At 37.2% G+C, this 288,358-nt stretch overlaps 2 protein-coding genes and 1 long non-coding RNA gene across 5 annotated transcripts; 1 reads left to right on the top strand and 2 right to left on the bottom strand.

Moving 5' to 3' along the window:
- Positions 1 to 11,087: 11,087 nt before the first annotated feature.
- On the bottom strand, positions 11,088 to 36,537 carry FEZ2 (fasciculation and elongation protein zeta 2). Of its 3 annotated transcripts, none has more exons than XM_085219561.1 (9): positions 36,188 to 36,537; positions 34,846 to 34,954; positions 32,176 to 32,292; positions 30,631 to 30,775; positions 27,557 to 27,825; positions 24,463 to 24,543; positions 19,457 to 19,532; positions 16,378 to 16,443; positions 11,088 to 12,120 (listed from the first exon to the last, which is right to left on the bottom strand). In XM_085219561.1, the coding sequence occupies exons 1-9, from the start codon at positions 36,415 to 36,417 to the stop codon at positions 12,104 to 12,106; spliced, it is 1,110 nt and encodes a 369-aa protein (XP_085075687.1). In that variant the 5' UTR covers positions 36,418 to 36,537; the 3' UTR covers positions 11,088 to 12,103. The 3 variants fall into 3 exon arrangements, with proteins under 3 accessions (XP_085075687.1, XP_085075689.1, XP_085075688.1); XM_085219563.1 differs by lacking the exon at positions 36,188 to 36,537 and adding an exon at positions 35,515 to 35,678; XM_085219562.1 differs by lacking the exon at positions 24,463 to 24,543 and having other exon boundaries at positions 36,188 to 36,535.
- A 2,192-nt stretch (positions 36,538 to 38,729) lies between these two features.
- On the bottom strand, positions 38,730 to 203,169 carry CRIM1 (cysteine rich transmembrane BMP regulator 1). The gene is made up of 17 exons (XM_085219560.1): positions 202,545 to 203,169; positions 187,863 to 188,036; positions 123,454 to 123,696; positions 116,715 to 116,835; positions 97,680 to 97,801; positions 86,113 to 86,295; positions 84,668 to 84,865; positions 70,597 to 70,725; positions 60,112 to 60,268; positions 58,339 to 58,460; positions 55,339 to 55,548; positions 50,366 to 50,581; positions 48,877 to 49,098; positions 46,407 to 46,601; positions 45,355 to 45,477; positions 43,510 to 43,694; positions 38,730 to 41,684 (listed from the first exon to the last, which is right to left on the bottom strand). Exons 1-17 carry the CDS (start codon positions 202,909 to 202,911, stop codon positions 41,508 to 41,510), a joined length of 3,144 nt encoding a protein of 1,047 aa, XP_085075686.1. The 5' UTR covers positions 202,912 to 203,169; the 3' UTR covers positions 38,730 to 41,507.
- A 7,127-nt stretch (positions 203,170 to 210,296) lies between these two features.
- On the top strand, positions 210,297 to 212,471 carry LOC146544927 (uncharacterized). The gene is made up of 2 exons (XR_014882098.1): positions 210,297 to 211,397; positions 212,056 to 212,471. It is a non-coding gene; the product is annotated as an uncharacterized LOC146544927 (long non-coding RNA).
- The last annotated feature ends 75,887 nt before the right edge of the window (positions 212,472 to 288,358 follow it).

Below are 288,358 nucleotides of genomic sequence, written 5' to 3' on the forward strand. Positions count from 1 at the left end.
GATGCAGCCTTTCTCATGGTAAGGATTGATGCAAGGCATTTCTAAAGAGAAAAACATTCCTCATTTTTTCTTTTTTTTAAACTTTCAAGCATTTCACATTCCTATGTTGATCTACATAACCAAATGATATTTTGCACAGCAACTTCAGAAGGCTGGCAATGATGCCACCTGAGAATTTCTCATAGCACTTTTGCCAGGGCTTTGTGCATACAAGTAATATATATATAAGTATATAAGTAGTAGGTTTCAATAGCTTCTGCTGAGAAACCATACAATCACTTGAGCTGAAAGAAAACCTAAATGCCATCTGGTCCAACTTCCCTGTGATGAACAGGGACACCTACAGTTCCATCAGTTACCAAGAGCCATGTCCAGCCTGACCTTGTATATCTCCAGGGATGGGGCTTCCTGGGAACCTGTGCCAGTGCCTCACCGCCCTTAAGGTAGAAAACTTCTTCCTTATATCAAACTAAATCTCCCCTCTTTTAGTTTGAAATTATGTCCCCTTGTCTTATTACAGCAGACCCTGCAAAGTGTCTGTCCTTTCCTCCTTGTAGCACACCTTCAGATACTGAAAGGGGCTACAAGCAGTTCTTCCATATGATGTCCTGTCTGAGTGAAGTTAGCATTACTAGAAGGTTAGGAGACAAGCCCTACAGAAAACATTCTCTCATCTTACCCCGGGAAGTTTTAACACAGTTTGCAGTGCTGCTCAGGCACTGAAGGGAAAAAATGGAAGCAACTGGTTTCTCAAAGAAGAAACAGGAGTTAACAGCTCCAACAGGAATTTCAGAGTGGCTTGCCTGAAAAACACAGCCTCTTTGATCTTGCAAATAAACAGAAAAGTACTTCAAAAGAAGCAGTATCGGCTTTTCAGGGCCTTTTGCTTGGCACGTAAGAAAACGAGTTGCTTATTTGGCAAGAGCATGTGCTGCCAAGCGGGGTCAGAGGAGGTGAGGAGTTACTGACATCAGAGCTGCATGGCTGACACACAGCCGAGGAGTCAGGCACTGCACCGCAATGCCGCTCCCATTCATAATCCTGGAGAGGTCAGCTCGGGCTTCGTCTGCCGAGGGGAAAACAGAGACCATCACTGTTCTTAGACACACAGAAATGAGCTTTCAAAATGCTGGCAGCCAGTCCTCGGGTCACTTCGCTGGTGCAAACTGGAAAAATAAAGCCTAAGATTTGAACAGCACTTTTCACCATTAGGGTGCCAAGGTGTTCCACAAAGGGCGTTTTATTTGCCCAGGTAAACCCAACTGATCCTTGCCAAGCTCATGGCCTGGTCACATCTCACTGATGTGATCTGAGCCCCCTCTGCACCTGCAGTGAGCTTGAGAGGTCCTTTCCCATACCAGATATGAGATCAAACACATTTGCTCCACTGTAATGTTTTCAAACATATTCTGTAATTTGAGAAAGAGAACTGTAAGGCTCAGGTTTTCTCTAAAAGCCTACCAAAAAATGAACCTTTTGCAGCCTGGCACAAAAAAGGAACCTATCGTGCTATCCATACCATAGCAGTGCTATTCCTTTTCTTCTCCCGCTCACTAACTAAAAGCTTTCATTCCTCAAATAGAAGACACGCACCTCTCTCCATATTATGTCCTGTCTCTACACCTCCTCAAAGCTCACCTGAATGTGAGGGGCCAAGGTGATACTCAATGCTACAAGAGCTATCTTTTGATGGCAAAATCCTATTTATCTGTAGGATAGGAATCAGAAAGTCATTTCACATTCAAATTTGCCTTCCCTCCCTATAGATACAATATGAAGATTTGCCTTTCATTCTTGCCACCCCACTATGGCTGCACATGAGCATGTCCTGGGTTTTGGCTGGATGAGTTATGAAAACAAAATGCACCAACCCAAGAAATCCTTAGAAGAGTTGGTCAAGTACTTTGCCTCAAAGCAGAATTCTTGATTTGAAAACACTGTTGAGAAACAACATTCATTTTCACTTAAAGACAAAACCACTCTGAAAGATATCAAGGTTATTCCAAATGACAGAGAAAAAAATTAAAAAAAAATAAATGAGCAATTTATCACAGATGGAAGGTTGTTTCTTTTTCTGAGAGTTTCTTTCTATCCCTGCAGCAAAACAGTCATCCACGTCATTCATAACACGGCAGCAGGGATAGCTCTCTGTACAAACACTGTATTTTTTACCCTATTTGGGATTTCTAGGAAGAAAAATCACTTCCAGCAGAAGACTGGGTATGTATGAATGCAAAGACCAAGCCAAGAATGAAAATCTGGTGTTCTGAACAGCAGAGGGGAGGCCTCTTTCAGAGCTTTCATGACCCCACAATACAGCTGGTTGCTCAGAAGTCTGCACGGGCACGGTAGGACTGAGGAGTGGAAAACTATCACCGAACAAGTCTGGTTTAGAATTATTCTTCTCAGTCTATAGATCTGTAGGCATCTGTAGACACCTGAATTTCTGACCCACACAAGATTATACAGACCTTGTCAGTGGCTCAGTTGTTCCCTCTCCTTGCACAGCTCCAGAACAATTAATACATTGTTATATGGGCTGGTGGAGGAAGCCAGCGAAGTCTTCCTGTTGGGAGTGCTGTTAACAGCTTTGAGAGCCTCTTGCTTGCCTGGCTCTGCAATATGCAATACTGAGTGATACTGGCTGATTATATGAGCAAAGTACTTGAAATTTATAACACACTTCTTTGCTCATTGCGATGCTGAGGTTTGAATTCATGTTACTCTCCTAGTGAATAACTGCATTTCAGATTAGCTCCCAGTATCAACATACACTAGTGTTTAGTTTCACAGTTTGAGCTTTCTCAAACTTGCCCTTCTACTTTTTTCTACTTCATTTCCACTTGCTGCCTTAGTGGTGATTTTATATTACTCTTGGCCCAGCTCTGTCCTCACCCTTCATGTTCCAGTCAGAACATCTTCCATGGGCTTGTTCACTGTGCTGTGCTACCAATGCCACTGCAGCTAAGCAGAACACTGGGGAATAGAAATCTATACGCTGTGGTGGACAAGGAACAGAGGTTCACTGGAGTTCGCTAACAGTACTGACACTAAGATGTCAAAGGCAATGCTATGGAAACTATTGCTGCTTAAGGTTCAAGTCAGAAATCCATCTGGTTGCAAACTGCCTCTGACAGAGTTCACAGGCGATGTCCAGGGAACTCTGTAACACCAAATCTCTGAACTTCCCAGTCAAACCTCCATTCCATCCCACCTCAGAAATCCCAGCTGTTTTCCCTGCTTGAGAATGCAAACATGTCTGTATAATCTGTCTTTTGCAAACTGGGTACAGAAAGAGTCTAGGGTGTTGATACTAAGCAATAGAGAAAAAAACAGGCCAAGCCAAATCTGATTACATTCCTGACTATGTTCTTCACTGTGCTGGGTGGAGCTGAGCTTCTTCTAAGGTTGAAAGGGAAGGAAAATACCATCACTGATGTCCTGAAACAAAGGGAAACTAAACGCCTCATCAGTTCTGTACTTGTAAGAACAGAATGAGAAACAGCAGTAGTGCTAAGACATTTAATGTCCTGACTAAGGCATCAGGAAATGGCTGAGGTTTCTAGGATATGAAATGCAGGTCTGTGACCCCACTCTTCAAAACTAAAAACAGAAGAAATACTCAACTTCACAGAAAACCAGTATGTGTTCCTCCACTAGCCCAGTTATGGATGTGGTAAAAAGCCCCATGTGTCAGCTACGTACCCACATTTGACATGTAAGGAAGTGTAAACACCAGTTCACTTTCAACATCAATTCAAAGCTTGTTTCGTTTGCATGCAGGAAATAGCTTTGCAACCCCTCCACAAAGGCGAATGTTTAGACAGAGGATGCTGCTTTTTGTTTGGACGTTTCTGCTCCTTCTTCCTGACACTGCATGGCTATCGTTGGTGCCCCAGCCTGGCACTCCAGCTCCTGCAAGAAGCTCTGCTGCCACCCACCACTGGTCTTACCAGGGCTGAGCAGTCAGGTTCTCCACCAGGAGCTGCCTTTATGTCAGTTTTGTAGATGCCCCAGACAGGTTGCTCCAGTGAGGGACAGAAGATTGAACTTAGCGGTGCATCATCACCATCGTTGTGGGGGAGTTGACCTTCGTATGCACATCTCCCTTTCACACCAGCCACCATGTAAGACTGACTCACCTGTCTTTGTGCTTTGCTGGAAGTTTCTGGTGCTCCCTCTGTGCCTGGTAGTCCTGCCTCGCTTCAGAGGACGCTTTGTGGTTCCAGCTGTGGCTTACTTGTCTCAGCTGTACAGTATGTACTGCTGTGCACTCTGTCCCACCACATGGATTCCTGACTTTCAGACCATTCATGGAGGGATTTAGAGGACACTCCTGCCAATTATTTCAAGCTAAAGAAAAAAACCCAAGAGATTTATGAAGACACACCCACCAAAAGAGGCTGAGAACCTGTGTTTTCCAGTGCAGTTAGCTGGCAGAAGAGGAGAAGAATGAAACTCTGACCCTTTCACCTCTGGCTCTGCAAGCCATCCAAGCAAAGTGCCTGCAGCAAGGTTGTCCTGATGAGAACAGCTTGCACTTGTGAACCTTGCAAGTCCTGGAGAGAGACTACACTGCACAGGTGAGGCACACAGCCAGGGCAGAGAGCTTGTTAATTAGATATCTTGCCACATCTCTGCATTTCAGTTTTTTTTTTTTTTTAATTCATTTTTAAAATTGTTTTCCACCAAAAAAGAAAAAAAAAAAAAAAAAAAAAGGCTATATCTCCACAGAGTAGGACTTCCGTGAAATAATTTCATTTTACTGAAATCTGTAACAAGTGTAAGGCTATAAATCCCCTCAGATTCCACAGTCTTACTGAATGCAGCATGTTTACCACTCAGTGCTGGGGCAGTCACTTTGGTCACAGCTGTTGGTTACATCAATGGCAGAACGAAGGAGGGACCAGCACAAGCAACTTAAAAAAACCCAGCTGTAAAAAAAAAAAATATTTCAAGTACTATTACAGATGAGATAACAGCAATTTAGCTCTAAGCAAATTTACATACATTTTATAATAAGCTAAAAGGACTGGTGGTTATAGGCACTGAATTCCAGGAAAATTGAAAGTGTATCACAGCAGGGCATCACATTGCAGTGATAATTCAGAGACAACCTTATGGCAATGGAAACTCAAATCTAAAGGTAGTAGGAAACAGGTACTCATTAGGAAGAGATAATGCACCTCTCTCTGTGTTTAACCCCTCCCAAAATGAACTCCCATACAGACAACTACATGATACCCAGAACTCATCCCAGGCAAACTCTTGGAGCTAAGCAAATTATTATATTGTGATAAATTTTGTAAAGCATGCCTTTCATTAATAACGGATAAAAATGCACAAAGCTTAGCCTGTATTTTTCATACCATGTGTCAAATGATCTAGCTCGAATACTTGTTTTCTCCCCTTGAAATGCAATCCTGGAACCGTGAGAGGATGCTTCAAACTTGGTCGATTGCTGCCATCCTGTGGCAGGTTTTTGTATTTCAGTTCTGTACCAGAGGAAGAAAACAGCCTTAGAAGTGGCGTTTTATAAAGACCTGCAATCAACTCATGCTTTAAATGCTTCAGAAGGAATGCTAGTTATCCGTTAGCGGTTTTCAAATCTTAGAAAGCCACAAGCCATAACCCATAGGGGTTGTGAAGTCTCTTTCTCCGGAGATATCCAAAACCCATCTGGACACTTTCTTGTGCAACCTGCTATAGGGAACCTGCTTTACCAGGAAACTGGACTCGATGATCTCCAGAGATTCATTCTAACCCCTACAATTCTGTGATTACAGTGATTGATTCTAGCAGAAGTGACCCTCCCATGCAGAAAATGAAGATCAGATTACAGGGAGCTCAAGTCCCTCTTTTGAACAGAGAGACACTGCAGCATTCAGTGGTCTAAATTTCAGAAATGATGTTAGTGCTAACTTATCTCTAACCCTATCCACATCTGACTGCCAATTCCAGAATTAATTGGTGCCCATTTCTGATGGAAAAACTGGTGGTGCCATCAACTTGAAAAGCCAATGGACAACTGAATCAAAACACAATGTGATAGGAAGGGACACCATCCAAAGAGACTTGGACTACCTTGAGAAGTGAGCCCATTTGAAATTAATGAGGTCCAGGTGCTGCACATGGGTTGGCTCAGTCCTAGGTATATGTAGGGACATAGAGAGCTCCTAGAGAGCAGCCCTGGAAAGGACTTGGGAGTCTTGATGGATGAGAAGCTGGACATGAGTCAGCAGTGTGCATGTGAAGCCTAAAATGCCAACAGTGTCCTGGGCTGCATCAAAAGAGCGGTGGCCAGCAGGGAGAGGGAGGTAGTTGTTTCCCTCCACTCTGCCCTCGTGAGGTCCCATCTGGAATGCTGCATCCAAGCCTGGAGCCCCCAGCACAAAAAGGACTTGGAGCTCTTGAAGCAGGTCCAGAGGAGGGACACAAAGACAGTCAGAGGGCTGCAGCACTTCTTCTATGAAAGATAGGCTGAGGGAGCTGCGCTTGTTTTGTCTGGAGAAGAAGAGAAGTCTCCAGGGAGATCTCACTGCAACCTTCTGATACTTTAAAAAAAGCTTATTATCAGGAGGGAAACTGACTTTTTATGTAGTCTGATAACAATAGGACAACGGGGAATGGTCTTAAGCTAAAAGGGGGAAGATTTAGATTAGACATAAGGGGTAAGTTTTTCACTGAGAAGCTGATGAGGTGCTAGACCCTGTCAGTGGGGTTAAAACTAGATGATTTTTGATGTCTCTTCCAACACAAGTAATTCTGCAATTTCAACTCTGGTGTCAAAGGCAGGACTTGTACGAAGTATCTTGAAAATAATAGGCTCTGTGGGAGTCCAAGTGCCAATTCACAGCAGAGTAAATATCACCTGCTGCTAACTTCACCTGTGCTGCCCAAGACCTCAGTAGAGAAGTCATTCAGCCAGATCATTAAACCTATAGAGAGATGAACACTAGGAAGGTCAATACAAACTCCACCATCTCTGAAGTGTGAAGCCTGTACAAAAAAGATCAGAAGCCATTCTGTACACCATGCACAGCAGGACTGTGCCCACAGATATAAGTGCAGCTCAGACTTATTTTTCTTTTAGCACACAATGACAGAGAAGCAGAAAAACACCTGAGACCCTCTATACCCAGCTGAGAACTAGATAACAGCCTCCACAAACAAACGAGCTTGTTCCAACACAGACAAATGGTAATTTATGTCCCCCAGAACCCTCTACTACTCTCTGAATCATGCATAACATCCTCTTTTAAGGCAGATCTCCTACTGTCAGCAGACCTTTCCCTTCTGTGCTTACTACTCGACAGCTTGCAGCAGCCAGGCAGGCTGCACTTCTTCCCATCAGCCTCTCACCCACTGCCTGCAGCTCTGCCAGCGCTTCTCCATGCTAGCAACCCAACCCGGCCTGCTTTGACCTTAGCAGCAGCACCCCCAACACATACTTGCTCAGTCTCTTTGACTCTTCCTGCTTATTCAGACACAATTTGGCCAGCTCCCTCATGCATCTCCCTTTAAAGACGAGTCTTAGCTACTTACATTTTACAGATACTTAAAAGGGAGAAGGGGGTGACAGCTTGAAAAGCCACCCAGGTAGGGAAAGGGGGAAGGAAAAGCCATTGGTCTGGAGTAGCAAGGGAAGATGAGTGGGCCCACCACCCTCCTCTTACTGAGATTCTAAGTAAGCGTTACCATCAAAGTGGTCTAAGGTACCTGGGCATGAGAAGGTGTAAGAAGGAACACAGGCAAGGAAAGAGGCAGCAAGGTCCAACAGGGAAAGAAACAGGGAAAAAAGCACTACTGTGGGGGCTTGGCCTTGCCCAAGAAACACAGGCTGAGAAGAGGTACAAGACCAAAACAAAATAAAAAAAAATATTTTTTCGTTGGTGCTGCTACTTCATCTGCTGAATCAGTAAGTCACTGCTGAGGGTCACACTGAGGATCCAGTCTTACCTTTCTTTAATCCATCCACAGTTGAGCTCCTCGTGGTCCTGACTGAGCACCTTCGTAGCAGCAGAGAACAAAGGTCTTCTGACATGCTGATGCCCAGACCCTCAGCTGTGAGAAGGGGACTGTTTCTCATTTGCGGGAACCCAAGCTTTTACAAGGGAATGAGCGCCCATTCCAGAGTGTTATGTTCTCATCTAATGTTCCTGATACTGATACAGAACTGTCTGTAGGAAGCCAACAGAACTTTTGATCAACACTTCAAAAGAAAATGTCACTATCAAGAACTATTTTTGGTGTCAACGTGTGCATGATGAAGAATGGTCACTAACAGTTCGCTAATCCAGGCATCCAGGTTTAGGTAAAGGTCTTTTACAATTACACTGGACACTATAGGATTTTACTCATTTTTTACCCCAAATTTTGACACTTCCTGTCCTAAGCCAGTAAACTCTTAATTAACTTCAACTTCTTAAGCCAGTTCAGAGCAATGCAAGAACTTATCAGGCATCAGAACAGCAATGACTGCAGAAACAGGAAAGACCCCGTTGGTCCTTCATAGCTGAAATGCCCTATAGAAATCATCGTGGGTATGGGCCGTGTACTACTAAAGCTGTCAGCACTGGGGAGTGCAGTGGTTCTGAAAGACCTTCCTTCAATACCAAGTGCTGGTGAAGCAGAATTCTCAAGCTATTATGTGCAACAGGCAACTGCCTTGTCTCTTTGGGCTTCTACACCCAGAATTTTCACAGGGAAAAAAAAATCACTGCACCACACACAAAGTGAAGCCTTAGTAGTGTAGCATCTTTTACAGTCGCAGATACACAAATTAGAGGAAGCAATTGTGCAGATTTAGGAGTTTCTAGTGACAGTGGGTCTTAAAGCAGTTCACATAACTTCACACATCAGTGACAGCAGCCAGTGCACAGACATCTTAAAAATAAATCATAGAATCATAGTTATGATCACATTATCTTAGTATTGCAACAGGCAGATTTCCTTTATGACGCTTTCACATTTGGCTTAAAATAAACAACACTGTGCCCTCAAGACAGGCAAGAAACAAAATTTACCTGATGTAATTCAAGACCCACGTTTTTCATTTTGCACTGAAATTTCATTTCTACTTGATGAGAGTTTGTACAGTTTCTGTACTGACTTCATATCCAGGGATAATTTAAACATGACATATTAAAAATTAACACTGCTATCAAAATGAGGAAATAATTCCAAACCCACAGGGATTGTTAGTACAATACAGTAATAACCCAATAGGGAACACTTGATAGAATGATGGGACAAGTCAATAAATTAAAGCTTAGATGCATCAGAGCAGATGCTATTTTAAGTGCACCTGCTGATCCCCACTGACCATTAGTGACACAGCTGGAGAAGCAGACTGCACATGGGCTTTGTACCAGCCGGAACTTCAGGAATTAAAGCTTGCATCTTAAATTGTCCTTTTGGAAATGAGGAGGCAGCTGCTGAAAACAATGCTGTGTACAACCAACACTGTTGCTGAGCACACACAGTACCATCTTCTTCTGTGCTAGCTGCAGTTTCCAAGCAACATGCACGCAGAAAGAATAGCCAAGGTAATCTAGACTGGAAGCAATGAAGATGTGAACTACTGCTGTAAAATCACCACACCAAGATGGAGGATACAATTACCTGGCAAGGTCAGCAGCAGATATTCTTTACCACCAGTTATCTATACAGTTATCTGCACCGCTGAGAGTACAACTAGATTATTATTTTTCACTCTAGGGGAATTGACTGCAATATTGTTTTCTTTTTTCCTTAACTGAGACAACATGTTGGTCAAGAATTCTTGAGATCTGGGATACACTACCCAGAGTGCCCATCACTCACCATTTGATTTTAGCAGCAAGCGAATAATCTTATCAAATAAAACAACCGAATCCCATAGAAAAAGTTGGATTTAAAACCAAAGCTTCTGAAGTAAATTATACAAATTCCTACCTTGAAGTAACTTTTAATTCAGTGACTTTAATTCACTGAATTCACAGAGGAGACTTCTAGGCATACTAAAAATTGAGCAGACCTTTGGTAAAAATGCAGGTATTTGCCAGTAATTACACTTGGGTGTCCTTCTTATGGACATCTCGCAGAATAAAAAAAAGCAATAATGAAGCTCAGCTCCCTCAGTGAATGCTAGATTCAATAATGGAACTGGAAAAAGGATGCATAAGAGAATCTGAAGTACATAGAACTCATCAGAAACGCAGAGTTGCATTGTTATTTTTACTCATGTGCTTTGAGATTTATAAAGATTTCTAAGTACATATAATATTTCCTACCTTTGGGAGCTGGTGTTTAATGCCAACATCCTACATACATGATAAATGGGTATTTTTCATAATTTGAATAGGTACTTTTAATAAGTCTAATAAGGACATCATAACCCATGTACATGCTTAGGTCACTAAAGCTGGTTTTGGTTTTTAGGACTTAGTTTGAACAGATCCCATTCTGGAGGCAAAATGAGTTTCACCATTTTAAAAAAGAAATGACAAAATGGGGTCATCTCCCTCCCTTGGTTAATTTCCAGTTGTCAATAACCAAAAGTAAGCATTTTTATAGAAAAACATGCTATAATGACCTTTTAACACATCAGCTAAAGAAATAAATGGTCTCTTGCTTGTTATAGGAACCACTGATCAAGTATAACAACAACAACAAAAAATCCTTCCCCAACTATAACATACTTATGCAGAAAGTCTCTTATTCCTGATGAGTATCTCATGTAAGTATCTGATGGCCGTCAGGTGCAGAGAAAGGAGGAGAGGAGGAATGAAAGATCTTTAAGCTCAGAAAAGTTCAGCAATAAAAAGACATGGAAGAAAATGCTGAGGTATGTAGGAAAAAAGCATTATGAGAACTTTTTTAAAAAAAAAGTTTTCAAACTTTTTTTTCTTTTAGCTGATCAAAATGAATCAACTTAAACAATTTTGAAACAAAAGACATTTCTCTCTTTAGACTCTTATCTGCCAGTTTTCACATATACAGTATTAAAATCCAGTATGGAATTAATAGAAATTCAGCCTAGAAAAAACTCCTATGATTCTACTAGTATTCCTTATTTTCTAATGTAAATTTTAAGACTGGCAAAATGATTTGTGGCAAATATTTAATATGGAGATCACAGGGTATGTTTCTTTTACAGGATTTGCAAAATACATTCTCATCTGTTTGAATGCAGATACATCATCACATAGCATACAAGAAAGATTTGTAGTAAAGTTCAGAGATACACAATGACCGAAGTCTTGATATAATACTAACTTGGAACCCAGGTGCAAGTTTTTTCCAAACTGTACATGTATTTTTAAAAAGATATAGCCTTTCAAAATGTTTATTTACTTAATCATATTCATTAAGATCAAACACGTATTAAAACCAGTAAAATTATAGCAGCAATATGAGAGAATATCTGAGCCACATAAACATTAACAATTAAAATAAAAACAGCAATTAAATATGAAAAATTACATTACTCTGATGTTTATGTTAGATAACAAAGATAAGTAACACACCAATTACTTATGCCAAACCATTAAAGAATAAGGATTTGTTCACTCTGTGAACATTTCTGTTGTATAGCTCAAAGTTAATGTTTAAAAGAACTGTTGAAAGCAAACGTCCACCAGCACTGTCCCAGAGTGCTTCCTGAAGAATTCATCTGAATCGTTTTGTCGGGTCTGTACAATGACAATTCTTTTTACATTTTTGCCATAGGAACTAAGGATGCTTTAAATATGGATTCCTTACAATTAGGCTTATGTTATTTACACTATTCAAAGTTTACTTTTCCTTCCCACAACAAAATGTGCAGGAGGATTTACATGCTATACAGTGTAAAAAGAGACTTTAAAAAGCCAGAACAATGCGAGTAAAACTGTACAGTTTTTGTTCCCTGCTCCAGTTCATTGCACTATTAGGTTAGAATGGATGAGTTGTCATGCTGAGAAGACTTAATGTAGGATCAGAAAATCCACGCACACACAAAGGAGGTAAATGGGTACTGGTTTAGGTATAGTACCAAATGGAAGAAAATACTATGAGTTATTTCCATGGAAAGCTTCTCATCATAGGAAGGAACACAGTTAATTCTGAAAGGCAGCCCTCTTCACGTAGGACACAGAACTGTAAAAGACCACAAAGATACCTGAATAAACATCAGTGAAGTTAGTCTGTATAAAAATGTATTGTTTACACTAGAAATAATTACATCTTGAATTCTACCCTATCAGTAACACAGCAAAATCTAGAAATCATTTGAATCTCGCAATTAAGATACCATCTTCTCCTCAAAAGAAGATTAAATGACACAACCCACTATCTTTAACTAACATTATCCAGAAATGAGTTAACTAAAGGGCATGTCTTAAACAGTGCTTTATGTGATGCTATATTAGAGAACAGAACACTAACTAAAAGGTGACACATGCAATTATGTATTAAAATATGCACTGGAAATTTGCGATTCTAATTCTACTTTCTAAATCTGGTGTGTGTACTTGAATCACAGACAGTGGGAAGACAAGACATGCCCTTCACATGTTTCTCATTCCTGTTTCACATACAAGACAAACCTCGGAGCAATCCAGCTTTCAAACCAATGCTAGCACAACACAAAAGCAAACAGAGAAGTCAGCTGTGACAATCAAACAAAGACTTCAAAGACAAGAAGATGAATATTCTTGTTATGTTAAATGCATATTTTATTAGTAGAATAAGGGTTAAGAACTTGCTTCATTAATGTTGTTGGAAAACAAGCTGCAAGATGAAAATTATTTCTACTTTTGTGACATCTCCATTCAGAAAAAAAGCCCAAGAGAAAATAACACTGTATATATTTCATCTACTTTACTCAGTGATAATACGTAGTAAGTTTTTAGCACTATATTTTTATGTCACAATCACAGTATAAGAACAATTGGACAAGAGCACAGAGCTTAGTAACATGTTTTAAAACAGCTTACTGTCAGGATACATCTGATGTCAAAGACATTTGTTTCATCTAGAAGTACATACATACATACACACATACACAGATCTAGCAATCATGCTTTGAAAATGCCAGAGTTGTTTACGTATCATGCTTATACTGCAATTGAGGAAAAAAACAGTCTTGCAGTGAATGATGTATTCAATTTCTGTACTGTACTACCAGTAATATATTCTATCCAGCAGTTATCCAACTGAAATTAAATCTCCAAATTTTTTAAAAATAAAATAAAATCAATAATCCTGAAATAACATGTCAAACTTGATACCAGACAAACCATTCCTAAAAATTTTGATTCTATGTATACAAAACGTATTGATTTGCTTCTTAAATATCTGAATTAAGAAATGTTAGCCTCCTGCAGACTTCTTTAATTATTTCTTCTCACTTCCATAACTGTAAAACTGGTTAATTCTACTTCCTACCAAGCCTTCCTCAGCTACTACTTTAAATTTGCTGTTTACTCCTTCCTAGCAGGTGACTCCCCATACTGTTTGTTCTTGTCATTATGCATAAGAGGGAATCATGTATGAGGACAAACTAAAATATATATTATTTTTTGAAACATTTTTGAGGTAGCAGAAATTGGAAAATGAGAATTTTTTTTTAAAGTAAAAAAAACAAAACCAAAAAATATATGAAAACTAGTAATCCTGTTCAGAAATACATAAGGAGCTTTCTTTTTTCCTGACATTAAGAGAACAATGTCTGTGCAAACCCCTCTGAGAGCTCTGAGTTGTACTGGCCTTTTTCATTTCTTTATTATACTGCATCTGCAGAGCAATGCTCTGAGATTTCTCCTGACAGCATTTCAGATGTGTTAGTTGACACTTTTACATAAGTTATGAAAAAACATAGGAATGATCCATGGTAACACAGGTCAGTAGGAGATCTAGTCATACAACTCTCCTTCAATTTCTAACCCTATGCTCCAGCTCTTGACTAAACTGCCTTGCCAAAAGAAAGTTACTCAATCATCATTAAATGAATACATCAAGTATTAGATGATACATATGGTGGGGTTGGTGGTGTCTTCCTACATGATCCAAATTTAGTCTTTTCCAAGCTTTACAATTAATTTTGGCACTTAGTTCAAGATATTCAAAATAGTGACATTTCTACCAAACACTACAAAGTTCAGAGAAGACACAAACATATTTCACTTTCTTTTTGTTTCTATCAGAACAGAAGCAGCAGGACTTGCTTTAAAATAAACACTTACTGCTTGGTCTTAGAGTTCTATTAACCTTCCAGGCTCACTTTCTGTTCCATTACAGTATACCAATAATACTATGGAAATCATTAGAATCACTTTTCACTGATACTTTTTCTTCAGTTCGATTCTAAATAATGAAAGCAAATCTTGAGTGGTAGCTGACAATATCTACATTACAGTTTAATGCTGGCTTATGAGCTATAAATATCTAGCACAATCTAAATATAGTAAGGGGAAACTCAGTTAAGGCTACAGTGACAGAGTGAAATTCCACGCTGATTAGCTTGAATATTGTGCAAACAGATCCACAGAAGATAAGAAAGCCTTAGTTCATGATTTCTTAGTTCAGAAACCATGATATCTGAGGGGAAATATCTCTTCCTTTCGGTATGAGAAAGGTGAGAGAGAGATTATCCTTTAAACTCCCATAAGAAGTCTTATACAATAAGAGGCACAATGCTTCCCTGAAAGTTTATGAAGAACTGTTTGATCCAACACATTTAATGCAAACATGATATCTTCGTAATTGTGCAACTAGCTGGTAGAACACTCCTGGTGACTTTGGAGTCACGAGCATGCAGAAAAGAGGTAGGAGGGAACCTCAGAGATTCTTAGATCATCCTGTCATATGTTCAGCTAATCTGTGTATCTTATAAAAAAGTTCTGTGCAGAACATTCCTGTTTCCCTCAGCAGTCAGAATGCTTCTTCTCAGCATCCAAGTAATGTAAAAACTTTTCTCAATAGTTACGTCTTAAAATAAGGGGAGACATTGTAAAGAACAATCCATTCAGCTTCTACCAGACGCACTACGATGAAAAGCAAACAGCTTTAATTACTGACAAATGTTGTCTTGGATTGAAAATTCTGTTTCATAAAACAGAATTTTAGTTTAGTGCCATCATCACCATTAAAAACCCCTTGATCTTAAGCTTAAGTGGCTCTCAGCTCATAAGCAAATATATCTGCCTAACAAAGATTTTCAGAAAGGGTAAGTGAACAGTGGAGCAGTCAAAGGAACCAAATAGAAGAGCTTCGTACTCTTATTGTATGTGGCAGTTCTGCAATGCTACATGAAAATCAGAAATGAGCCTCTTTCAACAGACATCTGTTGAAGCTTCTAGAATGCTATGTGGTTCTCTTATCAGTTTTTCTGAAGCAACAGCATGCTAACTTTCATCTACAACTGTGACTTGGAAGTATTCAGATCTCTATGAGATGAATGGTTAGAATCTGTGTAAGAAATATGAAAATCTTAAAAACAACAACAAAAAAACAAAACCCAAAACCACAGTAGTAGTCAAATGACTATATTTGAAACAAACAAACAAAAAAAAATAAAAAATAGCAAGACTTGGAAAACTTGATACCAAAAGGACAGAAAAAACTGTGAAGCATGAAAACTTAAAGCTGAGCAGCTGAATATAACCTGCATTTGAGTGACAAATAAAACAGCATGCATCATTCCTCTAGTACACCTGCTAGTTCTGATCTTGGGAGTTTGATGAATGTTTAAACACTGAAGAAGTGAGGACGATGTATATGCAAAGACTTAAGCAACAACATAAGTGTTTTTAAGATGTGGGCAAAAACAAAGCCAAAGAAGTGTTTAGAAACAATTTAACAATCTGGAAACTACCTGGAACAAGTCCTTAAAGTTAAAGCTAGCAGTGATTTTCAAAGTCTCCCATTCTGCTAGTAAGACTGGAAAATAAATGATTAGTACACAGACTACACGTAAAAGATGAAGGTACGATAAATAAATGTAAAATAAAGAATACAGATTAGAAAGTAACACATTTTTATACAAAGTTTTAAGCACTTCATTTTGCAAATACTAAGTAGTTTGAGTTCTGATTCTGAAAACCTTGTAACCATGAAAATGAGCTATACCCATTTAACTCTGTAACCCAGGCTGCACTGCTTTCAGTGATGTCATTCAGCTATGTGAATATAAATGCACACTTCACTACACTGTATTATCACTAAAAAAACCAACTGTCTTGTATTATGAACTATACGCTCACAAGCCCCTGAATGAATGAAAGACTTCTGCAATAAAAGTCTAACATAACTCATGAATGCTGCACAACTACTCTTTTCAAATACATCTTTTATATTCAGCATGTTAATATAAAATTTTAAAAAAAAGTTACCTTTCCTAAGAAACATACTCACCCTTTAAAATATAGTCTGTTAACAAACTTGGCACTTTCTCGCTATCCTCTTTCATGGCATGAAGGACTGAAGTGTGGAAACAAAACAAAGAAACAAGCAATTCAGACATCTAGTCATAAAAAAGACAAAACTTATGAAAAAAAAAAAAACAAACAGCAAAGCTATTTCTACTATTCATAAGGATATTACAAATTACTAGCAAGAAAACTCTTAACAGGAGTACAAGAAACACAAGAAGGGATATGTAGTATCTTCACCCTTCACTTGTATGATTTTCATTGTACTCCACAGTAGGCAGATGCAAGAGACCCATTTTATGTGGCTAATCTTTTACAGTAAGATGTCATCAATAATGACAGCAAAAAATAAAAAAATAAAAAAATAAATCACAACATCACTAAGGCAGGAAAAGACTGCTAAGATCATCTTGTCCAACCACCAGTACAATTTCACCATGCTCACAGACCACGTCCCTCAGTGCCACATCCACACGGCTCTTGAACACCTCCAGGGACAGTGCACCACCTCCCTGAGCAGCCTGTGCCACTGCCTCACTGCTCTCCTTGAGAAGAAATTTTTCCTAGCATCCAACCCGAACCTCCCTTGGTGCAAATTTAAGGCCATGGCTTCTCATTGTTACGTGGGAGAAGAGGCCAACCCACACCTCAGCACAACCTCCTTTCAGGAAGTTGTAGGGAATGATAAGGTCTCCCCTGAGCCTCCTCTTCTCCAGACTGAACAATCCCAACTTCCTCAGCTGCTCCTCCTAAGACTTGTGCTCCATCCCCTCACAGCTTTGTTGCCTTTCTCTGGGCATATTTTCACCATCACAAGCCTTGCCAACATAAAGTCACCACATCCAAACGTAAAATATACTGTAAAGTATATTACTTTATATTATATATTATATATATTAGTAAAACTAACAGGTAAGAAAAGCATGCTGCAGTACTTGTCTTTTTTCCATCTTTAACTGAAATCATGTAATAATGCTACTTTTCCAGACATGTGCTGCTGTAAATGATTGGATAAAAATGATCATCTATTCTGGGACTTCTTATAATCAAAGTTTCACATTAATCATTCTAATCAATAGAGAAAAGATTCAAAATTCATGTGCAACATTCTTATGTTTAGAGAGATAAGTACATAAGCCTGTATGCAATGGAATGTCAGGAATTTTTACAGCTTGTTTATGGTACATGATTTTTAAAAATTAAAATGGTACAAAATTAAGCAACCTGGCACGCAGAAGCTTGTCTGTTATTCCATAAACAAAATTAATGACAATTCTTTATGAAGTGCTCTTGGCTCAATTGAAACAATTACACGTACAGAATTAGTACAGAATGGCATTATTTCATAAGCTCCAAATTTCTTGTGTGACAATGAACTTCAAATATAATAAGTGTCTTATTTCAACTTTTATGCTGAAGACAACATGAGTGCTCATAACTATGGAATAGTACAAAGCTTCGGGGGAAAAAGAAACCCCCCTCAAAAAAAAATCCTCCACCTTTCTTTTAGATCTGTGTTAACAACAGCAAAAGAGAGAGTCAGGAATCTGCAACTGAGTCACAAGGTCAAGTTCCAACCAGCCTACAGAAGGCCATACTATTAATACTCTTTAGAATGCTTTTTTCTTTTCTTTTCTTTTTTTTTTTTTTTTAAACAAGGCATTTTGTCAGTAAACAATATAAGCCATTTTCAGGAGGCTTTTATCTCTCTCTTAATATCAAGTTTTTGTTAATATTTTTAAGCAAAATTTAAATACGGCAAGAGGGTAACATTACTCTGATGGGCTGAACATAAAATCTGAAATATAATGCTTACAGCAGAAAGGCATTAGGAATCTAACTTCCATTTAAACATTTCATTACTTCAGGATTTGTCTGATATTTATTTTCTCTTTCCAGGAAAACAACCACCAGCCTGTTAGCCACCTGTGGAATAACAGATGTGCAGCTGGAAAACACCTTACGGCACTGTTAGATTCCAAGCACTGCACTGTAATACAATCAATCTTGGGTCAAACTGATCAACTGGATGAGACTCTGGGCAGTCTGGTCTAGTGGTTGGCAACCTTGCCCAGAGCAGGGGGACTGAACCTAGATGATCCTTAAGGTCCTTTTCAACCCAGGCCATTCTGTGATTCTATCATTCTATTAATTGAAAAATGTCCCAGCCCATGGCAGGGTGATGGGACTTGGACAATCTTTGAAGTCTCTTCCAACCTAAACCATTCCACGATTCTATCAAATGCATCAAGGCATTTTACCATCTATTATCAAACTGTTCCTATAAATCTCAAAAAAAGAAGAAATGCCATTGATTACCTGAGATTTGCTGCTTTATTTTATCACCCTAATAATTAGTATTTTATTTTTTAAGATGCAACCTTAATTGTCATGCAAATTCAAGTATAACATAGAAGACTTTGAACTTAAAAATAATTTTAAAGATCTGGCCTAAGGAAACAAGAAGGAGAATTTAGAACACTGTAAACTAAACCTGAGTTTTGACATGCAATAATTACTAAAATTTATTGACCAAAAAAACCAAAACAACAACAACAACAACAAAAAAAAAAAAAAAAACAAAAAAAAACCAGAATCACCAACAGAAAGAGCAAGGCTATTTTAAAGGCAACCAAGTACAATGAGACAATCTTATTTGCTTCCGCATTCATTTCAATTTCTGTAAGTCATTACAGTAACATCAGTAAGGCACAGCAAATTTGAACAAAGGAGGTATTTCAGGTACTAAATGGTAGCAGAGACAGAGATACATCATTGCCTATTTCGTGACATACAATATTGCTTTAAGTCTCCACTCATGGAAACAGTATGAAAACCTTTGTTTTCTGATGCAAGCTTTTAGACTCCAGAGTTTCAGACAGCAGCTAGAAAATGAATATTCCGCAAGGACTCAAAACCTCAGAAGAGGAGGTCAAAAACACATTACATAAATTATAGAGTGAGACAGAAATAGACAACCACATAAGTATGATTCATTGGTTTGAGCAACCACTTCCATCCACGGAGAACAGGATGAGCTGGGGAAACACCTTTATACTTACTTTTGGTTAATGTTTGAAGATCTTCAACAGATGGAGGTCCATTTTTCTTCTCGTAAGGAATGACGGTTGTTAAATACTGTCAAATAAAAAACAGAGTTATTTTGCAATCTTTTAACACCATGTATGTTACCTGGATTTTTTTGGTGAACACTGTAGCTATTAAACTTGCTAGCCAGAAATAACAGCTTTTCGAAAATCGCATTTTACAAGTGATTAAGATTCTACTTCTCACACCTAAAAGCTATTATTACAGAAACTACTTTTTTTTTTTTCCAAATTATGTAAACATCTCTTTAAAACTCATGCAGCAAAACCCTAACAAAATACAAGACGACAAAAAATGGAAGTCGTAGATAGTCTGGTATTCTTTCTAAGAGCCTAAGCATGACAGTATTAAAATCTAAACTCTCTCCACTTTCCAGATGTCAAGAACAAGTCCTTCATGTATTTTAAGTACTTACAGTGAAGCAAAAGCTAGAACACCCATCTCACTATCTGGTAAATATATTTCCAGATAAACAATTCTTATTTATGTTTCCCTCAAATCATTTATGAAACTGATATTACTCAGCCTTTAAAGGATTGCAGAACACATCTGATGCAGGCTGTGAGAGGCAAGTGAAATAAGATGTTCAAGTTTGTACAAATGTGCTAACAATTATTTAGAAAATGTGGCCATATATTGTGTTAGAAACATTTTAGAACAGCCATGGGATTTTCCCAGTGACTGCTGAACTCCTAAGTGTATGAAACATTCCAAAGATCTTGGTAGATCAAAGGGCGCTGCCCATTCCCATCTCTGACGGTGATGTACAAAGAAAATGAGACTGCCCTACAGTTGGGTGAAAATGAAAACAGACAGCTTTCACCTTCTGACCCTGTAATGCTTCCAACCAAAAGGAACAAAGAAACTTAATCAAACATGAATCCATCATTTGCACTTAAATTTGAACGTTCACTTTTACAAGTCAAGTACGCTGGTAGATCATTTCAAAACAACTCCATATTTGCTTTATTTACTCTTCATTGAAATCTTTCATTCTCATCTGCTTTTCAAAAAAAAAAAAAAAAAAAAGCCAAATCTTTCAGGATTTTACTGCCTAGAGCTTTCAAGCTCTTGAAGCAACCCTGTTGTTCTAAGACTTATTACATAAATTAAAAATCACTGGGATTTTTCCTAATGAGAAAGCTTCCTGAGATCTCCCTGAATTCCATTTTTAAGAATTAACTTGAAATACTTTTTGTGGTAATTATGCATAGGGTATTAGGTGACGCAACATTCCATTTTGCATTCAACTTCAGAGATTGTAGCTCTTCACGCAACAATGACAGAATAGGTCACTTCAAAAATAATTTCATATTTATTTCCATGGAAACTACAACAGAAAAAAAAATGAACACAATAACACTACTTGAGAGCAAATTCTCAGCTACAAAATACTATTTCTCAATAAAGTCACTACAATTACCTATGCATTTTCACCAGCTATGAACAAGAACCTGTATGCCACACTTGTAAATATCTGCATGGTTGCCCAGAACTTGGCTTGCCTTCGCATCACTGTCACCACTAATGAAATGCACCACCAAACCACCTCACTGTGCTCACATCCACTGTTTGGTCTCTATAAATATTCAGCGACCATTGATTAATGTCAATGGGTGCCATTTTTTTCCATATAGAGGAACTCAATTTCACCCCTTTGCTTCATACACACTTCCATATCAGATGCCATCCTGTTAGACTTCCTTCCTGCTGCCATCTGTCACACAGCATGTAACAGAATATAGGTGGGAATGCTCAGCCTCTACTGCCATACCACCAACATCCACCTCTGATGTCACAGGCCAACATAATAAAATAGGAGGCATCAGTTGCAGAGCAGCCATTGTGTCTCCTTCTGTAGTACTGACAACACTTTAGCAAGAGTCAGTTGTAACTCAGACTCTGGTGAAGAAGTTTACTTTGCAGAAGAAGAGCTGGTGTTGCCAAAGCCAGCTATAACCATTGCCATGATTAGAGTGAGATGATGCAACTTATGTCTTTATGCTTAAAAGCCAGACAGACTCACTTCTGTATAATTTAAGAGAATGTTGTGTGGGATGTATTGACACCTCACCAAAACCTTGAGCAAAGATGGGGCACTTTACTCCCTATTATTTCAGCACTTTCCTCACATCCACTTAACACAGAAGAGGAAAGCAGGCAGTGCTTCCAAAGAAGCCATCCATGAGTCAATTTTCAATTTCTTCCCCAGCAGATGTATCACAGAGATTTGCATTATTCCTAAAACCAAGAAAATCAATAGCTAGATACAAGGCTGTTAAATCTACATTTTTCAGAGACAAAAGCAGATCTATTAACTCAGAAATCAGATCTCAGGCTGTTCTTTCCAGCCCTCAGAATATTCAAGTGGCATTCTACCCTTTACCAACCTACACAATAAATTACTGAGATACATTTTAATGACCAAATATATGTTCCCTGTTTTCCTTGCCCCATAACACCTACCTACCAATTTTCCTTTACAACGAAACAGACAAAAAACAATAACCATGTAATTGTTTTCTTACTTTCCAAAAATCACCTTGTTTTTCTCATCACTGCTTTGCTGTTAACAGTGAGTCTCTATAATAGCCCTAATAAAACTCATTCCCTGAATTACTCTGTGAAGAACACATTATGAAAATGATTCGAGTATAGCTTACTGACATGCCCAAGCAATAAATCTACTGTGACCTGTACATTTTTGACATACATTTGACAATATGGTAAGCAGCAATCCCCACCGTAATTTGTAGTCATACAAAGTGTTTGATATGTATAATAAGTGAAATGAAAACATCTTGCAATTCCTTCTGGAGATAAGACTGCAGAAAGAACTGACAGCATTTTGATGCTTCTCATGCTGTTGTTGGCATTGTATTTTCCCAGCTGCATTATCAGATGGGAACTGGTGGTTCCCACTGGAAACTTCACTTTAAATTTTACCATCAGTGAAGACACTGAAAAATTCTAAGTTGTGTTTACTCACGTCTCAAAGACAAAAAAAAAAAGGATTACAGTTTTCAAAAGGAAAGTACCTACCTAGTTTTCAGAGTAGCACTATCCTGAAAATAGTCAAGACAGCAAATACCATGGAAATTAATGACTGACAGGAGTTTAGAAAGAACTGAACAAACACGTCAGAAACTTTATGCTGTGATTGAATGGGTATGAACCTCAACTTGTAAGGCATTCAAAAAATTATCTGCTCCTGCATTTTTTTTTCTTTTTCTCTTTAGTACAGCCCCAGAGAGTTACATAACTCTTCCCAGCAACACAAAAATACCTGAACTTAAGTTTATAAGCACAATTCGCCCTTAAAAAAGACTCAAACAAATGTTCTGAGAGCAGCACTAAGCAAATTAGATTACACTCAACTATCACGGGGTATACGATGGTACTTATTCTGCTTTCTAACTTGCTGCAGTAAGAAAAACAAATCAGTGCCTTAAAAGAACATCCAGAATTTGGTAAAATGACAAAGGAAAAATGAGCAAAGCAAGCAAGTGAAAAACACAATAGGACTGACACGGTAAGAAAAGTTTTATAATGCTACCTAGGAGGCATTTACAGAAAAAAAGTCCTTTCAGTTAACAGATTTTGAACAAATGCCTCAGAAAAATGGTCTTTCGGGACTCCTTTAGAAAGAGGTAGTATCACATCTTCCTTTCTCCCCTCTTTTTCATTTTAAGCTTCTTATTTTCATGATTAACTTTAGGATACAAGAAAGGGAAACAAAATATATCCCAGCTAACAAGAATATAGTATAAGATAAATCAGGGAAAAAGTACAATCATCATAAAGAACAGCATTATTAAATTAACAGGAAAAAAAAAAAATCACTGGAAGTTATCCAGTTAGTAATATTGGAAGCAAATGACTAAGCTACTTACGATTAGAATCAAGAAGAAAAAGTGTGTTTTTATAAACATACACACAGAAAATAAGTCTGAGCTGCCTGTTTGTATATTCGAAACAGCTAAAAGCAGCAGTAGTTAGTATTTTCTGGTAAAGATAGCAACAAAAACAAAAACAGTACAGCTGTAACTGTAACTGAAGAGATTTGAGATAACGTAAGGCAATACTGATTCTATTGGGTTAGACCTAGCCACGTGCTCAAGATCCACAAAGCAAGTGACAAATAGCTGAATCTATGCCTTCATTAACACATAGACACATACCTTGCTTGAGAAAGAGGGTAAACTCATGATATATATAGCCTCATGATAATACTACAGTTCTGAAACAAACAGCAAAGTATTATTTTGGAATAAAAAATAAAGATCTTGTTTCTTAGGTGTATGTAACCTCTCCAGGGATGCCCAATGAAGCTGGGCTGTGTAGAAGTTTCAACAGTTAAACAGTCAATGAAAAGACACAAACCTGTCTTTCCCTTTTGTGTTACCTCAGTAATTTGCATTGTACATATTCCACTGCTTTTAACATCATGCAGTTTTCAATGGCAAAAGGACATACAATAAAGTTCCTGTATTTTGCAGATGCTACTCAGTTTTTAAGATATATCAGTTCTGACCACTGGAAGAAAGGAAAAAAAAATCCATTGTAGACATGCCTCAAGTCCTTTAATGCTGAAAGCTAAAATGGAATGTCAAATCTGGTGTATGTTCTTCTGTTGGACATTTGATTTGCACAGACATGCAACATACCTAAAGCACACATTATGTCAAGTCAGACTTTTAGTCTGGGGAAGAAACAAGAGCTATTATTTCAGTGCATCAGGGTATCGAGCCCTGACTGTCTCATCCCATTGAGGAAAGATGGAGAGACGGTAGGCTGATCGGAGTCCTGAGGCAGAGAAAGACTACAGATGCCAACATTTTTGTCCTATTTTTTTTTTCTGTCTTGGCACATATATTCAACTAATGGTAATTTTCAAGATCTCAGCTCCTATCGAAGGTTCAGACAAAGAACGAGGAAAAGAGAGAGGATAGCCCAGCACCTGTTTCTCTCCACCCGAGTTTCCAAACGTGTGGCGGAAGCCATTCTGTATGACATTTGAGATCCCTTCCATGCTGAAGCGCTAAAGGTAGTGAAAACATGGCAGAGAAAAAAAATGGACAGAGAAAAGTTCAGAAGGCTAGCATTGATCAGCATTTATCACAACGATAAAAGTAAGACAAATGACAAAGACAAGCTCTAAGTATTTCAGCACATTTCTACTTCTTTCATTCATCCACCAAGTTTTCATTAATAAAAAGCAAACCTTACGGTATCAGTTGAGCAGTATATCTACGTAAAATTTAATTGAACAAGATCTTTCACACTTTAGATCCAAAATTTGTACTTTTGAGACTTATACTTTAAGGTTTGCCATTTCATTTCTAAACGTACTAAACACTTAAAGTTTAGTTCACAGTACAAATCTTCTTTAAAGTTTATGTTTGAGCAATACATTTCTGGAGACAATACAGACACTGCTGATATCAGTTTTACAGATTTCAAGCATCTATTAGAAATATTTCTCAGAGGGAGTCATTTTACTTCCAACCTCTTCAAAACATTTTATGCTTCCTTTTCCACTCCTGAAGCAACAATTAGCTATCACCTGTATTACCCCCCTTTTTTTTTGTCAGATAAAATAAGCACAATTGGTTAATAAAGCATTCATATTAATTTCAAGCTCCATTACACAGAACCCAAGTGAGGAAAAATTAATACAAAAACCAACCACAGTTTTCCTTATACATATTATAATCTTTTTTGCTTGCAGGAAAAGATGATTAAAAAACCAACTAGAACAATTTTGACATTTAGGATTAAACATAAAACTCAGCAACTGGCAAGAACATAAAAAGAAGAAACTGCCAAGCTGCTGACAGAGGGCAAGCAGTACGGTGTGCACACCTGAGCACAGTTATCTAAATGTATGTATTTATGGGAAGGAGAAAAATGTGCTGGAATACTGGATTCATTTGCTTTCCAAAGCACAAAAGGGTCAGTAAATAAAGACACAGATGTTACCAAAGCCATTTCGAGTCTTCCAGGATGTTCTGCTTAAAGTAACTGGTATCTTCATGACTTGAGGTATTTTTCATTACTCTCACCATGTGCATGTGAAATAAGTGTTGGAAGTATGCGAAAATGACTTACCCAAAGTCTGTATCAATGGCAAAGAATTACAACTTGTATTCGTTCAAATTCAAATGATGTATCTACGAAGAACTGATTTTCTCAGAATATGAAAATTGAATCCTATTTCCTATTAAATCCTATTAAAGTTTTGTATTTAAATGAGACTTCAGCATAGTTTTAGCTAATAGATAATTGACTTTAATAACAAAAGTTCACTCTTCACAAAGTAATCCAAATATACTACTTATATACACACTCTTTGCACTTCCTTGCAAAAAAAAAAAAAAAAAAAAAAGGAAGGAAGAAACTTGTACCTTTGTTTCTGACTGAATGATCCCAAAACTGTATAGATAGTGGAAGCTGTTTTCAAAGGAATCACACGTACTAAGCCTACAGTGTATGTGGGAGATAATCAGTTCCACTCATCTAAGGAAGTAATCTGCTATGTACATCTTGAAGCAACCAAACCTGAGAACGTTTTATAACAGAACCAAATACTTCGGTTCTTGAAAGCATTATTCAAGCTTCTAAATAATCAGAATAAGTAATGAATCACCTGAGTCAAGTTTCAAAAGCAAGTAATCAGTTTTTTTTTTTTTTTCTAGTTAGAATACCACTTTTTCTTCATCAGTGATTGAGAGCCAAAAAGGAGTACATCTCCACTCTTTGATTTGCTGTTGCAAAGAGACAAAAATTCCATATTGTTTTCCAGACATCCACTTTCTCCGAGTTCCATTAAAACTCAGCTAGACATACAAAGAATGGTTTTTCATCTGGATTAGTAAAGATTTTCAAATTTACATAAAACACTTTTAGTATAAACAGCAAAGATTAGCACAATTCCACGTGAAGATGCAAGTGTATCAGTTAACTACTATAATTTAGTAAACTGTAGATCTTAACACAAGGCTTAGCAAATTTGTCCACAGTTTTTTTTCCACTTGCGGAAAGGGAAAAACAGAGACCAAATTAGATCTACTGGTACAACACCAGCCAGGAAATCAAAACTGCTTTCTGTCAGGACCCACCTTTTGGACAAGATGAACAACTACTATGTTTGGATCGTATCACAATTGTCCCATTTCCATAAGTTTTTAAGATAGATTTCGAAGAATTAATGTTTCATGACAAATGTTTATTCATTTATGTTTGAAAAATAAATTTCTCAAGCAAAACTGAAGCATTCTTTTTGGGGCTTAGCCAGACCCACAATACATCAACATTTTCTGTACTCTGTAAGAGAAGCTTAGGAATTCTAATAGTGTCCCATTTCAAATTACACTGGACAGATAAGACAAAATTACATTGACAAGATAACGACCTAATTTCTCTCATTGCCTACCTCCTATTTTTCAAAGTCGGTTTGAAAGAGATTTTTCCTTAGAAAAAAACAAGTTATTTCCTCCCTATACATCTGCATTAAATATTGGCCTTACCTCAATCTATTATTGGAGGTAACAACTTCGATGCAGTTTTCAGAGACTCAGGGTAAGATTTACTTTTTCTAGCCCCAGGTCAACGTGATTAATAAATATCTGAACAGCTCCATCAATAATACTGGATTTCCTACAGGACTAATTGTGGTAAACATACTGAAATTCACACTGTAAAACCAAATGAAACAGATGGATGAGCTTGCCCAATCTGAGAATAGAACACACAGCACTACATCAAAACACAGCGCTATTGGAAAGAAAGGTATTCTGATTCCAGGCAAACGTGCAAACATCTTATTCTTAATAAGACATGTAGAAGAGCAAAATGTTATATCAAAAGGTTATATCTATGTATGGAAAAGGAGAAAAAAACAAATAAGAGTCTTGTTTGTGAACAACGGCATAAAAGATGTACCAGTTATCTTGGTCTAATCAAGGGCTATTACTTTTCCACAGAGAAGAACGAAAAATATTTTGAATTTAACAACAGTTATAAATATTTTCTTATTATAAATATATTCTTACTGTTCCAGGCATATGACCTCTTTCTTGCTTCCCATTCTGAGGACTGCCATTTTTCAGCTTCTTTTTCTTCTTTGCTGTTTCTTTGTGCTCTCTCTGTTTATTTTGTACCTCGATGAGGACAGAAATGAAGCTGTTTTTCACTTCCTTCTCGAACTCCAACTCATCCCGCAGTGCCAACTGCTGTACCAGCTCCTCAGAATAATCCTTAATAGCAGTTTCAATTTCTTCTAGCAGTTCATTTAACTCAGCAACAGACAATCTTTTTACTCCTGTAAATAGTTAACAGGAAAAGGAATCAGTCAAGATTCTAAGCATGAGAATATGTGAAGAATGACAGGAAAACAATACTCTGACTTTTTTCAAAACAACAAAATACATCCTAAGACTACACAGAACAAATCAATATTCATAAAGAAACAAGTTCATCATAGAGGAAACTAGATTAGTAATAAGTGAATTTCAAACTTTCTGCTTAGTTATGAGAAATCTGATATAATCCACAAATATGAGGGGCACGCTGTAGTTAAGGAAGCTGAAATAACCACTGAAATAAACAACTAAACTTGGGATACTGACACCTTTGTTAACTATTACTTTCCTCCTGCACCCACTCTTCAGAAGAAGACTTCTCCATCTTTTCTTACAAAGCAGTCAACACTTCAGCACTGTTGGAATTCTTGGATTTTTCTCTTACAGTAACACAAAAACTACTGTTTTTGTGCATGCTCTGAGTGAGGGCAACCTCCTAGGGATATTAGCAAGGCATGCACACATCTTAATAAAAACAACAACATGCTTTTATGGTAAGCATTTACTACGGGGAAAAAAAACCTCCAAAAACTTCCAAGGTTCTTTGTCTGGGGATTGTAGTCAAAAGTATTGCCTGAAACAAATGCCTAGAATTAAAACTATCCAACAGGCTCATTTCTAAGCAAAAATCAGTACTGATGGTTTTGAAAAAGCATGAATCTAAATTGGTCAAACCTACACCAGAATCCTTTAAAAATGACAGTTCAGAAGCTAAACCAACCCTTCAGATTTACATTTAAAAGTACTACTGCTAAAGATAGTGAGTTATGACCACAAAGGATCTCCCGAGGCTCACTTCAGCTCAACCTGAGAAAGCTTTCTGAGGACTGTTTTCCATGTCACAACTCAAAATAACGTCTGGCATGCCTAAACTAGTAAGTCCCAGATGCTATGTCAAAGAACATCACTTTCACTGGCATTTGAAAAACAGGCAGTCTTGATTGCAATGAAGAGCACAATTCGTTTAAAGACACTGCGTATGTGTTTGTAATTATTTGATTATGTTCCATTAGTCTAGTAAACTGTTAGACAGGAGAGTACTCATGGGCAAATGCTGAAAAATACATAAATTCACAAACTAATACAGTACAGCTCTCGGAAGCATCAAAAGTTAGTAGGTGAATTTCTCAAATTAGAGCAGGGAAAATTGATTGATTTGGGAAAGCTCCCTCTCATGAAAGAAAATGCAATTAAACCTCGTAGGGCAATGAGCCTTAGATTTTTCAGAGTAGCTTAGGTCTTAAATTCTGCTAGAAGACTAACAGTACAGTAAGAGCACAGTACAGAATGGCACAGGCTCTAAGCTTCAAGTAGTGTTGAATTGTTCAGTTCAATCATTTCCCATTCAAGAAAAGAGCAGACACAAGCTTTGATTTCTTGCTCATAGTCCTAAAGATTAACACCTCTGACTTGTCCTACACAAGACAGACTAAGCTTCCAGGAAAAACCTGCGACCTGCAAAATTCAACAAATTCAGAGAGCTGCTGACAAAACTCGGAAGCAGCCTTGCAAATGAATAAAAGGTAGCAGAAGCTTTCCATAAAATAGTGAAAGGTGTGAAAGCTGATTCTGAGGAACTGGTGAAGCAAAATTAAATTATCTAACGAAAGTAACTCAAGGAATTATTTGGTCAAGGCTGATTTTTAATCCATAAAGATGCAGCAGAGAAGATATTTATTTTCCTTTTCCCGAGGCAAAGCAAAATAAATATGGTATGAAATACAAAGCAAGCTTGATTAGCTCCAAACCTAAGGACATATGGAACTGTCAGAAGAGCAGGAAGCCCTGCTGAGCAGGATATGCTATGCTTTCACATTCCTGAAATTTATGTGTTAAGACAGCTACAAGTCCAACCATGAAAATGGAATCTCCTCCATAAATCTGAAATGTAGCAGAAGCTGTAAGGCATGTCACAAAAGGTCAGCTGGTTTTCTGAATCATCTGTAGAATTTATACTGCTGACCCAGACTATGAGAAAGAAAGCACCAAACTCCTATTACTTTCAAGTACAGATTTGACAAACTAGCAGACTAATCAAATTTCCATCACAAAATTGATTAATTAGATTTATGTTTACAAGCAAACCAATATGTTGCTTAAATTATACACGTAATTTCTCCTTTTATATAGAAAAGCACAAATAATTTCCTTTGAGCAATAGAAGAGGAAGTATTTTTCCTCTTAAGGTTTTTTGAAAGGGAATGGCAAAGGTGGGAAGGGTTGCGGTCCTCAGATAGGAAAAAAGCAATGCTTTCCTTACTTTTGTGTTACTGTGTATCAAGATTAGTTGCAATGACTGAAACAGTACTAAAGAAAACCCCTTTCTTCTTCTACTGTATGGCCTTCAAGGGTTTTAGCTAATCTCCTTAAACAAGAGCAGCATAATGGCCTAAGAAAGCACCTCACTTCAGAATATATAATTTAATAAATAAAAATTATAGGCATCCCATTATCTACAAAAGGATTTTGTTACAGCAAATTGAGCTCCAACACATAAGTTCCATACAGTTCCATTTTCATTCTAAGTTAGGAAAGCTGACAAAGATACGCTTTCTATTTACATTCTAAATCTAATCTCTCCTTCTGGGAGAAATCCAATATTTTCAAAATATTCCTGCATGCAAATATTTCATAAGAGAGTCACTATAAATGAAGTACATGACAAGCTTACCTATTAAACTATTTTCAACAAGTCTATTTCAATAAGACTAAGTCATTTTCAGTCACTATTTTTTAGAACAAAACACTAAATAAACAGCACTCACTCTCCTCGTAGCTGTTGTTTGTACTGGATCTCTTGAGTGTTTGAATTTCCTGGGAAAGCATGGAGAGACGATCGGACTGAGTAGGTGTTTCATCATCTTCGGGATCAGGAGATTCCTGCATCATTTCTTCTATTTCTTCAATCACCTTCAAAAAAAAAAACAATTCTTATGAGAACTCTCACTGCAAGAGACACAGATGCAATCTGAAGCAAATCAATTTAGAAATTATTATTATTATTGTTATGATTTACTTTCAAGTAGTACAGAAGTTGCTAAGTGAAACTCATACTGAGACAGGGTTCAGGAGAATGAATAAAATCACACTGATGTTTCCTACCCATCCTCACTCTTTGGGAATAAGTGCATCTTTTCAGGCTACTCTGGTAGCTGTGTGGTGATCTCAATACAAGCAGTGTGTTGAAACCACACAGCTATTTCCACATGAAGGTACAGAAAGCTCTGCTTAAGGGAAGTGAAGTGTACGCTGGAATATTTTTCTGGAGGGCTCAAGTCAAAGGAAAACGAAACAGCAACAAAGTCAGTGAGGTTTTTTTATACTCTCAAATTTCACTACACTTCTCTAAGTAAAACTCGTGTACTTTTATGGATGCCACTTAGAGAGAAAACTCAGTGCATACGGAACAAAGATGACATTTAAAAACACCACCCAAAATCATCTACTGCGAATGGAATTCCGTGTTCTCAGCTCTTTTAAGTCTGAGTGTTTTTCTCCATATCTCTGCTAACACAGCAAAACCTTCCTGTTAATCCAGCACTTGGATCAGACTGGAAGAACCCCACAACACGATTAGCAGAAAAAAAATAAATAAAAACAGTACTATCATTTCTTCAGAGCCATCTAAATCACAACAACTTTTTTTTTTTGCTATTATACTGTACTGAATATATTATATTGCATTTGCTTACTAAAGTGGGATGGACATTAACTTTACTCAAAACAGTAATTCTGAACAGAGCATAAATCCACGGATCTGGAAAAGCAGCCTTTAGATACCAAGTAATTTAAATGCCTATTAGCAGAACTGTTATTTTGCTCTCATATAGGCAAAAACTTTAGAGAATTCTCACTAGTCACAAAGCCATATGCAGATATGAATGCCCACACTGTCAAGCTGGGAAACTACAAACATTATAGTAATCTTAATATATAGAAAATGTTTTGGCTTCTTAGCCCATGTATTTAATTTAGTAGTTTTTCTGATTTATTCATGACAGGAAGGGTATAAAGATTTCAAAGACCCTGACTATCTTACCGACCTCACCTGAAGCACTGGAGTAACTTTTCAAATCTGAAGGATATGAATATTATCTCACACATTACTATGACTCAAAAAAACAAAAACCAAAATAAAACAAAAAACAAACAAACAAACCCCCCTCTCCCCCCCCCCCAAAAAAAAAAAAAAAAAAACCCAAAACCAAAACCAATCCAGAAAGCTAGCTCCTGTAAACAGCAAGGAAGAAGAATATAATCACAGGTGAAAAGAAAATACTACAATATCACCACTGTGCTGAAAAATGTACCTGTTCTGCTGTGAACAATGGTTCATCATTAATGCAGGAAACAATGATGGAATGCATGTCCAGCTGTTCTCTCAGCTCTTCATCATCTGACAGATCAAGGTTCAAGTTATCATTTACCTAGAAAGCATGAAAATTGAACACACACACACAAATAAAAATACATAGACAGAAATTATAAAGGAAACAAAAGGGGAACTAATGTAGAGTTTCACAAACAAAACATTTTCCTTGCCCATAATACTGGTATCAATGCTTTTCGCTGTCAAGCACCCAGAAACTGAAGCATCTTTACCACTGAAATAGTAAGAGAGGCGTCTCTCTTGAAAGATGAAGAACTCAGCATTTAAAGACCACATATACAACGTCACGTAGATATCTGTAGGGAAAGCTGCCGCCCAACGGAGATATTTAAAGCAGGCAGTTGCCTTAAAAGAAGACTGACGTTATTCAGCGTGGAGTGGAAACCTACGTAGAATAAATATTAATCTGTGATTTTATGTGCTTTTAGAGTTTCATTTTTTTCACACAATGAAAGCAATTAAAAATTGTTCTAAAAATAGAATGTTTCCTTAAGTCTCCTTCTTCATTCGTCACATATATTTCACTTTCATACTCTGACATATTATAGCTTATTTACAAATATTTTAATATGTATAAATAACATTCTTTTTCTGCATTTTGTCTGTTATCACATTCCAGCCAAAACAACCTAGAAAAGCTAAAATCATTTGAAAACACACAATTTGTATTTCTTCATGCATCAGAAAGAAGGCGGGTGTCCTCTTTTTTCCAGAATCTGGACTAACCACGCAGTCACAGGCCTCCACTTGGAACATCTGCTCACCCACCACACAGACACATCTCAGTTACGACATTCGTTCACGTCTGCAGTCCTGAAACGGTCAACATCTATGAGATGGTAAGCAAGGGTAACAGCACATCCAGAAGGAGGTCAGCTCCTCTTTCCTCACATCCCCAGAAACAACATTTTAAGAGACTCACAGAATATATTCTGATGGTTAAGCTAAAAAACCAATTAAAACAGCCCAAAGCACAGCTGACACCAACAGGCCCACCTGGCAGTGCACCCAGCCACACTGCGTGCCCATTTCAGGCCCCACACTCCCACTCCTTGCACTGGCAGCTTCAGCTTTTGTACCTGCCGAACAGATCAATTCTGGCAGCGACACGTCTGGAAGAAATCTAACAATAATATAATAAAAGCAGTTACGCAACTCTGTTCCTTGCACCACTGCACAACACTTCCTCCCAGCTTCCCCTTTTGCTGCCAGAGCTGTGTAAAAGTATTCAGAGATCTGTGATGTCGAAGCAACAAAGATTTGATGAACCAACCTCATTTACCTTACGTTTTCACCTCCTAGAAGAGGAAGAGAAATACCTTAAGCTCAAATCCAATGGCATATTACTAGCTTCAAACACATCAAGGAAGCATTGCTTAGCTGTTAGCATTATTGTAAGAAAGTTAAAACAAGCTATTAGCTGGTCCATATGTGCTGTCACATATCCAGAGAAGTAGGAAAAGAAATGGTGCTGAATGCCTCCAAACAGATGGGCTTCAGACATCCAAAGGCATGCCAGGTGGAGTGGAAGCTGAAAAAACTTGAGATATGTCTATTTCATAAACTAATTTCTTTTCTACTTCCAGCATACCTAAGATTCTTTATAATCCAGCAACACAGCTTCATATTTATGTAGTTCCTTCATAATTTCCTTACAAAAATTCCATTAAATATTTGTATATGGTAACTGGTTACTTATTACAAAATCAACCTTCCAGTCCACTGTTTCAGTCACATAAACACGAACACAGCACAGGGGGCTGCAACTGTTTTTAACTTTAAATGTATGGATTTAATTACTTTAAAATCGCTTAGAAAGTCTGAGCATGCTATAAATAAAAATTAGAATACATGTAAGTCAAAAATCAAGAGATAATCATCAGACTCCAACAGAGAATGACAGAGACTCTGCGGGGGAAGATGGTCATTTTTTTTTTTCTGCTATCCTTTTCACTAGAACAATCACTGCTCTTGTCAGCATAAAAAGTAGCTATGGATTCCTTAATGGATGGCAAAAATCAAAGCATTAACCTATTCTCAGGTTACACACTGAGATATTTTTACAACATAATCCAACTTCACCATGCTTAAACAACTTGTTCCCTCAGAAGACCTGAGAGATGAGAATTCTTCCTAGCTTTCTTCCTCAAGTGTTTTAATCCACGTGTAAGAAGCTCAGAGGACAACCTCTTTCATAAACCTCACTGAAGCTCTTCCTTCTCTAGGAAACTATTCATTTGTTAAATAAGAAAACAAAAACAGAACTAAGTTTTCCTCCCTTACCCAGAACATTCTTCAAAATGAAATGAAAAGGAGAAAGTGCTTCAGATAAAAACTTTTTCATTGTACAACTGTCTACCATGCTGTGGTCTAAGTAGCACTGGCCTCCAAAGGCCTCCATTTAACCCCATGTCACTCCAATCCAAGAAGAAGCAAACATACATCAACAATTGTTTTTCTCATGTCTAATATCAAGCAAAATATTTTAATCTATTTAGTAGCAACAGTCCTTTATACAAATGCAAATTGCTTTATTTCCCTGCTGAGTGTAAGAGATTCAAAAAGGGTATTTCTGCAGATTAGAACTTACCCCTTTTTCTGAAAGGTTCAGAGTTGGCAAGTGCAAAGCTCTGGTGTGGGAAGATTTCCAGTCAACTGGCATTACGTTACCATAATTATCGGTCAAAGCATTCCAAATCCTGGAGAAAGGAAAAGAGGAATTAAAACGTACAGCATAACAGAGTAAGCATACCTGTAATAGAAATATCTTTCTGCCTATGAGTATCAATTTTCCTCCCTAAATATTCACCTGCAATTTACTGACAATATTTTTATTATGCTCCAGATTCAAGAAGCCAAGTTTTTTTTTAATAAACATCAATTATTTCTCAGTTTAAATCCAAAATTTAGGCAGAACATTAAAGTAAAGCAAGGTAAAAAAAAAAAAAAAAAAAAAAAGTGACAGCCTTATTTCTAATAATATAACTCCACTCAAAATCTTCCTGGGGAGTGGGCAAGGCTTTCCCTATTGAAACTTGAGATCAGCTAGAAATTCTTTTCCCACAGTTGTTCCTGTCTTCCTTGCCTCCTGCAGATTAAAGTCAAGAAGTAGCGGAGGCTGACAGCAACATCTAAGCCAAACCTCTATTTTTACAGCTTGCGTTACCTTTCATAACGCTTTTTTCCCATTTATCACAGAAAAACAAAGTTACAAAGAATTTTGCTTTATCCAACAGTACTCTTGCTGACCGCAGCTCACCATTCTTCTTTACAGCTCATCTTAATCATTTCTACATACAAGCAGCTCGCACACGCAGTCCTACTCTGGTACAGCAGTTCAGATCTTGGACTGCCTGGAAGCACTGCAATGTGGGTGCGTGTCTGGAGCGGTTGCATAGCCAGGCTCATAGGGCTCAGCACTGAGCAATGCCTCTGACTCACAGCTCAGTGATGACCTCCCTGATGGTACCAGATAGCCAGGCATCTGCTGAGGGGCTTTTTTTGGCCCTTCTCTTGGGATAGGGCATTCCAACCGACTAACCTCAAAGTAAAAGAAATACCGCAGTGTTCCTCATGAAGTAATCTGAGAGTGAAATTTACCATAAGGTGTAGTAATTTTTAAAAATGAAGTTAAAAACAGGAAGGCAGCACAGGCCTGAAGCGCTCCGTTGCCGACGGGAGAAAGCAACGACCACGGCTGCAAAACTCGGAGATGCCGTTCCCATACTTTCCACGCGTCATTCCAAACGTACGTTCGGCCAGAAGCCAGATCAACCGGGGACCCGGCGAAAGCGGGGTGCAGCGTTAGGCCCGTGCCCGGAGGCCCAGCGGTGCAGCACAGACGGGCATCGTTCCCCCTCGGCCGGACCGGGCCTCCCCATCCGGCCGGAACGCCGCCGCCCCGCTCCCCCTTTCCCCGGGCCTGCACTCACTCGTCGTCCTGCAGCGCGCTCTGCTCCGTGAGGGGCCGCAGCGGAACGCGGCTCTCGCCGCAACCGGCAGCGCGGGCAGGGGGGGGCTCGAAGCAGAGGGACAACTTCGCTCCCAGATCCCAACCGCATTTGTCGCCTCGGGCGGTTTCGGGAGCGCTCCCCGCCGAGGGCTGGAAGCCCGAAAAGTCCTGCCAGTCCCCCGGGTCTCGCTGCGAAGCCGCCGCCGCCATCGCCGCAGCTGGAGACGCCGGGCTGCGCGCCCCCGGTCACGGCTCCGGGCGCTGCGCGCTCCCGGCGGCTCCGCGGGGTTCGGGAAGGAGGCGGGGCGCGTGACGGGCGGGCGGAGCTCGGGGGCGTCGGCCGCGGTGGGCGGTGCCTTCGTGCCTTCGTTCCGGCACGGCCGAGACGGAAACTGCGGGCGGCAGAGCTACGGGGCGCTGCTGGGACAGCCAGAGCCGCCCGCGGCCGCCCGGTGGGATTCCCGGCTGCTCTGGGCGGGGACTGTTCAGCCCTGCTCGGTTCGAGGCGCGCACGGCACCTCGCCGCCTGTCCTGGAGTGGCGGCTCTCTGAGGTGCCCGCGTCGTCGCTTAGATGCGGTGGAAGCAGAGGCGCTTTAAAGGAGTTCTGTCAGCGCCGTTGAATCGAAGTGACAGCCGCAGGCCTGAGGCTGCAGTAGTCGCAGATAACCCGAGCAAGAAGGATCATCGAGTCCAACCGAGGATCATCCGACCCCCGGCTCCACTCAGCACCACCCAAAGTTCAAACCCGATGTCTGAGCTGTCCAAGTGATATTCCAGAGTGTGCCACGTTCAGTTTTGAGCCCCTCAGTATGGGATATCTAGTGGGTGGAATGTGTCCAGAGAAGAGCAGTGAAGCTGGTGAAGGAACTGGAAAACAGCACTTAGGAGCAGCTGGGGAAACTGCGGCTGTTCAGAGAAAGAAGGCTGAGGGGAGACCTGGATCCCTCCAGCTGCCTAAAAGGAGCTTGCAGTGAGGAGGGTGTTGGCCTCTTCTCACCTAGCAAATGATGGGACACGAGGCAACGGCCTCAAGTTGCGCCAGAGGAGGGTTATGTTGAATATCAGGAAGAATTTATTCATGGTGAGGGTGGTCAAGTGTATCAAGCATAGGAATGGGCAGTATTTAAGGAGATGTGTGGATATAGCACTAAGGTTTAGTGTTGGGGCTCAGTAGGTTTGGTGGATAGTTGGACTTGATATTCTTTCCAATCTCAATCACTCTGTGTTTCTAGGTTTCTCTGCTTAGCTTCTCTCATTTGTTTTCAGCCTTGTTTAAGTTTCTTTTAATTTTTCCCAGTTGGTGTTTAGAAAGGAACAAAGCATCTCTGTCCTACATAGGCATTCCAAATGTAATCTTTTCTGATACTGATAGTACTGCAGCGGAGGCCAGGACTGCTTCAAGTGTTCAAACGTGGATGCACCATCACTTTTTACATTAGCGTAGTGTTATTTCCTCTTCTATGTAGATGAAAAAACAAGTTCTTCACAGGCAGCATTTGAAGATACTGCTTGAGAAAACAGCCTTCCATAGACACAGGAAGGAGCAAAAATGCTAGGTCAGGCAAATATGTAAATGAATGATGCAAGGGATGGAACACCTCCCCTTATAAGGACAGATTGAGAGAGCTGGAGCTATTCGGCCTGGAGAAGAGAATGCTCTGGGGAGACCTGAGAGTGGCCTTTCAGTATTTGAAGGGGAATTATAAGAAGTAAGGGGACAGCCTCTTTGTTAGTCTTTTGTGACAGGACAAGGAGAAGTGGTTTCAAACTGAAAGAGGGCAGTGTTAGGCTGAACATAAGTAATAAGTTTTTTTACAGTAAGGGTAAAGACCAGGTTGGATGGGGCCCTGGGCAGCCCGATCTCATATTAGATATTGAGGTTGGCAGCCCTGCCTGTGGCAGGTGGTTGGAGTTTGATGATCCTTGTGGTTCCTTCCAACCCAAGCCATTCTATGATTCTGTAATTCTGTGATTTTTAGGGTGGTGAGGCACTGGCACAGAGAGGTGAATGCCACGTCCCTGGAGACATTCAAGGTCAGGCTGGATGGGGCTCTGAGCACCCTGATGTAGTTCTATGTGTCCTTGTTCACTGCAGGGGAGCTGGACCAGATGGCCTTTAAGGGTCCCTTCCAACTCAAACAATTCTATGATTCTATGAAGCCCTTAAAGCTGTGATCCCACAGCCCTTCTACGGGACCTTGTGTCACAGTCCTGTGTGATTGACTGTGGGAGGTATGGCTGGACTAGATGGAGTCAAAATCAGACAGAACTTTATTTCTGATTGCACTTCAGTGAATGCTGAAACTGTTTGGAATGGCACAAGTCCCTTCAGTGTGAAAATTCTTTAGTGTAGAACCCAGAGCTTTCTGTAACTGCAAACAGTTCTTCACCCGCAGTGCTTTCTGAACTGTTCTGATTGAAGACAACAAATGACTCACCATAACATAAAGATATAAATGAATGTCTCAAGGACTAGCATGAGGAAGTAGTAAATATGAGGATTTAAGAACACAGACATCAGTAGGTTTAAAATTTTTTTTTTTTATTGTGCTGCCAAGAGCCAAATTACAAGAAACCGCCTTACAGTTAAAAAAGTAAACAAGCAATCTGCTGAACCGCAGTGCACTCCGAGTGCCACATATGCATCTATTTTTCAGAAAATTATATCTGCATTTCTCTTACAAGAGCACAACAGGAACCAAAGTAAAAGAGTGTAATGGATACAGCACATAGGATAAATCATATCTTTAAAATAATAATAATAAAATAATAATAATAAAAAACATTTTACACCATGTCCTATATCCTGCTAATATTTTCAGAATATGGCCTTGATTGTAAAACAAAAGCAAGCATTTACAATTTCTGGATAAAGACTGCTTACTCTTATGCAAGGAATGGATGTCTTGTCTTGACAAAATCTTTGTAGTAAGTGGACAGAAACGTCTCTGTTTCAATATCAGATTGAGTACAAAACACTGGGGAGACCACATTTTTTCTTATTGGTGGTTGGAAATGGAAGTTACATAAGCAGAAAAAATGTTGACCCTTGATGATACACCTATTTTTTGCTTTGATGCAAACAGCTAGAACACCTTTTTGATATTCTAAAACAAACAAAAAAATTGTTAATCTTCAGATTAATAAATTAGGTCATTATAATAATAAATTAGGTTTTTTTTTTCTTTTCAGTTTTTAAAGTTCAGCAACCTCTGACCAAGTATTTACAACAATACTTGAGAGTTCCTTTACAAAAAATACATTTTCTTTTCACATTAAGCATACTGGGTATCTGTGTCTCTTATGACAAGCATTTGTAAAAGAAAAAAGGCAATGCACAAATGGGTAATTAGTATAAAAGTGCCAAGACCTGTTTGGAAAGTTAACATTGTATTATACAGCCAGAGTTATAAATGAGGCAAGCTACAACAAACTTCCAGCTTAATGTGGACAATATTCCAGTAGTTGTTTCAAACAATTGTTTGAAAAAAAAAAAAAAAAAGAAATAAAAGAAAGAAAAAAAAACAATAGAAAATCCAGGAGCTGATGGTGTTATTCTATGGAGCTGATTAGTGCTGCATGTATATTGTCATCAGTGTCTCTAGCCAATGCATTCATTAAAAAGCCTTTTTAAGGCTAAGCAGGAAAAGAAAAATAAGAAACACCCTGAAATGTAGCAAGTAGCAAGAGCAACGCTTACTGCTATAATCGTGCACGTACTGTACACACGCAAACACAAGAGTGCACACACACACACACGCACACAAACACTTTCAAATCAAATCAAACTGTAGGTAGAATGAGATGCTCTTTTTCTTGTCTTTTCTAAACTCACAAGTGATTAAGCACTGATATGGAATGCCTGTTTATCTGTTTTTGCTCTGGGTAAAATCTCTCTCAGATAAAAATACATTCAACAAGAAAAAAAAATAGAAAAAATATATACTGTATACATAGTGTTTTATATATACAGTATATATACGTATAGTGTACATACACATGCATGTATACATACATACGTATACCTACATGCATTTGTATATACATATATATACACAAACATACAAATACTTTTTGTTGTTTTTAGCATAATTATATTTACATAAATATTCCTATAATGCTAAAGTTTAAAGAAGCATGATCTCCTTTTTTTCTGAGCTTCAAAAAAGGTGCTTGAGTAATATACAATTAAAATTAAGCAGCTTCCTAGCATGGAAGTAGTTTCTAAATCTGCATACCAGTAAATAAGAACATCAACAGGAAAAAACAAAACAAAACAAAAACAACAACCTTAAAACAGTCTCTTTTTTTACTCTCTTTTAAGCAAGAGCTTTGTCCAACAAAAAAATATTTTTCCTTCTCCTGTATGAACAACCAGAGATTGATATCAAATAACAAAATGAAACCACAACAGACAAACAAACAAACAAAAGCCCCTGGAACTGCATGGTGTTCTTGACTTTTCCTTCCTTCCTTCAATACTGCTGTCAAAAGATCCAGTGCTCATTTCAGGAATTACTTAGGCCTCAGTCATTTGCGAACTCTGCCAAAGTCTGGCTAATCTAGCCAATCAGCTTTGAAGAAAACAAAAATAAAACAAAAAACAAAAAGCAGCACAAGGTGTAATTTTGTACATCCTTAATAAACCCACCCTTTATTTTCTGCTATAACCTTTTCCTTGCTATTTCATTAACTACTGCAGCTTCTCAACATATAGAAAAATATTTGCAGCTACACCACACCTGTGATGTGACAAATTCTGTTCTATGAGTATATTATTGTAGCAACAGCTGGAAAGAAAACATCAGACCTTTTTATTTTTTATTTTTTTTCACTTGGGGTTAGGATTTGCTGCAACAGATGCAATTTCAGAACAACAAAAAAAGCCGCTGTCCTGCTGCTTGGTGGTATTTATTCATTTTCTTCTCCAGCCAAGCATGATCAGCTTTTCTTCTCTGAAACTTCCTTTTACCTCATTGCCTACCCCTAGCCCCTGATTCCCCCTCCCGAAAAAACCTCTACAGCTATGTTACAAGCAAATACACCTTAACAAGTTTTAAAACTTTGGTTCTAAGAAAACACTTGGTCAGTTATCTCAAGGAAAAGTGGGAATGCTTTTTCTGGCACATTGCAGGAGTCAGAGCTCATCCCAGTAAGGTCTTAGAGCTGTACATGTAGTCACAAATCCAATACAATCCACTAAGCAAGTGCACGATTCTAGCTTTATTTTAATAGCAGACTTAGTCTCTTTCTCTCTCTCTCTCTCTCGTTCTTAAATCCTTGGTAAGGGTGCAATTCTTCAAACTGTTTGATAGAAATTATCTGCCTGTAGGTTGTTCTGTTTCTGCATGCTGTAAAATCCGCTGTATCTTGAATCCGGGTCTGCAATTCTTAACATCCTCTGAGAACTGTCCACCTGGACCATGGTACCTTTCTTGCAGTCCACATATACCAGCTGATTGTTTAGGCAAGATGGCTGTTAAGATAGAAAGAGAACACCGAATCAGTTATTTTTTTTCTGTATTCGACCCACTGTTAGCAGGTGTTTGTGGTACAAACCCATAAACACAAAGGGAAATCAAACTGGCACTGAAACAGTTTAGACTCTTGCTAAGCTTGGTAAAGGTTTAAGCCAAGCACAATGACAAACAACAGCCTCTTACAAATCACTATTTTCATCTTCTCAGTAAAGTTCTGGTATTCTATTTTCCCAGTTAAACTGTTACCTATTAGTCTTCCACTACACAAGGGCTTAAACTTGTTGCCTCAGAGGTGCAGGAGGTTGTTTCCAAGGCTTTAATAGCCTCTTTACAGCTGAGCATTTTTGAGAACATTTTGTTCTTGGTGACAATACCACTAGGATAACGGGAGAGATTTATTTTATTTTTATTCAAGCAATTGAAGTTGATTGTCTCCTCCGCTAAACGTGAGATTCTGTTACCATAAGGAGCAATTCTATGGAAACCACTTGACTCACAGGTAAGAAGAGTTTACAACAAAACAAGGAATAAAAACACAAAAATAAGGCCACATTTTACAATATTAAAGTGTTATTTTATGTGACAAGAAGAAGCGGGAACAGCAGTAGACAAGATCTCCCATTTATTTCCTAGACTAAATTTGAGAATGTATAGCAGAAGTGCAAAATCTCCTAGAGAATTGTGGGAAAACCTGTCATTCCTGACAGAGAAACAAGCAGTATATGTTTTCTTCAACAATGTACTCATCTTCTACTGGATCTGATGTATCATTGTCCTTTAAGTACCCCTTCTTCTAAAGCTCTTCAATACAATTATCTCATCCTGTATACTATTATATAGCTTAGTACCGATCTGTCGATTTTTAGATTAACATCAGATGTATACATTTTTTTCTGTTTTCTCAGCATATTTAAATAACTACAAGCTGCAAAACCTTTCTCCTGCAGCCATCATAGAGAAAGCAGAAAGAAAATCTGATGACATGCAGCTTAAAGGGTATAATGGAGCATTTACTCCTCGGAAAAGTAGTTCCAATCCCAACACTCCTAAGAACAACTAGGATTGTGGGAATATTTTTGCTCAAAACACTACATTATTTTATTCATTAGCATCAGGAAAACAAAAGAGATGAAAAGATATATAGTAATGGTTTATAATATCAGTAACAACTCTGGAAAAAATGAAAAATATCCTCTGAAATAGTACACTCGACTATTAAAAGTGAATTTCTTGCAAGTGTGTTATCACTGGATAGGCTGAACTACAGTGTTTAGTCTATGATATTTCTAGTATAAATAAAACCTGTAATAAAAATTTTTATTGGTTTCAAATTCATTAAACTTTTTGCAACCCATCAGTGATTTTATGTTAAAACTGTCCAATATAATGCAGTTATTAGAAAGTGTGATGAACATTACTGGTACTCACAGAATCTGATGTTGGACAATACTTTGAAAGTGGATGGAAATTTAGAAAGCGAAAGCTTTCTCCCAAGTGATGACTGCAGATGAGAACTGCATACAATTATGTACACACACATAAAGTTGGGAACTTTTTTGGATTTTTTTTGCTGAACTTGATTTCTATCCAGTCTCCACTCATCACTGCATCAAGCAAGACATTACTGGCATTCATTCAATAATGAAAATAATTATTCAGGAGATTAAATAAACACCACCAGCTTCAAAGGTATAAAAAGGATTCAAGCTTAAATGAAAAATAACTGAGTTCATATGATGTGAATTCAATTGCATCTCACAGAATATTCTAGTCAATTTCATTTTTCAGAAAGGTGAGAAGCTGGAAACACGAATATGGCACCTTTGTTGGAGCTTTGTAGCAGGACACTGGAATCCACTGCTTTTTCTGATTGATGAGCAGAAAGACGATTACTAACAGCGCTATCGTGATTGGAATTGTCACCAAGGCAACAGAGCTAACTGATGCATCTTCACTGGGATGTGGTCCACTTCCACTTCTGTACTCTCCCTGGAGATGATTCATGTCTGCAAGACAAATGTGGGCATTTGACATCAGTAATGATAAATGGGCCCTTATCCATAAATAATATAAAAGCCTCAGTCACAAACCTTGTCATTTTCATGAATTTGGACTTTTTCTCCTGAAATGTCCCTTTTTTTATATAAATTAGAATAACTGAAAGCTAGTAGTTTGTATAGTGACTATATAAGCCAGGAAAAGGCCATCAAAAAGAGGAAATTGGATAGAATATAAAGGAGCAATAATAAGCAACTGTGACAGCTCAGTTGTATTCACTTCATCTTATCTGATCACAACCAAATTCCCACTCATGGAAAAATTATGCTGTATTTCTGTGCAGCAGAAAACCTGGTAGTCTTACAATGAAAAGTTTTTTTTTTTTTTTTTAATAATTTTTAATTTTTTTAAGCTGATAGAGCTGTTCAGTCCTGTCCTTGCCTGTTGAGAAATTATTACAATACTTGCACCACTCAGCCTCTGAAAACAGCTCACTGGCAGTCTAACAGACTCAGTTTTTCATGTAATTTCAAAGCACAGTCATTTTCAGTGACAGTATTCCCACACAGTTTTCAGTGCACATTTACAGTTTCTCAGCCAGGATAGACACAAGTCAACTACCAACCCCTCTGAAACGTGAAAATGTTGAAATTATAAACAGTGTAACTCTATTGTTCTGTAAAGTAGTTATATTTCAGATATACTTTCTCCTAGCCACCACGTACTAGCACACGATACGATACTTGGATACAGAAAAACAATATATACAAATTTTAATAGTCCTTCAATTAGAAAAAGTTAGCAAAGAGAGTGACATACAGTGTTTTCCCCTACCCTGCTGGGTAGTGTAGTTTTACAACCAAAGATGGATTTACAACATTAGACTATTTTAACAGTCTTGTGTCATTACACCTGAAGTGTTCTGTTCCACAGCCATTTTTCTATGATATATTCAGTGTGGGACTCAAGAATATGGGGTGAGATTCTTTTAAGTGGTTTGTAGAATAGAATAAGGGGCAATAGACAAAGATTGTAACACAGGAAGTTCCATTCAAACATGAAGAAGAACTTCACTGTTAGGGTGACGGTGCGCTGGAACAGGTTGCCCAGAGAGGTTGTGGTGTCTCCTTTTCTGGAGATAGTTAAGACTCATCTGGATACTTTCCTGTGCAACCTACTGTAGGGGACCTGCTTTAGTAGGGGGTTGGACCTGATAATCTCCCTTCCAACCCTTGCAATTCTATGAAGATATTGTACGTTCTTCTGTTTGTATCTTTCAGTACAAGAATGTCAAATGGACCAAATCAAAGTTCATTGATGCCTATGGCATAATAGCATCCTGCTTTCTAGCTCATGTATGAAAAAGACACTGCAGAAGCATTCCTCATTCAGCAGTTCATCATATTTATAACTGTACAGAACTGTCATACCAACAAAGATGCGTCTTCCAAGCTGAAGATGTAATGATAATGAGATCAAATTGCTTAAGTATACTTTAACAGACTGAATCCTCTTTGCTCAATACAGTATAATAACAGAATAATATTCTCAGATAACCATCTTTTTCAAAGCATTACTCAGATGCTACCAGAACTGAAAAAAATAAGCACATTAAAACACGGGGAATAGTCACAGATCTAAGTTAGCCCCGTTTATATCAGATCTTACCTCTGTGAATGTGGATGATGTCATTTTCACTTGGTGTTGACCAGTTTGGCACTTCTAGTTCAACATCTCCTCGATGATTTGTCTTCTCAATAGGGATGTTAGTAGGTTCAGGTACATACATCTCTGCAAAATGAGATGAATGTCTTTCACAAATTACAAGCTTCTTGATTTTCTGGTGCTGCTCTTAATTCAGTAGATACGTCTGACTATCTGCGGTGCTTTCTACTACAAATCTTTTCATTTGTTTTAGAATTTTCTCCATTGCAACTATGGGATATGGTTTTAATTTGACATAATATCTTTAATTTGTGTTAAAAAAAATTTCACTGTATACAAGATTCATGCATGTTGTCATAATCATTATACTAATGAAAAAAGAATGATCTAGTCCTGTAAATAACTTTTTGCTTTTTAAAAAACCATTTCAGAATAGATGGCTAAGGCTTGGTTTGTGATATTAAATATAAAAAATGCCAAGACAGGGCTACATCCTCTCAGCTAGTACATAACTGACAATTTTTTTTTTCCTCTCCTGTAGTTCCCAAAGTAAGAGAATTGAAAGAGATACTACTGCTGAATTGTCCTGTCAGAAGTAGTTATTAGCTGACTCATTAAGAAGGAAAACACCTGCAAAAATATGTCAGGAGTAGCATTAAAAAGCAGTTGCAGTTCTTATGTCCCTTGTGTCCACAGCTAAGACAATTTCATATTACATACGTATCAAATTAAAATACGCTAGTAATGAAGTATTTGAAAAGTAGTGACCTAGAAGGGACAGAAATATTAATTACTGGGCAAATACGCAGAAGTGCAGAACTATTCATTTTCCTAATTCATTAGTTTATTTTCATAACTTTGTATACCAACAGACAGCAGAAGCAAAAAAAACCTATATGTTTGCACAATGTGCCTATCTGTTATTCATTTTCCTGAAGCCTTAATGTCTCCATGACATCATTCAGTATGGACTAACGTTCAAAAAACAATAAAAAACCTGACTGTCAGTCCTGAAAAAGAGCACTGCAATAACCTAAGTTGTTACATTACATTACCTGGGCACATGGGACAGCAGCTTCCCTCCACATTGATGGGTTCAGCACAGGGCAGGGGAGGGCAGCTAACAGTGGAGCAGAGAGTCTGGCCCTGCAGGCAGTAACAGTGCGTGCAGCTGTCGATGTCCCAGCGCTCCTCATCTGCATATGTTTTTCCACTGAAGTGGCAGACCACTTTCTTTGGTACTGTATCTTCTGTTGAAAATAAACAGAGCAGTGTTGGGATGGCCAATTGCATGCAGATCTGATCTTTTCCCAAAATATAACAGTGAAAAAATAACTAAGAAGAAATCCCAGCTATAATTAAAAGACCCTCTCCACATCTTTTATAGATGTTTCAGAAATACAATTTCTGCTTCTTTATGAAGTACATCACCAGCCCAAACTAATGCTTCTCATTTTCCTCGTGCAAGAGGCTAGAAGATGGATGATTGGGACATGAAGCAGTGATATCAAAAGTACTGTGAAAACTAAGATAAAACAAGAGAAACTTTTTTTTTTTTTTGGTGTTTGAGACTCCTAACTCTGACTCATCCTTCTCCTCTTTTCCTAGTAAATCCTATTTAAATCCTATTTAAGAAGAAAGCCAACCTATAGTTCTAATTACCAAGATTCAAGACAGACAAACTCAGTCTGGAATACTTCAACACAAGACTAGGAAGGATGCCAAGAAGAAGGTAGCAACTCTTGAGTGATGTAACTAGAAGAGTTTCGACTATTTATTATGACAAAACAGATAATAAGGGGATATGTTTATTCTTTGTAACCACATCAGTGGGAACTCCCACGAAAAAGTAGCAAGTATGTTTTTTTTCATGGTCAGTATTATAGAAGTTGGAAATTGGCATGATGGTAACTCTCAAAAAAGTGAGGTTAGGTTCCAGAACACTTTTTCCAAATATTGAGAGTTTCAAAACCAACATTTTTTTCAAACAGATTTTGACACATTATGTAATAGAGACCTAGATGTGATAAATAAAGTAGGTCTTGGGAAAACACTGAAAACCAGCATTCGTTTTCTTTTTAAGCATCCAATACATCTTTATTTTAATGCTGATACCTACGCAAGTCTTTCAGATTGCCTGTATTATACTTTCGATTTCACTGAGAAGATGATCATGAATTGCTTAACTAGAGATGTTTATTTGCTGCTATAGCATTTTACAGATTATCAAACAAACAAAAAACTACACAGCAGAACCTCCAAAAAACCAGACAGAACCTCATTTTCCTCATAGCTTCTCAGTACCTTTTTCTGCTAGAGGCAGAAGTTATTATGAAGAAACGTAGTGATGATGCTGGATTTGCAGATTAAGCAGATACATGAGACAGCAGAACCAAATTGCAAAGAAAGCCACTAAAGCCTCTTTTTCTAGAGAAATAGTGGTTTAATATCCATACAGCTTACATATATAAATATGTCAGCTAGAATTACCTCCCAAATATAAATACAAATCCTTATTAAATATTTTGGCCATCATTATAGATTTTATTTAGAGACAACATAAATAGATCAATATTATCTACAATAAAAAGGTTTGCAGTCAGCAGACTAGTGTCATATCTGGACACTAAATTCAAATGCAAAAGTAGACTACCGAGTACTACTGAGAAAATACGAATGAAAGCATATGAAAAGCTTAAAAGTTCCTGAGGTCCTTGGATTGGGCATCCATGTGTCCATGGATGTAACTTCAAGTAGAAGATTTCTATATCAATATAGAATACAGGATATAGGAAAGTAAGAGTGGGAGGAAAAAGTGCTCAAAGGTGCAAAAAACACATACAATTTCCATGCACAAGAAAGAAAAATGTTGAACACAGGATGAATTTGAGAATTCAGAAAACAAAAAAGCATCCAAGGCCTGCAAGATTTTGAATTTAAATCTGTGCTGACTTGTTAGACATGAACAAGATCTGGATCCAGAAAGAAGTAGAATAAAAGACGGTGCTAAAATCCAGCATCATTTTTGAAATTTCAAAAAATGAAGAAGTCTTGTTACAACTACTTATTGCCTACTAAACACTTCATCAACTATTACATGAAAATAGGAAGGAAGAATCTCTACCAAGATGTTCTTCACAGCTCTCAAGAAATAAGCAAAAAAGTGAGAAACACGAAGGTTTTTTTCTCCGTTTTGTGAAATTTCACATGGTTCTGTTTATCATCTTCAGTTGTAATCTTTTATCTGCAGTACTGCATATCTTGAAATAACATATACATTATCAGTCAGATCTTCCTCTAAATCCTCAAGTCTTTATGAAAATTACATCCTTATATTCCTGCACTTGTACCTTGAAACTACAAATAATGATCCTCAAAGCTCCCTATGCAGATTTTAATCTTCAGTTCAACAGAAGGCACAAATGGCTTTTCCCCAAAACAGGAAAACATATTTCAATTTGGAAATAAAACTTTCTCATTCCCAAAGAAGGGGTATCAAGTTATGGACTGTTTTTATTTGCTCACCAATACAGTAAGGACAACACTGTCCCTTTCTCAAAACAGGTCTCTCACAGGATACTGGTGGGCAAGACTCAGAATAGCATCTAATTACACCATCCATGCAGATACAGCTGGTGCAGACATTGGGCTTCCAGGACTCAGCTGTCAGAAAAATATCTCCTTCATCATTTTTGCAGTAACTGGGCATGCTCACATTGCTTGACAAAGAAGGCTGAAGAGGCTCGTCTGTAAATATAAAAAATTAAGGTAGTTAACTTACAGTAGCTAGCTTCTTTAATATTTCTTCTACATAGGGCTCATCCTTGTCATGCTTGCCAGTTCAGTACCTGCAGTTCATAAGGATCTCATTATATGCTCTAGAATAAAGGTGATGTAAACCTTTACCGAGTTTACTCAAGAAAAACCAACCAACCAACAAAAAGATAGTGAAATCATGAAATGATCATTGTCAGAAGCAGCCTCTCAGAAAGGGACTCTGAATGTTCTAAATGGAGTGGCATATAGGAATTCATCTTAAATCAGAGATATTGAATTTTAAGCCTAAAAGCTGAATCCTAGATTCAGTTCCAGGCTTTCTGTGATGAAAAGTCAAAAGCTATTATGCTGCGATCATCTTCTCCAGTCTTATAGGAGGTAATTATAAAACTGCGGAGAAGCAGATGGAGCTTGATCAGACTTCATCTTGATGCTGATGTGTTGGCTTTGATTCTCAGGCACTCACACAGGGGAGATATTTCTGCAGTGAAGCTGTATCTTAACAGACATTATAGATCCAGAAATATGAGTGCAGGTACAGAGAACACATGAAAAAGAAGATAAAAAGATTCATAAGGAGACTCAGATCAGGCTCTCAATCTAACTATGCAAAATAGGAGACTAAGCTTCTCACATAGCCAGTGAAGAAGGATGAACTTCTCCAAACATTTATTTATGTTTATTTTGAAGATAAACAAAAAAAAATGTTCATGGTTAATAATTAGAAAAATGGCTGTTGGGAGAACAGGCTAACATTTTCGCTGAAAAAAGCCTTGCCAGGAAAAATAACTCCCAAACCAACAAACATCCTGTGTAAGAAATGGCAAAACCTAGTTTGTTTAAGTAAAGCAAATCCTGTTACCTTCTTGACACTCTGAGGCAGTCTACTGCTGGGCTGGAACGGTCAGATATTAGTCAGCTGCCTTCAAGTCACTCTCAAATCATATCAAGTGAGGATAAAAACAGCAAATTTTCTTTTCTGTACAAATCCCAAATATCCAACCCTTACATTATTAGATTTCCCTCAGAGAAGGTATCCAAACTTCCACCAGCAGATAACTGTTGCACACAGTCAAATTTTGCAATTGAAATTGGAGGACTGCAGGCTTAAACTCTAAAATGCTAAAGGAAAAAGGCAAAGCAACAAACAACTGTGCACACACTGAAACAACTAGTATTCATAACATAAATTCTAAAATCAAGAAAAGACTGATGAAAACTAGCTGTCAATATATACCTGGGCACTGAGGACAGCAGGAGTCCTGTGTGCGAGTGGGGTTTTGGCAAAGAAGAGGAGGACAGACTTCTGTCTCACACAGGACTCGTCCACTGTGGCATGTACACTGTGTGCAAGAATCAATGTTCCATGTTTCTCCTTCTACAAAGTATTCCCCACCAGGAGCATGACAGATTGATGGACTAGTGAGCTCTGGCTTCTGCACAATTATTTCATCTGGAAAAAACAGAATTAGAAGATAAGAAAAATCAACTGTGAGTCCAATGATTAAAACATATACTCAACCTTTTATTTCTTGCTGTTATTATAGAAAATATTAGGATTAACAAAACCAGCTATAAAAAGAATTTCTTTAGGAGTGGATTTAACTCTGTGTCACTCACCCGTATCTCACAGAAAACGTAAAAAAGGTGGAAATGGAACACTTTGGGAACTAACTTGAATAAATGCTAGTTAATATACATCAGAGATAACCCAGTATTCTTGGAATTTTGGAAAGAAAGCAAACCAATCTACAACATAGACATTCCAAGAGACAACTGTCATTTTCTTCTGAAAATGTATTTGAAGTGCACAATTTCTTAATTGCTAAATATTAACATAAATGTAATTCCTGAAAGGATGGATAAGTATGTACACAGTCTGGGATTTGAGAAGATTCAACTGCCTATGATAAAATTCTGATGTGATTTGTGCCCATAACATTCAATGCCAGACTAAAACCAAAACCAGATAATCTCCACCCATAGCTCCTAAAAACTTAAAAGCACTTAACAGCGAAAATATGTCACTGAGAGATTGTTTCATAAAGAAAAAATAAAAATTAAAACAATAATCAGCAGTAATGACTGAAGTAAAAACAGTATCCAAGATGAACCCAGTGAGTAGACTTTAATTTTCAGTGATTATCTCACCAAATTAATCTTAGCTCCTTTTCACGCAATTAATTACATTAAGTCTACATCCCTAGCCAAAGACTCATCCAGCCCGGATTAGAAATCCAGGCAGTTAGAGAAAGGATCTGACCTTCTTCAAGTCTTCCAACCATGAGGGCATTCAAATAATGGGGGACCACTCTTCACAAATGGGTGTTTTAAAAATAAAAAATAGACCTGCCTTGGATTTAGACAGTGTTTAAGCAATTGCTATCAGTGAAATTCTGCCGTGGACTACGCTTGCACAGCCTGATTAAAAAAGTTCCCACTGCACATAATGGATGTATTTCAAAACGACGGCTATATGACGTTTTCTAATAAATTTACATAGATGACAGGTAGGCATGCTGGTTGCTGTGGACCTGGCATGAGCCAACAAGCTTTCTCCACGCACTGCATATAGGAATCAAGCTGCCCCACGTAGCATGCTTTATTCAGCTCCATGAGCCATGAGTTTAACCTGTTGCAATGTGAAGCTGCAGGCTTGTGAGTGCATATTGCTCTTTGGCCTCAATTCAACCCAAGTGATGTTGGACATTAAGAACCGAGCTCCCTCAGAATTTCTGTGCTGTGAAGAGAATAGATTAGAAAGTGACCCAAGTAATGATTCAGTATCCCTAAACCATTTTCTGTAGGTCCCCCTCTCCTACTTTTGTCATTTGGATAGCCCAAGGCTAACACAGTGCATGTGCTTCTCACCACATTCTTAATAACTTTTGTTATTATGTTATAAACATAATTTGTCTGATGAATTAAGTTTGTGCCCTTTGCTCTGCGGTGTTGCTTCATAGAAGATGCCCAGTTCCATGTCTTACTTTCTCTTCTGGAGAATGACAGATAGAACTCAAGAAAATAGACTCAGGCTCATCTTTCCTTGTTCAGAAAGTACTTCAATATTTTTTCCTTAAGGGAATTAACTCATCTATCAGTGATTAGCTTATGTTACCTTTTTCCCATTGTATACATTTCTGAACAGCAAATAGGATTCAGTAGCATTTACCACACTTGAAGTGACAGCTAGTCTGCTGCCCTGTCACTGTCTGACTTATTTCAGCTGGAACAATCTATTACATTTTATGCAAAAAACATTCAGAGTCAGGCAAGCTTTGCATTAAGTTTTTTGCAAAGTCACAGCTTATATACTGCTCATAATCATAAATGCCTAACCAGAGAGTACTGCTGTATGTACGGCACTGCTTACAGCTCCCTAACCAGTATTGGTATTGATATATTATTGCAATTGAGTTGCTGCAAATGTGCAATTACTATATTCCTGATGGAGTAACTAGCAAGACAAGCACGTAGTCTTTCTGAGAAGCATGGTTCTGCAAAACACTAGAAGTTAATGGCTTTCTAAATCTTGCAGGAAACCTGGAGCTTTCCATAAGAACTGGTACAATCCACTTGAATCTCATAATATATAAAACATGGTTTTAATGAGTGTTTTAGCAAAGTATTTCTTGTTCTGTTGAAAACCAAATGTGAAATTGAGCATAAGCAACTTTTTCAGTTTGAAAAGAGATTCCTGAGAGCTGCCACTTCCCTCTCAGTAGGCTAAAAGTGTGATTTAAAACTCACTACATCAGGACTGCTAATTATTTATGTTAGATACATTTGACTGTCATGCTCACAACCTCACAAACGCAACTACATTCCTATCTGTAGAAAGCCATGATATTCATTTAATAGCATCAGTGTGGAATCAATACACTGCAAACTAAAATCAGAAGTGCATAGCAAACAAACAGAAAACCTTGGAGAAAGAGAACCCCTCAGAAACAAATTTGGCCATATTAATTAATACTCACAAGTAAAAAACTGAAAGAAACTAATCTCTGATTGCCCTAGCACTGTATGCATTTGCACCAAATATGGCTTTGCTAGCACAGAAGCTAGATGACAAATACCCTGTAAAGACCAAAGAATGTTAGGCAGAGAAATCTAGGTAGATACCATATCTCTATGCCCATATCTGGACTCTACTGGCATAACACTGCAATCTGGTGTGGCAAAAATCTTACATACAAACTGATAAAACCAGCCAGATGCTTAATAATGGGAGAGAAGGAAGCAAGTAAAGGATGGATCCTCAAGTGTGCATAAATAGTGGGAGTAACTTTCTTCATATTTCCAAGTCAGCTAACAATGTTATTAATGTTTATCATTAATAAGACGCTAAGGGGAAATTGTTCAGCCTCAGTAAGCACTGCTAAATTACTTAGTATTAGAAATAGTTCTGGTTCTGTAAAAAAACTGTGCCAAAAGCAACACCATGACTGGCACCGGAGTCACAGACACTGTGTTCAGTCTCAATACTGGGAGCAAGTGGTACATGCTGAGAGAGGCTGAAAGGCAGATCAACCTTTTGCAGTCTCATATTCTTTTGAGGACTATGTTTTTCTATTTACAAGTGGGTGCAAAATGGATTGGAGATATTTGCTGAAGCAATCTGAAGAGATCTACTGTCTAGGGCTGCTCAGCCTGGAGGAGAAGGCTCCAGGGGAGACCTGAGAGATGCCTTTCAGTATCTGAAGGGGGTATAAGAGAGAAAGAGACAGACTCTTTATAGCAGGACAAGGGGAAATGGTTTCAAACTTAAAAAGGGATGATTTAGATTGCATATGAGGAAGAAGTTTTTTACAGTAGGGGTGGTGAGGTTGCCCAGAGAGGTGATGGATGCCCCACACGTGAAGACATTCAAGGTCAGGTCAGACAGGGCTCTGAACACCTGATCTAGCTGTAGGTGTCCCTGTTCACTGCAGGGGAGTTGGATTAGATGGCCTTTAAGGGTCCCTTCCAACTCAAAAGATACTATGATTCTTGATCTTATGATGTCCTAGAAAGGATACGCTCTTTTCTGTCGCTTTCAGAAAGAGGATTTAGCTATATATTTTGTTCCTAAGATTTTCTGTTCTTTTCAAGGAATTTGAAACCATCCATAATTGCTTAAATCATGCAAGTGCTTTCTTACTATTTCATTATTCCTATTAGCACCATGAGCCTTGTTCCTACTTGTAACATGACTTATGATCAAGTCATAGACAATATAACGCTATTACAAATTAATCTATTCAGCATATAAAATACTGCAGGAATCAATCTGAAGATGAATGGAATTACTCATTGTTTAATCAGTGGATATACAGATGGTATAGATATATATATATATATATATATCCAGGAGCTTGGCTAATAGAATCTATATTGGAGAAATAGGAGAAAATCACTCACCCTGTCCTGGGCTCGCGAGGTAAACTCCTGATGGAGCGGATCTCCAGAGAGAGATCCTTCCCCACTGGCAGTCGGCTCTTAAATGGGTCTAGGAGAGGTGGAGCCAGGCTCCACCCCTTCCTGCAGCACAGGTGAATTGCCTTCACCTGTGCTCCCATGGCTGACTCATTGCTCGCCTCAGGTGATCAAAGGTTCAGGCCGTGATTCAGCAGCCTCATACACTCATCATCTGTCCACATTCTAATATTGTAAAGTTCTTTCATAAATGTTTTCCATTTTATCACTTCTTATTACAATTATACTGGAATGCAGCATTTATTGTACTGGCCTTCTCCATGAGAGAATTAAAACAATTTTCTACCACTGGTGATAGTGGAACATTCCCTCAGAACACAGAATCATGATGTTCAATTACTAAAGACATCTCTTTAAAAGCCTACTCCTCCGAGGAGCTGACAGAGAGGTGAATTTTAATAAAATTACACTTTAAAATAAAAAAGATAATGCTTATAACAGCTTATTCTATTTGCTATTATTGCTAATATAAACTGGAAACTATTTCTTGTTTAAGGATTTCAGTGTATCAAAAATTAACATATCAGGACCTACAACATGCGCATGTTTCATATATTTAAGTAACCACTTTTCAGATGTGAGATCTCAATGAAAGCCACTCTCATGATGTTATATTTGGACATAGAAATCTTCATTTATACTTATTACAGAATGAGTTTTCATGTATTAGGAAAGACCACACATATGTGAAAAGAAGCCCAACTACAAAGAACACACAAGACAGCATGTTACCTGGACATGATGGGCAACACTGCCCTGGATGTATGGTGGGGTTGCCACAATTAGGAACAGGACAGGTGATCAAGGCGCACATTTCCCGTCCATTGTGACAGTAACATTCCCTGCATCCATCGTGCCAACTCTCCTCATTTTCATGTCGGCGCCCATCCACTGACAGGCAAGAGCCTGTTTTAACTGGAGGCATAAGAGAAGCAGTTGCCTCTGCAAGAAGTCAAAAGAAAATGAAATTTTCTAATAAGCATGTGTTGCTTAGAAAAACATAAATACTGTATGCTTGGCTTGCATTTATTTTTAAAGTACATATGAGATCAAGTTATCAATAAATGTATCATTTATATTTAGAAATAAAGTAAGCTTGAGACACATGAAGTAATTCAAAGCTATACTGAAGGCTGTAGTAAGACATAGCAGAATTTATTTCCTTGAAAAATACAATCAATTATTTCTGTTGTGCTTACACTGTCTTTAATCATGCAGTAATGCAGTGGTGGCTAAATAATGTAAGGAAATGGTAGAAAACATGAGGCATATTTGGAATTAAGCAGAATAGTTTTAGATATTATCTGTAACATGAGTACCAAATAGCTAGTAGAATATAAAGGTATTTACAAGAGCTAAGGATGGCTCCATATGTACCATGAATTAAAAAAATTACAAGCATGTTCTAATAGGGTCATACCAGATTCTAGAAATATTTCAAAACCACTACCTACAAGAAATTACTTGTGTTAGTTATTATCAATGATGTTTGGAAGATAGCTGCTCTGACATTTTTCTCTCATTCCTGGGTTTTATTGAGATGAAAATACAATTGTTTGGACTGCTGTGTTACTTGCTCTCAGACAGAACAGGGAGGCTTTTGGCCTAGGGAGGATAAAGTCTCATTTGGATCTTAAGGGGTATTTAAGCGCAGAAAGACTCAGCCTCAATAAATTCTCTGTTAATCAGTAGTGAATTTAGATCCTAACAATCCCTCACCAACATCATCATGATGGAGGATTTTGGGTCAGTTTGTCAGTGAACTGACTTGCTTTCAGTGATACATCAACACTTACATATGTAAAGCTGTTTGTATTAATATGCTTGTCAATTATTCATTTAAAAAAATGGTGCAGAATGAGAAGAATTGTTAAAACGTGTTTCTAGTTAATTAAAAAAAATATCACAAACCCATCACAAAACTAACAGCACTCCAGCTGTGGTGGATCTGCCAGTGATGGCCTAGGAATGACAAGTAGATGCTATGAAGTGGGTTTGCTGCACATCATTTGAGTAAGAGCTCAGTACACAGATATTGCACTAACATGCTGTTTTGTGAAAGGTAGAAAAAAAGGGCAAATGGGTACAATACTTCTAAAAGCAATGCATTGAACAGAAACAATATGAAATGGTTGCACACAGTTACTACACATTCAAATCGTAATGCCACATGATATATAGATTCCTTTTTAAATTCTGTCCTACATTAAAATCATTACTGATAAATCATTATTGACAAATGTTTTAAAATATCAGAGGTATTCAGGTTTTTTTTTAAACTAAGATATTCTTATGTCTATTCCTAAATTTGGAAAAGCAAAGCAAGTACATAAGCAGATATTCAAGATTAACACAAGAGTTTGAGATTGTTTTCATTTTTCAGTTTTTAGTTAAATGTTGCATAAAAGGAAATACTTAGAGAAGAAATCAGGTTCCCAAATACAAAATGAGAATAACTCAATATCCAGAGGTATGGCTGAAAATAACTGAGAATTATAGTAGCTTACAAGGAAAATATAAGTCAGTAATGTTACACCACTGCAGAAAAGGCAAGTTCAGCCTAAGGTACTGTATGGGAGCATCAGACATTCAAATGCAGCTCTACAATCTGTACCAGTGGGCATTTTTTTTGCTGCTGCGAAAGTGCAGTATCCAGTTTCAGAACTGTGAATAGGGATCACAAGATCTGGGTTTTTGTTGACTTTGAAAATAATACATTTAGGAGTTTGTAATTGCAAACCCTTAAATATTGCCAGAGTTCTAAAGGGAACGGTGAGAAATTGTTCCCTGAGTCTGCTGAGCTTAAGAAAATAAGTAGATGGTTAAATTCCTAGAAAGGATGATAAAAATACAAAAAACCTCATTTTAAAGTGTCTCATGTTGGTAACCACATGAAAATATAAGTTAGAGAGTTTGGAGTAGAATTTTTTTTTTCTTTTTTTTTTCTATTTTTTTTTTTGATTGGAGGTTCTTAAGAAGTGAAATCATGGACAAACATCTGTTGAGGATTATCCAGATACACTTGGCATTATGTGAGAGCAAAGAAATGGACTCATCTTTTTTTTGGAGGACTGTCTGATCTCTGTATTTCTATGGTTCTAACTTCTATTTACTCCAGCCTAAGTTAATTCCAGAAGAGGCAGATTAGGAAGTGGAGCTAATCCACAGGCAAGTTACTTACCAACTCACTCATCCTACTTAGGAATTTTGAATCAAAGTTTTAACGACTCCTGGCGTTCTCCCTAGAACATACTGATGGTTGCCCTAACTATTCTTGAATGAGTTGCTAATGATCACATAATTTAAGGGATAGTTCATGATGATCCAGTGTTTAATCTCACGATATTTTGTTTTTACTGATAAAACAGAATACATTCTAGGGGGCAGTGTGAGAAATCTTTTTTTTTTTTTTTTTTTTTTTTGTTAGAACACAGGAGTGTGAGATCAATATTTGATAACTCCAGCAGTGAAAAACATCCGAGGTAATAATGAATCTGAAGTATAGACAAGTCCGTGAAGTATCTCAGTAAATACCTACAGGCTCTGAAATCTCATGGAAGTATGTATTATTGTGAAAATTTTATATTTAAAAATTTCTTACATTAGCCTATTAGAATTTTACATAGATTTATGGTACGGCATTTCAATTCTTACAGGTTCTGTGTAACATTCTTTTGATCTGGCTTTCAAATGCTTTGAAAACATGTCGCAGTGATAAATGGCAACACCTACCTCTGCATTTGCAGATAACACAACCGTGGCTGTTCTGTTGGAAGCCCATTGGGCAGATTTTACCACAAGGCATTTCCGGGCATTTCTTACATCGACAGATTTCACAGCCATGCTTGTTCTTCCTAGATTACCAAAATAATTTTTTAAAGGTCAGCAGGATACCTCAAATGTCTATATGCTATGGTTGAAGCAAAAGCAACCTCTAAAGTGACTGATCAAGTAAATTGTCCTTAACATTCAGTTATTTTCAATATGCACGTCGATGTTGATGGGATGTCCTCTTCTAATGTGAATGGCAACAGGCATTTGGAAATTTCAAGCCATAGCAGATAATACAGATCTAAATGCTTTTGACTCACAAATGCACTATATTACTAAAAGACTAAATATAGTGCTGAAGTGAGATTTGCAATAAAATGATCTTAAAATATTTCTTAGTACAATTTTAGCCCTTCATTCTACGAATTGTTATATTTATGTTTGTCATTAACATTATCCAATTCATTAACATCAGTGCCATTATTAATATTTTGTAGACAATGACAAAATCAGGGTGCTTATTTCCTTTTTTTTAAAATTAAAAAACATACAATAGTATTATTAAACATCAAACGTTTAAAAAAAACAACCAAACCTTTTATATAATTGAACTAAATCCCTTCATCTAAAGGTAGAATTTAAATTGCTGATTTTCAAATTAGCTTTAGAATGTTTCAAGTTCAGTTTATGTGTACAAAAATGCAACTGAAAGACCAACCCAAAGATAGGGCTCCTAACGTGTTAGCATGAGCTTCACATCAGTTCACTTTTAAGGCACCTTTATCTTACTCCATGCTACTATACCATGCTTATTGTTATTTGCTATAATTTCTAAGAGCCTTTTGTTTGATAATTCACACAGATTTACTAATATAAATGTTTTATGCATACATTAGTTAGAAAAAAGAGAAAAAGTGTGTCTTTCAGCTTACTGAAGTACAGAAAGAACACTGAAATGTTTAATTTCCTTCTGTAGGTCAATATTCTAAGTCAGTCACACATAGAGGGTAAAAATGACTACTCTTAACTACAAAAAATCTAATACTGTGAGAGATTAAATATTATCATTTTTTAAGACCTTCTATTTGAAGATGAACCAGGTAGTTTGGTGCCAACCCGCAGAGCAGTCCTGAAGGGAATAATGCTTGTTCATGATCTCAAAAGAAGCCTGCAGTTGCAAATGTCTTCTCACTAGGCAAATGATCACCTAACATCCATAGCAACTACACTAACATCAGTATCTGCCTCCTTTCGACATCTTATTTTATTTATTGTATTTTTTAGTCATCCCACTAAAACAGTGGTTTGTGATTTGAGCGTTTTTTTCTGGATTCATGCCAATGACCACTGCAGTTCACCAGTTATAATATGTTCAGTCAAAGGAATTGGAGGAGCCAGTCGTTATTAGCCCCACCACTCTTATGACCACTGTTTCCTGTAATAAGCTTCTATTACTTACAAATGTGTAAGCTTGGTTCTGTATCTCAAATAACAAAGGATATAAGAACATACACATATCCATTTACACAAGTTCAGTGCTAACATCCAAATAGATCTGAAGAATACTTTAATCTTACATTAAGTAATGTCATTTCTTCTTTCTCATATTTTCCCCAATTTTCTCAAAGTGAACACAAGTATATATTCCCAGATGTTTATTATTATACATATTTTCAATATGCATGTGCATATCAAAGAGGCATAAATATATAAGTACAGAATAAGAATACTTACAAGTATCCAAAGGGACAGTACTTGTCACATACAATAGGTTTGCATTTCTTGGGCCGTGGACGGCACTGACAGATCTCACAGTTGTGGGCATCAGTCTGGAACCCAAAGGAACAGTCCAGGGAGCAGCCTGATATGAGGCCCGTACACAGCTCTTCTCCTGTGAAGAAAATACGTAGGTGATTGCAAAGCAAAAATAGTTTACATTAGACAAATGGATCCAATCGGATATCTTCAGTTCCAGTTAAGAATTTGAGGAGTAGATATAATACCCTATACTAACTTGATTTTGTGAAGTTATGCACATCCAACCAACATCCATGATTGTCAGCTTTAATAAAGCCTTTAAAATAACATAAAGTTGTGACACACCATATTCATTTAATAGGTTTCTCTTCAATATAGAGCAACTTTTATTTCTAGTCTACATATTTCAAACAGAATTGAAAGGCTGGAATGTAAAAGACTTTATTCCTTACTTAGAGTGCTTGCCGTCACCTGTTTGCTGATTAAAACTTGCTTCTCAAAAATATAATCTGTAATACTGGAAGAGGTGATTAAAACTTTGAGATGTTAGACTAAAAGACCTTCCTTCTGAAGTCTATTATTATGTTTTATTAACCTTTTGTGGCAAGGAACGATGATGTTGGATTGGCGGTATATAAGAAATTAATTAGAATTAAATTAATTAAAAGAAATTGGTGGCATTATAGAAGAAATTAAACTCTGAAATTGACCTCTGATGTGGTGTAAATTATAACATTTCCTGCTGATACTCTGAACTGACTCGAGAATAATCCTGGAAATACACATGGATTGATGAGTACCATTCACTTTCTGAAGTGTACTTTGTCACAGAGATGAAGTGTTTGGGTGACTGTGTGTAATAAGCAGGCTCACAGAACATAGGTCAAGGAACAGTAAGGTACAAATGCAAAGGTGAGGGAGAAATAGAAAAAAAAAATAATCTAAAGGCATAGAAACAACAGGAATATTTTTTAGTTGGCATGTTTCTTTAAGTCATTTGTGTCCAGATTTGTGTTTAGGACAGCTTTCAAAGTGTGGCTTCCTGATTTAAATATGAAGTAAAATATAGTGCAATAGTGACTTCTTCAGGATCTCACGGATAAATACGTTTTCGCTTTCAATCTTCTGTTCTGCTTTGATTGTTACGATTTGTTTAGTGACATTGAAGTGCAAAACACATTCTTATATGCAAAATTAATATACTTTATTTAAAGGGTCAAAGTGTCGAGGACAGTGGTATGCAAACAGGATGACAGTGTCTTATCCTAAGTAGTTCATGCCATTAAATTACTTAAAATTCAATCAGTTGGCATACTAACTAGACATTCTAGTCTGAAGACAATCTTGTCCTTGCTTATTCATTTATGTATTGAGTTATCCTCAAAAGAATTTTGAATTTTGACTTCTTAAAGTCAAGAATGGCTGACTGACAAACATTGCCTCTCAAGAACAGATGCTGAAGAGTATCCTCATCTTCATCATGCTATATGTAAAATAAAATCAAAATTCTGTCTGTTTCAACACACAGGTAAAGTTTGCTGAATTCAATAGATACTACTGCTCACACCTGAACTTACTAATGTAATGTCAGTGCTAGATGAGGACATCAGAATACTCTTTATAGAACTCTACAGGCAATCCTTCTAATAACATGCTAAAAATGATGCCTTCTGAGAAGCTGGTTGTTACTAAAATTAATGTGCTCTCATATCTAAATTTCTGGCAATACAATATTACAAACTGTAGACTTAGATTCTCAATAGGTTTTGAGAAATATTCTCTATAAAGAAATTCAGTGTTGTGGAAATCGTTGATTCTGGCCTGCTTTCTAACTTCACAACTAGCTATGCACATTTCTTTCTACTGAAACATTTTAAAAGACATGGAAAATTACAGGCAGCCGCAAACTGAAGTACCATCTGGTACACATGCACAGGCCTGCTGAAAACCCTATTTCACAGTTTTAAACAGGGCATTTTTTCAGAAAACTGAGAGTGAACTTGCCAATTTTACAGGAACAGAGTTTAGCTCTAGGAGAAAAAAAGGGAAAAAAAAAGAGAAAAAAATGCCAGGGTTAGAGATTCACATGAAAATAAAATTTAATGAATGCAATTTTCACCCTGACACATACCCATAACTATAACTTTAAATTCATTGTTAATAAAATTATCACAAGTTCAATATGAAAGACAAGTAAAACCAGATTTCCTCCTAAGGCTCTGCAATATGAGTAAAAAGTACTAAAGAATAAAGACAATTGCAATCTCATGAAAGTCAGCTGCTATTATCTGAGATTTATTACTGAAAATATCAGGAGATAATTTGTTTTGGGGGGCTTTATCCACTTTTGCTTAAATAAACTTCATTTAGAACCTGAATCCCAAATCATGCAACATATTCACAGGGAAGAGATTCAGCCCTCAGTGAAGCTAACAGCTTCAAGGGTGTATTCCAAAGAAGCAGTTTGAGGATAGGAAACACTTTAAAAAGCTAACACTGAAGGAAAACTACCTTTCAGTGGTCTGGAAATCTGCATTACGTGCTTACATGTCACTGCAAATCTAACAGAATAGGCAAGCTTCATGATTACAGAATACTTGTTTTTCCTTGATAATGTTATAACTAATCGTTCAGAAACTTGATTAAAGATTCAACAGGGGGTACAAAACTAAACAGAAATGATACAACGAGTAGGAAACCAATAAAAGAGAAGGCATCTTTCACTATGCTGCTTGAGAAATATGTGGTTGGAGAGCAGAGTTCTACGTGAGAAGTAGAAACACATTCAGTGATTTTTCTTATTAACTGTGAAATGCCAATGAAGTAATGTCAATACAGAGAACAATCCTTTTACATAAGGTAGTAGGAGGGCTTAGGGTGATAAAGTAATGATAGTAGAATGAAATGTAATACTGAAAATGTATAAAATGCACAGAGTTCACACACATGAAATTAGTTGATTTCAGAAGGATAATAAAGTGATGTGACTTTAGAAAGAGACAGATATGCTCCTGAATGTCTCAGGCTAATATAACTGTACTTTTAACACAAACATTTTAATGTGAACATAGGCTTTAGATGAAATATAAAACAAAATATGAAACTAAATTCTAGAAAAATTTCAATTGAATAAAGCACAGAAAAGCTAGCACAATAATCAAAGAAAGACTGCCCTCCACCAAAGACTTTATCAAAATAGCTTCCTACAAGGAATAAACACTCCCTTGAGAACAAACATGCCCTGAATTCTTATAGCAGTAATCCATCCCACACTACAGGACCACACTTTTTTATTCTCTGTGCACAATGATTGTAAAGGTAGCAGCAAAGTCAGTTACCAACGATTCCATGTTTCTAGCCAGTCTTCACTAGGTCTCACTATATTGGCAAAAGCTATTGCTTAGTGACTTTGACTCTATTCTAAACACAGCATTTCTAACAACAACTGGTTTGTAGCTGCAATAATTCATCACATTATGCATATAGGAATTCCACATTACTAGATTCATTTGGATCAATTTAATAAGATACCACTAGAAAAAAATAGGAAAGAATAGTTGAAGGTGAATCAGTCTTCCAAAGACATCAGTGAATTATTAAGATACAAATAGCAGGATCAGAGTTTCTAAGTCTGGTCACTGTTGCCAAAAAACTCCTCTTAATAGAACAGTTTCTTTCTCCCCACTTCCTTCACCCACTCCCAAACACATGGGAGTTTTACACACATGGACTAATAAAATAAGTATTAGAGTTTCCGAAGGGTGTGATGCTGCTTAAGCAGAATCTGATTGCGATATGTGGGATGGGACATGACTGTCAGAAGAAGAAAATCTTGTCTTAAAGACAAGGGATTACTACTAAGATATGATGAGACTGCACAGTGCTCTGCATGCAAAAGATTTGCTCTCAGTAATTCTTTTCCTCTACATACCTCATTCTCAGTACTAAAAGAAATTCATTTTAAAGGGTTGCCTAAGCACTGCAAGACCTAATCACTCGCTGCTGAAGGAAAGAAAAATATGCACAAAAATCAGAGTGTAAGAGAGGTTGATATGCTGATGTGACATATAGATACCACTCTGCAAAGAAGATGACAACATCATGCTCCAGAATATGTAATGTTATCAATGTTTGTAAGGGTTCACTCAAAACCCAGATATTTCAGATACAATGTAATCTCTCTTTCTTAGGTATGTGACCTTTGAGGCAGTATATCTTAAAATGAATCACAGGTTTTAGGCCTAAGATCCAACCATCAGATGTACAATTTATTCCTGATTTTGGAGTATTCACATCCCCAGTCTGCATGAGTAAGAGAAAATTTAGAATGTAGTGAGATACTTCTCAAAAATCTAACTGCGAAGGGGACAAACGTCAGTTCTGTAAATTGTACGTTTGGGTCTAAAACTGTTCTCCCATTCGAAATTCAACAGTTTGACTGCAATTCTAGATAGCTCTTACATAAAAATAGACCTCCATTTTTTTCTTCTATCATATATATAAATATAAAAAAAGATCTAAGCTGTAAGATATGTTTTTCCCTGATCTATTATTTTATGTATGGACACTGGTAATTTTATTCTGAAGACTGAAAGCCTTTTTAGGCTAAAATTTTTGAAAAGGCATTCCAAAGATGCATAACCTGTTGAAATACTTTTAGTTTTTAATCCTGTAGTTCATAGTGAAAAAAAAAAACCAAAAACTTTTGGACAATATTAGTAGCTATTTGAGAAGAATTATGTCAGTATTTCAACTTTGCTTAAGCCAGTGTCCACTTGAAAAAAATATAGATTTGTAGCACTGCTAGACAAAGCTAGCTACATACCTTCACCATCATTATTTTCTTGACGCTGAGGCTAGATCATACCAGGAGAACTGTTTCACAGTACCTTTATAATTAAGCACTCCTCAGCCGTCCTCTCGGTGTGGATTGCTACTGCTGGGTAATCTTCAGGGGTGGGGATCTGGGGAGGCAAATTTATGAAGGAGAAAACTAGGTTACTTATCAGTAACTGGAATTCTCTGAATATATTGCCTCCACAGATCCACACTAACCCTCCCTCCTTTCTTTAGAATTAACTCATGATTCATAATAGCTGGATAAAAATGAAGGGACTGGGCACTGTGATGCTAGAAAAAATAATCCCACGAGTCCATTGAGGCAAATTACCCACATGGATACCTGCTCTAAACAACTCTAGGATTCACATACAACATATGACTTCATGAAAGTGATATCTCTCAAAGGTGGAGTCACTGGAAAATGATTGAGATTCCAAAACCCCTCAATAAGCATTTTTTTTTTTTTTTAAATGGGTCAAGCAAATTTCCTAGCTGCTTTTATTGAATTAGATTTATTGTAAGCAATACTAAAACTAATACACTGTATTCCTCAGAGATCCCCACTTTTGTTCTAGTAAGAAGACATAATATTTATTTAGCATGAGTTGTTCATCATAATTGTGTCCTCTTCAGGGAGTACTTCCTCTGTATTCCACATGTGCAATTACAGTTAATATTTCAATTTTACATGGTGTATTTTTTAAAAAAAAGAAATATGCTTCATCTCCAGTTTCTCACGGCTATATTTCACTAACAGAATTCTAATAGATACTAGGCATTTCTTTTCATACCACCACAGGAAGATAATCAAACATACATTATCTGCCAGATGTACCTTATTATTCAAAAATTCAAGATACTCTCTCCTTGCACTAAAAAAAAGCTAATAGACTGTTTTCATCTTTTCCTTTTTGTTCCATGGAACTTACTGTTAAATCATGCTAACAATAGTAGAATAGAAAAATGTTACATCATTCATATTTTATCTTTCTGTTTCCAAGAATTATAAATTGTTTAAAATGTGAATACTGTGACTACATTTCCCATCTCATGTTCAATACACATAAAATATGTTTACTTAAATGGATCACATTAACACTGATAGAGCTTAAAAGTGCTTAGAATGCATAGCTAAAAAAAGTTTATTATTATTATTATTATTATTATTTTACACAAATAGATTAAAGGGATCAAATGTTCAAATTTTCACTACGAAGACTAGAAGATTAGGAAAACTCATCCAAAATTGTAACAACTGAACGATGAACACAGAAGAGATTATTTGAGATATATTCTCTCATTTTTTTTCCTCATCATTAGGCCATATTTTTTTTTCAGAGCTTAAACACTGCTGCTCATAGATGAAAATAGATAAACCTACATGACTTTTCTCAGACCTTCCAATCCTGTGCTTTCAGTCTTCCACAGCTGCCTTAGAGTACCCCATAGCTAATCCAACTCTCACACTGCTAAATCCAAACTTCACACTGGAGTTCCACTCGTCTTCATCAGCTATGAAGGGAGATGGTGTGACTCACCACAATACTGAAATCCATGCTGCAGATATATATATATATCTGATAGTACCAAACTTTTAAACTCCATTATAGGGATATGTTCTACTCATTTAAGGAAAAGGTATAGAAAAAATAAAAAATATTTCTGTATTTGTATAGAATGTATTTGGAAGAGAGGGGGTGTTTTATGTCTATAGAACTATTCAAACATGCAACATACACAGAATTCTACTCTTTGAATCCTGATTTCATGATTTGCTTTGACAAACAAAACAGACCACAACAGGATGAAGATGACAACACGCTACAATGTGCAAGAAAAACACCTTTTCTCAATAGCCTCCTACAACTGCATCTCTCCAAGAGCACTTTTGGAATTAAGGAAATTGTTTGACAATGGCCTTCTGTAACTGCAAAGCTAAGCCTTCTGCACGAAGCAAGCAGGTTTTAAGTTTACAGAAATGTTCTAATTTTAATAAGATCTGAAATGTTTAGCCAAAATGTTCTCAGTTATACCCTGAATAGTACTTCACATTCAACTCATTTAGGATAAAAGATTGCAGTCTATCACAGAAGTTACAGGAAAGATTTTAATGGCTTTTTTCCTTTTCATGAATTTAATACAGGGAACAGATAAGACCAGATAAGCTACTGGCTCTCACTGCAGGCTCTCAGTAAAAAAATGATTTACTGTTCAGCAGCAACTTTCAGACTTTAAATCTTAATTTACTGCAATCAGCAGGCATTATTCAATGTGATGGTTAGTCCTCTTTGGAGCACCAGGAGTCCTGCCTCATAAATATCTAATCACTGGTTTTATTTCATTCATCTTGTGTACTCTTCCTTCCAAAGACTTTAATCCACTTCACTTCTCCCTATGAAAGCACAACCCTAGACACTCCAAACACAACTGCAACTGCTGCACTCTACAAGTAACAAGTTTTTGCTTGCTCACTTTTTTTTTTTCCTAGTTGTTTCTTGTTCTTATATATTTCATTTTTTTTCCTATTGTAGTAATACTGTCTCAGTTTAACTGATGGAGTTCTGCAGCAGTTCTTCTTATAAACTGGGCTAGACTTTTTTCTTCTTCTCATCTTCATGTAGTGCTTTGGCTTCTGTACATTCCTGCTCAGTGTTATTATTCCTTTTCCCTGATTATTTGTGGCTCCATTGCTACTCACCAGAACTTTTCTTTTTATTAATCTGTGCACACTCACAGAATCATAGAATGGCTTGCATTGGAAGGGACTTAAAGATCAACTAGTTCCAGCCCCTCTGCCACGGGCAGGGTAACCAACCACTAGGATAATTCTATGTTCAGTGCTAGTTTTTTCTTAAAACTATCGTCTGCCCCTGCTTTTTTTAATTTTACTTTACACCTAGTATGTTTTCACTACATGTTTCCGAAGCATGTTTTTGCATTCACTGTGAAAACAAGGAAGAAGAATAAAGTATACTTCTACTAAACCCACTGCGTTCGAGAAACATTACCATTTGCTTTCTTCCTTTCTTCTTTCATTCTGCAGTCGATTCGAAATGAGCTGGATAAACTTGAATCCAAATTACAATAAAGCACCACACAAGCTTCATGATACCATACGTACATTATCATGTCAAATAAACCCGTTGTATAGCTTTTTTAGCTACAGAAATATAAATAAAGATAACAGTGAGGAACCATTTATAGATTTGCTGCACTTTCTTCCTTTTCTTTGTAATTTCACTTTTATTCTGACTGAAATGAATAGCAGTATATACGTCTCAGTGAAGGTAGCTAAAGAGAAGTTAGCAAAAATGGAAATGCCACTGGAAGAACATTAGTAGAACTTGGATAAGATGACTTCAAACAGTAATAAGAGATACATGTACCTTCTGTGCTCAGGTACTAAATGTGACAGCTGAGCAGCTCAGATCAGCAAAAAAGAAGTGAGTAGAGTGTAAAAATACTGATACTTTCTAATTAATTTAAATGTAAATCCACATGTGTCTGTGTGAACCCAAGATAATACACATTCTTACATTTTTAGAGAGTCAAGATGCAACTGAATTAGTTTAGACTTGAAAGTACAGAGAACAGTATGTTTTCATCATATGTGACCTCAAATTGTTTTCTTCTTGGTCCTCACGCAGTCATTTGTCCAGAGTCTGGCAAGCGAGAAACATTACTTGACAGAAAAATTCTATCCCTGTCATTTTGACTGATATCCCACCATTGATGAAGACAACCAAGCTGTAATTTTTCTTCCCTTCTTTAGTAAATAAAGGTTTCTCCTCTCTGAATGACTTGGGAGATTTTTAAGCAGTCTACAATTCAAGTTATTTAACTGAGAAAAAGGATGACAGACAAATGATACTATTAAGTTTGCTTCTGACAGTTTGCTACTGCAAAATGAAAATAATTGCAAGCAAATCTGAGAGAAAGAGAAAAATCTCCTTGAATAGGTTCTTAAACAGTATTTAATCAGAAACACTCCAAGAAAGAACAGAGATGTCCTGGGATGCAGTAAGCATACATGTATGATCTGATAGTCTAACAAAAGACATAATACTGTGGAGTGATGGGCCTCCTGCGCAACAAACTGGAGGGCAGGACTGCACACACAGGCATACATGTGGAAACTTGATGAGTATGTCCATCTTCTTTGTCAAACTCATTACAGAAACTGCTCCTCCTCATGCCAGTTAATAATTCACCAATAAAAAAGAAAAAAAATCAAACAACAATGGTAAAAGCAGAACTTTCTAATTTTGTAGGCAAGGCATGGATGTGATGGCAATAAAGCATGTGCCTTATCTACCCTTGCAGAGGGTGCTTTTTCTTTTATCCACTGATACTTCTGACATATAAGCTTATGACTTCATTTCAAGGCACCATTTCTCTGTTGTATAAACTCTTTTAGTTGCTTTGTCTCAAACTGATCATTGAGTCATATGATCCTAGGATGAAATTCTTTACTCTTCCCTAGAGGATGCAGGTTGTGCAGCATATCTGCTGTTGTGCATAGTTGAAACAACATGAGCTAGTAGGTAACACACTTAATCAACTAAGACACATCTTATACAAATCTGAAACAAATGATATAAACAGCTCTGCATGTTTCATAAATAGGGGAAACTCCTATCCGAATTTTAAAAAGTAGGAAATAGATGTGGACCTCTGTCAAGTTCCTGTGGAAACCTATGAAGGTCACCCCTGCCAGGAACACAACCTGTACTTGAAAATATTACTTCTGTATTATGATAATGACAAATTTATTTGAGGTCTCCTGTCCTATATCAACACAGAAACAAAAAATGCACATTTTCCAAGAAAAAAAGATAAAGGCACCAGAAATAAACTTTTTTTTTTTTCTCTCCTTAAGCAAAACATCAAGCCAATCCCTAAACAAGAAAGATGCAGAGCTACAATAAAAATAATAAAGTACTTTAAACCACTCCTAGTTGAGCTGGCAGGTGCAAGAAATATGTCCTCCATCTGTGTTACCCTCCAGGTCCTTGTTTGATAATTCCAGGAACAAACATGACCTTGCTTTATAATTCATGCATAAAGCTTGAATTCTTAAGGAAATACATAGAGAAAGCACACTTCTGCAGCTATTCTTTGAAGATACTATTGTCACTGATAAATGCAAAGTTCTCACAAAGTTCAATGCTTTTTTTCGGGGTAGAATACATCACAAATAAAAGCCTGTATAAATCTTACATAAAATGTATTCATATACATTACATAAATAAAATTACATGGGCTATGTTCATATATAAATATATATTCCCTGGAAGTATCATTTTCAAAAATTTTTCATCCTCAAAAGCAATAAACTATGCTAAAAATAGAATGTTAAGCAAACAGGAGTTTTTGAAGTGCACAAACCTGATAAAAAGGTACACTGACATTAATGTTATATGCCAAATCGTAACTTTTTTTTCTCTTTTTTACCTAGCTGTTAATTGGCAACCTGTCCTTTAAAGATGAACAAATATAAAGTACATGTACAGTAACACAGCAGCCAATTAACATTACAAATAGAAAAAACAGCATACTAACATCTTCACCAACAGCAGGATATAAGAGGTATATGGCACTGTATTTTTGCATACTCACTGGTTTTGCACTGACAAATGCGGCAACCATTTTGATCCAGTTTGAAACTATAGATACAGTCTTTCTCAGTCAAAGTGCAGTTCACCAAAAGCTCACAGGTGGGTGGACCTATTGTTATGTAAGTTGGTTCTAAATGCAAGAAAAATAAAACAAACACATTTGAGATCAATTTGATATTTTAAACAGTTCACAACAGGCAGACAATGCAACAGCAAAGAAAATCATTTTTAATAAATTTTGTTTCTGATTCATGAACATTCATGGTACTTAATTCAAGAAACAGACTTTGTTTTGAAGAGATATATACTTATTACACACGGTGAAGCTACATAAAAATCTGGAAATAGTAAAACAGGAAAAAAATGATACATTTTTGTTCACTGAGAAATCAGCATTCCTGCATTAAGTTTAACATTGAATTCAAAAAACTTATTCTACTCATTCTTTTACCAAAAGTGTTTTATCAAAAATGTGCAGATTCTTAGGAATTAAAAGGACAAAAGTTTCTCCAGTGCTTAGTTGATTGATAGTACCAAGCTGCAAATCAAAGCATGCAGCTCAATAGATCAAATCTTTCTTTGCGTGAATAAGATCACTTCTACACAAATTTAAATCAGAAGAGACTTTGAATGCCAAATGGGAATGAAAGGTACAATGTATGTGAAAGATCTCTTGAAGCCACGTAACAGGACTATTCATTGAAAAAATCACTTCTTACAGCATAATTTGCAGTATGAAGTTGTGCTTTTTGAATTCGAAGATATTATTGTCAGTCATTAGACAATTATTTACAATGTAATACTTGCTTTTGGACACTGTTTAAGTATGTTAGATTAAGAATTTCTTTTAGTATATGCAGTAGCAAGACATATTCATGCACTGCAGTACACGAAGTTACTAGAATAAAATAAACCCCCAAGACCTAAGAAAATGGCAAGCAACCTCAGCACTCCCATAAAAAAAATAGGATAAAGAAGGAATGAAAAATCTTATTTTCAAAATTACTTTTTGTTATATGATAATAATTTTTTCTACCTTATGATTTTTTTTTTTAATGGAACTCAGCACTTAAGTAGCAAGGAATTTACTTATGAATATTATTAACACAATACTAAGCATCATGAAACACAAATGACATGATTTTTAAGTAAACAACAGTGAGCTTTCATTTCAGTGTTTGACTGAGTTCCAATTTCTCCAAATCTCAAGAAACAAAAATTTTAAAGAATTTAAATTTTAAATAAATTCAAATGGATGAATTGGTCAATTGTGAAAATATGGAGAAATGGTATACACACCATCATTGCAAGAAAACAGTGTTTTATGTAGCATGAATGTTTTCACAGACTGAAGATGGCCATATCTTATCATACCTCCCCTCCAAACCAAATCCTTTGAATGGATTTGAATGAATGAATGAATTTTGTCATCCATACTTGGAAGCAAATTGACCTTACTCTTAGACTGAGAGTAGAAAACTACTCAACATTTATTAAGATATTAGAAGTGTATACTGTCAAACAAAATAGCTGCCTATTTCTCTGCCTATTGGTTCTGCACCCAACAGGCAGCTATAGCACCCATGCCTTCCAGTCAAGTGAAAATTATCCCATTATAAGAATGTGCCTTTCTGCTTTCATTGTCTTGTACAATTTTCTGCTTTCACAGCTTCCCTCCAGCCCTACTCTTCCCTTCACAACAGTTTATGCAGTGGTTGAACATTTTTAATCCTTTTTAAATTAGGTCAGTGAAGTACAGAGTTAGGAGCAAAAAGAATGCATGACAGGCACAGAAGATTTCAGTCTTCTCTCTCAGAGATCATGGTTCAGATTCCTCACTTTTCCGTGAGTTCTAAAACACTATTCAAGTTCTGTTCTGTGCAATTTTTGTAGAAAAAATGTCTCTCTATATATTATACATACATAAAACACCAGCTTTGTTTAAATGAAAGTTGGAAATTTGGATAATGGTATATCTGTGCCTGTAGAATCTTCAAATCTCTTATAGCTGAATTACTTTTTTTCCTCCAGATTTTTTCCAGGAGTTCAACAGATTATTAGTTTGCAGGTCAAATGAGAGATTCTATAAATTTCTGTGAAGTACTCATTTCATGGCTCAGAGTTTGCAACCACAGTATGGAAAAGTAATCTTAATGAGCAATTTATTTTAGAACAAATGAATTCCCAAACTAGACCATTTTTAATTGCAATTAACTCCTTGTATTTTTTTCATATTCATTCAATAAACTGACTAAGTTACATTCATATCTAATATGTAATGTTTGCAACTTCAACAGATCATTAGTTAAGGGATGAAGACCATACCAATATAGACCACTAACATGATGTACTCCAGAAACTTCATTAATTCATCCCATTTGTTTAGGACAGATCATTATAAACTATCTTTGCAACTGAACTGATTTTTAGCATCTGGTGCCTATCCTGAAAACCTCCATTCCCACCTTACTGTATTCTTTAAGTAAAATAGCCTCAACAAGCAGGAGACCACAACACAGCAGTTACCTTGAAGCTACATGCAGGTTACTAGCTAGATAGTAACTTCGAATGACAAAAAAGCCACATTAATACTTACAATCAGAGGTAGTTAAAAACATCACCAATCATATGAATCACTCATGCTCTCCAAAGCATGTGGTAGCTTTTCAAAGCTCTCTTTCGTGTTTTGATGCTCTTTTGTCTTGGAAGCTGACATATCAGTTTTGAAATGTTGCTACCTTGATACACTGAGTAATATAGTATTTCTTAGTAGGGACAAAGTTAAAGGGTTACTATTTTAATTTAAAAGATTTTTGTGAATCCTTTATTTGTTGTGGTTTGTTATGTTACCTCTAACTTTCTGCACTCAGCATCCTGAGAGTTTCCAAGCAAGCTCACAAATCTATTTTTCCTCCCTTCCGTCCCTAAAGGTAAGTCCTGAGAGATACAGTAATTTTATATGCATGCCTGCTTCTCAATGAGCTACAAGTGAAGGACAAAAGAAATAATTTCATTCCCTACCCCCACATGTGCAAAAATGCAGCCAGAAAAAAAATATCAGCCCTTTTCACTTCGCTAGACAAGACTCAACAAATAATGCTAGCTTTGCTGCTGCCAGGCTGCTGGCTATTTGAATAGGAAAGCAGTAGTTAGGCTTGAAAAAGCATGTACAGCCACATGATCCCAGTTAGGCTTTCACTGCTGCTCTTGGTAGAAACTGCAGAAGAAAGATCCAGTGTATAAATGAACAGACAATTGGTGGGAAAAACATACGCTATTTCTGTCCATGTATTTTACAGCAGTAAAACTACAATGAAGAAAGAGGGAAGGCAAAAATAAAGAGAAAAGGATTGATAAGAGTCCACTTGAAAACAATGCTTTTTTTTTTTTTAACAGAACACAGATTTTGCTGATGTAAAATGTTTATGAGTAAGGTTAAATGCAGCTTGCTTTTAGCATATCTTCTTTCCATATACTCTCTCAGAGCATAAAATTTTCTATGCTGAATTTCAGTGCACAGGATTACTAATTTGCTTGCTACAAGGTTGATCAAAATGTTGAATTCGTTTTTTATGTTTTTTCACTTTGCTATAAATATTCTTCAGCTAACAACAGGAATTCTACAGCACTAAATCAAGCAGGGTACATTGGTATATGCATGTCACATCACAAAGAAAATGTTCTTGACTTTATGTTTTATAGTAGTAAAGAAACAAGGCAATAGGAATGTATTGTTCTTCAAACTGCTAACATTTAATCACGGCCTAGTTAAGTGTGCTATACAATACCACTGCCCACTCTTCCCCTCCATCTCAGGATGAGACAGAAGTGATGCTGCTCTCAGCTGGAGGCAGATTTAAATCATTTTTTGAGATTCAGACCTATCTGAGGCATCAAACAAAACATAAACACAGATACAACACAGTTCTGTGTCTGACATTTTACTTAAAAGTCACTTCAGAAGTTATAAAATCCACAGTGGATACTCCAGCTGCTGGTGGACTGTCAGTCTGATCCACTGAAAAAACTCTACAGTGCATGATCAAATCCCGGAATCTCAATCATCCTAGTTTGAAGTCAAAGTGCTTTGCAGGAAGACAGTGATATCCCACCAATACCAGAACTGGCTTTGTCATTCTGGACCTACCTTAGCAATAATGCCACAAAACTCAAGGTCACAAACAAGGAAATTTGTCAAGGTGGAACAAGACCGTATTGCCACGGTCAGTTTTCATACCAATCCTCAAAGCACTCCTTTCTGCTATTTTCTGATTTCTGAGACCTTCCACTTCTACTCTGAGTGATGTGATACAGCTGTTGTCAGAAAAACCATTTTCTTCTGTTAAAAATGTGAAATACATAGAAGAGGACAGGATGGTCTAAGTTTTGTACTGTGCCTCTGACAGAAGCAACAGCCACTGTCATACACAGATCTTGTTACACATGGATGTGCACTAGGATAATGCCTGGCTGAAGTATTCAGAAATTGACAGAAACTGATTTACCCATGCTTCAGTGACAGCAAGGGAAAAAGGTTCTAAGGATTATTATTTTATTATACACACAGCTTGAACATTTAAAATTAATGAAAAAAGAAAGAAAACTAATTCATTGACGATTGCGGAAGCCCTGGAAAATAAAAGCAAAAACAAATCTGAGACCATTTGCAGCAGCCTTCTTGACTTTAGTTTTTCATATGAATGTCAAAAATGAACAATTCATTGAAGATGTCATTTTTTCTTCCAACTTTGGAGATTGCATTTACAATCTTTAGTTAGTTATAAAGTGAGATGAAAAAAAAAGATAGAAGTACCCCCAAAGGCTGATATCAGTTATACACTTTTGCCTATCACACCTTTAAATTGTTTAAAATTTGAAATTTGGGTGTTGAGTTCATATCAGCCAAAGAAGTGGGATTCCACTAAACTGTATCACAGCAAAGCCACATGAATTATAAGAGAGCAGTAAGTGTTCGGTTTTGGTCTTTGTGAAGGACAAGAGGACTTATATCAGTGAGAGCAAAGCAAGCAATTCCAGGGAAGCAATGCTTCTCCTCTGTTTAGCACTTGTGAGACCAGACCTGGTGTAATGTCCAGCTTTGGCCTCCTTAGTAAGAGAAAGGCTGATGTTCCAGAGGAAGTCCAGCATGGGGTCACCACACTGGTCAGGGGCTGGGGTAGGTGGTGTAAGAGGAGAAGACGAGAGACTGAGGCTTGAGGGCAAGGGGGTGATTCTTCTGCTGTCTGAAACTTTGTAATAGGAGAATAGAGAGCCCAGTTAATCTCGGGGGTGGCCAAGGGGACGATGAGAAGCAAGGAACACAAATGTAAACAAGAGAAATTACAATCTGATACAAGTTGTTTTGTTCTATTTAAACGGAGTGGTCAAACTCTGTGATGGAGTGCTAAAGAAATTGTGAGATCTTCATCCTTGAAAATACTCCAAACTTCATTAGAACAAGTCCCGAATAACCTGCTGTAACTGGACCTTCTTTGAGAAAGAGGGAGAGTTGGATTTCTAGAGATTTCTAATGTTCCTTCCAACTTGCATGATTATAAGAATTTCAATCCAGGACATCTCTAGTGAAAGCAGTAATATCCTTGGTGGATCAAGAAAGTGAAATCCACAAATAAATATTTTAATTTCTAATTGTTTCTATATTCCAAGTACAGATTGTCTTCCTTATTCAGTAAAGAAATCTATGCAATGACTTAAGAAGTAGCTTTCTATTTAAGAAGCAAAACTTCTTCCAGGCAGTTAAAACACAGAAATTCTCTACACAATGTTATTTGCTGACAGCCACAACCACCTTTAAATAGTGCCATCTTATTGTTCATCTTTATGCTAATACCTTAAGAAGAGTTTATTCAGCCCATTATTGTTATTATGACATGAAAGTACTTAAAACAAGCTCTTTGCTTTGTTTAATCTGGAACGCAGTATTTAAACTCAAAACAGGCTTTGTTTCACACTTTCAGTAAAACCATATCAGGGAAATTCCTACTCCAGGCTTTAATAAAATTGGCTTTAATTAAGGAAGTAATCATATTTAATTTTTTTTTCTTCTGCATATCATTTAATGTTCAAATTGCTATATTTGACGTTGTTAGATATGAATGAATTTAATAGCAAACAAAACTCTGGCTTCTAACTGACCATTAGAAATCTGGATTGCTGTATACCTTAACACAAAATAATTAGAAATGTAAGAGGATGGATATTTGACACTACTGAATCAGTTCAGATTTTAATTCCACTTGCAAATGTTGTTCTTTCAAAATAGAAAAAACACACCTATTATTACAATAAAAATATTATTTCTTGAGATAGAAATGTAGAAGACATTAGCATAAATCAAACACCTACATTAAATTACTTTGCTTGATTCAAGCACAGTGATTATTCCAACTTAACAGACACAGTGATCTGATTTCCCCTCTTAATCACTTCATCTGCGCTCCCCATGCAGTCTGACTCGATATTACTCTAAGCATATATGCTTGAAAGCTAACAAATCTTACCAACATTGGGTGGACTTTCCCAAACATGCTAGAAACTTATTTGCACATGCCATAATAATAATAAACTAGAACAACCGACTACAGGTTGACTACAAGAACATACATATCAAAAAAATCAGACAAACAGAAGATGTTTTAAGACCGTGAAGCTGCAAATAATTTATGTATCTGTGTTATTATTATTTTTTTTGCCCAGTTACCTTTTTATATACACTTTTATCTATATAAAACTAGTATTGGTGAAAATCGGCGGAAACAAACTTCACATTAACAAAAACATTTCAGTCTGCCTGACAGAAACACACTTAATCAAAACTATGAAACTGTAAACTATACAAATACATTATTATAGAGGTTAAAAATTACCTTTCAAAAAGGTCTCCTCTGGATATTAAAAAAAATGGATTTAGTCAATTTCATTGAAAGATTGCAAACTACTACACAAGAACCTAGCTTACATTAGGAATTAAAGAGAAAAAAACCTAAAAAAATATTTACCGAACAGACAATTTTTACATTAATAGACAATATAAAAATTATGTCCCTGGAGCCTCCCAAAATACTGTTTTGTATCCTATTTGTATTTATTCAATGCTTGTATGCTGACTATTACTATCATGTATAAAACCAAATTTTCAGATGTTAGCGTTGACAGTTACTATATAGTACAAATGTATTATACTATAAAACAAGTAATTTGAGGAATTATTTGGAGATTATTGCTCATGCAATTGGAAGACAAAGCTGCTAGTGATTTTCAAAAAGAAAACATTTGTACTTTCAAAAAGCTTAATTATAATCAAAATAATTTCAACATACAAGCTCATATCAATAGTAATTTAAATTTCCCAAATATATCTAATGGTCACACAGTACAAAAAGCCAAAGGCCTGAAAATAATACTAAATTTAAATGCCATAACTGTAGCATAAGTGAGATTGTATACATCAACATTCAGTGCTAGAACTGCTCAGCATCATCTTTCATATTCCCATTTTGCTAATGTGAATCAGTTAATGCCTTTATCTAGATGCCTCTAGCAAAATTGATTAATTTCTTGTGTGTATTATTAAAAAAGTTGGAACATGGAAACAGATTTTCAGAGAATAGCACAAAAGCTTTATGTCTAGTTGTGAGCACTACAGTGGATGTAGGTTGCCCTGAAGTAATGCCTCCTATTTATTTCCATGAAAATTACAACAGATACAAAGAACACAATAGAAGTAGTGGATAGAGCAAATTCTCAGCTACAAAACACTGCTTTTCAACACAGTCGCCACCATTAACTATGCGTTTTTTGCCAATGATTAACAAGAGCTTGCATGCTGCTCTTATAAAAGTGCACCAGCAGAGGCAACACACTGTCACCATCACTCCTGCTGAAATGCATCACCCACAGCCTCACTGTGCTCACATCCACTGTTTGGTCTCCGGAAATGTCGATGAATGTCAACGGGTGCCATTTTTTCCACATGGAGGAATTCAGTGACACCCCTTTGCTACATACCCACTTACACATCAGACACCATTTTGTCAGTCTGCCCCTCTACTGCCGTCTGTCACACGGCAACAACAGTAACAGAATATTGGTGGGAAGGTTCAATCCACCAACATCCATTTTTTGATGTAATAAGCCAACAAAGTAACACAGGAGGCATTACTTTCAAAGTAGCCCTCATACTTTTCTTTTTTTCCTCCCCACTGGATCAAAAGTATTGACCACAAGGAGTTCTTTTTAGTATAAATGGAAAAAAAAATAATTCCCCCCAAATTCAACATGTAAATTCCAAGCACTGATATTAATAGTACTTTTAACAATAATTAACTCATAATTAATCATTATTTTTATTTAAATATTCATAATAATTATGAAAATTATTATTTTTTTTAATTAGGAGGGACAATAGTAAGAAATTTTATATAGAAGTCTCACTGTACACAGCCACAAATTCAAAATACAATTCTCTGAGGTGCATGCATTTAACTCAATATGATTTTATCTCCAGAGAAGCAACTCACATAAAATAGCTGTGCTTTTAGATTCAGCAGTGATGGGTCCTGAAACTCTGGGAGAAAGTTAGCCAATGTAGTGTACCAGAACAGAATTCTAGAAATCTTAGCATCTCATAGAGTGTGTAAAATTGAAATGTGTTCTAGGGGAGGGAGGGAGGAAAAATGAGTCAAAATCACGTTCTACACATGAACAAATACCTCCAATAGCAGCAATAAAAAGCCTGCCTGTGTTTGGGGAAACAGCTCCCTCTTCTGCAGCATTTTATACTGCAAGCTGTTTATTAGGATTAAGATGCTCCGATTCTACCACGCCAACGCCAACAGACTTACAGAAATATAGACTCAATGCATTCAAGTGTTTACTATAAAAGTTAAGAAGAAGTGTGAGTGAGCAGCAGTCTAGCTGTGTACCAAACGTTTTACTAGATAACTGCCTGTAAACTGGTCCTGCAGGGTGTGCTGCTCAACAGCCTTTCGTTAGAGTCTATATACTTGTTTGAATTCTGTCTGCAGTCCAAAAAAGTTAACTGCAGCCTACTAAGCAGCAGCATGTGTGTTTACTTAAGCTTCCTGTAAAAACATTCATATCATTCCAAGAGTGACTAAATGTTTTCCATTCTCATAGTTAGCATTCCAGGCTTCCCCGCCCCTCCAGTCCATTACATGAAAAATATCAGTCCCAAGTCCTGAGCAAGAGAATTTCCTTCCTGGGCTTGAAATCCCTAATGACTCGCAGGATTCTTCCCCCCCCAGAGTTTAGGTGTCTGTGTTAACTATCAGTGTTCAACTATTACATAATGTAAAACGTATGCAAAGATTTACGATGCAAATCTATTTTAGTATCACAAAGAAGTAATGGAAAATATATTAATTAATATATTCATGAATACTTCCAAACACATGGCTCACTGTGGCAAAAAGACTGTTAATTTCAAATATTATTTTTAACCTGAAAGTACTTAGATACAATTTGTGTTTTTCAAAAGCAACTATTATAATCCAAGACATTTTATTGTTTCTTTGAAGAAGCCTCCTGTGAAGCAATGCTGCATGTGTGTGAGGGGGTCTTTTTTGCAGTGATGCAACGAAAATACTCACAAACTTTCTATTCCCAAGATGCTAACTTCTAAGCTTTTATCTGGTGCAATCAATCTTTCCAGTTTTTAGGTACAGACTCCCTGATGTTAATACTCATGAGGTTTGTTTTTTTGACAACCCAATGTTAAATGACACTGAGAAATAACCACATCTATTAAAGCAGAATCAATTAAACTTATTTATAAAGAAATGTCCAACTAGATAAGGCCACTCAGTTATCATTATGAGGTGGTGTTACCAACACACTAATTTAGTGTGTATCTGGGCCAAATGAAAGCTGTAGGCACTGAAAAGAATTAATTAGATGATCCATATGGTTCTTTAAACACAAGAAATCCTTAGCTGCATTGAGAGATATATACTTATTCAGTAGGATCCCCAGATTATTTACCCTTTCAATAGCCATCTTCTAATGAACTTTATCACTGAAAACAAGGAAAAGATTATTTTATATCCGTCTAGCATTCCTGACTTTCTTAAATGCAAAGACTTTTATTGGCAGAATGTCTCAGAGCACCCTGGGCTGCATGGTTAAACAATCACTACTGTCTTGTCTTGCCTAAAAAAGCTGAACTAAATCATGATCTGGCAAAAGTAAGCTCAATTCTCTACAGCACTTGAATCTCTTAATTGACTTTGATGAAAAGAGCCATCCAGACCTACAGTGCTGACACTGAACAATAACTTGCACTTCGTGCTCTAAGTAGATGTCTGGGTCCAAATCCTATGCCAGTGAACACTGTTCTCTACTACTGACTTCATCGTGAATGAATCAAATTTCTTTTCATGGGACTATGGTGCCTTTTTTTACTTAATGATGTGTTGGACACACTAAAGGAACTGAACTGAATTACTTCTCAGCTACAGTTTGGAGCTCTTTATTGATGAAAATGTTAATTTCTCTTTGCAAAGATAAAGTGTCAGCCATTATGACAGTGAAGTAATGCAGTCCTTATTCATGAAAGTCCTCTGAGGGGACTTTGTCTAACACTTAATTTCTTATTCATAGCTTATGCTGGAACCCTTCCACCTGTACCTGAGAGCTCTCATGCAGAACGACTCACTGGGTAACAGCCAACTACTGTACATCAACTGACTTGGCTGCAAGTTTTCCCTGTCTGTAGCCTGAGCCTGTGGGAGAAACAAGGAATGTAGGAAGCCTTCAACGTGCTTAGGAGACATTTTTGGTATCGATGCCAAATTCTCAGCACTCGTGTTTATTATCTTCTTTTTAAAGAACCAAGCATTTTCCTAATACTCCACTCAATATTTACTTCCTGTGAACACGACTATTACCCCTATTTGCAGATGGCTGTCTGCAGATGGCCTGAGGAAGGCATGGTTATTTATGTCAGTGTAGCTTGTCTGGTGTTACTCACATGCTATTACATATTGACATTAATAGCTATTTGAAGCTCCAGTAGTATCCAATTTTTTAAAAACTTCATTAAAAATGGAATTGCTGCTTAAACATTTTGGAACTAAAACAAATGTTAATCCAAAAGAGAAGCAAACAGCTCTAGGAAAAGCAGAACTAACAAAAGCCTGATTCCCTATGGATCCATTTCCTACAATAGGATAGACACCCAAACCAGCTTCCATGAAGAACCTTGGGAGTAACAAAGAATGAGTTCATCCCAAAACGTTGCACTCTGTCCCTTCTCACTACCTGTCTGCTTTCATTAAATATGTAGGAATGTGTTATCTTTGAGATTTCTGTGCATTGTAAGTGACCATTGGCTCTAAAACTGCGAGGAAAGCACAGAGGGCTAGTGTGATTACCTAAACCTTGAAGTTTATGAACACAGTCTAGAAAACAAAGAAAGAAAAAACAGACTAAGTAGATAATAGATTAAACAAACAAAAGCAAATCCCTAAGCACCAATATCATTACAGCAGCTACAGAAGTTCTATAGGAGCATCCATCAGAAGCTTAAAACTGATTCTTTGTGTTCGATCCACAGAACTTGCTTTTCCCAGCTCTGACTGGTGAAAGGAGTGGCTGCCTTGAAAACCAATGTAGACTGAAGAGCTCAAGGATAGGGGCTTGCTGATGAAGGAAGAAACGAAACAGAAAACATCTGGGCTTTGTCTGGAACCATCTCTTTTCTGCAAGGGGAGAAAGCAACCTTTTCCAGAGGGAGAACTGAAAGCTGTTCAAAGTATTTTAGCAAGGCATTGGGCTTCATCTTTAAAAGCAATCTTACACCAGCTTTGCAGCTTCTTATCATCTGGTATGAGTGTTTGATATTGCCCTGTCTTCTTCCCCACGCTGCACTGTCTCTCTATCTTCATGCCATATCAGCGGCCGCCCTTGCTTTTTCTCTCACTCCTGCTCAGACACTCTTACCTCTAAGTAGCCACCCTCTGCTCCCATTCCAGGCTTTTATCTATGCACATCTTGCACAAGTGCACAATCCACATGCACTGCTATACTGGAAAACTGGCAAGAAGTGATGGGTGGGCATAGTGTAACCAGAGTCTTTCCAAATGCCTTTGATCACTTCTATGCTTACTTTAAGAAGAAAACAACTGTATACTATTAAGTAACTGTTATCACCTGCATAAACACTGAAAACTGCATATCAGCTATTATAACTCTTTCAGTTATGTATGCAATTTCCTGAGAGCATCTCCTCTCACTGAGGCTGAAAATACAATGTTCCCTAAATGAAGCAAAATGACAATCTCAGTCAAAACATTCCACAGGAGGAATTTTGTTTTCCTCAACAACTATCTACCTTTCTCTAATATGCATCTTTCCTTTTGCAACTCAAATTAATTATTTTCAGAAGATATTGCAGAATATGTTGCTTGCCTTTACTTTGCACCAACCTTTCAGGCACTTGAAGGCTGCTATCTTCTCATTCCAGTCATAATTTCCTTTAAAGTAAGCCAACCCAATTTATTCAATCTGTCCTCCTATGATGTGCTTTTCAGAATGCAAACTATGCTCAGAACTCCTGTTTAGACTCTTGTCAGTTTGTCCACACGGTTTTTGGAGGAATGTACAGGAAAGAACTGAGGACTTAGTATGTCAGCTAGGGACTTACCCATAGCAAAGAGATTAAGACTTGGCATCTTGCAAACTGTACTTGTAACCTTAATTTCAGTATGGCACTTGCCTTCTCAAGGCTCTGCTAATCTATCTTGAATTTCTGTTCATTCATCACCAGACTTCTCCTGGAAAATGACTATGTAACAATTACCCCGAGTCAGGATTTTTGAAGAATTTCCTCCAAACATAGTCCAGTAGATTTTCTCTTGTTGAATTCAGTCAACATTTTTCCAGTTTCTGCTTTAAAGCAAACAAATTCATGCTCTGCTCTCCAAGATACTGGTGGCCCTTTCCAGTTGTGTTGTCTGGAAATTAAATTAATTCAGTTTCCACTGAGTTTGCAGGTATGCTAGTGAAAACATCAAACAGAACTGAACATGGATGCTAGGAGATGCTAACTACAGTGCAACTCAAGGAAGGTTGTCCATGGATTTGAAGATTAAAGTAGAGCCTGCGGTATTGCAGTGTTACACCTTTCCCCTCCATATGCCTATCCCATACTTCTGCTCTCCCTCTTGTCAGCTCCAGTGAAAACGATTTGGATCCCTTTACCTGACCACTCCTTCTGCACCCATAGGACAATGAGAATTTGGGAGGGCCTGGGGACAGCTGAATTATTACCCTCTCTGCAAGTCCAGTAACAATTCCTCACATGCATTCAGAAAGTTACACATTTCAAGCTGTTTGGAATTCCACGTCCAAACGACATTCAAATTCCCAGGTCAGTTCCTTAGGAATGCCTCCTGAGAGGGGTCATCCACAATCTCACAAGGCAATCTGTTCCATGTAGCTAAGGTAAAATCTTAGTGTGTTTTTCAAACTGTGTACATTTCCACAAAACGTGGAATTACATTTTAAACTCTAAAAATCAAGTTGCATCTCCTACCTAATAATCATCCCATATAAGTTTTACTGAAAAAATGACTTTCTTTCATACTATAATTATGTCCATTCTCAAGTTATATTGTGCAAAGATTTTGATTTGTAACTAAATGATAGCAATGAATCAGAAATTAGGAATATTTCAATTATCACTAATAGCTGTAGACGAACATTTTGAGCCTCTAATTCCTCCTATATTTATTAATAAGCTTTAATAAATGCAAGGAATCAAATTAGTTAATAACGCTAACCTTAAATGATTACTATATTAGACCAAAAGAGTATTGAATATGGCCACATACATTTGTGGTTAAACCATGCTGTAATTTAGAATTTAAAATTTATCTATTTTTATTCTCAACTAATTAATTCCCCAACTAATTTGTTAAATGCTCTGACAGCTACTTAAATCCTCCAAAATTATAAAGTAAATTAGGAATTACCATATCAGAAGTAGCCACGACAGTATGAAGTATAACAAAAGAAAGGTGTGATCTCACCTTCACATACTGGGCAGCACTCTCCTGGTACTTTGACAGGATTCAAACAGCTCTGCCCACAGGCTGTAGCAACACAGTGAGGATCTCCATTGATACACTGGCAGAAAGTACAGTCATCCTCTCTCCAGCGGTCTCCATGAGCTTGGATCTGACCATTGGCGTAACAGCCAGCAGGATTATTTACAGGGTAAACTGGGTCTGTAATAAGAGAAATTGCAACACAACAAGAAATATTGCATTTCCTTTTATGCCTAAATGTAATGTATGAATAGCTTCAATGTCATGAGTCTGTATTATTTAAAAAGAGTTACGTGAAGACACTATCAAACAGAAAGAATCGTGCTGTGGCATACAGAGATACAATAATATGCAACAACGTAAGATATTTCAATATTGAAGTTTACTGTTGAAAACGTTAAGTCAGCTTATACTAAACATTCATAAACTTAGTGCCCTATTTTAAAAGATTTCCACTAAAATTTTATATTTAACAAGCAGATTTAGAAAAGGAAAATGTATTGGCTGAATTATATTATTTACGATGTTTAGTTTTTGGATTTTCTGATTTCTTTTCCAAAACAAAATGTATCATAGATCTACTGATCTTTTTTTTTTTTTTTTTTTTTTGTACCAACTTCACAGATTCTATAGGAAAACTGGAAACATTTCAACAAAACTAATCATATATAAGTGAGAAATTTGACCTGGGAGACTTGAGATTTCTAATGTATTTCGCTAATTGAGATATCATTGCTAAGTTTACTTTTAACCACACAGACCAGGAGTGCATCACAGGCCTTGTTCTATGCTGTGGCCATACCCTGACCCGCAGTAGGGCAAGATCCAAGTGTATATGGCACCAGCCCCTCTTCCTCCCCCAGAATCCTGTTTGTATTCTGGCAGACGATGTGTCAAATATTTTACAGTATAAGCAAGAGGGTCAATGTGAAATTTCCCACAGGATTTTTTTTAGGAGCACTGCAGGCCTAACAAGCAGATGAGCAGGCTGTCAACAGGGTAAGGGAGGAACAGAAAAACACTGAGGCCAGATTACTGCCCAGGTTCTTTGCTATAATTGTAAACACTGCTCAGCTGAACAGAAGAGCAACAAGTGGAAAAAGTAGGCTGCAAAGCCATAGATACAGTCAGAGACACACTGCTGCTGTTTTGGAACATAGTGATGGCTAAATTGTTAGCTAAATGAGTAATTTCTGCTGCAGAAATTAGGAACGGCTTTTATATGATATTTGGGAAGAAGGCACCCAAAAGGTACAGCACACATGACCATGTCTAAAATCATATCAAGAAACGTAAAAGAAAAACCAAATTAAGAAGGAGTTGACAAACTTCAGAACAACAACATGGAACACTTCTTCACTCATTTTCAATGAAAGGACAAAATAAAAAAAGCAGGAGACAAAAAAAGGATTTAGAAGGTACTGTACCTTCACATACTGGGCAGCACTCTCCCTCCGGCACATAATACCTATCACAGTGTAGCTCACCACACTGGGCAGAGAAGCAAATAGAGACACCACCTTGACACCGACAGAAGCGACAAGCATCCATTCGAAACATGTCTCCATCATAGTATTCCATGCTGTTAAATATGCAAGTTGGCTTCACTTCTGAAAAAAGAAAAAAAAAATGAGTCAGGATTTTTACAGATGTTATTAAATGGTAAAGAGTTAAACTCATTTTTCTACTGACAAAATCAGATAGAAGGAAATCACTAACTTTTCCTTCATTAAAAAAAAAAAACAACTATGTTTTCTTTTAACTACACAGTATATGTTATTGTCCGTTTAAGCAATGGAAGAAATGCTATCCAGATTTATTTTTAGAGCAGCTATTATCAACATTTAGAATTCTAATTTATTAAAAATTAAAATACTGAAGGAAAGTCATTTTTCTTTATTGGTGCTAAATCTTTTTCATTCTGGATGAGCTAGAAGCTATTTTGAATTTCAGCAAATGAAGCAATACCTTTTCTTTTATATTGCGTTTCTGATGTTTTTTAAGAGCAATCTCTTTCTACAGGATTCAGATACACGGGTGGATAAATTGCCTTAGAGCTGTCCAGTACATGATGGGCTTTCTGTTGTTGTTTTCTTCTTATTTTTGTTAGTTCATAAGAAAAAGACATGTATTCCAGGACTGCATGATATGAATTCCAAACACTTCCTAGTTCAATCAAACTGGAGCCCTGCTAGTCACCTCACTGCTGTACTCCCCATATAAAATAATCACCATTGTAACGACCATTACCTAGTCACTTCAGTGTTTCTAAAAAACAGCAAGTCTGTTTTGACTATTTCTTGTACAGCAGAGCCCTAACTTATGATTCAATCCAAACTGATGGGGAAACTAAAAGCCTCTAAAAATTCCTAAATATTTGGGATATGACTTGAAGAACATGTTCAGTTCAGCCAGCTATGGATGCTCACACTGTGTCGTACAGCTGAACCACAGAAGTGTTTTGACTCTGTAGAACAAATACAATTATAACATACCACATTCTATACCACATTAGTCATTAGGAAGTTGTGACTTCACAGTTTTATCATTATATTACTCACGGAAGCCTCCTTTCTCTTTTCCATTATAGAATAACTTCAGATTCCAGATCTTTTCTGAAACTAGCCCAAGACACTTGAGAACAGATACATGAAGTAAAATAGTGTCTACTAAGCAGATGTATTTGTCAGTAGCTATGAATCTATCATTTTCAAAATCAAAACATCTGAGTTAAAGGAAGCAATTTGTTTCAGACACAAAGTCAAAATTATAAAGCAGGCAATTGCATATGTTGTTGAATTCCACAGACTACATGGAAGACCGTTCACTTACTCACGTGTATAAAACAGACACATGAAGGTGGTAATTATACCTGCTCTGAGGTCAGGTTTTCTATTGCTGTTCTTAGTACTCAATCTCACATGGGAGATGAAAATATTTAAATGAAAATCCAGGATTTGCTGAATCCTCCTGAATCTTCTTAATTTTGGAGTCTGAAGACTTTCATATTGGTTATTCTTTACATTAATGTAGGTTTTCTTCAAAATTCTAAAGTATCTCAGTGACCTTAGTAGTTCCTTGCACTCACACTTACGCTGAGCTCCAGTCTCAAGTCATTTAATATGACTGAAATATTAGAGTTGAAACTTAGAATTATCCTGAGCGATGTTTGATTTTTACATGCCTCTTCAGTCTTCAAGGCATAATGTAGAAAGCAGTGTTAAAAAAAAAAAAAAAAAAAAAAAAAGAGTAAAAAGAGGAAATACCACTGTGTCCGGGAAAACAGCTATGACCTCATTAGAAAGCTATTCACATAAACAAACACTTGAAAAATATTTCAAGTTTGTGTAGCTCAAGCTGTTAGTCTAAAAACCTTCTTAAAAAGGAAAAAGTGCCAAGAACTTAAAAGGCATTTAAATCCATTTGTTCCTGACTTTACTATTTTGATTGCAGCTTTCTAGATTTTTTTTTTCTCCTTTTTTTTTTTTTTTTTTTTTTTTTTAAAAACTTTTCTCCTCCCCTCCTTCCACCCCAAAAGTACATCTCAATTTCTGCCTAGTTTGGAAAGTAGAAACATCTTCCATGAATTATCATTCATTTTTAAAATGTCCAAACAACAGTAAGCAAGAAACTGTAACTCCTGAGAGGAAACAATCTATTTTATTCCTACAATAAAAAATGCTATAAAATGTCACTCTGTGTGTATTTTTACAAACCAGATTTATGGTAGTGTATATGTATTCATATGAACTACTGAGCTACCCATATGCATTCAGCTATAAGACAAGGATTACGGTTGTTAGACCTGCGTACTCTTATGACTCAGTCAAGCCAGAACAAACCTAATAAGGACTCTAGGTTTAGATATAAAAGTGAAAGTCTAATAAACGATCCAACATCTCGCTGCGGAATTTGAACCAACACATTTCTTTTAGTGGGATATGCTGGAAGATACTCAGAGTTCTCTCACTTGTTTTTCTTTTAAATAGTGCTAATTTTATTGCTTTACTGACCAACATATAATAGCCATGACGGAACGAACGAGTATAAAGCTCATTAAATAAACACAACTTTTTCTGAAAGGCTGGCAACCATGAGCTTATTATTCGACCAACAGAGAAAATGCTGCATATAAAATTCTTCAAGTACCAAACTTCCCCATGTGACAAATCAGTTACAACAGACTGAAGTGCACAGCATCAAGTAGTCAAGTGTATCTGCAAACTGAAATCCCTTTTCTGATGCTAACTACCAAATGACACAGGAGGCATGAGACAGCTACCCACGCCATGGATTCGTGAAACTGATTTCAGCATCTGCCAGCTATCAGTTAGCCTATGACAGAAGATCCAGTCTGGACTCAGACATTTAGCCACAAACCTGTGGAAGGAGCCAGAGCAGAGCAGACATGACCCAGCACAATGAAGTGTTCCCGCTGGCTTTACACTGACTGTGATGGGATAGATATCAGGTCTCTGCTACAATATCAAGTTACGCATGACTAAGAGGCTCGATATTGAAGTTCCTGCTCCACAGTTAAATCAAGGAGAATGCTGGCATAAATTCTGCTCTAGAGATTGTTTCAGTGGGCACCATCCTTTTTATTCTGAGTCCTGCAAGAGTCCTATAGCCAAAGTTGCACTGAGACATGCAGACTTGTGCTATGTGGACACAGAAAGTGCTCATTTCTGAAAACCTTTATCTCCAAACTGCAGACACACAATTTTTTTTTTTTTTTGCCAAATCAGTTTTCTATGGTGTTTTACTTTGTACCTTTAAATCTAATAAAGATCTAAAGGCTGGACTACTCCAAAATAAATTTGCTGTTACAGAGACCTTTGTAGATTCTCTGTATTTTTGGTTATCTGTGTTTAAAGTTACAGAACAGCTCAGAAAGATGCATGAGTTTTGCAATCCAGTTTTTGCTAGGCATTATTCTGTGCATGGTTATTTCAAGCACACAAGATGCTCAGGCATCAGCTGTCTGTAGGCAAGTTTGGGCATTTTCTTCTAGCCCATCTGAAGCATAAGAGAGATTCAAAACAATTTTCTGTTGTTTAAAGGATGAAAAGGTTTGTAGTTGCAGCACTTTGGACATTCTTTCAGTCTACAGAAGAATTTGTACCAGACTCCTGGAAGGAATTGGTGCAAGTGCTGTGAACTTTCCATTAAATGAAAGGGAAGGAAGCTGACAAACTTCAGCCCTGTGTCAATACAAACACAATACAGAAAAACGTTCTGTTTTTCAAAAGCTCAGCTGATAAGGAGTTTAGAAAATAAAAAGAGAAACTTCAGTTGAATTAGTTCATAGAATGTAAAAAGGCAACACATTGTATGCTTTTGTTTACCTGCAAGCATAACAAAGCAAGCCAGGTGGAAGAAAATATTTGGCTTCTTACTGTTCAAACTTTAGTACTTTGTACAACGTATTCCCTGTTAACACATCTATAGGACCATTCTGCAAAGTGCTTTAGTCTTGCATCTAAGAATATCAATCAGGACTAAGACAAACCTATTAACTACTATTTATGAGTCAGTGTAATTATTTATACATGCTTTTACTTAATTATTTGAAGGAAAGAAACATTATTTTGTTTCTTGTTATTTTGTTGCATCTGCAGACTGTGAAAGAAATTAAAAACCACAGGACACTGAGGCATAATAACCATAGGAAACTGCAACATTGAAAAATTCACATTTAAAACCAAATTGAAAAATTTAGATTTACATAGTGAGGTTTCTAGTAGAGGAAGTCTGTATCATCCCACTAGAAACCACTTATGTATCCAGATGCCTTAAGCTATACACAGTGCCTATCTCCATCAACTGTTTTCTTGGTCTACCTCACCAGCAGATTCCACTCCAGTAACCCAGCAACCTCAGTGGAAAGACACTTGCAAGGTTGATACTGATGTCTTTTTTTTTTTTTTTTTTTTTTTTCCTTTTCACAGTAGACTAGACCTTATGGCACTGCCTTCAAAGAGGGAAGACTTATTTTCAAGTCACCATGCAGGGAGGAGAAAAGAGCACAGAAAGATACTACAGCAGAAACAACTACAACAGAAGCAGCTCCACCTAACACCTTCCCAGTCTTGGTTTTTCTTTAAGCCCATCAGTAACTAAGAAACTGCAAATTACCAAAGAATTCCACAGTTCAGCTACAACTACAAAGTTCAAATTGCAGCAAGAGTAATTCAGGTTAGACAGAACACACACAAAAATGTAAATTATCCAAGTTTGATTACTTTTCCCATCTTCAGAGTAGCTGGGTATATATAATGCTTTCTATTACTTTCTCCCAAACTGCAAATTTGCTTCTAAGTGGACTGATCCTGGGTGTCTCCATCTCCACCTTCTCTTGAGGCTTAAATACATACATTCCTTTCAGTTTTTATTTTTTTTGTATGACTTTATGCTTATAAATGTCTGATTGTTGGCTTTCCTTCTAGGCTGTCTTCCTTTTATCTTTATATCCTTCTACAAAATATCTTTTTAGCATCATGCAGTAAGCTAAAGATGTAGCACAGAAATCCACCTGGACAGCCAAAGGAGGACCTGGGGCCACCAAGCGCTGTGGCAGTACTCTAAAATCCCCTTGTTGTGCCAAATTTTGTACATAAAATTGCCAAGCAACTCCTGGAAACAAACCATGTCTTATGTAAAAGAGGAATACAATTAAATATCAGTGCTCTCTGTCAATCTACCAAACTAGAAAATACATGCTGTGATCTGTTTAGCTCTAGGCATGTCAGTAGGACACAAGCACCTGCAAAAATCTCAGCACCATTGAAAGCACTGCCATAGCTCATCATTCATCACAAGCCCATCTGTGATCTGCCTCCAATGCATGAGAGATGTTTAAAATTGCAAGGAAAAGACCCAAATCAGTTAACACAAGGTTGTGGTTTGGCATTATAGCTAAATAATAATGTTTAGCAGTAGAACTTCTGCCTAACTCTCATCATCTATTCCTCTCTTTAATAAAAATATTTAGTGCTAACCTTTTCTTCCAAAGTGTTGGTTTAAGCATCTGCAAATATCTGAGAGTCAGAAGACATTATCTTAACAAGAAGATTTGCTTTGGTAAAAACCATCACTGCTTCAGAAAGTAGATACTAAAAATTACTTTATTTTTAAAACCACATAGAACTGCACCATCTAGCACCTAATATACTTTGTAGATGGCATAAAATCAGTTCCAAAAAATATATCAAATATCTTGGTTTTATTAACAGACACAAATAAATGAAGTAAGTTAGATTTAGACTCGGACTGGCCTTCAGTTTTTCACAGCTCTTCTTTACTTCTGTTTTAAATGTAAGTGTCAATGCCATACCTTGCTTCAGATGTTTTCCCCAATTGACTGTGTGAATATAATCCAAGCCCAGAGGATCTAAAGTATTTGGTATGTCTTGGCAGTCTAACCTGCCATTTCAATTCACTAGACCAAATTCTCACATTGCTGTGGCTGATGATTAACCTTGATTTTCAAATACTATTAAAATACTCTGAATTTAGACAAGTAAATCTGAAAAAAACAAAATGCACCCTACAACTACTGAGCCTATTTTCAAACATATGAAGATTACCTTCCTTTAGTATTAATGTTCCATTTATTACTTACTTAAGTTTGTTGTCTTTTGTTCCTCACAAGCCACATTTTGCATCTTGCCCTTTCTTACTGATCATGCATATTTTCAAAATAATAATCCTTTTGACTCCAATCCTATTTTTTGTACCATTTCTTCTTAAATTCCAATAATGCCTTATCCAAATTAATCCATTCTGTGCTACCCATACAATCACTTCAGCAATGTAAATTTTCTACTCACTTTTTTAAGAACAGTATTAATTTTCATTAATAACTTTTCTTTTTTTTTTTTTTTTTTTTTCATTTTTCATTTTCCATAGGGTCCTTCCTGCTCTTTGACAACTTACTGAAGTTGCTTTCTTGGAGTTCAAGTATTATTTGTCTTCTCACTCCTGTTCTAGGAACATCAAAACCTACCGTTTCGTAGTTAACTTCCATCGTTGCAATCTCATATAATCCTCACTACTTGTTAAGATCATCTAGAACATGTCCCTGTTGGTTCCAAAAATATCCTCAACAAACTGCAGTAATTGGTTGGACAATCTCTGCAGTTTTTATTTTAAAGTAGGTGGCAATTTACAGTACAAAAAGCCCCTTTGTTTTTAGATGCCTGGAGAGTAACATGCAGTTATATTTAATTAGGATCAGGATTAATCTCAGTTCTCTGCTCTAGGACAGACTCTACTGTCTTAGTCAAATCTTTATTTCTTTGTGTATATGGAAAATAATATTTTCCTCTGTCGCATACATTTTGTGAGGCTTAGTATAGTGAATAATGGGATCCTACAACAAACTGACACCTGTGGGGTGTTCCACTTGGATTCATCTATTTGTCTTAGTGAAAATGTTTCTGGCTGGCACCATATTCTCCCTGTCAAATATTTTTATCAGTCATTGATGCATTCTTTAGAAAGAGATGATTCATATTTCCTCTTCCACACTGGGAGCTTAATAACTGAATAATAAAGCCTGTGAGGAGTAATTGCATCAACAGCTGACGAGAAGTGTGATTAGTTAAGCTCTCCTCCAATGCAGTACCTCCTTTATAGAGCCACAAGTGTGAAGGAAGTCAGGAGGCACAGAATAAAAGAGAAACGGCTTGAATACATCAGTGATATCTTCTCAAATCTGGAAAAAATTTACAGATGCCATCATAAAGCGTAGGTTATACGTCACATCGAGTGAATGAGCTTGATGATTTAGGAGCTCAGTTTCATATTACGAGTAAAGCCTGAAAAAGCAATATAGAAGGGGTCACAGTTTCCCTGTGGCAGTTGTCATCACTGTCAGCTTGTTATTTTGGGTCATGCAGTGGTACTCCCATTCTCAAGGGGAAGGGCAACAGAAGACTGGCCTTCAACTCTGGGGGCAATGGAAGAGCTGCAGGGCTTCAAAGCCATTCCTGGCAAGGCTGGGGCAGAAAGCAGCTTGCTCCCATCCACCTTGGAGCTCTTGGACACTGTAACTAGGCCCACTCTCACATAGGCAAGTGAGTTTTTTTCATAAAGCCATCAGAGACCCTTTTAAAGTAGCTGCTGCATTCAAGGAAGCTTATTCAAAAGTGGAAGCCCTGTCTGACAGAAGAAAGCAGCTGCAGGATGCTTAGCAATTTGCTCTCTCAAATTTCTAAAGGCATTGCTCCCAGTCAGTATGTGCTACAGCACAACCTACATTCAAGAGGGCCATGTGTCAATACCTAATTAGAGAACAGGCATTTTGGATGCTCTCTTGTTTCCAAACACTTCCACTCTTGCTGCACATGTAGCCTTCAATCTATTTAGATTCATTTGTTGATGCTTGTAATTGAATGCTGAATCATTTTTTTCCTTACAGCCTCTCCCGTGAGAGAAGGCAGTGCACCACTGTTAGCAGACAAAAATAAATGAGTAATAAATGTTGAGTGAATCTGGAGAAACCTCAAAAGCACTTCAGTAAAATGCGGGGTGAAGGAATCTCTTGCTCAATTTTCTTCCCAAATTATAACATGCTATCTGATACCATCTAGAAGGAAAGATTTGAATACCTGTTCATTAACTGTAATGGTAAATTATTTTAACCACAGCAGTGTTTTAAAAAGTAGAAAAGATGTGTCCAGTCAAATCTTTATGTAAAATCTTCTGTTCTCTGCTTGTATTGATGTCAATTAAAATCTCAGAAAGAAATATATGGAGCATCTCTCTGAAGCATATTTTGTGCACATCATCAACAAGAAAATTGTTCAAAACACTTTCTAAATGCCGAACAGCCGAAGACTGTAGATACAATGTAACTTAATAAAATCTAGTTTCATTAAATTGAAACATTAGAACTGTTTCCGAGCAGGAATAATATTGTTTTGGTTAGAAATAATATTTACACAATTATGTGTCAGACTATAAGAAACAGGAGATTACATAGGATGAGGAACATGAAGGCACACCAATATGCCAGGGCTACTCTGAAAGCAATGCCTCCTATGTTATGATGTTGGCCCACAGTGTCAGAAGCAGATGTTGGTGGGATGGCAGTAGAGGTTGAACAATATTCTCAACAATATTCCATTACAGGTTGTTGCTGTGTGACAGATGACAGCAGAAGGGCAGTCTGACAGAATGCTGTCTGACATGGAAGTGCATATGAAGTAAAAGGGTGTTCATTGAGTTCCTCCATGTAGAAAAAATTCCACCCATTGACACACTTTGACATTTGCTGAACATTTATGGAGACCAAATTGCGGATGCGAACACAGTGAGGTGGTGGTGGTGTGCTTCAGTGGTGACAGTGGGTCACCTCCGCTGGTGCAAATTTTTATAAGCACAGCATGCAAGCTCTTGTTCATTGCTGGTGAAAATGCTTAGCTAATGGTGGTGACTTTATTGAAAAACAGTATTTCGTAGCTAAGAATTTGCTCTATCAACTAGTATTATGGTGCTCTTTGTATCTGTTGCAGTTTCCTTAGAAATAAATAGGAGGCATTACTTTTGGAGAAACCTAAGTAAATCGGAAGCATAAAAGCAACAGTGAATGTAATGACTTACTGCTGTACTTATAGTGTGACAGGAATAAGTGCAACAGCTACATAACATGCAAGAATAACTGCTACTGAGGTGTCTCACAGTGCAGATAAGCATGTTTTTCTGATGGATCGACCTACTGCTAGTTTGATATAGCATGCACTCATTACAAAGAGAACCACACAAGACCTACAGATCTGATATAGAATTTCTAAAACTGCTCAATATTAAATATAGGAAAAGCTTTTGTCAAAAAAGACTGACCTGACCGACCCCTAACGCTGACAAACAGCAAAGACAATATGATGCTAACAGAGTCTCTATGTTATTTTTTTTAAGGGCAGTATTTTGCTGCCCTTATACCACCCCTCAACACCAGTCAGTTCTGCGTGGGGACAACCAACTCTTCCCTACCCTTTCCAGACAGCCTCCCCTCTCTCCACCACCCTATTCCATCCACACATACAAAGTACAGAAGGCTGGTGTGCTTTAACGCTGTACATCACTAGGGTCACCTAATAACACGATGTAGTTACTCCACAGTACATACACTAATTAGTTTGTTTTTTTTTTTTTAATTTGCAGACTATGTTATTGAAGTTATGAATATGAAGTTATTGCTGCATGTGAAGGTAATTCAGAAGATCAGTACTGATGATCCTGACAGCTTTCTATTCTCCTAATTATATCATTAAATAGATATTATAACAACAGGAAAACTGTATGAATGTCACTGTGTGCATGTCCTTGTTACTACACCCTCTTGCTTGATTTCAGAGGTTTTCAAACCCAAGAATTAACTGAACTAGTTCATAATTAGTCCATTTACAATCTATAATTCTATTAACTTTCATTTGAAAAGAACATGCCCTTCAAAATGACAATTAATCATAGTTGGGAAGCAAGAAAATAAGGAATTCAGCATCTTTCTAACAGTTTGTGCCGACAGTCAGCCACCCTCACCACAGAGTACAGCGTGTGCTAGCACTCACTGATTTGGCTCTCGTTATGCCCATGGCATTTTTTTTTTTTTAAATGAAGAAATTGATCTAAGCCTATCATTGTAATATATTCTCTCCATCTGTCCCTGATATCTAAGGCATCTATTCTGTACTTACTGCTATTTCAAGATCCTTCTGAAAGTCAGAACCATATATTAGTGTTCAACTTTCAGACTCTTAAGCAACATTCCACTTCCTTTTCCTTTCAAATTAACAAAAGGGTAGAGATTTTATTTGACACATATATACTAAGTTTATGCTTTCATAAATTATATATATAAAAACAATCTTTTTTTTTTTTGCAGTACTAGACATTTATCCAGTAAGTTATTGTCAGTGTCCATCTTTCAGGACATCACTGTCTGAGAGGTGTGTCTTGCATTATTTCTCCCTGATACATGATGAACTTGACCATTCTAAAATGCCCTTACAAAATCCCAAACTATAAAGTAGTGCAGGTTATTTTCAAACCATCATGTGAGTATTTAGAATATTCTTATGTGTAAACATCACAAACATTCTCCTAGAGAAGAATCTATATTAGATACGTACATATTTATGTGCATATGCAGTAAAGAATGCAAAAATAGTTTTAAGAACGTCATAAATACACAATGGTACAATGTTAAATAATGCTTAATAAATATTTAAGAACATAGAATAAGTAAGTAAATATTTAACCAACATGTAATTTTTTCATGCTCAGAAATTATCTGAGCATGCAGCCTTTCGAGAATCTTTTTCTCCAACAGCTGAATATCTGTCTCTTCCAACTCACTTGGAAGACTTGCAAATCCTGAGATTTGCATAACAAATCAAAAATAATAAATGTGCTTAACAAATTTAAGTTTTTTAAATAATTTTTTTCTAAATATTTCCATCTGGAAGGTAAAAAAAAGAAAAATAAAAAATCAGACTACTCCTATATTGAATTGCAATTTCCAAGTGTTTTACACTTGGAAGTGCTAAAACTCATTGTGTTTATTTAAAGTGTTTTTTTAGAGGGAACCCAACAGTCTAAACAGCTCTTCCTTACAACACTGCTAGAAGGTGATTCAATTCTTAGCAAATAAAAAACCAAACCAACGCTTTTAAAAGGACTGTAGTGCTTGTAACTGACAAAAGAGCACCTGGAAAACACACAGTGATGGAGCTTTTCACTAAAATTCGAACTCCTTGGGTTTACACAGAAAAAAATGCTCTAGGAATTACAGAAACATGACACAACTTACAAATGACATTTTCCCACCATATACCTTCAATTAAACTTCCAGTTACTTCCTCCTGAATGAAGTCAAAGAAAGTAATGTCTCTCAAATCTTGACAATATAGTATGAATACCCATATACCCAGATTCTCCCACAGACACAAAATCCTCCTCTCCAGGTACAAGAGAAAACTTCACGTACCATTGACACACTCAAAGACATCACAGCACTTGCCAGGTGTTCCATCTCCACGCGAGACTATTTGAGGAACGGAGCCTGCCTCGCACATGGGGAAACCACATAAACCAGAGAGACACTCGCATCTGAAACCAAAGAAAAGTAAGAAAACCCTGTCAATGAATAAATTCACACATAAGTGGGAAGAATAAGGAAAGGGAAAATGAAAAGATGTAGAATAAGCTTCAGTCTCAGTATATTCATATTTTAGAATCATCTTTTATTAGTACAGTGACCAAGATCATTTATCAACACAAAGTGCATTTGGTGAGAGGGAGAGAAGGGAGGGTGGCTTTTTGTTGTTGTTGTGTTTTGGGTTTGGTTTTTTTTGATGTTATAACTATCTGAACTTTGCTTGTCCAGCAAAGAAACAAAAAAGGTCGTATAGTACAACATCAAAACTTTAGTTGAATATTTTTCCAGATTGTTTAAAAATTGCTAAATTCTTTAATTTGAAAACATGTGCTTCTCCTTTTATTCTGTGAAAAACTGAAATTGATGAAATGCTAATAAGCAGTAACTGTACCTCATCAGAAGAAACTGTCCTCTCATTAGGAAACTGCATTACAGCTGTATTACAGTATTATTGTATTCTATATAATGAATAATTAAGGAGAGGAAGATATCATGGAGAATCATTACATCTAAGCCAAATGAAAATAATTGCAGGGTTTTTTTTTTTTTTCATGGTGCTTCCTTTATCTGCAGAAGAGTAAATATTTAAATATTGTTGTTAGTTGATTGGATCATTTAAAAAACATTTTCTACTTGAAAATAATATTTCCTGAATTAAGAAAATATCTTAAAGAACTGGAGGACATAAAATGTGTTAACAGTTGTCTCATTTGTTTGACTCTCTATTTTATGTTTACCGTAAATGTTTAAAAGTCAGTGACTTAAGATGTGCACTGAGTTTACATTTAACAGAGTCCTTGCCCCAAACACTGGGCATACTACTGACAATGAGTCAATAAAAGTAGGAGACACAACAAACAAAGAGAAATATGCAAATATCATAGCCAAGCAACGTCACAGTATAGAACTTAAATTTTTTAATTGCAGATGACAAAATTTGTAATTAAAAAGTGTAGATTAATTTAGCATTCTACAAATACATGAGCTTCAAAAGGAAAAAAGAATTCAGCAGAAAATCCTTTAATTGTAAGTTAAAGAAATGAAAATAAGAACTCTATGTATTACTACTTCAAATACATCAAGTATTCCAAGACAATTCTGAATTTAAAACACTTTTTAGTAAGAAACATTATTGGTTTTTTTACCAAAAAAAAACAACCTTGCTCGATTTTAATCTTAAAAAAGAAGAAATTTGGTTCTCCTCTTTCAAGCAGGGTTCAATGAAAGAGGAAAAGACACCTCCCAATAGAGAAAGTTTTAACAGTTCTTCCTTTAACTTCACTGGCATTAGAAAAATATATTACTCTTCATTCTAAGGTATCAATGAAAGGAAATTTCCAAGTAGAAATAAAAGCTAGGTCAAGTAATCTCTCAGGACTTTTATTGTAATACCTGAAATGAGTTTTAAAATATTCTACTATAACAATGTGTTAGTGTAAGGGGATAAAAGACTCCTTGAAAAAATAGTATTATTACACCATATTTCACAATTCATTTCACAAATTCATCACATAAATAATTATCCAGTCATTAAATATGTCCAAATAAAGAGAAGTAGAATCACAGAATCATAGAATCACAAGGGCTGGAAAAGACTTCCAAGATCATCCAATCCAGCCACCCACCTACCACTACTATTTCCCCATTAAACCATTTCCCTTAGTACATCTAAATGTTTCTTGAACACCTCCAGGGATGGTGACTCAACCACCTCATTGGGCAGCCCATTCAAGCACATGATCACTCTTTTGGAGAAGAAATTTTCCCTAATGTTCAATCTGAATCACCCTGGCACAACTTGAGGCCATTCCCTCCAGTCCTTTTGTTTATGTGCAATATAATACTCCATGCACGTACTTCCTAAGGTATACTGACAGCTTTAAGATGTTTTTCAGAAATTTTGATAGCGCTACACTTGTCTTAACAGCAAAGGACAATGAACTAGAACAAAAAAAGTCAGGCTACAGAAATTTAAGTTTTATTTATCATATCTTTGATTTGAACAATTATTTTTTTCCTTACCTTACTTGCAAATACAAAAGAAAAAGGGAGAGATGGAAAGGAAATTAACTTTTTTCTTTACTATATGCCGTTTGCCTTCAGGGATGAGAGGGAAAAAAAAAGCAATACCATTTGTACTGCATGGAATTAAAAAAACCTGAAGGATTTGTGACAGCAGTTTACATTTAAGATTAGTCAGCCCCTTTCTTCTTCAGCTTGACAATGAGGGGATAAAGTTGGGATGGTAAAAAGCAGAAATGAAGGAAAAGATGTGGGATGTACAAAAGGCAGAGAGGTCCCTTCAAAGAAAATAAACCAACATTTATCCCTCGTTTTTGCCATTCTACAAATAAAAGCAGATCTTCTACCCAAGAGTACTAATATAAGGCCATGTATAATACCCTTTGGCCAAAACAAAGGAAAAAACTAACAGCACACAAAGATATATAAGTAATCTTACAGAAATCTGTACTAATATCTCACTTTTCCCCACCTCAATAAAGAGAATATACTAATTGAGACAGAAAAAACAATCAACAGCAAACGAAAAAGCTCTGAAATAAGTGCCTACATTTTCCTGAAGAAGAAAAAAAATCTTTAAAAATAAAGAAGTACAGACAAAATCAAAGCGATTTTAAAGGCTTAAATAAAAATACTGCATTTCACTTCAACCATCCTATATTAAACATACAAACAACCTCTCGGAAAATATGCAAATCAAAATAATTAAAATTCACATCAGCAGAGAAAATGGCAGACATAATGGAAATACAGCTGTGGATCTTGACTTTTCAAGTCCTGTGACTTGGGCTCCTGTCCTTTCTCTCACATGTTATCATGAATGACATGATTTCTGGGAGAATATGAAGTGGTTAGGTTAATAGCTCATAGCTTCTTTTGTTCTCCCACCTTCTCAGTCAACTACTTTTAACGATAAACAGTCTAAAAACACACACAAACAAAAACAAAACCAACAAATAGCTTACAGTAGACAATCTTCTAAAACATGAGCCAAAAAGATGTTTAGAAGATTGTTGGGAGTCAATGTTCCTTTCTGCAGAAATGAATCCCTCCCACTGAGAATAATGAAAGCTTAGCATATTCATTCAAAAACAGCAAAAAAGGTCGCAATAGTCTAATCAAAGAAGACACTACCCTCCAAAGTTTTGTAAGTTGACTTCCCATTTGGATAAAGAAAATCCATTCATGGGAGAATGTCAAAGCAGCAAATAGTCTCAGATAGATTTTTAAATACTCTGCATTCTTTTACTAGCACTGCTAGGAAAATCTTTGACCATCTTCCAGGCTATTAGCATAGAAAACATTGTTTTGGAGACAGAAGTCTTTCAAGAAGAAACCCAAGGAATTCTGGTAGCTGAGCACAGTTGAAGCACTGCCAGAACAATAACATCTGGAAATTTTGAATAAGTGATACAGTTCTTAATAAGAGAGCAAAATCAGCTTTATACCACTAGATTTTTATTTTTCTTTTCTGAAGTCTTTTAGAGAAGACAGATGGAAGTTTTATTCCAGTTTTGGCTTCATCACATGCAGCTATCCATGTGCAGAGTTGTATCTTAGCCTAGTTATTGAGCATTAGGTTTGGAGGAAATTTAGTAGGCCAGACTGTGAAAAGTCTGTTGACAGTGGCTGCGATCCCTCACGAAGTAATTTCTATGAAATTCAGAAGTTCAGGCTGCTGATTTGTAAGGCACAATGTTGCCTCTGAGCTCCTCTTTCTATAGTCATAAATTGTCTAAGGAATACACACACAGCATAAGTTTCTTTAAGGACAGCTTCCAAAAGAGATGATAACTTTACATGTTGTTTTGTCTCTCAGCACAGAATAGAATAATAGAATCACAGAATGGCTTGAGTTGGTAGGGACATCAAAGATCATTAAGCTCCAACCTCCCTGCAACAAGCAGGTTGCCAATTCTAGATCAAGTACAAGATCAGACTGCCCAGGCCCCACCCAACCTGGCTTTGAATACCTCCAGGGATGGAGCATCCACAGTCTCTCTGGGCAGCCTGTTCCAGCACTTTGTCACTCTCTCACCACTCCACCCTGACATCTAATCCAAATCTTCTCTAGTTTAAATCATCCCCCCTCATCCATACCATCCAAGAAGATGACATTTAGTATCTCACTGTCAAATACCTTATTAAAGCAAAGGCTCTAAGCAAACACACTCCTCAATACAGCAGCACATACCCTAACAGGAGATGTCAACAAGGAGGAATATGTCCTTTTAGTAAGTAAGAACAGTCCTACAAGAGAATACAGTCTACTAATAAGAGCCCAGAAAGAGAAAAAAAGTGAGTCAAACAATCATCCAAGAGAGATCACAGAGCACAACCTGAAAAGGTGGCAGAATATCCAGGAAGGAACCAGAGCGTAGCTCAGAAGTCAAAGGTACTGAATTTTGATGGGAAAACTGAAAAAATAGAATCAATTCAACTGGTACAAAGGAAATTTCTCCAGTCCTTCAAGTTAAAAAAGAAAAAAAAAAAAACCACCCTAGAAATTTCAAAAGCTGAGCAAAAGTAATTTCAGCAAATGAAGAGCATATAAAGGACTAATTTCAGTAAATAAAGACTACTCTCAAAATCCAACTGTGTTCATTAATGTTTTGCAGATAGAAAAAGACCAGCTTCAGTAATACAAATAATCAATTTTTTTTCATTTGAATTTCCTTCAGTTTTTGAAGTTCTTTCAGCAGAAATAATTTTGTCACTTGTTATTTTGTTTGGTTATTTGCTTTTTTTTTTTTCTTTTTTTCTTCATTTCTAACATTATTTTTCTTTTTTTTTTGTCACCAGAATTTTAAAAATGAAAAAGAAAAATGAGGTATTTGTAAATGACAATTTTTATTTGAAACCTAATTATCTCGGTTCATTTACTTCTGTTACTAAACAGAAAAGAGAGAAGGGCTTACTAGCCTCAAAAAGCTGTTTTGATGGTAGGATCAAAGAGATCCTACCAAGCATAAGGCATAATGGCTATGAAAATAAGAACAGGCACTTGAAAAAAAAAAAAAAAAAAAAAGACATAATACCAGTGAATGGGGAGGTTGGAATGGGAGTAAAGGTTGGGAGTGGGATATTTATTTTAAGGATCAAAACAAAATTAAGTCTGATACTGGAGAAAATCAAGTGGTACTTGAGAAAAGCATTCCTGAAGCATACATCACATTCCTGTGCAGATCTTATCACAAAAGCCTCTTCTTTTTTCTTCCCTGCAGGACTCTAGTACAATTTATGTTACCATAATTAGCACTTACGTTAGCTAAAGGTACTGGAGAAAATTACCACAGATCTGTCAATAATACAAACAACTGAAAGATACTGTAAAGGAGGCAAGATTCAAAGAGAACTCTCAGCATTATCAAAGCACGATTAATTGGTGGCAGGAGAAAGAGATTAAACACAACACCCTCCCTAATGTTAAGTATAGGGCATAAGAGATGATGTGCAGCAAAAGGAAATATTAACATGGCCATCTCATGAAATCAGCAAAGGATTTTATCCGTATTATTACACTTGGAGTCATGACATGAGTCAAGGAGGAAAGACATGAAGTTACAGCTTAACAAATCAACCAAATGCTAGCTTTAGAAAAGTTTAACTCCACAAAAGAAGTGATACTACAGGCAAAAATACCGACATTTGGCCACCTCCATCCAGTGGCTTCAGCTAGAATTTTTTTAATCTTCAGACACGCAATGGAGAATTTTAGCCAACAAGTTCAGTCATTGCTTTATACAGTTTGCATTTCAGTTTTAAAGACAAGACTAAACACATCAGTAACGAAAATAGTCCCTTTTTCTAGATAGCTTTTAATTTTAATATTTATTTATATTTTTTATTTCTAGATAGTATTTTATTTGGAGATCTCTAATAAACCTGCGGATGAACTGTAGAAGGAGCATATGACACTTATTATTGGACTATTCCCAAATGCTCAAAAATTTTCTATCATTTAGATATGAACTAAATGTCTGATATGGAAGTTCTTCCTATTCTAAGTTTTCAAGGGATTTACTTATCTAAAAAACAAAACTAGCATGCTCCCAAGTAGGAATTCCTTTCTAGAATTCTGGATATACACATAGATTCAACTGTATTATAGATATCCAATATAATAGTGAATTTTTCCATGAGTCTAATTGTCTTCGTAGACACGAAATATTTGAATATTACAAAAGCTGATTACATAGCTTTAAATTAAAGTTGCAAAAAGGATCTGCTTTCATGCATCTTCTCTATATGATTACTGCTAGGAAGTGAACAGATGCTAGGGAGAGGAAAGCTGTAAAATCATCATTCACATCAAAGAGACTACCATCTTTCCAAGCTTTGCTCAAACCCAAAGATGATGACTCAGTTTCATCCTTTGGTTAATATTAACTGGTCTGTTTTCCAGACAGATGAGAAGGAAAAAGAGAACGGTCAAATGAAACCATTAGACATATAGCTACTGGCTACTGTACACTGATATAAGTACAGATTCTTCAGAACTCATCTGAACATTAATAAAACACAACATAAATCAGTCTAATCCTGCATTCGCCTTAGCAGATGACATTTTTCTCTCTTGCAAATGTCTTTTTTTTTTTTTTTTGTTTTGTTTTTTACCACTAGGTACATCAGCTACTCTTTCCTTAGGTTTATCAGCCTTAACTTTCATAATATTATGAAAATAACTATTAAAAACCAAAGATAATGAGTTAAAGTGTTATACAAATGACAATTAAATGTATTACAAGTATTACTTTATCTTCTTCTTGCACTACTTTTGATGAGGAATTATAGTATGCAATGCACATACAGATGGAGCACGGTCCCTAATGACTGCAAGTCAGAAATTAATATTACAAATCATAGTTTTGTAACTAATTCACTGTGCTACCTTCAGTATTCCTATAACTCCCAACTTTCATGTTAACAAAAAAAAAAAAAAAAGACATGCAGAACCCCTTTTTCTTTATGCAAGCATTCCAGTGGACAAACAATTTTACGTAATTACTGTAAAAGTAAACATCGAATGTGAAGAAAAAAATAAGACTGGTAAAGAGTGCTTTCTCATTGCTAGAAATGAATTATGGCCCAATTCCAAACTGCTCATGAAATTTTAATAGCAGGTAAGTTTATTCTTCTGTATAATAGATTTCCCTGGAACTAAGCTACCAGGATCTTAAAATGAACAACCCAGAACAATGACACAAAAGATTGTTAATTTTTAAGAGAACTAGAGGGCTATTTTTAAACTCACCTTGGGCTTGTCTTTCCCAAAATTTTATTATTTATTTACTTCTAAGTTACGGGTCAAGATTTAAAAAGATTTGTTCATTTTCCATTTAATAATGGTATAAATTACCAGAATCTGGAACTAGATCAATTGAGGAAAAACATTCTTATTAATTCCAAGCATGCACTGCTTTACCAAAATAGAAGTGCTTCTTTAAGGTACAATTGCACTTTATAGAACATATTAGGAAACATAACTCCAAACTCTCCTAGTCATATATTTTTTTTCCTCATTTAAGAGAATAAAAACCCAAAAACTCAATGTTACCCATTCCTAAGCACACTGTTGTCCTGAGATGATTTCTCCTCTTTGCTCTATGGGGTTTAGCAGAATAACAGTGAAAAATCATTCCACTATTTAAGTCATAAAAGAATAAATATCACTTAAAAGGCTCTCAATTCTTTCTCAAACCAACGTACAACTGAACACCTGTAACAGGTCAGACCAAAGAATCATCTAGCAAAAAAATTCTGTCTCAAACTATTTGAGCTCACTGGTTTGTTGTATGAAGTTAAGATGAAAAGCTCAGAAAAAGGAGTGGCAGGAGTCACTACAACATTTTTTCCAGGGCATCATTAAGCAATTCTTCATCAACGTAGCATGAAATCCACATCTGGGTACATTCTGAAAACACCCAGGAGGAGCTGGAACTGTGCCTGCAGAGCTCATCCCAAAGTACGCTGAGATGCCAGCTACAATGTCTACAGAGACAGTCTATACTCTCAAACATCAGGACTTTGACATTTAAGTTTATTATTTAATATTCCTTTCCCATGTTCAAGCAGATAGTGGTTTATGGATGCCCTGTCCCTGGAGACGCTCAAGGTCAGGCTGGCCAGGGCTCTGAGCACCCTGATGTGGCTGTAGGTGTCCCTGTTCATTACACAGGAGTTGGACTAGATAACCTTTAAAGATCCTTTTGAAATCAAATGATCCTATGATTCTATTCAATATATCTGGGAAAGAACAGGCATCCCTAAAACAAAGCCATCAGAGACTACAGATAAGCAGACAAAACAAAACAGACACTTTTTTTTTTTTTAAGCTTTTGAGATCCCCTATTTTTTCTTTGAGAGAAAAAGTAATAATTACATATTTAGCTTCTCCATGCCCTTCTCAGTATTAAATACTTTTTGCATATCCCAGAACATAATTCTCTACAAGTTTAAGTATACATTGAGTAAGAAACTGTTTTGGAAGCTGTTCCATACTGTGATCATGCCTGCTGCCATTCTCTCTAGTAAATTCACTTCCATCCAAAAGGAGCAAATATGACTTCCCAAATATATGGATGATCATTAAGCTTCTGAATTTATTCCATTATGAACTAAATTTAAAATGAAGCCAGAAGATTACTCCAGGACCACATCATATCTTTTCCATGCAGTGGGAATAATGTATTTAACAAAAGAAAAAAATTTTTTTTTTTAGAAACCTTTTTTTAGAAATAAGTTTCTTGAAAATCCACCACTGAAATTTCAGAGTAGTAGACAAATCATTTTAAAAGCATTCACAACTTTTTTACAATTTTACTCAGTTTACCTCCTTAGAAAATTAATGTTTACAACAGTAATTTGTGTCTTTTGAAGTCTAACACAACATTCCCTGTTATTTACCAGAGAAAACAGATTTTCAAATTCTTTTGATATAACCTAAGTAACGGTGATGTAATATGCTCTGACGATTGTTGGCAAACTGCTGGGGAGTTCTCCTACATACCTTCTGAACAACAAACATCCAACTGATATTTCTATTACTTTATTATGAATATGGATCTCCCTGGGCATACAAGTTGTGAATTTGAGGACAATTGTCAAAGCCATTCATCCTTGTGTTATAAATACAAATTTGCCTGTTCATGTCAGTAACTTTTCTGAATTAGATCACATAGTCAACTACCAGATAAATTAATTAGCTGAGTAAGTAGAAGCAATGGTGAGAATGGAAAGTGGTTAGGATGAGGAGCAGTAGTCAGTGTGATTAAGGTGTATGCTAATCCTTAGACTGACCATTTAAAAGTAATATTTGTAACAGAAAAAGACTGCCTGCCAGCTTGTTTACTGGAAGTTGACAGAGATGAAAGACTACTGCTTTGTCAAGAATACAAAACAAAACTCAATTCTATAGATATCATAATCTCATTCTGCTTCCAGGCACTAAACAACAGTGTAGCATCTGAAAGCAAATTAAAGCAACTCTTAGTTTTATCTATCTGGGCTAAAATTTCTTCTCAAATTTAACAATGAAGATGAAAATATACTACTAGCAGAGCAAATGGTCAGATGAAATAGTTGATATACTTTTCTGTAGAAAAAAAAAAAAGATGCTTGTATAACTATCATCAGCACTTCTTTCTCCTGTGAAAATGCTGTGGTTTTTTTATTAGCTCTTCCCTTAAGACAAATATGCACTTCCCTTTAGGTATTTTATTCTTGAAAAGTTTTGCATTTCAGTGCTTCCTTGGAGTTGATTGAAAGGAGTGTGGAATGTGCATTTATAATGCGTCCAAGACAGGTGCAAAATGCTGATTTTCTAAGAGGCAGGCAATGAACACTATATTTACAGTGTCTTACAGCTTCCTCTGCAGAAGACTCATCCTATAATTCTTATGAAAACGTTTGGAAATTTTTGACTTAGAAGCTAGCCATTATGATCCCTGAACATTTTTTCCCCCGTTGTCTCAAGAGCTTCTGTTTAAGTTTTATTGATAAGTCTTTAAAAAAAAAGTATTTATCATCTTTTTCTCATTTACAGACTTCAGGAAAATATGGCTACTTTCCAAAACAACCCACACCGTGAGGCTGGATGCCAGGGCTACAATAACCATCACACTGAGAACATCTAGGAATTGCTGAGGCAGCTATAGTAAGGAAAGGAGGAGTTTGCTCCGTCTTTGGAATAGCAATTCACTACATCTCCTGAGAGACCAAAATGAACATGAAAGATTGGTCATCTATAAAGATCACATGTCCTACTTTAATTCTTGTTCTTTGTGGATTTTCAGTACAGCGCAGTCAGCATTCTGAACTGAGTAACACCTCATTTAACAGGCCTGAATGAGAAAAAATGGTTTTCCTAGGAAAGATATTTGCCATTGAAAGACTAAATCACATAAAAATGCCTAAACATCTATTTGCACACATTATGAAAATCATGGTGTTCCGTTTAGGCATGGCAAAGGTTCTGCAGCTCCTTAACATGGATTTTTGAGACCTCAAATCCAGATACAAAGGTTTCTCAGAAGTCAATTCCTGAATAGAAATCTCAAGAAAATATAGATACTTGGATTTCTTTTTTGCCTTACCAGTTCCAGCTGAACTTTCCTTTACAAAAACTGGAAACCATAACCATTTTCTTTTGGACAATATTTCTTGAAGGGTGGGGGAGAAGGATCTAAAAATTCCAAAACAAATACAAGAGAAAACTCTGTACCAACAAAAATTGCTAAGAGATGACTGGTTCTGGGGGAAGAGTGAGATAAAATGTTACATCTCTTGAGAACTCTTCAATGTTCTCTAAAAAGGCTTTGAATCCTGTACTGAATATATATATATATATTTGGGTATATATATATTTGGGTATATATATAAAATAAAATTAAGATCTTCCAAAGGTAGGAAGACCTAAGAAAAGAATATATACAAACATGAAAGAATCATGTTATGATCAAGAGCAAGACTGAAAAGATCTGTCTGAACTAACGCCTCATGCTGAATGAGATAGATGCACAGATGACTGGGGACTCTTCAGTTGCTATCAAAAGAAAAACACTGTTGAACCAACCATATCTGGTACCCTAAAATATAAACTAAATGCAAGTAATAGCTCAAAAGAAAACTTACAACTACATAATTCCTACTTAGACTCGTATGCTACCATAAAATAAGAAAAAGACTGTGCTGCCTTATTTCTAGCTGCCTCTAAGATTCCTGAGACATCAGTGTAACAAGAAACAGAATAAATACCATCAGCTGGTAGGTCTAATGCAGGGACCATTGCAGACGCCATAGCTGACACTATGACAGCAGGGCTCGGTGTCATAAAAGGGGATAAAGTAACTTAAAAGCAACTGCTTATTGGGCAAAGTAATCTAGAAAGGTAACAAATTCATAGATTTAAATCTAAATGACAAGCTTTTTGTAGAAACAGCTGCCACAAATCCCATCTGATTTCACTAAAAAGAAAGAACAGCATAGTTGACTTGACTGATATCTACAAGCTTTCTAAAAAAGAACAACAGAAGTGCTAATGACAAATTTCTCCAGTGGTACGTATGTTCTGCCAAAGATAGTCAAGTTCTATTAGAAATGAAAGGCTACAAATAATAAATTTGTTAATTTCTTCCTTGAGAATCAAAGGCAAATAGTCCTGTGATGGCATACAAAACTCAGAAACTGTGATATAAATTGCTACTATTCCTTAATGTTGTCATCAGAATTGCTGTAAGTATGGCATATTATTATTTTTTTTAAATATATTAATATAAGACAGATACAAATGACTGTTTCCTTACTTTAATAAATCAAAGTTGAATGTGACTTTGTAATTTTATGCTCTTTGCTACTCTGTATGCCTTTAAAAGCAATTTTACTTCAGATATGATAATCTGGTTATGTACCCCGTTCTCAAGGTCTGGTGTGCCGGGGGCTAGAGATCTCCCCTCGCTAGGACCATAACAGCACTGACACCAATATGAGGATGCTGCAAATGGCGTTTATTGTGACTAAGCAGTGATTTATATATCCTACGTGCTTCGTCTACGCCCCTTAAGCACGCGTGATGACCCACACAGCAGAGCAGGGGAGGTCCTATCCCGTCACATCCCAACTCCTCGTTAACGCCTACTACAACATCTCCCCCTCCCCATGCTCAGTAAAGCCTTGCCCCGTTACAGCACGTTATTCGCTTACCACCTAATCGCTCTAACGTAGATCATACAGAGGGTGATACACTACATTCTTAGGTAATTCAAATTGGGCTAATTAAAGTCACATCCTACAATACTAGTAAAGTTACAGACACAGAGATTTGAGTGATTACTGGTACCTACAGCAATATTATCTATGAGTATGGAATTATAAGAGGTCCTCATACAAACACACCCTTTCCCAGTGTATATAAGCACTGTTTCAAGTGTCCCATTGGGATGAATTTCGAAGATGACAAATGTTCTATTCAGTATTAAGACAAATGTTTCAAGCCTTAAGAGTACTAAGAGCAAAAAGCAAAAGAGAAAGCATTACATTCTTAACCGGCGCTATTAAGGACACTTTTCCTCAACGAGTGAGGTCTTCAGAAGTGACTCCTTCTCTTGTTCTTTCCTCGATCCTGTCTGTATTCTGGGCCTCCTGAGGAGCCAAACCTGCAAATGGGAGGGCTCATGATCCAATCAGTTTATGCTAGTATCTGGCTGCATCTTTCTTGATGGAACCCAAACAACCTTCCCTGTTTCCTGATGCCTAACGGCAACGAAATCCCTGCCCCAAACCAATATTGACCATCCCCTTTCCCATTGTCCACTTTCTATTCTTATCTTTATCGGAGGTCCTTCCGTCAGGATTTTGGGTTGCCAGTATTTCTGTACTGGAGTCCAATTTCTTTCTCCCCGTTTGAAGTGACTCAACTTGTAAATAATCTTAGCTAGGATTTCTGCTTGTCTCTTGATCAGAATTCTCTCCCGGTACCCCTCCGACTCCCCAGGGACGCATATCTTTTCCTTGAGGAGGCGATTGGCACGTTCCACAATTGCCTGCCCCTGGGAGTTACTGGGAATCCCTGTGGAGTGGGATATTCCCCAAGCTGTCAACCACTCCTGGGTCGATTTTGAAGTGAAGCAAGACCCATTGTCTGTCTTTATCTGGCTGGGTAACCCAATAGCAGCTATCAAAGCAGTCCAATGGCTCTGTGCCACGGACGAATTGGCCTTTGCATGCTGGGTAGCCGCAATCATGGTGGAAGCTGAGTCCACAGGCAGCCGAGAGCCACAAGCGAGGGGCCATATGAGGTTCCCATGTGAAGTCTGTCTGCCAGATCTGCAATGGCCCTAGACTGCGTGGGTTGACTCCTACACCAATAGTTGGAGCAGAATTGCAGTGCGGGCATGTCTGGACTACATCACGAGCTGCTGACAAGGGAATAGAACAGGTTCGTGCCAAAGCCCGCGCGCCTATGTGAAAGGTAGCATGAAGATCATGCGCAGCTCTGACCTTACGTAAAGACTGCTGTACCCGCAGCCTTATCAGCTACTGCATTGCCCATCGTAAAAAACCCCGGAACCTCTGAGTGATTGCGGACATGCAAAACTGCAACTGGGGCTGAACGGGTGGCCAATGCGTCTTCTAAGATACTGGCAGCCTCTGAACGGGTAAACCTTCTTGACTCATTGGAGCCAGCAGCTTAGCTGCGAAAGCAGAATCCGTCACTATGTTGCAAGGAATTTCTCACCACATCTCTACCGCGATCGCAAATAAATGGTTAGCTGCTACATGAAAGTATCATTCTTCTTCCTAAACTTCAGGTACTCAAGAATCTGACTAAACTGTAGTTTCCATCTCTTTATCAAGATAAGTTCGAAATATGTCATCTGATATCTGCAGTAAAAATTGCATTCTGTTTTAAATCAACATGTTTTAATATCTAAACTTATGAGATCAAAATACTTCAGAAAAAGATTTCAAGTGTGATCCAAATAATACAACAAAGAATACAGAAAATTTGCTTTGAGATGCATCATTTATCAAGTATTTAATGTTCAGACATTAATGTTCAACATAAAATGCAGATATTCCTTCTATGATTTTTAGTCTAATTTAGTCTAATTACAGTGTCTAATGCTTTTTATCAATATGTAGTTTGAGTATTAACTCATTAACACATTTTATTGCTACTTCTTACTATGTAAAAAAAAAGCATATAGTTAAATGCTTGAAAACTTAAATGGAAAGTTTGAATTGGCTCTTCATGGCAATAATTTAGAAATTCCACACTAGTGTATATATAATAAAATTGAATTTTTTTTTTTTTTTTTTTTTTTGCACATAAATATAATTGACGGGTACTGTGTAAGAAAAATGCGATTTGTTAAATTACAGTGGCAGGGATCAATTTCATTGATCTCTTTCAAACAATTTCATTATCTGTTGACAAATACTGTAGGATATCACCCTAAATTGTATTAAATAGAGAATATTCTTGTTTTCAAAGCATACATTTCAGAATCATTTTAAGAAATATTTCAGGTTGCATACTCTTGTAAGGTATAGTGCTGATGGATTTTTTTTGTTTGTTTCTTTTCTAATTATAGCTTAATGCAGAAGAAAAACAAAACACACATGTAAACTGTCCCCTAAAAGAGCTTAGTAGGTCACTACAATGTAAAAATCAACATTTTAGCATATTACCCAGAGAACTAACACTTTTGCTTTTCAAATAAACTTCATCATTTTTCATGATACTGCAGAACAATCTCTGGAATTGCCATTCAAAGCAGCCACAGATTGAGACATTGCAACTGCATATAAAGTAAAACCAACAGGGCAAAGGCTATTCAAACAGGAAAAAAAAAATCTATGACTAATTCATTGAAGAAACTCTTTCAGAGGTTTACTTCTAAACAATAAGCCCATAGTGCTACTCCTCCACACCACTCTATCCAATTGAAAGTTTTGCATTTGCAACGCCATGCAACCATCTGTAACTAAGTGATGGTGAATTGATCTGAATAAAAAAAATCTTGATTCACCCATCCCTCAAGCTGAAGCCTTTCAGACTCCAATTTTGCAAGAAAGTAATGGTAACTGTCAAAAGCCATTCTTCACTTCTATCTGAAATACGAACTAATTAATCTTTATGTCTTGTATTCCTGTTTCATTAATTTAATAGCTCACTCTTTTAACGTTTGTCTGTAATTTGCTCCTCTTGTGTTTCATTTACATTTGTTCTTTCTTTTGTTCTCCTACCAAAATCTTGAAACAGCATTTTAAAGCTAAAACTCAGACACAAGGCACACTACTTGAGATTTTGTTGGACAAACATACCAATTATTACTGAAGTCTTTTCTAATCTAGAAAATATTTGGGTTTCTGGTGTGAACTTTTAAAATAAGTAGGTCAAGCAATCTTCTTACTGGGATTTAGCGAACATCCTATTGGATGGCTTCTCTCTTCTCAAAGAGAAGTAAAGTAAGCCATGCAATCAGCAAGATATTCAAGCCATGCATGTTTTAAGAGTTCATCTAAGGAGATAAAGGACTGTGACACTGACTCATTGTGACTAATTCATGCCCAAAATCTGAGAAAGGAACAGGAAATATTTATCTTCAAGTTGTTTGGGAAAGGGGATACAACAATACTGCATATTAAAAATGAGTCAAGGACAAGCATACATCTATCTGCTCCTGCTGTATGTGAAATTGTCAGCTGTTAACCAAGTAAATGGCATGCAGCCATTTGCTCCTTACCATGATACTCACTGCTTTTCACTTCTGCTGTTAAGCCAGTATTTTAGTAGCAGAAAATGAGAATTTTCATTTCTTGAAATAGTCAATAATTGTAATAAAAATAGTTTAATGACAGAAAAGCATATAGTTCTAATTCTGAGTTTAATGATGACAAAGTGACATAGATTTAGGCAGTTCTAAACTTAATCACAGTCAATGTGTTGTTAATATTTCAATGTGTTTATTAAGGAATTCTTAAATTAAAGAAAACTTCTCCTTTCCAAGTATAGAGTCACTCATCCATAGACCTCAACTCTGGTTGACTTCTAAGTTTTGATATGAAAGCCTCATGGGACATTAAGATCTGAACTTCAAACATAAAGTTCCAATGTTTCCTCACATCCTACCAGTTTCCAGTCTAACTTCATATAGTTTGATTTTCGTGCTCAAAGTAGCTGACCATAGTTTTCCTTTCTGCCCTTTCATTTTTCATACCCATGCATCTCTTCTAGCCTTTATCTAATATCTCTTTTTGGGTTATTCCCATGTCCCCCATGTTCCTTTATTCCCCCCACTTTAAGTAATTCCCTTATATCCAATACATGTATGACCACTGCTGCGCTTTTTAAGGAAGATGGTGCCATAGTGATTCTAAATAATTAATTACCATCAGGCACGCAATAACTAATGCATCTGAGATGGTCTTAGCACTGTCAGATTTGGCTGACCTTCCCTTCCCACTTCCTCTGCTAAAAAGTGAGCCATTGCTTTGGTTTAATTAATTAAACAAATTTGTCATTAGCACAATCCAAAAATATATTAAGCTGTGTTACAACTGTATAAAGGAACATAGTCTGAGCCACAAAATTAAAATTAATGGAAAAGTACAAGACTCTTGCAAATGTTTCAACTTGCCTGAAGATCCAGACAAGTTATTCCAACTATGTTTTTCTGCAGCTTTATACAAATATTAACACAAAAACATGCTTAGAAATTCTGATCCGATCATAAGACTCCAGGAGCTCAGTACACATCTATCACAGCCCTGATCCTGTTAAACTCCGATCCCCAAAATGCATAGCAATCCGATTTTCAAGTGGTTTCAGTGTGATTCAGAATTATCTAAGAATTCACACAATCTGAGCCTGCTTGGGGTCTTTGTATGCAGGAGATGGAAACACTCTTTTCATCACTTTGTTACTATGCACACATGCAAGTACATTTCAGACGTTAGTTACATTTTACACATAACAAAACAACTGGCTATATTTTTAAATATTATCAAAGAAAGAAAAAAAAGATTATTTCAAAGAAAGAATTGTTTGCTTAAGATGTTTTATATAAGATCGGTTCTCATATGTGAGAATAGAAAATATTTTTAAATGATCATTTTTCTGAAGCAAATGAAGTTTGACTTTTTCAGTATTCTGCGTTCGCTAACAGAAGGAATGCTTAAACTATTATATAAAAAGATGAAAGTGGATTATTTTTCATTTCCCACACACAAAAAAAGAACAACAAAAAAACCCATCAACAATAAAACTCAACAATAAAAAACCCACAACTTTTACCAGTACAGCACATTGCAGAAATATAAAACTCAATTCCTTTTTTTTTTTTAAATGAAACCTAATTGGCCTATCTAGAGTTTTTAGTCAAGGAAGTTGAAACAAATTTGAAAGTAAAAATTTATCACTGTCCTCATATTTCATGTAAACAACAGTTTCCAATTATTCCAATTCCTATATTAAACATGTACACAAAGGGTACCCAGTGGTAAAGATCTCTCTTGTGAGGCCCCATCTGCAGTACTGCATCCAGACCTGGGACCCCCAGCACAAGAAAGGTGTGGAACTCTTGGAGCGGGTCAAGAGGAGGGCCACTAAGATGATCAGAGGGCTGGAGCACCTCTCCTGTGAGGAAAGGTTTGGGAACTGGGATTGTTTAGCTTGGAGAAGAAAAGGCTCCAAGGAGACCCCGTTGTGGCCTTCCAGTACTTGAAGGGAGCATATAAACAGGAGGGGGAATGGCTGTTTACATGAGTGGATAGTGATAGGACAAGGGGGTAATGGTTTCAAACTAAGACAGGGACGTTTAGGTTAGATATTAGGAGGAAGTTTTTCACTCAGAAGGCAATGAAGCACCGGAACAGGTTTTCCAAGGAGGTTGTGGATGCCCCATCCCTGGAGGCAATCAAGGCCAGGCTGGATGTGGCTCTGGGCAGCCTGGTCTGGTGGCTGGTGACCCTGCAAATGGCAGGGGGGAGTGAAACTAGATGATCATTGTGGTCCTTTTCAACCCAGGCCATTCTGTGATTCTATGATTACACAGCCTTTGCTATTTGCTTCTTTTTGAACTCACAAGTTTATCACTACTTCAGTTTCACAAGTGGCTGGATGTGTGGCAGATCACTACAGTGTGAAAGACCTTCATACAAAAAAATCCTGCTAGTCTCATATCTAAAAGAAATAATTTCTGTATCGTGTAAAATATTTTCAGTAAAGGTACTTTTTTGCTTGAATAGATACTTATTGGGCATAATACTCGATCAGGTTTGAGGAAGCCTCTTGCAAAAAGAGAAGTTGAAACAGTGGTGCAGAACTTTGAAAAAAAGAATGTAACTCAAAATTGTCTTATTTTCCTGAAATGTAGTAAATTACACTTACTTAATAGACTGAAATAAGATGAAATGAGTATCTGAAATTTCTTTTTCCCTATGGTTCCAGACAGTCATCATCTTTCAGCATATTACAGTGAAAAAATACCTTATTTTCTTTAACTAGGTAAGATTTTCTCTGTCAGATTTGCCATAACTTCAAAGACATTTCTCAAAATGATTTATTTTGTAAAACAAATTGAATACACTGGAAACTCACTTAATCAAAGAAATTTAGTAAACTTTGATGCATTTGCACTGAAGAATCTTCTGCTTGAGAAAGATGGATTTAATATTTCTATCAGCCTGACATTCTTTTAACCTACTGCATATATATTCTGTCCTGTATTACCTTCTATTGCCTTTGAGATATGCATTGTTATCTTGCATCTATATTACTTGAATTGGAAAATTAAAAAATAAATGAAAAAAAGAATACTCAACCATCCAGACACAAACCTTGTAGGCAGAGTACAGCAGCCATCAGCCGTCAGCCTGACTTGGGTTTCATAGCTATCCAGTGGGCAAACCACTTGCTGAACAGGAGGGCATTCCACTGTGCTGCAGTCCACACTGAACACTAAGGAAGAAGGGGAGAAGAAATTTCTTTTACTCATGCTTTAAAATTTTTGGTAAATTAATTCACCTTAAGCAATCAGTTATGCATCAGCCTTCAAATTTAAATCAGAAGATGAATCTATTGACTGCATGCTTGATGGTAACACTGGAAAAAAGGTTTTCATCCTCTTCAATATTTGCTTTAAAATTATGGACTCAGTTATCAACTAGTATCACTTACTAAGAAAATTATAAAAGTTGTACAGGCAACCTCAAGTAATCATTAAATTAGTGAATAATGTTCATTACAAAAAATATACTTGATTTTTAAGAATGTATTTTTTCCCACAGTTTTAGAAACAATTAAAAATAATATTGTTTCATTTCTTTCCTTGTTAAAATCTTTTTAAAGAGTAAAATTCCTTTATTATAGGAAATAGATAAATAAAAAAGATTCACTGGATTTGTGTCTGCACATGCACACTTCATTTTTAAGGCTTATTCTTGTGTTGTTTAGTTATTTATATATAGTGAAACAGAAATGCAGATTATTAGATTTATCTACATTGACAAGATGAAGAATTCCTCAGAATAAAGAAAAATACCATGCTATGTCAAAGTACTGGTCTGTCTAACCAATTATCTCCAGTGGTGGCAAAGAGAGATGTTAGTTAGGGACATCACTTATGGCAGTCCTTCCTCTTCCACGAGCCTCCAAAATCGTTCGGATATTCTCCTCAAACTCTCATACACAACTATGTACCTGTTGTGCATCAACTTGTCTAATTCTTTTTTTCTGGAAATAGTTGCTCCGTAATCTCCTGTGGTAGCAAGATCCCACCATTCACTATTATTTTACATAGACCTTGCTAGTACCAGAATTCTCTCTAATTCCTGTTAGGATTAGTAGGATTTGGTGAACAACGGATTTATAGTGAACTTATCCATCACTCTTGGAATTTTACAATCCACACTCATATGTCATCTCAACATTCTCTCCAGGCTAGGAAATATCTCTTATTACATTATTAAGCTAATCATGGAGCGGTTGAGGATGGAAAGAACCTCTGAAGTTCAGCTGGTTTAACTACCCTGCTCTAACATGGTCACCTAGACCAGGCTGCTCAGGACCATTGCTTGCATCAGTGAGACTTCCACTGAGTTCTCTCCTTTGCAGGCTAAGCATTTCCAGTTCTGTCAGTCTTTCCTCACATGACAGAGGACAAGAGAGGTAAGAGATTAGAAGCAGGGGAAAAAAAAAAAAAAAAAAAAGTACCTGCTAATCTCAGATTTAGATTGGTTTCTCAAAATTCAAAAAGTATTTAGCTTAACTTTCCAGCATGCTGAAAATAATGTAAGGTAACAGAACAATCTATAATCTTTATATACTTCTACATATCTTTATATTTTTTTATTACTTAAAAAGTTTTCCCCAGATTAGCTGCATTATCATTCTAAAAAATGAGACAGTAACCATTTACCACTGAAATACTAGTTTTGTTTTCAGGTCTTACATTGGCTCCAGCAACTATCTAAAGTGTACATTTCATGAACAAGTTTCGGGTTAGAATGCTAATAGAATTATAAATCCTGTTTAAATAAAATTGTCTTTACTAGAAACATTAAGCTTTAGACATCTAGTTTGATTAATACATCACTGTAAGAACTCATACATGTTGAAATTTCCTATTACTGAAGTTGCACTCAATGTTTATGAATCTTCAATTTGTGCATTGAATTTGTAACTCTTATTAGTTACTTTTATTTTTTTCATATAAGAATGTAGCAGAAACCCTATCATGACTGCAAACCATGCCTCTCCTCTAGCACTGTGCAACCACCTCTGTAAATTACAAACCCTGGGTTCTCCAACCATAAAACTATAAATACTAGGAGAAAATAACTTTCTAGTAAAATATATTAACACAATTACATAAAGTTTCACCTTTACATACTGTACTAGCTTCTCTAAGAATAACATACATAGTACAGAGATGAGATCCAAATAACTACCTGCACGTCTAAAGGCCGAAAAACAAGGTAGTATTTGCACCTGCGGTGCAACACTAGTTCAGCACAGGGAAGGCTTTGTGCTTTTTGATAGTTTTTTGGTTTGGTTTTCCCAGAAGTGAAAGTCTCCTGAAGTTCTTTTCCAAGAGTACTAAGTCAACTTCTACAACAGTCAAGAATCATCACACAACACCCTATGCTTTCAGATCAGGATGCACTTAAACTCCTCCCTCATTAATAACATAATACAGACTAACTACATTTGGTAATGTTAATTACATTACATTTTCTCTTTCAAAAGGAGGAGGAAAAACAAAAACCACAAAAGCCCTTCACACCTCCTTCATCCCCTACACTCTTCCTGAAAAAAAAAAATCAGGATCCTGAAATATGCTCATACATTATTGTTTATAATTTAATTTGTTCTCATCTCTCTTCTACAATCCATCATCCTTTTTACACTTCTTCACACCTTAGAACATGCTAAACACAACTGAAAAGATAATATTCCCAGACTTCTAGACCAGTTGTCTCACTGACTCAATGACTTCATTAACTTTACTGTCACATATACTTCCCAATACAAGCCTGCTGCTTTTACTTATTTTTACTGAGTAGTTCTAATTGCTTTCTTTCTTACCATCACTGCCAACTTATTAGCCATTTCTCCAGCTCTGTTAGAAAAGTATCTGAGACTTTTCCAATTGATTTTCATAAGTCTTTTTCCAAACTCATCTTCTAAGTCCTTTCAAAATCACCTTCTAAGAAAGCATCTAAAAAAACCCAATTGAGCAACAACCGTGTACTATTTCTGAAAGCAATAAAGAATGACATTATATAACTATACTTTCTACTATCTATAAAACTTGATTTTTCTGACTCTTCTCCTTCATGCAAGCCTGTAAAAATTCCAGACACAATTTTCAATGCTGAAGCTGTATCAAGGTGGAGCACAACTTAGATCCCTATGCATCATCTAACACTACTTATTAAAATTTATTGCTGACTTTCCATCAAGCCTTGACTACTCAGAATGTTAAATTCTCTGAAGAAAGATGCAAAATGGTAACATCTGATTCACAATTGCAAGTGTTTAAATGAAGATTAGGTACCAGGAAAAAAAAGGTCATTTCAGTTGGAGTAATTCCCATGCCATGAATTGATGCTAGAGATGATAAGTAATCATTGGTTTCTTCAAAACCTTGATTTGTTCAGCCCAGATCAGAGGAGCTGAGGGGAGGCCTGATGGCGGCTGCAGCTCCTCACAGGGAGCGGAGGGGCAGCGCTGAGCTCTGCTCTGTGTGACAGCGACAGGGCCCGAGGGAACGGCATGGAGCTGTGTCAGGGGAGGGGCAGCTGGGGGTTAGGGAAAGTAGGTTGCTTATGACACCAGATCAGTGTCATCTCAGAAATGAGCACTGGAGGAACATCAAAACAAAAAAGATTGCAGGCAGCAGATAACATAACTGTTATGAAATGCTCGGTGCAACACTTGGTAAGAATATCTATGTCAAGTTAATCTGGAGGTTATAGACAGGTATTACTAATATACTACTTCATTTTAATTATATACTAATGCCTCTGATCACTGTGATTATTGTATTGCAGAAAAATTGGCACATTTTGAAACAAAAATTTTCATTTTTATACAAGCATTTAATGTTAAGGCAGCCACTTCCTATCTTCCTTTCAGTAACACAATTACCATACTATATTTACAAGTGTAATTCTCAGTAGAAGACTCCAAATTCAAATGTCACTGTAAACTGAAAAGCAGTGTCATATTATTTAAGGAATAGAAGCAAACACAGTTCCTGCTTTAATTCCATGAACCCTTTAGACTGACATAAAACAGCACTGTTACCATTGGAAGCACACCTTCTAGCTTCTGGCAGGCTCTTTCCACCAGATCCTCCTCACTGGTTGAGAACCTCTAAGGAGGCTGGTTACTGAGACACAAAAGTGAAGGAAGAGCAAGCACCCTGATAGCAGAAGTTATGGAACTTCAATTTTAAGTCCGTAGTAAAATATGCAGAAATTTTCTCCTCCCCACATGTAAACTTCATAGACATGCTAACACTATTCAACAGAATGGATAATATCAGTTCTGTAAGAAACTCTGCATGAACAGTTAACCACATGTGTTACTACACATTTGGTAGTACATATATATATATACACAGAGAATAAATGGTATAAAACAGTATAGGAAAAGATGGAACAGACAAGATGACCTCTAGTAGTCTCCTCCAACCTAAATTATTCTAGTATTCTATGACTGTGAATACAAAACTTTAATAAACAAGATATTCCAATGCTTATTCTCACATATAAAAAAGAAAAAAAATGAAAACTTACTTGAAACCATAGTAATTAACATGACACAAAAATTTAGATAACATAAACCATGTCATTTTGTTCCGACTTGCAAATTTGAAAAAAAAAAGAGGAAATATTAAAAAAGGATTTCAGTATTCAGATTTTCTTCACATACTAAGAACAAATTACGTTGTCTGTGAAAGGGCAGTTTACAGTTCTTGAAAACAAGGCTCCTCTGAAAACTGAGCAATAGTTTAGATTTGCAAAGATTTGCCACTAAAAAAAAAACCTCAAAAAGTCTTCTGTGGAAAGGAATTTGTAGTCTACTAACACTTGCCAACATTAACCTACTCCTTCCTTTGTTTTTTGGTCTTGTGTTGACTTGCTTTTTTTCCCCCACAGTCTTCCCACTACTCCAAACAGCCAACAGAATAAACACCTACATAAAGGTTTTAAAAAAATAAAAGAGAAGAAAAGGCAAAATGAAAACACACACACACAAAGAAAAATGCAACTAGTACAGCTGCTGAAGTCTAACTTGACAAAAATTGGGCTATGTAGTGACTAAGAAACCCACCTGTAATAGTACTCCTTTTTTTCCTAAAACCAAGGCACTGCGAGCAAATTGTCAGTAGCTTAATCATTTTACCTTTCATTAACCATTTTTGCCTGGACACAAAAGAGTGCTCACTTCACCGAGCCTCTCACCAACACTTCAGTTCCTGTTGTCTGCAAACCTGCTGGCCTTCCTCCCTATCCCCCCAGATCCCCCACTTTTCCATATATCCAAGCCGATGCAGACTTTTACTACCATTCTCTTTCACTTCTCCTTGATCCTTCAAGGATTGTTGCCTTTCCTAGGCTCTTACCATACGCCTTATAAATTACTCAACTCTGGGAGATAATGAAAATATTTTCTTTGATAACTAAGGTCTCAGACTCTGCTCTCTGTTAGCCCCTCAATTCCTAACCACCACTGCAAAGCTCTATTCTTCCCTTAAATTCTCTTAGTCTCCTTCTGGAGTCTCTTCAAAGCCTCTGCTCCTTTACCCTCCTAAATGCATCTTCCTCCAATAAGAAACACAAAGCACTTCAAAGAAACAATATATAGCCATATAAACCCATAACATAAATGAATGACCACATAATCCAACAATTGTAGTTTCTGTAGTCATACTACAGAAAGATCTTGGGTTCACAGCATCTCACAAACTAAATAAATCTCAAGAGTTCACTCTCAATCTGCATTTTGCATGAAATGCCAGAAGTAGTTATTTCACAATCGTACACTAAATACTATTGTATTTAGTGCTGACAAAGACTCATCCAAAATAGTGCTCTGCCTTTGAACATCACATTTTAAGGAAATGTGGATAAACTCAGGAAAACTTAGAGAGAAACAACATAGCACTAAGTACAACGAAACTATACCTTAATAAATGTCTACTTGCTAATCCTAGATGAAAGACAGTTGAGGTTAACAAAATGTTCTAGAGCATGTATGATTATAAGCTTTGTTTTCTACCTGTTCAAGACAGAGAATTTACTTAAATTTTTACATAGGAAGATTTCCATTGGACATTAGGAAAAACACAAGCAGAGGCACGGGAGACAAAGGCTGCACAACATTTTGTGGAGTATTTGAGAAAATGCATAACTTAGCATACTCAAACATCTTTACATATGAAATTTTGGATTTTACTATTTTATATGCCTGCTTTCATTCCTTTTTTTATTTTTATTACTCATCTTTACCAAAGTCTGGATCAAAAAAGTGAATCTTCCACTTCACCAAGAATAATAAATCACAAGAAAGGGTTGTTTGTGCTCCCATGCAATGGAAAATGGGTAGACACCGCAAATGCTACAAAGCCTTTGATTATGCACTTGTGCAGACCTCTTGCTCTATATTTTTAAGGGTCATCAACTTGTAACCTAGATAAATTTTAAGCACTGAATTAAGATTTCTGTTTTATGCACAAAATATTCCCATGGTGAAAAAATAGCTTTGTAGAATAAAATTGTAACAAAATATGTCATTCTCACTTGTATTATGTGTTAAAATACAGTGTTATCACTAAAGATTGCTTTTCCCTGGTTGCTCAGTTTAAATAAAATGTTTCAAGAAAAAGATAAAGAAAATGTTATTATTATTATTATTTTTTTTAAGACGACTTTGGCCACAAATATCATCTAAATTTTGAAGATCATTCAGATACTACATAGGTTTTATCAGATTCAATTATATAAGTAGTATTTGTTAGATAGATTAAACTGAAAATTAAAAAAAAAAAAAGGTGTCAATTTTTACCTGGTTTACATTCATAGAGATCACAGCATTCCCCCGGCTTTCCTGATGCCTTAGAAACCAATATATTCAAATAGCCAGGCTGGCAAACCTTCCTCAAGCAGCCTGCAGGATTACACACACAGCGGCTTGGGAGAGGACAGCATTCCCCGGGAGGAGCATAACCTTCAATCAAGATGGAATCTTCTGGACAGCGAGGAGAAAACTGGACCTCACAGCGGGCCTTGGAGCAATCAGGTTTCTCTTCTGAAAAGGAGAGAAAAAAATCAGCATGCCACATATGTCAGTAAACACTACTCTGAAGCTCAGATAAAGCTCCCTTTATTCTTACTCCCCAAAACAGTAGAAAGAAAGAAAATTGCTGCTTCTAAATTGATGAGCAAAAATTATGGAATATGCTTAAGAATATCTTGGTATTTGCAAGATGGCAAGTATGTTAGAAAATATCATTCTAATACATATATAATTCACGCTATCTGTGTGATTGCTGAACTCATTCCTCAGAAACAACAATGAAACTACATATTTGACCATGACATTAGGAACCAACTTGTCAAACAGTGCACAGCCCCAGTGCTCATACCTACACCTTTAGTACTCATAAGACAGTGCATTATGAGTAATTGGTGTTAGCTGATCTAAAGTGAGATTCTACACACTCAAAAAGCTATCTCAAGAAGTAGATTTTCCCTGTATATGTTCTCAGTGCTTATATTAAAAGTGTTATTCCTATGACTTCAGTGGCTTGAAAATCAGAAGAGAAAAAGTTTGACTACCAAGAAAAAATGAGGCACTGGCTACTGACACACAACAATAAAAGAAGGGATATTGAAGAACAAGTTCAACACATTGGTTGTAAATAGTGACAAACTGGACAACAACACCACAGACAAAGCAACAATGAAGACAGAAGGTTCTTGGAAAACTAGGTAACAGTCTTCCAAAACTTGAAGTCAAGATTCTTCATAATCAAAACCAAAATCTCAGATCCAACAGAAAAGTTGTGTCGTGCCCTCCAATTTCCTGAGCTACACTAGGAAAAAAAAAATCACTCCTGTGACTGATTTACTCCATAATTCACAGTAAAAAACTTTCTCATACCCAAGAGGATCCCACTTTGCTTAACACACCTGAGTACTGTTAGATAATAAATGAATACCAGGCACTCAAAAACAACATTTTTAGGTTGAGATAGTGACAATCAATACAAAATAATAAGTTAAATGTGACACTAGATAGTGCCACAATTCTTTTCTTAAAAAAAAAAAAAAAAAAAAAAAGTCCACACTATTTCTATCTTAGCAAGTAGCCTCCTCTAGGTTCAACTTTTAGTTAACTGCATATACATAAATTTGCATAGGTATATATTATACTTCTAATCATAGAATCACAGAACGGTTTGGGTTGGAAGGGACCTTAAAGCCCACCCAGTCCCTACCTCCTGCCTTGGGGGAAACCAACTCGGGCTGCCCAGGGCCCCATCCAACCCAGCCTTGAGGGATTGGGCACCCTCAGCTTCTCTGAGCAGCCTGTGACTGTGTCTCACTACCTTATGAGTAAAGAATTTCTTCCTAACATCTAACCTAAATCTCCCCTCTTTTAGTTTAAAACCATTCCTCAATATAGTATGTATATACATGATTCATATACATAAACATAATTTATGTACATATAATTTATATTAAATTTGTATATATGTATGGAAAATGTTATCACACACACGTATATATATATATATTAAGAGTTTGGATGAAAAACATATATGTATTGATATGTATTTATATATCTCCAGACTCTTTGTATTTGACCAACTTAAGACAGTATTGAAAAATGCAAGTTTTGTCAAACGATTGGGAATTAGAACTCAAGATGCATTTATTCTGTGCACCAATGCAAAGCCTACTGTTGGAGTTGCTAAGATAATTCAGGAAAAATGTGAAAAAAAAAAAAGGATATTTCAATACTAGGTATGTGAAAAGTACTGTTGGCAGTGGAAAGAAGACAAAAATGTAAAAAAAAAAATTAGTAAGTATATATGAAACGCTTACTGCTTCACAGTAATTATTAAGTTTAGAAGTATTTTTCCTGTTATTGTTCTTAATGTAGATAACTATAACAGAATACGATGGGACTCTTCAAACTGTTCAGTATGACTTGCACCATTTTAAGAGAAAATGGATTAAAAGCAACCAACCATCTTTCAAATACCTGTTTGTGTTTTAATACCACGTAACTTAGAAATCAACTTAAGATTCCGTTTTTAATCTAGTGTCACTATTACTTTTGTTCATCATTCTCCCCCACCCCCCAAAAAAACAACCCCAAATCCCTTCCTACTGCTACTCATAAATATCCTGCTTCCAAATCATATTCTCAACTTATGCACATGGTAAAAGATTGCCATTCCAGTATACAAATGAAACTGAGTAAAAGGAATATCAAGTAGAATCACCCATACCGTATCAGCCAACAGACAACTTTCACTGAGGTTCTTTAACTCCATGCACATTTAAGTCTAGAGTTACAAGAGCCCCTTTTTGCAGACCAGGGCGTGATTCAGTCATTCATTTGAATGTGTTTTCTGTTTCTGGGAAGGAGCAAGCAACCAAAACAATATGCAGTTGGCAATACTTAAATTATTCTCTTGTAGAATCTCTACTTCACACTTCTGGAAAGAATCTTACCTAAAACATGAAACCACACAGTTCACACATTAGCATTTCTATATTTTAGTCAAAACTTTGTAATGAATTACACCTCACTTGTGTTGCGTTGTCTGAGCCTGGCACTCGTGGCATTGTTAAAAGGTCAGAGCTCTGTTTTTTACTGCATTTCAGAAAAAGCTTTTGAGGGATCCTCATTTTGATATTAAGCTTTAATAGAAGGCATCATCACTGTCAAGAAATCATTGAAAAAAGGTTCAAGTTTTTCTTTTTGTTATCTCAGAAATTCACAAACTTGCAAATATATACATCTTTATTTACTGGGATCAAGTTTTCTATATGATACATATTTCTAAAACTAATTGTCCTTAATTAACTTACTAGCTTAACTTTTCATTGATTGATCTAAGGAGGTGTCAAAATAATATTTGTCATCTACTTCGTGAACAAATTAAAATACAGCCACAAATGTCACTGTTTTAACAGTATTCCTAATTTAATCCCATTACATACGGATGCTTAAGATTTCATCAAACAAGAGGAATTGCTTGTTTAAAAATTGTTCTCCTTTACTAACAAACGCTTCCAGCTCTTACAAAGGAAATATACAAGAAACTGTTTGTCGGAGCAGAAAAAAAAAAAAAAAGAAAATATAACAAATTACCTCAAAAAGTTGAAAATGTCATTTCACAGAAAACAAATGCGAAGTACTTCACCAGAAATATTTTTTGAGACATTATCCCTTTTCTACACAATAGGGACTACTGAAAAGTGGATTCTTATCAGACCACAACAGAAACCTTCTCTGTGAAATACTGCAAAGCACTGGTCTATCTCTAAGAAGTTGTCCATTACACAAGTGAGGATCTTCCTGATCGACATCTTCAAAGTCAAACAAGATATCAGTTTTAAGGCTCTGTTTTCTTACTCATCTGATTTAACTTATTTTTGTAATAAATAGAACATACATAATTGTTACAAATTTTCCCATCCCTTTCTGTGCTCAGGCACAGGAGAATTTCATTTTTCAAAGTAGTCAACTGAACCTAAAAAGTTCTAATTTTCAATAAAACGGGTGGCAATTTACATATATGACTATGAAAAAAATCAGCATAGACATGCATCACATTCTTCTAATTGATAATGTAGACTCTCTCACAAGATCTAATTCATATAACCATAATTATATTTAGGAAGAAAACTTAATGCAGATGTCTCATTTATAATTTAGAGTTTATACTTGAGACACTTTAACACTAATTAAAATAAATTCTTATAAAACATTGTTCAACCTCCACCCCTGAAGCAACTGATAGGTCTCCTTTAATAAGATGACTGCTTTAGTAAGAGCTCATAGAACTCACAAATTGATTTAATGAAATGAAGTTCTATACATTGTTTGCTTTTCACAGAATTGAACAGTTAATGGAAAAAGCACACACAGCTTAATCACATTTCAGTCTCTCCTTTAAAAAAAAAAAAAAGGAAAGCATTAAAAAGGAGAGCAATTAGTTACTTAGTTACTTGTCAAGGATGCATCCATCAAACTTCTCATAAATTATATCAGAACAGATAACCTACAACCCAATTAAAAAAAAAGAAAATCTGTTCTGTGAGAGCGTTGCTTTTACATTCAAGAAAATAGCATTTCTACACAAAGAAAAGACACTATCAGCTTGCTGATGAGCCCTCTCTGTGGGATACGTTCTCTTTATAGTCTTTCATCAAACACCACTGGAGCTAGAAGCATTCTGTAACACAGCAATCTCACCAGTCTGAGCCAACAAAGAATCTCTACAGAGATAAAGGAAGAGTCTGGATCGATCAAGCTCAAAGTTACACGAACTATCTATTCAGAGGCAGCCAATCTGCTCAAGAAATTTGGAAATATATCTGAAAAGATAACATTTTTAAGAAAATGAACACAATCAGAAGAGCCAACATTTCAATGAATTCAAAGTAAAAATTCTATCCTTGGAAACAAACAAACAAACAAACAAACAAACATCTACTTACATATTTTTAATGTCGTTTCCCATGACCATTAAGTTATCATGGGGAAGTGCAAATATAATGGCAAGTTACTCAAGCTTTTATTTTAAATCAGCGCTTTCTAAGGCAGTTCTTTACCTTTCTGAAAGAGATATATACAACACGGGGCATTTAGACTGGCCACTAGTTAGCAGTTTTATTAATACCGCCACTCAATATAGAAAGCCTAGATCTCAGGAATTTTGTTTGTTTGTTTTTTTTACGTACAGCAGTTGAAACAACTCCCACCGAACAATTACATATTACATACACGAGCCCCCAGACAACTCATCTTGGCCAGCACCAAAGTGTGAAAATCAAAATGGTTCCTGAAGAATTAAAAACATAGCTTTCGGAGGTTTCACCTCTGTATCAAATTCTTTTCCTTCATTACATTTGCATGCTCTACTTTGACACGCAGAGAAAGTATATGCCAAGTTTAGTTAATGAGAAAAGCAGAGCAGTGAAAGCATTGGTTAGCACAGTGAAAGGTACAGTGCAGTGTGGGAGAAAGAGAGAAGAAAAGCCACTGCCAGGGCAGAAGGCTATTCTCTTCATTCTTCAGGTGAAGTGAAACAGATCTGTGCTTTTCTGGAAACCTTTTGAGGGAGTGATTTTTATCATATTGTCAAAAATTCATGTGACCACAGATGCCTACCCTCAGTCACCATAGAAACAAGGACAGAGTTTTTTAATAGGAGTAGAAGGTTAAAGAAAGCGGTAGGAGATTCAGGTCCTAATGCTTCTGTGGAGACACTTAAACTATAATACAGCTGCCCTTTTAAAAACTGGTATTTCATACATACACATCTCCGTATATATAGATGCACTTAGATATAGAGAGAATAAAGCTTATTTTTTTCTGTTCATCCCAAAGATACATAAACAATAAGACCAGTTTTGAAATAGCAAGCTTCATATCTGAGATTTTCATTTTTTAAACAAGTTCAAGCCAGATTGTGGCTCATTATGATGAACGCTGTATGACTAAGCAAAGTGATCAAATTGTGTCAGTGTACATGATTTGATGACACATGCTGTCCAGTTTTGTCTCTTTATCTGTAAATTGATTTTGTGAAATCTAGGCTAAAATACAGCCACTTTTACTGTACATTCTTACAGCTTGCACTGAAATACACTGCAAACAATAGGCACACTGTACAGCTATATAGTGGCAGGAAGGAAATATTAAAAGGATTAGAGATAAACAAGAAAAATGATTACCCAGCTGAAGCAGTCAGACAGACAGGGATCGATATCGGAATGCAAAATACCCAAAAGGATTTTCAAGAATCAAAAGGACAGTTATAGTAGATTAAAAAATGAGATTACCTTACACACACAATATGCACAGTCCTGTATACGGTTGAACTGCTACAAATAAAAAAAAGCAGCTAGAGTCTGAACTTTTACCTAAAACTGAACTTTATTTGAAATCCATTCTGTTTTGTAAACGAGTTTTATTCGCTTTCTAGCATTCTGAGACTCTGGATTTCACATACCACATGATGGAACAATCTGTCTGACCCATATTATACACTAATCTTCTTGTGATTTAACAGCAACAATCTGCATTTAACATGGGTTTGAAAACTCAGAATGAAAAATACAATCATAGACAATTTTAAGGAAATATGCACATCTCAACATACATATTTGCAACTTGCTATTTTCTATGGATTTACCAAAGATATTTCATTTCAAGGACCAAATAACCACAAAGATGAGTTATGCCACTCAAGTAAGATAATAACCCCATCTGAACAGCAAAGCTATTAAGGATGCTATATTCAACTTCTTCATTTTTTCTATTCCAATACTGAAAAAAAAAAAAATAAATTGATAACTAACAAACCAGAATGGCAGTCATGCCTTAAACTAAGATGCTGTCTGCCAAGGAAAGGGTTTTAGCAGAATCAATGAAGCCTTATCAGATGTTCCTGCATCTGAATGCAATTGCAGGTTCAGTGAAAACAATCTAGTTTAAGGCAGAAATTGTACTTGGGTTCAAACTTCCCAGCTCCAAGTATTTCTCTGTTAGGCTTAGAAACTGTCTTGCTTGGTCCTCCAAGTTAGTTCTCCTGTTACTCCATTTCATTTAAAATGTCTTCTCAATGCATATAAATATTTTTAAATATAAATTAACTTAGTTTGACACCAACAAGGATCAATACAGATCTATTGTGAGTAATACTAGCTGTTTAACAAAACTGTACAAACAATACTTAAAGATAAGGAAATGAGCCCAGCGGGCTGCACACCAGGAGGGGAAGTATGCAACTCCAGGAAAATGATCCATGCTACCAGCAACCATGTTACTTTTAATGAAGTCAAAGCGTTTTTGAGTTTCAATATTTAAAATACTTTAGGAGGCAGATGGAGAAATGAGTAGATTGATACCGGGAGTCAGATTTACAGCAACGAAGAGCTTGTACAACGATGTGGTTATGTGCCTATGATTGATAGATACATCAAGGCACTCAGCATATGCTGAGTGGCTGAATCACCATTGTTTAAAAAATAATTAAAAGGGAAAGGAAAAGGGAAAGGAAAAGGAAAGGGGAAAAAAGAATATTCAGTATCATCTTGATTGGAATAACAATTTCTTCATAAAAGAGAGCCTATTATTCTGGATGAATGACATCAGTATAGTCAAGCTATTTAGCTATGAATCAACTGTAATTTCAAAATGAAGAAAATATGTAAACAGCAATGAGGTGGTCTCAACTACAGAGCCAATACTTTAAAGAATGCCAAAACATTTTGGAAGTAAATAAAAAATGAAGACACTTAATTTGCTTGCAATCAGTATAAAGTGCATATGCTTCAATAACTTGCAAAAGTGTACAGTAGGAGTAAGAAGGTCACTGTATTCCTTACTGCAAAGAGTAGTAAACCATACGTAGTTCTGAATGGGTACCAAACTGATGACAAAGCAGAAATATTCAGAACAGTTCTATTTAGTACAGCTTAAGAAAAATACAAACAAGTTGACATCTGGAGAAATAATCACAAGAAATGACACTCAATAAAACTCTAGATCATTTCAATGAATAAGGAGATGGTGGGTATTCCACACCAAAAATTTTTCTCCCAAGATGAAGTCTTCTAAGAAACTAGTACATATGACACTTAAGATGTAGGAAGCACAAATAAGCAGAGTAGCAGAAGATTCAATTGTAATAGAAGTTAAAGCACTCTGATTCTTATTCCAGAGGCAATTTTTCACATTTAATCCAAAAACATGGAATATTTGAAATATTACAGTCTATGGATGTAGGCTTTCTTGAACACAAAGAATACGTGCACAGGAAAAATAATGTTAAGCACTTAAATGTCACAAAATTGACTTTGCTACATTCCAAGTTTCACTTGCAATATCTGTTTTAAGCACTAATTTCTATTATTTGATTTTTTCATACCTATCAATCACATGCATAGAAAAAGAAAAAACAATATATTGGAAAAATATTTGGAAAAACAAACAAACAAAAAAAAACAGCATCAAAAGAGAAAAAGAAACGTACATAATTTTATTTATATTCTAGAATATATACAGTTTAAGTTGAGGAGACAGCTGTCTAACTGTTTGCACGAAAGTTTCTGAGAATTGATAAGAAAAATAAACAGGCTACTGAAAATTTGAGAATCATCTTGCTCTTTCTGCTTCCAAAGTACAACAGCATCCAAATCAGAAATATTTACATATCTAGGTTTTTTAAAAAATAAAAACAAAAAAGTCAACTGCACATATATAGATATATTCATAACCAGCCCTCAAACAGAATAAATACCGCAAGAAATCAGAGTGTGAAAAGGCCAAATAAGTTGCTCTATTCCATTCCATTTTGTTGCCATCTGACAGATGGCAGCAGAGGAGCAGTCTGAGAAAATGGTGTCTTATATGGAAGTTGTATGAAGCAAGGGGGGGGTCACTGAATTTCTCCTTGCAGACAAACAAAACAAAAAAACTGTACCCACTGACATTCATTGATGTTTGCTGAACATTCATGAGATGTGGATGTGAACACAGTGAAGTGGTGGATAGTGCGTTTCAATGGTTGTGACAGCAATATGAAAGACAAGCCGTGTTCTATGATCATGCACAGCTGTCACACCACCAAAATGAAGAGTCTCCATCAGCTCATTCACGTGAATCAATGGATTACAAACAGAGAACTGTGTACAGAGATTAATGTTGGCTTCAGTGTGTTAGAAACAATGGCAGCAACACTGGAATACTGCAAAGTTTGCACGAGGTGGATCCCACAAATGCTCACGTATGAACAGAAATAACTTTGTATGCAAGTTTGTCAAGACTTATTGCACCAATACAATGCTGAATTTGACTGTTTTCTGGATCACATCATAACTGGAGATGAAATCTGGTGTCACCACTACAAACCAGAATCAAAACAGCATTTCATGGAGTGGCTGGCCACGTGTGAATTCCCCATCAAAGAAGCAGCCCTCAGATGGTAAAGCAATGTGCACTGCCTTGTGAGATAGGGAAGGGTTGATCTCTCTGGATTTCCTTGATGCTGAACAAACCACCAACTCTGACCACTACATCGCAATACTGAGTAAGCTGAAGGTTTGAACTTCCAGTCAGGTCAGAGAAAAATACCACCTTTCTCTTGCAACACAAAAACACCACGCTCCATGCCAGTTTGAAGATCGTGGAGAACACCGTCAATCTTGGCTGGAATATCCTACCACACTCACTTTATAGTTCAGTTTTGGGACCTCCTGTCTTCCATCTGTTTGAGCTGATAAAGATGGACTGCATGGGCAACATTTTCCTAGCAATGATGCCGTCATGGCAGCTGTGAAACAGTAGGTCACATCCACTGATGCAGATTTTTATGAACACAGAATGCAGTCTCTTGTTCATTGCACAGCATCATGGTGGTGGTTATGGTGATGGTCATGGTGGTAGCTATATTTTACAGCTAAGAATCTGATCTATCAAATAATGTTATCGTGTTCTAAAAAAATCAGTTGTAATTTCCATGGAAATGAATAGGGGGCATTACTTTCAGAATGACCCACTTAACATCCATGATCTTTATTCCTCACATAGTCAATAAAGAGATGCCCACAAAGGGCTGCTCAGGTACCTACTTCAAGTGCTCATAATAGACAGTACAATTGGAACACAACTTTGCGTCCACCATATGTTAAATACTACCAGATATCCCCATCCTGTTGCAGCATCTCCTGTTTTGCTTCAAAGCAGCAACATCATGCAGGGAGAATGAAACTTCAAAACTACAGAAAAGCACAAAGTTTGAGCTTACACAGCACTGAGCTTCTGTTAGCACTAGCACAAGAATTTTGCTGACTGCAGTAGTCATTAAACTTGGACCCCTCTATTTAAAGCTGGATGAATGCCACCCTCTTTTATTACAAACAAAAGACAGCAAGTCTGGAAAAAAAACAATCCTACACCCAAAACTTAAATAATCTCTCATCTTTAGCATATTGTTGACATAACGAAGAAGCAATGTTCTTTCATTAGAATCAATTTCTGATCTCAAATTTAACTATACAGTTGAGTATAAACTAGATAGAAAGCTCTCTTCCAAGAGTAGCCTAAAGGGAAATCATTTAGAAGACTGCAAGTATGAAAACAGTTTTTCCCATATGTACCTTTTTATTTATCAGGACCACAAAACTAGGAGAGTTTCACAAATAACCTTGCTCAGAGATTTGTTTTGCTTCTTCAACCCTGTGTTTACCTCATTCTATCCTCTTCATTGTCCTTTCCTCCTGGGTTATCCATTTATTGTTTACGTCCTCTTGAAAGCAAACCCCAAAACTAATTACATCAAATCTTTTCTAACCTGTTGCCTTACTTACTATATATCTTCCAGACTTGGTTTCTGTAACAATCCACCTTAATACAAAATAGTATTTTCTTTCAAACACGAAAGATAAGAGTATCTGTGGCATTTTGCATAAGAACTTCTGTGATGCAACTAGAAAAATTGAGAAATTTAGCTGCATAAGTGTTCAATTAACACATTTTCTTTGGGCAGTTTGAGCTCTGAATGTATTATTTGCATAACTCTAAAAAGCACATTACACATCTTTATGAAACAAGGTGCATAGTGAGGATGGTTATTGCCAGGAAACTGTAGATATGGTTGCACTTCACAAGTGAAGTGAAATGAGTTAGTATGATTTCTAGAAAGACTCTTGTGACTGTATTCCTTGCATAGGTTTGAGATTCGGTCATGTCTAAAGCCATTCTTAGACCCAATTCTATGTGATGCATGGCTCAAGAGCTGTACACAATCCACGTACATTACTTCTAAACATAAATTTGCAGTGATAATAGCCAAGTCATATCCGAAAGTACTTTGTAATATACTAAGTTGGGAAAGTAGGATTCTCTGTTGAATTAAAGAATTACTAGCAAATCAGTTAAGTATATGGTATAGTCACAATATGCGATGCTAGTATCTCCAAAACAGGAGAGAGAAACTAATTATGTATTTGCAGAGGCTCCTTGCAGAACCTAAAAACCTCCACAAGAAGTAAGATGGCACATACAGTTTTGAATGGTATCCAGTGAGAGCCTTGAGGAATGATAGGGATTCTATTTGATAATCACGCTCAGGGAGGGAACACAAGCAGGAAGGCCAGAATGTTAGTTGATAGTTGTTGTGAACAAAATCCTTTTATCACCCAAGCAGAGACTAATGGGAAATGGAGGAAAAATATATTAGGTTACTAGCAAACGCTAAGAAATTATAACACAAATTATAATTTATTCCACCTAGACATTGAGTTTATCACACAACCTGACACAATGTATTTCTTTAAGAAATCCAAAGGGTTAAGAAAATATTCCTTCCTACAGCCCAAGCTGACAAGTGGTATTGCAGAAGTCAGCAAAGTCTGAGCAGTACTAACCAGGAAAGACTGCTGACATCCAACAAGGCGAGACCAACCAAACTTTTCTTTCCTGAATACCATAGACTCTGATGCAAGTGTTTCAAAGCAGTGACACTCCTTCAATTAAGAATATTTGTACTGCTTTTCCCTGCTTGTCTAGAAAGAAACATTAAAGAGAATAAAATCTTGTACTGTTCCATGATGAGCTATCTTGCATGTTAAAGATTCCTCCTCCACCATACACTTCATTTAACAGCAGTCCTCACTAGTTTACAATAAACTAACAGCCACTTAAGTAAAGCAGGAAGAATGAAAAATATTTATGTGTGCAATTGTTGCTAACAGGCGATACAGATTTAATCATTCCTATGTAAATTTGATTTCTGCAAAGGAAAACCTAAATGAGCAAATAAAGTAATTCAAAGTGCTATAAGACACAAAAAATAATTAAGAAAGCCAGCAAAATTTCAACCCTAACATGTAATTGAAGAGATGGCAGAAAAGCAATTGAGAAGTTTTGGATTAGTGCTCTAATTCCCATTTGAACATCTCTTTTCTTTTAAAGAACTTTTCTTGAACTATGGAAGCATCAGTTTAACTCCTACTGAAACACTTTTACCAATGTGTATTTTTCCTTACTCATCTGACAACTATACATCAAGCCTTTTAAAGCCCTGAAGAAATAGAATGAGTGCACAGAATCTAAGACATTTCGTAAAAGTGGTGGCAAACAAACAAACAAAATAAATCCAACAATTTCTTCCCTCTCCCCTCCCCCCAAAAAAACACACTTCCTAAAATAATGTTTTGTACTTATCATTAAAAATCCTTAGGTTTCAAGAGGCTTATCCATTTCATTTCCTTCTAGCCAATCATAACTAAACAATCTTATTATTCAGAAACAGATCTTTATTTAAGGAAATACTAAGTGTTAATTGTTAATGAAGTATGCTTGAAACAAGACTTTTTGTTAGCTTAACTTGAAACACACCCTTTTTTTCCAAGCAAATGAAAAAGTTACATAACATACCATCTAGGTATTACTGCTGACAATCAAACAATTCTTCTCTAATCTTTCAAATCTATGCAGTGAATGCATTTTCTCAACAAAGAATAAATACTTGCTTTCATGGAATTCTGGATCAAGACTTATAAGGTTTATCTGAGAACTCTGCAGTATAAGTATGCAGGAAAGAGATGATTAAGTAATGCTGACATTTCAGAAATGCTAAGATAGGATACAAATATTTCAACTTGCATCTGTAAAGTATGCCTCCAGAATCTCACCAATATAAAGAGAAAGAATAATTGAAGTCTATCAGGAAAGAACTGGTTATTACAGTACATTTCTTATACATGCATAACCCGCTCTCTTTAATGCCTTACATGAACACTTTAAAGGAAGCAAAGGGAAGGAAGCAGCTAGTAAGTTTAATGTATGAGAGCTGCTCCAGAAGTAATGTCTCCTATTTGCTCTATAAAATAATGTTGTTGTGGTCTTTATTTCAGTTGTAATTTCCTCAGAAATAAACAGAAGGCATTCCTTTCAGAGTGACTTATGTATTGTTCTCATACTTAAAATACAGCTCAGATCCTAACTATGTTATGCTTATCCCACCTAGTGTCCCATGAAATACATTTTTAAATATCAGAATATGCTGCTATTCCCTTATCACACTGTAGATCTCAATATATTATCCTAAAATTCCATTTAAGCACCAACCATTCCAAAAAAAAAAAAAAAAAAGGTAAGCAAAAGCTGAGATGAAATTGAGAACAAAAAGCTGAAAAAAAACTAAAATCCACATTATTTTAGTCAATCTCATATTCTAGCCACAAGTTTTATCACACTAAAAAACAAGCAAAACTTACACTGCATAGCAAAATGGGGAGTAGGACAAGCTTAAGTGATGTGAAAATGTGTGATTTATGAAATACAGGAAGATTCTCTTGGGAAATACATAATTTATCTAGCAAGATTTAAGATCAGATCTTCAGTTAGCATAAATTGTCTTAAATGTCTGACATAATAATCAAGGACTTCAAGTTACTTAGATGAATTTACATCATTTCATGTCTCAAACATTACAATGTGGCAAATAAGAGTATAGGCCGCAAAAAATTTGGATCATAAAAATAAGAAAAATAAATAAATCTCTATGGATGCTCTAACTGATGGAAAGTTCATGAGATCTGAGACAAAATTTTAGCACTACATTCAACTGGACTGAATTTTTATTCCTAGTTTTGGGAACTCAGACAAGCTCTTTTGCTCCTGTTTCACTTCCCAATCTACCATGCCTTATATACATACATTGCTTCACAAAGGCCTAAGTAGCACTGGTTCTACATGTGATGCCATGCTTTGCACACTATGATTGGTTTTTTCAGTCAAAATCCCTAGATGCTGCCAAAAAACAAATTTGTCAGGTATGTATCTGAATATACTAAGTATATGCCAGAAAATCTGAAAAAGACAGCATATTCAGGACAAAGAAGTACAAACTACATTTTTCATTTGAAGACTTGAACCTGAGTATAATTCCTTGACTAGAACCAACAGAACAGAATGCAACATGAAGCACCATCGAATGAGTTTTTACTAATCAGTCACTGGCAAGTAGCTACAGTGGATGTTTTCCTGTTGATACCAACGAAAGAAACTTCAATTTGCCAAGTTTTAGGTAGTCAAAATTGAGATTAAATCCAAGTATGATAAATTCATTTTTTTTCCTGATATTCTAGTGTCCATGCTCAGGGCAGTCAGATAGCTTTCTAGAAGCATATTATACAGATTGGAATAAAGCAAGAACGAAAGAAAAGACATTTTGGTTAATCTTCTTCAAACAAATTTTCAGAAGAAAGATGTTGTATGTGGGAATGTGTAACAATCAAACCACGTATTTGGGCTCCAGTGCACTGATGTGAAGTCTATACTCTTCTGTGTATTCTCCTGAGATCTTAAATCGTCATTATAAGCTTTCCAATCCATAAATAGGACATTTATATCAAAGTAGCTGGACAGCTGAAAGAAATATCAAGGCCTTCCATTCCAAGCATTTCTACATCTGACATTAAGAGAGAAAATAACAGGCTTCTCTTGAAACAGATACGCAGGAATGTGTAACAATGACAGAGTGATCAAGGGTATGACATGCATCATGTATACTGTCTTGCATATGTGGTGTCAAGTAAATACAGAACTGAAATGTTTCCCTGCTCTCTGGTGAAATAAGCAGATTCTTGCCCTTTACAGTGATTGCCCGGCTATTTTGTGGGAACTCATTAATACTGAGAACATGTTCTGCAGAAGGCAAATCCTAGCTGATAATGAGCAGTCTACAACCACTCAAGAACTGTAAATGTTGTAAGGTAAGTTTGACTCCCTCTGCCATTTTTGGTGAGGCTCTCTCTTCATTTCCCAATTGCAGGATAATTCTAGTCCAAAGGGACCTCTGTAGGTCACCTGATCCCATCTGCTATTCAGAACAGAACTGCCTTTGGATCAGACTCAGATCCAAGCAATCTGGACAGCTGTCAGAATGGCAACTCCACCTCTCACTAGGAAGCCTTGTCCTATGGTCTAACCACCTTCACAAAGAAGATCCTTCCATGAAATCTAAATGAAACTTTCTTTGTTATGTCTGATTACCTTAACCCTATTGTCCCCATATGACACATGCCCCAGCCTCCTACTCAACCATTCTTGTATTTTGGAATTCAAGACAGGGCAGTATGCCACAGATGAAGTTACACAATATCTCCTTCCTGTCACCGCTGGCTGACTCCTACTGGTACAGCACACAGGGGCCTACAGCTGACTCATGTCAACCTGCTGTACTATCAGCAATATGTAGGATAAGCTGCTACACTGTTAAAGATATCAAAAGAGTAGAAATTTCTACAGTCAGGAATATCTTGCTCCCACTGTGGCTATTCCATTATTAAGAAAAAAAGCCTAAATTAGGTATTTCACCATTGACTTCTGCAATCCAGCAAGCCAAGCAGAAACTTTAAAAACATGAATTACTTCCTTTTTGATCTTGATGTTTAAAACTGACAACTATAAGAAGGGAAATTCAAAAATGTATTTTTTAATCCCAAATTCAGTTCTCAGCCTCTCTCCCTCCATCTCAGTTACATCTCCCACAGCTGTTCAGGTGTTTATCAGCAGTACAGGCCTATAAATTGCACTGTACTGCATAAAATACAGAAGTTTGTTTTTTCTTTTGCCTTGTGGGATGCAGAAGTGCTGGAGAGAGCATCTGCATTGAATGACAACTCAAGAGAAGCACTAGTACCCCCAACTTCAAGACAAATCCGTCCCAAAATACAGCCTTAAGTAATCCTAGAACCATACTGGCAAGAAAACTAGACCTAAGAAGTTGATAAATTCTCAGAGTTCTTATCTCCTCCATCTCCAGGCAACTGGTGCAGTTCCTCTTCAAATGCATGTTCTTGTCCAGACACGTCTGCAAAGACGAAAGCCTTGTTTATACAGGTCAAGAGTGAGGCACATCCTAACATACCAAGCATTGAAACAGCAGGTTACATTCCCTCATGCAAACACCCCACCTTTCCGAACAACTCTGGTTAAATGATCAGAAACTTTTGCTTACACTGAGTAACAAGTTGACCACACATGTTGCGTTGATATATCAAATCAAACTGACCTCCCACAATAAATAAACGTATATATATTATACCCATATTATGCTTAACCATGTACATGGCTAGCCTTGCCAGCAACTCAGTGTAAGATTTCCAATAAGAAATCATTTTTACTTCTGCTATAAAGCAATTCCTTTAAGACTTAGTTGCAATGAACACTGAAATACAACAAATACACTTGCATTCATGCCGACTGACAAAGCTTTTTGTTTGTCCTGTAATACCAGCCCTATTTATGACAGCATATTGATTTTTCAATAGTGACTATAGTTTGTTGCTACATCATGCAGCAATGTGGTAATGATCTGAAAAAAAGAAAAAAAAAAAGACAGTGTTGTACAGTGGCCAACAAGCCAACAGCAAGCGGGCAAGAGATGTTACCCTCAGGTGGCTCAAATGCTATAGTGATATCACTTCACAGCTTCAGGAACTGAATTACAATTAAATAAAACAAGTGACATGTCCTATTACTGGTAACTTTATAATGCTTGAAAACTGTTTCATTTAAAGATTTCAAGTATTGTCTCTCACTCTCAGTATATGTATGTATGTACACAGATATAAATAGAATTTAGATTTGCATACTGAACAAGACTAAATATGTAATGCACCTCTCTTTTTCTTCCCCTGAAGAATGCTTGAACCTTTCTCCCTATACTTTTCAAATTAGAATTTCTTTACAAGAAATTTTACAAAGGAGATATTGACAGGACAGTAGAATCCTGTATATTAGAAATAAATACTCTGCATATTAAGCAATACTTAAACAGCACTTTCTAAACACAAATGTATGTGGAGTGGAGATAGTGCAAATATAGAGGGTTCTCTGCATTCTCATATTTGCTAGAGTGATTCAACTTCATAAGCAGTAATACCAAACAAAAGGATTTCTGAAGTGTTTTAAATTACAGGGTAAGTCATCAAAATGAAGCAAAGAAGCAAAATGTCAAATCTAGCAGGAATATGGTCAAGTCTTGAACTAACCATGCCAACTCAAAGCACGTGTGGAAGAAATGAAAAAGCCACTGGCAGAAGCTGAAAGCATAGAAGAGTATAGATCACCACTTCATTTTAACTTAAAACATTCAGCACATAATCAGCCAAACTTTTCAAGGTTTCATTTTGATGAACCTTTGTAAATGGACTGAGTTAATATCAGAAATCATTTTGTAAGGTAGCATCATTCTGCTGAATGTATATGTGGAGTACAGCTTTACCCATCCAAAAAACTACGTATTTTTAAAATATTATCCTTCCCTGATAATTCTGAGATATTCAAATAGGATCAGAATTTAGTTAATTATCATGTTTTTCCTATTAGAAGAAAGCTACCCCTAATATTATCAGACCAGCTCTATCCACCTCGCATTTTGAACATCAGCTTATACATTTCTAAGCCTCACTACAGCTGCCTACTAAATGATTAAATACATATGGAGTAAAATGTTTCTGCAAGCGGGAAGATCTTTTAAAATATTTACTTACTTATGTGTCTCTCTTTAAAGTAACATTTTCTTGTAAGCTACATAATTCAAAGATTATTGAGCTGATGGTCCTTTGAAAAATCTGCATTTATTTTGAGAATAGAATACAACTTGAACCACTTGAAATTGTAACATTTCTGTAATAGGAAGGATATTCATTAGATTTACATGTTGTAAATGATTTCTAACAGTAATATCTAACAAGCTAAAGCAACTTACAGATCTCTATCTGAATAGATAGAGAGCCAAAACCAAGTTTTCCTGAATGTTTGTTAACAAATATATGAAATGTGTCAATTATTTCAAGCTTGGATTCCAGAGAGGGAAGATGTAAAGACCCAGACCTTCCAGAATCTTCCTCTCCTCACCTCCCCTTCAGGTGCCAGTCTCTTATCATCTACTTACTCCACCTGCTTCCATTCTTCCTTTTTTAATTCTTGATGCTGTTTCCCACTTCTTCAATCATCTCACATTTATGTTCCTCATCCTCTCCCTCTTCCATACCTTTTCCCCCCTTCTACAGATTCCATCCCTGTTCTACTCCTTATTCTATTCTAAGCTCTGTTTTACACCATTCAAAAGAGCTCCTTCTGAACACTGTCCAAGCATGAGTGGAACAATAAGAGCACAGAATTCTGCCCTTGCTTTCAATCATTATACCTGACAGCAACGCGGAGTTATGACACTGCACTAAATCATCCTTATCTTTACATGTCCAAAACACACTGAATCCACTCATAACTAAAAAAGGGAACCTTTTTTCTTAAAACTGTAAATGGTAAACTTGTTCCGTTAATCTCTGCTGAACCTTTGTAAATATTTTTTCTCAAGATTTTATAGCCTTGCAAACTATGAGCGGTATCTCCTCTAACAGTCAGTGTCATAGCAAAACCAAAAGAGATAGCTGATGAAGAAAAGAATTTGAGTATAATGAATAGCGATTCCTTGTCAATTATCTCAAAGTAAAACAATCATCAACAGCAAACTTAAATCTGATCCACAGCATGTTGTTGGCAGAGCTTTTCTATGATAATACTGCAAGAAGCTTTGAACATGAGCATCACTATTAATAAAATGAAAAACCACGCCAAACAAAAACAACAAAAACAAACCCTAAGTCCCATACCAATTACAGTTAGAATTCATATCCTGCCCACCCAGCCAAACGTGGTACAATACTAAGTGCACAAAAGAGAAGCACAACAGCAACATTCTACCAGCAGTGTTTCTAACAGCCTTCATACCTTGTATGCTACAGGACAAATAGTAACAAAAAATAGGAAGAAACACACGAAGTTGAACCTCTTAAAATGATTTTTAAGTGACAAATTTGTCAATATTTAAAGGCACAAGATCAGAATTCATCATTAGCTGAAAGCATAATTGTAATGTAAAAGCAGAAACCGAAGAGACAGCCTGCGATAATTAGTAATTTTCACCACCATAACAGAGTTGGCAATAACAAATTTGCACCTGAAAAAATGATATAAAACAAGAACCTAGCCTAGGTACTGAACATAAGGGAATGATATACCAAATGTATACGCGTTTTTGTTCCACTCAATATGGCTGTACTATAGAGTGATCGCAGGAGTGCTTTAGTGGCCTAATCCATCCAATTGAGGCAGCTTTAGTTGCCACTGTTACTCTCCTGATTTTATCAATATCACATTATTAAAACACAGTGCTTACACAACTGGATCACTCTTTTTGGAGACGTTTCATATATACATATATATTTTTATATATATTTATACACACATATATATATATATTCTAAGACAAGATACATTATGCTTTTAGAAAGTACTTCATAATTGACATACTGCTTCAGCAATAAGTTTTAACAGAAACAAGGCGGGACTGCACTGTACACCTATATTCCTCAAAGAGTAGCATAATTAAGAAAAACTTATATTGAATTATATGTTGAAAGACAATATATATGACAGACCACAGGGCAACGCGCTGAGACAGCCTGACACCTAGCATAAGCCAAAACCTTTCCTCTAGGTTTTGCATATGCCCCAGAAGGAATTCGGAAAAATCTGGATGAGGAAAGAAGAAAGATGTGGTGATTCTCACCACTGAGAAAGATCTTCCCGAAGGACTTTGCCTCCAAACACTACCCTGGAGATCAGTGTGAAGACTCGTCACGGAATTTCACAGGAATATATATTTTTTTTCCAAGGAAATGAAAACATTTCAAATTTTCATAAGGCATTAAAAATTAAATGCTTTCTCCATATTATGCTGCTCAGAGATTGGAGGCTTCAATTCACTGTTAAACCAAGTTACCACCCTTCACCAATTAATATTTATGCAATTTTAAACATAGTAATAAAGCTTCAGTCACGACAACAGCACCACCTTCTACATATGAAATGTAGTTCAACATAACAATCTGGAAAGAAACAAAAACTTAACAATTCAAGTTCCTATAAGTACTCCTTTGAAGCCAAACATAAGAGCTTTAGAAACTGAGAAACAGATACAGTCAACAGCTGAAAACAAAACAGTGAACTTATATAACAAAATGAAAAAAGGTACTGTTTTAGCTGTGCCAAAGTATTAAAAAGAATAACTTGATATAGCTGAAATGCTGGAAGAGTACGGCTGGAACGGTAAAACACATAGATCTATATTTAGTGAAAACATTAAGTAAAGCACTTTTGTATCTATTACTTAGTAAATCAAATAAATTGTGATTATGAATATAAAGAGCAGAAGGAGGAGACAACTGGGAGAGTTTGATACAAGAAGAAATTGAATGAAATCACATTCCATGTAACTTCAGTGGCAAGGGCAAGGGTTGGGGTATGTTTTTTTTGTTTCTAAGATTCACATTCAGCTTTAAAAAAACACAATAAAAGACAAAAACAACACACTTGTAGTCACCCAACTTTAAACATATATAATATTCACAGGTACGGCCGAAAGCACCAGTTCCCAACTTAAGAGCTAATGGAAAACTAAGTAGAAATATACATGCTCAAAGACAATCACTTGGAAAAATATTTACTATTTTCAAGCTGTAAACAAATATTAGAGACATTCAAACAATTGTTAATACTCTACAATTGAAAATGGGAGAAAGTAAGGAAATAGTTAAATCTTGTTTCGGGACAAGTGTTGATGAGTAAAACTGTCAAGCTGTTTATACAAACATGAAGTTGAGACATTTGGAAAACGTCAATAGTTTCTAAAAAGTTTGTTTAGTCCTGATTTATGATTTCTTCAGTCACTCTATAGCAGCTTCACTTCACATAAAGCAGTCTTCCTTAACTCCACAATAAAGTTAAATTTTCACAGATTAATGTAAAACAAAACAAAAGTAATCATTATATTACTACTTTGAATTGCTTTATGAACCAGTGCTACATCAAATGGCAAAATTTTAGTCAGACAGGTGTATTTGTATAGTTTGTTCACTAAAATGACTGTTCAATTTGCTGCTATATTTGTACATGTGCAAATACTGAAATTATTTATAATACAAATTAGTGGATTTCTGTCCTGTTTACTATTGTAAACATTAGGTCACAAGTATAAACCATCACTGGAAACAAACACTGGAAAAGAAAGTGCTATCAGACCTTAAACTTCAGAAGAAAACAACCAGTGTTCCTTCCAAATATATATAGCTAAAGGAACCAAAGTTGTCCAGCCCTTCAGTCACATTCTAACAATCTGCATCATCAGAAACGTGAACAAGAAAGAGACATATATTCAGACCAATTAGGAAAGCATTATTACACTCAGAAGAAAAGGTGCTCATTACAGCATTGTGTCCAAAAACGTAGACAAGAACATATCTGTCAAGGGAGAGCTTTCCCATGGTATCACTGAAGCAAACTCCAAGTAAATGAACAAGGACAGGCAGAAGTTCTCTTTTTGTCTTGAGACAGATAGTTACTCAGACACACAGCAAATTTGTAGAGTTAGGTTTGAATCACGACGAGGAATGGCATGACTGGAAAATATGGCAAATACTAAGGACAACCCAGATCTTCAAATTGGAAATACCATGGAGTGTGTGTAATTTGCAGTCATCGTACACACTTGCTAACAGCAAGTCCTTGCTAACAGTGCTTGACCTTGTAACACAACCAGCAGCATCACAAGTTGCATGAAATTAAGAAATAAAAGATGTGGTTACATCTTTTATATATACAAGCATTTTCATTTTAAGGAGGCTAAATATGCCAAAGCACCAGATATTGTCCGTGATGACAAAAAACAGTCAATGTTTTCATGGAGCCACCACAGCATCCAGTGTTGAGAAGCAGGTTGGCAGCAGCTGACCTCAAACACATCAAAATAAAATGGCAAAGGGAAAGAGGCAAGCCCCACTCCCAGACCCATTTCCAGACCCTTTGGGGACTCCTGCTTCAGGCACATGCTGTCTTTGTTAAGTGTTACCCATCAGGACAAAGCTTGCCCTATACTATTCCACTCTGTTCATAAAAGCACGTACAGGAGAGAAACCACCTAAATCAAGTTTTGCTGCTATTCTGCAGGTTGCTACTACAAAATAGGCAGAGGTTCCTGGAATGTTAAACAGCCTATAGCACTATTTTACTGAGCAACTGAAGAGCCAGTACAACTCAGCTCACAATTAGAACTGACCACAAAGCTAGAACTTGAGCTACCAACAGAATTTATCATCAGGTGTGTAACAGCCTAGCTTGGGGAGAAGTCTTGGTGTCTCAGCAAGCCCAAAGGGTTTTGGCTACCCAGCCATAAACCATTTCCCTGCAAAAAGTGTCTGCTGTCATAGCAAGGGAATCATGCAAATTCACACATCTCTTCTCACATGTTACACAAAGACCGCAAGTACTCCACTGCACCAAAAACTTCTGCATTCAAGGTGACTCACAGCACGTTCAGTCTCCAGTCCAACAGTGAAAAACATTTTCAATATATATTTATGAGAAATGTAATATTTAACTTCATTTTTATATACTAATTGATGTAATACAATATAGATAATATACATAATGTATAATGTATATATAATGTATACATGATGTATTATATATAACTTTACCACAGAGTAAAAGTGACGTTCCACATCAGACCCTTAACATGGAGAGGGTTTCTTTCATCAGTGTGAAATAGCTAAGTTACGTGGATGTGGGCTGTATGCATTGACTATGTCAGTTACAAGAATCATGGGCATTTTTCCTCTCAGATCTTGTATCTATCTAAAATATAATTCAGCTCCCCAGAATCAATAACAATGAACATTGCTTACATGAGTACCAGGGCTTAATAAGATCCACAAAACAGACTAAGATATTACATTTAATTGCCACCTATTTCAAGCTGGTATGTAATGGAGGTCTCTGCCTTAATGACAGATCAAGTATACAGAAAGGAACAAGTTGTAACACATATCAACCAAACAACAAATGAAAAGGATGGGAAGATATCATCTGAATGCAGATAATTTTCAGTTTCTCCTGCGTATCAAGAGACTGCTTTGATGAAAAGACACATAAAACAAGAAATAAAACGTACAAATGTTAATCAGAGGGGAGCATCACCACTTACAATATAATGAACAACACCACTGGTTGCTGTTTAACTAAAACAACAGTTACTGTTTTGTGCAGAAAATATTAACAACGAAAAAAGACAAGCGTCCCCAAATATATCTGTTATGATTTGCAACCCTTGATGGTATCAGTAATTGACTTTTTCTTAAGCTATCATATCTTCTAAATTATAATCACAACAGCAGTACGTGTATCTGACACTGGATGATACAGCAGTCTAAACAGCACATTAAATGTTCTTCTTGAAGGATTTTCATGTCAAAATAAGGTATAAAGTTAAATAACTGATAACAAGAAGTAATGTAAAGTGACAGTAAGAACATATACGGAGATGAAGTTATATGAGGTCTAAGATGCATCAAGAAATTCAAGAAGAATTTTCAAAGTTTTGAAAACAGTCGAAATGAAAAAGCTCCAAGTTTGCATGAATAAGGCTAATATCTTTTCATAAGCACTGCATTTGTTTTTAATCTGAATTTAACCAAACTTTACTTACATTGCTCTGAGAAAGGATTCACTGAGTCTAGTTAAACTGACTACAGCCTCATCAGTAGCACCTGTACCATCTGGTTTCCAAACAACTGATTACCATTCAATTACATAAAAGAACAGGAGAGTTTAATAAACTACTCACGAATACTAGAAGACTAAATCTTAGTATAAAATAAAAAAGAAATAACACACAGAAACCCTGAAAGCATCTTCTGTTACATAGCATGTTTACTTCAGAAGCCTTCCCTTGTTCTGTGTTGCTTGCACACACTTATTTGTGGACACGAGGTGTGATATTTTAAATAATGGTGAAAGACACTAAGGAACAGCAATGGTCCACAAACTCAAGGATCCACTTACCAATCATTTTAACATTAACAGATTATTATTGCAAAACCATAGTATGTGAACATCTCAGGAACTCAGTACTAGCTGCTGCTATACTTTTAACTGAAGTGATTTATTTCGAAGACAGTATTATGCAAATCCTAAGTGGATCTTCTCGTAAAACAAATAACACTTGTTGTGATAGTGACTTTCAATTCCACCATTTTTAGAAAGAGAAAACCTGTTTACTTGAAAAAGTTTTTCTAACTTGTTGAATTCAAGTACTGCTTTCAAAAAGAGAACCTTCTTGACCAATGATTAAGTACAACATCAAACTCCTTCAAACTGGGCTTCAAAAGGTAAACTAAATTGATTGTTTTCAACCTGTGATTTTTTTTTTAGCTAACTTCACTTCCAAAAATGTACAAGAGGAGCCTTACAGACCACAAGAGATCTTGGTTTTTTAAAAAAGAAAAAAGCTGTAAGGCTTTATTTGTTCTTCCCTCTCCCACTCTTATGTAGCAGTCCTACACCAATTTCTACTAACAAAGCAGGACTTCATCTGAGCCAGATTCAACAAGAGGACAAAACAAAGCAAGCACAAGAATATATTCAAGCTACAGTCTAGAACACTTGGTGGTCTTTTAGGCTCGTGACCAAGACTGCTGAAAGAAGAAAGGAACTAGAAACTGAGAAGTACTTGAGAATGGTTGCTTCTTTCTCAGTGCAAGGATAAGGAAGCAGTTAATTGTTTAATGAGGAGATGCAGAAAGGTCTGATAAACCTGTAGCTGGGAGGTTAATACAGTTTTTTCTCCAGATGAAAACGTGTCAAAAGACCACTATCACACCTGTAACCTGGAAGGAAATACAAGTGCTGATGCATGCCAAACTCAAGGAAAATTCACATGCTTCCTGGGAAGAAGAGAAGAGTAGTAGGTAGGAGAAGAGGCACTGCTGTCCCAGCCTCTGTCCCAATGCCCTCTACTCACCCTCAAAACTGCTGAGGCTGCTCCTCCCCTGAGAAGTTCATCTGGGGCATCAGCAGCAGAGTGGGAGAAGTCCCACTGTGCAGTCAGGAAAGTAGAAAGGGGAGAACACCTACAAAAAAAAACAATACAAAACAAGAAGCAAAATTAAACTTAAGGAAGCTGAGACAGAATTTAGAATTCACTGAATTTGAGCTAAGAAATCATTTGAAACTTTAAATTTCACAAGCTTGGAAACTGTCATTCTACATTCTACATTCATTTCTACATTCATGTCACCCTACAAAAACAATGATATCTATGTAATTACTCATGCGTTCTGGGACAAAGCCGAAATAAAAGCACAGATGTGATGTCTGAAAAGAGACAAGACTTGGGAGGGAAAAGGCAAGTGACATTTGTCTACATCAAGACTTTCCCCCATTTTCTAAGCTTCAGTTATGTCAGAAAAAAATTAAAGGCTTATACTGCAAAACAAAGTGGCATTATGTCATACTATCACAGTCTGGGCCTTGAGAACTATTAACGTGACAAAGATACATGAAATTAGCAATCTAAATTTATTACAAGGAACATAAAAGTTTGCATGTATCGTTTGGTTTAAACACAAAAAATTACAAACTCAACTATTAATCTATTTTTGATATGTAATAGTATAAACCTTCAATAGATCAACTGCCAATGACTATTAAACGTGTACAGAGTGAGTATATTTTTCTCCATGAAAAAAATGGATAACATCTTAATTAAATTCTATATTCTATATCGTGAATTACTAGATTAAAAAAATTCCAAACACACTTGACAATCAGTACCATCATAGATTTTTGAAATAATTAATGATATTGAAAACAGATGAGTTCTTTATTTAAAGACTACAGTTACAAAATAAATGAGGTGTCATTTTTATATAGCTATTTAGAATTAACACAAAGGCGTTTCTGCATGAATGGTTTTTGCAATTACAGAATCCTTGGAATGCAGTTTCAGTTATGAAACCAATTAATCCAAAATTACTTAATTATCTCTCTGATCCAATACATAGGAAGTTGTAAAATACAAATGAAATGGGAGACAAAATAAAGGGATTTACAACTATAGAACCTCTAATCTATTTCAGAAAAACAACTACCCATGTAAAGTGACAGTTACAACTATAAGGCAGGAACCCAAGCATATAGCACAGGTTACTCTGGATGGAGACTTTCTGAAGTGCCAGGATATAGTCTATATAACGTAACATATTTTCATCATAAAAGGTGAACATGAAATACTGTGAATAGCAAGAAGCAATTCAGATTCAGAGTTTATTTCAATAGGCTCATTTCAACTTTCCTAAAGTTTCATCTGTTTCTTTTGTTTTGAGGCAGATTGATTAATTTTTCTATATGTGCAAAAATATACATATTCTTTAGGAACAAAGCTTTTTTTCTTCACTGTAATTTTCAGATTTTTTTTAAATTTAGCGCTGAGCACTGCTGAGATAGATTTTTCCCCATTTATTTGATTACCTTCATTTCATCATTATTTTGTCTTCTCGGTGTATTAAGTCTCCAAATGAAAAGAGATTATATTCATTATTTCCCTTTTCACCTTTAGTTCTTCATTTTTCCCCCTACCCATCACTGTTCTATGCATCTGCTGCATATTCTTAAAGACCAATGTAGTACTCTACACATTCACCTTTTACAGAATCCCTATTCTTTTTCCAGGCCTGTACAGTTCCCTTAAGTTGCTTTATTTTGGGAGCAGAACATTATTCACTAGTTGGCAACAATCCATGTCAAGATAATTGCAACCAAGGGATTTTATTTTATGTTTTTTAAAGAAGCCTATTTCATTCAAAAGAAAGCCTGTTTTCCACTGCATCCCTCAGTCAGTAGTTCTGCAACCCCATTCAGCAGATCATTCTTCATCTCACGATTCTAAGCACATCTCACATACGTCTGTCTGCGGTTTTCTTTGAAAACCAACCACAAGCATCATGGAGATTTCCCAGAGTTTTCAAACAATAAGCACATTGTGTTGAGAGACTATATAGAAAAAACAACAAAAACACGATAGCATCAAGGCTCTGATTTGGTTATGGTTTCTAATGCAGAAATGTAATTAATGCTATTTACTATTTCCCTTTGAAATCATACCTTGGTTGCTTATAACTGAACAACCAAGCCCTCTGGAATTCTCGGCATTTCATCCCTAGTTTTACTATTAAGGGGAAAAACCACCACATCTCAACAACATCAACTTGTATTTCTTCAAGAGAAGAAAAGATGAAATTTCTTACTGAGATGGAAAGCAAGCTGACAATTTAATAAATTTTAGTTTTTTAAGTTTAAATAATCTCATGTAAATTTGTTGCCAACTTCAGTGAAATTACAGCAGTTGGAAATACAGAAAAAAAGCTCAAATAAAGACAGTACATGATTACTGTCATTAACTGGTGGCCTGATAAGACAGAAAAGCAGAGCTTTTTTTTTTTTTTATTCAATACTGTTTTGCTCTTTTAAAGTAGTAAGCAGACAATCATCACATGTGTAGCTGTTGATTATATATATATATCTAGGCATCTTTCTTTGACAAGTGCAGATACTACTAAAAAGTTAAAAAGAGAAAATAGAACACAAAGCCGTATAACAATGGAGATCAGTCTAAAAAGCCCTACGGTATCTTTCATCTTTATACATTTAAAGCTTCTGCCATGATATAAGGAGAAAATTAAGTCTTAATCTATTGTGCAAGTTGGAATTTTCACACTGTCAAAATGATAAATTCTATATACTTTCAGTGAAGCAGAAAAACACTAAAAGATTTCTAAGGCAAAGTAGGGTATTCGTGGAAAGCAGTGAGGAAAGAGGTACAAAACCCCCAAAGTGGAATTTATATAAATAAATAATACCTCTTGCCTCAATTTCATATTTGTCTGCCAAATAATAAAATGGGAAAAATAATTTTGGACGCCAAAATTCACTCAACTTTTTTCCTCCCTAAGTCATAAATAGATGTAGAGATTAATATCAAAAGCTTTAATCTGCATTTTCAAGTATTTTGTTTTAATAATAAAATGTTAACTGCTGTGTTTCTTCAAACAGCACTTCATGATTATTTATTCGGTGGTTTTGAAACAAGGCAATGATGGTTCACAATCAGACTTTGAAATGAAAAGTGTACAAATATGAACAGGGAGCATATGCTAGTGAATGCGATATGTGAGCCGAGAGACATCACAAAGAAAAATTTTCTTCCAAATTAAAATATGAGAAGATAAAGCCATACTGTAACAATTAATAATAATTTGTTTATTTATTCTTTCTTACTAGTGGAGGGTAGTGGGTAGAAGACTGTAATAACTACTCAAAAATATCATTAAACTGTTTCAGAAAATAGTAATTTCACTCCAATCATGTGAGATCATAACTTCATTATTCTAACTATCGTTTTGTGCAAAATGCATACTGCATGACTTTATCTAACAGAGCACTTCCAGTTTATGACAATAACACAGAAACATAAGAAAAAAAGAAGAAATTTAAATATTAGATTCATAATTGTCACAATTGGATAGTATTTCTGTTTGTCCAAATTTCTCTAAAGAAGCAAAATGCTTGAGACTTTATTTTAAAAGGAGGACTGACAGCAATGATTAGACTATGTTCAAAGGAGAGAATGGCACAATCCAGGCAGAGCCTTCCTTTCTTACATGCCATTATAACCACACCCTGGAAAATTTCTCCTATAGTAAACAATGCATCTATTTCAGTCAAGCAACAGATACCGCACATCATACTCATCACAGACCTATATGGAAGTTCAGTATTGTAGAAAAAGGCATAAAATCTTGTATCTTTATTTCAAGCAGGCTATCAGGAAGACAGAAATTAATAAGTTTCAATTTCAAGCCTTAAGAACTGAAGTCCCGGAGTTTAAGTTTTACATACGTACAGTAACATATATATTGGTAAGTTTCCTCCTGTGTCTTCTCCAAGCTGCAAAGTCTCAGCACTATCCGTCTTTCCTCACTGGAATTACCAGCCCACTAGGCACTGTCTCACTGATCTCCATTCTCTGGGCTCAGCCATTCAGTTTTCAATTCACCTAACTGCTCATCTAGCGCATCATCAGCTTCGCCACAAGGATCTTATTGCAGATAGCGTCAAAAGTATCAATGAAGTCAAGGGAGATGATATCCAATGCTCTATTTATCTTCCAACCCAATCATTTCATCATAGAAGGTTATCTATCTGGCCAAGCATGATTTCCCCTACTGGTAAGTCCATGCGGCCCCTGATGATTTGACTGCAATATAGTTCATGTACATACTACCGAATCATAGAATGACTTGGGTTAGAAGAGATCTTAAAGATCATTTAGTTCCAACCACGTCAAGCTTTTCACCGACCAGAATTCACAAGTCCTTCTCTGCAGGACTGTTCTCAAAGACTTCTTCCAGTCTTTATGCATATCTGAGACTGACCAAACCCAAGTGAAACACCTTGCACTTGGCCTTATTGAACCTCATTATGTTCTCCCATGCCCATTTTTCAAGTCTGTCCACATCCCTCCCTGCCTTCTATATTATCAACTATATTATCAACTACACCCCTCAGTTTGGTGTCATCTGCAATCTTGCTGAGTGTACACTTGATCTCACTTTCTATATCATTGAAAAAGATGTTAAAAAGCACCAGACCCAAGATGGACCCCTGGGAGACACCACTATCTGGACATAAAGCCACTGACCACAATCCTCTGGCTGCAACCATCCAACCAATTATCTATCCACCAAACAGTCCATTCTTCAAGTCCGTATCTCTTCATCTTAAGAGGTAAGGATGCGATGCAGGAGCCTGCCAAAGGCATACATTATTACATCCTTTTAAACTCCATTCAAATAAACTTCCAAGTTTCTCAGACATGTCTTGTTGAACGATCTTAATACCAAGAAGAAAAATCAGTATTATACAATCTGATACACAAAAATTTCACAACTTTTTCCAATTAAGCTCAAGAATCTTTCTAGAAATACACTCACATCTTGATTTTGAAATTGTAAGTGGCAGAAAAATCTACAGCTTAAGCGAACTTAAAATTAATGGGGTTTTTGTTCTAAACTTTATCTTTCAAGTTCTACATCTGTTATATCTCAATCTTACAAACCCACATGTCAATCTTATTTACAGAAATCTTTTCTCCTCTTACAGAATTGTATAAAAAATAATCCCTAAGACATCTCTTTATATACTAAACATAAGTGGTTGCCTTACAAGGTGAAATGTTCCTTTCTAGATCTGCTAAAAATAAAAATTCTAGCACACCTAGAAAATATTTTTTCCTAAGAGCACAAGCAAGCCATGATTAGTAAGGTTTTTGAACTGATACACAAAAAAAAAGTGTAATAGCAACATTTGATCTTAATTTCCCTGAAATATATTCATATTACTAAAGAGCTATGGATATAGAGAAAGTAAAAAAGAAAAAGTTAAACAAATAGAATGTGCATTAAACAGAAACACTTGATAGATATGGAGCTTATATATGTGTTCTGGAAAAGCAACCTATGCCTCAAACTGATATGGCCACTAGTTAATAAATAATAAGTAAATATTCAAAAAGCATAACAATCATCCAGATTTATTAATTCTGTCCTACCGTAATTATAATCTAAAGAAAAGAAAGTGAAAAAGAACAGCGAGGCTGAAGACAAATGGAGTTTTAAATCTCTCTCCAAATTGAAATGCAGCTGCTATCCTCATAGACTGTCCTATGCTGTCACTGCCTAAACCCTTCCTAAGTTCCTTATAAAACACCAAAGATACTTTCAATACTACATTTCCAATGCTAATCTCCGTGACAGCCAACTATTCAGTGATTCTTTGTGCTTACATATTCGTTGGTGTTCATCATTCACTTTCTGTATAAGTTAGACAGAAACATATTTTTGTTCTATAATAGTATAAACGCTAGCACAATTGAAAACAATCAGCCAGGCACAGGTTATAATGTCCCTCCTCAAAAAAAAAACAAAAACAAAAAAAAACAAAACAACCAAACGAAACCAGACTATCTAAATCCACTGATGAATCTATTTCACCACTATTTTTGATTACTGCATCTCACAGGAAAGAATAAATATCAATTTTGTAGTACATAGTGCAGATGAAACAAAGTGGAAAAGCTATTCACGAGCATATGATTGCAAGATATGATTATGTTGATGATATATTGAAATTGTTACTTTCCAAAATTCATTATTCTTGTCTAGCTAAGTTTCAACAAAAATTGAGATGTCAGCTAAAGCAACTGTAAGTAATGCATCTTGACAGCCTGATTGATAACAGAGAGGGAAACCAGAATATGGCTGGCTGTGAAAGGAAAACCTCAGCATAGAAGGCACTGGCAGGTGGTGGTGTGTCTTGTGTTTAACTGCCAGAAGGAACATTCAAGCTTTGGCTGAAGAAGATTTCTTTTGAAGGAAAAATTTCCTCCACAAATTATAGCAAATACAATATTTAGAATGAGTAGCTATTACTAAGCTTTACAGAAAAATTACAATGCAAGAAGCTGTCTTTCCATTTAAATACCCAATTTTTACATTTAATTTTGTTTCACCTTTTTGCATTGGCTTTACCAGATCTGCCCCCTCGCAATGTTGGAACTCTACCAGCACTGAGAACAGGAGCTGGTGACAGTCTCGAGCAGACTTCCTATGGTTCACCACAAAGTAACAACCCTGTGGTGAAGCGTAAGAGAAAGTGCTGTGGGGCTACCACAGTAATGAAAGGCACTGGTTGCTGGGGAGTTTTCCTGCCAATTCCCCAAATATTTACATCATAGAGAAAGCAGAGACGATACACCACAGATTAACCTGTCATGTGCTTGCTAAGCCAGCTACACTCATATTAGGTATTTCAATGCATGTGCAGGCGATTCCCATAGACATGCCATATACTCATGGCCATAATTTTAGCACCTGTGGTTCAGTATGCTATTCTTTGGATAGGTACACACTGGTGTGGATGAGTAGTCATGAGGAAGATTGCCCATTTACTTCATCCGTAGCTTTTTGAATTCTTTCAGGTGAGGTTTTATCAAAAAAGGGAGCAGCATTCCTTTCTCTGGAAGGAGCTAACCATACCAAGCCAGAGGAGGCTGCTGTGATGCAAAAAAAAAAAAAAAAACAACAAAAAACAACCATGAAATGGAGGTAGAGACACAGCAAGCCAGGATCCTATTGCACTGGAGACACCTGAGAAAGCAGAGAATGGGTCAACAGACAAGTCACAGATGCGAGAAAAATTAAAAGATTTTCCCAGGATCTAAGTGGGGATTTGGTAATGTTTGTTCTGACTCTGAAAATGTGAAAAATATCTAGCTGGAAAGCAAAATGTAGAAGGACTATTCTACAAAAATGGAATAGATACTTATAATTTTAAACCAAGAATGTTAACAATTCATCAAGCAGATGTGAGTTTCAATGGAACACACCTTGACTGACTTAGGTTAGTATTTTTATTCTTACATAGCCTACTGTTAAAGAGAAAAGTTAGGGATTTTGGGACACTTACTGTAAGCATGTCTACGGGACATTTCTAACTCAGGGGGTCTGAATCAGCAAAGCCATTACAGTAAGCACAAAAAGTATCCTTGCTTTTCTTTCCATAATGGTGAAATTTTCCTGAAGACAAATTTTGGCGTTATATGCAAGCAATTCTTTACTCAATGGGCTAACTTCATTTATATATTCAGAAAATCACATGCTTGAATGCTTATTTTAGTATTAGAGAAAGGTCCAAAATTTAATTTAAAGTTTCTCTTGGAATGAAAAAGTGCTATGGTTTATGGTGTGTACTGCATTTAAGTATTTTTGCTTGTTGTATATTAAATTATCTTGCTATTAAACTTTTAAATGATGTTTCAATAGCTAAAATTACAGGTCATTTTAAACTGGAGATCAGATTAGATGGTATCTTCTGACTAACTACATTAATTTTGTGTTTGGAAATACTAGCCCAAAAGCACCCTGAATTCTACGTAGTAAAATTACTTGTCAGATGAGGAGTAATTAATAAGCCTAGTGGAACTACTACTGCAAATTTAAGAGATTTTGGTATTTCCTCAAACACTTCAAGACCTCTTATTCTAGAAAAATATCAAGGAAAGAGATGCTTCTATTCCATTAGTTACTATTTCAGAGTCAAACCTCTATACTTCCTTCACATTTGAACTGTAGCTCATGTTGAAATCTGACAGGATTAGCAATCTAGTGGAAAGAATCCTTCAAAATAATCATAAGCATTTTTTCCACTTCTTCTTGGCTCATCTCCTGAAAACCATTCCACTTAACTACAAATATTTCTTCTTTAATTCCTGAATATTCTTCTAAAAAATTCAGAAACTAAAAATTGGACTCTGAAGAATTCCTATTAATGAAATTTTAAGACGACAGTGAAAATAAAGTGCCAAATTTCCCTGAATGATGTATCTCCCAGGATGTTCTTTCACTCTAAGTTAATACTGGATCAGACTATGTTATAGCCTGAGTAAGACAATTTAAAGAGATATAAACTGTTCCTTTTTATCCCCAAAATATGATAATTAAATTTAAAATGTCCTGTTTTAAAAACACAAAGAAAATACACAGAGTTACAAATTACAGAAATCTGCATATACTTATATGTGCACAGAAATCATCAAGAAAGACTGATTACAAAAAAGAGTAAGATGAAGTTTCAACAATTATATTATGACACCAAACCTAAAATTTCCATTTGTAAAATATCAGTTTGAATAGATACAAGTGACATACATTTGAATTGAGAAGAACTGGTAAAGAAAGGAGGGTGAAAAAGATGATGATTCTTCAGGAAATATTCCTTATTTCTCCTCCAATATGCAATGGCTATTTAAACAGCTCATCAATACAGTATGTCCTTGCATATTGGTCCGAACAGACTTTATTCACTATGTTGTTCATTAGATAATCATGGTTATTTTTTCTCCCTAATAATTATTTCAATTTTCTCATTTGCCCCCACCTAAAGTGTATGGACAAAAAAATTCAGAGAAGAACTTGTTACATATTTCTAGTTTCTCTGGATGCATATAAAGTACTTCTTGTATAGTTATTCAGTTCATAATCATGGGGAAGCTTTAATAAACATGCTGCTCATTGCCACTTCCAGAATACTGAAATACAAAAACCTATTCTATCGACACAATGCAATAGCCTAATCAACTCTTACATTCAATATTATAGCATTTTATATTACTCTTCATTATAATCACGCTGCTCTCCAAAACGTGTATTTCAGCTTCTAGTGCATCTAAAATGCTACTTTACTACAATTAACGCTTGCTTAAAGAACACTTATAAATTCTTGAAGTATTTCTCAAGTACAGGGTGAACATTTGATAACATGAAAACACCAAGGCTAGGAAATAGAAACTGAACATTCTTGACACTCATTCCTTCCTATATCGTTTTATATTACATAATGCATGAACTACCTATACAGCTCCCATTGCCTACGTATGTATGAAAGTATGTGATATTGCAGTAAATTACACTCAACAAAACCAATAAGGTGTCTATTGATGCACCATTGAGTCAATGCAGAATCAAAGGGCAGAGTGACTACAAATAACCAAAATCCTTTCTTCAAGAGTACAAGCAAGGTGGAAAATCTCCACAGGAGAAGGTTCACAGAGATGCTTCTGATCATAACCTTCTGCTCAGGAACTGAATGTGGGAAAGGCTCCTGGGTCCAGCAGTGATTATCAGCCACATATCCAGGCACGGATTCACAACATAATTTTTTGCTTGCCTTTGTCATGTACAGCACATGTTCTACACAAAATATTTTCTATTAAAATTTTGTGAAGGTTTAAATTTACTACGAAAGCATATAGACTTAGTTATAAACCATTATCATCATTTTCCTTATGTAGATTTTTTCATAGTTGTATTGAAACAAAACTGATTTTTCCTTATCAGAAACAAGTAACCCAAAATAGCAGTGTTACTAGTGAGTAACACTCAAATTCTCATCATCTGTATCTTAGGTTTTACAAATATTCTTCACCAAATACTAGTTTTATAAAGCTTTTATCTGTATTTCAACTTTTTATTCCCCAAATATCTTAATCAAGGAAAGAACAAATCACTTAATCTTGGAAACCAGGACAGAAAACAATGATGCTTTTCATTGAGTTTGTAATGCTGTCTTTTTGGAAAAGCACTCTACTGCTTCAGGTGTACCCAAAAAATAATAAACCCCATTGCTGAGAAGCTATTTCTTAAAATATGTTGTCCCTCTGAAAAGTGTCAAGATTTTTCTTAGTCTACTGAATATAAAGTATATAATACAGAACATTCAGTATACAATAGTCCAAATCTCTGAACAGCTGAAACCCAGCCTTTCCCTCATCTGTTGTGAATGAGAAATTCCTGACTTCAGATTCAAAATACTGTGTATACAAGTGGAATTCAGCCACTCCAGAGAAATAGGAAGACATTGCCTAGGTACACAGATATGTAAGTTAGGAAAGCAAAGTTTGGCTGGATTTGAAACTGATGATGAAGTTGAAAACAACTAGGATTTCTGTAGGCTTTGTTGGCAGCAAAAAGAAGATTAAGGAAAGTGAGGGCAGGATACCTAGAGAATGGGGGACCTAGATACAAATACTCATGGGGAAGGTTGATATACTGTCTTCTTTGCCTCAGCACTCCTGGTAAGGTCTACTGTCAACTTGGTCCCTGCCACCATGCATTCAGGCAGAAGGAATAATTCAGGGAAGAGAAAGACAGAGGTGGTGACAGATGAGAGCAAACTGCATAGAGGATACATCTGAGAATGCTGAGAGAGCTGGTCAGTATCACTGGGAGGTTCCTTCCCATCATTTCTGAAACTTCATGATAATTTGTGAAGATTCTTACAATGACTAGAAAAAAGGCAAATGGCATACCTATCTTCAAGAAAGCCAAGGACTAGGAGAACACAAGAAAAAATATGGAGCAGGAACTTGTAGAAGGTATATACAGAAAGTGACCAGAAACCACCACTGATGATCAAATTATGCCTAACTACTTCTACAGTGAAATGACTGGTTTTGTATATGGAGAGCAGTGGGTATGGTTTACCTTTACTTTAACGAGGCTTTTGACATAGAAATCCCATAACATCTTAGTAGCCAAATGTGAGAAATGAACTGGAAGGTGACTGAATTACTATCTACTAGGTCTCAAAGCACAGAGGTCACCGATTCGATGTCCAGAGAATGATCATGACTGGATGTGCCACTCATGCACATACATAGGAACTTATATATTTAGCATTCTCCTGAAGCAGGATGATGGATATAGGGGAACTGTTAGGTCATAGCTTGAATTGGTGATTGAGCACCTGGTGAAGGGATGTGGTTGGCCTAGGGAGCACAGGCATATTGTCTGCACCTGTGCTCACCATGTGATGAGAACAGGTGGATCCAGGGTGGAGACACTCTGGGCTAATATATGGGCCAGGCACTGAAGAGAGAGCATCTCTTGGATCTATGCTGCCTCTTAAGAAGGAGTGCTACATACCTAGAGAACTCCTTTGCCTGTGGGGGTGAGTTCAACTCTGCTTTCTGTATACGGCTATTAGCATACACGTGAATACTTTGCCTGGTATTGCTAAGAGCCTGTCAGGAGTAATTTTGCTTCTGTATGTACAGAACAATAGACAGAACATACTTTCAGCAAGTCTGCAGTTGACATCGATTTGGGAGGAGTAACTGATAAACTGGAGGGAAGGGCTATCTTTCAGAAGAGTCCTTATAGGCTGGAAAAATGGGCTAAGCTGTTCAACGAATACAACAATGCTGCTGTAGGAATGAAGTAATCCCAAGCAATAGGCTGGGGCCAGCTGCTTACAAAAAGTGGCTTTCCACAAAATAACTTGATGAGCCTTGTTTGACAATGGCTTGCATACGAGTCAGCAGGGTAGCCTTGTGGCAACACGGTATCACATAGGAAGCTAAAGAAAATTATTATTCCTCTCCCCCTGTAATTTGCATAGTACACTTGAAACACAATTTGGGGATCCTCAGGTGCAAGGTAGAGAGGCTTTAGAGTCTCACTCACTTCCCTGAATAGGAACCAAGGTGAACTGGATCTGAGGCATACAGTGAGAAGCCAACTGAAATTGGGTCATTCTTTCGCCAGAAGGAAGCCAAAGTGGATCTCACTTCTGACTTCAACTGCAAGATGGGTAGCACCAGGCTCTACTAAGAGGAGCCCATAAGAGTGAAAGCAGCAGCATGAGACATCCCACTTAGATCTAAGGAAAATGTTCTTCATTGACAGGGTGGTCAAATATTGGATCTGACTGTCTGGAAAGATGCCCAGAACTATTACATTTTAAATTCTGTTACTTCATTTACTTCTTAACTATAAACAATCCTTTTGGTTAGGTGCCATATTTCTCTTGAACAAAATGTTCTTTAAGCTCAACATACAAGTCACAGTAAGCATTTGTTTTCTTATGAAGTTGGCCACACAGTTAATCATTTTATTTTTTTTTAAATTCAAATTGCATTACTACTTTTCATTGTGTATTACTCACCGTTCAATAGTGTATTTTCCAAAAATCTGTTCATGCTTGATCCTGGAAGTATTTAGCTAATGACCAGTTATCTTTATTTCCTCTTACTCTCAGCATAATACGGACCTAAAACAATTTCTGGCCTTTGAAGAATTTTGTTCTCTTTAAGGCCTATTTGTAACAACTATCATGAGCTGTAGCCACCTAAAAGTTACAAATTAATTATTAGTCTGGTGGCTATACTTTTCCCTGTGCATATAAATGGAGTATCAGTAACTACGGTGCTCCATATTATATCATAATCATATACTATTTCATATTTAAAGACTTTTGATCATCCCCATAGGGGGCATTCCATATGCAAGTTATTCATCAACTCCATATAGTTAATTGAGAAGGAAAATCCCCTGTTGCCAAAGCGAGGCAATAGTTCCATTCATAGAGATACTATGAGCACCCTCTAAACTTTATCTAACTGCAGATTAAAAAAAAAAAGAAAGAAATACTTGTTTTTCAAAAGGTCGTTGTCACACTTGTGGTGAATTTGATGTTCTGACTTTCTATGACTTCAGTAGCTGATCTACCAAACTATTTACTACAAATCTGGATAGTCGTAGCATAAAGTCTGATCAATCATTAAGGTGGTATAAAAACAAGGGAAGTTTTAAATTCTGAATTCATCAATTTAATTTCTTTTTTACATGGAAGTCATTATGAAGGCAATGCTTCCATTTAACCAAGGGTCAAGGAAAAGTTTGGCTTGTGCAAAGACTACAAGATTAATTTCTATTCATGCATACAAAGCATCTCTCATCCCTCAGTGTTTATGATACTGGATCAAGTACTCTTGAAAAACAAGGGATAGTGGTTTATTTTCATAAAAAAAAACTTTCTTATTCTTTAACTTGTAAAAAAGAACTATTTATCCTTCATAGTCAGGGCTCTAAAATACCTTCAGAAAGTCTTTGATTATCATGCAAATTTTCAGCAAATAACGTAAAAAAAATTGCCTAAGTAAACTTCCTTGTCAACATGGAGTGTCTTGCCAACTATTCATGACCTTTTGGAGACTTCCATATGATTATGCAAATTTACCTCAATTTATTGTTAGATGAACAGCAACAATTAGATGAATGAACGTTCTGCAACCTGTTTTTGTGATTACCCTTGCAAAACATTTTTTATAGGTTCACACAGGTAACTATGAACAATATTTTTTTCTATTAAAAGAATAAAATATTCTAACTTTTAGTACCTTATGAAAGGTATAAAGGAGCTGAGGGAACCTTAACATAGAAAGCCATGATCAGAATGGCTTCTGAAGCCTTTTGAGTGATTTTTTCTGTGTGCATCTGTCTGTGTGCATTGGCTTTTGCACAGTAACAACAGTCATACACATTCCACTGAAAATAAAAATTGAAAAGGATCCTTACTGCTGATGCTGTACATAAACCTAATAGTATTTGTTACACAGCACCAACATTTTATTCTGTGGTCTCCCATGCCGTACAAAAGTTTATGGAAAATGAATTAAAGTATCACTACTCATTTTTCTTATGTACAGATGAACAAGATAAGTATCTGTTATGGTTTTCTCTTTCACTGGTTGCCAATGAATGAGCTATGGACTTCACTAATACCAGCATGTGTACACCAGTATCTTCTCAATTTCTTCTTCGAGCTTACCAGATCACCATACAGAAATCTTTAAGATTTTAAAAAATATTGGAATGAAACATGTCATCCCAAATGCATATCAGAAACAAGTCAAATAGTAAACAGAAGTTTGGCTGCAACATCAAAATGTAATATAGCCAAAGAGCAGATAACTTTCAACTGCTTTTATGTCTTTTTAAAGAGAAACCATGTTCTTTCATCTGATTTTGGCAATTTTTACTGAGAAGTTTCTGTTCTTACTACACTTCCTAAAACCATATTTGATTTCTCCTAATCAGAAGACAAGATGCAGATGAAAATCATGGTATTCTGAAGACTCTCAGATTCAAATTTCCCTTCAAACTACTGTTACTTGGAACTACTCTTCACTACTCTTGACACCTTGAGAGTTTATGACTCTCTAAACAACATTGGAAGCTTCCTAGGACAGCTCAGAAGCGGGCGCTTTCATCTAGAATCAATCATTTCTCCGGAACATCCATCATATCTCCCTGAAGGCTTTTATGAGATGGCAGGAAGTTATTACTTACCACTAGTTCTGTTTATTGCAGTCTTCCTCTTCCTCCAGCCTACAACAGAGTCCTTACACTAAGCGTTATGGCTCCCACCTACCAGGAAGCAAAAGAATTGTCAATCAAGGTCATTATGGAAGTACCAGCCTGTCCACTTCCATCCCAGTTGCATTTCCATAGCATGGAAACCTAAAGTGCATGTAAGAATGTAGAAAAACTTCATCACCAGTCTGTAATGAGGAAAAAATAAAAAGTGAAATAGTCGTTTGAGGTATTAGAATGCTGGGGAGAAATTATGGCTTGACGATTTTTCTCCCTGCCACACATTTCTTAAGTAGGAGCCTCTGCTAAAGAAATCAGAAAGAAAAGAAACACTGCCATAAACAGTTACTTGAGGTGAAACGCATGCTTAAGGCATGCATCCAAATCTGTACAGTCTAAATGCTAGAACGCTTGAAACTTAATGGGGCATAGCAAGTTACACAAGAATAAGACTTTGTTGCTATGATGGACACTTATCAGTGTAGCATAAAAGATATGATACTGGGCCAAAATATGGCAGATACTTGAAATTTTAGATACCTTAGCTACTGTACTCTAAACACAAGAGATATGAAAGGATGTTTCACTATTAATTCAATTTTCAGACAAAAGACTGTTCTAAGGATTGATGCACATACTCTTCCATTTTAAAAGGACTCTACCTGTATCTCTATATAATTAAATTCTTTAGTTGCATTACATGCACATAACTTTTAAATATGTTGTGCTCAAACATGTTATACTTACCTATTCCTTTTCTTGGAATTTAAGAAAATATCCATTAAATTAATATAATTTTTATACAGAGGAGAAAAATTATCTATTCTCAAACTCTAAAGAGAGGGAATGTAGAATATATTGACTAGCGTTACATAGTGTTGTTAGGAACTGTGTGAGCTGATGTAAGACAATTTACCTGTCTAAAATGAGGACATATGACAAAGATGTCATAAGACTTCATGCCTTTGACATGCTTCAAACTACTCCCCCCCCCTCAAGTACTAAAACTGCTTTTTTCAATTTAGATGTAAAAGAGACAGGCATCTCAGCTGCCAATCTTACTGGCATAATCACATTTTAAACTCAGTCTCTGTGGAGATCAAAGTTTTAAGGAACTTAGCTACAGACAAATAGTTGATGTGATGATATATAAGGTAATGAAAGAAAACAAGAACAAGACCATGTTTCTACATGAGCTTCACTCTTCACTAGTACAAACATGTAATTATTATTTACATGGAAGTTTCTCTACATGAATTCATGAACTTTTTTCTTTTGGGAGCTGAGAATCAAAAATAACCCACTGATCTCATAAATGACATAATGTCTTAAAGGATAGGCATATATAGCTTTCATTTACAGAAACTATTATATACAGCTAGAAATCTCAAAAAGATGTGTTGTTTCTATTTTTGCTCTGTATAGTATGTTACATGTAATTGTAAGCAGCCAACAAATACAGCTACTTAAGAAAGAGAAGTAACATGAGAAATATTAGTAAATGAGGAAAACTGTCATTGTAGATAAACCAAACCACAGAAAGTGATCTGTGTACCAAATAAATAAACCAGAGACAAAAAGCAGGACATCAATGAGGCAGTATCTGTATGAATTATTTATTGACAAAACACCCAGCAAGCTCGCTACACTTAGGGTGAGCTTGGCCTAGGCAACAACTCTCTAGGGTGTGAAATTTGAAGGAAAGAAGTCTCTTCATTATTGACTGCTAAGGAAAGTATTCTCAAAGAGGTAATTCAAAATGATACAACCTAACTTCTCTACAAAAAAAATGCACTAAGATGTGATCTGGGCTATTTGTTTTAAAAAAAAAAAAACAACACAAAAAAGAAAACTTAATGGGGGAAACATTGAGTGGTATATTAAATGGGAAAGAAAGAAATAAGTATTAAGCTTGTTTAACAACAAAATAACAGAAGCAGTATCCATTCTTCCTATCATTCAAAAAGACTCAATAACAACAAAAAAGTGGAGAACCCTTGTAAGTGGAATGCAGAAGGATGACTGAACTGGATTTGAAGGTTCCCAATCTGAAGCTACACGTAGAACACCCCTCAAACTTCAGAACTGACTTTTCATTAAGCACTAAGCCCACAGCTTTAGAAGAAGTCCCCAGGGCATTGAAAAATTAAATTCCACAACAGCAGACTTTGTGTGACAAACATTGAGAAGGAGCAAAAAAGCCCTCATGTGAGTACCTAGCCAGAGCAGTTGCTTCAAATGCTGCTTCATTAACTTTCATCCCATGCTATATAAATTATTTACAACAACTGAGTATGTGTTCACACAGATGTTTTAACCCAGGAAGACAAGGTAGTTATTGAGAAATACTATGGTTCTTCATGCTGACAAGTGGCACCTTGCCATTTTTTAGTATCTGTCTTATCAAATACTTTCTGAACACATCTGTAAACCATCAGGCCGTCAAAAGCCCTTCAACAGGTATTTAACACTACAACAACTTTTCCAGGAGGGTGATATCACTTGCTTCTATTAGATGTCATGTCTCTGTCACAATCAAACTTAAAAAGAGCCCTTAAATTCCCAATTCACACCTGACCTTTCTGCCTCAGAGAACTGAGGCTCTTCACATCATCTCAATCATATCTTCTGTACTTTCTCTGTCACTCACCATTCAGGAAGATAATTTTCCACAAGAAAAGAGCAGTGCTTTGTGGTTTTTTTTTTTTTCCCTTTCCACTCCCCCCTTATGGATCAGACACTCCTTAACTGCTTCTGAGCGGCACACAGCCTGCTCCCAGTTGCTGGTGTCCACCCAGTACCACAGACAGCTATGCTGCCAGGGCTCTCAGCCACCACCTCCTCCTCTCCAGCCTCACATGACTCAAGCGTCTATTCCCAACCATCATCTTCAGTCATGTTATTTGCTCCTATGCTTTTCTATGTGCCACACCAACCTCATCTTACAATTCAACCTTCTTTCATTCCTGCTTAGGCCACAACCCTTCAGTTTGGTATTCTACTTAGTTTCTCTCTTCTATTTCCAAATCTAAAAAACCCAGTCCCTGGCCATGAAAGTGACTTTTCCTTTCTTTAGCTGGCCCTACCACATTTCTAATTTGTCCACTACAGTTTTCAGCCCTTTTAGAGAGTGTTAACAAGAAGAAGCATATCTATACATTGACACTTTTTCTGTAATATTGCTCCACATTTTGAAGGAAAGCTTTTCTGTATGGAATGTTATCTATATGGAATGTTATCAGACAGAATCAACAAATAAATGAACTGTGAAGCAGCTCTTGCCTCTCTACATTCAAACAGCAGCTCTTATTTTTTGCTCTTTGAATTTTGCCTTCTTGTAACTAAATTCTAGTTTAAAACCAAGTTAGAGTGAAGGAATCCCTTTAAAGCTCCAAAATACTACCATCTCATTCATTTCAGTCCTTACTGGAATCAACACATCTGCTTTTTTAATAAAACGTGGTCCAAGAAAGATTGCTTGCTTCTCAAGGTTCACTATAACTACATTAGTAACTATAACATGGAGGAATTTTACAAAGAATGACATCACCAGAAAAAGATTAAACTGAGTAAAATAATATTTAGAATACTCAATACTTTTGAAGCAGTAGAGACAACTAGCATTTAGAAAGCACCTTTTGCTTTTCTTAATGTAAGCAAAATCTATAACAAAGTTAGCAGTGATTTGCTTAAAATACAGACACTCAGTTCATCAGTATTAGCATTTGAAACTGCTGAAAGGAAATGAAGATTCCAGCTCTACTCACAGTAAGTCCATTACATGCAGATCTCAAGAAAAAGAAAAAAGAAAAAAAATGATGTGAACTAAGTGTCCATGCTTTACTGGAATAGATTCATTATGGGACTAAGGAAAACTTCCACAAAACTTTTCAGTCAATGAAAATGAACATATAAACCAGAAGGCATTCAGACTTAAGCATCTGAAGATATATGAAGTCAGTAAAATTAAGGAAAATGTATGTAGGATCTTTAAGAAAAAAAAAAAAGATAGGCGTGAACTCAGACTCCAATTAAACTGGAAATAAAAAACAAAGCATTTGAAAGTGTCTGTAAAATTTATTATAGGATGATTTCTCTAAAAGTTACAAAAAATTGTTTGATTATTGAAAGAACTCTCCTGAGCTTTTTTTTTCTTTTCTTTTTTTTTTTTTTTTTTTGGAATATTGCATAAATCAAAGATGGATATCTGTAGTCAAATTTAAAGCTAGAATACTTCCAGTGGTGTTAAACTGTGAATATGCTGTCTTCACTGTAGTAACATTTTCTTGTCTTAAGAAGCTAGTGCTCATCTGCTAAGCAGTGAAAAGAAATGAAAGGGTGATTATTCTGTCCCAAATGTGAATTGCAACTAGATTAAACTATTGAATTTTAATATGTATTTGCAGCAAACTAAGCATATGGACAAGAGCAGTTACTACAGCTTATTCAGCTAACATTCACAGCTACCATTACATACATTCTAACATCCTCAACAAAATAAATATGATTACAGAAGAATTCAAAGGGGTTTGAATGTAACAATCAGTTTTGTTAACAAATAATCAGCAAGATTTAAGTGTGGATCTAAGACTCTTTCAGACACATTTCCGTGAATGCTTCATGAACCAACTCCCTCCCATGCTCGAAAAGCTGTGCTTTAAGGTAATATGTGGGTAAGCAGAGCTAATGAGAAATATTCTTACTGTGAAAGAAACAGGAGAATATGCTGCAAGGAAGAAAGCCAGACAAGAAAGGGAGCAGCCTACAGAAAGTAATTTATCAGATTATTTGAAAGAAATTTGCAACTGTAGATCCAAGATGAGAGAAGGGAAGAATTAGAGACAGGATGATTTACTCAACACTATTCAACTTGAAAACCAAACACACATTTTCATCTAAACAATTTAGTCCTATCACAGGTCTGCTAATATTGCAAGATTACAGACTTTTTTTTTTTTTTTTTTAGTTAATTTAGTACACTTACCAGCACTTGCTGTATAGAGAATTTCATTGATGGGTCAGTTGTACTTCCTCTCTAAAGTGCTTTGAGGGGAGCTCAAGTGCATCCTCTTCCTCAATCTTTGAAGTGTTTACCTGTACCACCAGCTTTAAAAGTAAAAGGCAACAGGCAGGCAATGCAGAGACAGGAATGAGGCTGAGTACAATATTATATAAAATGTTTAGCGTTGCTCTTAAAAATCTTACAGGGACACAAAGTCCACGTACATTTACTTATTTTTTTAGTCAAGATTCTAGCCACTATTTAAAAGAGAATTGACATTTTGGAATTAAATCAACAATATATTAGTTGACAAGAATATATGAATAGATAACCTGAAATCATGTACATCATATACACACATACATAAAACAAAGAGGAGTCTTAATGAATAAAATTATTGGTGTGCTATAATACAATTTGAAAAACCCCAATATTAAGTAAAACAGAATCACAACTGGAATCTAAAAACACATTGTATTAAGAATGTTGATAACTGTGGAATTATCAAACAATTAATTATGTTTGTACAAATACAATGGAAAAGAATTCAAATAGTGGTGGAAATACTAGAAATGAAGACTAGAGCTGTCAAAGATTCCCCCTCAAAGCAAGAAAAAAAGTATTTAAAGGATGAAAAATGAGTTTTATTCAAAATTCACATCAGATATTATCTATTCCATAAGTGACTAGAAAAAGTATCTCTACTCTGTACTGTCACAATTATTAAATTTTAATTTATTTCAAAAAACCCCCAAATACAGTTACAGGATTAAATGTTTAATGCAGGAATTTAAAAGAACTGGCAAGAAGCCAATTTAAGCTACTTTTGCCTATGATATTCATCTTTATATAAAAGAACAAGTGTGACACAAAAGAATTTGAAAGGCTTTGCTTTTGAGCAACTAAGGAAATTTCCACCATCTTTTCTGAAAAGTTAGGAAGCTCTCTAAGCGCTTGATTTTCAAAGTCTACATTATAATTCTGCTAATATAGCAAGATTAACCTGCTTTTATACAACCTGGAATTTAGGGGGAAAAAAAAAAAAAGGACAACTGTCTTTTAGTTCTCAAAGAAGAAGGACTTGGGAATCATACAGAAAAAAGGCAGTGGTTGTTGCTTCTCCTACCTTCTTCAACCAACTATTATCGTTGGGTTTGTTGTTTTTTGTTTTGTTTTGTATTAAATGGCTTAAGATTTTTTTGTTTATTTTGCTTGATGACATAAGCAGAGAAACAAAAGTATTACAAACATTGGTAGGCTTTTTCATGTTACTTCCACATTCAATTAGCAAGAAGTAGTTCTGGAATGATAATAAAATGGGAAAAGCACATGGCTGTCTGGGGAAACACAGCACAGGGTAAAGACGTCTTGATTGTACAGAGGGAAGAATTCTATTATGAAGAACAGTAAAAATGTTAACCCTAGGAATGAATTAAGTGAAAGGTAAGAAAATAAAGGTCCCTCAACTACTGAGAATAAGTCAACGCAAATGTTAGTCCATAAAAGAAAGAGACTACAGGAGAAAAAAAAAAAAAAAGCAACAAAATGAACGGGAAACAAAAAGAGATTCATAGCTTTCCATCAGGTTTGTTGACTAGTAAAGAGGAATTTTCCAAGTCAAAATACCATCGATAAAACAAGAATTATAATAATCCCACATTTACAAGAACAGAAATGTCAGAAATGAAAACTACAGTGCATCAGTACCACGATTTCCACTGAATGTCTACCCTAGGATTCAACACTTATTTTCCAGGCAAAAAGGCCAGAAATGTGAAAAGACAAATTCAGTATCCTCTGCAAAGAAGCTTCAACATTGTGCACATCAGAAACATGAATGCCTAAAAAGCAAGCTAATGATAGGCTGTAACAATTATTCATCTTCTCTGATTCTTAAATTCATCATTCATCACTATTTTCTTAATATTTTTCCTGATTTTTAGCAGTTATTTCCCATTTATATATTAAGAATTGAAAAATGATAACTCAAGGTGAGAGTAGGTGAGCGAGCTCATTTAGACATTGGTGTCTTTGCCTGCACTTTTCCACAGCTTTCACTGCAGAATAAAGACTGAAGATCTGCAAATACCTAGATAACTTCTCATGCCATGGAAAGAAGAAATCTCCATCAGTGTGTTTCTAAACTTCTAAACATGTAGTGAGGAAAATGTATGACAAGACTTTAAAGGAGACACTTCAAGTTTTCACAGATAAAACATCTGCACATTTAGCATTCCTCTCACCAAGTCTTAATGGGGCAGGGAAGGCAACAACCACTTATTACGCTTGAATGAAAAGAATTCCACCACCACCCTCAGGGAATGAGGTCAACGGCTTCGTACGCACCAGCACCATTTCTGAAAACTTTCTGTAAGTATGGTTCATGATTGGCTCATTTATTCAAGCACAATTCTTTGTATGAGCTGCAGCTCTATTCCCAATGCTCTAGAGGAGTGAAGAGCAGCTGTAAGCCCACTTTCCTCCAAGGTGGGGACCAGCTGCTGGCAGTTACCGCAAATGCTTGCGGTTACTGAGGCCTGTTCTTCGTCTACCACCCTGGCTGGACCCAGCAAAGCTGGGTCTGCAGAGGGACCAGCCACTGCGCTTCGGTATTTTGCAATCACCTTGGAATCTAGCCAAAACATTGTGGGTCTCAGAAAGCCACATTCTCTGCAAAAGTTATGATCACAGCATGATCACTTAGCACGTGCAGCACTAGTGACGGACCTTTAATAGAAAGTAGATTTCAGACAGTTTTCTCAGGAAGGAAGCTTGTTTTTAGGGGGCTGAGTACACAGTACAAGCTCTCATTGTTACTGATGAAAGTGATGCTGGGTTTCAACTATTTTTTTTATTCCAAAGAAAATTCCCTTTTAAGGGACTTACCTTCTCCCGTGCCAGCGAATCCACAGGCTCAAGACTGATGGAAGCGAGGAACTGCAGAGCTGATAGACATAATCCACCTGCTAAAAAGGATCATGCTGGAGCAGGTAAGAACCACTGGCTGTACAATCCAAATCTAATTCACTTAACCAAGTATGAAGTCCCTACAAAAATTTATTCTCTTGACCACCCAAGGTCACAGAAGGGATCTGAAACCAACAGCCCAAGGTGACACCAATCCCTAAGCAGGCAAAGGACTCAAAAAACCTAAGTATTGCTTCCAAAAGGTACTCTCATAAACAAGCAGAAAAAAGAACATCCCATGACATCAAGCTATACTGCAGTATTAAAACAAGTACAGTCAAGTCAGCACTTACATACGTTGTGAACTGGAAAAAGAACTTCAATGCTGAAATTAAACTACTTCATACAGGAGTTGGTATGAAATTCATTTGAACACCTTTCTCTGAAAGTATCTTAGACTACAGCCACAATCAGGACATAAGACAACACTATCGGTCTTCTCTATTTCTAGTTTCAGAATGACTGACAGATCAATATAATCAATTCAGGAATTTAAAAACACCCTTTCTAAATAAAGCTTCCTGAACTAATAGTCTCAGTTAATACAATCCTGTATATTACGATAAAACACTGTTTTAAAGTAAGCGTGTATCAGTACAGGCAGATACTATATAACATTGCACTATCTGAAACAAGGAGATAGAACTGGGTACGATTCAAGGATAACAGAATGTACTTCTCATTGGGTTCCCAACTCCCCACTCTATACAGACAAAAGCCCCATGTATGGTGTCCATTACAAAAGAGAACTCTTTAGCATTAGCCAATCTCACATCACTAGGGCAAAAAATATCCCAACAACTAAACAACAAACCCACACCTTTACTCTAATGCTGCTTCTCTGAATGCATACTCCACAGCAATCTTTGTTACTGGGATATTATCAGTAAAATACTACTTTCAGTGCTCCTACATTCCCACAACATTTTTTTTTTTTTTTTTGTAATCCTCCTTGCCAACATTTTACATCTTGAGACTCTGACCTCTTCAGCATCTGAGGCCGAGCAAGGCTTGCTCAACCAGCTTCAGAAGTTGTTTTCTCTCTACATCTTTGCTACAGTTTCATCAGAACTCATTACAAAACAGTCAACAAAGTTGGAATTTTATACCCAGGCATTGCTCTTGGACAAAGTTCAACAAGTTAGTATGAATTTGCTTCTATTATCAGTTCAGTATGCCAGGCTGTGTACTGCCTAAAATGATTGTATGAAGATTCATCAGGCACTACACACATCTTTAATGCCAGAGCACTCAAGTTGCACAAGTCCAACCACCAGCTATTCTCAACAACAGCTCAGGAAGTCAACATCTAAAAACACATTTCCTTCTGAAACTAAGAATTCTTCATAGAAAGCAAGTCTTCAAGAAGCATCAAGTTCTAAATAAAAAATGGCTGTCATCATAACAACCTCCTCACAAACCTTTAAGAAACATAAACTTAAAAATGCTGTGCGAAGTAGGGAAGTAAATCTTCAGAAAAAGCATATATTATGCACATATACCCTAAGTTCTTGAATGACAAATACAACCTACTGAAGATTTGTGTTATTGGTTTGTAGGTAGCCATTATATGGAGAGGATGACATCAACAGGATAGAAGGGAGAAACCATATGCACAATCCTAAACACCAAGAAACTTCAGGCACTTCTGACAACTTAGCATATATTAAATAATATAAATATATTAGAAACAGCTGAGTTTTAAAATAAAACCCCCCAAATATCACTTATCTTCCTTGACACTTCAATTTTACTCAATACTCCAAATTGAAATAACTAGATGTTTCTAAAATAAATGAAACTCATATTGTTTCTTTTTGGATTTATTATTCAGTATTTATCCAATTCATTACCTGCATTCAACCACCAAGGTCCATATTAAAAGAGATAGTAAACTTATGAGGTAGATCAGAATGACGTGAATGCCTTCTGGTCCTTGTATTGGTCCCCTGTAACCCAAAATGCATGATGAGCACTATGCCTATATGTAGACATACAAAAATAGTTGTGGAAAATACTGTGTACCTACAAACAAGGCATAGACAAATCTCTACCAGTACATGCAGGCAAGCAATGGCCCTATTCTCATCTCCCTTCCCAGCTGCTCAATGAGTCAAAAGAACAATAAAATGAAGTTAAAATAATCTCTGACACTGAGTGGAGGACAAATACATTGACTAGCGCTAAGAGATGAACCACCACTTTAAAGACCATCACTAACGGGTACGAAAACTATTGCTTTGAGACTCATTAGTTTCCAAGAGGTAACTCCATTCAGCTATGGACACATCACCAACAGAAGTGAGCCACTTCACAATACTTTAAGTTTCCAGCACTCAAAACTCATGTTTTCTGCTACAAGTTAAATCCAGGTTCACTATCTCCATGCCACATCTATTAGTCTTTAAAACTCAGTTATTTTAAATATCACTTTGTCATTTCTTAATTTCTGATCTATTAACCAGAGGAACTCCATAAGAAATAGAGTAGGAAGAAAAAAAAAAAAAAAAGTCATGTGTGAACAACTAAATGCAACTAAATGCAAGCTACTGCCTTAGCATGCTTTTCAGAAGGGATAGAAGTCTTAACAAGGGACAGAGCATTGAAAGTGTGTTTCCTGTAAAAAAACAACTGATGTGAGCTCTACTAGGATAGAATCTCATCACACCATTGTTTATTCTCATTGTACACTGCAGATGAATAGCATTCGACAACCTCACAGATGGAGAACCAAGACATAGAAAAAGACATCCATAGAATAGATGCAGGGGTTCTGCCACCTAGTGGCATTTAGAGCCTTAAATTATTGTTTCAATTGTCTTTATTATTTATAAGTTTATTTTAATCTGGAAGCATTTGACAGGAAAGAACAAAATACAGAACGAGGAGTTTTACTTACATTGAAAATACTAGCCATGAGGAATGAGAACAGCACCAAAGGTGAAGAGAGTTTCAGCTGAATCTTTTCTAGCTGTCTGGATATTCACAATGTCTCTTCATCCCACCTCCAGCTCACATAGATTCTCTTTGGCTACTACTGAAGTTTATTTTACCTTGTATAGTCCCTCTCACAGTCAGCTGCCCAGTTTCAGAGCTTCCAGCATTATAACACCTTCAAAATCTCTATCCATTTAATGTAACCAAAGGATTCTGATAAATCTCAAAAGTTACCATGGCCAGGAAATGGAGAAAGGCAGATGCCGAGAGACAAAATCAGCAGAATCATAAAACCTTCATTTCCTCATGATATGTCTAAATTACAGTTTAGCAATGTAGAGCTCTTGTCAGCTCTACCAGGATAAAGGGTTTCCCTGACCAGTTCACAGTCTGGAAAGTTATACGAAGGCAGTAGAGACAGGGCCACTGGAGCACTGGGGCAACAACGCTGGAAGGCAACGTGTTAGCAGGAATCCCCCTTTTTATCAAGCCATAATCTCAAAAGCCCCCTTTCCCCCTTGAGATTCAAAGCCAGAAGCATTTTAATGCCTAAACTAGGTCAGTCTTTGTTTACACAAAACACAAATGAGAAAGGAAGGATCACTCATTCAACTTATTTAGGATCAATCCAAACCAACAGACTACAAAGCCCAGAGCAGTGTATCACATCTTTCCCTTTTTGGGTTTGTTTGTTTTGAAGAAGAAAAATCTTATCAAAGACATTCAGAGAACACACCTCACACAGACAAAACCAAGTAGCTAATAACTTGATTTTGTATCTAACAGATATGCTGCTCCAGCAGGAGTTTTGAGACTGTACTTTGAATTGTCTCATAATCTTACTAGGCTATAAACTCACAGATGTTTCAGGTTCCAGCCTCTCTTTTGTGATTCTGGTAAACTTTTAGCATCTCTGGGCTACATCTACTACAGCTGCCTTAACACAGAAGTTGGAGCATTTTAGTTTTAGCCCAGGAAAGAGGAGAAAAAAAAAAGAAAAAAAAAGGAAAGATCACCAAATCATCAATACTATACAAGTATAGGACATACTATGCTGTTTTCCACTTACTTTCTCAAGTTTTTTCCCTGAAAGTCCATTGCAATCCCTCCTAGTTTCTTAGCAGTAAACTCTTTGGCAAGTATCACACTCAACAGGGGAGGAAAAGAGGAAGATCTGCCACATGAGACCACAAGTAAGCCACACTGCTGCAAAGTTAACAGTGATTTACAAATTTGTGTTGGATTTAATCTGAAAATGAAAGGGAGAACTCTAGGTAAGTTACACTTTTTGCTCTGTATTCCACAGGTTTGAATCTCAGCTGTGTAACATCTCACTGTAAAACAAGCATGTAAAAACTACCATACTGACGAAAAGCAGTGCATGCATACCTTGATGTGAAACCATGTTTGATCACTCAGTGATGAATTTTTACAGCTGCAGTGCACTAGATTTCTGCTAAAAAGCAAAGTTCTCTTCCCCTTGTCAACAAGCTAGCAGCCTTCACAGCAATACTCCATAGGATTGAGAAGGAAAAACAGAGATCGTTGGAATAAATGTGCTGGTGAGGCATAACTTTGCAACTGGAGGACTATGAGTAAAAGCCAAACTAAGATTCTTCTGTCTGCAGCTGCCTGAATCAAACCAATTACAACCCAGAACAGACAGTTCGACTTTCTTACTGTGAGCATTTGTAATGTAGTCTACATGCAGAAAGCTAATTACATTATTGAAACATCCACCTATCATTTAAAAGAAGCTGAGGATGAAGTCTAGTGAAGGCGCATCTTTAAATGAAAACCGTGGTAATCTTATGTTCATGCCAGTGCCGAGCAGTTCTGACAAAGTTCACCTGCAGCCTAAGGAGCTTCCAGAGCACAGCAATAAGGTATAGTCCCTTAAGCAGGGACAGTTCTCATAGAACTGTTAAACAGAATGTGTGTTTCTTCTCATTTCACATCCTGCCCCTCTCATTTTAAAACTGCTTGGCTCACTTGGTGCTTTCAGCTTCTTGGAAAGATGAGATGAAGACTATTGCCTTACTAATACTTCTTATTTCAGAACATCTGGAGGCTGCAAGAATCTTGTTGACTGGTGACGACCAGTTCAAAGGAGTGGCATTTAGCTCCCAGCACCTCTAGAGCTCTGGCATGTGAGTTCCAAGCTCAAGACCTTCTACCTAGTATGTCTGCTTCTCAGTATGATAAAACCCAAGCAGAAAGCAGTCAGTTATGCTATCTGGAAGCTGAAGGCAATAGCTTACATAGAGGGCAGGTAAGGACAAGATAAGCACCAGAACTGCATGCCTGAATGCTAGAGTATATAGATTAGCACAGATTACAAAAATTTGAGGAAAAAAGAAACAGCATTCAGATCATAATTTTATGTCAGATGTGCTCTATCCAAGTAAGGAATAGCCTCAGTGCCCACATGCTTTAATATAATAATAATTATAAAATTGTGTTTAATGAGTTATTTTATTCTATACTTAGTTTCTTATCAAGTATTCTAGTACAATAGGCCATGACAGTTTACTGGAAATTTTTTTTTAAATTGATGTTTAAAATAGTTTTCTTCAGAAGTATCCAGATTCGCATTTTTATTTAAGTTGTAGAATCTTCATTCTCACTTTCCAGACTTTTAAAAATGTACAGAAGAATAGTTACTCATATTCCAAACCCTCATAAAACAATCAATACAAATAACAGAAAAACTAAAAACAAAAAGAAGAAACAGGATGCTTTTGGCATTACTTTGTCACCTACTCACTTTTGCAATGACAACTGAAGAGAAAAAAGATCAGGCCTACACACAGAAGTGTGCCAAAGAGCTGGAAGCCATAGCTCAGATGGCTAGAATGTGAGGCATTTCCTCTACTACAGAGTATGTGACTGTATCTGGTAGCCAAAGGTCAAAAGCAGATTTAAGTTTCCAGGTTTATTTTTTTTATTTTTTTTAATCAATAAAATGTTTTCTTTGCCTGCTACATGCCAACGCCAAACATGTTTAACATTTAACATATTAATTCATTCCTTTACACAAGCTGAAAGTCTAGCATATGTATCTGACAAGTCATTTAAATTCCAGCACCTTAAATTATGTAGATTGGTTTGTCACTATGACAACAACTTTTACGTGTCTGTAGAAAGTTGATCATACAAAAGTACTGGATGTTCTCCTTCTAGCAGGAGTTAAGAGTTAATGAAAGCTTTGCTTCTTCTGGACAGAAGGGTGGAATTTACATCCCTTAACATAAGATGATGTAACATATGATTCCAGATGAGCTCTTTAATGCACATATATTTATTTCATGAATGAAGAAGGAAGTTTTCTTGGATTTAAGCAAGGTTGCATGGTTGTGGTTTTTTGTTTTTTTTTTTAAACTTACACAAAACACTTGAGGGAATCTAGAACAAAAGGCGGCGATGCACTGGGAAGGAGGGAGCAGAGCTACTACTCTTCTATGCTGAGGCTAAGAATGTCTTTTTTTTTTTTTGAGACATTCACTCAATCTCGTGGTCAGTGCTTCACTCATAAATCTACACAAATAGTCAGAGAAAAAGTGCATAAGACACCTTCAGCAGAAACCAAGAACACAGACGTCCCCAAGATATAGCCACAGTGAGTAGATAGATACCCTAGAATTTGGAGTGCAGATATTTTATTTTTCAATATCCATAGAGGGCACACATGTGCCATCTACACTCAGGTTCAACCTGTAAAGATACCAGCCCGATTACCATTTCACTGCAATGTCACAAGGGAAAGGTACAACTGAATCCTAACAGGCCCATTACAATTAAGTAATTTCCATACACCGAATTGCACATTTGGATTTAGTTAATACTGTGAAATAAACCTGTTAATACTCCTATCTAAGACAAAAAAAAAAAAGTCTTACAAGAAATTTCTAAGAGGATCTTATAAAAATTTTGCATTTTTTTTTTCTCTCCAGGTTAAGGGGAAAGGTATGTGCAATCAAGCAACACTTGCTCACGCTGACCCTTGAAGTGAACAATAACAAGCAAACATGAGTGGTAAGCTCAGAACAAAACTTAATGCCTACATCATCAGATCAGTCTGTCAGTATCAGTTTACAGCTCATTAGATTGAAGTAGTCATGCCTACAGGGAAGCAAGAAGTTGGTTTGCACCCCTCCTCCCCTCATCCCTTTCTAAAAGGAGAGCACAGATTACAGATTTGTCACATAGCATCAACTAATAACCCAGAGAAGAAAGGTTAGCAATGAAGAAAAAAATTCAAATTATTCTGTCCATCCCCACGGGCAGATGAGAAAAGTAGCAAGCCATAGATCAATAGGGATTCTAATAAGAGTTTTAACTGTTACAGTAGAAGAGCTGTTATCTGAAGGTGTACCTCTATCAGAAAAACAATCATACCCAGAAATACAATGGCAGATATTTAAAGTGAGTCGCATTGTACACCCAAAAAAGGCTAGCCAACCAAGCAGATACAAGTACTCTAAAGCACAACCTCAAGATAAATCCACAACAGTATTCAACTTGAGAATTGCTTTTGAGTGTTCATTACACCGAAGTCTTTTACACACTTCCTCTGTGTCCGGAAACAAGCTAAAGCTTCTTTTCCTTCAGATTAGCACTCTGATGATGGTGGAGCTGAGAGGAACCCTAGCTTGATGATTGCAAAAGAAGAGGTCAGCTAGAACCCAGAAATGTGATCAGCAATAGATAAATCTCCCCTGCATTTACCCACACAGAAAAGCAACACTGAGAAGGCAAGTCTTGTCCCACATCAAATAAAGTAACACAAAGAATACCTTAAATATTATTAATGTTAAAAAAAAAACAACAAAAAACCCACCATTTTTGGTAGGGGAATCATTTTACTTTTCTTATTCTATTAGTATCACAATCACAAATATTAATCCTTTTGTTTTCTTAATGAGCAAGATGTTGACTTTTACATAACATTTGGTAAAGACATCTATTACTGCATTAATTAGCAAGTGCTTTTATATATGGGGGAAGAAGTGTTTCATCTTTTAGCAATAAACAGAGATAAAGACAGACTCACATTTTTGAAATGTTTAAGTTGAAAAGCATTCACTGAGTTAAGTTCTCAAGCATCTTGAAAATGGTGCAGCTGGAACAGCTACAAGAATATCCTTACTTTGCTTAGCTGCCGGGGAAAACCAAGTTTATTAACCATCCTCTATCTGTGGGATGTTCTGACATAGAGCAAAAGGAAGTTTTCCAGAAACACTGCCTTTTCTTTTCTCCTTTCCCTTTCTACCTTCATCCCTCTGCAAGGGGTTATTTAACTTTGCTGAAATATCTCCAGAAATGAACTAGTTCTCAGTATCTTGCTTAGACTCTACTCTCCATTCATAAATTCTATAAAAGAGAGTTTTACTGGTATATTTTAATTCATTGCATATCGAAGTCTGTTTCATGCTGTGGAAGCTGCAAAATATTGATAGTTTTTTTTTTAATTATTATTATTTCTTCTTTCATTAGAATAGTCTTCGTGAAATAATGAAAGGTTTAAATTTAGAGATGGAATTGAAATAGTTTGTCACCATGCTAACACAACTGTTCAGAAGTTACAAATGTTCATATAAAGTACTTTAAAAAGAAAAAAGGGACAACTATGAAGTCTACCAGATGTGATCAAACAAAAGAGCCATTACTATTTAACCAAAAATCGTTTATTATTTACAGTGACATAATCATTGTCATATTGTCCAGTCACTGATACATACTACAAGTACTGGATATGCTCATCCAACACTTGCTTACCTCAACTGGTATCCACATATCCAAACAAGACTTGCCCTATCACAGAACAAGACCTATGACCCAGCATACCAAGTGCCACGGGAATACAGCTTTCTACTAGCATCAATAGTAGGATAATGTTTACAGACCATTTAATTCCAGACCTTTTCTCAGGTCTCTTCTGTCACACTGAGAATTTTTGATCCTTAAAATCAATGCTGCATCTGGAAGTGCTCTGCTAATGGTCACCTGCTGCATTTTCACTGTATTCCCCAACTTTAACAGAAATTAAGGTCAAGCATTCATTAAAACCTGTAGCTTGCCACTACAGTTAAGATGGATGTCCTTCAGCACAGCCTACTAACCAACAAGGGAAGGAACACTTAAGAAGGCACTGAAAGCAAGATCCTATCTGCTGTAAGATCTGTCCTGTTCTTTTTCTCCCCTTATAGAGGATGCATATTCAATGTATTACATTGTATTCGGCTTCAGATGAAAGCAGGTAAGCATCTGAAACAGAAGAGGGCAAGACAGGTATACTGCTTTGTCTCTAGGAACAGTGCTTTGACCATAAACATCTGATAGCCAGCTTTTTTTTTTTTTGACAGCACTACTGTCACACAGTCCAAGGCTATAGCCTACAATTAATGTTATCCTTCTGTTCACAATAATCATGTAAGCTGCAAGTTTGGAGAAAACTAAAGTGTACCATATAAATGATCGGCTATCTTTTCAATGAATTTTACATACTCAAGGGATTTGGATGTAGAAAAAGAAAAGGCAAGAGTAGCATCATATGAGCAGGTCTAGCACAGAAGGAAAATAAGCTCAGTTCCTAGAAACAACATATATTTACATTACAATTTACATTTACAATGAGCCACTTCCACAATTCTAACACCACTATGCTTTTGTTCTTGTTTTTAAATAAGCTGCCCAGGACATTGTTTCTTCAGTCTCCTTTACTAAGAGTTTCTGCAATACCACTTTTCCTCACTACTAAGCACAGCATTATCCAAAATTGGGCTTAATTAAGTTATAAGAATCCAGACAAATACAGAAATATGAAAGTCAGTTTCTGCTTTTGATATGTCTGTGAATCTTCCAGAAGGGATTCTTAATGTTAATTTGAAATTTCACAGAACAGATATTCACTATGTGACAAATTGTTAGAAATAGGACAAGCAAATAAATTAGAAAAAGATCATGCTTCATCTGGGAGCAGTTCTCTGAGGAGTCAGAATCAAGAATGGTGAAGTCCTGCAAATTTAACACTCTTCAGTTATGCTGTTAAGTCAACTCACTGCCAGATGTCTCACTTTCATAAGATCCTTCATGAGTTAGTTTTCACTTCTATCCCCCATCCAGTTTCAATCCCCTCCAGGGGAAAGGAGGAAATTTATGTCAGTATTCTTAATTTGCATTATTTCCATATCAAACATTTGTTCCTTCTATATCCATGTATTCAGGGGAGGAAAAATAAAAGCTATGCTGCAATTTTCCTTTACTTTTTACATGAAATTTTGCCTTTGGATGCGTTTACTTGGCTCTCGTAAGCACATTCAAAGGTAAAATTTGGACCTTTGCCGCAATCACATTCCTTATTGCAAATACATGCCAACCTTCAAAGTTCAGTTATTTGAGTAAAAACATACATTAATTGTTATGCGAGAGGAGTGGAAAGTGTATCAGATTAAACACATCTGAAAGTATTTCACTCCCCTCCGTGCCTAGTAGTTCAGCAAAAAAGCTGGATTTACTCTATTCTGTTTTTTAAAGGTAACCACCAGCTATGAAGACCACAAAAGCGAAGTTTAACACAAAATCACACTTAAGAACCAAACAAGCATTTAGGATAAAATTACCTTCTCATATTTGTTATTTCAAGACTGGTCTGACAGGTATTGCAACATTTGCCGGTATAAAGTTATTCAGTTACATGCAAAAAATAATGAAATGCAAGGAGTATGTTGCTTAAAAAAAAGATACCAGCAACTTAAAAGCTTTCTCCTTTCACCTACGAAGGACAGCAGAGAATGCCTTGGGAAGGCACTGAGCCAAGTAACTGAGAAGAAACTTTTAAAATAAGAGTTTCAGTAATAACAGAAGATTTTACATGCAGAGATGCAAGAGAAGGTATTCTTTTACTGAAAATATTAATCACATTTTCCTTCAGAAGACCACACAAGTTTTATCCGCCATATAGTTTGTAAAAAGATTGGGTTTAACTTTTTCACGTAAAAATTTCTCACTTCATACTCTACCAATAGTGCAAAAACATATGATTTTTTTCTGCTCTCAAAGTTCAAGTTAACACTGACATAACTGAAAAAAAAAATAATAAAAAAAAAATCACTACCTTTGCTAACACAAATGGCATTTATGCTCTCTAGAACTCAAGAGTACCTCTGTCTTTGGATAAATCTAGGTACTACCATGACACAATCACTGCTGCCAAACAATTTTGAATAAGCAGGCTAGCATCAGGAAGTTTCTCATCTTTGAGGTAATGGGCAGACTGACATCTTCAGTAAACCCAGGTGAAAGATCTGAGTCTAGAGCATCATTGCAAGACTACATGACTTTGATCCATGACTTTTGGCCCCCTACACTTCCTAGAGGAGGGGGAAATAACTACTTCAGAAGCAAACATTTTTTAGAGAGCAAGAATTGCCACCATCTCCCTTGATGAGGGAAAGCAGCAAGGCATGCTCCCTTTCCATGGCTAGCTCACAAGAATGCAGATCCTGAACTGCTTGTGGGAGAACAGGAACAGACTCAAGAATATCCTCAGGTTTCTGTTCTTTATAGCTTTCCTAGACTATTTAAATTCCTGCCAGAGCCTGGCATAGAGAAAGAAAAACAAGTCTCAGAACTGAGACAGTCTTAGAAATTACTGAGACCAGATCACTCCAGGTAATGACTTTCCAGTGGCTCTTCAAGGTTTAAGAAAAAGTTTCAAGATTATTTCACTGGCGCTAAACAGCAAGCTTTCAATGCTGCAACACATACAGATACCCTGCAATCCTGAAGAATAAAATTACCTCCTCTTTCACTCTTCACCCACAATCTCCAGTCTCTCACATAAAATCTAAAGATCTGATTCTTCTGCACTACTGCCTACATTTAAATTTTAGCAGATTGCGGCTGCAAGTACATGTACATGCAATTTATTAGACTTCTGCCTGTGACTCAGCAGACAGATGGCATCTCAGTACTTTCCATTCTCAAGCCATATTATCCACAGTCCACCTCAGTGGTCCTAGTTCAATTGAACTGCCATCATTAGCAATCTCTTGAATAGAAACAAGCCTTGTACACCCAAGAACACAGGATTTCCTGAACCACATCAGAACAGGCACTAGTCAAGAAAATAACCATCAGGAAAAAAAGCCCTAAAAATAATAAAGCAAGGAAAAACACGATGCAACGTGGATCTACTATTATTTAGTTATGTGATAGCTTTCCCAGACAGTTCCTTTCTAGCTCAAAATATGTCGACCTCCTCACAATAGAATGGTTCATGACTTCTATCAAGCCTTTCATATGGAAGGTCGCTGGCTGTCCATACAGAAAAGGAGGCACTTTAAGCCTGAAACAAGGTTGGGAGACCTCTGTGGCACAAATGCACTTTCTGTTACATGTTACTTGAAGAGAAAGTATCAAATCTTTGAACAGTTGCAGTATGCCTACACTAAGATCAGCTAGAAATTATCTACCAAGTTCAACTACAAAACCAGTTCTTTCAGATATATTCAATGCTACTGTTTTTCAGAAAAACAAAGGCACAGAGCGGGGACACCTTTCTTCAGTACCTGTATTATTGAGAACCTAGAGTATCCTCTCAGGATGTTCTTGCATCTGAACATCATCGCCCCTACTAAAGTTACATACATATACTTGGGAAATGCTCCTTCAGTGCAGGACAGAGCAAGTCCTAGGGACGCAGAATAAAGAACATCACTTTCTGACCCTGTCATTAACGTTAAGCAACATGAGGTTGAAGCCCATGCAGCCTGACTTAGGGAAGGAAGGACAGATGCATAAATCACATCAGTCAAGCACGACAACCTTGAGTGAACTGGGGAGTAAGCCAGATGAAGTAGGTAGGCAAGGAAAAAGAAAAGAGAAGGCATGGCAAGGTGAAGGCAGAAGAAAAAACGAGGAAGGCAGACAAAGACAAACTGGAAGGAGAAAAAAGATCTTACGTGAAGCAAGTGAAAAAACTTTGAGTTAGTTGAATATTCAAGATACAACTGACAGTAAGCCCAGAAGGGAAGACCATACTAGCTAAAAAGCTTAAGACAAACTAGCTTAAAAATAATAATAAAATAAAATGACAAGAGGAACACTTGAATGGAAGAATGCAAATACAAAAGACAGGAAATCAAAGTACTTGGCAAAGTCCTGACCTCTAGCACATGACTTTTCATATCTGGAAATGGGACTCCTGATTTTGGCTCATTGTTTGTTAGTTGACTGACAATATTTATGAAATAGATTCAATATATACAGGCAATGTTGCCTTTTGATTAACTGTACAGGTTGACAGAACTGGCAACTACAACTAATGGTGCATTGGCCTCAGTATCTCCTGTGCATGGATCCATGTACATGTAGTGCCATTGGAACAGCCTAACTTCACCCTCCATTTTTTCTTCCAAAAAATAACATATTAATGCAAAAATAAAAATAAAGGAAAAAAAAAAAAGGAAAAAAGTCATACAACTAATTTCAGTAAGAACATGCAAATCACACTGCACACCACTGGCCTCTGTGATGCCCTTACATCAGCTGTTCAGGAAGTTGAAAGAAAGGACCTCTATTAAACAAGTTAATACAGTCCAAGATTTAAATTGCACAGTTAAGACTAAATTAATGCAGTTACTTGAACCAGAGTTTGTCTAGATGGGATGTGCAACACAAACCATTCTTAATTGCCAAGTAACTATCCTCAACAGAGCAGAAAGAAAATGGAAGCAGCTAGTTTCTACTTTTAGCACTTTTCTTCCGTGAGCTTTCTTCAGGAACTGTGATTATGGTATATCCATCATTCAAGTACTTGACTTGTGAGTTTTTAAATCACACTATCTTTAATGGTCTGTAGGAGGTATGGTGAAGAGAAGAAAGTTAGACTTCAAATACTTAGTCCCATTTTTTTTGTGGCAGATTGTTAATCACGGTATTTCAACACCTGAATGACCAGTTTCATTTCTTCCTGTTATTATCTTCAGCAGACAAGCCAAAATACAGAAGTATACATTAGTGCTTTAAACTTCAAGAAAATCTTAGTTGGACATACATAACAGATCTTATGAACCATTCATTTTTACATTATCCTACAGTTTAAGGCTCAGCTTGCCTTGAAGGAACTGAGGTTTCTCAATTTTAACATGCTCAGAGCTCTCAGGTTTGCACACAACCTAAACCATGCTTCAGGTTGACTTTCCAAATGGCTGAATTCAACTATTAGACCATGAACTTTGAAAGCTTGGAATACGCAGACAGCAAACACTCTGACACATCAAGATGTCTACCCCATTTCATTCAATAGACTTGCCTTGCTTACCAAAAATGCATGTGGTAAGTACAAGCGAGTTAAAAGAGTTATTCTTCCTTTCCATTAGCTTACAAACAAGACAAAGCATTCATTTAATCACCGAAATAAGAAATAAGTAACGCATTTAAAGAAAAAACATCCATAAGCAGTAAGCATTCAATCTTTAATTGTAGCTTAAGAACTCTACTCCCATGAACACTACGTAGTATCTCCTTGTTGCACATATTTAGGGAAAAAGGATAACACATTAACAGCGCGGAGCACAGTAGGCAGATTTGACTGATTATGACTATCGTATGCAGACAAATTAATGCTATACTTTGAAGGAAAAAAACCACAAAGTATATAAGTTAGTGTCAATGCGTAGGAAAAGATCTTCTTCCTGTCCAAATTATGTTAAGTTTGAGTGAAAATATTATTTAAAATGGTAGTTAAAAAAAGCAAGCTTCCATGCTTGGAGCAGTACGTTTTGACATTATAGGAATTAACTTAATTGAAATCCACTGGAAATTTATCAAAGAAAATGAAAAGAATCTGAACTGTGAAAAGCAAGTTAAAATCAGTAGTCTGCCTTTTTATTTTAGCCACTTCTGAGACAGCTTGCTGTAGCACTAACATTTGTATCTGCCAAATGTATTTTTGTGAGAAGCGAAGTATTATTTCAACACAAATATATTCATTGGAATTGCCTTTATTTTACTGTCCTATTACTAATACTTGCTGAATGATGATTTCTTCCCATCTACGGGGGAATACAGATGGCTTTAACTTCAAGCAATTCCCAATGATAGGGGTTTGACAGTGAGGAAGTAAATGCAAATTCACCTTCTTATGCAAAAGCTGAACCATTACAACACTCAAGTTATATCTGCAAAATTTTTGGTGTTTTGGTGGTACTGCAGCACACTTGCCAAGTCCAGCATTCTTTTTAGAAATGGGAAATTGGCTAAAACAAGAGGTTTCTGAGAGCAAGCTACTCAAAGAATCAACCTGCTTTTTCTATGCCAATTTACAAAATAAATCAATTTCTTCACACTCTGCAAAAAGACATCTCCAACAGATTCTCTTAGCCAGTTAAACGCACAATGAGTTATGCTAGAAGAGGTTCTGATGAACTACTACAAAATTAATCACACATTGACAAGTAAAAAAGAAACCAGCCAGTAAGATTACTTAGGAACACATATGCTACTGCCCACTACTTCAGCAAGGATAGAAGGCCTACACTACTTGTGCTTCTCCTATTTCTCTACAAAAACAAACAAAAAGCCACTAACCAAACAAACAAAAGCATTTGTACCCCTTCAGGGATCAACAGCACAAATGATGATAATGAATATGTTTCTGCCTGCTATGTTTTTGTTACAAGATCATCTTGTCACATAAGGAAAGCAATGACATCAGATCACATTGCCTTAACTCAAAAGATAGCATCTTTAAATATGACTATTATCCTTATAAATACACTTTTGCATGTGATGTTAAGCTTCACTTTAAAACAGACTCACTAAGCAGGTTCATACCACCAATCAGCTTTTGCATGTTCCCAGACACACTGGGAAATAGATAATAATTACAGCATTACAGAAAGGACCTGAGATCAAGCCTTGGATAAAACAGTCCTAAAAATACATCACGTGAACTGTATTACAACTGGACATGTCTGAACCATCTCGCTTTCAGTTCAACAACAATCACACATCATGTACGTGTACAGCAGCATTAACACGCGCAACCTAATACAACTTGAAAGGAACACAAAACAGAGGAGTACTAGCAATAAAGTAATGCTACATTACGTAATTCTAAAGAAAATAGCAATTAATGCATACACAAAAATGCAACTGTAATCAACAACTTCTACTTCTTGTTTTACACCTTTGCTATTAAGATCTCCAGCACTCATCAATTCTTCTAAAAAGTTTTTGCACACTGCCTAACAGCCAAAAATCCAGAAAGGTAGCTACCACAAACCATACACTCATGTACAGAATGTTCACAGGTTTTAAGATTGAAACCGTCATGACACACAAAGCACAAATCATTAGTTTCTTCATTCTTAAATTTAAGCATTTGGAAGGCCAAGATTACTAAGTTGTCTCCTTCTGAAAAGCAAATAATTGCCTTCTGAAAAATAGAAGGCCACAGCTATCTGAAACTACCAAAGTCATCCTAAAAAAAGAATATTAACCTGATTCCAGCTTTCAATCAAACACGTGAAACGATTAACTCAGAATTACTGATGATGACTCCTTACCTTCAATCCTTTTCAAGGCTGACAGGCAAGTATCCCGACTTGGAAATTCAAATGGATTATTACAGGTCCGAATAGTGTCACATTCGCATTTCCCGTTGATTATGTTACAACCTGTTATAAGGTTTTCATTGCATGGCTCAAATCCAAGGAGCTGGTCATCATCCCAGTTCTCATCTAAAATAAACAAGCAGAGAAACTTACTATTGATTTCAGTTACAGTATATAAATTCAGTTGCTTTGGAGTCAGGTGCAATTTATTTCAAATTTAATATTGAGCTAAACAAGATAAGACTCCAAAAGAATGGATTAATCTAAACGATAAGATTTGCCAAATATTGTGCTTCACAGCTGTTCTACTGCCTATTTTGCCCCAGTTACTGGCATTGTTTACTTCAATCTGCATGAAAAACTGTCACATCTCGGGGAAAAGCATAGCTGTAGTACAAATGAGTGCTATTGTAAATAAAATAACTTCTACAGATACTTGAAGTTATATTTATCATGGAAGTGAGAATGTTGGAGAGAACCTTCAGCTGTTAGAAAAGGCAATACTAAGTTAGAAAGAGAGCATAATTAAACACGTTTTAAAAATACATCATACAGAATTCACTCCATAGAGATGACTTCTTATTTCAAAAATATTACAAGATGTCAGGCCTTTGATTTTGTAATATGACCAAAAGCGAGTTTCCCAGGACCCCTGAACAACCATTATCATTCCAGGAGAATGTTCAAGCACATTCTGCTCCTTGCTGTCAAGTGAAAGGGGAGTGCATCTCTTTGCTCTTTCTAATGAGTCCGATGTATCTGTTAATTCTCATGCTTCTACTGTACAATTGTTCATTACTTCCCTGGTTACATGCAGTGAGACTATTTTCCCTTCTCCAAAATGGAGTTCAGTCTATCCACAATTCTGCTGTGACTGCAGGTTCCACAAAATCTCAGCTCCTTGGATCAACGGTAAATACAGCAACATCCAACAGACTAAAAAACTTAAGCAAGACATATACTTCCAGGCATGAAATATTTTTAGCTGTTGCATGCTAGATCATTTTCCGACCTGTCCAGTCTACCAAATCAAGTACTATAAAATAGTTATAAAAATTCTCTGCTGACTTCTAGATGCATCCCACAGTCCTGAGGGGATTAGCTAATGTAGTTGCCAAGACACTCTCAATGATATTTGAAAAGTCATGGCAATCAGATGAAGTCCCTGGTAACTGGAAAAAAGGTAACATCACACCCATTTTTAAAAAGGACGATCTCAGGAAATACTAGCCTATCAGTCTCACCTCTGTGTTAGGGAAGATCAAGGAGCAAGTCCTCCTAAAAGCTACATTAAGGCATATGGAAGGCAGGGAGCTGATATAGGAGAACCAGCATGGCTTCACCAAAGACAAATCCTGCTTGATCAACCATGTGGCCTTCTATGATGGTGTCACTGCAACAATGGAAAAGGAAAGATCCACTAATGCCATTTATCTCAACTTCAGTAAGGCCTTTGACACAGTATCCCACAACATCCTTCTCTCCAAATTGGAAAGACATGGATTTGATGGAAAGACTGTTCAATGGACAAAGAACTGGCTCCAGGACAAAGTCCAGAGAGTGGTAGTTAATGACTCACCAATCTCCATCCAGACATTGAATGGTGACCCCCAGGTGTCAATGGTGGGACTGATACTGCTTCATATCTTCATCAACGACACACTCAGCAGGCTTGCTAATGACACCAAACTGTGGAGCGCAGTCAACATACAAGACAGGATGCCATCCAGAGGGAGCTAGGCAGGCTTGAGCAGTGGACCCAGGTGAACCTCATGGGATTCAACAAGTCCAAATGCAAGGTCTTGCATGTGGGTGGATGCAACCCTCACTACCAATAGAAGCTGGGGGATGAGAGGATTGAGCACAGCCCTACCAAAAAAGACCTGGGAGTACTGGTGGATGGGAAGCTGGACATGAGCCAGCAACATGCCCTCACAGCCCAGAAAATCAACTGTATCCTGGGCTGCATCAAAAGAAGTTTGTCCAGCAGATTCCAAGAGGGGTTCCTCCCACTCTACTATGCACCGGTGAGGGCTCACCTGGATTACCGCATCCAGATACGGAGTCCTCAGTAAAGGAGAGACATAGAGCTGTTCGAGCATGTCCAGAGAAGGGCCACAAAAATGATCCATGGGATGGAACAACTTCTCCTACAAGGACAGGCTGAGAGAGCTGGTGCTGTTCAGCCTAAGAGAAGAGAAGGCCCCAGTGTGACCTGAGAGCAGCCTTTCAATATCTAAAGGGAAACTACAGAAAAGAAGGGGACACTCGGTAGCAGGATCTGTGGTGACAGAAAAAGGGGAAATGGTTTCAAGCTCAAAGAGGGTAGATTTAGGTTAGATATATGGGAGAAAAAAAAACAAAAACAAAAACTCTTTTACAGTGAGGATGGTAAGGCGCTGGAAGAGGCTGACCAGAGACATGGTTGATGCCCCATCCCTGAAGACTTTCAAAGCAAGGCTGGATCAGGCCCTGGGCAGTCTGTGGTGCCTTGTTCATTGCATGGGAGTTGGACTAAATGACCTTCAGAGGTCTCTTCCAACTCTAAAGATTCAATGATTCTAAAACTATTTTCAAACTCTACATCAATCTACATTTAACAGCAGCTTTCACCTTGCAGTTTCTAGTAGTTCACCCCAGATTTATATACTATCAACAAACAAGTTTTCAACAGAGATCCTGCTAAGAAACACTTTAAAAAAGCCGAAACATCTTCCAGCTACAAAGCATTGCTGTTGCTCAGGTTTGTTTAAAAATAAGACAGGGATTGAAGTATACAGTTTACAAACATCCCCTGCTTGCAAGATTTAGAACTTTTCATGCTGAAACAGAGTTATTTTGGAGAAGTAAATGACAAAATAACCTACCCATACTGACAAGAGAATCCCTGCAGACACTCCTCTATTTTAATGAGAGAAGGGGCAAACATGGCATTGTCTAAGTGAACAACCTGCATGGCAACACGTGCAGTGACACACATGGTTTTGCTGCCATGTTTCTGTTCAGAACACATCACTCCAGATCCGACCCTGGGAGCATGTGGAAAGCAGAGATCCAGACATGTTTGGGTACCACAGTCAAACAAGTAGGTGTGCTGAACAGGCTGGGCACTCAGCTGACTCCAGAGTGCAGCAGCTGCTTTTGGACCAGGCACTGAGCAGTAGCCATGCCATCAGCCAAACCTGCTGACCCAGGCACTGTTGACAGCGAGGGAAGCATTAGTTCTTATCTACACTTATGCATTGTTCAGAAGGAACATATGTCCTCAGCTGACTCGTGTCCCCTCCCTACACAGTTCCACTGACAAGAAGAAATGAAGACTTGCAGGGTTAATAGATTCCTGTTAAGCAATTCTTAGTCCCAGATACTTTGTAAGCTACACCTTAGAGTGAGCATCAGAAGCTGCCCTTCAGCACAGCAGACTGCAGCCAAACATGAACTGTTTTGTCATTCAGCAGTCTGACACTGAACAAAGCCTAAAAATTGATAGCAAATACACACGCTGAAGCTGATGTGTAAATACTTTCTGCTCAGAGAGATGTGCAGAATATCAGTTAACTGTCTGTTTGGGGAAAAACAAATAAACAAAAAACAACAACAACAAAAAAATCCCACACCTCCACACAACCAATACCTGGAAACTGCGAAGAGGTTTAAAGCTAAGCTAAACAATTAAAGCTAAGTACTGCAGATGATCTAGAGAGAGCATCACAGCAGATTCTCACCAGCATGTTTCTCCCTCTATATCCAGCTACTTATTATTTGTTAAAAGTCAGCAGAATACCTTTCTGACAGAGAACACCGAATAAACAACCAAGTCAATTTTAGACATGAAGGAGAGAGCATCCATGGGAATCTCATGGCTGTTTTACTCCATAAAAATAGCCACGGAAGAATAGTTGTTAACTCCAGGAAGTAATTTATTAAGTTGACCAATCATCCCACAGAGCAAGCGTATCAATAAAAGTCAAAAGAAGCACAGAAGTTCACAAAGAGAAACTACTGAAATTCTTTCAAAGGAAGGTGCAGATGCAGTAGTTCTTGGGATGCTTGCATGATTATGAAGCCAGGCATGCACAGAGAAAAAAAAAAAACACTGGGAATTTTGAGAACAATAATATATCCTGTTTTTGAGAAGCCGGAATACAGCTTGGACAATTTGTATGTTACAAATCACAGCAGTAATCCACGTAACAAGAACAAAAGAGGCAGTAGCTGTGCTTTAAAATTCAGCATGCCAAATTCTGTACCACAGCTTCATCCAAATCAGACTGTTTAATGGTCTTAAGAAAAAGAATTGCTCTAATTGTTTGGTGAATCATTCCCTGTTTCTGAAACACAGGATCTCATCGTCTGCCCATTTGTAGATCAGGAGCCCAGACCCCCACAAGGGCACAGCCACCTGTACTGATGTCTGCTGGGCCTCTAATGCTCAGCTCCCTGAGCTGCTCTCTCCCACCAGACTCTGGAAATCAGGTCAGTGCAAATAGATGGGGCATAGAGATTACAGTAACAGTACACTTTTTGCTTTTCAAACAATCCTGTTCATGGTATTTGTGATTTTTTGCCCTATAGCATTTCAGCAATTTTTCAGAGAACAGAAGCTGCAAGCAGCAGAGACCCTGTTATGCAACAGCTGCTTGCCCCAGGTGAGAAGAGACTCACCTATGAGTGAAGTGGAAAGCAGAACAGTTCCCTACTCACAAATGACCATTTTGATGCAGATGCATCAGAAGTCCTGGAACTATCCACAGTATTATCTGATTTCCATTACAGATGTTTGATATCTGCCAACTCTCACGGATTTTCAGGAGGAAGCAGAAAAGCATACACACAAAGTGCCTGGCCCAGTCCTAGGTGTACTTAAGTCATCAATACCACACCCCTCAAAAATGAGCTCAATAGTCTTTAAAAGGATAGAAGAGAAGAGAAATCCCCAAGAAATACTTGCAGGCAACATCTAACGTAATTACTCACGAACCAAGGTATTTTTCATTACTGCAAGCGAATACTAAAAAGTCACATCCATACAGGAATAACATAAACCCAGTGTTAGCTTAAGCATCTCTTAGCAGACTGCTTTTCACACATTTCAGTTTAGAAAACAGTTTCCATCAATGCAGTAGCAAATGTGTAAAAAAAAAAAAAAAAAGCTTACTGTAATTTAGTAAATCTATGCAAGCATAAGACTCCTTTCCCTAGTTGATTTTGTACTTCCAAGAACAGAAGCAGAAGTTAAAGGTTCTGTTAAGCGATTCCCTACTTATCAGTTAGAATAAATCCTCATAAGTCACACCAGTGTAGGCAGAACAAAATTCCTTGGAATAAATCATATCATCACATGAAAGCACTTGCATGAACTAGAAGGCCCAAATCCAGTGTCTTATTTTGATTTGAAACATAAGTTACTTGAGGTAAAAGCATTTAATGCTCTGTTTGATGCACATACATGGCAGTCCATCACAGCATGCTCACTCCTTTACAGGTCAGATACAAAACCACATCTTGAACAAAGTCTAGTATCTGTGAACCATGAATCCTCACTCCTACAAAGTCCTGTGGACTACTCCAAAAAAATAAGTTTGTACACGCTAATGATTCTGAAACCTGGGACGACTCACAAGCAGTGTGCAGCACGCATTTTCCTGTGTGCTCTCTTTAACTGCCTCTGTGGTTTTCTTTTCATGCAAAAGCTCTTTCATGCATACTTCTAAGAAACATGGATAATATGAGGAAAAAAAAAGTGAACTGATCTATAACCATTTCTGTATACATCTCCATTTGGCTTAAGTCACAAGTAAAATTGACAAAATCCAAATAAAACAATTAGAGCCTCTCAAACCCCAGTATGTATTATCTACTATTTCACTTCTGGGACACACACACAAACAAATTTATTTAGGTTTTACATTCTTGAGCTTTTAGAAACGGTCCAGCTGAAAAGCAGCCCAAAATTAAATGGTTGTTTTTCATCCCGACTGATCTGAGTTTAGCTGCAATTTCCACCACCTCATTGTGCTGGCATGGTCAGGTAGGAGCAAGAAAAGGAAAAGACCACTCTTTTTAGCAGTCCTGAGTTTATACTGGACTGCTGTTGTACAGCCAATTCAACTGTCTTTCACACTCATGCCTAGAAGCAGTTCAAAGGCTCAAAGCAGTCTGCTAACAATAGCTTAAAAGTCACTCTTTCAGATCATTTATATCTACATACAGTTCTTCATTCTTTCCAACTCATTTGGGCAAGCTCTGTTTTCAGACATTAAAATAGTTCTGCATTTACTCAGACCAGAGTAAACCTTGGACATAATGCTTTCTAAATTCTTCCAAGTGTGCACTCATAACATAAGGAAGACATGGGAGGGGAAGGATCATATTCATTCCAAACCTTTTTTCATTTTCTTCCATCATTCACATAATGATTTGCTTTCTGCAAAGCAAATATTTTCAGCCTCCGAACAATCCAAGTACAGCTCTATGTTTCTGAACTACCAAGTCCTGTCTTAGCATGCTTATAAAGTCGGGAAAAGGATTAAAGCATTAACAACTTGAGTAACAAGTTGAGTAAGAGGTCCTTAAACAACAGGTCCAGTCTGGGAAACAACCCAAGAAATATGCCTCAAGTAAGCAGCATTCCATGACTTCTTCCATGCCAAATCCTAGCAGTTTGCAGAATACAGATTTACTCACAAATAAGTGTGCACAAATACAGAGTGACTTTTTTTTTTTTTAATAACTGGAAGCTGTAATCAGACAAATCTGATGAGTAATAAGGGAGTGTGATAGAGATACAGGGCTTACAATTAGAATACACTGCTCAGATTAACACATTTGTTTCCAGAAGCATGTAATCACTAAAAACCAACTTGGAGCCTTATTTCTGAATTACACAGTACCTCAATATAGCAGCACTGATTACCCCCACATGCGAAAGATCTCAAAACTGCTACAATTAGAAATATCAGGAAAAACCCTTTAAAAGACTCCTTCTCCCATGTTCGCTCATGCTGGCTCTCCATCTTTCAAGGTTCAATTACTTTTGCCTGCCATAAATCTTCTCTTTCATTTTCTTTGCTTTCTCTTCTTGTCTGGGCATCTACTGAATGTCAGATTTAAAATAAATAAATAAATAATAAAAAACAGAACTATATACTATTCTCCTTTATGCTTTACAGAGGTACTGCATCATCTCAAAAGTGCAAGGCACACACTGGAATAGTCACTAATGTAGCACTATTGAAGACGAATACATTAGCATTGTATCTACTATAATCCTTAAGTACACGAGATTTACTGAATCAACTCCCATCATTTACATTTAACTGTAGCATGTTACTCAACTATTTCAGGCTTTCTAAAGCATGACAGTTATGTTCTTAAGATATATAAAGAAAGATCAAAGAGACCATCAATTACCAGTCTGAAAATGGAAGTCTAAAATCAGATCTAATAGAGTCTTTTCAAATCCTGCATTTGAAAGAGGAGAGAATGGATTTCAAGTGACAGAGAAGTAACTTGAAGTTGTTTCCTGAGGCTCTGTCCCCTGGGAAGGAAGAACTTGCCAAAAGCTTCTCTATCAAACCAGACCCAAGCTCTGATTCTCCATCACTCCGCTGCACTATTACACACAGAAGTATTTACAATAAGTGGTATTCATTAAGATGGTATGAGACTCTGAAAACATTCTACAGATTTTCTAAAATTAAAAAAAGAAAAAAAGAAAAAAAGAAAAAGGAAATAATTCTTGCCAGTAGGCTTTGGCTTCACTTTGAACAGGAAAAGAGAATGATGGAAAGGAAATTCATGTTTTGGAGGAGCTGAACAATAGAAATGACTAATCACCACTAAAGAATGCTTGAAACCCAGCCCCAGACCTTGAAAAGCAGCAGAGGGAAAGGCTAGCCTTGAAGTGAATTTGTGCTTATGTACTGGCGGCAGTCCTCTCCCACCTCACAACTTATTCCTTCAATGAAATCATGAGTCAGGGACCAGAGCCGGCAGAACGTTTTGTGGTAAGGCACACTAACAGTTTTATGATAAGGCAGTTTTTCCACCTTTTAGAAGGGTCTGCTCTTCAAGATCAAATCTTCCTGCGGAATGTGTGTTAGCACAAAAGGGCTTTATAAGGTTCCTAATAAAACTAGCTAAAGCTAGAGAAACTATGCCATAACACTTAGATAGTTAGAAAAACCATACTTATAAGGCTTGTCTTAAATCTGAGCTCCTGCTTCATCCTGTTCAAACTAGAACTTGTATCTCAAGCGATTACATTGCCAATAAAGTAAAAGATTTTCACCACAACAGCTCTCCACGTGTCTCAAGGCAGTTATTTCACACTAAAGATTACAGAAAGTATTTACTCAAGCCAGCTTTCCACTCCATTATCAGAAGCCCCACGAGAAGCCACGAGGAAAGTAAAGAAACAAATGGAAGTGCAAAGTGAAGCACATGACTTGTCCTGCCATTTTAATAGTCAAAGCTTTCTCTTGCCTACTATATTTCAGTCCTCCAGGTTCCCTTTACTCTAGAATAAACAAACAAACAAAAAAAAAAAAAATCACACAAACAAAATAAAGCCAGTAAAGTTTCACTATTTGGGTTCTTCCAACAAGACTTAGGTATATTTCCAATAGTTTCTGCCCAAAAGATGGCTTAAAACAATAGAATTCAAGATGCAAGATCCTACCCCTAGACATTTAAGAACCTGGAATAGAGACTTGCAAATAAGTTGTTTTAATCTTGTGACCAGCACCACATCTTGTTTGTAAATAGTTGACTGAAAACATTATGCAGTGTACCAGGACTTAATCTGTCAGACAGAGCCTCTGCCAGTACTCTGCTGATTAGAATGAGCATGGACAGCAACGTTTCAGCTGTCCTAGCAGATTTTTCCTTCAGCTCTAGAAAACTAAAAACAAAACAACAGAAAAAAAAATAAAAACCAACACTAAAATCTGGAAGAAGCCAGAGGAAAGGGCCAAGCCTTTGTTTCTGTTTTCCAAAGGAGGTTGAATTTCCAATGTATTTCCAAGTTGCACTCTGTGCCCACATAATTCAGAAGCCAGCATGTACAGCCATATGTTGCAACTCCATCACAAACAAGCAGCTGACGGGCAGTTTGCTGACACTGCTCATCAGAAGCAGAGTGGACAACAGTAGAAAACGTTTTCTCTAAGATAAATACTGGAACAGCGCCACTGAATAAAGCTGTCTGTATTCAGAAGAACCTGCACTATTAGAAGAAAGCTGATATTCCAGAACTTTTGTCACTTTTGCCCTTAGATATTAACACAGAATCATCAGAATTACAGAACATTTTGCTAAAGTTACAAAAATTCCCTGGATTTTGAGTTAGCACCAAAAAGGTTTTTCTGAATACCAACTTAGAGATAGATATAAGATTGGCTCTTTCCACCATCAAAGCAGCACATTCTGTGCTAGCACATGTAATACCATCAGGGCAATTATCCAGACACCAAGCTGACCAGCAGCCTCTCTCTGCTGCTAAGGGTGATGGTGCCCTGGGCTTCACTGGAGAAGAGTTGTCAGCAGTCAAGGAAGGTGAACCTTCTCTGCCCAGCACTGGTGAGACCACACCTGATGTGCTGTGACCAGGTCTGGGCTGACCACTGCAAGAGAGACATGGACACGTGAGAGAGAGCCCAGTGAATGGCCACCTAGATAACAAAAAGACTGGAGTATCTTCCTCTGAAGGAGGTTGGAGGGGATCTCATCAATATACAGAAATCCCTGAAGAGAGGGTGCAAAGAGGTCAAAGCCAGGGTCTTTTCAGTGGTGCTCAGTGACAGGATATGAAGCAATAGACACCAACTGGAACACAGCAGGAGCCCTTATCCACAGAGATCTTCAGAAGCTTCTTGGACAAGGTCCTAGACAGGCTGCCCTGAGTGGCCCTACTCGGGCTGGGTGGGGAGGGAGGTCCAGAGGTCCCCTCCAACCTCAGCCACTCTGAGGAACAGCCTTTCTGGAAGGAGAAACAAACACACTAAACAAAAACAAAAGCCTGAAGAGAAGAGATAGCATATGCTGTAGTACAACCTCTACGTTCACTTTGTTGCAAGGAAAGTATCAGTACCAATGCAGGCTAGACAAAGAATACAGTTTCAGAAGTTCGCCACTATGTGGGAATCCCAGCATGCCTGTGAGCCTGTGCCCTTCTTCCTCCCCAGCTATATCCAATTCTGCTTGTTTTCTGGCTGTAAGATCTACACTCTCATTACCTATGTGGCATCAACACGATTTGCAGACTCAGAAGTTCCTAGCACAACTAGTGAAAGCTGCTGGAGAATGAATATTGCCTCTGGCAAAGGTGTGAACTGCTTCTTCCATTCATCTTCATACATGAAGGCTTGCATCCTGCAAACATGGCAAAACTAGTCTGCTTAGATAATTCCCTCAGGGACCACCTTTTAATCATCTGTATGCTTATGTGGAATTTAATCTAGATAGCCTTTATACAAAGTTATCTTCACATCTTAGTTTATATTGGTTTCTCCGTACACACAAGCTTTCTATGTCAGCATTAGTCATTTTCCAAATTATATTCATATACACTGAAGAGCCAAAATGTAATTCTGCAAGGCTGTATAGAACATCTGTCACATAACATCTTGGGCAAAACTCTGAATTCACCATTTCCATGTTTATGTTCCCTGTAGATTAAATGAATTCTCAAATGAAAGCAGTTTTGCAAGTCATGAGACGTTTAATAGGTCACCTCCGCAAAGTGTTTAGTTTATTAAAACAGAAACACGTGGTCCTTTCTGCATGCTGCCCTAAATTTTATTCACTGAGATTAAGGATTCTTGTGGGGGCAGTACGAAGAAAGGATGGGAAGAGGCAGGCATTTTTTGAAACATACCGATGGAGTAATTATTGTAAAATATACTTGTCAGTCAAATGACATTCAGGTTGACTAAATACTATGCAAGAAGTTAAATTAAGCAAGTGCTCTTGAATCAGCTAGAGGGCACTTAGAACAGCAAACATGCCTAGGGGTACAGAAATTACAAGCAATCATTTCAGTAGTTCCGGCCAACCTATCTAGCAAGTTTGAAGATTCTTTAATAAAAAAACAAACCTGTATAAGGATGTCTAATATGGAAGTATATTCTTAAAGGAACTTAAGTGTACAGTAAAACTAGCAGTTTTGCTAACTCTTCATTTCAAATGTATCATTAAAACTAGTCATGCTTTTATTACACAGTTATTCCACACTAATTCCAGCTCATTTTCAGTGTTATTTCATATGCTTCTGTCATGCTATAGAATAGCTTAGCAGAGCAACCAAGGCCTCTTCATCCAAGAGCACCAGAAATTGAGGAAGTGTAAAAAGAGACAAGAAAAGTCATCACAAGAAATGCTTTCAGACTAACTGAACCCCTACACCAGAGCTTTTCTCAAGGCTTTCCCATAGTCCAGAAAGACAGAGCTCTGCAAAGCCTGGCTAATGCAGAAGCCAAGGCCAATGTGTTTCTGGAGAGCTCTTGTCTAATTTAGAGGTGGCTCCGGGTCTTCACTCAAACACAGAGAACAAGAGCAGCCCCTGCACAGAGCTCACAGTTTTTTGATGCTGAGAGGTTTGGCTTTCAGCCAGCTCTGTGCTCCTGACACCTCAACAAACCAACCCAACAGCTCTCCTGGAAAGTCAACAGAGTCTGGAGGTGTTCGAAGCCTCTCAAGGTCACCCTTCAGAAGTACTCAGCCATGTCTGGAGAAGCTGTCCTAAGAATTATTCTTTACCAAGAACACAACTACAGGAATGTATAATAAATGCAGGAAAGGCATTTACAGTCACCACAATAATGCCACAGAGCCTTAGAACTGCACAAAGACCTGCACAGTTAATACGGTGAGAAGACTGAGTGCTTTCCTCAGCACTTAGAAGGGTGAAGAAAAGAACTTAAGAATTAATAAGATTTCATTAGTAAGTGCTGACTTAACAAAAACAACGGCCATTAGTGACAGATTCCATGGAAACTTCTCCATCAGGTGTCACAGAGCTCACTTATGCCGTGTTCTTACAATGTTTTTATGTAATACTAATATCAAATTTATAGACAAGTATTTTTACCTTGTGTAATTACAGCTTCGAGTTTTTCAATCCATTTTGTATTGGTACCCTGAACTAAGCCAAAGCATCCCATTCAAGACTCAAAATAATAATAAAAAAAGCTTATAACTGTAACCAGTAGGGGTCATTTCAGTGTAAAAAATTGCAGTGAAAGAGAAAGCTAGAGACAGGAAGGAGAGTAAATACATCAGTTTCTAGTCACACGGTTCTGTAAGTCACCTCCATTTCCCCCTCCCTGAACTAGAGTAGGTAGCATAGGGCTTTCACCCCCAATACATAGTATTAAAAGGAGCAGCCTTTATTCTGTTAGCAGATAAATGAAAACCATCACTCAGTGATATTGATTCATCAGGTATACAAGCCCAGCCCATTTCATGAGTGTTGGTAAACTGCCCAACAGTTTCAGTCACACCAATTAAAAACACAGAGCTAATCAACTTTATTTCAGAGCACAGAGGCAGCACATTAAGTCCTGTTTTTTTTTTTGTTTTTTTTTTTTTTTTTTTTCCCCTCTTCCCCTTGCTGCTACCACTTATATACAATACATGCTGTAAGAAACAATGAATTTGCTTCTGTTGCTTAGAATGAGGCAGTTTCCTGACAATTCCCTAATAGGTATTCCAGTACTATTTATTAGGCTGACAGTTCAGCTCAGTTACTTTTCATTTACGAGAATGAAAATTAAATAGATAGCTTATCTCCCCAACTATTCCTATAGGGACAGCTGGAACTAGTTTCTAACCACAACACTAATTGAAATGCAATCTTGCCAACAAATGCTTCATACTATTTTCAACAGTAGATGGGACGTGTTACGAGTTGAACTACAGCAATGTACAGATTGCATCACTTCAGAGGAATGAAATACTCCTAAACTGCCAGAGACATCCATACTCCAATACAGTAAGGGAGCTAGAACATTGAGACATTTAAAGACTGGAGGCTTTCAGATTTTTTAACCAAAAGGACAGCAGTTCAAGCCAAGCATTTACTTAAAAACATGTAAAACCAAAAATCCTTTCAAAACTAGGTAGGTCTTTTGAAGTACTTTCCTATTTGAAAACAACTTTTCCAATACACGCTAAAAAAAAAAAAAAAAAAAAAAAGGAGAGACTACAGCAACATACATATTTAACCTCATGGGCTCAACAAAGGTCTTCAAAGCAGTTTAGAAACGTTTTTAATTCTTTAACAGGGCTTTTAACCCTGCAGCTGCTCCTGTGCAAGTAACAACAGAAAGGAGACCCTGGCTTGCTGTGGTCCGCATTTTACCCCTAAGCGAAATGAATGGAGCAGCAAGTAAAAACCTGTGCCAGAAGCAAGGTCAGCTGCTCACTAAGAAAGATCGGCTCTAGTTCTCTCAAAACAGTGTATCATTTTAAAGGCCAGGTTTTGGACACAGTCTGCAATAGCTTTTTGGACTTTCTACTGCCCTCTACCCGTCGAGAGCAGCAAGCCCCGCTCTTCTTTTCCAGAATTGTCGAAGCTCACACTCAAAGTCTCACATACATTTCTACATATTCCAAACTACTGCTTATTTGTAAGCTCTATACAGCGCCATGTTTTCCCTCAGCCTGGGGGAAAAGCAAGCTGGAGGGACAAAGCAAGATAAGAGAGACTGAAAAGCTTTTCTTTAGCCTTGTAGGAAATAATATATGAAAGAACTCTTAAGAGACCCTGATAGATTCAACATTTGAAGAGGAGCTGTGAGCAGATCGCTTGCGCTTCACACTAGTTCATCACTTCATAAGCAGCAGGCATACAGCTGGAGCAGCTGCGAGTTGTCCTGCCACGGGGCTCGCTCCTGATGTGCAAAACACAGATATGCCTTATCGTACAGTGAGCGTGTGTGGGCAGACAGGCAGGCAGATATTAAGTGACAGGAACAGGAAGGAAAAACTTTACAACAGATGATCAGCCTTTGTGTTTCCTTCAGAAGGAGGAATCCAGAACAGACATCATGTGTGCAGTGCTGACCTCCCCTGATCTCAGGCTGGCAAGCTGTCCCCAGGTCTTCTCTTATCAAGGAATTCTAGCGGGGTACTACTAACAGCTGGCTGACTTGACATAAACTATTAACAAGCCAGCGAGCTACTAAACAGAGAACGAAATTGGAAGAGCCTGACGTTACTGCAAGCTACCAAAACTAAGGGTGAAACTTTCAAATACTCTCCTCCTAAGCGGAACGGCTCGGAAGACGCCCTCGCAGTAGACCGGGGCGGGTAGAACACGGCAAAACACAATAGCACGCGAAGCGACGCGGGCAGCTCCGCACACAGCGCTCCGATCCCGCTGCGTTGCCACGCCGGGGAAACGCGCTGGGGGCACCGGCAGAAGAGGCAGGGAGCGGCCGAGGCATCCCCTCGCCGCGGGGCTGGGGTGCTCGTCCCGTCCCGAGCCGGCGGCACGACTACGCACTGCCGCACGGCGGGGCGGCGCGGGGCTCCGCGCTTGGGACGGGGACTGGAGGGAAAGAAGGAAGAAAGGAAGGAAGGGAAGGAGAGAACGCGGCGCTCGGAGGGCAGGGTCCGGCCGCCTCTCACCTTCACAGACGCCCACTTCGTACTCGGTGATGGAATCGCCGTTGAGCGGCGGGCGGATGACACAGCGCAGCCCCCGGTCGCAGGCGCCGTGCAGCCCGTAGACGCCCCCGCAGCTCTCGTTGCGCTGCCGGGCGCACATGAAGCAGCAGCCGCAGATACCCAGCACGATGCTGCCGGGGCAGCTCTTGGGCTCCTCGCACTTGGACTCGTCGCAGGGCAGGCAGACGAGCGCCCGCGTCCCCGGCTGGCCCAGCAGCAGCGCCAGCAGCAGCAGCCACCCCGCCGCCGCCAGGTGCCAGCCGCCGCCACCTCCGCCGCCGTCTCCGCCCGGCCGCCTCCTCCCCGCCGAGACCGCTGCCAGGTACATCCCGGCCGCCGCCGCCCGGCCCGCGCCGGGGGGAGCCGCGCCGGAGCCCCCGAGCGCGCCGCGAAAAGCCGCCGAGCGGCGGCTCCTTCCCGCCGCCCCCGCCTCCGGCCCCCCGAGGAAAGTTTCCTCTCTCGGCGGCGGCCGCTCCAGCCAAACTTCTGCTCCCGGCGGCAGCGGCGGCGGCTCCGCCCGCTGTACCCCGCGGGAAGCGGCGTCCGTCGATCTGTGCGTTCTTCGCCTGCCGGCTGCCGGTTCCGTCTACGCCGGAGGAGAGGCGATCGCGCGCAAGCAGCTGCGAGCCCCTGGGTGCGGCGGCGCCTGTGCCCCGCTCGCAGCCCGAGTCCCGACTCGCCTCCTGCCTGCGGCTCGCCCCGCTCCGAGTGCGTCCTCCGCCCTTCCCCCATTGGGCGGCGATCGCCCTCGCCCCGCCCCGCCTGCCGGCTCGCGCCTCCTCATTGGCTGCCGCCTCGGCCGGCTCCGCCCGCTCCTCCCGCCGCCCCAGATGCCGGGGCCGGGGAGAGACGCAGCGGAGGCGAGGAGCGGCCTGGGCCCCACGGCGGCGGCGGCCGCCCCCTCCCTTTCGCCCCTCCCCTCCCCCGCCTGGAGCTCCGGGTTCGGAGCGGCTCGAGGCGGGTGCGCCAGAATAGAGGCGCGGGCCGGCGGCGGCCGGAGGGGAGTGCGTGCTTCCGAGGGACACCGGGGCATAGTGGGCGCGAACCCCGCGGTGGACGCAGCCACGGTGGGGGAGCCGCGAAGGGGACTTGGGGCGAGAGCCACCTCCTCTTCCTCCGCCTGTCCCCCGAGGGAACGGGGCGCCGGGACGGGGAACGCCTCCTCTCCCGCTCGGCCCCTGCGCGGCGGAGGGCGAGCGCCTCCCGCCCCGTCCCGTCCCCGCAGCCCGGCCCGCTCCTCTAACTGCCCTAACGGCCGATCCTCGAGGCTCGGGCCGCGCCCCGGTAAACAAGCCGGCTCAGTCCGCTCGCGGCTCGGGCCCTGAGACTCGCTCGCGGGGAAGGAAGGCGGCGGCCGCTGCGAGAGCTGCGTTTGCGGCGGCGCTGCCGCCTTGGGCCCGGCGGAGAGTCCGGGGCCCGGCGCTGCCCGCTCGCGATGAGGCGGTTCGGCTCCGAAGGGCCGGCAGGAGGCAGCGCGCCCAGCGCTCTGCTTCGCTGCGGGCCGGGCCGGGGGAACGTCCCGAGGGGCTGCAGAACGAGCGGTGGTGCCTACGGGCGAACAGCCCGCTTTCAGAGCCTCTGGAGCTGCCTTCCCCCAAACCGGGCTGTCAGCAGCGCCTGAGGAGAAAGGTCATCTGCTCTGCTTTAGTTTTGTTCGCAGGGGTACCGAGAAGGCTGTGGGAATTAACTTATTCCACTATCAGAATCTGTGTATGATGTTGTGGAGATTTAGAGAATGAAGTAATTTACTCAGCAGGTGGGATTATGTCAGCTGCACAATGCTGAGCCTGGAAAGTCTTCAGTTGTGCACTCTGGTGCCAATGATGTGGAGAATTTAAGGAGACAGGTTCTGGAAACTTAATATAGGTTATTAAGAAGGGTGCCAAGGTATGGATGGTTTCTCTAGTTCCAAACAGTCATCCACTTTCTCAGAAGAGCCAGTTCTGATGTCAACTGGAGACCTTCTCTGGGAGGGCAATGTAACAGACAGGCTACCGGTAACAGAAGAAGCACTAACGTGAAGCTCTGTCAGCAATGATGCCTCTTTTTGCTGTGTAAAAAGCACTGTGATTGACTGATGTATATTCTAGTCCTCTTGTATCAAGGTTCCCTGCTACCAGCATAGGCCCATTACTGATGGAAACAGTAGTGCAATGTGATGCTGGAAAATAAAGCATTTCCTATGTTTGCCTTCTATATTAAAAATAATGATGTTTTCTTTGTGTCAGAGTAGCTGTCTGTACCCTGATCAATTCTGAATTTAAACTAAGTTGTAAAAGTTTATTTTTCCAGAGCTACAAATGTTTTAATTAGCCCCAATAGTTTGCAAGGCACTTGTCTTGGTCTGTGCTTTTTAGTACATCATTACTGTGATGAAACACTATCGATACAGCATACATTACATGGATTAGGGCTATTTAGCTGACATACCTCAAAAAGTAATGGACAACGAGAAGCAGCCATCTACTGAGGAGCAGTATTTGAACTGTGTTATTTTTTTGAACAGATTTGGGAAGTCAATGATAAGCTGATCTTATAAAAGTACTACGTTTTGGTATAAACAACACATGCATTTGACAACAAACAAAGCGTGGTACATCATTGTGTTCTGGAAAGTATTTAGTCAGGAGAGCTCTGAAGGTCATATTACACTCAGACTGAATGTTATGGCAGAGTGGTGGTGTTGTATCAATGTCTGTATCAGTGCACTGAACAAGAACTTTTGTAAAATGCTGAAAAATTTTCACTGTTTCCTCAAAAATCCTTTCCTCGGCCTCAGCCCACTAGCGTCAGTCTCCCAAAGCACCTGCAGGGGTCAGAATACTTTTAATTCACCAGAAGTTTCCACTAAAAAAAACCCAAACAACACTGCGATTTGGATGAGAACAGTTTGTAAAAACATAGTGTTTCCTATGATCTGGAAACACTGCCTTTTGGTCATGTCTCTTACCGATGAGGCGTATGATGGGGTGTTACCTCCTGTCTGTAGCTTTGCCAAGATGGATTTTAGAATGAGGCATGCAGTTCTTGTGGATGTATTTTTAAAACGCTATTCACAAATCTGAGATCGTGCAGACGGCAATTTTAAAAGCGATTTCAGTGCTAGAAATGATGCTGCACAATATAATATGTGATGAAAGACTAAAATTCAACTTGCTTAGCTTATCAAAAGATGCAAAGTGATCTAATTACAGTGTATTACAAACTTCAAGTTGAAAAAGGAACTGGTCTGTGCAAAATATGTAGGTATTTTTCCAGGACTGGTGAACACAGCCAGCATGGAAATCCCAGACATTGGATTGCATGCACAGGAGGCTCAGTATTTCCCAGACATGCCAGCCTTACGAGTCTTGTGCTGCACTGATGTGCGGTGTACTCAAGGCACAAAGAACTCATTGGACCTAATGTGTCTTTGCATGTGTGGGAACAAAGAAGCATTAGAAGCAGTACAAAAACAGATGAAGAAGAAAGCTAGAGACAGCCTAGATAAGAATGTTGTAGGGCCGGAGAAAAAGAGAACAAATTTTTGAGACGAGTGCCAACAGAGAGAGGCTTCAGCTGTGAGCAGGATTAGCACCCTGCGTCACAGGCTGCTTACCCAATAATAGCTTCATGGGAGGGAGCAAAACACAGAAATATTTATGCAACAAGAACCAGAATTTAGGGTTCCCATACCCTCACGCCTTGTCCTTTACGTGTGAGTCACAAACGACTCCTACTTATGCTTGTATTTCCCTTTTCTGGCCCCACTAAATACTTCATTGCACAATGGCACAGGTTCAACAGGAAAGGTAGAGAAGTCTTGCCCCAAATGTGAGGACAGTCCATAGGGGCAATGGAAATCCTTGGAAAACAGCAAATCCAGTATTTGATGACTTTGCAGGGCAAGTGAATTTTCCTGCTTTCTCCAGCAAGAAGCAGTGATGGACCCTTACAAGAAAATTCACTTGACTTACTGCCTCTTGATTTACTAAGGAGTCTACTGATCCAAGTTGCTTTGCAGCAAGTTGATTGAGGTACTGAAGTGAAATCCAGCTCTTAATTTTGCCTAGAAACAATTTAATAAATGCCACAAAATACAGCTGTGAGAGGAAGAGAAACATTCTGATAAACAGGCTGTAGCAGCTGAAACTTCCTGGGCTTATTTTTCTGTAGTGCTAGCATTACAACCGCTTCTAGGCTGGATGAAGTTGAAGAACTAATAGGAGTGGAGTTATAGCTTAGTCAGTGTAGAACTTTTGCAAAACTGGCAGTGCTAATGAGAAACAGTTACCCCATCCATTAAATCCTCAGCTCTGTACCATTCACTCCTCTAGGGCTGAATATCTGTGTGAAAAATAGGTGCTCAACATAAATGTCCGGATAAGTATGATACAATAGTGACAACTGAAATACAGAGTTTGTTTTATGACACAGGTAGAGATAATATCTATAGTATGAAAAATGATTTTTTTTCTAATCAAAAAGCGGAACAGCAAGTTGTCTTCATTTTCACAATTTCACATTTTCACAATTCCAACATTTGCTTTTACAGAGTTGATATATATTGATAACTTCTTGTGAATCTCTTCTGAGTTCTGGAACAATGGTGATTTTAATATTCACGTTATACTTTTTTTCTATGCAAACGTTTCTTTTCTGTACTTCTTTGTAACTTTGTTGCACATTAAATTCCTTCTCTATTCTTTAGTGGGCTAAGATCACTCTTGTCTCCTTTGTAGCAGTCTCTAGACATAAACTTTTCCATAAATAGGTTGTACACATGAGCAATCTCTGCTCCCAGAGACAATGATCAAGACGAAACCTGCCCCTATTACAAGCAGTGCTGAATCAGTCTAAAACACACGAGAATAATTTCTCTCTTTTTCACAGAAGTATACAGTTATTGCAGTAGTAGCTGGAAGGTGTTTCAAAATCCTTAAATGGAAAATTGTGTGAAACTGCAAAACTGAATATGAGAATTCAATTTAATGAAAACAATCTTTTTGCAAAAAGAATTGTTTAGAACCAGTTCCTAATACATACATACATACATATACATACATACATACATATCTATATATGTCCTATCAAGGTAGTCTCTGTTTTCTTCAATCCTATAAGCCTTTCCTCTCTGTTGAATTCTTAGCTTGGAATAACACAGTAGTTTAACATTTAAGTCCGGAATAACTGACAGACAGAAGTGTTTGCAGCTTTCTCCTAATGCACCTTGGGCTGCTCATATGGAACATACAAGTGAAAGGACCTGCTTTTTCAATAGAGTCAGAGCAACTGCACAAGCAATCTTCAGATAAAATTGCATTACTAATTTACTTCTGCATGCTTTTAAACAGATAGAAGCTATAAATTAATAAAATTGATTAATAAATAACCAATAAATTCATACGACCAGCCATTTACATATGCAGCTCTTCACATTTCACTTGGATTACTGAAAGCGTTGCACATTCAAGCTAAGGTTTTGGGTTTTTTTTATATAGGCACTTCAAGATATTTATCTTAGAAATTACAAGATTAAACAACTGGGGAGTCAATATCTGTTTAAGGCTATCTACCACAAGGCTATCAGGAGAAAAAAACTGCTGTGTATAGAAATCCAATTTTGTATTTAAATTGATCATCCTCAAGGTCATGTAGGTTTTAGCTTCTTTAGCATGAAGAAAATCTTTATAACAAGAAAATACTGTTAGTAAAGGTGGAAAATTTGCTGTCAGTTTACAAAAGAAAAGTAGAAGTATTTAAAATGAATATGTCAATCTAGCAAATATATGCATTTTTATTACAGAAAATCTGGCCAGCAGAAAAGTAGGTGGATTAGATCAGCATCTACATTCATTTTCATAGTGCTGCACACTGACAAGATTTTAAATGTTAAAATATAAAACTGAAAATATTGTTTATTTCACTGCAATCTTCTGTGTATCAATAACTACAGTACTAAATAGATAAAATCAAGTAGGATGAGGGACATAGTAGATGTGATCTAAAAGCACTGTAACTAATTTCCCAGCTCAGTAAGTCCAAAGGAAGTTATCTTCACAGTGTGCAAAGCAAGGAACTAATTTTTCTCAAACATGGTTTTGAACTCTTGAAGGAAAAGCATGAGAAGGTAAAGTTAGCAGGACTAAGCTGCTGGGTAGCTTCTTATCAAGTCAAGTCAGGCCTCAGTTGCAATACTCTTTATTTCTGCTTAAATTCATCATAACTTGACTGAGCTTCAAACTCTTAAAAATTTGACTGAGCCTCAGTAACCAATTCTTACAAGGACAAAAGGGCTTATCTTTTGTTTTGCATGAATCAAATACTGAAAGGAAGAATGTCTAATTATGAGTGAAGAGCAGGCTTAAGCAGAGGCTACATAAATTGATTTTTAAAGGGATAATTTTAAAATGATATTTAATAACAAAATTAATGGAAGTCTCACTTTTCTTTTTCTAAGAGAATTATAGTACTCTTAGAAAATGTCTTAAAATATCTATAAAATGTCTAAAAATATATGCTTTTTGTGCTAGAGAAATTTTACTTCATCAGTACATTCATATGTGTGAGCCTATTTGGCTGTTGCTTATCAAGAGTAACACGAAAAATGGAAACAAAAAACACAAAAACCACCAACAACACAACCCCCAAACCCACAGGCAGTTTTTAAGTGAGAACGCACAACAAGAACATACAGAAAAGAGAGGAGGTTGTCAATACTGTTGGCTGTAGAGGTGGGGATGCCTGAGCTGGCCTGACCCGGTGGGTGTGCCCCTTGCAGATGTCTCTGCTCTTGCAGTATAGTTAATCCATAACCCAGACAAGGTATCAGCTGTTAATTGGGAGGCACTGCATGGCAAGGGGGCTATATAAAGCTCTGCAAGTTTCCTGACAGTATTTGCTATAAATTTCTGGGCAGTGTTTCATATTCTGGCTGTGTTCTGACTGTCTGAACTCATGGAAGCCAGGGTAAGACGATCTCAACCTGATCCTTTAGTATTTAGCAGATCATGACTATTTTTGATGTCTTTAATTAAAGCTGGATAGACCTTTCATTCCGAGAAATCATAGCACATTTCCAGTGTTTTTTCTAACACTTTCTAGATTTTAATGCTGATAAATGTAACTGGCCATAAAACAACCAATCTCTACTGATTTGCTTCCATTCGTGTCTCTGATCACCTTCTCGGTTTCTTCTGATGATGTGGCTTAGCAAAAATGTTTAGGACAAAGTCAAATGCTCTTCTGGATATTACAACTTCATGTATATCAAATTAAGAAATTTGGTTTCTGATATATACCAAGTATGTAGGGGAAATCAGATTTTGATGGTTTGTCCATCCTTGTAAATTAACGTTGCTTATGAAAATAAAGCAGAGAGTTTTTCCCAATGTGAAACACTATTTTTGTAAATTGTACGAGCTTCTTAGTTTCTCTTCATGGATAGAAAATAATGAGTCTAAATGTTCAGCTTCTTTTGGTTAGAACTACACACAGCTTGAATACCATTTGCAAAGCCCATATGTCTAAAGCTACTGCAGTATGTTTACAGAAAAAGATTAGTACAAATCAGCATTTATACTTGTTTCAACGTGTTCATTTTTAAAACTTCTTTGAGCAAAAATAGATTACAGATATTTTTTTCAGGACTAACTAAGCCTTATTCCTTCCTTGTTTTCTGTCCTGACTTCCCTGTTTGTGCTGTGATAATAGTTGGCCTTCCAGAGCTGATTTCAGTATATTAAAAGAACTATTCAGTAACATCTGTCATTTTTCTTCAAATTATTAGAAATATGGTGGTTTGTCTTCTAAACTGCTAACTAGACAGAGAGACTTTGCCAGTTTGGAGTTCATGTAGGCTTCAACAAATGTTAATGCGCTCAGCCTACACCAGAAGATGTTCAACATCATGCAAGATCATGTACCTTTTCTTTCAGGATGCAAGAAAACCCATTCAGTAGATTTCCTGTTCTGGCTTGGCTAAAATAAGCAAATGGATGTTGTTTTAAGAACAGTGTTTTGAGCAGCATTTATCTTTTAAAGTATGAATTTGGAATCGTGATCTTAGGGAGCAAGTGGGTTTACATAAATATGCAGAAAGGTGAGATGACTTGTGCATGAAAAAGGTAGCTATAGACTTAGGAAGAGAACACAGAATCTCCTGCCTCTTAATACATTTCTGCTTAACAAACTTAGTATTTCATACAGTGAGGGGAAAACAGTGGTACACGGAAGCAAGGCCTGAACAGCAGAGAAGCCTCAGCAGAAAGAAAGGTGGGAAGGAAGCTGGTTTGATTAGTATGGATCAAATAGAGAGGAATTGGGCAGGAAGATGTAGGTATATGTGGAATAGTCTCCTACTGTTGGTAGGAACTTTCAAGATATTAGCAGTTTGCTAGACGTTTTAAGCTTTCTCACTCCCTAGCAATAAAATACATGACTTTATCAGTATTGTGCTCCTAGTCCTTCACTTCTACTATAAAAGTGCTAATCAACTCTCACAAGCCAATCTTTGATTATTACCAAAAACACTGCTGTTGGCTCCTTGTTATTTTCTGGCAGTAAATCTTTTTGAGTTTTCTTACTTATTAAGGAGAAAATCTTTCTTATTGTCATGGTTTTATATTTTTTTTTTTGTTTTGGTTTGGTTCTCAGTATTCCGCATCAATACATCATGTAGTATACTGGGAGTTAAAGTGTTAATGCTCCAATTCCAGGCACCTATCCCTATACGTTACAGAAGTCATGGGATCTGACCCTTCCGGGTGGGGCGGTCTCTTACTGCCTGGCAGTGGGTGCTGGAGGGTGCTTTCCTGGCCGTTCCAAGCTTTTCAGGTTTGAATCGGTATCGGGAACTCTCTCTCTCTCCTGTTTTATTTGATTTATTAGTCTCAATTTCAATCAGATTGTATTATATTGTGTTATCTTGCATTCCGATATCATAATTAGTAAAATAAGTTTTCCTCCATAGATTGTTGCCGCTGTTTTTTTTTGTTTTCCTCCCTTCCTTCCCATTTTGTGGGCTGGGAAGGGGAGGGCAGGGGTCTACCGCCCCCCTGTCACGGGTGTAGATTGATCTCGTTAACTCCGTGACACTTATAAGGAGAAAGACTTGCTGCTGTACTTTGTCTGCTTACTACTTTGCAGCAATGCAGACTAGCAATAAAATACTATTTTTTCACTAGCCAGTTAATCTGGCTTTAGAGGTGATTTTTTATTGCTAGATTTGCAAATAGCAAGCAGATAACTCCTGAGAATATGATACAGACTATGTACAGCCTTTTCACAATCTATCTCGCTTAGAACCTATCATGGGAAAGCGTAGCACTGTCATCATCCTGACTTCAGTCTTATAAATGCTTTTCATGCATTCAGCTAGATCTCTTGATGAGATCAAGAATAGACTGCTGCTCCAGTCATGCTGTTCTCCTACTCCATGAAGTACATTTTAGAAGAATAAAAAACTACTGTTGTCATTAATATTTCCTCACAGGTGTTGTCTGAAGAAAATGAACAGGTGAGCAGGAAGAGGACAATAGTTCACAGTCCCTCTGACAGATTTAAAAGAGACTGAAAACAACTGAGGGCAAGATGTAACCAAAGTCAAGTCCTTCCTACACCTTCTGAATTAGTTTTTATATCCAGCAGCAAGAGCAAAAGCACCTTAAGCCACTTTCCTTTCTCTGGTCATCCAGTATAGGCTTCAGTAGATCAAGCTGCCAGTGAACTACATTATTAATATTTTCCTCTCTGTTAATTTAGAACATTTTCTTTTTCTTCCGTACAATAAAGCATATTTTTTGATTTAAGCTGAAATCATAAAATTGTAATCATATCAGTTTTTAAATTAATATGGTGTTTTGTAGAAAAACAATCAGAATAAATAATAAAATTAATTAATTTCTTGAATTTCTTTGTCTTCATTGTCAGTACAGTGATTCTGAGGAAATTAACAGTTTGTGTTGTTTTTATTTAAAAAAACAACAACAGACCGTATGTTCAGTTCTGTAACTGAAGCTAAAAACAAGACAGTTACACAGTATTTCAAGTCCAGTTATTTATTAAAATTTTTAAATAATACTTATGATAATTTCAATTTGTTGTATGAAAAGAAGGCCTCCATAGTCAAAGCCATGTTTACTCAGTTGTTTTTGAATCAGGAAAAACCTCATCTGGAAAATCTAAAGAGATAGAAATAAGAACTTAAGAGAAATAAAGGTGTGTTAATTCCCTTTACCTTCATCCTACCTACAGTGCTATTACTATGAACCTATGTTTCTATGATTCTATAATAAAGAACTGTTGTACTTCATAACATTTATACTTCTGTTGACCACAGAAATGGAAAAGAAATAGAAACTCCACCTTTAAGCTTCCACTTATTTAACTTCCATTTATGTAACTTTGATAGTGGTCAGGCACGCTTCTAATGTGCAGTGTCAACTGACCAATACGTCTGCCTGCCATATATTGGCAAAGGCATTTTTCCCTTAGTTCCACAGAAATTTTCTGTTTTAGCTGAAATTGTTGCAACTGTCATTATGGCCAGTGACCGACAGAGCTGGCAGCCTGAATCATTATAGCTTCCACTGAAAAGCCAGCACCTCTGGGCAAGAACTACCACAAACTGGAATTTCTATGAGATGAAGGCAGTGGTCGATGCATAGACGTAGAGCTCAGTGGGAAGGAAAATGACTGATGTCTAACTGAAAAGTTTATCTGGTGGCTCTGACTATGCTTTGACAGTGATGGGTGATCAGCTTTAATGTATATTCTTAGCGTTTGGACTGAGCAATCATTTCAAGATGTGCAGCGGTGTTTAATCACTTGCCTTTCGGATATTAACTTTAAATCCCCACTACACACACAGCCATGTGACAGAAATGGTTGCTGTAATGTTTTGCTCTTTGCAGAAGAGTTATGAAACTCTTTGATTTGATAGAAAATTATCTAGTGAGTTGTTAATAGTTATCGTTAGCAAATACATCATTAGTCCTTTCCTAATTCTACCTAATCAGCAAGAGAGGGTTTTAGCAGCTCTTCTGTATTGGAGGTTTTGGTTTTGTCATAAAAGGAAATGAGGTACTTGGGAATTTTAGATAGCAGCTAGAAGTAGTGAAAGCTGGTATTTTTCCTCTTACTGTAGGAAATAATGTTTCCAAGTTTCTAGGGTATTAGGAAAGTCTTCTTGTTTTGTTTTGCTTTTCTTTGTATTAATGGATAAGCCAGGGCAGATTTGTCACTGATATCTCTGGGTTCAGTAGAGATCTCTGGCTGAGTAGAGAAATATATGACAAAGAGAAAATGTGTTATTGCAGGAGAGAACTCAAAGTAATTTATTTTTTTCCACTTTTTACAAAATAGGTCAAAAAAAAGTGAAAATTATCAAAAGGAATACTCCTTGGACATTTAGTGTTCTTTCTGTATCAATTAATTTTTCCACATTGCCATGAATAATTCATGTAGACATCTTAGTTTATATTCCACACTTTGTCTTTTTGCTACTTCAATGCAATTTCTAATAAGTGAGATTTAAAGCTTAAGTGTGACAAAAAGGGTCTTGGTTTAACTATGCATTTACAATGAACATATATTTAACAGAAAAATCCACATTTGTCTTGCTTACAGCATTACCTTTTTCTAGTCACAGAAGCAGTGTAAGAGACTGTATTGCTTACCTTCATTATACATCTAATTGATCTCAATTTTTATACATATTATTAACTTAGCCAGACCGTAGCCATGACAATATTGATAACATTTGTAGAATGAACAGGACACTACACTGTTTACCTAAGAAGAGACATCATTTAGAATACTACCAGGATATTTGCAATTCTTAGATGCAGATTAAGCTTTAGATACTAACATCATTTTCTGTACTAAAAGCAATTCATTCTGAAATTGTTGTTACTAAGAAATACTTGCTGCTCAGAATTCTTTTTGACTTTGTATAGGGCTGAAGAGGCCCTACAGGATGCTTCTTTCCCTTGCTACGCCACAGATGTGGCTGGCTGGCTGTCCACCTGATCTACTGGGTGTCATGGGTGGAAAGAGCAGAGCTGTGGTTAGAGCAGCTACTTTACTGCATGACCATGGGCCTATTATTTCATTTTTGTTTCCATTTATCTATTTATTGTCTGACTTGATTAGCTAGCTGGATCATCCTCTGTTACACGTATATGCAGCGTATGGCAAGTTGGTCCTAAATAAATACATAATAAGAATAATTCAATGACTTTTCTTGCCACGTATTAAGAAACTTTAGGTAGGGTGGATTACAGAAGGGGAAACAAAAAGTTCTTTTGTCTCACATGTGTATCTAAGTTTATGGTAATTTGAATGAGGTGAAAAGTAATTTTTGGTTGTTTTTTTTTTTTTTTGTAATACATTAATCCAATCTATCAATTCTATCCTTATAGCTATCATTAAATGTATAGAAAGCTAAACCTGACAGTTATCCTTTAAATTATATTCATTTAAATGTTAAAAATTTGTCTTTATTTAATCCTTCTGCTGGAGAAATATCCTTGATTTGATTTCTGATTCTTTGGCTTTGTATTTAAGCTCACAGAGAAATTTTACCATTCACAAAACCTGGGATCTTGATGAAAACACTTCATTTCTGCTATAGAAATATTTATTATATTGCTATCATACAGTCTGAAATTATTGTTTGGAGTTTACATCAGAGCAATCAGGTGCCCTGTTTTTTGCAAAACTTCCCATTCATTTCAAAATACTATTTTATTTGTGCCTGTTTTCTGAAACATTTTCCTCATCTATGTTTTATGGTTCAGAGCTTTGTCTCATTTCAGTCAATACAAAGGTGCAACAGGGCCATAAAATGAGCTTTGTTGACAATCTGGGGACAGTGCAGATGACTGCCATCGCTTGTTGTGTCATGTATTTCAGATGACTCAGATCAGAACTCAGGTTTGACAGTACAGTGGCAATTTCTGTCAGTTGAAATAGGTTATTGATGACCTTTACTACTGGATGAAACCTAAAGGAAACCTGAAACTCAATATAATGCTGGGTGGAGGAGGGAGCAAGAGTCTCTGGTAGTCCTAGGACTCCATTTAGGTATGTTTTCCCACTTCTTCCACAGCTATACTGTGCATAAAAGTCTTCCTTTCTCTTTGTTAATTTTGTTAGAACAACAGCAACAAATGAAGTGGCCAGTGTTAGTGTTAGTCGAACCACCATTTCTAAATTTACATCTGTAATCACCACGATACTGTTAAATTATCACACATATCAAAGGCTGATATCAAGTATCAAATTCACCAAATAAAAGTAAAAATAATAATGAGCTAAAATAAAAAAAGGGAGACAATTTCTATGGGCAACTAACAAACGCTAAATTTCAGGAAATTGATAGCTATTTTCTGTCACAACCACACATTAGGTTTTACACTGCCTTAAATAGATATAGCATTGGCACTAATTGTAAGTGAATATGAAGGAGAGTGGCAGCAAGAGGCAAGTGGAGGGCTGTTCATCATTACATCACATAAGCAAGATAAAATAGGGAAGTTAGGCCCTGCTGATTTTGTATCTTTTGGGCAGTACCTTCATACCTCAAGGTACCATTTGTTCCTGGTCTCAACTGTCTATCTCAATGGCTATCTTCCAGGGAAACGTTTACAAATAGTTTTTTAATTAGCTGGAACTCACCTGTGGTCTAGAGAAAACTCTACTAAATACGGACAAAATATCTCTAAGACTTGGGGAAGTGCGCTGTTTAAAGCTGTGGAAACTTGGACATTTAGGATAACTATCTGTAAACTGCCTTTGCAGCCTGAAGACACTTCTCACCCGCATCAATATTCTCCATGCAGCCTCCTCAACCTTCTTCAATCTTGGCTAGAATTGTACTCTCTACTTTTTTTCCCTCACTCTTTTTTAAGGTGGACAGTGATGAAGGGGTTTGTGAATAAGCAAGTTTAAAAGCACAATTTCTACAGGTTTTGCAGATTTTTAGCTATCTCTGCTCACATAGTCATATGAAATTGAATTTATATTGAACCTGAGGAGAAAAAAAAAAACAATTCTGCAAGATATTTCTGTAGTTTGGATATTTAAGAGAGCTCACTTCTTGCTTGAGTTAACTCTGCCATTAAATGTAAGTTCCCCCAAAGATTTGGAGAATTATTTGAAGCACTGTCTTTGTGCATTACCACACCAGATATGACTGTCCCAGGAGCTTTAACTAACAGCCACAGGATAAATTCTCTAGGGCAACAGAGTTTATTCCACACCTTCATATCTTTGAAATTAATTTCCTTTACCAGTTTTGACAGAACACAAGTTTTGTTAGTTTCAGAATGCAAAGAAAAAGTACTTATTTAAGTGAACTTCTTTGATTCTCTACTTTCCATTCAGAAATGGAAACAGTCTGGACTCTAAATGCAATCTTTGCAAACTATAAGGATCTGACTCTGCTTTCATAAAATAAGTGTATCTTCAGTAGAGAAATTGAGGTAATATTCAAAAGACATGCATAGCAGCAAAGGAAGAAAGCACTCTAGCTCAGAACGTAGGCTGAAAATGCTGGCATACAGCATTCTCTGACATCAAATACATAGCACACAAAAAAGAGAATTAATGTTGCCTGTTGATGAACGTGGTTGCTGAATAGACCAAATCCTCCTTTAACATGAATAGCCATGGAACATCAGTGACAGATAGCATATTCTATCCGGGAAAAATAGGCATTTGATGACATTTTTAAAAGTTTAGTATTAATTAAAATAATTTGTTTGAATGTTGTTTATAGTACGAAGCACATTTTGTAATAGATTAAATAATTAAATCACTCAGATTCTTGGAAATGAAAACATTTGTGCTCAACAAATGCCATTTTTAGGTTAAGTCTCTTCCTTGTATACAATAGCAATCAGCAGCAAACACAACAATAACATTCTTCTAAGATAGGGGAGGTATGGTAGCAATGATAATATTGTGCCTCAGTGACCATTAACCTACATCAGCAAATGCCAACTGGAAATCTAAAGGGTACTGAGACAATTTTCACTGCCCCAGATATGCAGATGAGAAAGCTGAACATTTCTACATGTATCCAAATGTGCATTAAATGATCACATGAATTCCTAACAGTCAGAAAAGTTACATTCCACTAACTGCTATGAAATTCAGTCAGAAAACAGACCATGAATTATTCAGCAACATCTGAATGAGATTTTCTTTGAATGGTGACAATTATTTCTGTTACACAATACAAGGAACCTTGGTTTGAGACAAAGATTTTTATTTTCACTTTTGTTGTTGTTACTCTGTTGCAAAACAGTAATAACAGGCAATAAAACTATTAGGATATTTTTATCATCAAGATTAAAACCTAGAAAATTAAATGGAACACACTTCTTCCAGAATAGTAAAATCTTATTTTTGACCCCCAAAGCTGGATTTTCTTGGAAGTATTGACTTAAGTTTGCTATTTCCTTTCAGTTTTCACGTGCACACTGATAAACGTCAGGGAAATGGAAGTTTAGAATTATAACAACATAGAATATCTTGAGTGAAAGGGACCCATGAGGTTCCTGAACACTGGCAGCTGGGGCCATGCCCACTGCCTTGGCAGCCCATTCCGTGCCCACCGCCCTCTGGTGCAGACCCTGTCCCTAACCCCTCAGCTGCCCCCCCCTCTCCCCCCGACACAGCTCTATGCCGTTCCCTCGGGCCCTGTCGCTGTCACACAGAGCAGAGCTCAGCGCTGCCCCTCCGCTCCCCGTGAGGAGCTGCCATCAGGCCTCCCCTCAGCTCCTCTGCTCAAGGCTGAACAAACCCAGGACCCTCAGCTGCTCCTCGCACACCTTGCCCTACAGACCTTTCACCATTTTGTAGCTCTTTGGATGCTCTCTAATAGTTTTAGATCCATATACTGTGGCACCTAAAACTGCACACTGTTCTTGATGTGAGGCTGCACAGTGCAGAGCAGAGTAAGACAATTGCTTTCCTCGCCCAGTGGCAATGCCAGGTCTGGTGCACTCCAGGGTGCAGTTGGCCTTTGGGCTGCCCGGGCACACTGCTGGCTCATGTTCAACTTGTTGACATTCTATTTTATATTACATCATGGAGTTTGAGTCCAGATGTTCCATACCTTTGCTACCTATCAATTGCTGCATTCTCTCCCTACCTCTCTTTGTCTAAATGAGTCACTCTCAGTGAAATATATTGAGAAACCCTACCTGTACTACATTAAGGATTAGCAAGGGGCTAGTGCAACTCTTCAGTAACACCGGTTCAAAACTTCTCAAGATGGAGTGCAACGTGAGTCTCCAATTCCTAATCTAAATGGCCTAATTACAGAGCATTTTGACTTTTATGTCACTGTTACAATCAGAAAGGTCAACGCGGTCAAAGGACAATATAGAGGTGTAGTAGCAAAGGGACTAGCACAAATGGAGTAGTGTTACAAAAGAAAACGTACTCATCCACCTCTGAAGATCCAGGCTCACATAGAAAACTCCACAAAAGAGAGATCTCCAACCAGAGATCCTTCCCTAGTGCAGCCAGGCTCCACTCCTTTCAGTCACAACTGAATTACCTTCACCTGTGCTCCCAGGGCTGACAGGGTCCTTTCCCCAGGTGATCAATCAGTGGTTCAGGCCGTGACTCAACAGTTACCATACAGTCACATACACAAATATTGATATGTTGAAACAATTCATTTTATATATATATATATATACGTATATATATATATATATATATGAGTACTTTTTTTTTATATTTTAAGAGCATTTCTGCTAAAGTTACTTGGCAGATTCAAACCAAATTGCTATCTTTGTTTTTCTCAAGCTATATGCTTTCCTCCCAAAATGCTATTGATATCTTTGGTTTTTTTTCCTCCTTCACAGGGAGAGAAGGAAACAATTTCAAATTTCTTTACAATAAAACTGTTACAGGATGTCTAAATAAATTCTGAATGATATATAGCAAACAAAACTTTTTAACAAAATTTAAGAGTAATAAGGGAATATCTACAAGCAGTAAGGTCCAGTAATCCAAGCAAAGTCTCTTTCATAAAAGTACTTTCAGGTATTTCTGAGAGCCAGCAGAAATTGGGAATTTTTAATGCTCCAAAGCTGCCTTCCTCAGAAAATTAGCATTCTGATAATCATTCAGATATGTAGCCTGTAGATATATCTGTTACTGGTTACTCACAGGTGTGGTTAGCAAATAGCAGACCAATTTCTTACTATTTTATTGTTAAATACAATCCAGCTTCTCTATTTTCTTCTCTTGCAGCAGGCCAGGTTTCCTCTGCAGAAAACTTCTCTTTTTCTGACACATTTTGGATAATTGTATCTGTAATGCAAATTTCTGTTTCCCAAGCACTCAGTGGCATGCTGTTCTTTTTAGTGTTTTGTAGTACATAGTGATCCTCTAACAAAAATATTTTTTGGTCAAAATTAACAGCAGATCAGATAATTAAAATTGAATTTTCTTATAAATATTTTAAATACTACTTCCATAACTCTTTAAGCTTCTCCACTCTGAATTCTTTTTCTCCCAACTAAATGATTCTCAAGCAATACTGGCAATCAGTTGATATCAATCTCTCAGAATAGACACCTCAAATACAGAATTTTAAGTAAAATCTCTTTTTCATCCCACTGTTAAATGTCATTTAACATTTGTCATTGTAAACTGATATTGTCTCAATAATAATATTTTTAAAAGTAAGATTTCATTTTATTTTAAGAAATAAAAGCTCAAAGATGAATATATTTTCAGTCCCTCTTCCAAATATGATTACTACCATAACCTAGAGCAGTGTATGGAAAATATTTTAATGTTTAATTTTAAGGATAATGAAGTTACATGTTATATGTCTATATATGTTATATATGTGAATCTGGAATGATTTCAAAGACATACCTTTCTGGAGAAATCATCATCTAAAAATACTTCATGCAACTAGTTGCCCTTTATAAGAGAAAAAACAGGTAGGAGCCAGAGAGGTAATTTACTAGTTTCAGTGTAATGTGTGTCAAAAATTAATATATTACCTGGATTGGAGACAGTATCAGTTCATACCTGAAAGTTTACAGAATTTTAGTTTTTAGTTTAAACTTACAAAGAAAAAAATCTTTTAGGAAACATAAGTACTAATACGTAATTAACTAGACTAAACAGACTACATGTTCTGTTAAAATTGGCAGTAGCATCTCTAGCTTTGAGAAACAATGGATCAAATATCAGGGATCCATCTTCACAGAAGAAATGGAATTGCAAATGTCCCTTGTGGTCTGCTTTTTGGTCTGCTTTTTTACTGGGGTGTCACCATTTTACTAACAGTGTATGTTGCCCATTCTCCCATTTATGTTAACGCAAAAATTCATAGTCATTAATGGAAACCAATTTGGATCTTAAAACTTCGGTCTTCCCTGACAATTCATAGACTGTGGTTCTATCAGGAGCAATTGAATCATAAATTCACTCCATAAGGGCCTGAAAAAAAGTATTCCAGCAATGAAATGTTATATAACAATTTCCAGTGTGCCCTGGTTAATGAAGGTGTTTATGTTCTGTGTCAAAAGCCATAATCCTGTTGAAGAACCTACTTACTGTGTGACTTGAACAAGGCACAGTTTATACTTCTGCATGCATATGTGTGCTTAAGGTATTTTCAGAAAACTCCTAAAAGCTTTTGTTGAATTGAAAGATCTAGTCTTCTCAGTCACTTATGCACCATCTGCTACCAGTGCCCACAGTCATCCAGTTCATGGGACGTGATGGAGCATGCTACTGTCTGGCCCATGCAAGTGCTTTCTTTGCTTGCTTTTTGTGAAGGCAAGAGCAGGAATATGAGAGAGAAAGACTAATTTATACACTTGGCCTGCTATTCATTTAGGATCCAGTCTGGGCACATTCCTGGACTGGAAACTGTTCCTATATGTGCAGCTTATTTTTAAGCCTCTTTTCTTTTTTCCTTTCAAAAAGTATTTGGTCAGCACACATACATATTGATACAATGATCAGCAGCTTAATGTAGGCTTAAGCAGGCCAAACAGTTTCCAGTAGCAAAAAAACATAACCCCAAGATGAATTCTATAGATGGAAACAGTGTTTCCTTTTCAGGAATGTTCCTCCTATTTTTGGACATTGAGGATTTGCCATAAAGAGAAGTAAAACCAGGCACTCAGGTCTACAAGTAGTAAGTCTTAACTGACATTAACTTTGCCTGGTCACATTTAACCTTTTTTTCTTCTGTTATAGTGGCTATTAGTGAGGCAGTTCTTGACAGTGCAGTTCTTTGGGAGATGAGGACCCAAACTGCAATCTGAAGATGCTGATATTGAGTGCGCTTGCTTGTAGATCCTAATTAAACTTACGAGAGCCACTTGGGCTGTAACCACTGCTTATTCTGCTGGAATACAGACTTTCTTTTCTCACTGAAAGAACAATACGGTGGAAACTCTTTTAGGAGCGTATCACGGAATTTCCATTTCCTCGTGCAGGATTTTCCTGTAGAAGCCTAATCTGGACAGTTAATGGTTTCTTAGCTGAGCTGTAACATAGGTTTCAAAAGCGTATGAATGCTCTCATGGGTGAAATAGCAGGCTACTGGAGGATATGAAATATTTCCTCTATGGAGACATTTACCAAAGCCACTGCAGGACTTCCATGATTCTATGAAAGCCAAGTCTTCTGAAAATTTTCATGCTAATTTATATAGATGTTTTAAAAAAGGAGTCATGGAATTCCATACCTCATATACATTAATTTTCCATCCAACAGAATAACTTTGGCTATCTTGTACGTCAGTGAAAACCACCTCTGTAAGCAGAGTGTGACTGAAAACGAACTAGCATAATGGAAAGTTTCATTTCCAAAATATAATAAAGTTGCAGGAGCAGCGAAGGAAGTGAACATTACTTGCACTTATGGTACACTCATTTATGCTTTTATGAATATGAATTTATGTTTTTGTTCTATGCTGCTGTTTACATAACTGAAATCTACCATGGCATTTAAAACTGGATTCAAATGTTTCTTTTGTTTCTTTTTTTTTTTTTTGTCTTTTTTTTAGAGTAGATTATATTTTAATATTGCTATTATAAAAGTTTATGATGGGTAAAACTATTCAAGGATATAGTCTAACTCCCACATATGTAAGTGGAATGATTCCTTTGATGTTCATGATGGCTGAATCAGGCAATTGATATGTCTTGCTGTTTACATATAGTAGTGTACAGAAGTGTTAATGGTCGATGAATTAGTGAAGACACTATTATCATCTGAACTTCCAGTGCAGATATATTACCTAAAACAAGTAGTTCCATGAGCAGTGGAATTAATGAGGCCTAGTTTTCTATAATTTATATCTGAGGGTGAATTTCCATGTGGTTTCTCTGAAAGCCTTTCCTGTCATGGGAGCAATGAGTGTGTCTCTTTCCTTTCCCTGATTACTTATGTTCACAAAATTTTTAGAAACAGCCAACAGATTTACTAGGGACTGGCAAATAGGTGACAAAAAAGCTTACAAATGTTATACTTACAAGACACATTCCTGAGCAAACTGGACTACAAGTAAACGAATGCACACACTGGACTTTGTATTATCAGACTTTGATATTATGCTAAGGGAGCAGTTAATAAGAAACCACAAATGTAGATTTAAAAGGAGCCAGAAGTAATCTGAGTTTTAATAAGCAACAGAGAAATCTTGGTTATCCCCTTAAACATAGCTATGCATTACATGACCTCTTGACTTCCCAGGGGATGATAGAGGCATCTCATTCCAATGAGACCCAATGCCTCCTTGAGCTTCCCAGCGTAGAGGAAGTATTTAAAATATTTATGGTACTGCTAAATGCCTTTGGGAGTATGTGACTTGCAAGAATTAAGATTTGCTTTGTAAGCCAAAGCAGGAGGAGAACATATTCTGACTTGGTTCTTCCCTCTGTCCTTAGGTAAATGAAATAGGGAAAGATCTTATTTCATTCCTGGGGAATGCGCTCCAAATAACAAGGGAAAAGTCCTTACATGAGTCAGAGGATGGAAAAGAAGAATTCACAGCATCAGACTTTGTGTTCTTTTTTTTTTTTCCCTTTTTTTTTTTTTTTTTTTTTTAATTCCTTCCATCCTCTGAATTTGCATTCTTGAAAAGGTTGTTGCAGAAGTAAGAGTATTGGGCCAAAGTCAAACTGATCATTAGAATTGACTTTCCTTAAGTTATTCTGGGAGGAATCTGATCCTAACAGTTGGCTTATGTTGTTGTTGTTTCTTTGCTTGTTTTTAAATTAACTGCATTAATATTTTATAACTTAGAAGAGATTATAATGTACTTCATAGATGTAACAATCTTATATGCTTATTTATAATTCTATATATACATTTATATACTTACATATTTACCCACAGTGGAACATGGTAAATAATATAGAAATTAATGCATTTTAGAAGTTCCTAGTAGTATTAAAAGTAAATATTTTCTATTTCTCTTTATTACAATTGCCTATAGCTTTGCCATGAAATGAAACTAATTTATCCTCTATTCTGAGAAGATTTTATATCTTAACTTAAATTAAATAGAAATGAAAAAAATAACATATCCGTGAGGAAGAAAGATCAGTGCAAATATTGTTCATCTTTACTTTTCAAGAATCAATATTTTTTTGTAGAGCTCTGTCATCCAGATCAAGAATATTCAAAAAGACTGGAAGAGCAGTCCTGAAATAAGACAAGTGGACGCACTGATCTCAGGAACATCTAGAAAGAACTGGCCAAATGGTTCATATTTATGATTATCATTTGTTCATTGTCAATAGAGTTTTTTGAAGGCTTGCTGATAAAAGTCTCAAAACTTCCCATTTGTACTTTATGACTAAGATTTTCAAGTGACTGGCATTAATTTTGTGAGTGCAACAATTTGCATAATCTTTGTTAGGCCAATTTGTGTGCCTAATTCATGGCATATTCCTTTCTCTGCCTTTTAGGATGTGAGATGGGTGATGCAGTCCATCTTTCTGGCACAAGAGCCAGAAAGAAATGTTCTCTTTTACTTCTCTGTACCAAAGCAGGATCTGCAAAATCTTTGCCAGGAATTGTTGTGTACTGTTGAACAAAACTGTTGTAGTGCATATAGTGCATAGTTTGAGCAGGTCAAATCAAATATATTTTTATTGTGCCATTTTATCATTTCACTATCACATGATTCTTCTAAGACCATATTGATTTGAAATCAAACATATCTGGTTTATGATTTAATAAAATATAGTTTATCTGTGACTGTTTGATACGTTAATTTCTGTTCAGTAAACCATGTTAGAACTTATGATGCTATTAGGAAGAACTTTTCCTTATCCTGCTGGCTGCCAAGGAGAGAGTTTTTCAAAAACTCAATGTTAGCATTTTTGTTGCAAACATTTTGCTGGATATAAAACGTCACATGTGCAGTGCTATACATTGAATATGGCTGTTTGTTGTTCATCTTGTAGTGTATCATCTTATGAAATTACTCCCACATTTTTGAGACCGTGTATCCATCCTGCTATGGACTATCCTCTCAAATCTATTTGTTGTATGTTGTTTCCACAACATGAATGTGCAAACACTTTGAAATCAATACAGCATGCTCTGTCATGTAGGTGGTAACCAAAAGTCTCTTCAGATTTGGCTGCATATTTTATAGCACCTGTTTCACTAGCTCTTAGCACCTGCTCTTCTCATGGGAGTACTAATACTTTCTTCAGTAGGAATAACATCCGATCACTTGTTTGTTGATATTCTCATAGGGTATCATCAGTTATAATACTAGAAGAAACAAACAACATATACTTCCTTCCTCAGAGTACATGAGCAGGATAGACAAACCCACAGATCTTTCTTTTCTTAATGATGTGTCTAATTCTGTTACAATTAAGTGTTGTCTACTACAGATTAAGTAAGCAGAATGCCAAACTTGTACCTCCCTGTGTGAAGTCTTCCTGGTGAAGACAACATGAAATAAGGGGTTTGCAGAATATGGGTTTATGCTTTATACAACCCAGTGCATTCCTTTTTGTACCATAACATGATGATGATTTAAGAGAGGAAAGAGAATGGACAGCAAATTTGCACACAGTCTGTCTACTTCTGACACTCCATTTCAGAGTGCTTCATTAGATACTACTTGGTCAGGCTGCGAGAGGTTAGGAATTAACTGTACTAATGGAGAATTTCAACACTTATTAGGGCATAGGCCTCCACATATGGATGTTTGTGCTTGACTATTGTGATCATTTATGTGATCAGAACAGTTTTAAGTGCAAATTATCAGTTATCTCTCCCTCAACCGCATATGAAACAATTACATTGTGATGAGGACTACAAATGCAATATTTTGCAATACATGTACATAATTTCCCCAGCCAGACTCTGATTTAAGAGGCCACTGAACTTTGAGATTTTTCTAGTTTATCAATGTGGGATATGGATTTTTAGCATAAATGAGAAACAGGGACTGAAAGTTTCAAATTTGCTGCTAAATACTGGATAATCACTGAACAGAATGCCAGGCACTGCTATTTAAAAGCAAATCTGCTGTAACAATTGCCAGTGATCCTGATCACTTTCTGTCATTTCACTTGAAAATGAAGATAAACAGTGTAGCATTTTTATCAATTATTTCAAAGCAATTTACAAAAAAAAAAAGTCAGGATGAAAATCTTTTTTAATCCATGAAGAAACTGAGGAAGAGCAAAAAAATGTGGAAAAGAAAGGAAAACATTATTTTCTCAGTATTATGAGGCAGGTAACCCAGGCACTATGTGCTGCTGCTGTGGGACAAGAAGGGACAAAGCAGAATCAGGTACCTTTGGAACTCTTACTTTACAGCCCCACACAATCATCCTTAGCCTGTGGAGGAGGATAGCGGTGTGTGCAGTATCTCTTCCTCCTCCTCCCATCTCAGGATGAAAACTAGAAAAAAATGCTCTGTACTTGCATACCAAAGCATAGTCTAGTCCTTAGCATATGGTCTGAATTGGAAAGGTACTGCTGAAGTTAGTATTGGATTTTCAAGAAAAGTTCTTTTTTATTTACTCACGTCTTTTAAAAAATCCAAATTCATAATGTTGAATGCACAAATTTTATTTTCTATTAACATACTGTAAGTTTCTTGAATTGGTAGTAAGCAGAATTTTAAACAACAGTGGCAGATGACTGAAATACCTTTTCAGGGTGATTGGAAGGGATGGTCACTGTTTTACTCAATAGAGTATGCTGAAGTGTATTGAGATAATATGGACTGGGTGTGTATTGTTGCATTAGAAATAAAACATGATTTTTGGCTAGAGTTTTTGTCTGCCCTCCCATCTGATTCAGAGAGCCACTAATTTAGTACAAGTATTCAATATGAAAAATGTAATAGACCTGAAGCTGCTCGACTGGGTCCTGGGAGCTATTCAGCTATTCCATTATTTTATTTTATTTTATTTTAAAGACACTGAGGATTGTACCATATGTTTCTTTAACTGTATTCCTGGTAAAAATCTGATTTTGATTGGTACAGATTGAATGTATTCCATATATCCTAACCTATTACAGGTTATCCTTACCCTAGCAATTGAACTTCAGCTCTACTTCAGAAAGAAGAAAAAAGTGTGCAAAGGCAATTGTTTTCAAGTCTTTGCCAAATGAAGCTGAATAGAAGTACTATCAGAGTAAGAAATTCAGGATTTGACCCTCGGAGTAGATTTTATTTTCAAAGCAGGTTCCCAGAAGCCACAGAGAAAAAGGAAACAAAGCTAAAATTGGGACAAGGTCAACTGGATACAGAAGAGACTGTAACAAACCTAAAATAGTTCTGTTATTTTTGTTTCAGCTAAAGTTCACAGAATTTTTATTAATAATCTAACCTAGATATTTAGGCAGGAATCAGACAGAACAACTTTTTAATGACTGCCCAGCGGGAAGGTTATATTCATAACTAGTGTTAACTTCGTACTTGACACTGACAGATACAGTTACTGCCTTAAATATCCAAAGTCTAAGAAGTATCTCTCCACAAAGAGTATAACATATTATAGAGACTTGAAGAAATCTTTTGAGTGCATTCATTGTTTGGAAACATATATATTATACATACATATAAACAATGAGAAACACATGTATTTTATCAGGATAAGGTACAATTATTTGCAACCAGTATGAGTAGGAGAAGGATCAGGTCTTATTTTAACATGATAGAAATGCAGACAGGGAAAATTTTCTGAGCAGAAGTTCATAATTTCAAATCAGTGGATAGAGTTAATTAATCTTAATTAAAAAAAATGAAGATACTATTTTTACTTCAGACTCTTCTCTAAAGTAATTATACCACAGATGAAGCATGTACTTACTCTGATCCACCACCAACTTCCCCAATCCCCCCAAAAAAAGAAAAAAAATAACAACAAAAACAACACTGCACTCCAAAAAACCCCCAAAATTAGGCATGGGATATCATGAGTCACAGTGGTACTCAACTTAGAGTTCCTTCTGTTGCTAAGAATAGAAATTACTGTTATAAGTCTCTCTGAAAAGGTGTCTGTAATTAAGAATTCGTTTTATGTCCAATTTAAAGTATTTATTAAGTATAAATTTATTTGTTCTCTTTCAGAGGTTATACTTTAACATGAAAAACACTGAAGAGTGTGTATTGTTTAGATCTGGGAACATTTCATTTAGATCTATTCTAGGTTTTACTGCTGGGTAGTGTTAATATACAGATAATATTCTGTCATTCTTTCAGTTTTGCAATGATCTACAAGTGAGTTTTTCACTGGTGCAACATGCAGATATTATTCTATTTTATATACATTTAAGTAAATATTAAACAAGTATATAAAATCTGTATACAGGGTACTGGAGTATAGGGCCTACTCTGTATGCTTATGATGAAGATTGTTGTCCACTCTTCTGAAAGACGACACTTAAGAATTCAGATGACACGGAAAATACAGAGGTTTTAAATAGTGATACAGCTAAAATGCAAAACTCAGCCAATGACAGCAATATCCCTTCCAAACTCTTTTTAATAGACACAAACTACTAAATCCTTAAACTACAGAATTGAGTCTGACTGACAGCTGAAGAAAAGTGCACCTGGTATTTAGAGATAAACACATATCACTCTCAGTGTCATAAAAAGGTATGCCAGATCCAACCTTCAGCCTGGACTTAGAATGTCACTGTACAAAGAAAAATATTTTCGTTTTTATTCTTTGTCATTAGCAGGCTGACTGAGCCAGGAGCTGTCTCTAAGACTTCCTTAAAAATGAGAGCAAAAAAAGTAATGTATTAACATCCTACTCACAAAAATGCCAAAATGATCTGCATACTTTGTTGATAGTCCTAATGCCTTTCCAGGAAATGCACACAGAGTAGTCTCATTGTGTTACTCTTAGTCTTAAAATCATGGATCTGTTAAATGTGTCAGCAAATTATGATCTTTATTGTAGAATTAGTAAGAGGTCTTGAATCTCATTGCTTAAAATCCCAGTAAAGCACAAAAGAAGACAGGGGCTACTTTCTCTATCTAACAGTGGGTAAGCTTGGGTGCATAAAGATAAAGTCCTGCCAAAGGCTGGGCAGGGAATCCTTAGCAAAGCCCAGAGCCCTTTAAGTTTCATCTGAGTACTTTAGCATCACAGCAGCAATTTTCATCATCCTTTTAATTTCACTGAAAAAGCCTTTAAATCCTCAGCATCATAACAGGTGACTGAAGGATGATCTTCAGGTAACTTGAGAGGAGGAGATTTTTCTGCCTTCCACCTTAAAAAAGCACGGGGATATTAAACAATGAGAACTGACAACAAAGGTAAGCTAAAAGCGAAACATAATAAGACACTGTTTTCAGCATTTCGAAAGAACTAAATACAACACATCAGCAGCTTCAAAATCCTTTTGAACAAATGCACTCAGAAACAACTAACTGGCAAACAAACCTATTAGGAAGATGACAGTCTGGTCAGTGAACTTTTGGCACATCAACTCTATAAAGTGTAAGCCTCTAGAAATATTCCTCACATTTGAGTAAGTATAACAGCAAATTTAACAACAGATACTGAGGTCTGGGTACTATAATTTGTTGATTTTTACAAAGCTCAATAGATGAGAATGTCCCTAAAATGAGAAGTATACCCCTTATTTATTGTTGAAGGGCTTTGATTTACTTTAAATTTTAAAGGACGGATATAGTGATCAGAATGTCAGAGACTCAGTCACATTACTTTATACTTTGCTTAATTTTTATTCTGCCAAAGCAATATAGAAGCATCTTAAACAGCTCTCAAAACATAAGATAGATGTCCTGAACCCTATCATATATCATAATTTCTAGATTATTAAGGTGATCTCAATGGACAGATAGATTATCCTAGTTTACAAAGACTACAAAGCATGGTTCAAATAGTACATGGAAATGACAACATCCTTTGAAAAATACAAGTCTTCTTCAGCTGCTGGTTTTGTGTAACTATGCACAAGAAGCTGTGTAGTAGAAAAAGAAATATTTCAGCCTCAGTAATAAGGAACACCATTAAAAAATATGTAGGTAATCATGTCTCATTCTCTTTCAAGAATGTCATAGCAGAATCAACACAGCTTCAGTGACCATACTGTTGGATTTCTTTCCTTCTCATAGCTTTCAGAAAGACTATCATTGTATTTTCAGTAACAAATCTTCACAATTTGTAGGATTGTAAAAATGCTGAATGAGAATGTCCGTTATTAAAAAGGAAGAAATTGAGTTGAATTGTATTTCTAATATCATAAACACTGCTGTGTCCACAAAGTCCATCTTCTAGGCTTTGATTAATGAATGTCATTAAACACATGCTTGAATTTAACTTTCCTGAACAGGAGGACTTTAAGGATTAATATGGGCCTCTGCAGATGAGATATGAGATATTCTGAAGGATGCTAACCTCCCAGACCGAACAGGACAGAAGCTATGAACTGATCTCTAACAATCTCTCTGTAACACCAAACTCACAGAGTTTCAACAGCAAAGGTGAACCTGCAGCTATGCTGTCTCAGCTCATGATGAGTATCATCTTGTCTTTTAGTTTTTATTCTTTACATTTTGATCTGTTTAAATTGTTTCAGCACATCTATTTTATTGTATCTTTCTTTATAATTGCACATTTCAGAGCTACATACTCCGTTGATTTTATTTCTGAACATCTTTTAAAATGTTTTTAAAATCTTTTAAAAATGTTTGATGTATGTATGTAATGAGATTTGTATCTTAGAAAGATCTGTTCAGCATATTGTTTCATTAAGAATGGGTCAGTCTCACAATTTTAAAGGCAATCACTACAATAGAGGTCCTTGTTGGCTTTTCTCAATATTTTTTTCCATTTCATCTCCTGTTTCTTTAGATAGCCTTTTTTATGATGCCATGTTTCTTTTGAAGTGTTCATATGTTGATAAAACATATGTATATGTATATGTATATGTATATGTATATGTATATGTATATGTATAAACAAGATACAACATTGATACAACAAAGAGTATGCTGATACAAAATTCAAACTATAGACAACATATTTCAAATCTCAATTATTTTTTAAAAAAAGAAATGTAGCAACGAATTAGGGGAAAAAGGAAAGAAAAAAAGCTTATAGAGCAAATCAAAGCTGATAAAATAGCCTTAAATGGACAGTCCTTTTTCTCTCAGGCATTTATAGATCTGGACTAAAATAAACTCATCAGCTACTTTGCTGGACATAAACATTTAATTCACAATGACAAACATGACTGTTCTTTCTTGTGCTGGAGATTTATCTGAAATTGATAACAGTGTCCTTCTACATTTTGCACAGTGGGAATGTACTCAACGCACTTTTAAATTCACTTAAGGGTCACAAATAACTTGCACAAATATCACTATTAGATGCTTAAACTATGAGCTGATTCAGTTAGTTGAGCAAGCATGATAAGTAACAAATTATTTATCCTACCTTATTAGATGAACACACAAGAACTTACTAGCAAAATAATCATCATTCTAAAAGTCTAGTTCTGTTATCTCAAGTCTGTAGTTTTGAAAATCACCAAACATGAATGTTATTAAATTTCAATTGCGAGATATGCAGAGAAAACATGTATTGGAGCTTTCTTTCTCTTTTTTTGCCCCCTTTCTTTTTAACAGCTAATGGAGTGTCTGTGTGATTTTTGCAACAATATCCTGCCAAGTTTTCAGCTGCTACATAAATATCTTTTTTTTTTTTTTTTGCATGATCACTGTTCTAGACAGAAGCTCATAGTCACTTATGGGGGAAAAAAATAACGATGAAACAAAAAAGCAAATCAGAACACACAAAATACAAAAGCAGGATGGATTTTGTGTGACACTTTGAAAAACAGAATGCAAACTAAACTGTTCAGTTTTTGTGAAATTATAGAATCAATTTGAACAGAGGAATTCAGGAAAAGTGAAAAGTTGCTACAGACTCTGAATAACCAAGTCTGAACTACGTAATTTAAGTATGTACATGTTTCTATGGGATGTGTTAAAAACAAAGAGGAAATTTTTATTTTCCTATGAAAATATCATTTCTGAAAGACTTTTTATCACTGCTCTGCTATATAGAAAATTATTTTTCCTTCACTGTAGAACTACTGAATTGTGGAGAGATACACTCAGTGCCTAGATGACCTGAAGGCTCTTCCTAAATATCACTCAGAGCACCTAAATTTCACTCCAGCTTTGACTCCAGTACTGCTGTTTCATGCCTGTTTTAAACTGATCTAAAACTGCTGTCCTGGAAAGGAGCAGTCCTGCCCTTCCTCCCCTTCCCATGCTCATTTCTGCCCTTCCCTTCTATGAGCTCTACTGATGTGTAGCCACGGAGAGATAGGTCAGCAAACAGTTACTGAAAACTGCTATTTTTAAAAAATACATATTTTCCCAGAATTAACATGAAATATATTCAATGCGGTAATAGGAAAGAAGCATCAGAAATGGGACGAACCCTGGACCACGCCTGAGATGATATTCATCACTAATCTGAACCTTCAGCAAGAAGCTTTGCTGAAGATTACTGTACAAATAGCCAGTCATCAGTTTCTCACTTTAATAAAAAATGCTGATACTACACCAGACTTGGTGTTTTATTTACTGTTCTTGCTTAACAGTGTTTTATGTCAAAGAATACATAGAGTATTTTTGAATTTACATTGTTGAACTTAAGGTACAGAGTCATATTTACCTCTTACTTCCTCTTCTATCTTTCCTATTTTTCCCATCTCACTATGGTGCTGCACATTATATCATCAGTAGACATTACTGTTGTGACTTATATTGAAATACATATATATTATTTATATCAGAAAGCATAGCTCAACATTGAACACAAAGAGATGATGCTCACAACAAACCTCTTTAAAACTTTTCATATTCAGGCTCAGACATAATTCTTCATTCTTATCCAGAATGTTTTTCCCAGACGACAAGCAACATAATTATCTTTAATGTCACACAAGTGTGTAATATCATTCAAGCATCTCTAGAGCTGTGTAGCAGAGCTTTGCCTAAATCTGGTAAACTTTTGCTTCTCAGCGTCTCTGTTTCTTTCTGCCTGTGAGATATCTGGTACATCTCAAAGCTAGTTGTTATTTTCCTCTCTAAGCTGGACAAATGGAATCAGATCCATTCAAAACTCTGCTGCAAAGACAGTTTCCTTGTTCTTGTCTTGGGCAGATTTATCCCTTCCTGTGCCTTACCACATGGCTCCCTGTCTTTCACTGCCTGCAATGCAGGGCCCCGCTCTTTTCACTCAGACTTCCTCCCACCTTGTTTGGCCCACTCATCTCTTCATATCGGTTTTAAGATCTTCCTTCAATTTCCTGTCATGTTAAAATGTTAATGCCTATTGCATATTCATTAACATTTTGGAATATGTGTTTTTGAATCTGCTTCTCACCTTGCTTAAAGTTTGGAGGTTTTCCTTGTGAATTCATGCAAAATCACCATTTTATACTCCTGTAAGGTTATTTGCAAATTCTAAGTGGATATGTGAATGAAGAAACAACGTTTTTCCAGGCTGGATTATTTTTTCCTTCCGAAAACATGCTCTTCTGCATCTGTAACCTTCTGTCTGTGTATGCACATTAGAGTGATTCTTTGCACAAAAGCCCTCCTGCTGAACTCCCACTGTCCAGGAGAAACTAGACACAGCAGAAGGATGTTCCTTCTCGACACTATCAGAAAGAGTTGCTTCTGACCTCAGCATTTGGGCAACATCTTGACACTGCATATAGAATTAACTATGAAATGATCTTGGGCAACATCTTCACACTATGTATAGAATTAACTATGAAATAATCTTCGTTTATTCATCTACAGCTCTTCCAATTGCCCAGTTTGGATGAGAAATTGTGTCTGCTCCTCAGAGAAAGAAAAAAAAATAAAGACCAGAGAAGATGCATATATCCTTATCTTCATGAACCTTATTTTAGCAGATAAAAAGTTACTGAGTATGGAGACATATGAGCTAGATCCATTACCACATTTGTATTACTCATGGTGTTAGAACTGATTATGCCTTCTGGCACCAAAATCTAGTAATCCTTGCAGACAGCCCTTGTTCATGGTAATCAGCCTCATTGAGGGCATTCTGCTTTTCAGTGTCCTCCTCAATGCTAGCATAGAGATAGAAACGTGCTGCTTCATGCTCAGAGATCTCTTAGGGCTTCAGTCTCTTCATCCTGGGTAATCCAGGTGTGGCCTATGACAGAGACATTTGAAGAAGAGGTCAACACAACTTTATATATTTAGTGAGGGGAAGCTTGGAAAGTAGTTCAACAGGTGGATTTGTGCCTGTGGAAGTTTATGGGCATGTTGATAATCTGCGCCAGGACTTTTGAGCTGCTTGCTAATATCCTTGCCAAAAGTCATGGAGCTCAGATTTACATGGAGTATATTTGTCATTAGGATTGGTATTCATCAAATGTAACCTCGGTATCTTGTATTACTAAATGTTTTGATGCGAGTTGTTTTAATTTTTCCAGAGATAATCCTGGACTTATCTTTAAAGCACTCAACATCCAATCTCCTCCTGTTCTGCCTTTGCTTAGCTCTCAGCTCTCTGTGTTGAGTGTGAGTGGTGACCTTTTTAAAGAAAGGTATCATCACTAAAAGTCTCCTCACTGACAGCATCCATACTCTTATGTTTTGGAGGTAATGGATTTTTTGCCATCTAAAACATTATACAAAGTTTTGTCTCAGTAAAGCTTACATACTGGTGTAAGGTGATGTTTGCAGCTTAAAGGAGTGGCCCCTCTAAGAGCTGCTGGCATATGGGTTATTTTGTATTAGGGTCTGTAAATGAGATACCACTCACAAAGATTAACCATGTTTCAGGACTGTGTGCCAGATGGTAAAAACCATACGAGTTGCAGAGCCCTTAGAGATTTTTTTTTAGTTTGTTTTTGTTTATCATAGAGAATATGCTTCTGGGTTCATAAAGTTTCAGCATGTTCATCTAATGCGTCATGGAGAAAAAAATATTAACTCTATCCTGAATCCAGGCCACCGACAGCTATAAAAATAGCCTTTAAAAGAGGAGGTAGGCAGGCTATTTCCTGGGAGAAAAAAATAGTGGTTTTAAAATACTTTTTGCGTGGATGCTAAAATTAATGAGTTGTTATTGTTATTCTCTGAAATGATCTATTCAGAAGATAAAGCAAGATTTTTTTGAAACAAATATATTTGCCTGGTAATGTAGTATTGTTCTTACTACAATGAATTACGTGTACTTGGGCTTAAGCGTGCATTCAAACAGTACCACAGAGCAGCTTCCCCAGTCAGATATACAAATGACTGGAGATATGTGGAAGCCGTGGTGGTGTGAGGTCACAGGCCAGGGAAGTCAATGCAAGTCATGGCACACAGCAGGCCTTAACAAGGCTCTTGAGTGTACCCTGCTTGGGAGTAAGGCTTGCTGTATACGGTCTGTAGGAGGGTGATGAACCCATGATTTTTAGCACAGATCTCCTGCAATAAAAAGGACACGCTGTAAGTTATTAAATTGGACTGCAGAATTTCTGTTTTCTTTGCTTGTGGAAATTCATCTAAAAACAGTCTCCATGTTGGAAAGCAGGCAGCGGCCACACAAGGTGCGTGGAGATGCAGGATGGAAGGGGCCCTGAAGGCAATGAGGCCCACGCCGGCCTGGTGTGGGATGAACCGCTGCCCGCACCGCTTCCATTGCCCATAATACGGAGGTCTGCCCTCGCCGCCGCGGTTTCGCTGCGGTTTCAGCCACCGCCGCGGAGCGCCCCCCGGCCGCTGCGATCGGTCAGATGGCGGCTCCGCCACGGGGCGCCGCCAGGTGGCGAACGCGCGCCCCCTCTTCCGCCGGCCAACGGCCGGGGCACGCGGCGCCCGGCGGCGTCACCCTGGCAACAGCGCGGGGCTCCCGGGGCGGGGCAGCAGCACCATGTTTTCCTGTTTGTTGTGCCTCAAATAGCTGACCTTGGGAGAGGCGCTGCGCCGCTTCGCCTTGCTGTTATCAGCGGCTTGTTTTGCTGGGTTGGGAGGCTGGGAGCCACGGGCCGAGGCCTGTGCCAAGTTCGGGATTTTTCCACAGGCTCCACTCGTTTATTTTCAGTCCCTATTGGTAACAGTCTCCTGACACGGAGCATAGGACCTGGTTTTGCAGTTTGTGCAGGGGTCCCTCAGAGAGCAGAAGTGATTACCAATGATGCCTAAAATGCCATAAGTTTATATGAAAATGAAGTAACCTTAGGCTCGGTATGAATGTCCGTATTAAAAATCTCACTTTTAGCCTCGAATCAGACTGAGTCATATCATAGAATCATAGAATGGCCTGGGTTGAAAAGGACCACAACGATCATCTAGTTTAAATCCCCCTGCTATGTGCAGGGCTGCCAACCACCAGACCAGGCTGCCCTGAGCCACATCCAGCCTGGCCTTAAAGACCCTTGAGTGGGGCTCCCATTGCCATGCAGGCTAAGGATGCAAGCCAGGAAAAGAAGATATTTTGAGACTTGGTGAAGTTTGTGTTGCTCACTGGTAAAATTATTCATTTTTACCGAAACCTGTAATTTCTTGGGTAAACCACGCTGTGATAAACATGGGTAAAACACAGCTTGAGTATTAATAGTAAGCTGCGTATGGCTTTGTGTGAATGAGAGCTCAGTGCTCCTTGTGGAGGTGCCCCAGTCTAATTCCAGCTGTAGACAAAATGGACAGCACGTCTACGTGATAGACATTGCAGATGAACTGCCCAAATGTTTTATATTAATGCATTTGAAGCGTAAATTGATAGCTGCAATTCTGTAGCTGTAGACAGGGCTGAAGTTTAAGGGTGCTGTTAGCTATAAGAAGCAGAAACTCAGCAGAAGTCTTTCCTTTACTCCTTTACTTCTAAAAGCTGGGAAATGAACTAACTTGCAGTTTACTTGCTTTTTAAAAAGCCAGTGTTAGGTGTTACCAGCCAGTAAAAATATTCTGTTTTACTCTGAGTGCTGTTTCATCTTACTCCTTGACAGGACTCTCAGTACAGCCTATGACAAAATCTGGTTCAGTGCCAGCTTTTCATACAGTTCACCAAAGCACCAAATAGCTAAATCCCTGTGAATGATACCAGAAATAACCATGCTTTGTGCTAATTTTCCTCCAGGTTTCCTGGTACATTTTAGTTCTCCTTTTTACTTCTACAGTAAAGCGTAGAAGCCTCATTATCACTCTCTCAACTCCTTCAGTGAATTATTATTATTTTGGTTAATACAACTAATCTTCTTTTTAGGCATCTGGACCAAAGGCAGTTCAATAGCCCGGAATGTTTATGCTGAGAATGCAGTGACCACCCTCATTTTACTTCTTGGCATAATTATTGCATCACCTCTTAGTTATTTGGAATCAGTTTGCTGATTGAAATACCCCATAGTTCAGTAGTGTTTTTGTTTTGTTTTGTTTTGTTTTTCCCCTTTTCTTTGTAAAACAAAGATTTTATCAGCTGAATCCAACTTTCAACAAATGATAACTGTTGTGGAAAGCATCTTGGCAACTCAGTCAGACACTACCCAAGAAAGTGTCTCACTGCTTTGATAGCAATTACATGCGAGAGGAGCTCCACACCTGTCTGTTACAGTATATCTACATTTATCTTCAAATTAAAAAATGCATTTAAAATTGAGAGGCTGTGAACCATTGTTGGCAATGCTGGAAGAGAAAAATGATATAATACAAGAGAAAAATGAAATATTTTTATATAAAAATAAAATAAAAATAGTAAAATTAAAGATAGAACAAAAGCTTGCAAAGGAGCAGTGTCACCTTTGTGGGGACAGGGGAGATTGCTAGCCATGTTGCTTAAAACGTACTACAGGACTTTCTGAAGTCAGTGTAAAGATTTGTACAAATTCAGCATGATTTTGTTCAAGAATTATCAAATGCAGGATTTTATCAGAGGGCAAAATTCAGAATTGTACTTGACCAAGAATTTAATTAAATAAGAAGAACACTATCTTGGAATAACAGTTCATTTTGAAGCACAAAGAAAAAGGCCTAAGAAATCACAGATAGTTGTTCAGAAATTTAAACTACAAAAAATTTACCAGTCCAAAGTAAGAAATGCCAAGAGGTTCATGGTCAGAGCCAAATTGCAAATTTTGATCTAAAGTGTTAGGCCAATTTTTAATATAGCTCTCCAAGTCAGTTCATATGCAGGATAGTCGCATATGAATGAACTATCACAAAGAATCCCTTTACAGTGGAGCAAGCAGATGCATCCAATATTTTCAGAGGGAACAGATGCATCAACTGAAAATTAATGCAAGTTTATGGTGAATAGATCTAACCAAGCAAACGAGGTGGGGTTTTTTGGTTGTTTTCTTTCTTTTTTTTCTTTTTTTTTCTTTTTCTCTTGCTATGAAAAAAATACTTCAGAGCTATTTTTCAAAAGTTTATGCAGCTGATAGTTTAGTTGGCTAAAAGGAGTTTTTGGCTTAAAGGTGTAAGGTAAATATTTGCAAGGATCAAAGAGGTGGGAAATGAGGGTAGTTAAGAGGTAGCTACTCAGCAGGTTTTAAATCTCTAAGTGGGCTGTTATCCAAGCAGGACCTGGGTCAATGTTTGTGTCTACCACACAACTAATGCTCTACCAATAAACGCAAATATATATATTCATTTATACTTTGGATAAGATGAATAAAACACACCCAAAGATCAAAACTTAGAAGTCCATGTTTTCCTAGGCTGCTTTCTCCTCTAGATTTCAAGAGGTTCTAGCTTTCCGTCTTGCTACACCTTTCTTCACTGACAGAAATGCTTTGAGCTTCGTTTGGAGACATTTGGGTTAGCCACAAGCTAACTTTAGCCAGAAATTCTACACTTAAGTGAAGATGTGCCCTCAGTCTGAGCTTTCTCCTTCAGCTGACTACTGCACCTGGAGATTTGTTGTAAGAACAAGTAGAAGGATCTGTAGGGGTGTGCTTTTAGTAGCCTTGTTCTTGAGAAGAGGATTTAGAGACCTCCAAATGCAGTTGCCTCCCTGCAGCCCTGAGATAATTCTTGTTTTTAAAAATGGGTGAGATATCATCCCATCCCATCCCATCCCGTCCCGTCCCATCCCATCCCATCCCATCCCATCCCATCCCATCCCATCCCATCCCATCCCATCCCATCCCATCCCATCCCATTCTCCTGCACTGTTCTTTTAGCAAACTGTGTTGCCTTCTTTAAATCTGATTTTGAGCTGCTTTGGTGGTTCTGGCCACAGCCGAAGGACTGCTTTCTACTCTGTGCCCCGTAAAAGAGAAACATGATGAGGCTGCTCCCTAAGAGCAGGCAGATCAAGAGCAGATGGTGAAGAAAGTCGAGGCACTTAGGCAAGATTATGATCAATAACACACACAACTAGGCACGAACATAAAACACAGACACCTCTTAGAAAACAACCAAGATCAGGGGCCAAACCCTGCACGCCCCTCACAATGCAAGGAGTGGAGGACCCCAGGGAGGTCTCTCACAGCTCTTTCTCCACAGCTTGACCCAGAGTGACTCCACTGTACCATATTATAGCTGGCGTTGGGTATGGACAGCCAAACCCCTAGGAATGTGGCAGGCAAGTGGTCACTGAAACCGTGGGTATTTTGTGGGCTCTGATAGGCTTCAGCCATCTTTTGCCTGGACATAAGAAACAACATAACTGCAGTGAGATTTTTACACTGTTCTCCATTTTCTTTATATGCAGCAAAGAGGATAAGATGCAAGTTGTCACTGGCACAGAAGAGGAAGAAAACAAGAAACTCTTGTTATGCCTGGAAAAGCCTCCAAAGACATTCAGCCTGAAATCTGACAGTTCTCTCACAGACACATTGCAATGGCCACCTCAGCTTCCTGCAACTAAGTCCTTCCATTGTATCCCCCCCCCCCTTTTTTTTTTTTTTTAACTGAGTCAGTGTGTGTTTTTTGTCTTCTCTTTCATGGTCCACTAGAGTTCCTAGGTCTTTTGCATAGCAGCCTTCTCACCACAAACATTAATCAACCTTCAATATAAATGTTTCTATGCTTCATTCTGAGCTGCTCCACATTCATGGAGAGACTTCCTTGAAAGGATATGAAGATACACATGCTCTCTACCTTCAGATCTTGTGTCTTAAGATTCTTCCTAAAGGTGGAGTTAGAAAATCAGTCAGTTCTAGAAATGATAGCTAACCTGAGGGTTAGATTGGAAGGTAGAAAGGAGGCATTTTTTTAGGCATTTATTGTAATATTTAAAAGACAATTTTGCATTGAAGTGTTTTTCTAAAGTGTTGTCAATTTTGTGTTTGCTTTCTATTTGCTCCACTCTTACTCTGTTTCTTAATCGGCATTAGTATTTTAGTTGCAATCTCCACTTGATTTGGCCTTAAAATCAGTTTTCTTATCTAAATTAGATGCAGTGCTTAAGAACATCCAGTTATGACTCTGACTTAGAAAAGCTGGCAAGCATTTATATGTTCTTAAATATGCGAATACTCTACTGACATGCTTAAAAGTAAGCTTGTCCTGAAGAGCTTTGCTGAACTGGAACCAAAATTTGTAATGCTACTTGCAGTATAATTTTTGCTAGTATGATTTTGTTACCTTTTTCTTAATGGTAAGAGATACTTTACTTCTCTGCCAGGTATATAAACAATGAGAGCATTTAACTCATTGGATTTGGCCACAGGAAAGGGTTTTTTTTTTAGCACTTTCATGAAAATTTTATCTCTTGGTTGCCTTTAATTAAGTGTTACCACTGAACTGTCATGAAGAAAAAGAAAGGTCTGATCTGATCTGACAAAAATGGCAATATTCAGTAAATTCTACAAAATGTTAAAAGGTCTGTTGAATATGATTCTGTTGCTTAAGAACTCCCCAACAACCTTATGTTTTTATAAGTAGGCATGCCAAAGGAGTTGTGTTCAGAACTGGAACCACTCAAATAATCCTAAATTATGGAAGAGAAGGTACAGATAGAGTTTCATGAGTCAGTATGTAGAATAACTTTGATTGAGAGAGTTATGAAAAAGCTGCCTCAGAAAATATGCTAATTCCAGAGAATGCAGTTTGTAACATTAATAATTGCTCTGAGTGGTAAGTGACAGAAAATGAGTGGGACTCAAAATCCTTCACCTCTTCACAGGCCATGTATTTGAGACAGATATTACACGTCAATTTTGCAGAGATGATTAATCAATCAGGTAGTTAGCTATAGCTGATGCATTTTGCAGGTGTTAAAAGCAGCACGTAGCTATTTTGACTGCTGACACTATAAAAAAAAACAGAGTTAATTGTCTGTTTCTGGATTATCAGAAGAAATCGTTTGATAAGAGCCCACAGTTGTTTGAAACAATGTCAGATACATTCAGTAAAGTATGTTAGAACTGTTGCTTATCTCCTAGGATCAAGCAGATAAACAGAAAGCTTTGCATGCATGTTTGGAAGGGCACTGGAAAAAATGAAGTAGAACTTTATTTGTAAATAAAAACTCTGTATCAGAGTCTACCATTCTGGTATGTGTAAGTGAGGTATTTCTGGGCATTATGATTTATCATAGATATGACATTTTTTTTCTTGCACAGAAACTGAATGAACATTTTAGAGGAAATAGAATCTATAATAAATGCCTCCTAGACATTCTGCATCCATCAGTAGATACGCATAAAATTATAAGGGATGAAGCAATTAGGACAAAGGTGTTGTCAAGAAGGCATACTGCTGTGGGTATGACATGGCTGCTTTTGAAAGAAGAGATGTAATGAAGAAATATATTGACCAGCTGTTACCAGACAAAAAGGTTCAGGAAGAGAAAAGTGTGCTGAAATTAAAGTTGATGGCCATGCAGTTACTGAGGAGGAAAATGACTATGCTTTTTATTGGCCTGAAGGGGATGCAAATGAAAACATTACAACAAAATCTGAATCTTTTAATACAGGTGAAGAGCTGAGAATGAGCAAAAACCAGTTCTGCTCCTAACAAGCTACCTTCAGCCATAGGGCAAATACAAAAACCTTCAAGAGAATAAAACTTATAAATATTCAGGGAAACCACATTAGGCATATTCAATTCTATTCTTCACGAATCTGTTACAATGCCCGTTGATTAAATATATACGTATATATTTATAAATGTATATGTATATAAAAATAACTCCTGATTTTTGAGGGCTCTTATGTATGTGCTTAAACAATGAATGTATTTAAATCCCATTAAAATTAGACAGATGCTTAAATTGTTTCCTGATCAAGGATCCTTGGCAGTTACTTTCAATCTGACATTTCTTGAAACTGGCTCTCCCAAGGGCAGTTCCCGTTTTGCAACACGAAGTCAATATGATACATTATGGAAGAATCTTTTCTCATGAAGACTTTACTATTGTTCCCATTTTCTTTCTTTCATCTAGAATAAAAATTACTCATACTGAAAATACAGCTTGTGCATACTGTCAATTAAAAACAAATCAGGAAATCATTCTGCTATGTTAAATCACATGTGCCTAGTTATGATTTTACATGCTAGGGAGAAAACAAATTCCATGGTCCCATGGTATTTCGTGATAGTGATAACAATGATTTTTTTTATTTATTAAAGATTGATTAGAATATGTATTTAATGTCTTCAGCATTCCTTGTCTCCTGTAAAGATCCATTATAGTTAAAGTATTGAGTACTGCTTTTCTGAACACTAGGCATCCCAGTCAGAACAAGTTTATTTTTTTCCATGCATATATCATTAACATATACATCCAAAGATTCCTGTGGTGAGTGAAATTATTGGGTTCTCTACTAACAAATACATGTGGTTCCTGTTTACAGTGACATTCCAGGTATGTTAAAATGAGGAACCTTGGAGAGCAGCCAGCTTTGATTTTTCAGATGAAAGCGATGTGTCTTGCAGTTGGCTATCATTCTTCAATAAGAAGACAGCAAGAGGAGATATTAAAAACAGAAAGACTGAGAGAAAGAGTATGTGTTGACCTAACATAGCACAGTGGATGTAAATTCTGCCTTTGGTTGCACTGAAACAATTCTCCTGAAAGTCACTGCTGCAGGAAGTAAGCCTTAATTTTCCACATAATCAATAAACAAAAAGTAATTGATGCCACAATGACTCAAAGCGGAGGAAACAGCCAAATGATGCTGATGTGGGCCATTCAGACTATCTTCTTGGCTCTTCACATCAAAACAAGATAATTCACTTGTGTTTTTTGGTTTTGTTTTGTTTTTAACAGAACTGCTTCAACTGTTGTTTCTCTGTCTAAGCCCCGAGTGAGTATACTGAGATTATGTAAAATATTTTAAATGAATAAGCACAGAGTCATGAGGCTGAGATCCAAAGAACCATTTTACATGTAGACAGTTGATGAAATCTTTTATGGAAAATTAATATTGAAAAGAATGATGAATGTAATTACTACTAGCCTCTGAGGGAATAATAAAAAAGCACAAACGTAGATGGCAAATTCATAGAACTGCAATACAATATGGCAGTAGAAAAACGACATTGTAACTTGATGCTGCACACTGAGAAGCTGTATCAGAGCAGAAAGAGAGAGCTGAAGAAAAGTGCCAATGAAAACAGTACCTGGAATTCCATTTTTAGATTGCTGGCCAGGATATGTTGCTGGGTAAGGGACGCTCAAGGAGCAGCAACATTTCTGGGAAATATTTAAGAGAAAACTGCATTCTTAGAACGTATTCTTTTGCTGAGAATGGCTGAAGAGAAATGTATTTCGAAAATAAAAATTTAAATGCAAAAATATGCAGAGATAACCATTAAAAAATTGTCTCAATACAAGAATAAGAATAGCCAGACCTCAGGAACACCTTGTTCACTTTGGTGATCTCATGTTCATTTTTCTCAGCCTTTAAGATGTAGGCTAGCTGCTAGGAGTGATCTGACTGCATAGAGGTATCTCAAGACAGTTGTCATTTGTGGAATTTAGAATTAGTCTGGTCAAAAAAGCTAGAAATATAGTCTGTAAAGGATATAGCTGCAAGCATATAAGAGTTGCAGCAAGCACGTTCAGAGCATGCCTCAGTCAGTGAAGCTGGCAAAGCAGCCTGCAAGCTTTCACACTAGGGAAGCCCCTTATTCTTTGGGTAGCATCATTCAAGACAGACAGGGCAAACTTGCTGCTCTAGCAGGGCAGGCATTTCAATCTGTCAAGCAAATAGAGTTTTGTTTTAATGAGTAAATTTGGAAATATCACTTCCAGCTTTTTTGAACATTTGTACCAGTTGGAACAGACAACACCTTGCTGAATAGATGGTGAATAAAATCTTTCTTTTCAAAGAGACTAGGAGATCAGGTACTAGATCAGATACCACATCCAGGAGATATCTCTCTATCTTAGCAGCATATCCAACTGTAAGTTTAATTGCCATGGTTCAGTAGGATCACAGGAGCAAAAACAGAGAAAAAGAGTGGGTTTCCTGTGAAAATGAGATGTTTTGGGGCATTTATAAGACTCAGTAGACTAAATCAGGATCTACCACTGAAAAACGCAAAGTTTGCATGTCTCTTGTATGGGCTGAAACTGAGAGAGAAGAGTCTCAGGAAGGGAATTTGAATAAAAGATAATAGCAAGGACTTTTACCTTGGGTTCCTGTATTAGAATCAGTCTTGCAACTTGTTATTTTTTTCACCCTTCTTTTGACCCCTAGATCATATTCAACTAAATAAAGCTGCTTCTCAAAAGTGAAATGTTCCCAGCACATCCCGTTTTGCACCTGACAGTGCAAGGTCTTCCTGTATGTACAGGATGACCATTGGAAGGTCTGTGAACTTTCACTCTGCTACCATGTGTTATCCTTACTGTAGATCACCTCAATGACATCTGCAGAAATAGTAATTCCAAAATAAAGTTATAATTATGAACATGAGAATAACAGGGGAAAAAACATTGCTCCTTCCAAGCAGATCTCATACAGCATAACAAAGGAACACTGGCAGTAGGTTAAATCTGAACTGAACAGCTCTCAGTAGAAAGAAACTGAGTTAATCTGGTAGCACCATCTTCCACAAGCATTTATATGGGGACAGCTAATGAATTTTGATCGTTTTAGGTCCAGTGAAGCCAAATTCTAAAAGGAATCAAGGTTATTTGTACTTTCTCTCCAGCAACAGGAATGTTCATTTGATAGGATATGATCTCTTTCTTATCTACAATGCACGATGGAATCCTCTTTTGCCATGTTTTAAAGGTATTAGTGAGAGCAGGAAGACAACTGGAAAAATTGTGAAGAGAAAGTGCCAAAACAAATGAAATGACTTTCTGCAGTAAATTCTTAAGCAGCACTTCAAGTGCAATTCAGGACATCAAGTAGGGGAAATGAGATACAGGACAGATAAGTTTTCTTCTTGAATTCAAGATGGTGAATCAAGAAGGTACAGAAATATAATGCAAAAAATTTAAGACAAAGGACTGCTAAGTAGTCCCTGTAAATGTTATATAGGTACTGATACTTTTATACTTTCTGGATGAGCCTAACTTTAGATCATTTATTACAGACTCACAAATACTCTTCCAGTAATAGTATTTAACTATGAATAGTAGGTACAGAGCATCCTCCGTTATTAAAGTTAGGAATCAGTTGCTGCTTAACAAGCAAGTTCCAATTTCTGAAAGGCACTTCTTAGTTATTTATATGATTCTGTCTGCCTAGGATGTAGTGTGGTTTTTTTTTTTTTTTTTTTTTACTTCCCCCACACAAAAGTGTCAGACAAGAAAAAATAAAATATAATTTATTTATTTATTTATTTGGCAAAGCCTAACTATTTGATATTTCTGAGAGGTATTGCACTGTGGAGATGCAGAATATCTCAGGTTAGAGAAAAGTCTGAGATAGAGATGAAATTCTGGATCGACTGAAGAACACTAATAAAATGCAACCAATTCTATGACACGAAGTTCAAATATCATCACTAAGTATCATTAAGTGTTTAAAATAAGTAATCAAGACAAATTAAGAGAATGCTAGAAGTGCAAACAAAATAATATTGACCAAAACAAAATCTCTCCAGATTGCTGTATTTTTTATTTTTTTTTTTAATTTCTCAGCCTATGAAAAATATATCAGGCTTCCAGTAATATTCCTTTCAAAATATTCCATTGCCTTTCTGAGAAAAACAGCTCCAAACAATATTGTCTGAAACAGTTTGAAATGAATCAGCTAACATTCGCATTCTGGAACAGTTCACAAAAATGTTGACGAGCACAGAATTCTTCCAGCAGGTTTCTGATTTGACGGATTTGGGTCTTTAGACAGAGTTGTGGGGTAATAAATTGAAGTCTCTCTCTTTTTTGCAGACATCCAAATTGGCTGTTGCCATTGTACCTGAAGCTTTCACATTTACAGTGGGAAGGGTGCAAAATAGAAGCCTGTGAAGTGAGGACAAATCAGACAAGCTAATCTCACTTGGGCTGCAAAGGAGTCTGATAGCCTAAGCATGGATCTGGTGTAACAATTCAGGCATTAAGAGTACTCAATAAAAGAATAGTCAGGATACATAGTTGTGTGAAGGTTTTGGTAGAGATAATAATAACTATCACCAGAACAATAATAATAATAACAACAATAATACCTGCTAGGAAGGTGTGGGAGTGTTCTTATGGACCACCTTTGGCAAACAGCCTGAGAAAAGCACCTGTAGGATAAGGAAGTGACAATAAAAAAAAAGCATATGTATACAGAGTATCCAAAACATGTAGGACATCTGCCCCAACCTGATCATATTAAAAAGGACAGTGATTATTATCTGGATAAAACAGCAATTGGGAAATTACAAAGAGAAACGGACAGGTCAGCCTGAAAAGATGTATAACAGAAGCATGACAGTTTGTAATTACGGGAGAGACCTCTGACAAGAACTAGTGGCCAACAAAACCTGATGTGACATGGCAGTGAGCTATCCTGCTGGCACCACAACCTTCATCAAGTCCAGAAGAAACAGCCTCCCTCTCCAGGCTTTGCGCAGCCTGTACTCAGAGGGGATGACAGTGTGGAGGAAACAACAGGGGCCCACCCTCAGGGAACGTAGGCTCGTAGGGGAGGGGTGCTTCTGACCCATACCCACAATCTGCGTGTATAACTAATGGCTTGTAATGAGAAATAGGACTTAACATTAGCTAAAGGAGGATGTTTATAAGTTTGTAGGCCTTTATTATCAATTTGTAAGTATGTAGCATTACTTTATCTCTTTCACTACTCATCCTTATCTGAAGATATAGTTCACTAATTGCCTGCTAATTATCTATTAGTAGATCAATAAAATACCATTATTGCAGTTTGGTTAAACTGTGGGCATTGAGCAGTTTCTTTCCTTGTGATAGGAGGAGTGAAGAGAAATATTTTCCATTTCATTATTGGGAGATAGTGTAGGTTTCCAAAGAGGAGTGGATAGGCAGCCATATATATTTATGTATTAGCAAAGCTAATGGAGTGGTAGATAGGGATTTACAACCTACACAGAAGAAAAAGATCTAACCAATAATGGATACATTCATGGTAATGCTCCCTGCTGAGAACATGAAGTAAGGGAAGGGACCTGGAGAACTTTAGAATAAGTTCCATAGAAGTGCTTTCTCACACCTCTTGATGGTGAGCTCAGTAGAGAAAGCAAAGATGTCAGGTGGATAGCCAATATTAGAACTGTCTTCAAAAGCAATCGGAAGGCATGTCCCAAAGAGCCTGAAAAGCGTAGAAGGGAAACCAAAGTTATCAGCTGAGGTGATAAATAGAAAAAGCAAAGTCTGAGACTCAGGATGGGACTCATGAAAGATGCCTTGGTAAATGATAGGAAAAAGCAGAGGTGGAAACACTCATTTAGACACTGAGAAGTAGAGATTAATCTCTTGCTGTTCCACATGGCTTTGGAGAGGGCAAGTATCCCAGGTGTGGGTGTAGCAGTAAGTTAGATTTCTTCAAAAAGGAGAAGTAAGTCTCCTCTGTAGCCTTTGGCTACATATATGCCACTGCTGCATCCTTTTACTTCATCTCTGAATACAAATTGCTGGCAGAAACCCTGAAAGAATTACAAGAGCATGGTAATTTTCAGGAAAATTTAGCAATTAATGGCATCATTAGGAATATACACATAAACAAAAACTTAATAGCATAATCATTTATGGGATACTTCAATGTTTACATGGTGATATTGTTTAGTATGCTTATATTGTAGTTATAGTTACTCCTGCTTCAAAATCTCTCACTTTTAATAATCTCTACAGATTCTTGAGTACACTAAAATATTGTATTTTTGGACATTTTATAGCTTCACCTGACTACCAACTGCAGGTAAAACCTTTTCTTTAAGCTGATGGTTTGTGATCAGAGATTAATGAAAGCTTTTGTGACCAAAAAGCAATATTAATTTTCTATTATAACACTGATATTAAAATATTTTTCTTGTGCAGACATGGAAGAACTAAATGGCTTATTAAGACACTCAGTGCAAATTCTTAGTGTGATGGAATAAATATAATTGATAAATACTTGTTCAACCATTTTCAAAGAGCTAAGTCCTTTTTCTGTGGTTTAAGTTTGAGGAAATTTATCTCTATGAAAACATCTGAGTGAATATTGAAGTAGATAGTCTCTTCACCAGAATAATAGAGGACTTATAGCTTTAAATTGTGGAGGAAATTTCTGAAGGAAAGTATAGTATTGTTATAATATAAACATCTGTAATTGAAAGAAATGATTATACAGGTAAAATACGTTAAGAAAAGGTTGTCTTTTTCACATATTCTTAAAAATACCATTTCAAACTGGCAGTGACTTTCATATTGTTAGAAGTTGGTTCAGCATGATTTTGGCACCTTATGCTCTGTGTCAAATTATTTGAGCTGAATGCTTTTTTCCTTCACCAGTTGTATAAGAAGTTTGTTAGTTTTTATAGCTCTTCCCTTCCTATCATAAATTAAAAGGCTTAGGGAGGAGTTGTTCCCTTGAGTTACTTCTGAAGTTCCGAAAGTTTTGGCACAGCCAGCTCCTTAGCATTCAATAACTTTCTAAAAGAATATGAACTTTCTGAGAGACCTGCAACAACTCCATCCTGTAAGATTGGAACAGCATTTATTGTTCCAGGGAGGAGTTGCCTTTCAATTTGGCACAGGAATAGTGTGCTCTGATCAGTGTTGTCAAGTATTTGCTGCTTGCAAGTTATTGAAGTGGGTCGGTAGCCAAGAAAAGTTGCTATGGTAAAGAATTGTTTTGATTAAAAAAAAAAAATAGAGAGGAGGGCAGCACAGACCTACCACCAGGAATAAGTCTGTTGTGATGATGTATTATGAATCAAAAAAGTATAAGTACTGGGTTAGTAAACTAGCAGCACGAAAGTTTTGAAGGCAGTGCTGATGTAGAGGTAAAAAAATAAAAATAAAAAAATTACAAGTGAGACAAGCAAGAGGAGGGGGCTCAGGAATTAATAAAGACCTAATGGGAAGATTTCATTTTTAGATTAAAAAATTAAGCTAGCTCCCATTGGTAGTGACAGAACTGTATCATATGGATGACAGCAGTTGAAAAGGGAAACCAAACTTCGGGGAAAAATTTAATGAAACTGACACCAATTCTTACATAAATGTTGTGCCCTCGAAGTATTATCTTCCACAGGAATTTCACAGTCTTATCCTGTGTATAATTTAGTATTTTTTCTTTCCTACTAAAGCGGATTGGCTCAATTTTAAAATTGTGAGATTTCTCAGAAAGTTAATGAGGCAGCCACCTTTGTGATGTCTAGTTCTACAGAATCACATGTAGTTTTAGCCAAAAACAAACAATCCACATTAATTCAGTGATGGTGCTAGATCTAATTAGACCAGAGACAGCTCCTTCTTCCAAAAATCTTTTCCTAGGGGATGGAGAACTGTAATGTGATGGAAAGCCCAAGAAGGACAGCAGAGCAGCAAGATCCCAGGCTGCAGTGAGCAACGATTTGCTCAAACACAACATCAGTGGGCACAGAAATAAGGAGGGAGGGAGGGGAAAAGCTGCATACCTTCAGAAGACCTCAAGCACGCAAGAATCTCCAGATACCCTTGCTTCCACTGCCAACCCTTAAATAAGGTCTGGCTCCCCCCCTTCTGCTCCCCTGGGTTGGTCCTGCCTTCCTACCAGGTGTTTAATCACTGTTTCAAGTCATGTCTTAGCATTTCTGCTACAAGAGCCAAATCTGGTATCGTGATTGCTTGCTTGGATATCTGTGCAAACCAGCATTCATCTAATTTGTCAATGGCTTGAAGTCATGTTCAGCTTATTGAATACCATCCTTCCAGAGAAGAAAATATGTTGGTGCTTTGCTACTATGTTTTTTTTTCTAACCTGCATCAGTCTTCAATGGAGAAAATGAGAAAACTGGAGGAAGAGGTCCATACTTAAGCTGGCAACATGCAGGTGTTGCTCTGAGGATGTCACCCTCCTTACCATGTGGCACTGCAGGGGAACGAGACTTCTCACATGCTTATTTCTCATAAGGCATTTTGGGAAGGGGAAAGGAGGCACCAAGGCTGGAGAGAGTGGGGATCTGGGGCAGGCAAGATTTACAAAGGAAGGTTCTAACTCTGGAGGTTCTAGCTCATGGCAGGAATCCACAATGGATCTTCCACCTGTCATCTGCAAGAGATGGGGGACTTGAAATGACTGTTTGGCCAGTGGTTGCAAGAGAAGTACTTCAGCTGCCAAGATCATAATGCTTATTATTATCACTGCTGTGGTGTAGCAGTGGATAAAGTGGACCATTATCCACACAACTGAACAATAAATAAATAAATTACTAGTAATACCCTGTTCTTACTCAATACTATCCACCCATAGATTTCAAAGCTCTTCCCAAGGCAGGTTGATTTATTATTTTTTATTATATAATAATAAAAAATATATAATAATTTTTATTATTATACATATTTTTCTGAGAGGACAGCTGTGGTAAAATGACTCCTCCATGGTTACCCAGCAATGCAGGAATATACTGGGACTAAGATATGGATCTCCAAAATGCAAGTTTGCAGCCATATACATGTCTTCCCATGTGTGCTGAGGGTCCATTCTTAATTTTTTTTTTTTTTTAAGCATTTGAGGAGCAATACATGTGTACTGCCTTCAATAAATTATTATTGGTATTGTTGCAGACTCAAAACTCAAACCCATCTTTCAACAGAACAGGAAAACCTGTGACTAAAACGTAGGCATGAAGCCTTGTTTTTCCAATTGAGTAAACCACATTTGAAAAGGCTGCTTCTTCTGAAGAATGCCAAAGTGTCTCTGGCTATATCTCTTGGTCACACAGAGTTGTATAACCTGAATCAATACAGGCCAGTGCACCAAGGCAACCAAAGATGAAAAAGGTGTATAAAATTTGCAATAAAGTATTTCTGGTGAACAAAATTTATCTGCAAGAAAAGAACAACTGATGTTAATAGTTTGCCCATTCTTGAAAGCAGTTATTATGTTTACCTTGATTTAAATAATTACAAAGCAATGACTGCCCAGTGGGAAAGGTGTAGTCTTGATCTGCCCAGCACCTCTGATAAAGCCATGACTGCTTAACTGTTAACAGAACAGTTCAATACTTACAGTATTAAAATGTTCAGATCCTTTGAAAACCAGCTAAAAGCTCAAAAACTCATTTCCTGAACTGACTTCTACCTCATTATAGTTACCCCCCAGCCATCTCCAAAAAGCCCCATACATATTTGCTATTGATGAGAGAAAGTCTCGCATTTTTACCTTTTTTTTTTTTTTTTTGTGAATTCAGGAGAAACTTCCAAAGTTACTGTGTGTGTCTAAATTTTAAGCTGTGCTTTTTGTCAAGCCTAGGCTTTGTTTATGCACATGTTGTCTGATGGCGCTGAGTGCTCACCAGGGGCTGTGCCGGTATGCATGGAGCCATGTAGGAGCACTAAGCAACATGGGGGCTGTGTTTGCCCTCTGCACTGTGGCTGTTGGTTCATCAAGGGCAGCATGCAGGCTTGCCACAGCACTGAACACAGCTGCTTCTGGCTGTGGCTATCCATCTCACCTTGTGTACTTTTATTTTCCCACTGCCCCGTGCAGCTTCTTCCTAAGACTAGGGGATGGTCTGATCCAAGCTCCAGGTGAACTCTGGTGACCTGTTGTTTTATTACTTGGTTCAGTCCCTAGAGGCTTGACTCATTTTAATGCAGATACTTTCAGTTCATTCCACCAATAGAGAAACCTATAAAATCCAATGATCTGAAGCAAAAGTGAGAATGATTTACTAAGGGGAAAAACAAATGTAGGAATCTTAAACTCATCCATTTTATTATCTTACTGAAAGCTACTGATAGATGAATGTATAGTAATGAGAGTGTATCTGAATTAACAATGAACAGCAATACTAGATAAGGGTATTGGTACCCCATACTTAGGCTGCAAGACCTCTGGTCAGGAGGCACTGATTTCCCTGTCTTGTATTCAGTAAGCCTAACCACTTTCCCATGCATTAGTACACACTTGCTTTCTCACTCTGCCTCTCACAAAAATCCAAAGCATTTGTCTTCTTTTATCATTTCCTTGACATCCTATCATCAGTTTTCTGTGTTATCACCTAATTTAATCAGAATTATCTAATATTAATGCAATTTAAAAAAATACAATGTATTACAATGAGGCTCAAGCTGAGAATACAGGAGTAGAGGCAGTTTCCATTGGGTAAATGGCTATCTGAAGTTCAAAAGCAGTGAGACCGATAGTCTGCATGTCTTGTAACAGGTTACTGAAAACATACACTGAAGCAAGTATATAAAAGCTCTCTTCATCTTTATCCCTAAGTAGTGTTCTCCTTTTCTTCCTCTTCTGATTTAATGGCCAAGTTAAAAGCACAAGAAGCCTGTATTCTTTCCCCCTCTCAGACAGTCAGAGTTGGCATGTTCTTTTCTCTCTTTCTGTGGGCTGGAGAGGTCAAGCGCCTCTCCTGAGTCACATATATCATACACAGGGAGAGGAGAACTTGGTGCCATCTGCAGCAGCTTGAATGGGAATAAATTATACCTGTATTTGATGGCTGTGAGTTGCTGTCAGATCAGTGCTTCTGTTTTCCTTGTCTATCTTCATTTTGCAAAATGGTATATGTGAGTACTTGAACTGAAAAGCTATTGAGAATCAGATTCCTTATGCTTTTTGGTTTTGGCCACACATTTTGAGAGAGAGAAAACTATTTACTGAAAAATTTCATCTGAAACCTGGAGCACTGCTTGCCAAAACACAAATGAGAAGAAAAACTGAAATGAGCATTTTATATTACAATCTTTAGGAAATATTGGTTTTAGTTTGCTTTTAGAAACAGCTTTTTATTGCTGGGCAGTGACAAGGCAGAGGATGAGAGCTGAAGGGTCGCCATTCCACAAAGCCATTTATGGATTTCTAATCTAAAAGCAATCTTTAAAAATAAACAAAAAGTGAATGCAGTCTATATGAATTCAGAGATGACCCAGCACACAGTTTACAGCTGCTTAAAAGAGGAGAATTCAGTGTGTGGGGGGGATGCTGGAGAATTGCCCTCTATATAGATATATAAAATAAAGGTATGTTTTGCAAAAGAGCTGAACACCTGGACCTTTCTTCAGACTTCAGCCTATCAGCCAGTTAAGACAGATGAATGCTAATCTAATCAATCTATTACATAATTTTTTTTCAATGAAAAAGAGACTAAAATATCTTAGTAGCAAAGATTTCCAGTCAATATCTCTGTATAAGTGATGTATGAGTACAGAATGCTAAATAAAGAGTATACTGATATTTGTGTATACACACAGTATACACACACATATGCCTTCTCCCGCCCATATCTATACTAGAAAAGAAAATGGGATAGTTGATGCATGAGCCAAGAAAAACATTTATTTTGGATGGTGCCTTTTTAGAACTGACTTCTCTGCAGAATTCAAAAAATGTGTTTGAAATTAGAGAGGCCTGTTTGTGGAGGATATAAAAAATAGATGGGAGAAGAAATCACTTAGAGAAATGCTAATCCCCTCCTCCACAACCTGCCCTTTGCTATAACCCTGACCTTTAGTTCTGTCACTTGTAAAGATCCTTAAATATTTGTTGTGATATTTTGGGAATAGACAGGTACAGATAGAGCTATATGCTGTCTGCTCTGACTCATTCCCTCCCTCCAGATGAAGGTATAAAGAAAAATATACTTAAGCATGCATGCAACCACGTTATTTTTCATGCAGCAGGGCATTCATGTTTATATTAAAACGCCCTCAAAGTTATCAGTTTTATTAATGCAACACCATGCTCCGAAGGGAAGCAAAATAAACAAGCAGTGATTTCAGTAATCATTATATTTGTATATTTTCTGGCTACATAATTACTGAACTTCTGATGCTGTATTTGGTCACACGGATACACACATAGCTGAACACATTTGTTTTATTGCTATCTCAGCTCATCCGTACTATAGATGTCCAGTTTGTCTACACTAAATGTGATACGTTTCACACATGCGGCTGTGAGACACGCAACTGTGAGAACAGTTTCTACTTTTATTAATGCTAACTGCTACCATGCCTGCAACTGCCAAATGCTATGCGGCCATTACAGCAAGCTGCTTAATATAGTGGCCAGTGGGAAAGGAGGAGACTTTCTCTCTCTGTGGCATGGTCAAAGGCAGCAGCTGTTTTAGAGATATAAACATGTACACAGCTGGCTTCTGGGTAGCTGCTTTTGTTCTCTGAAACACTCTTTGCTATAACTATACCTAAGCAAAGGATGAATTTCACATTCTTGGCACTATATTTGAAGACTTATTGTTGATTTTTGGACTCTGGATTTCTGTCGTGCACTCAAAGTTTTTACTAGCTGAGCATACAATAATGTATAGGTTGAGTATATCTCTCAAACTTGAGGTTTATGAAATTCTTTCGACTCAGTTCCTCTTCTCTATGTGATAATCTCAATACATAACTGAAGCTCTTTTAAAGAAGAAAATACATTGGAATGTATATATTGACCTGGTCCAAAGAATACTGACTGAAAGCCCTTGGGAATAAAAACCCTGTAATACGTACTGCTGTCTGTGCACCTGAAACTGCTGCCTGCCTGTGCAAAAGTGAGCCCCAGTGTTTAAATACTTGACACAAAATAGTGTGTATCATTAATAGGTGCTCTGTACAGAGCTCTATGCATTTTTTTTCATATTATTATCAAGTTTATGTTACATCAGTACTTTAAAATTAGTGATGAATCAGCAGCACTTATTTGGGAATAAAGAGGACAGTGCCATTCTGGGATGGTTTTTAATATGACTGATCGGTTTCCTGTACAGACAGTACCAGACATGTGTCCTGTCTTTAGCAGTTCCTTTCCTTGAGTTCAAAGTTGGGCTGTAGTATTTCATATGTGCTTTGCATAAGCATGAGTGATGTGTCACATGCATCACGTGCCACATGTGACTAAACAATCACCACCCAAACTAACTTGCACTTGTATGAATGCTTAAGAAGGCATTGTGGTCTCCTCTGCTTATTTGTCATGTTCCAGTAGTTAAGGTCTTGCTTGTTATAATTAAAAAATAGCTTTGATAAGCTAAAGGACTCAAAGCTGGAATGTGACCTGTCTTCTGTATGTCACAAGAAGGAATGTGATATCTTCTTAAAACTAATCTTGCTGCTTAAAAGCGCTTTGCAGCCATGAGCATAGTGTAACGGTATCAAACATGTATTCTATCTCCAAGGGAAAACAAACAGCTGGATGTGGTTCTCCAAGCAGTCATTCATCATGACATGCAGAGGGCGTCATGAGTAGAGAAGTTAATATAACTCACTTCCAGGGTTACTCTACATATCTGGGACAATTGTTATTACAATAGCAATTGGAAAAATGGAGCTTCTGCAGTTGTCATGCACTTGTTTTTACCCGCTTACTATTAATGCAGAATCTCAAAGCTGGTCTAATAGCAAATAAATACACAAAAAATGTGAATTTGTGATATACATTAGCAGTTTCTGTCTCCTTTACACACAGGAAAAAAAGAAAAAAAAAAAACATGCTATTTTTCATCTCTATATCCTTCTGAAGCAACTCAATTAACAAACATCCTGTTCTTATGTTTTAGGACACTCCCTCCTCCCCTAATGATAAGATCTTGGTTAGAGAGATTGAATATTGATTAATTAGTTCTCTGGAAGCCTCATTTTTAAAGGACAAATGTTGACATTTTCAACATTTCTAGTATCAATTCTGCTGTTTTATGAACTCAGTTGTCAATTTAAAGAATAAGGCTCTGTAACATAAAATATACAGTACTGAAAAATCTACATACTGCGATTTTACCAGGAGTGAAAACTTACTTTTACTCTAGAGTACAGAGACTTCTTGCAGTTCAAATAATAGAAAAAGCAGAGTGCTTTACTGGCATTTTTAGGTCATGTTTCAATACATACTGAAATATTCTCTTTTATTCCAGAGTTGTTCCAGTTTGAATTATTTTCATACTTCTTCCAGCAAATTCTGTTACAGAGTTTTGAACTCTCATTAGAACTATGATTTATTTTCTTGCTTCAGCTGTGTAAAGCTATTCAAGCTGTGGGGCTATATTGGGAGCTAACTGGGTATCAGATATACACAAGTATAATTACCATAATACAGACCAAATGCACAGCTACTGTAAGAATTAAATTTGCATTTAATTTAATGAGTATTCAGAGCAAGAGAGGGGGAGATGATTTGAAGGACAACTTCAGTCTTTCACCTTCAGTGTTTAAAGTTGTAAAATTCACTACTAGGAAAAAAAAATCCAAACAACAGTGAATAGAGTGGTCAGTCATCAAATGGAGGATAACAGGCTTTCATTTTTGCACGTAAAATGTTTTTCTAAAGAAGATGACCACTATTACAAGTGCTGTTATGTGTGTCTGTAGCAGTTTCCAAGTGAGTCATCAGCTGTGTTTGGATCCAGACTTTCAGTTTTACTGCGCAGACACCTGCAACTTGAACTAAAGGATTTCCTATATTGGCTTACAGAAACAGCAGGATTTTATAGTCTCAGAACCATCTACTTGGGAAAAAGTAACACCCTGAAATAGTGAGTTACAAACTCAGGAATTGCTTGACTGCTACGTTTGGCAGAGAACTTTTTGGAGGTCACGTGGCTGCAGGGTTGAAGGGAGGAAAGGACTGATGCCGCCTCTTGCCCTGTGAAAGGGACACCCTGCATCTCCCCAGCGCTACCCAGGGGAGCCCTGGCCCAGGGTTCTCCTCTGCAATAAATGAGAACACCTGAGGTTGACATAAGAGGTAGAGCACCCCAAATGACTCAGGATCCTGAAATATGGATGGAATAGAGAGTTCTTTTTCCCATCAATGGAAATCATATAGCTCTATGCCTTTGAAAGTCTCATTAGATCTCCACCTGCATTTTCCACCACCTTTTATTTTAAAGAAATGTATATTTCACCATCTGATTTTGTCATGAAGAGAACCTAAAATAAACATACACCAAGTGCAACCGCTACAGAAGGATTTTAGAGGATTTTAGTGCTTTTATATAGATCTTGAAATAGAGGACAACCTGCATAAAAAGTTTCTAGGACAGTTCCTTTAAAGGATGATCTCTCTTCAGGAAAAAAATAATGCAGTGTTTCAAAAAAAGAAACCTGTTTGGGTTTTGGCAAACTAGGTTTTTCTTTTTATAATGATTTTTGTGTGAAGGAATTTCTTATGAAAAATATCAAAATGCATCAAAAGATTGACATAAGAGAAAATGCCAGTGTCTTAACATGAAGATCTCTTAATATCACATGGCAAAAAAAAGCCCCACTTTCTGAACAGGTTTAATGAGGTTGGAACTATTCTGTTCAATTCAGTGGAGCTTTAGTAATTTCAAGTTAATTTTCTTAGGGTAGGATTGAAGATCTGCACAACTCACTGTGATTGATATCTAATTTTGGCTGTCAGTCAGCCTTTTGTTCTCTATTACAGGTCAGTTGCCAGAAGGCAGAGGGCTCATGGGACCACTTCGTCCACCAGTCAAGTGTCTCCCAAGGTAACTGTAATGAAGCCTCGTCACCCATACTCTGTAGATGAAATTCTTTAAAATGAAGCATGGAAATTTCTAATTTTTTCTTGTTCCTTGATCCTAATTTTACTCCTTGCTGATAGCAACTGTGTCAGTGCTTCTGCACTACATGCTTTTGCAACATACTCTGAAAACTTAAGATTACAGTTAGGCAATCAAATGTCAGGATGTGCAAGCACTTCCCTCAAGTTCTTCTACCTCAGAGTTTTACTCATTTCTTTATACTCTGATCTGATCACAGCCGTAAGGACACATTTCCCTTTTCAGAGAAGTCTAATTGAACTTTCTGTTTCATTCTGATTAGTCTCTTTGTTTATGCCTCTTTCATTTTGGAACACATATTGGTCTCTGGGAAGAGTCCATCTGTGACAATAGGGATTGATTGTTCAGGTACAGTTAGTCCGCAGTGGTTCTGTATGAACCACTAATGTCTAATCAGTTCTGTATGGGAGTGATTTTCACAGCCGCCTTAGATTTGATGGTTTGAGGTCAGATTCACACAAGTTATTATAGATTTCCTTGTGTCATATATGTATATATTTATATATATATTACTGCTGGACAGAAACAAATATTCATGTCTCAGTTTCTGGGGGTTTTCCTTCTGAAGGTTTTGATGGATACCAGGAAGATATTTTTTCCCAAATCTGAGTGCAATCCTTTTAAAAGTAGAATAATTTTACTATCCTGGGTTAAGAAAAAATTCATCAGAAAACAAGATTTTTTTTTTTTTCAAATTTCAGTTATTACCAACCTACCCGTGGTAACTATGTTTATTTTGGTCCTTTTTAAAGTACCATGTCTCAAGAGCACAGGAACAAGCAATTCCAAAATGTCGAGTCAAGCAGATGAGGCAGAAGGCCAGCCTGGCAGAGCAGGGATACTCTTCCATAGCTTAGGCAGAAAGTGTATTGCCCCTGGAAGTGACATTGAGTGACACAGGAAAACTACAAAGACACCGCTCACCACTGTAGAGACAGAGTCCAAAGAATGGCTATGAAGACAGTGAAGACTCTGGAGGGCAAGGTGTATGAGGAGTGGCTGAGGTCCCTTGGTTTGTTCAGCCCAGATAAGAGAAGGCTGAAGGGAGGCCTCATGGTAAAACATTACTTATGTAAACATAATTTCCAGCATTATTATAGGTTTCTGTTAAGTGAAGAAGGGTTTTGAAGAAGATTTTATGAAGTTAGTTATAGGCTAACAGCCTAGATGAACATGTGGTCTCACACAATTTTGTTATTTTGGTTTACATACGTAAATGGAAATCCACACTTAACCTTAGAAAAACTAGATTGCTTTCATACTCCACAGGGAAAGAAAAAAAAAAAAAAAAAAAGGTAAACCAAGATATCAGACTGCACTGATTTCTCATGGTATGCTGCCAACATATTGTTCATCAGGGAAAATATAGAGTGTTGTAGCCCAGATATTCTGTATATTCCCCATTTATACCAGCTGCTGCAATCTCATGTATTTTCTTTCTTGAACTGCAATAAAGATATTCCATACAGACTTGTTTTTGAATAAAAAGAAGCCATATGTCAAACAGTGATAAGACTTTCCCGCATGTTTATAATGCAGATGCCATTCTATTCCTTGTCCCAGAATTTAATTAACTGACATCTCAATACATAGCACCATGATTTGGCAACTCAGTTTGTTGGTCGCTAGTTCAAAACCTTCTTAGAGAATTGCAACCCAACATAGGCTTACTGGAAGCCAGTATCTCTAGCACAAAGAGCGTCCAAAATTGTTTGAAGACAAACAATCTTTCTCTCTTTTTTTTTTTTTTCAAGCAGGAAATCCTTTCTGCTTGAGGCGAAGTGAAGACTCAACATTATATGGTGTGTGTGAATTCTACAGAAAAAAATGTTCTCAGATGAGTGTATAGGGTCTGCATGTTCTTTCAAAGATGTAAGTTAATGGAAAATATATTGGCAATGCCAATGAAACACCTGCAAACAAAATCAATTCACCATGCACAACATTAAGAAAATGAAAACCAGGACATATTGAAAAAAATTGGAGATACTTATTTGTGCAACTTCCAAATAGCAGTGAAGTAAAATTCTTAAGAGAAAAACAGAAAATGATTTTTGTTATTGCTGTTAATGGTTTTTTGCCTTTTTCATCAATAAAGTACACAAAACTAGCAAAGAAAAACTATACATATGCCAAATATCCAGCTGTAGCCCCGAAATACCTATGAGCTGCAGGCAAACATTCCAGTCATGTGGATGTTAGTCACGAGAAACAAGAGGGAGAGCCCACAGAGGAGCACTGCAGGAGGGTTGGAGGCTGTCCGTGCCTCTGCTACCAAGAGTGTGGAAGTCACAGGGGTGATTTGTCAGAAAAGGTCTCTCTTTCTCATTGCAATTTTTTATTTGTCCTTTTCTTAAACTGAATTAGATCTTTGAATCCTGATCCTGAACAGACAGAGGTAACACAGTGTTGGCAAAAACTTATCCTATTAATTCTTGTGCTGGTTTTCACTTGAACTGTTCCAGCATTGGGTGGCTATCCATCCTGAGAATTGTGGACAATATTTGCTTTTCTAATAAACCATCACTGAAGCTACAGTGTAAAAAGGAAACTAGGATGGAAGATGTGACAAAGGGCAGGAGTAGGAAAACCACTGAAAATAAATAAAGCTTTCAGTATGCTTCCCCTGGCACTTCTGCGTGCTGAGGTCCAGCACTACCAGGTTGGGTGGGAGTTCCTCACTCCTCTTCCATTGACATGTAACCAATTACTTCTGGCAGTTTATATCTCAGCACAGCAGCTAAAAAGAGTATCAAGCACAGAGTGTTTTAAATTCTGAACAGAATATTTTACATGGCTTCACTGTGAGATTTTCATTCATCCATATAATAGCTATATGCTTTGACCATACAAAGTGGTTTATGATTTTTGCCACTTGGAGCATTCGTTAGTGGTCTGTGCAATTTTTTAAATGCTCTGCATACACATTTCTACAAAGCAACAATTATCTAAGATGGGAAAATAAAATGGTTATTTCTGTTTGAGCATAAAGACGAAAAGAGGAAACCTGACGGAACTGAATATTATAACTTCCGAGAAGACTGAGAATTACCCGAGATCTTCTGATCTTGAGGCTTAAAATCTAAATTATTGTGAAGGAATATATACTTTTTTTTTTTTTTTGACAGAACACTCTGCTTTTCGTATTGTCTCCCAGCTATGTATTTTTACTTTTTTTTTTTTTTTTTAATTCTAATTATGAAATTCATTCTACCTAACAGTAGCTTTACTAAGTAGCTCTTCACCTCAATCTTTTAGTAGGTTTGATTGCTTCTCACCATATTCTGGATAATTCTGTAGATATTTTAGTATGAACTAGAGATAAATTATCCTGGAAGACATTCGTGGTTGTTTTGGGGTGTGCTCTGGAGCCAAAGCAGTATTGCCATGGAAAATCATTGAAACAGTGATGCCTCAAACTAGTAAGTCTCCATAGCAACCAAAAAAATAATGACAGCTGTACTAAGAAATTTACTAATAGAAGCCCTTAACACATTTGTCTAGTCTCTGTTGTGCTTCATACTTGTTATAACCAGTAGAATGATTGTAAGAAAGTCAAGTGCAGAAGAAAAAATATGGAATATCTGCTTTTTTCACACTGATTTTCCTTTTCTGGCCTGTCATCTGTCTGACCTTGTCTGTAGCAAATATAACAGTAAAATGTAAAATAGTTGATAATGTAGCTCAATTGCTCAATTGCAACTAGACTTATTCTAATTTCAGGTATTTCATTATGCTATGTGCAGAAATTTCTCATTTGTATGCACAAAGTAAGGTGTTCTGAAAACAAATAGGAGGATTCTCATGCTCATAATTTCAAAATTATTGAAAAATAATATTAAAAATTAAATTAAAAATACATAAGTAAGAGAGACACTGTTTTAAAATGGCCTTGCCCAAGTCCAAATTACTGACTACTGATGAAATCCAGAAGGATTCAGCAGAATCAAAGCTACATTGATAAAACACAAGGTACATCACTAACTTTGGTCCACTAGAAATGTTCAAACGCACCACAGAATTAGGTCACTGGCTGTTTAGCTATTGAGCTAGAATATGTAGCAAGAACAGTTATCTGTTCAAGATGACATCAGTTTAAAAGACATGTGACATTAGCTGCTGATTTTAAGGAATCAACTTCATTATTGAAAGGATACATATATAAACAGCAATGATATCCAGTGGGACAGAAATCTAAATGGGACCTTATGAAGTGAAGAGTTAATTACAAAATTCGAAAGACAGTGGCTTCTTAGATGAAGCTGATTTTATCTTGATTACATCTTTACTGTGAGTTCTGCCAATAATACATACTCTTTGGAGTTTGAAAAGAACAATTTAATAAACCTGAATATTGACAATCAAATGGAGAATATGTAAACAGAAAAATTAGAAAGATAATTGTCTGCTGTTGAATAACATTGTACTAAATGCCCAAATTACATATTTGTGAATGATGCTGTTGCAGAGACTTAAGGAAGGAGTAGTAAGGGTCAAAGTAAAATAAAAGCATCTATAAATCATAGTGAAAAGTGGAAAAAAAAACCAACCTGGAGAAATCATAACAATAACTGTCTTACAAATTTGAGGAAGTAGTGGAAACAAATTGTTAAAGACCAAATCTATGTTTAACAGATTTAAGAATGAAGAGACAGCCAAGGGGCTTACATTGTACTGGGATTCCCAGTGATACGATTGTTCTGTAGCTGTATGATGATAGCGGAACTGGAAAGAATTCATGGAAATCTGAGTCTCAGTCACTTTGTATTTGCATTTGGGGAAAGCCAGATGGTATAGTCATATGATATGATGATGTAATCTTTTAATTTTAACCAGTTAGACAGCAGTTTTTTAATGTTACACATTTTTAAATCTGCATGTCCATTTAACAAGCATCTGATAGTTTTAAAGGAACTGGCAAAAGACCCCCATGGGCACTTAATGTAGATGACTAAGTCTTCAAACTGGGGAAGTTTTAAGAAATGGGAAAAATCTAATCTTGTACTGAAATCATTTAAAAATGATTTCAGAACAAAATCCACCTGATATCTATGAATGTAATTAAAAATAATAGCTCTTATAGCTGTCAATAAGGAAAAATCATGGTAAAAGTTTTTCCCAGTTGAGCTTTCTCCCCTACATTATTTATTGATGAGACAGAAACCTAGCATTTTATTGGCAAAGTTTCCCTATACCACTAAAACTGATAGAGAATTACATGACAAACAGGCTTGGAGAGCGATGCAGAGCAACCTGATTTTCTTGACAACAAAGAAAAAGATGGTATTTCTAAGAGTTCATGTAATGTGGAACAGTGTGAAACACACTTGTAGAATGGAAGACTCCGTGCTGGAAAACATGGGCTGAGAAGGATTTGATTTTATGATGGATAATCATACACATGTATCTCTCATAGTGCATCCTGGACAAAGTGCTAAAGTGATCACTGGAGTATATTCAGGAGAATATGAATAGAAGCGGGGAACTTGTATTATCCAGGTGCAGATTTGCTGTGAGTGTGAGAGAAAATGTGCTACAGAGGCCATAGCTCTGTGGTGAAGTTTGGCTTGGAGCTTTGTTGTCTGATGGAGGAGGAGGGGCAGGGCACAGCTTCGCCTATGCATTTGCAGCTTAGCTGAACCTTCCCAACAATATTCCATTACTGTTGTTGCTGTGTGGCATAGGGGCAGTATGACAGAATGGTGTGTGACAAAGAAGTGCATATGAATCAAAGGTGTGTCATTGAATTCCACGATGTGAAAAAAAATGGCTTTCACTGACATTCACTGACGCTTGGTAAATGTTTATGGAGGCCAAACAGTGGATGTGAGCACACTGAGGTGGTGGTGGTGCATTTCAGAAGTGACAACAATGGCAGTGGTCACCTCTGCCGGTGCAGATTTTTATGGGTGCGGCATGCAGGTTCTTGTTCATTGCTGACAAAGATGCATAACTAATGGTGACTGTGTTGAAAAGTAGTGTTTTGTAGCTGAGAATGTGCTCTATCAAACAGTGTTATTGTGTTTTTTATCTATTCTTTTTTTTTCCCATGGAAATAAATAGGAAGCATTACTTTCAGACAGACCCACGTACACTGAAAATGAGGGATTTAAATTCAAAGATTTTAACTTAGTAACAAGAAGAAACTGATATAAAAGCATCTTTAATTTCTCTGGCAAAGATTGGACAAATCCATTGCCCAGAATTAGAGAGTAGGCTTGAAGTAATTGTACAAGAGTGAATGGAAATGGCCACTGAAGAAACTCATTGAAGATTGTGGTGGGCTTTCTCTGAACAAGAAATCTGACATCAAGATCAGTGTCCAGTATGGCATAGTGGCATCATTGGTCTTGATACAGAACTTAATACAAAGGAATCTTGTAGATGTGGGATGGAAAGAGTCATATTAGAGTCAGCAGGTCCCTTTTAATATCTTTTAGTCAAAAATGTGAAATGGGAGTCATATTCTGCTGAGATGGTATAGGGTAAGAACTTAATGATATTCTTAAAAAATGTGCTTTGCAAATAATTTTAATATATAAGTTAATTATCAGGCATATAAGCTCTGAAATTAACTCAATCTTCCCTATATAATGAAAGTTTGATTTTTCTGATTGACATGATGGAAATTCACATAAATTCCCGAAATGAACTTTGGTCACTAAAAAAGCACCTGTAGAGCTCCACATTTCTGTCCACGTATGAAGGGGACAGAGAAATGCAACGCAGCTCTAAAAGTTCCCTTTATTTGCTCAGTTTTTTATTTTTGTTAACTCTAGATACTCCTTATTTACTCACTATTTTGTTTCTCCTTTCTTACTTGCTGGCACCTGTTTCACCTTGTTATACCTGCTAGCATAATTTTGCTTGCCACTGAGTCACTGGTCTCATAGCTGATTCAGCTGTCCACTCTTCTTCCACTCTCCCCTGTGGCTTGGAGTGATTTAGAGCTGCGCCTTCCCACAGAGCCTCCATGAAGAATTAAAAATAAGGAAGAAAGATTTTTACAACACAGTGACACACCCTACTGTTCTTACGATCAGTCATTCATTCTGTGTTTTTCCCACAAGTGAATGGGAAGGGCAGGTTTCCTATATCTTTTTCAACCATCTAGTAGCTCTCCTGGAAACCTGGAGAGCCAGGTTCCTTTAGAGGTTGTCTTAGAAAATCATGTAACATCTTTGCTTATCTAGTTTTTTTGTTTTTGGTTTTTTGTTTTTTTTTTCCCCTCCCCTGACTAATCCCCACTGGTCCTCTGAAATGTCTGTAGAATTGTTTCAGTTTGCACTCTGCCTCAAAGACATTTACAGCCTCAGCATTACTTTGCTCATGTGTATGCTTGAGTGTATGTACTATCCTACATCTGGAATGAGGAGTTGTATTAAAAATAAAATAATTATAAAAATAAAATGAAATGGCCTCAGATGGAAAGCATTTGGAAAGGAAAATACCAAGTAAAAACGGAAAAATAAGTATGTGTCAGGCCAGCTGCAGGTTAGGAGCAACTCCCAGAGAGCCAGTGGGATTTGCTGGTGCCCTGCATGGGAAGGCAGAGATGAAATGATACAAGTAGAGCTGGACTACAGCACTATGGTGACCAGGTTCATTGCCATGCCTGCAGTAAAGTCTTCTAACTTTAGCTTCCCTGGCCTTAGGAGTATTCCTCAGAAGGTAAAGACATCCATTTGAGTAAGACTGTATCCTTGTATAGTAGTGACCAAGAGAAGGTGGCAGAAAGCTTCTGATGGTGCGGTCGCCACCACATATGGAGTATTCCTGCCTTACTTGATAAGAAATGGAAGTTCTCCTTAGAGTGAAATTCATGCATTAAATCCTTCTCACTTTGTTTTTGTGCAAGGCTCAAGGAATCCCACACTGTGAACAAAGCATCATGCACAGGGCTATTTGTCAGCCCCTAAGAATTTTACTACCTCCCTTCATGGGATAAATTGCACAAGTACGGTTAGACATGATTTCAGAAACCACAGAAAATCAGCCACCTGATAGCCTCTCAATTTCAAGATAAATTGAAGAAGCATGTTTCACTACAATATAAGAAAAAAAAAAGTGTAGGAACAAAGATTTGTCTTAGAAAATTATTAAATTGTTTGGCCTTTCAATAATTGAAAAGGCTTCATTACCATGCAAACAAAAAACAGGTTGGCTATTCACCTTTGGGAAGATGGCATTTGCATTGCTATAATAGAAGAGAAGAACCTTAGAAAACTAACTAGGTAGCATAAAAATGCAAATTACTGCAGCTAATTGGCTGTGCCTTCTTACACCTTCTGAATTATTAATTTATGACCAAATAAATCTGCTCCTTTTAAATAATATAATAAAGAACAACACTGGAGTCTGCACTGTTGAATGGATAGTGTTTGTTCCCTTTATTTTATGGTGAGTTGCTCTTTTTGTTTGTACTAGTAAGATGCTTGCAGTGTTCTGTGAAACGATGTAGGCCCAGCACTTTTCTTATGCAGAATGACACCATTATATTGCTAATTCTTAAGTCTTGTCCAGCAAAAGTAAAAGAAAAAAAAGACAATGCCATTATTACAGTAATGCAAATTTCATCTTGCACTATTGACAGTAATGTTTAATCTGAGAGCAGATGGATAACCCAAAGACACTTACCTGAGGATATGTTAGTAATTCCATCCTTTTCAGTGATGTAACATAATCATCAGTAGTGGCTGTCAAGGGGGCTGAAGAAAACAAAATAAAATGGACTATCTGATAACAAGCTTAACATAGAGGCATTTTTTCCTAAATATTACTTCTCTCTTGCAAAAAGCTTGGAAATTTTCTGAGGAGCTGCCCATTCTATCTGGGATTTTTAGAGTCACATTACCCTTTGTTGTATAGGAGCACAATTGTGCAAGTGCTAGATATGGTATCTGGTGGGGCTGTAAAATCACTGTGTACACATAGCCATGGTGAGGCCCTCACATGCACTGTGTACGCTCACTGAGATTGTGAAGAGCATGAAGAGTGTGCTTAAACTTTAAAAAAGGGCTCAGACTTACTGAACTTGCATTATATAGCCCAGATGCTCTTGTGGAAACTTAGATTCAGACATTTAAGTAATTCTGTGGGACAAAGATTTGAAAATTAATTTCAGATTGCATGCTTTACTTTTTTTCCCTGGAGCTTCATCTGTGTTCTGATAACATGCCTAAAGTAAAAATACCCACTGCACTGAGTACTTTTTCATAGGTAATGCATGCCTGACCAGGACTATAAGTTTTTGTGGTCTGTGGGGTTGGCTGTTGCTTTAGGGACACAGGCAGCAATCACAGGCAGTGGGTGGGAATGCCAGTCCACTTCTCTTGTGAGGAAAGAATGTCTGCTTTACAAATGTCTGCCTGTTGAGGTGAAATTTATTCTTCTCCATTTTAGACCTCCAATGATTTCTGTTTGGAAATGTAGCCATAACAGCTTAAAAGCTTTGTTGCTTGCTCACATGTTGCTTAGTGCATGGTACCCCAGAACACAAGGAGATCCCCATATCTGGGAACTCACTCCCTGTCTCTGCTGTGGGGCATGCACAAGAGCCACCATAGAGAAGCAGATGGTGAGGAAAACTTTGCTCAGGTTTCAGAGTTCTTGCCAGACTGAGGCTTCAGCTACGAGGACAACAGCAGCGAATAACAAGTCCATGGAATTTCCAGTGCTAGAGATAGATAAACAAAAACTGAAGAATGGTTCAAATCTGGTTCAATTTTATTTATTTATTTATTTATTTTTAGGAGTTTCTTAACATGGCTGTATGAAAGTTTGGCCTAGCTCTTGTTTCTTAGCTTCCAAATACCTCACTAGTATAAATGCATTTCCTAAGTGGGACAGGAATGTATCTACATTTTACAAAGGAGAAATTGAGATATATAGGGTAAGTGAAATAGCTGACCAAAGATGCCTATGAAATCTCAGTTTGGAACTTGAGCTACTGTCCCAGTTCCTGCACAAGCCACTACACTGTCTTGTCTGCCATTTGCATTTTTTCCAGAATAGAATCATAGAATCACCAAGGTTGGAGAAGACCTCCAAGATCATCCAATCCAACCATCCACCTGCCACCAATATGTCCTTTAGTACAAAATCTAAATGTTTCTTGAACACATCCAAGGACAGTGATTCCACCACCTCCCTGGGCAGCCAGTTCCAGCACCTAGCCACTCTTTTGGAGAAGAAATTTTTCCTAATGTCCAACCTGAATCACCCCAGCACACCTTGAGACCTCTAGTCCTATTGCAGTTACCTGAGAGAAAAAACTGACCCCCACCTTGCCACAACCTCCTTTCAGGTAATTGTAGAGAGCTGTAAGGCCTCCTCTCAGTCTCCTCCAGACTAAACAATCCCAGTTCCCTCAGCCACTCCTCCTAATATTTGTGCTCCAGACCCTTCACAGCTCCACTGCCCATCTCTGAACACACTCCAGGGCCTCAATATCTTTCTTGTAGTGAGTGACCCAAAACTGAACACAGTTCTAGAGAAGCAGCCTCAGCAGTGCTGAGTGCAGAGGTACAATTACTTCCATGCTCCTGCTAGAAATATTGTTTCTCATATAAACCAGGGTGCTATTAGCTTTCTTGGCCATGTGGGCACACTGCTGGCTCATGTTCAACAGAGCACCAGCCAGTACCCCCAGGTCTGTTCCATCTACACAGTCTTCCAAGCACACTGTCCCAAGCCTGAAGCATTGCCTGGGGTTGTTGTGGCCAAAGTGCAGGACCTGGCACTTGGTCTTGTTGAACTTCATCCCACTGGAACGAATATATTAAGCATGAAGCTTATAGAATGCTTAAAATATTAATGAAACGTTACAGCTGCCAAACTAAAGCCAGCAGGAGCAGTGAAGAAGATACCCTCACATATCATCCATAAAAGCAAGAAAGGAAACACCCCAGGGATATGTATTTCAGTAAAAGTCTGTAGGTGGTAATTAAATGCATTTAGGCACAGAAGGGTTTGGAATAGAGAAGAGTATGTGGAACATGGCATTTACCTAAAACTTGCTGATAGCGTCTGCTTCTGCCTCTGCCATTGCCGAACACCTGGAACTGGATTCTCCTCTAAGTGGGAAGAGAAGAGTAACAGATGTGTTTATGCTCCATGAGTGATTGAAGAAACAGAAAAAGACCAAAAAGAGATAATAAGAATCCGTTGATCCTCAGAGAGAAAGGAGCACAGGGACTAGTAATTTTCGTTTGTCAACAGGCCAAGAAGCAGAGGGCTTAGCCTGCAGCAAATTAGATTAAATATCAAGGAAAAATATGAATTAGTCATGAAGGGAATATTTTAGAATCAACATCACTGAGACTATTTAAGGCTAGACTTCCTAAAGCACAGCTGGAGATGGTTTAGGGTCAATTTAAGTCTCCCATCTCAAGGAGGGCAGTGGAGCTCATGAGGAATGGGTTTCTCTCACGTCCCAGCCACAGTGGCAGTTGAACCTTGCTGAGGGTCTTCTTCTGCCCTCAGGAGAGCACAGATCAGAAGAGTAGCCCTCTCTCTCTGTCATGTTTTAGCCCATTAGCTGCACACTCAAACTGCATCTGAAGAGAAACGGAGTGCTGGAAATGTGCAGATCACCATGCTTTGCTGGGAAGGAGGTGGCATTCACAAAATGGCATATTCAGCAAGATGTACAGAAACTTGCAAACTGAACTTCTTGAAGAGCTTTTGGAAATAAAGCCAGAGTCACGCTTATTACCCCAAAAGGAAAGCTCAGGGTGGGTGACTGGCAAGTACTGACACACCATTCGTTCCTCTGGGGAAGTCACATCACCTCCTCCCGAGCGCGCCGCCTCATGCCTCAGGCGGGATCCTGGTGCAAGGGCGCCCTCTGGTGCCGGAACAGGGCGAGGCTCCGAGCCGTGGCTGCAGAGCTTCCCAAGATGGCGGCCTCTTGGAAGTGGGTGGGAGTAACTCCAAAGCATCGCCTGGCCGCCCACATCTCGGCTGCAGTATGGCTGTGTGGTACCCTCCCTTGTGCCCAATGGACATGGCTGGCCAGCACTGCTCCTACGTTTTCTCCTGTAGTAGGCTGACTACAGAAGATGAAAACGGGCAAACCCACACTTGCAATTTTAGTGATTAACTAACTAAATAATAAAGCCAAGCACTTTCAATTTGTGGATATCATTTTATGTAAGACCACTGGAAGCTGTAGAGTATGTTAATTTGCTGTTTGTAGTGGTGCTACTGTTGCTCAGTAACTGGTGTACCTGGGTCTGTTGACCTGAAAGAGAGCAACTTGGCCATGTGTGATTCCAATGGGCTAAAAAGGAGCAAGCTAAGGATTTGTGCTTCTTTTTTGCCCTTACTTCCTTTCTGTTGTCATTTAACTTCACAGTTGATGCACATTTTACTTTTAAAATGACAAAAACCAGGAAACTATAATACTTGTCACTGCCATATGGCTTCAGATGACAGAACTCAACTTTCCATTTCTTTCCAATGCCAAAGTCCACTAAATTCTTAGCGGATTTAAAATTAGATTCTCTACTTCATGTTAAATTTGTCTAATTCTTCTGTCTGGGAGCAAATGAACAAAAACTAAACCCATCAGGTTTAGTAAGCATGCCTATCATGGACAGCAGCACAAAGCTCATGTAATGTGTTATTGATGAAACCTGCTAAATTTTCTGTTAGGCATTTGTCCACTTTGTGTTTGTGTTTTCTTTTCAAGCAAGATGCTGTTGCCAGTTATGAGCATAATAGGCATAGAATTGAATAACAGATGTAGATCCAGTCATGGTTTTATATGCAGGAAGATAGGGTATACATATGCTCAAATAGCTCAAGCAAGTAAGTGACATGTTATTGTCTGTCTATCTGTCACCTGTGATGAGCCTGTTGCTCTACATTTCTTCACAAAAGATTTACTAGCACTGAAGGCACTACGGTTTTAGTGACTGAGGGAGTTACTGACAACATGTTTTTAAGTAGGAATTCCATTTCATCTTGCTTTCTTCATAGTTGTTGTTCTACTGACTCTTGTGATTAAGGATGCATACTCCAGTAGACATCAACTGCAAAGGAAATATTACTTAGACAGCCAGATCATCAGAGGACGTAATTCATTTAGGAGGAGATGAAGACAAAATATTTACTCTGAGAACTTGCTCCTATCTATATATTAATACTCAAATCCACCTAATATGTTTTTATGATTTTGTTAGAAAGCACATCCTGGCCTTTGAATGAACAGTTTAAAAAAAAATGATTTTTGTATAGTGAGCATTTTTGAACAAGACATTTCACACAGTATTTCATATATTTAGAAGCAGAGCTTCATTGTTTCAGGAAGGTAAGAGCATCCTAGGGTAGGGGATCATCAAAACTATTAATAATGAACATTAACATATTACTTTTGAATTAAGCCACATATTCATTTTCTCAGTGTTGGAAATAACTGAAACTGAATAAAAGAGATAGAATAACAGAGGGAAGTATCAGCTTTTATACAGGATTATGATAACACTTATCTCTGTGTTGAATCATGGCAGAGGTCTGCTTAACCAAATGATTTATTAGGGAAGGGGCTTTAGCTGAATGACTTGGATTACATCATGGGAAACACAGAGACAGCTTCTTAGGATATTTTTTCTTTAATTTGTAATTCTTTGAAGAATTAGAACTCCGTTTAAGTGCTGTGAAGTCCATCAACTTATGAAATTTGTGGAAAAATTACAACTAGGGTGAAGTGACTCAGAACTGAGTTTAGAGCTTCCTATTGAACTAAATGTTTTATGTAAAATGTAAATTATGTTAAATGTAAATTATCATTGTTTCTCCTTTTATTTTGTTTATTTTGTTCATTATGTTTGTTTTGGTAAGGAAAAAAAATATAACTCTTTTAGTATGACCTGATTTTTTTTATTTCTTATTATTCTTTGGCATAGTTACTGACATAAAGCCAAAGAATAATTTTAGGGAGACTAACAATTTGATGCAATAAAACAATGATCTTTACAATTTCTTTGAAGATGCTTCATTTTGCAACCATGTTTATGGGAGAATCTGGAAAAATAGTATAACAAGGATAGAAATACTTTCTTCAAGTTAAAACTTAATTGACCTACTTTATCTTGAGAAATTGTCACTGCTAGGTGTCATTCACAGCATGTGGTTCAGAACTGTTAAACACCTATCTGATGAATACCAGAAGTTTTTTTCAAAATATTGTTCTTTTATTGAGTAGTAGCTTCATTAACTGAAGGTGAGTGCTTCTCAAGAAAGTATGTCTGTCTGTACATATGTTTAGAAAAGAAAGACTGAATTCATTAACCCATTTTTGTGGACCTTGAGAATATTATATAGGCAGCAGTGCTATAAAACTTTTCACAGTGAATTCAATTTCCAGGAGAACAAATGAAAATTGCTCTGTTAACTTTAGTAATTAGTTACTGTCCTCAGATTTCTGCTCATGAAGTCATTGCTTATAAGTAGGCCCTGTAAGTAGCATGTCAGGTCTAGTGTCAGTAAGGTGGGGTCTGTCTGCAGTTTGCTGTAGTTGGAACTCGATGATCTTGAGGTCCCTTCCAGGCCGTTCTATGATTCTATGTTATTTATTCATTTTGGACATTTGGAGTGGCATGTAAAGTTTACTTTCTTCCTCTGAAATATTGCAATTCAAGATTTTAGAAATAACAAGTATGAAAAGTTTTACCTTCAAATACCACGATTTAAAAATACTAAATAGTTCAGTTGGTGGCAGAGTTCTTTGCTTTAGAAAAATCAAATCACTTATTTTTTAACCTAATTTTAGATACTTCCATTAAAAAAAAACCTGATGAATGTTCTGAAACAGTGATTTAATATAAACTATTTATCAACCTAACACTTTTCTTTACAAATAAATACTTCATATAATGAGACATCTGGCAAAAATAAAAAAAAAAAAGAAAAAAAAAAGAAAAAAAAAAGAAAAAAAAGCCTACAGGTAAAGTTACTTAAAAATATGAAAATGATTAGAATTTCTTAACAGAGATGTATACAACAAAAAACCAAGATGGTAAGAGAAAACCCTACATTCAGTGGTGAGCTTCAAGTGCTTGTTCTTAAACAAACTGGAATTCTAGAAAAAAAAAGAAAGGATAATTCTGCCCACTTGAAGAAATAAAGAGGACAAAAGATAAGAATTCAGCAATGTAAGAATCACGTGAAAAACATAACCAGAAATAAAAAAACTAAATCTTCAATAATACAAAACCAGAAAACCCTCCTGAAAACCTGTAAGTTTGTTGGACAATTTATAATCAGAAAATAAGAGTATTGCAGTATGATATAAGTTATCTCTCACTGTTTGTCCCATGGATTATTATGGAATATATTCTTATGAAACATTTTCTTTCCAAGGGGAAAAAAAAAAAAGGATTTTATCAGGTCAGGTTGCTGATGCCTGCAAATACTGAATTAATCTTCAAATATTTTAAAGCCGTGTTTTTCATTAGAGAAATTGTATCTTTGTTTTTAAAAATCCCTGATCATTTTAACAGAAATCTTGTGAAGAGTGAGATGACATTTTAATTGAATTTTATTTTCAAAAAAATGCTTCATACCTTGTGAGAGGGATGGCTGAGGGGAACAGGTAGTCATGAAAAGAGAGCTTAAGTACTGCCACTGACTGAAAGACAGAAAACCTCTCTAAAGTGGGATTAAACAGTTAATTTTTAATATGGCCAAAGGTTAATGTTGAAGTGCCTCAGGCTCCTTCTCTGAATACATGCACGTGTTTGCATGCACATTCCTCTTGAAAAGCAGGTGAACACTGCGACTGAAAATATGCAGTAGACAAAATGATCCAGGTTACTTTTGGTGAGAGATGACTGGAAAGCTCAGAATTACAAGAGCAAGCTAAAGCATTATGCTAAAGCATAAACACTGGAAGCTGAAAAATGTTGCTGCATAATGCAAGGCAAGGCAAGAATCGCTTGAAAAAGTATCCTCAGTTACCCAGGGAAGAGGAAGAACAAAGTATTATTGCTGTTTTAAGTGGAAGTCGAAGTAAAAGACGTTAGAAATCTTAAGGGGAAAAAAAAAATCTTGGATGAACCTATTTATCAATTAGCAACAACTCTCACTCTCAATTATGGGTGAAATTTTAGTGCTGGAGCAGTAAGTCAAAGAAAAATCATTACCATAGAATCAGAATTCCTTGTTGACAACAGTGGTGTCAGGAATTCACTTGTTTTCATTTATAGTCGTGGTTTAATCATGAGACTATTAAAGATGATGGCCAAGTTCATCCTGCAGCTGCATTAATGCTCTACTTGTTATAAATTTCACCCAGTGGACCAGTGGTCCAGTCCAGAATTATTATTCTGGGAAAGTAAGCATTTGCTAAAACTCAACAGTTAAAAAAAACAAACAACAACAACACAGAAGGACTCTTACACAAACATGTCACAGTTAGAAATACTCAGTGAAAATGCATGCTGATTATATTGAAATGTAGGGAAAATTTTATTGGTCTGTCACTCAGTTTTCATGACAGGATGACATCTCCGTTCAGTATTTATCTATTTTTGAACTTAAATGCATGGTTTTAGTTGCATTTATTGTATTCCTATTGTTCTACAAAACTGGCATGTTTATAAATAATTGTATAGCTGATATTCATGAAGTGTGAGTTTTACAGAAACACAGCACCTTGGTAGCTGTCACTAGTATTACTTCAGTTTTAAGGCAGATAATGTAAAGTACTTCAATTTATTTTTAACATAATCATCACTGAGAGGCTATAGGTGTGGAGCTGAACACTAAGCCAGCGAGTCATTTTGGTTCCCCAGTGATTTGCATCACATCTCTGCTCATACTGAACTCATGCAGATTTTTGCTTTAATTCCTGCTCTGCAGAGTAATGGGCACAACTAGCAGAATTCTTGACGATTCTCTGAACTTTTACCCAGAAAATAAGGGCCCAGGCATGGCCTTGATCTTGCCAATGTCACTGCTCCACCATGCAGACTTAAACATCAGCACTCCTGGGTTTCCTCTGAAGCAGCTGTCTGAATAGGAAAAAAATGAATAGCTACCAGTCACTTTCAGAAACCAAAGTGGCTCCCACAAGTTAAGTAAGAGAGAAATAACACCTCTCTCTTTCTTTGAGGGGTGCAAGAATAAGATCTACAAGTTTAAAAAAGTGAATGCAAGCATATCTTGATGCTCAGCCCTTAGAAATGCTGTCTCTAGAGAGCCTGACCCATTTGATCCCCATAGGAATGCAGCCTGTGATGCTACTGGTAGAAATAAGATGCTGCTATTCTTCTTCTTCCCCAGGTGAAAGCAGTGCTTGGAAGGAGGGGGCAAAATTCAGCAAAATAGGAGTCTGTTTATCTTAGCCTGCATTTCAAACTGTGAGTTCACCAACCTAATGGCATCCACTGGTTTATGTTCCTGTAAAGCTTGTAAAAGCTCCCTGAGCATTTTCTGGACTGATTTCAATTATTGGGAAGTTCACTGCATGAGGAACCCAGCTCTTGATGAGACTGGACAATACCACTTGCAGAAATCATGCTTTGCAAGAGGTATTTTGCTTATAAAATTTTCAGTTTCCACATGACATAATATCTAGCGCAGTACAAAGGTTTTTATTCTTGTCGGGTTTTAGAGGATAGTCTGTGGGGTATAATGTACTCTTAGCTACCAAAACAAAACACTTCACTGGTTCAGAGAAGAGGCTTGTAATAGCACCATTTGTTCAAATACTGGAATAAAAGTAAGCAGTTAATCTAAGGAGTACCGACAGACAAAAAGCAGCAGCAATAAAAGCTAATTGTCTGGTAGCTCCAGGTATATTTTTACTGAGTTTTTCAATCCTAGCCTAAAAGCATATGTTAAAAAAAGGCTGTATCTACTATCTTCACAGATCAAGCAGCAACAGGAGCAGACAGCAGTCTCATTTCTCTACATACTTTTCTTTTTACCCCAACTCTGATTCAGCTGTCTGTCTCCATTCAGCAGAGATTTTAGTATTTTTGTGTAGGTTCCTCTGAAGTTCTGCTCAGTAGCAGACAACTCACACGAACAAGGTAATTTCCTTATGATTCCACTTAAGGTTCACAGAAGCATAAGTGTAAGGAGAAAGTCACATATGCATGGGGGGAAGCTCATCTTCACAGTATTTTTGTTTTTTCTTTTAGTAAAATAGTTTTTTTTTTTTTTCAGTGAAAGCAAGCTTAAAATACTCCTGTCGAGATCAGTAACATAATCAGGACTTTAATTATTTGTTATGGTTTGTGTACAATGTGCTTTAGAAATTTGACTGATACCTAGAGATCCTGAAGCTTTTCCTTTTGGGCCTGATTTTGTTCAATGCAGCCTTTCAGCCTGGCCACTGGGAAGCTCATTACCCTTTAAGAAGAGATGCTCTAAATTGTCTCCCAGCAGCTGTAACTTGAGTCAAGGAACTGCATTCTACTGCAGCTTTACACTGTCGGAGCTCCTTCTGGTTTTCCAGTAATTTGTTTATTTACCTAACAATAACAAAAGCCACAGGCTCCAATGATTTTATACTCCAACCCCTACCATGAAATAACAGAGCTTTGTTTTCCCTGGTATATTTATGTTGATTGTTAGTAATAAATACATTAATTGATATTGCCCCTCAGTAATAGCTCGTGAGCACTAAGACTGTGCACCATTAAAAGAAAAGTTATTTGCTGTTTCAAGTAATGCTCTTAAACCAGATAACCGTTAGCAGACGAAAGATGGGAAATCTTTTTTTCCTTTAAAAGACACTTTGTCATAACCCACATTGATCAGCACAGTTGTGCCTGTACTGTATTTGGTTATTTTTATCTAACACCTGGCTGCAATTGTGCATCACTACTGAAACCATCAATTGAGTTATTAAGAAGGCAGACACATTTAATAACCCCTGCAGTTCTTATCACAGCAGGGCTAAGTCTAACAGCGATGTTCTTCTTAACATAAGCACTGAATTTCAGTGCTTTTTATTATTTTGACCTTGTTTCATTAGAATTTGACGTTCTTCAGTCTACTATGAAAATATGTACTTTGTATTTTGCAGATTTTGTTGGCTGTCAGTAGTGGGCTGGAGTGGTCAGAAGTCCAAGCGACAGTGTTCACAGAACAGAAGGAAAAATCAATTTAACTTTAAAATATAACCACTTACTGAACTTACAAAGGAAATAATGGAGGCAGGCTCTTCTGCCTGGCATGACAGTGGGATCTGAAAGCAGAATGAGATACAGAGGAAAAACAGTATAAGCAGCTGGAGTGAAATGCCATGTTTGTTAGGCAGGAAATCAATAATCCTCGATGGGCAAATCTTACAGAAACATTTATTCCGACCTGCTATGTTTGGAAATTACAACAGAAGAAATACAAGTTTGTTACTTGGAAAAATCCAACCTCAGGTTACCCATGTTTACCAAGCTTAAGGAGTGCCTGGAATAATTCTTTTGCAAGGGGAAAAACAAGTAAGAAGGATTTTGCTGGTGAGAGATGAAAGCATACTCCTCTGGGAGCAGATAGCACATGGATTTTATCACATCAATTCCTCCTACTTCCAGATATCCATGCTTGCTTAAGAAAAACCACTCTCAGTGGGATAGTCAAGAAACCCAACACAGTCATAAACGTTTCAAAAGGGAAAAATGGAGAGGCAGCAGCTTGGGGAACACCATGGCCCTTCATGTGACCCTCTGGAGTCAGCAGCAGTCCCTGGCACATCTCAAAGGGCATTTCAGGAGGTGCAGCCTGGTTGGGTCCCCGAGAAGAGTACCTCAGGGAGAACCTGACCTGGCCAAGAAGCTGCAGGATCATGTTTTCTAACCTGCTGGTCAGTCTGTAGCCTGCCAATCCCAGATGTTCACAAATCACAAGGAAAGTCTGACAAAGGCCTGAGATTGGTTAAAAACTTAAAACTGAGATTTCAAAAAGAAAATACATTGAGGGTGTGGTTTATTGCCTTCAGGTTTCTTAGCCTACAGGGTGCACTTGAGTCTTGTTTTTAAGTTTCTCTTTGCTACCACGAGGTCTAGGAAACTTACTTAAAAGTGTAAGCCAAGATTCTCACCTAATCATTTGACTGTGGGAGCTGAAAAACATAAAATTATGCGAGGTGCAGCACTAACTTCGAGCGGGGCCAGGCATATGGCAAATGCTTGGACAAGGCCTCTCAAAGGGTGAAAGAAGGCAGCCCAAGGGGTGCAAAGAAAAGGTCTGAGAAATGGAGGCAGTGAAGGGAAAAGACAGGCACTGGAATAAGTCCTAGCAGGCATGGCCAAAGCCTGGGGCCATGCAGCAGTTATGTGGGCACGAAGCTGCTCACTGGGGTCTTTGCCTGAGGATGTTGGGTTGAACTTTCAAAAGAAGCTGGGAAAATGCCCTTTCCTACCATGACTCTTATGAGTTAGCCCCTGTGAAGCCTCGGCCCAACAAAACAAGCTGTTTACTTTGGGCAGATCAACTTGTACTTCTACAGAAGCTGAGACTGCTTAGTTGGTGTATGGGAAGAATTCTGCAACAATTGCTACACAGAGAACTGGATGCATGGACTGACCGGAGTAAGCTGAGAATGACAAATGGCAAATCCAGATTAGAAGTAACTGATAAAACAGTGACCCTTGACAGATCCGGTGTAGCTACTCTGTAATAGCTACACTGTAATAGAGTAATAAGAGTACAAAACTTTAGAGTCTGGAGAAAGTCAAAGAGCAACCAAGTTGAAAATAGGAAACAGCCTTAAGGTCACGAACGCTTACATTTTGCAATTTTCATCTTTTAAAATATCAAGTCAAGCCAGGAGTCAATTCGGGTGCTGAGAGCTGTGGAAGGCCTGAGCTTTGAGTTAGCCTCACATTAGCAGTGGGATACTTCAGCATTCAATGTGAATGTAGAGACAAGACTGCCCTGTAGTTCAAGCACAGGGCAGGATTTAGGAAATTAAAGTACTGCTGCCAATTCAGTCAGTGATTAGGGAGATGCATATACTCTGTGTGAGCAGTTGTGTGATTGTATGGAGCTATGTGTGCAGACCTGAATGACTTCTCAGTGTTCTTCTTGTGGAACAAATAACTGGCACCAAGCTCCCTGTTGCATTTTTTTTTGCTTACATTTGGTGCAGAAATGCCTGGCTTCCACCAGAACCTCTCTGCCTGAACACAGAATTCACATCTGCATTTCTGCATGCTCTTGGCAGTGTTTGCTTTAACCATTGTTAGATATATAACACCATGGGCTGGTTTGTACCAGAGGAAATAAATTCTTGAAGGTGGCAAACCCAAGTATGGGCCTCTATCCCCTCACAGTGCAGATGGCATGTGAGAAATAGCTGGCCACTTCAGATAGCTGTATCTGAGTCTGCAGATACCCCTTTTTCTCTGTCAAGTAGTGTCCTTACATGGCTTCCACAATTTTCTACAGAAAACAAAGCAGTATTTTATTCACACATAAACCTACTCAACTGGAAGAAGTTTTTATTATTCTTACTGCTGTGTTTAACAAATACCTTGATCCACTGAGAGCTAGTTAGTGTTTAGGGTTGACTGCCTGATACTTACCCATGTCTTCAAAGACTCTGCAGTTGTGCTGCATATTGAAAAAAATTAGGTAGATTAGTCATTTTTGAAAATCCCACTAAAAGTATCAGCTCAGTGTATTTTTTAAGAAACTTAAACTAAAATAGAACCATGAAATCAAAGCCAATCTAGCATTAGTATTCCACAAAAGTAAAAAATGGAGCATTGCTGACATCAAAATCAAGTCAACAAATTGACTGCAGCACTGGATCAAAATGAAACAAAATTGCTAACTTGATGAAAACCCACAGTGTTTATGAACTCTGACAATCTCTGAAAGTGCATGTCTGTTTAGCCAGGAATTTCAGAAAGTACTTTTTTTCAAAGCTCAACACAAACTTAACACTGAGCTGTGTTATGTAACAGCAAAAGCACCATTTCAGAGCCAATTATCCAGCTTCCTTCTTTGAATCCTGTTTCCGACCAGTGACTAATTCCTACCCTCACTCTCATGGGTGGCGTCCTACATAGCACAGGCTTGGAAGAGGGCACTCCTGATAAGCAGAAGTTTGACAACAATTATTTACCAGAAATTGAAACTGGCAATTTCAAGTCTGGATTAAATAGAGGACACTGAAAATACATTGGAGCACTTTTTTTTTTTTCTTCTTTTTTTCCAAGGTTATATATAACTTCTATGCTTTGAGAATTTTTCTTTTCTCCTCTTTTTTAGATATTTGTGCACATCTGCACACTTAAATCTACACTTTAAGTCTAGGAAACTGAAAAGTATAAAGAGATCTGGACCTTTTCTACCTAACAAAATAGCAAAGGAAAAAATGGATGACTTAAGACAAAGGTGGTTTAACTGTCTCTTGAGCTCTTACTCCTACAAACTTGCAGAAAAGATGTAGGAACTGCAATTGAGGAGTGGAATGGCAATGGTCATGGCCATCTTTGAGATATCAGGGTGCTCTCTGAGACTGGTTAAGGGACAGACTAGTGAAAACCTGGTGCTGTTGGCTGATGCTTTCATTTCTCTTATCCAGAGAATTCAGAGGATCTGAAATTTCAGTCCTTTTCCAGCAAAATAGGCTGTTGTCATGAAATCAAAGGCTGTTCGAATTTTCAGACATTCTCCAGCCACATTTGCAGGGCTTTTCTCCATGGACAAGCCATGAATCTGTGTCGGCCTTGCAATTTGGTCCAGCAGGGCTCAAATTCACTCTCACATAGGAAGTATTGTTAAAAAAAGTGCTGTTTCAATCACAAGTGCATTGTGTTTTGCACGCCACAGATTTTGCATGAAACAGATACTTTAATGAGCTCAACTGCACCACGCAGATGAGTAATAAATAAGGTGAACACACCTGGATGCTTTTGATGAAGCTCCTGTATCTTCCGTGAGACAGAAGTCCCAAGATGACATCATGCCATTATTTTATTGAACATCCAACACTTAGATGATTTTTTTTTAAGTAGCTGTTTGGGAAAAATAAAGTAGAGAACAACCTGGCAACAAGCATTGTTGACACTGTCTGTCAGCAAAATTAAGAAATAAAAGTGTACTACATGTTTTGTCACCTCAGCTACTTTTCAGAGGTACTTGTTTTCTGTTTTGGAAATGAGCTATGTCAGACAGCTCCTCAGCAGGAATATTCATCTTTACACGTTTTATGCAGTAATATTTATCAATGTGAAATTTACTGTAAAATCTTAGTCTGTATGTAAGCTATTTTTTTTTTCAAAACTGCACTTTATTCTGATATTTTCTAAGTAGCTTTTCTGAATATTTTCCTTGTTAATACCTTCAATTCCGTGCTAGATCTTAAAATGCTGAAGGGACCAATGAACAACCTAAAGTGCAAATAGTTCTTGCCTGAAAGGCAGCAATTTGACATCATAAGTGGCTCATTTTTAAAGATTTTTTTCTCTATTTTTCTTTCCTTTTGTTCAGTGTAGTAGAACATTTTGTCAACACTTTATGGAAGAAAATGTGCAACTGCACCTCATAGCTATTTTACAGTGTTTGCAGTCAGAGTTGTTCCTCCCTTTGAGCTCATGGATCCAATCCGTGTGTCAGAGGAACAATAAACATTTATCTCACAAGACTTACTTCATCAGTATTTGAATCATTGTATGCATATCATTTTTTTAAAACATAAAATTAATGCAAAACACCAGAGAACGAAAACTGGGGAATGGTACAGAAAATACATGTTGTAAATAGAGCAAAAAAGGGAAAATAACCTTTGATGTAGGAATTTTTATTCTGAAAAAGTGTTCATATATAGAAGAGTGTGAGGTTTTCTTTATTAGCTTTAACTCCTTAAGTGAAAACTCAAGATTAAAGCCAGCAGAAGAGAGAAGTCTGTTTTGAAGAATCTTTTAATTCAGATCAGTTTTATGAATGATTTTACACACTGGCATATTAAAACAAACTGAGCTTACAATTGAATTTAAGTAAGACTGCAATGGAATGTTAGGAAATCTTAAACGTAAATCTGCAACTAAGAAATCCTTCAGTCTGAAATTGCTTTGAATGGGAAAGATTAGAAATCTGAGATTATTTCAAATATAGGACTATTTCCAACTCCAGAACAACGATTTCATCTTTTAATAAAAGTTTAAAAATACAGAGCTGAACTCTTGCTTTGTAGAGATCAGCTAAAAAAAACCCACAAATCCAAACTGAGTCTAAAGGTTACAAACACGATGATATTTCTCATACACAAAGTTTTGCATAGAAAATTGCAGTCGTATATAAATTGCTAGTTCAAAAATAGTTTTCCACAAGAGAACATACCTAAGCATGAATACAGGGAAGGAAGTTAAACTGAAGCCTTCAGGTTAGCATTTTTGGACTGACTATCCTCTGTGGCAGAGAGGCTGAGAAGAATGATAAAATGACTGGGTAAAAGCTCTCCTCTCAGCTTATGATCCCAGTGATCATAAACTGGAAAACTGTGATCATGTTTGCAAGCCATTAGAGTCTTTTCCTATAACTGGGTTTATGTTGCGTATTTTAATAAATGCAGCATCACTGTAATAGCTGCCTCTGTTGAATACAAAGACTAGCCTCCGTTGTTTCTTCCCATGAGAAAATACTTTCATCCATTTTAATAAGAGAATTTCAGCAGATATTTACATCAGTTGAAATTAATGGCAAAATTCCCATTGGCTTTACTGAGGGCTAGGGCTGATTTTCCTTACTTTTTTTTTTTTCCTATTCAGTGCAAGCAATAATTTGAGATAGCATTTCTTTTTTTATCAAAGAGTTCTGAATCTGCCCACAAATTAAAACTCATCTCCTGTATCTCCATACCCCAAACTAGGTAGCTGTTGCTCATATTCCTCTGGTTGTAGAATTAATGCTAGCAGTCGTTATAGAGGTTTTAAAATATTTCCTTAAGAAAGTTATATAGTGTGGATTTGTGAATGTTTTTTAGCTTGAATCTCAGATGTCAATCAGCTGCATTGCTGATTTATGAGCTGCTCCCGTTTCCAAAATCACTTCTATTGTTATAGTCTGACAAACTACTCAAAGAGTTCAAAAAATGCTGTCTGCAGGGGCTAATTCATCTCTTTTTTTGTGGCATTTCATTCTTCCCCCCTGCCATGATTACTGTCCTATTTTTTGTAACGGTTGTTAAATCATCAACTAATTATGTATTATCAAAGCTGCACATAACAGTTGAGTTTGTCTCACTACTGATGTATATAAAAACAAGCTGTGTGAGTCAGTCAGGGTATGGACAGCTGTGCCACTCCACCATGTGCCTGTGGTAGCACTTATTCACACCTTCCTTTTGTTCTCCTGGGCTCTTTTTACTTTGTACTACTGCACAGCAAGAGTAGGGACTGACTGCTGCATTATGTATGCTTTCATGGCTTTTTATTATTAGTATGGGAGAATAAAGTGCCATAAAGGTGCGCGTTCTTTCTGGAAAAATTTCTCAGTAGCGCAGTAGCTTGTATGTTCGGGCAGTTGAACCTTGAAAAATGTGGCAAAGATTGCTAGATGCCAACTCGGCTTTCTGGTAGTTGCTCTGGTGGTTATTTGGAAGAAATAGAAAAAGTAGAAAAACTCTGACTCTCCTTCCATGCTGCAATGGATTCAACAGTCTGCAGATTTACATGCTTGTGCCTTGAGAAGTCTCTGTATTTTTATTTGTTACAATTCCCTCACCTTAAGCAACAGTAGAAGTTCTATATTCTCTTTGGTATCCAGTGAATCTCACCTGGTGAACCTATGTAATACTGAAATGTAGAGGTTGCTACTTTTACATATCAACTCTTCTTTAAAACAAAGGTATAAAGAAGGATTTTCATTGTCTGTGCAGTTTTGTTCATGATGGTTTACAAAAATTCTAAACTTTCAAGTCTTGATATGACTTGTCATCATTTCTTCAAACTATTTTATTTGTTTGATATTTGGCAATTGAGGTAAAATACGGTGAAGGAAGTTGGAGATTACCTAGTCTTGGAGAGGAGGTTGGGAATTCTTTAGCTATATTGCCTACTATATTCAGCTGCCACTACCTGGAGTAAGATACTGAACTTGACAAAGCACACTACCGGTAACTATTAAATTTGTCAGTTTGTTTTCTGCTTTGAACAAATTGGGAAAAAAAAAAAGAAAAAGGGAGGAGAGGAGTGGAGGGGAGAGAAAGGGAGAGGAAACATAAAAGAATTGCTGAAGGGTGAGGGGAAAAAAAAAAAGAGGTTTTGATACTTCTTTCTACACTTGCTGCAGTCAGATAGGCTTACTTGGTTCTGGAGACAAGGCAGTTGAAAGTGCTGTGCACATCTGGAGGCCACAACACATAAACGCATGGCTATGTAATTGCACGGGCAGTCCTTGGATTACTTTCTTGTGACTGGCAGAATGATATAATTTGTGAATTGCATGAAACATACCAGAAATATAGTATTTTGGCCCAAGGAAATTTGTGTTCAGGCAATAACTTCAAATGTTTTAAATTCTGCACTTTTGCAGACGACACAAAATTCTTTTTGGTAATGATTATATCACCAAGTATGTTATTGCAAGCCCTTGCTTGTTAGCTATTCAAGCACTACAAATGATTTGCAAACCTTGTCTTACTCAGTTTTCTTCTACATTTTCTTATACATTTTTAAGACAAGAGCTCATAGTAATATATTTAAAATTTAGCACATTTACTGACTTAAGATTAAGCACAGCTTATTTCTGCTCACTCAGACCTGAGAAGGGTTAGAATTATGGAAACCCCAACATTCACATCCCCAGTCAGATAAGCCCAGCTAACAGTGGAATTCAACTTAACAGTGAAGATGAAAACACTAGGTGCTACAGAGGTACAAGCAAGATGCTTCAAGATGAACAGTATAAACCAATCTGTTCTTGAAAATTTGCATTAAGTAATACATGCGAGTTTTCATTCTGAATTTCTTATACAGGATAATTTGTGAAAATTTTACAAATGAATCAATAACCAAACTCATTTCTTCTAGACCTATAAAATAATTACAGTCAACACTAATAACAAAACTCATACATTTTTAGAAGAAATTTTGATCTACAACGTTATCTTTTTTTTCCTTTGTGTTATGGAAAAAGAAGTACTGAAGTAATTTCTCTTGAAGTCCATTATTTGATATATCTATCAAATGTAATTCCTTACTTATTTCCCTCTCTGAATCTTTTTAAAGTCTTTCTTTCTATGGATGTTTTTTTAATTTCTTCATCTATTTCAAAGTATTTTTTGCACAATTCCAATATTTGCTTTTTTTTTTTTTTTTGAAATAACATTAGAAACATAGTATTGCATATGCAATGCTGGAATAAAATATAATCAAAATGTCAATGCTTGTTTCTTATTTTCTGAGCTCTGTACAGTTTGTGTCTTTCAAGGCTGCTGAGTTATACAGGTGACTCCCAGATCTCCATTTTCTGAACAGTGCTTCTTAATTTATGCACATAATAGTTGAGGGAACTGGAATGAATACGAATCCTAGAGAAGAAATTAAAATCAAAAGGAGAAATAAATTGAGGTACAATAAGTGACTAGAGAAAATAAATAATAATCAGCCAACAAAAAGTCAGGCTTTGCAATTATTTATGCCTTCTGAAGTAAAATTAAATTAGCTTTGAGGAGACATGCATCAAAATTTTCAGCTGGTGTAAATCTTTACATTATTACAGTGATCGAGGCCTGGGGATGTGGTAGTGACGTGCTTTCCAAGTGACCACTTTGGCAGGTTTTTCATCTGTGGTCTGAAGAGTGGCAGATCTGTGACAGACATTAAAGACAGTGCATCAGTTCACTGCAAGAGAAAATCCAAATGTGGCATTTACTGCAGCATATTTTTTACATGACTTGGTGAAAAATGCCAATAGGGGGTGAGAAGCACGAAGGGAAGGAGGTCTCCTCACATACCGTAATGAGTTTCCCCATGCCCTCATGGATACTGTTCTCATAGAATGGAGGAGACACTCTAATTCCCAGTGCAGATAGGAGCTGGCTTCCAGCACTGTGAGCTGCCTTCTGATGGGAATATGCAACACATCTGTGCTGTTTCTGTAGCACGGACAAAACATCATTCAGGGAACCACACCGAGAACACTCCTCCCACCCCGAATGAGGTACAAGCAAGCACAATAACAAGTGCTATAATACAGCTGTCTACCCTCACTATGCACTGTATGCCCAAGTAGAAACTATTTCATGCTGACCTGATACCATCTGAAAATTTTCTTTGGCTAACTAGAGTCAAGGAACTGATCTACCAACTGTGGGTGAAGAAAGAGCTGAAAAAATGTGCACATGCTGTGTGTGTGCTGTGATGTGTGAGTGTGCTTTTTTTCCCTCCCGGGAGCAATGCAGCATGGCAGGGTGGGGATGTGATCTGTCACTGGTGTTACTGTTAGCTTTACAATAACGATCTTTTGATATTTGCTGTTAAACTCTGTCATGTAGTTTTATTCCATCTTCAACAGGTGCTAATCTCTTTGCAGAAACAGCTGAGCATTTGGCTTTGCTCAGCTGTTTCTAATCAGAGCCAAAGGCAGTCCTGAAGCAATCGGAGTATTTCCCTTTTTAAATTGGCTATGAATATTTAAAAGGAAACTCGGAACGTTGCTCCCTCTGCCTCAGTAATACCTGCTTATAATAATGTGGAGCCAGCAGGAGGCTGGCTGTCCAATTTTGCTCTTTCAGTATGTACTAAAACATCCAGGGGACAAGAAGGAGGGGGAATGTCAGCCAAAGGCCCTTAGCTCCCAATTGCTGCACAGACAGAGAGACCAAATCCATAAAGATGAGGTCTTCTGTGCAGTAGCTGTGGCACACGCAGTAGCTAGAGGACAGGACAGCATCCCTGGCTATCATAGCTGCAGGTTAGCACATAGCAAAACAGCTTTTGTCCTTGAAAACTTATTGCTGGGATGGTAACAAGTTTATTCCATCTCTCTGCCACAGAAGCACATTCTCAAGCAATATCACAAGCTCATGTGATATCTGTCTCCAGGGCTCTGCTGGGGTGGTCTTTCGGCACTGGCCACATGAAAATATTCCATCTGTTTGTTTGCAGTACATTAAGTGAGTTTGGGCCTTCCAAGTAGCTATAGTCACAGGTGAATGTATCAGTCCCTTCAGATGTCTATGTCCATAGTCGTGAAAGTTTTCTGGCTTACCCTTTGGGATGACATTTATTCATTTGAGCACCGTGTTGTAACCACAACAATAGCACTGCCTGGCTCAAGTAGAGGGATCTATGACTATCTGTAAATCTCAAATTGCTTTACAAAGGAAATTCCAGAAACATAAATCCAGGAAATTCACAGTAAATGTCAAACCTGGAAGAAATCCAAACACGTACTGGTATTAAAATGCGCATACCAAAGAAATGTTATTAATTTGGTTTGCAAAGCAGAGCATGCTGGTAAGCGGTCAGTCAGACATTCCTGTGTATTGATCAGCAAGTGTCCCTGTGGAAAAACCCTGGAGCAAGGCAACCTTGCCCTAACAGCTTGTGATTGTGTGGCAAACAAAACCCCTGCTTCTCCTTTCTCTGCAGCTGCTCTGCCCCTGTCATCCAAAACACCTCCCTCGGTTTCCTTGTTGCTGAAACCCTGAGTCAGCCCCAGTGGCTGCAGAGCTGGGGTGGAGGAGGTGCTGACCAGGAGGAAGGACATCCTCTGGTGCTGACCATTTGGAGGCTCAGGCAGTCTCCCAGTTATTCCCCCTTGCCAGGTGCCATGTGCAGAAGTTATGGCAGTTGGGAAGTCAAGGGTGTGAAAATCAGCTGTAGTTCTCTTGTCTTTCAGTATAACAGCAGTCCCTTAGGGCTGTGGCAGGCAGAGTGATTTACTGCAACCCTGAAGATGTCCTAATGCATACATATATTTCTCCACATCTGTGGATATGGTAGGGTGAAAACCCTTGTATTTTCAGTCTGACATATTCTAGCAGTGTCTCTGCAATGTCAGTGTTCAATATTTTATTTATTGTTTAAAGTGTTACTGAAGAAGTCTATAGGATTTTTTGCAACATTCTGTCTGTCTACTGGAAGAACCACACTGTAGGATTGTCTTTTGTTGCCTCGTGTGTAATACTGTGTGTATAGGAAAGGTTACTCTCAGGAGGCCCAGAGGGGCAATTTGAGTGTCACAACAGAAGCCTCAGGGATCTTACCATTACAGCTGCAGAGGTAGAGGCTGC

The sequence above is a fragment of the Meleagris gallopavo genome, chromosome 2, assembly GCF_905368555.1.
Source record: "Meleagris gallopavo chromosome 2, MGAL_WU_HG_1.1, whole genome shotgun sequence".
Classification (NCBI taxonomy): domain Eukaryota; kingdom Metazoa; phylum Chordata; class Aves; order Galliformes; family Phasianidae; genus Meleagris; species Meleagris gallopavo.

What these genes read in the sequence shown, in the direction of transcription:
- FEZ2 (XM_085219561.1), bottom strand. Translation starts at nt 36,417, where the DNA reads ATGGCGGCGGCGGCTTCGCAGCGAGACCCGGGGGACTGGCAGGACTTT. An exon ending in TGAACCTTTCAGAAAAAGGG is followed by an intron (nt 32,293 to 34,845) that starts GTAAGTTCTAAT and finishes CATGCTTTCTAG; the next exon opens with GTAAATGATAACTTGAACCT. An exon ending in TCTTCAAACATTAACCAAAA is followed by an intron (nt 16,444 to 19,456) that starts GTAAGTATAAAG and finishes TCCACACTTCAG; the next exon opens with TCCTTCATGCCATGAAAGAG.
- CRIM1 (XM_085219560.1), bottom strand. Translation starts at nt 202,911, where the DNA reads ATGTACCTGGCAGCGGTCTCGGCGGGGAGGAGGCGGCCGGGCGGAGAC. An exon ending in TGTCTTTGAGTGTGTCAATG is followed by an intron (nt 86,296 to 97,679) that starts GTACGTGAAGTT and finishes TTCTTTTTTCAG; the next exon opens with AAGTGAAGCCAACTTGCATA. An exon ending in CATTTGTCAGTGCAAAACCA is followed by an intron (nt 60,269 to 70,596) that starts GTGAGTATGCAA and finishes TTTTCTTCACAG; the next exon opens with GAGAAGAGCTGTGTACGGGC.